Genomic DNA, 254,945 nt, shown 5'->3' with positions numbered 1-254,945 from the left:
CATCTAAGATTTTTTTCTCTTGTTACTAGGTGAACTCAGGTATGTCTAAAAAAGATTCACTGATCACTGCAGTTCCCCAGATGTGTTTCTTGTTTTGCTTTTTGTCTGTTTTCCCTTACTTGTCGATATTCTGTGTATATGTGTCAGTAGTTTCTGACTCTTTGAGACCCCATGGACTGTAGCCTGCCAGGCTCCTCCATCCATGGAATTTTCCAGGTAAGAATACTGGAGTTGCCAGTATTCTGGTTTGCCATTTCCCATTCCAGGAGATCTTCCTCACCCAGGGATCAAACCTGAGTCTCTTGTATCTCCTTCGTTTGCAGGTGGGTTCTTTACCACTGTGTCATCTGCGAAGCCCTCTGCATGTCTTTATTATCTATGCATATAAAGTTTATTTCTCCCAACTAATCATTTACAACTTGTCTGTAATGCCTCTTGACAGTCAAGGAAATTTTTTCCCCCCTTTGAAGCACCTGTTTCACTTTTTCCAAGAAAAACTTGAAAGCATTTATTTATTTAGCCAGAAAAACTAAAACATGCCTTCAACGTAAGGCTCTGGAAGAAACAGTAATAAAACCAATAGAAATGAAAGAGGAGTAGTTTAATAAGGGAACAAAATAAATTGGAAAACTGAAGCCATGCCTGGTAACACTCAAAGTTAGTTGCTGAAGAAGGTGACAAGTAGCTAAATGTGGCAAGCCAAAAAAAAAAAAAAAAAAAAAAGTGAAAATTGTATGAATGAGGCAAGAAATATAATCAGATAAAGGAAGTTATAAAAAAGTTCATGTAAAACTTTACAGCAATATACTTGGCATTTTAGGCAAAAAAAAAAATATGGTTTTCTTTTTCTTTCTCACCATTTATTTAAATGAATGCTAATACATTAATTCTGTGTCTGGCCTTATTTAGAGAGTTTTTATAATTGAAATATAATTGATGTACAATACTATGTTAGTTTCAGGTGTACTGTTGATATTTGTATTTATATTATGAAATGATCAGCACAGCAAGTCTAGTAACCATCTGTCCCAATACAAAGTTAAAATGTTATTGACCATATTTCTTTTACTGTATATTTCATCCCTGTGACTTATAAGTGGAGGTTTGTACCTTTAATCCCTGTCACCTGTTTCACCCACTCACATCTCAGCCCCCGCCCTTCTGGCAACGACCCATGTATTCTCTGCATCCACGAGTGTATTTTCATTTTGTTTGTTGTTTTATTTTTTCAGACTCCACATATAAGTAAGGTCATGCAGTATTTGTCTTTGTCTGCCTTATTTCACTTGACATAATACCCTAAAACGTAAGGTTTTCTTAAATAAGCCACCAAAGAGTGTTACCACATGTTACCAAAATTGAATCAAGGAGAGTAGAAACATCAGAATAAACCAACCTTTTTAGAAGAAATGAAAAAGGAGGTCACCTATCTACCTATGCTGGCCTGAAAAGACAATTCTAACAGCTTTGTAGTCATCTTACAAAAGCAGTGTTACCCTAACCTCAGCACCCAGAAAAATCCTCTTGACAAAACTAAAAATATAATGGAAAAATTCTTAACAATGTGAGCAATCGTGTCTTTTAAAAACTTTTAATCATAATTTACAAACACTTAGACAAGTTTTAGAAAGGCACAATACACAGTCCCTACTCTCCACTGTGGTGCAAAAGCTTGTTAATGTTTTTATGTGGTACATAGGTATATAATTATTTGCTGAATCATTTGAGAATTGGCTGATAGTTTAATAAGACCCAACCATGTCCTCTAGCAAACCTCAGGTCTATGGTGTTCCCCGGTTCTGTAGTGTTCTCTGGATATAATCTAGAAGTTTGTGACAGATGATTTCATAGAGGTCACTGAAAGAAATAGTGAAAGGAAGTTAAGAATATGTGCTCACCATCCTGGATTTTCTGTCAATCTTCTTTGGAAGTCAATTCCCAGGTCGTCCAGAAAGAAGTCCTTTGTTTCATACCATCAGGACACTTAGTAACTCAGTGAATATAATTAAAAATTTGATCCAAAGGTACTGTCCTGCCAACTGGGGAGATAGGTTCCTGATCAACCTTTTGATTTTTTTAATCTTAATTTTTAACTTGGGCTTCCTATGTGGCTCAGTGGTAAAGAATCCGCCTGCCAATGCAGGAGGCACAGGTTCAATTCCTGGGTCAGGAAGATCCCCTGGAGAAGGAAATGGCAACCCACTCCAACATTCTTGCCTGAAAAATCCCATGGACAGAGGAGACTGACAGGCTATCATCCATGGGGTTGCAAAAGAGTCGGACATGACTTTGTGACTAAACAACAATTTTTCCCACCTCTCATCCTACAGATAAGACTCGTCATGATCCCAGCCACTCAAGCTCATGCTCAGTGGACCTGGTTTCAAAGACTAAAGCAAGAATTCTGCAAGCCTATCTGTTGGTTCCGTATCGGATTACTAATTATGCTCCTCAAAATTGCTGTGGTAGCCTTCTTCGGTAATCATTTACCTTTCTCCCTCTCAGTGACAATAATTGCTTCTGGCATCGTTTTAATCCTCATTTCTGGAGGGATCCTCTTGTATGGATTATGCCGAAACTCAGACTACACCTCTCTTGGACCAGAAGAATTAGTGAGGCATCGAACTGCCCGTGGTCATCCTGAAGGTTTTGAAACAGAGGCAGCAATTATCAGTACCTCGATATGATATATAGTAAACCCAGATATCACTGGGTCTTTTAACCTTCAGAAAGTTCCTTGAGTATAATTAAAGTAGAAATAAACTCTGACCTCTAAAAAGTTTTGTTTTCTGAGTTTGGAATGTGTTTTTTCTCTCTTGCCTGTAGGAAATCGTTCTTCAGAAGTCCTCTCTCTCTCAAATTCATCTCAAAACTAGTTTTGTCCTGCTTGTTTCTGCAGCTCCCAGCCTTCTTATTCTCTTCCTACCATCACTGGTGCTGCTCATCTGGGTCTTCACTGTCAACTCCTGCAGATTTTAACAAGCACAGAGGTGACCCCTTCAAGACCACAGGGGCTGAGCTCACGGCCCTTATGACCTGTGATGGCCTGTTCTTTTCTCACCATCCTTGGTCATGTTTTGCACCATGTCATAAACGCTACCTGTGAGACCCCTAGAACATCATTGCAGACACCTCACTGGCTCACCACACTTCCCTCAGGGAAGTTCTGAGCTGCTTCTTGATGTCTAAGAAAACTAGAGCCAGCCAGTAGTTAAAGTAATAAAATTAGATTTTACTCAGGAAATATTGCAATGGGAAGAGAGACTTCAGCATAGAACTGGGCTCAATTCTTCTTCTTCTTCTTCTTTTTTAATATTTATTTATTTAACTGCACCCAGTCTTAGTTGTGGCATGTGGAATCTAGTTCTCTGACCAGGGATTGAACCCAGGCCCCCTGTATTGGGAGTGCAGAATGTTTGCCACTGAACCACCAGGGAAGCCCCCTGGGCTGAGTTCTGCCTACAACATGTTCAAGTGGGAATTTATGGCTCAGGTGAAGCTTGGGGATCAGTCACTGGGTAGAAAATTACTGAGGAAACATTAGGGGTGTGTGGAGGGGGACATGGTGAATCTGGCTAAATCAGCCTAACAGGATTTTTGCAGAAGGCAGGTCAAGGTGACATCACCTGAGAGCTGGGGTGGAGAGAAACAGGAATCTGACCAGCCATCAGGGGTGGGGGTTTCTCACTAAACCAACTTAGCAAGTTTCCAGCTCAGATTGGAAGATGCAAAGACCAGCACAGAAGTGCAGAAGTTGAGTCCTAATTGGGATGAGGACTCAGAGGAGCTGGACTAAATCTGAGTCAAGAAGAGACACTTTGTCATTGAAAGTACCCCCCAATTTTCTACCCTTTATAACTCTCCAGGCCTGGGCACCTAGGAAGCCCACTGAAGTTTTCCACTGTGGACATGAATTTATAGACCCAAACATCTTAGAGCAAGTCATGCTACAAGGCTGAGTGACTTCTTTGAAAATCATGATTATTGCCTCAGAGGAGACTCCCTACGTCTATTCCACCTTTTGAGATCGTTCCCCACTCCTTCAGTCCTAGTGGTCAGTGGAATCTTTTTTTTTGCCACACCATGCATATTGTGGGATCTTAGTTCGCCAACCAGGGATCAACCCCAGGTCTGGGCAATGGAAGCATGGAGTCCTAACCACTGGATGGATGGTCAAGGAATTCCCAAGAGTGAAATCTTGTCTTTTAATATAATTGACCAAATGTCTTTGCTCCCTCAACACATGTGTGTAGGGTTTCACAATGAAATGATGACTTCTTATGCCACCAACTCACCTAATCACCCTACGGATCCCAGCAGTGCACCAACCCTACCCAACAGCCCTGCGTACCTCACTGAATATGAAGGGAGAGTCCAGAAACTAAGACCTTTGGGGAAGGTTTCTGCTATGGTTGGTGGCTCAGAAGGTAAAGAATCTGCCTGCAGTGCAGGAGACCCTAGTCTGATATCTGGGTCAGGAAGATTCCCTGGAGAAAGGAATGGCTACCCACTCCAGTATTCTTGCCTGGAGAATTCCATGGACAGAGGAGTCTGGTGGGCTACGGTCCATGAGGTCGCAAAGGGTCAGACACAACTGAGTGACTAACACTTTCACTTTTCTTTCTGTCATGGTTGGTAAACTCAAAGGTCTTTAGAGGATGCTCAAACAGTCCAGAGAACAGCACACAGGAAAAACATCTTTCAACCTGTATCTTTAACATTTCAGACACGTAGAAAGCAGTATATAAATGAAGTAAGTATAGAGTGTCATAAAGGATCCAGAAAAAAAATGCAAAGACTCTTGAAAATAAAAAATGAGGGCAAAAATACAAAATCTGAAACTGTTGTGTCATACAAGAGAGGGGATAAGTTCAAGACAAATCACTTCCAGTGGAAAATACTGAAAACAATGTTTAATACTTTGTGATGGCTATTCTACCCAAAGCAATCTATAGATTCAATGCAATCCCTATCAAGCTACCAACGGTATTTTTCACAGAACTAGACCAAAGAATTTCACAATTTGTATGGAAATACAAAAAACCTCGAATAGCCAAAGTAATCTTGAGAAAGAAGAATGGAACTGGAGGAATCAACCTGCCTGACTTCAGACTCTACTACAAAGCCACAGTCATCAAGACAGTATGGTACTGGCACAAAGACAGAAATATAGATCAATGGAACAGAATAGAAAGCCCAGAGATAAATCCACGAACCTATGGACACCTTATCTTTGACAAAGGAGGCAAGGATATACAATGGAAAAAAGACAACCTCTTTAACAAGTGGTGCTGGGAAAACTGGTCAACCACTTGTAAAAGAGTGAAACTAGAACACTTTCTAACACCATACACAAAAATAAACTCAAAATGGATTAAAGATCTAAATGTAAGACCAGAAACTATAAAACTCCTAGAGGAGAACATAGGCAAAACCCTCTCCGACATAAATCACAGCAAGATCCTCTATGACCCACCTCCCAGAATATTGGAAATAAAAGCAAAACTAAACAAATGGGACCTAATGAAACTTAAAAGCTTTTGCACTACAAAGGAAACTATAAGTAAGGTGAAAAGACAGCCCTCAGATTGGGAGAAAATAATAGCAAATGAAGAAACAGACAAAGGATTAATCTCAAATATATACAAGCAACTCCTGCAGCTCAATTCCAGAAAAATAAATGACCCAATCAAAAAATGGGCCAAAGAACTAAACAGACATTTCTCCAAAGAAGACATACAGATGGCTAACAAACACATGAAAAGACGCTCAACATCACTCATTATTAGAGAAATGCAAATCAAAACCACAATGAGGTACCATTACACACCAGTCAGGATGGCTGCTATCCAAAAGTCTACAAGCAATAAATGCTGGAGAGGGTGTGGAGAAAAGGGAACCCTCTTACACTGTTGGTGGGAATGCAAACTAGTACAGCCACTATGGAGAACAGTGTGGAGATTCCTTAAAAAACTGGAAATAGAACTGCCATATGACCCAGCAATCCCACTTCTGGGCATACACACTGAGGAAACCAGATCTGAAAGAGATACGTGCACCCCAATGTTCATCGCAGCACTGTTTATAATAGCCAGGACATGGAAACAACCTAGATGCCCATCAGCAGATGAATGGATAAGGAAGCTGTGGTACATATACACCATGGAGTATTACTCAGCCATTAAAAAGAATTCATTTGAACCAGTCCTAATGAGATGGATAAAGCTGGAGCCCATTATACAGAGTGAAGTAAGCCAGAAAGATAAAGAACATTACAGCATACTAACACATATATATGGAATTTAGAAAGATGGTAACGATAACCCTATATGCAAAACAGAAAAAGAGACACAGAAATACAGAACAGACTTTTGAACTCTGTGGGAGAAGGTGAGGGTGGGATGTTTCAAAAGAACAGCATGTATACTATCTATGGTGAAACAGATCACCAGCCCAGGTGGGATGCATGAGACAAGTGCTCGGGCCTGGTGCACTGGGAAGACCCAGAGGAATCGGGTGGAGAGGGAGGTGGGAGGGGGGATCGGGATGGGGAATACGTGTAAATCTATGGCTGATTCATATCAATGTATGACAAAACCCACTGAAATGTTGTGAAGTAATTAGCCTCCAACTAATAAAAAAATTAAAAAAAAATACTTTGTGAAAGACATGATAGAATAAGACAAAGAAACATTTACCATCCCTGAACTGATGTCAGAAGGAAGTAAATGTAATAGGAAATCACCATTTAGGTGATTGTTTCTCAGTGAGGTAAATAATGAACTTTGTTTCTAGCTGAATTTCTTTGGATTTTCCCAATGTTTCACTAAAGCTTTTTTTTTATTACGTGGCAATAAAATGGACAGGGAAGCCTCATGCGCTGCTGTCTATGGGGTTGCAAAGAGTCGGACACGACTGAGCGACTGAACAAAAACAGCAATAAAAAATACTAAATAGTTTAAAAAACAAAATTGCATATATATGTATATATATGCATGCACATGTATTCATTTATAGATAGATCCATCCATCTATCTGTGTATATATGTATCGATATGTATGGATGGATGTCTCTATCTATCTCGGTGGCTCAGTGAAATATTACAGGAAATGAAAATATATTCCTCCCAAAACTGGCAAGGAGCTGAAAGACAATACCTAGCTTGTCTGCTGACGTTGCATACAGACCATTTCTTGGTATTGTCTTAAACATAATCGTCAACTTTTTGTGTTGGCTTTTCCACTGCTGGAATGGGGAAACATCCCCATGATACTTTGGAAATATCTTGCGCTTCTGAAAAGTTCTGTAAGAAAAGATATTCAAATCCAACAACTTCCAAGAATAAGGATGATTGGTTTTCTGATCTTCTTTTCCCAAAATATATAAGGCTTTTAATTTTTCATCTATATTCCCAGTCTATATATTTTCAAGCGTTTATCAAAACAAATTTCCTTTTCAATAAAGAAACAGTAAACAGGCATTTATACTCTTTAATGTCCTAAATTGTTTGTAATGGCTCCAAACTGGAAACAACCTAATGTTCATAAACAAGAGAATGGATTAAACCAACAGTGACATATCCGTACAGTGCAATATTACTCAAAATAAAGAGGAACAACTATAGATACTCAAAACAATAGGAATGAGTCTCAACATAATTATCCTAAGTGAAAGACGCAAAAGAGAAAAGAATACATACTTGATACTATTTACATAAAGTGCAAAATAATCTTTAGTAAAAGAAATCAGACTGGGTGGCTGCTTGAGTCCAGGGAGGGAGGCATGGGCTACAAGAGGACATCAGGAAACTTTAGAGGGCAGTGGATGTGTTTAATGATCTTGTTTGTCTGATGCTTTCACTGATATGTCAAAACTCACTGAACTTTACACTTTAAATTTGTGCCGTTTGTATGTCATTTGTACATCCATGAAGCTGTGAATAAAGAAGTACAGAGTAAATAAATTTAAGCAGAGTCCCCCCAGCAGGCTTAACATCAGTGTGCTGATATTAAGAAGCCTCCGGTGCCGTGGGAGGTCCGTGCTTCTGGTCCCATTGCTGGAGCCTCCATGAAGCACCAGGTGAGCTGTGCTCTCAACAAGGGTCCCGGGAATTCTCAAGCTTGGGGCAGTTGGAAAACCCTGGTACCCACTGGGTGGCAGCTCTTATCTTGACCAAACCATCATCAGGTGAATCCAAATGAAACAACTACCATTAAAATCCCAAGGGGAAAACAAATGATCATTTGTCAATTACCCTTAACCATCAAATAACAAGTGTTTGTCACCTGTCTCTCCTTTAAGAAGTTTTTCAGTCTCCCGACACCTTATATCATTGGATGAACTGGGAGAAAACCAAGCTGATGAATGAAATAGTTCTTTATAGAATCCGTGCTATTGCAATTATCCAATCAAGATCCTGTCTCCTATAAAAGAAACACAAAGAGCTGTATTTAGCATTTCACCCTGAAGGGTGTTTGCTGATTTCTGTTGAGAAAGAGCTGCTTTTAATGCCAGGTAAAGCATGATTTTTTTTTTTTAATTGTTATAAAAATAGTGGTGTGATTGGAAGTCTTTAAGAAAGCTCTTTTTTTCATGACTAGGTAAGGTCAGGAATATCTTTTGAGATTTACAGAGCATCGCAATTCCTGAGATGTGTGTTTTTTCTCATGCCCTTTGTCAGTTTATTTTTTTCCCTTTAATTTGTGGTGTTCTTTGTTTGTAATGGATTTTAACTCTTTGTCTTCTCTCTGTTGAAAATACATTCTCCCATCTGTCACTTTAACTTTGTCTCTAGTGTCTTTTTTTCTTTATGGCAGCTGTGCTAATTTTTTTCAGTAAAAACTTGAACTTTTTTCTTTATTTAGCAAGATTGAAATTACATAAAACATGCATTCAATCTAGGAACTGAGAAAAATTCTCCTTAAACATTGGAAATGGAGAAGGAATTTAATATGAGTATCTAAAATTAATCAACTGGAGAGCAAACATTATGGTTGATGGATATAAGTAAAAGCTGGTTTTTGGGAAAGGAAAGCATTTTTCTTTTTGGAACCCTGTCAAGTCAACTAAAAACTTACAGTTTATTATGAATAAGATAAGAAATGTTGGACAAAAAATTATAAATAAGACAACAGACAACTTCATACCTATATGCTTGACATGCTAGACTACATGAATAATTTTCTGGAAACCGACATTACCAAAATTAAATTTAGGGAGGACAGAAACTCCAAACAAACCACTTTCTTCAAAGAATTTTAAAAGTTTGTCACACATTTATCTAGGGATAGCTTGAGGAGCTGATTCCTTTGAGTTGCTGAAAGCTTTGCAATTATTTTACCAAGGTAGATAGATTTATCCTAGTCTTGGCATCCATAAAAATTCCCAAAATTTAAGGCCCACAAAACTGGGGCCTTAAGTTCAAAACATACATGTAAAAATTCCTAACAAAACAAGAAAATTAACCCCTGTGTTTTTTTTTTTAACTTAGTCATAATAGTTTTCATTTATAAAAATTTAATCAAAAGGTGGCTTATCTATACTTAGATTTAACAGATTATTTGGTCAGAACTGGTACATGTGTATATAATTATTATCATTATTATTATTATTGGAATGATTTGAGAGTAAGTTGTAGACTTCATGACATTTCACCCTTAAACACTTAAATTTGCATCTTCTACATGTAGAAACATTCTCCAACAGTAACCCACTTATGTGCAGGAAAATTACTAAAGAATTTTAATATAATCAAGATGGTTATGAGGGTTTATTTCAGGTCACAAAGATGAATCCAAATTGGGGAAATCATCAAATGTCACTGTACTAATAAAAGAAAACTGAAAGTCCCATTTATCAACAAATACTGAGAATGTGTTTGAAAAAACTCCCTAGAAATTTTCATCACAATTTGCCACAGAAGAACAGAAATGTTCTCTAAATGTGCAAAAGAGAACCAGCACTTGTCCAAGAGCATGAGCAACAATCAAAATGTTTCTGAGAAATGTAATATACACAGCTCTGTAGTTTCCAGTATGTCTGAGATACTCAATTTCCTTGACCCAAGAACCATAACATTTTTGGAGGAAAATTGTGTCCTTCATTATACATTAAGTTGACTTCTAAAACAATTCATTGTAAATTAATATATTCACAAAAGATACACTGACATATTATAAATGATGTTTCAAAGTAACTGCTATACCACTTTTAAATGCATGCATTGAATTTGAATCTGTAACTCCATCATCTGTTTGAAATATATATGAACTGAACTCTTCATGAAAATTCAAAATTTCATGTTCTTCACTTCCTTTTTCTTCAACTTCCTTTTTATTCCATGCTCTCTCAACTAGAGGTGCTATCCTAATGTAATATGTTATGCCTTAAATCTTTTTTTGATCAATATATCATAGTTCTCTGCAGTAAGAGTATCAATTCAGTTCAGTCGCTCAGTCACATCCGGCTCTTTACGACCCCCTGGACTGCAGCATGCCAGGCCTCCCTGTCCATCACCAACTCCTGGAGTTTACTCAAACTCATATCCATTGAGTCAGTGATGCCATCCAACCATCTCATCCTCTGTCGTCCCTTCTCCCGTCTTCAATCTTTCCCAGTATCAGGGTCTTTTCTAGTGAGTCACTTCTTCGCATCAGGTGGCCAAAGTATTGGAGTTTCAGCTTCAACATCAGTCCTTCCAATGAATATTCAGGACTGATTTCCTTTAGGATGGACTGGTTGGATCTCCTTGCAGTCCAAGGGACTCTCAAGACTCTTCTCCAACACCACAGTTCAAAAGCATCAATTCTTTGGCGCTCAGCTTTCTTTTCAGTCCAACTCTCACATCCATACTTGACTACTGGAAAAACCATAGCCTTGACTAGATGAACCTTTGCAGTAAGAGTATACATAAACCTAAATTGTAAGAAATATTTTTGACTGCAAGACTCTAGGTGTTAAGTTTCTTCTAAGTTAAAAATACAGTTAGTATACTTGTGATCAAAATAAGATAGTGCAAATCATATTTTTAACAGGAAAAGGAAACTGGTAAGGGCTTCATCTCCAATAATGTAATAATATGTTCTTTTCTCATTTTTTTCCCTTTTCAAAATGCATATGTAGAGAATTCTCATTGCTAGAATGAGACCAACTTCAGCATCATTACACTTCTTTTATTTTTCAGAGACAAAAGAAACTCATTCACAAACATAGAGATGGGCATGTACAGAGATGTTATTTAATATTTTGGACTCCTTCAAGGTTACATGGAAAAATCACAAAATGATCTTTTATTGAGTTATTTTCCTGAGCTAAAGCTTCCATTGATTCCTCCAGCTTTTGTTAACAGCAAAAAATAAGTAACTTCCACTTGTAAAACTGTTACATGGTTATTAGTCATTTATTTTCTTTAGATAGCGGCCCACATTTCTAATTGTTCCTATATTTGATGCCTCAGATTTTTTTTTAATACCTACCCTAACGCAATGCACCATAGCAAGATAAATACGAATGAGATGATTTTCGTTTGAAGAAGGTGAAGGGCATCTGCCAAAGGGATACCCTACCTGCAGGCAGAGCAGCTGTAAGAAGGACCACAGCTGAGGTTGTAGAGCCTGATAGAACTTTCCAAACACAAACCACCTGGGTGGACTTTGCATCCCTTGAGGGTACACATGGGTTCATTTGAAGATCACTGTTCTAGACGATGTAATAAAATAGGAAGATGCAATAGTAAAGTGATTGGGAAAATTATTCTTATGGGTATAGTTTTATACCTAGAAAATCCAGGATTTAACTGAAGAGTTTTAGAATTAGTACAATAAATTTAAATGTCTAGTGATAAGAAACGGTTTACAAATCTAGTAGTTTTCCTTTATGATGGTAATTGCCAACTAGAAGGAATAAAAATTTCACTTACTAAGTTAATCATATGTCATTGGATATAATTGTAGTTTTGTGTTATACATAGAAATAAAGGGACAGAAATATAAATATTAAATAAGAACTGAGCATAAAGCAGTAATAAAGACTAGAAAGATGAACTCAGTAGAGAGCCCTTCCTGAAAAGGAATTCTTATTATTATAAAATGCAATGTCTTTCCAAGAAATGGTTAGTTACAATTTCAATTATAAGGCCCAACTTGTCTCTGGTTGTTGAGGGTAATGCCAAGAGATGTCTAACAGACAGGTTTTGGGAAACACTTTGAACAGGATCACAAAAGGGAGTCTAAGTCAGTACAAATTGGGACTGGCACAAGACTAGACATAAATAGAAGATAGAGTGTTGAAATACATCCTATGGTGTAGTTATTTAATATGATAGGGGTAGCATTTCAAAACAGTGTGCAAGGATTGAATATTCTGTAAGTGGTAGAGGACTACTTGGCTATACATTTAGGAGGGAATCTAGAGTTCCTTTTCATGCAAAAGTACAAACATGGTCAATGGATTAAAATGAACACTTGTTAATAAAGTGTAACACTTGGCAGTATTGATGTGGGGTATTGCTCCTTAAATGTTTCTTGAAATGTAACAAAATGTGCTAGTACCAGGATTTGTTGATCAAATGGACTTTATATCTGAGAAAGTAGAGATTAATAATATAATGGAGAGTAATAAATCCTGTGATTCAGTTGATAATGTTGTGGCTCTTTTTTTTTATTTTAATTTTTTTAAAGTATAGTCAATTTACAATGTTGTGGAGACTGTTGTGGCCCTTAACCACGCTAATTAGAAACCCTGTCCTTCGTCAGGTGGGTCCTGAGACAGCAGGCAGCCCATCTGTCTGATACAACGTCGATCAAAATAGGAGTTATCTGCTGACCCTTCCTTAACTCCGCCCTCACAAGTGGCCCTGGGAAGCCCAGTGAACTCAAGACTTCTTCAGTCCACTCAGGCAAGGACAAGGGCATCGGTGGGAATTTCCTTCTGGAAGCTTCCTTCTGTCTTGCTGGTCAAACCTTGCAGCTGGGTCTTCCTACTGGCAGAGGAGGGAAATCACAGCCCCCTGGGCTGCAGGTCAAATTTCCCTTGTTATGTTTTGTCGGGAGAGTGTGTTGCTTTTAGCATGCATTCCATTCCATTATATCTGTATTTATAATTTTTTTTAAATGTTATTTTAAATTTTAAGAATTTTGGCTGTGCTGGGTCTTCATTGCAGCACAGGCTTTTCTCCAGTTGCTGAGCTGGAAGCTACTCTCCAGTTGCGGTGTAGGGGCTTCTTGTTGCGGAGCATGGGCTCTAGAGCACTCGGCTCTCAACAGTTGCGACTCCTGGGCTCTGGACCACAGGCTCAGGGGCTTAGTTGCTCCGAGGCAAGTGGGATCTTCCCCAGCTGGCAATCAAACCCGAATCTCCTGTGTTGACGGAGGATTCTTTACCTCGGAGCCGCCAGGGAAGCTGTACAACTGTATCTAAATTAAATAATGAGGCCCTTGCTTTGTGTTCCATTTCGTTTATGTCTGATGAACAATCTAAGATACACCTCCAAGTGATGTTGATTTTCCCATAAAGCGCAGTGTGTATTCTGAGTCTTTGCATGTCTGCCAGCAAACCTCAGGACAACATGATATACCCAATCCCTAGTGGTCTTTCTAAAAATGACCCAGAAGTTGGGGACAGACAAGTGTCATGAAGATATTGAAAGAAATATTTAAAATAAATATGGATTAAAGACCAATCTTCCCTGATTTTTCTAGCAACATTCCTTGGAATTCAACTCCCTAGGTTGTCTTAATTACTAGCCCTATGTATTACATCACCAGGACACTTGATAATTAGCATGAATACATGCTCAGTCACTAAGTCATGTCCAGCTCTTTGTGACGCTATGGACTGTAGCCCACCAGCCTCCTCTGTCCATGGGATTCCCAGGCAAGAACACTAGGGTGGGTTGGCATTTCCTTCTGCAGGGGATCTTCCCGACCCAGGAACCAAGCCCTCATGTCTGGAGTCACCCTAAGGTAACTTAGGGTGAATGGAATTTGAAACTTCATTTAAAAGCAAAGCCCCATCAAGTTAACCTTTTGATTTATCTGACCTTCACTTTTTTCTTTCTTCTAATCCCTGTAGCTAAAACTCATCATGATCCCAGCTTTTCCAGCTAACAATCAGTGGACCTGGTTTCAAAGAATCACGCAAGAAGAAGTTTCACGTAGAGGCTGGTTGTGCTTCTATTTGTTCTACGCTGTGACATTAGCATTGTTACTTGGTGGCGTTTTCATCACTTTATTCTCTGGTCATCCACCTTTCGCCCTTGTAATGACAATGATTGTTACCGGCATTGTGTTTTTCATCCTCACTGGATTGATGTACTTGTGTGAAGCAAACAAAGTATCAGCTTTCATACAAGAAAAATTTTCAAGGAGAAGAATAGCTCAGGATCCTTGTAAGGCTTTAGAAATGGAAAAAACCAACGGTTGCCACCTGACTGTAATATCATGTTAAACCTGGAAATCCTTGGGACTTGGATATTTTAATGATTTAAATAGAAATAAACTCTGGCTTTTTTGAAAAAGAAAAGCTTATTTGATTTTGGAATGTTTCTATTCCCCTCTTGCCTCTCTTCAGTCTTCTTACAGAAGCTCCTGTTCTTTCCAGTTCCAGCCAGATGAATGGACCAGTTTCCTCTTCCCTGTTGCCGCAGCATGCTTCCAACCATCGCCGAAGACCCAGTCCAGGCCTCTCACTCTGGCTTTTCACGTGGACTCCTCCAGATTTTAGTTGACCCATCCAAGACCATAGGTGCCCAGCTTATGGCCAACCTCCCTGGCAGTGCCCTGATCTTGTCCATTGTCCTGTCCTGTAACTTTTCATCACTGTTGCCTGTGAGCCTTCAAAACGATCCTCCAGACACCCCCTCCTCCCACCACACAGCCCTTATCATCCTTGGTCAATTCCCCTGGCATCCCTCACCTAACCATCCTCCGATGTAAGGGTGTGGTCCACCCTTCTGATGCTAAGGTCTCCTCACTCTCCCACAGTGCCTCGACTTTTTATCTCTTTGGGGCTTCTTTTTGGAATTACCTTCTACTTTTCCTCCCCTTATTCTTGCCTTATACATTCCCTTCTACATGCCTGGTGACGTACGGACATGTGAACCTGCTTGAACTAAGCTATCTCCCTGTGTACCTGAATCCAAGGAGATGATCACTCAATAAAGGTGACCTCTTCCTTTCTTTTTCTTAAAATTTTATTAATTTTTTTGGCCTTGCTGGGTCTTCACTGTTGCCCAGGCTTTTCTCTAGTTGTGGCAAGCACGGGCCACCCTCTAGATGTGGGCTTCTCATTGCGGTGGCCTCTCTTGCTGCAGAACATGGGCTCTAGGCACGTGAGCTTCAGTAGTTGCCGCACATGGGCCAGTAGTTGTGGCTCCTGGGCTCTAGACCACAGGCTCAGCATCTGTGGCTCGTGGGCTTAGTTGCTTCTAGGGATGTGGGATCTTCCTGGACCAGGGATCGAACCCATGCCCCCCACACTGGCAGGGGGATTCTTTATCACTGAGCCACCAGGAAAGCCTCGCTGATTTTAATTCCTTTCAATCATGATCATTCACCAAAGGGATCACCACTGCTGTCCTGCTTTTCTGAGCTGTTTCCAGTCCTTCAGTTCAGGCAGGAATTGGAAGACTCTTTCCGAAGTTTACTGGCCAAAGAAAAACTGTCCCTTCTCCCCTAAGATGTAGGGATCCCATAATAAAAACACTGTTCAACCTACTCTAACCCGAGGGTCGGATGGCATCACCACTCAATAGACATGAATCTGAACAAACTCTGGGAGACAGTGAAGGACAGGGAAGCCTGGTGTGCTGTAGCCCACGGGGTCACAAAGAGTCAAACATGGCTTAGTGACTGAACAACAACACACCCACCAAGGAAACCCTATCCTCCAACAAGCCCTACCCAACAGCCCTGGGGTCTTCCCTCTGAAATGAGAAGGGAGAACCCAGAAACTAGGACCTTCTGCAAATGCCTCCGCCATGGTTTGCAAACTCAGAAGATGTTACAGGGCATAGAGAGTGTAGGGAGCAGTAAACAGACCTAGCTTTCAACTATGTAACTGACATTTTCAGACACTTAGAACATACTACATAATTGAAACAACAATAGGGTGTTATAAAGGATTCATAAGAAAAAAGCAGGAACTCTTGAATTATGAGTTCAGGCCATGTTATGGGCCAGACTGGATGGGAGGGGAGTTGGAGGGAGGATGGATGCATTTATATGTCTGGCTGAGTCCCCTTGCTGTCCACTGGAAACTATCACAACATTGTTAACTGGCTATACTCCAATACAAAATAAAAAGTTAAAAAACTAGAGGGTGGGAGGGATATTTGAGAAAAAGGGGACATATGTACACTTATAGTTGATTCATGTCGTTATACAGCAGAAACTAACACACACTGTAAATCAATTATCCTCCAATTAAAAAAAAAGTAAAATTCTTTTTTAAAAATGAGAGCAGGACTTAATTCAAAAAGTCGGGTACAATAAACATAAAAAGAAATATTCAAGAAGAACAGCTTACAGTGGGGGAAAACTGAAAACAATGTCCAACAATGAAGAATTTTTCAAAATCTTGATACAATAGAACAAGACCACGAAATATCTTACCATCCCTAACTGATATCAAAAAGATAGAAACACAAAAGGAAACCATCATCAGTGTTGACTGTCTCTGGGAGCTGGAATAACTGTTGATCCTATTTATACTTAAATATTTCTTTTATCTTTCCAAATTTTGCAAGATTCTGTACTTTAAAAAATCAAATGTCAAAAAATAAAATTGCGATTTTATTTTCCCGAAGTTCTCAAGATTCTGTCATCATAAAAAAAAAAAAAAATCAAATGTTGAAAAATAAAATATATCCAGGTGACCTTGTTAAAGAATACATGACATGAAATTACATTTCCAAAAGGGAGACTTCCTGCGCTATCCAGTGGCAGGAAGACTATGTGGGTACCCAGCGTTGTGTGCTACATTTTAAAAACAGCTGTAACTCTTTGCCTTGACTTTTCAGTCCTTGAACTATGGATACATTTCCTAAATGTTTTTGAAGTATCTTGCTTTAAAATATATATATATATTTATTTATTTATTTACTTTTGGCTAAGCAGGATCTTTGTTGCTGTTGAGGGCTTTTCTCTAGTTGTGGCAAGTGGGGGCCACCCTCTAGTTGTGGCGAGTGGGCTTCTCACTGTAGTGAATTTTATTGTGGAGCGCAGGCTTCAATAGTTGTGGCACATGGGCTTAGTTGCTCCGAGGCACATAGGATCTTCCCCGATCAGGGATCCAACCCATGTGTCCTGCACTGGCAGGTGAATTCTTTACCACTGAGCAGTCAGGGGAAGCCCTGTCTTGCACTTTTGAGACCGAGAATTTATAAGAAAATAATATTCAAGTCCCCACCTCTCAAACAGAAGGATGGTATGTTTTCTGACAGTCTTTCCATGTGCATAGGGTGTCTCTCTTCTCTTCTTTATGACCATCTGTCATATTTAACTTTTTCCTATTGAGTTTTTTCAAAAGAAAAGGGAAAAGCAATCTCTCCTTCATTGTACTTCTTCAAGTATCTAAAATTACTTGTGATAGTCTTAGCTGGAACCAACTTACAGATCCATCCACAGAGGGAATGGGTTTATCCTGGCAGTGGAATTGTGGTTCTTTGTGATCCATACCTCTTCCCTTCATTCCAAGCCCACCTTGGACTTCCCTGGTGGCTCAGCCGGTAAAGAATCTGCCTGCAAGGTGGGAGACCTGGGTTCGATCCCTGGGTTGGGAAGATTCCCTAGAGAAGGGAATGGCTACCCACTCCAGTATTCTGGCCTGGAGAATTCCATGGACTGTATAGTCCATGGGGTCACAAAGAGTCAGACCCAACTGAGCGACTTTCACTTCACTTCACTTTGCAAAGGAATACTACTCAACATGAAAACAAACAGTCTGTTGATGCTCAAGACAACATGAATGAATCTCAAAATAATTATGCTGAGGGAACAAGCCAGACACAGAAAAGTACATACCAGATAATGTCATTTATATAAAAATGTAAACTCATTTTTAATGACAGGCTGTAGATTGGTGGTTGCCTGGGAATGAAAGGGAGGAGTTGTGGATTATAGAGAAGCACAATGAAATTTTGGAGGTAATAGATATATTTTTTTATTTTAGTTAGACTGATGCTTTTATTGGTTCATACATGCCAAAACTCAATGAATTGTACACTTTGAATATGTGCTGGCTTTGTACCTCACTTGTACATGCAAGTGTGAATAAAGAATCACAGAGTGAAATATTTTACGCAGTGTTTCTCCAAACTTTGCTGATATTGAGAAGCTCCTAGTACCTACAGTTAACATACTCAACAGTGAAAAGCTGAAAGTGTCTCCTCTAAATTCAAGAGTAAGGCAAGAATGCCCACTCCCATCGTTTCTGTTTAACATAGTATTAGAAGTACTAGCTGGGCTTCCCGAGTAGCTCAGCTGGTAAAGAACCTGCCTGCAATGCAGGAGACCCCAGTTCAATTCCTGGGTTGGTAAGTTCCCCTGGAGAAGGGGTAGGCTACCCACTCCAGTATTCTCGGGCTTACCTGATGGCTCAGATGGTAAAGAATCTGCCCGCAATGTGGGAGACCTGGGTTCAATCCCTGGGGTGGGAAGATCCCCTAGAGGAGTAACCTACTCCTGTTACCCACTCCATGGTAACCCACTCCAGTATTCTTGCCTGGAGAATCCCCATGGACAGAGGAGCCAGACAGGCTATAGTCCATGGGGTTGCAAAGAGTAGGACATGACTGAATGACTAAGCACAGCACAGCAGTATCAGCTACAACAATCAGTCATAAAGAAGAATGAAATTCTGCTGTTTGTAACAACATCATAGACCTGGAGAAGGCTTTCCTAGTGGCTCAAATGGTTAAGAATCTGCCTGCAATGCAGGAGACCTGGGTTCAATTCTGGGGTCAAGAAGATCCCTTGGAGAAGGGCACGGCAACCCACTCCAGTGTTCTTGCCTGGAGAATCCCATGGACAGAGGAGCCTGGCTGGCTACAGTCCTTAGGATTGCAAAGAATCAGACACAACTGAAGCCACTTAGCACGCATGCATGCATGGACCTGAAGAGGCTCATGCTTAGTGAAATAAGCTAGATAAAAAGAAGACAAGTTTTGTATGTTTTCATTGAAACATGGAATCCAGAAAAATTAGACACTTCCCTGGTGGTCCAGTGGTTAAGATTCCGTACTTCCACTGCAGGGGGTACAAGTTGGACCCCTGGCTGGGTGGGGAACCAAGATCCCATGTGCCATGTGATGTGACCAAAAACAAAATAAAATTCAAAAAACAGAACAAAACAATGAATTTTTAAAAAAGAAGCCCCTGGTGCTGTGTAAAATCCATACTCCTGGTCCCACTGCTGAGTACTGCATGAAGCACCAGGTGAATTGTGCCTTCAGTAAGAGCCTCAGTGATTCTCAAGCTCAGGGAAGTAGGGAAACCCTGGTATAAAGTGGGTGGCAGCTGAGAAAGAATGACCCTTCCCTCATCTTGACCAAACCATCATCAGGTGAAGCTGAATGGAAACCACCACCATCAACAAGCAGGGGGAAAAACCTATGTGATTTCTTAGTGTTTTCCACAAGTACATGACCCTTAACCACCATAGAGCAAGTGTTTGTCACCAGGATCTCCTTTAAAGAGCTTTCTCAGCACCCCCAGGATCTTATATCACTAGATGAATTGGGAGAAAACTAAGCTAATGAGTGAAATGGTCCTCCACAGATCCATGCTGTTGTTATCCAATCAAGATCTGTCTGCTATAAAAGAAACACAAAGAGCTGTGTTGGATGTTTCATCTTGAAAGGAGTTTGATATTTCTATTTGTTCAAGAGCTGCATTGCAAGCCAGGTAAAGGAATCTACAATTTCTTGCACGTAACTGTAGTGGTATGTTTGGAAATCATTATAGATGCTCTTTTCATCATTACTCAGTGAGGTGACACATATATATATATATATTTTTTTTTTTTTTTTGAGGTATCTTTTTAGATTCACTGATCATTGCAGTTCCTCTGATGTGTTTCCTGTTTTACTGTTTGTCTGCTTTTCTTTTTTCCTTAATTTGTTGATGTTCTTTGTTTAGGAAGGATATTAACTCTTCTACATGTATAAAATAGTGACTTACCAAAACTCTGTCTGTGATGTCTTAATGCCATTCAGGAGTTTTCTTTCTTCCTTTATTTCACTTTTCTGAGTACAACATCAGTGCTTTCCTTACTTAGCAAGACTGAAAATATGCATTCAATCTAAGAAACTAGAATAAATAAAATCAATGGAAATAGAGGACGAAATGTAAAAGCCTAAATTAAACTTGAAACCAAATACAATACCATGCCTGAAGGGTAACACTAAAAGCTTGTTCTTGTAAAAACGGTGACAAGTAGATCAATTCCGTCAAAACATTTTTTTTTTAAAATGAGTATTTGGTGAGCAATAACAAGAAATAGTGTCAGGTAAAAGGTAATGTACAACTGCATATCAAAATACCTGATAATTTACGTGAAAGGGATAGTTTCCTTGAAAAGTTATAAAAATGGATCAAGAAGTAACAGATACAGCAGACAAATCACTCCAGAAGAAAAATTCACACCTCCTCCTAAATAGCCTGAGTGGCCTATTGCTCTGAGCTCTGGAAACTTTTCAAAGGCACCTTTCTATAAAGATAATTTTACCTCAGCCCAGCACCCACAAAAACCTCCATGATGAAACTGGGGCATAGTCTAACTCAAAAACCTACTTGGTAAAGTTCCTAACATAATGAACAAATAAAATCTTACTTTTTAAAAAACCTTTAACCACAATTTTAAGTCCATTTATTTTTAATTGATGGATAATCGCTTTACAATATTGTGTTGGTTTCTGCTATGCAGCAACATGAATCAGCCGTAAGTGTATATATGTCCCCTTCCTCGTGGCCCTCCGTCCCACTTTCCACCCCATTCCACCCTTCCAGATTGTCATAGAGCACTGGTTTGAGTTCCCTGGGTCATGCAGCAAAGTCCCACTGGCTATCTATCTCACATATGGTGGTGTATATGTTTCCATGCAACTCTCCCTATTTGTCACACCCACTCCTTCCCACTCTGTGTCCGCACATCTGTTCTCAATATCGGAGTCTCCATTGCTGCCCTGCAAATAGGCTCATCAGTACCATCTTTCTAGATTCCACGTATATATGCATTAATATGATATTTGTTTTCCTCTTTCTGACTTACTTCACTCTGTATAATAGGCTCTAGGTTCATCTGTCTCCTTAGAACTGACTCAAATGCATTATTTTTTATGGCTAAGTAATATTCCACTGTATTTATGTACCACAGCTGCTTTATCCATTCTTGTCAATGGACATCTAGGTTGCTTCCATGTGACCACAATTTTCAAGTCTGTAAAATGTTAAAACACAATGAACACTCCCCTACCCTCTTTAATGTTAACAAATTAACACTTTGTTGTAACTTTAGCACATGTTCATAACATTTGTTGCTATTGCTATTATTGTTGTTGGCTGAATCACTGAAGAATCAGTGGCAGACTTTATGAAATTCTTGCCTAAATGCTTGAACCTGCATCTCCTGTTTAAAAAAAAAAAAGGAGGGGGCATTCTCCTACAAAAACTGAATGCCACCATGAGTTAGAAAATTACTTGTACCTTTGCAGCCAATTAAGCCGACTGTGCTCTTTTCCCCATGGGGGCCCAGTGTGCAATGGCTGCAAACAGCAACCTCCTTGGTAGTGTATGCAGCCTGTTGCCTGTACAGGTAGCCCTAAGGGACCTTGGAGACAGCTCTTCCTAGTGGGCATTCATGACTGGCCTGCTGTTTCTCAATCTAGACCCCAGACAGGTATGCGCGGTGCCTTTGGAAAGCCTCAGAGCACAGTGGCCAGGGTCCACATTGGCCAGGCCATAATGTCCATCTGCACCAAGCTGCAGAACAAGGAGCATGTGATCGAAGCCCTCTGCCGGGCCAAGTTCAAGTGCCCTGGCCGTCAGAAGATCCACATCTCCAAGAAGTGGGGATTTACCAAGTTCAATGCAGATGAATTTGAGAACATGGTGGCAGAAAAGAGACTCATCCCGGATGGCTGTGGGGTCAAATACATCCCTAATCATGGTCCCCTGGACAAATGGCGGGCCCTGCACTCATGAGCATCAGCTCTGTTCCCTCCTTAATCACGCTCACCAACAAATGCTATTTCCTGTCAAAAAAAAAAAAAAAAAGAAAGAAAATTACTTGTACCAGTTAATAAAGATGGCCATGAGTTCAAGAACACAAGGATAGGTCCAAATTAGGAAAACTGATAAACCTCATCATACAAATGAAAAAAAGCAGAAAGTCACATTTACCAACAAGTGCTGAAAATGCATTTGACAAAATTCCCTGCAATTTCTGATAAGTTCTCAAAGAAGAGTAGAAATGCTGATTCTAAAAAAGAGAATCTGCCTACACAAAGAATGTAAAAAATGGTGAAATAACCAAAGCATTTGAGCTAAAGGCAATCTACAAAGTGAGGCAGTTTTTGATGTTTTTCTCCCTAGGTTTGAGTTCTTCAATTTCCTTGATCTCATGCATCATAATATTTTGGGAGAAACACCATAGTTAATTATACATTAAGTTGACTTCTAAAGTTTTCCATCACCTTAGTGAAAGTAAAGTGAAAGTGAAGTTGCTCAGTCATGTCCAACTCTTTGCGACCCCATGGACTATAGCCTACCAGGCTCCTCCGTCCATGGGATTTTCCAGGCAAGAATACTGGAGTGGGTTGCCATTTCCTTCTCCAAGGGGTCTTCCCAACCCAGGAATTGAATCCATGTCTCCAGCATGGGCGATAAGTTAGTCAACCTTTCGGTTTATCTAACCTTAACATTTTTCTCCTCTTATTCCTTCAGACAAGATTCATTATGATCTCACCACCTCAAGTTTATGGCCAGTCAAACTGGTTTCTGAGAATAACTCATGTCAAGTGTTCATATCAATTATACAAACAATTCTTTTTGTTCTTTGCTGTATTCATTGTTTTGATTTTTGGAATTGCCATGGCAGCTTTCCCTCTGGATCGCAAGACGTTATTCCTGGAAATCACAATAATTATTACTGCCATCATTTTTCTCATCATTATTGGAGTGCTCATTTTTTATGAAGTCTGTCGAAAGCTGGAGGAATTTATCCCTCCCCAAGTGGAAGAATCATGGAGGTATAGAATTGAACACATTGAAATTTAAGCTTCAGCAACAGATTCCAAATGTCAGCACCTGATTATCACCTTATCTGAAATCTGAACCTCCTTAGGACTTTGGACCTTTTTAAAGTCTTTTGAGCATTTTAAAAGGAATAAACATTGACTTTTTAAAAGGTTATGATTTTGGAAAGTTCTTGTTCCCTACTGCCTCTGTGAAATCTCTTCCTGGGGAAAGCCCTTTTTTTCTCAAATATGTGACAGATAAATGTACCAGTGTTCTCCCACCTGCTTTTATTTTACTTACTTTTATTTTTGGCTGCACTGGGTCTTTGTTGCTTTGCGTGGGCTTTCTCTAGTTGCAGGGAGCAGGGGCTACGCTTTGCTGCAGTGCATGGGCTTCTCCTTGCCGTGGCGTCTCTTGTTGAGGAGAGCGGGCTCTAGGGTGCTTGGGCTTCAGTAGTTGCAGCTCTCAGGCTCAGTTGCTCTGTGGCATGTGGGATCTTCCCGGACCAGGGATCGAACCTGTGTCTCCTACATTGGGAGGCGGATTACTATCCACTGCACCACCAGGGAAGTCCTTCTTCCAAGAAGTTTTTGCTTCGACCAACTTCTTGCTCTCTTCCTCCCATCACTTATGACCTACCTCTTACTCTGGCTTTTCATATCAGCTCCTGCTAATTTTAACACGTACGGAGGTGACTCTCTGAAGACTCCAGGTTCCCAACTCATGACTCCTCACTTGTAATGTCCCAATCTTATCTCTGCTATTGAAGTGGAGCAGGACCCTATGGCCCTTGGCCTGCATGTCCTCAGCCTGCCTTTTGTGTGTGAAAAAAACTTTAGCCAAAGAATAACTTTAATCAGAAGGGAGAAAAGGCAGAAGCTAAGAACAGCAGTCAAATAGGACAAAACAATAGTCAATAAGCAAAGTCAAGGACCTTTAGTTCCTTCTCAAGGATTATAGATAATATACTGAGCCATACTCTGTGGGCTGTTTTGTAGAGACCAAACCCCTCACCAGGTGGAAGAAATTAATGACATGATGATCAGACTGTAGCCATGACATAAGTTGCCACAATTCCAAGAATTTTCCCCAAAGAAATGAAAACAAATCAAGCCTGGAACACACATGCAATGTAACATGACCTTATTTTACTGTTCCTAAAACTGATATCAAAACCATTTTCAAAAATGGTTTTGTGCACTTAAAACCTAAGAGAGTAGATCTCATGTTGTATTCTTACAAAAAACCCAAGAAACACAATAAATGGTTTGGAGGTGAAGCACATATTTATTACCTGATTTTGATGATGATATCACAGGTATAGGTATATGTCCAAACACATCAAAATGTATATATCAAACATGTATTTTTTTTTATATAGTAAGTATGCCTCAAAAAACTAAACACAGTGGAAGCCACTGCTAATGGCAATTGGTTCTGCATGGTGGAATACTTCTATTTGGATCTTTCTTATTTTTTTCAAAGTCTCCCAAACAACATATGTGTTACTTTGTAATCAAAACCCAGCAAATTCTTAAATTTGCTGGACTGCCATGCAGCCCACCATAGATGATAATATAGGCATCATACTTTAAAAAAAAATCCTAGATAATGTGTAAGTTACACCTTACAAAAAAATGTCACTGAAATTGCCTTTGAACTGGACTCTCGGCTTCCCTTCCTCCCATAGCCCTCTATCATCTCTTGTTAACAGAGAGCACGATTTTTTTTTAAGTTTATTTTATTGAAACATAATTGATTTATAATCTGTTAATTTCTGATATACAGGAGGCAGTTACACATGCATGTGCATACATACATACACACTCCTTTTCATATTATTTTCCATTATGGATTGTCACAGAATATTGAATGTATTTCCCTGTGCTATGCAGTAGGACCCTGTTGTTTACCCATTCTATGTATAATAGTTTGCATCTGCTAATCCCAAACTCTCAATCCATCCCACCTCCAGCCCCATCCCCAGTGGCAACCACAAGTCTATTCTATGTCTATGAATCTGTTTCTGTTTCATTGAAAAATTCATTTGTGTCACATTTTGTTTTTTATTTATTTAAAAAATTCTTAATGTAAAATTTTTATTGGCCACAGCACATGGCATGTGGAATCTTCCTCAACCAGGGATCCAACCAGTGCTCCTGCATTGAGAGCATGGAGTCTTAACCGCTGGACCACCAGGGTCATATTTAAGTATGAACACCTGTGTCATATTTCAGATTCCACCTTTAAGTGAAATCATATGATATTTGTCTTTCTTTTTGTGACTTACTTCACTTAGTATGACAATCTTTAGATCTACCCATGTTGCTGCAAATGGCATGATTTCATTCTTTTTTAATGGCTGAGTCATATTCCATTGTGTGTACACCACATCTTCTTTATCTATTCATCTGTCGATGTCCACTTAGGTTGTTTCTATGTCTTGGCTATCGTGCATAGTGCTGCAAGAAACAGGGTGCTTTTTAAAAAATAATTATTTTGGGCTGCGTGGGAACTCTGTTGCAGTGTGAGGGCTTTCTCTAGTTGCGGTGGTGATCGGGGGCCACTCTTCCTTGTGGCATGAGGGCTTCTCTTCTTGCAGAGCATGGGCTCTAGCGTGCTCGGGCCCAGCAGGTGTGATGCACGGGATTAGTTGCCCCGTGGCATGTGAGATCTTCCCAGATCAGGGATCGAACCCTGCATTGCTGGGCAGGTTATTAACCACTGGACCACCAAGAAAGCCCTAAGGAATTCTTGAGTCTGTCCTGCAGAGCAACAGATCTGGTATAAGGTGGGTTGCAGCTGACAAGGAAACTTTCCTCAACTTGACCAAACCATCATCAGGGTGCATGTGCGCTAAATCGCTTCAGTCATGTCTGAGCCTGTACAACCCTATGGACTGCAGCCCACCAGGCTCCTCAGTCTGTGGGATTCTCTGGGCAAGAATACTGCAGTGGGTTTCCATGCCCTCCTCCAGGGGGTCTTCCTGACCCAGAGACTGAACCCGCAGCTCTTGCATTGTCACGTGGGTTCTTTACCACTAGTGCCACCTGGGAAGGAAGTCCAAACCATCATCAGGTGAAGCCAAATGAAACAACCACCATTAATAGCCAGGGGGAAAATAAATGATCATTTCCTAGGTTTTTCCCAAGACACATTATTCTTAACTACCACATAGCAAGGGCTTCTCTGCTGGCTCAGTGGTAAAGAATCTGCCTGCCAATGCAGAAGACGTGGGTTTGATCCCTGGGTCGGGAAGATTCCCTGGAGGAGGGCATGGCAACCCACTCCAGTATTCTTGCTTGGGAAACCCCACAGACAGAGGAGCTGGGTGGGCTACAGTCCATGGGGTTTCGAAGAGTCAGATACGACTTAGCGACTAAACAACAATAACAAACCATACAGCAAGTGTTTGTCACCAGTCTCTCCTTTAAGACGGTTTCTCAGACCCCAGCATCTTATATCATTGGCTCAACTGGGAGAAAGCTAAGCTGATGCATGAAAAAGGCTTTCCATGGAATCCATGTTATTGCAGTTATCCAATCAGGATCCTGTCTCCTATAAAAGAAACAGAAAGTGCTCTGCTTAGCATCTCATCTTGAGGTGTGTTTGCTGGTTTCTGTTGTGAGCAAAGCTGCATTTCATGCCAGGTAAACCCCACTATCACCTCTATTTATTTATAAAAGCAGCGATGTGTCTGAAAGTCATTAAAGACGCTCTTTTTCTTATTTCTAAGTGAGGTCAGGGATACCTTTTCAAGTTCACCAGCCATAATTCCACAGATAGGGGTTTCTTGTTATACCCTCTGTTTTTCTACTGGTTTTATTTCTTTATTGTCAATGTTTTGTGTATATAAGGGACCCTATGCAAGAGTTCAGGAGGGCATGGAAACACACAGGTATTCTTACCTGGAGAATCCCATGGGCAGAGGAGACTGGCAGGCCACAGTCCAAAGGGTCGTGAAGAGTTAGACGTGAATGAAGCGACTGAGCACTCACCCATGCATGCAAGAGTTCAAATTACCTTTGATGGGGTTTGTCTAAAGCACACGTTGCTTTCTGCCTCTACTCCATTAAACCTAAATTAATAGGGGCTTTGCTTTGTGATCTGTATCACCCATACTGAAACTAGTATAACAGTTTCAAATGATGCATTTAAGTAATTCTGACACTTCCTTAAAATGAGATCTTGAGTCTCTTCTCGTCCCCAAGCAAACCTCAGGACTATGAGCTATACACAAGTGCTCTGTGGAAATGTTCCAGAAGTTTGTGATAGTTTCATTAAGGTTATTGAAACAAGTATTTAAAGAAAACTGATATACTTATGTTTCCTGACTTCCTGGCAACCTTCCTTGGTCATCCTAGACCTAGCCCTTTGTTTCACTCCATTAGGACACATTACAACTTAGAATAGAATTCAAAACTTTGTCTAAAAGCAGTGTCATGGCAAATGGAGAGATGGGTTCCCAGTCAACCTCTGATTTATTTGACCTCATTTTTTTTTCTTCTAACTTCTGCAGATAAGATCATCATGATCCCAACTTTTCAAGCTCATAACCTGAGAAGCTAGCTGCTGAGAATACAGTTTATACAAAAGTATCCGGCTTTTTTATTTTGGAGTAATCACTTTGTTCCTGGAACTTTCTGCAGTGGCTTTCTTTGCTGATCAGACACATTTTCGTCTAGCAATGATGATGGCTATTTCTGGAATTGTTTTTATTGTCATTACTGCAATCTTTGCCTCATATGAAGCTTGTCAAAACAAAACCCAGAAAATTCACCTTTAAGCCTAGAAGGATTATCAAACCTTAGAAACCCCCAGAGGCTTAGAAATAGCTATTTTGAAATGGGAGCACCAACCACAAGCACCGGATTTATAATTTGATGTTAAACCCCGAACACCTTTGTACCTTTGGATGTTTTTAAAAAACCCCTTGAGCATTGTTTTAAAAAGAAATAAAACTCTGGTTTCTAAAAAGCTTACTATCTGATTTTGGAATGTTCTTGCCTCTATGAAATCTCTCACTGCAGAAATCCTTGTTCTTTCAAATTCATGTCAGATGAAGGAACCAGGTTCTGCCTCCCTGTTGCCATGACTACCAACCTTCTTGCTCGTTTCCAACCATCACTAAAATCCAGTTCCTGCTTCTCACTCTCTCTTCACATCAATTCCTGTGCACAGAGGGGACCCTTCCAGGCCCACAGGTGCCCAGCTCACATCCCTCCTCACATGCTTTGTCACATTCCTGTCCTCTCCAAGAGTTATCTACCTCCATGGTCCCGTCCTGTGCCTTGTCAGAATCCCCAAACATCACTGCAGACCCCGCATCCTCTATCCACACAGCCCCCTTGTCCTCACTAACTTTCTCTTCTACCCCTACTTGACAATCCTGGATGGTATGGAGTTCTCCACTCCTTTGATTGCCATGGTCTCTTTGCTCTCCTGAAGTGCCTTTTTTTTTTTTTTCCTTTTAGCTTAACTTTTTATTAAAAAACAACAACTCTATATTTTGTGTTGGGGTATAGCTGATTAACAATGTTGTGATAATTTCAGGCGAACAGCAAAGGGACTCAGCCACACATACACATGTATCCATTCTCCCCCAAACTCCCCGCCCATCCATAACGTGGGGCAGAGTGCCATGTACTCTATAGTAGGTTGTACATCTTACACTAGTAACTTGTTGGTTATCCACTTAAGATATAGCAGTGTGTTCATGTTGATCCCAAACTCCCTAAATGTCCCTTCCCCCTGGCAACCATAAATTCATTCTCTAAGTCTGTGGGTTTTTTATTTTTCTTTTTTTAAATATTTATTTATTTGGCTGTGCCAAGTCTTGGTTGTGGCCTGTGGGATCTAGTTCCTTGACCAGGGATGGAACCCGGGCCCCCCTGTACCGCGAGCAAGGAGTCAGCCACTGGACTACCAGGGAAGTTCCTCCCATAGCGCCTTGACTTTTTTCTTGTCCCTCTTGGGTTCCAAATTTTTCACCCCTTCTGACCCTTCTGTATATTCCGGCACTTTTACTGGCTTATCCACATAGTCCAGAAACCCAAGAAGCCACACCTCCTGGAGCAAGTGACACAAGAAAGTGTCCTTCAAATCATGATCACAAAGTTCAGTCACCCGCACTGCGGTCCTTCTATTTCATTGTATCTTCTCCCTTTGCTGCCAGGTTGGAAACTGGCAGATGCCCCTACAAGAAAAGTGCCTCAAAAGAATATCTTCCTTCCCTTTGTCTGACGTTTCTGGGTGCCCCCTACCCCCACCACCGTTGAGAAATGGACTCACCATGCCACCTACTCATTCTAGAAATCTCACCAGTCAACAGCCCTACCCAATGGCCCGTGATATAGGAAGACAGAGCCCAGCATCAAGGACCTGGAAGGAATTCTCCTCTCATGCTAGAACAGCTAAAAGTAATTTGCAGAGGGAGCTGATGCAGATAGTAAACAGAAAACAATTTTTTTTCTTTCAACATATAATTACTATCCTCAGGTCTGGGGTAGTAGGCTGTATCACAAAATGAAACAAGAATCAGATTGTGTGAATGATCAGTAACTAAGGCAAGGACACCTGGAAATTGAAAATGAAGGCAGAAATTGAAAAGTGAAAAGATTTGGAAGATGAAGGAGAGAAGTCTATGAGGTCAGCCATTTCTGACAGGGACAGTGGAAACAATGTTTAAACACACGAGATCTTTTTTAAAAACTCACGTTCAGTTTTGCAAGATGCAAGAAGTTCTCTGGATAGAGTGCACTGACAATGTGAATGTACTTAATGCCACTGAACTGTCCACTTAAAAATGGTTACAGTGGTAAATTTCATGTTATGCCTGTTTTACCACAATCAAAAATCATTTTTTAGAAATGGGATATGGCAGAAGAGAACAGGATTCAAACTGATATGGGAAAACAAAAGAACTTCAAATGAAAGTTCCCACCAACACATGACTTGGGGGTGGTGCAATAATTGATAACATAAAGGAAGGGCTATAGAAGATATACTTTAAATTGCAAGTGATAAAGAAGATTGAAGTTGGTCGTTGAGGCTGAAGTCCTCAGGGGGATTTCCTAACCTGTAGGACTATGAGTCATCCCCTAATAACCTTCTAGACCATTCACTGGTATTTTGTGGGGGAGGCGGGGGAGGGGCTTCACCGCATCTTTGTTTTTGCGAGCGAGCTTTATCTAGTTGCAGCGAGTGGGGGCTACTCTTTGCTGTGGTGCACAGGCTTCTCATCGCGCGGGCTCCTCTTGTTGCAGATCAGAGGCGCTCAGACCTCAGTGGCCGAGGTGCATGGGCTTAGTTGCCCTGCGGCATGTGGAACCTTCCTGGACCAGGGATTGAACCCGTGTATCCTGAATTGGCAGTGGACTGCCATCCACTGTACCACCAGGGAAGTCCCTGTTGGTCTTACTTTTAATATCTGCTAGAAACAACACATAGGCACTGGAAATGGAAGGCTCACCAAATCCAGGATTCGTGAGTTCACAGCAGCAGAGTTCATGTGCAAATGTGTTTCTTGCCTCTTTTGTTGATGTTCCTCTTCCCAATTTTTCAAAAAGTACGAGGCCATGAGGATCTCCATACAGCAATTTTTATCACAGCTCTTCATAGAATCATTGGTGTCAGTGAGATTTATGGTGCCCCAAGAGCCACACAGTTCTATAAATCCTTAGATACCTGACAACATTGATTTTTACCCTATGTTTCCATTAATGCATACTCGTACCTCTTGATGAGAAAATGTAGACTGTACCAACAAATCAAATTATTTGAGCCTATTGTTTTTAGATACAGAACAGAATCACCTGATTAAAATTAAAAAAAAAAAAGTCTACTTGCCAGGAAAATCTAATTCTGACATGTACATTCAGCTGAAGATTATCAATTTAGTCTGAGCAGGGGCACTTTTGATTTTATCGATTTGATGAGGTTTCAGTGAGTAGTTCTGTCTGATGAACTGGGGGTGTAACCGAGTAGGACATTTGGGGGCCTTCCCAGGACAGACTACCCCCCACCCCCAACCCATGTCCTCCAGCAGCCTCTTGTCTGTAGAAAACTTTGGCTTCCTAGGCCTTCCCCAAGTTCCAAAGAATAAATTTAATCAGAGAATTGAGAAAATGTAGAAATAAAGGAAAACAGTCAAGCACGACAATAATAATAGTTTAGCCATTAAACAAAGTCAAGGACTTTTAGTTCCTCCTCAAGGGCTACCAGTTATCTTCTGAGCCTTTTGCAGGTATTTCAACTCCCATCAAGTGGAAGAAGTTAACTGCTTGCTGACCACAAGCACATAGACCCCAACCCCAAGAAGGCTGATGACCTTGACTCCCCAGTTACCTCACCACCAACCAATCAGAAGAATGTTCATGAGCTGATTATGTGCCCACAACCTCTCTCCTTTATCTTGAAAACCACTGGGGAGTTTGGGTGTTTTGAGCACTAGCTGCCTGGACTCCTTGCAATAAACACTGCACTTTCTTTCACCAAGACCCATTGTGAGTAGATCTTACTGCATGTGGGTAAGCAGACCCAAGTTTGATTTGGTAATAGAAAAAGCAGTAGACTCCTGCTTTTAATTAAATACTTTAAAAGTATCTTCTTTCCTCATCAAGAAATCTTTCTCAGTCCCTTCTGAGATTCTTGGTTATTCTTGGTGTAGTTTTCAACTGGGAATATCAGACATATAGATGTACAGTCTGCTTGGGAGTATGCAAAGACAGAGGCTTCCTTTCTTTGTATGAGGAGCTCCAGGCATTGTGGGGATGGCCAAACAGAACTGAATATCTGAAACAATCATTTTTATTTTTTAATATTTATTTATTTATTTGGCTGCATTGAGTTTTAGTTGCAGCACGCAGGATCGCTGATCTTTATTGCATGTGAACTGTTAGCTGCAGCATGTTGTATCTAGCTCCCCAACCAGAGATCGAACACCAACCCCCTGAATTGGGAGTGCAGAGTCTTAGCCACTGGACCACCAGGGAAGTCCTTGAATCAGTCATTTTTAAACTTTTCTGTTGTTGTTTAGTTGCTCAGTCATGTCCAACACTTCTGCGAACCCCTGGACTGTAGCTTTCCAGGCTCCTTGTCCATGGAGTTTCCCAGGCAAGAACACTGGAATGGGTTGCCATTTCCCTCTCCAGAGGATCTTCCTGACCCAGGGAACGAGCCCACATCTCCTGCACTGGTAGGCAGGTTCTTTATCGCTGAGCCTCCAGGGAAGCCAATAGAGAGGGCTTCAGAGTCTCCTGAAGGGTTTACTGAAAGCCAGACTGCTGGATCCCACCCCCAAGAATTCCTAATCTGGTAGGTCTAAGTTGGAGTCTCCAGAACCTGCATTTCTAACAAAATCCCAGGTGATGGTGCTGCTGCTACATTGGAGAATTCTTTGAGAAACTGACCTATTCCACCTGCTCAGGCCTGAGAGGGAGGTATTAGGAAATACCAAAGGTGTTAATGACTACTCTATGGCGCCAAAGAGACCATAGAAGGAAAACAGACTCCAAGTTGAATCCTAATTCTGCCACTTCCTGCCTGAAAACTCTGTGCAAATTATTTCGCTCTCTGTACCTGGTTTTCTTGTTGGTAAAATATGGATGATAATACCTGCCTCACAAGATTCTGTCTGTAAAACACCTGGCCTAAAGTAACATATAGGAGAGAGCATTTCTGCTGATGACCTTTCTCATAAATAGTTTACAAATTTCTCACCACTCTTCTCAGTTCTGGCTGCATATTAGAGTCATCTGGGGACCTCCTGAGGCCCAAACACCAGCCCCAGGGGTGTTGATATAGTAGATGGGATGACACCATGGATGTTTTCACTTTCATTGGGGTATAATGGCTTCCCTGGTGGCTCAGACGGTAAAGAATCTGACTGAGATATGGGAGACCCAGGTTCGATCCCTGGGTCAGGAAGATCGCCTGGAGAAAAAAAGGGCACTCCATTTCAGTATTCCTGCCTGGAAAATTCCATGGACAGAGGCGTCTGGGGGGCTACCGTCCACAGGGTTGCAAACAGTCAGACATGACTGAGTGACTTTCACTTTCAAAACTGCTTTATAATTCTGTGTTAGTTTCTGCTGTACAACAAAGCAAATCAGCTAAATATATATATATATATATACATATATATATATATATATTCTCTCTTTCTTGGACCTCCCTTCCACCCACCCCCATTCCCACCTATCTGGGTCATCACACAGCACTGAGATGAAATCCCTGTGTGATACAGGAGCTTCCCACTAGCTGTCTATTTTTACACCTGGTTGTGTATTTATGTCAAGCTCCCAAGTGAGTCAGATATACATCAAGAGTAGAGAACAACTAACTTAGTAGTTAACAAACTAGTAGAAGACGAAACAATAGAAGGACCAGGTTTAGCTCCTCAGTGGAAGACATGATCCGTGTGAAATAGACCCATAATGTCTTGAGAGTATTCAGAGATACCTGGGTATTCTCTGTGCTAACGTTAACAAGAGTAAGCTCACTAGCAGTCCCATTAATGAAGTCCTTCACAGCCCTCCGGAGAGGGCAAATTACTGTGCTAAGTGGGAATAAGTGCTCATCTGAGGCTTAATAATGGCATCCCCGGAAAGTTCACATTATTGTCATTATCTAATCAAGATCCTCTCCCTCTTAAAAGGAAAAGGAAAGGCTTCAACTCTTCTCCGAAGGTTATGCCAGTTTGGTTGGAAAGCCTGCTAGCTGATTTCTTGAAACTCCTCCTTATTTTTACTGGGGAAAAATAACTACTGGGTAAGTAAAACAAGACTGTCTTTCATGAAAGTGTTAACTTTTTGCAGATGTATGCATTGAATTAAGAAAATTTTGTAAAAAAAAAAAAAAAAGAAAATTTCAGTTACCATTTTGATAAGTACTTTAAAAAATCATGAATGGCTCTGAAATTTAATTAAATGACTTATCGGCACCTATTGCAATACTCATATGGGCTTTTTTCATATACTTTTTAAATGTGGTGTTGTGTTACAGTGAGATTTTTGTCATGCTAAGCCATCTTTCCATGCTGGGATAGCCATTATTTGTTGGCTATATGTGTGCATGTGTTTTGTTTTTAAATATGGATACAACGCTCAGTGGGCTTCCCAGGTGGCGCTAGTGGTAAAGAACCTGCCTGCCAATGCAGGAGATGTAAGATACGCGGGTTTGATCCCTGGGTTGGGAAGATCCCCTGTAGAAAGGGATGGCAACTAACTCCAGTATTCTTGCCTGGAGAATCCCATGGGCAGAGGAGCCTGGTGGGCTACAGTCCATGGAGTTGCAAAGAGATGGACACAACTGAAATGATTTAGCATGCACACACAATGCTGAATGCTGAATATAAACTAGAGTATTTCTTAATTATATATGAAGCATGCATATTTCTGTATAGTTAACAAGAATTTGTTGATAACTTCTTTGTAACTGAGAAGATTGTTTAAATCTGGGAAATGAATGCATGAACGAATAGCTAATCTGATGTAAAAATGGATGCGAGAATATTTTTTTTTTGGATGCCAGAATATTATCTGCAGTGCCTGTTATTGTAATCCCATCCCAAAAGACAGTATGTTAGTTGGTAAGTCGTGTCCAACTCTTGTGACCCCAAGGACTGTAGCCCACCAGGCTCCTCTGTCTGTGGCATTTCCCAGGCACGATACTGGAGGGGGTTGCCATTTCCTTCTCCCGGGAATCTTCTCTACCCAGGGATCAAACCGGCATCGCTTGCATTGCAGGCGAATCCTTGACTGCTGAGACACCAGGGAAGTGCATCTAAAAAGGTATATAAGACTGTAACTTCTGAGGGATCTTCCTGGAGGACAAAAGTACTGTCTGAAACCTAGCCTTAGGGACTTCCCTGTGGTCTAGTGTTTAAGACACCACACTCCCAGGGCAGGGGGCTTGGGTTTGATCCCCGGTCAGGGATCTAAGCTGAAGGAGGAAATGGCAACCCACTCTAGTATTCTTGCCTGGAGAATCCCATGGACAGAGGAGCCTGGCGGGCTACGGTCTATGGGATCGCAGAGTTAGACACGCCTGAGCAACTGAGAGCATACACACACAGGGAACTAAAATCCCACGTGCTGTACAAGGCAGCAAAAAATACGAAAGAAACAAAAACCCAAACCTAGCCCTTTACGTTATCTTCTAAGAGTATTAAATTCAATGAACAGTCTAACAAGTCATGTTCACAGTAGATTTTAGATTGTATCTACATAAAATGTCATCTCAAATAGAGAGACATATTAATATTTTGCATATCTAACACATTACTTTTCTCTTTTTTGCAACCGCAGCAGCAAAAACTCACCATGTTGGAGCCTCATAACTGGAGGATAAGGCTACCAAAAAGCATGCGGCAAAAACCTTTTTACATTTGCTACCGGGATTCCCTCATCCTCACCAGCCTGGGATTCGTGACTTTGGCTCTGGGAATTGCTATCACAATCGGAGCTTTTAACAATGTGGTTGTCCTCCTTGGGATGATGCTTGATTTTCTGGGTGTCCTTCTTGGTATTTCTGGGGGTATAAACATGTACACCACCTACTCGTGCTTCCAGAACTCCTTAGGAGCACGAGAGGCAGCTGAGAACATTCATCTCGTGTTCTGTCAGGTTCTACATCAAAAGCCTGAACTCTTGGCCAGCACCTGCTTGTAATCTCATATTTAACCTGAATATCTCTAGGACTCCAATTTTGTTTTATGCACCATTTTCAAACTTGAAATAAAATTCTGAAAGCTACCATGAAAGAGATTTTCAATGTCCCTTCTCACTTTTTTTTTCCTCTTAATTTGGCCACGCCAACGCACTGGATTTGCTATAGAAGTTCATGACTGTTGACTTCTGATCTCTGGTGAAAGAAGGGAATGTAGGAGTACAGGTGATGATGTTAAACCTTTCCATATAGAAGAGATACTGACACGAACTTCTATTGTAGAATTCAGTCTTTCCACTCATCCACAAAGACTTGTGACCTCTGTTTTGGGCCCCTGAATCTTGGCCTCAAACTGCCCAGCTCTCCAGAGATGGACCTGGAGTCTATACTATGATCTGTTAGGCTCAAGCCTCAGTTCTCATGTGGATCCAGCGATTTGGAATGGAAACCGGCAACCCACGTTCCTGTCTGAGCCACCAGCGAAGCTTAAGAGGTGGGTGCTAGTTGTGAAGAACCTGCCTGCCAATGAGGGAGACGTAGAAGATGCGGGTTCAATCCCCAGGTCGGGTAGATCCCCTGGAGGAGGAAGCAGCAACCCACTCCAGTGTTCTTGCCTGGAGAATCCCATGGACAGAGAAGCCTGGTGGGCTACAGTCCATGGGGTCACAAAGAGTTGGACACGACTGAATCAACTTAGCACACAACCCATGTTCCCAGCATAACTGTCAGCCAACACCAATTGTCTTATCGGGTCTTCTAGTTCTTCACTCACAGCTGACTTCATTCACAGTGTGGCACATGGGTCCCTAGTTCCCTGACCAGGGATCGAACTTGGACTCCCTGCACTGGACCACAGAGACTTAACCACCAAATGGCCAGGGAAGTCCCCCTTCTGCCTTTGAACTGGTTATTTCCTCCTATTGAAATGCACATTCTTCAAAACTCGTGCCATCTCATGATAGCACACCTCCTCTGCCTGGGGCTGTCCTCTTAAGGTCCATCTGTCCATGTGCCACCATCGTATTCCTCATCCCTCATCAGTCATTGAGAACTTCTCCAGTCCTACCGTTTTGTTCTCATTCCTATTATTCTTGAGGACAGGGATGACCCATCAGCACAAAAGTTGCTTGGTTCTTGTTGGAATTTAAAAAAAATAACTTGATCGCAGGGACTTCCCTGGTGGTCCAGTGGTTCAGAATCCATCCTACTACAGCAGGGGGTGTGGATTCGCTGGTCGGGGAACTAAGATCTCACATGCCTCTTGGCCAAAAAACTAGAACATAAACAACAGAAGCCATGTTGTAAGAAACTCAATATAGACTTTACAAGGGACTTCCCTGGTGATCCAGGGGTTAGGACTCCTTGCTCCCAATGTGGGGGGCCTGGGTTTGATGACCCAACGAAGCCAAATAAATAAGTGACTTTTTCTAAAAAGACTTCATAGATGGTCCACATAAAAAAAAAAAATCTTTTTTTATTGTTTAACAAATTTTTTGAAGTATAGTTGATTTACAATGTTAATTTCTATTCTATAGCAAAGTGACTCAGTTATACACATATATTCTTTCCCATTATAGTTATCACAGGACTTTTTGAACTTTTTCTTTTATATTGGAGTATACAAACTTAAACAAACTTTGGTGCTCAGTCGTGTCCGACTCTTTGCGACCCCATGGACTGTAGCCTACCAGGCTCCTCTGTCCATGGGGTTTTCCAGGCAAGAGTACTGGATTGGGTTGCCATTTCTTGCTCCAGGGGATCTTCCCGACCCAGGGATCGAACCCAGGTCTCCAGCATTGCAGACAGACACTTTACTGTCCGAGCCACCAGGGAAGCCCCATATTGGAGTGTAGCCGATTAACAAAAGTTATAATAGTTTCAGGTGGACAGCAAAGGGACTCAGCCATACATATACGTGTATCCATTCTCCCCAAACTCCCCTCCCATCCAGGCTGTCACGTAACACCGAGCAGACCTCCCTTTGCTATGCAGTAGGACCTTGTTGGTTATCCATTGTAAATATGGCAGCATGTACATATCTGTTCCATCCATCTTCTCCCCCTGGCAACCGCAAGTTGCTTCTCTGAGTCTGTGAGTCTGTGCCTGTTTTGTAAATAAGTTCATTTGTTTCATTTCTTTTTAGATTCTACTCATAAGCAGTGTCATAAAATATTTCTCCTACTCTTTCTGACTTACTTCATTCCATATGACAATTTCTAGGTCCATCTATGTTGCTGCAAATGACATTATTTCATTTTTTTAATAGCTGAGTAATATTCCATTGTATATATGTACCATATCTTCTCTATATTCCTCTGTCAACGGCCATTTAGGTTGCTTCTATGTCTTGGTTATTGTAAACAGCACTGCAATGAACATTGGGGTTCATGCATCCTTTTGGATCATGTTTTTCTCCAGATATATGCCCAGGAGTGGGATTGCAGGATCATATGGTAGCCCTATTTTTAGTTTTTTAAGGGATCTCCATACTGTTCTCCATAGTGACGGCATCAATTTACATTCCCACCAACAGTGTAGGAAGATTCCTTTTTCTCCACACCCTCCCCAGCATTTATTATTTGTAAATCTTTTGATGATGGTCCTTCTGACCAGAGTGAGGTGTTATCTCATTATACTTTTGATTCCCATTTCTCTAATAATCAGCAGTGTGGAGCATTTTTTCATGTGCCTATTGGCCATGTTTATGTCTTCTTTGGAGAAATGTCTATTTAGATCTGTGCATTTTATTATTATTATTTTTTTATATTGAGCTGCATGAACAGTTTGTATTTTGGAAATTAATCCCTTATTGGCTGCATCCTTTGCAAATATTTCCTCCCATTCTGTAGGTTATCTTTTTGTTTGTTCTATGATTTCCTTTGCTGGGCAAAAGCTTTTAAGTCCCATTTATTTATTTTTGTTTTTAAACACATGCATTTCAAGTGTGCGGTTTAGTGGTTTCCAGTATATTCACCATTGTGCAATCATCAGTAACTGTAGAACATTTTCCTTGCCCCACCCTCTCCAACCTCATAACCTATTTCCTCCCAGACATGTATGTGTGTGTGTGTGTGTGTGCGCGTGCGTGCAAAGTCATGTCCAACTCTTTGCGACTCCATGGCCTAAAACCCACCAGATAACCCACCAGGCTCCTCTGTCCATGGGATTCTCCAGGCAAAAATACTGGAGTGGGTTGCCATTTTCCTCTTCCCTTTCTCCCAGACATAGGCAGCTACTAACCTACTTTCTATCTCTACAGATTTGCCTGTTCTGGACATTTCATGCACATGTAGGTTTTTGCAGCTAGCTTCTTTCACTTGGCATGTTTCTAGGCTCACCCATGTGCACCTTGTATCAGTATTTCTTTTTTAAATTAAAAAAATTTTTTTTTAATTTTTTATTATTTATTTTATTATTATTATTTTTTAGTACTTCATTTTTGGTTGCCAAATCATATTCCATTGCATGGAGAGACCATGTCAGCCTCCTGGTGTTGATAGTATAATACACTAACGCTCGGAGAGGCTGGGGGGAGGGCACATGGGACTTCCCCATACATTTCTTAGCAATCGCCTGTGAATCTGTAATTATTTCAAAATAATAAGTTTTAAAATTAAATTGTATGAAAACACAGACTATTGAAAATTTTCAGACCTGGAGACTGTCACATAGAGTAACTCAGAAAGAGACAAATACCATGTATTAATGTTTATATGTGGAATCTTAAAAAATGACACAGATGAACTTATTTGCAAAGCAGCTATAAAGACGCCGATGAAGAGAACAAACTTATGTATACCAGAGTGGGAAGGGGGAGGGGCGGGATGAATCGGGAGGCTGGGATTGATGGATATATACTATTGATACTATGTATAAAACAGATGAGAACCTGCTGCATAGCACGGGGAACTTTACTCAGTGCTCTGTGGTGACCTAAACGGGAAGGGAATCCAAAAAAGAAGGGATCTATGTGTAGGTATAACAGATTCATTTTGCTGCAGCAACTAACACAACACAGTAAAGCAAATACACTCCAATAAAAGTGAAAAACAAAACAAACAAAAACCAAAACCACCCAATGTCAGTGTGTCTAATTTTACATTGAAAAGTAAAAGTGAAAGTGTTAGCTGCTCAGTTCCGTCTGACTCTTTGTGATCCCATAGACTGCAGCCTGCCAGGCTCCTCTGTCCATAGAATTCTCCAAACAAGAATACTGGAGTGGGTTGCCATTCCCTTCTCCAAGGGAACTTCCTAACTCAGGGATCGAACCCGAATCTCCCACATTGTGGGCAGATTCTTTACCACCTGAGCCACCAGGGAAGGCCCCTACCAAGAAACACCCCTGATGCTATTGTAATTATAAGGATTGACCACAGGGTGTCACCAGTGGCCTGTCATAGCCCTCTGAAAGTTTGTTTTTAACTCACTAAACAAGAGTTGTCCTTCGAGAAGAAAGGACTTGTTCATCTTAAAGAATAGAGAATATAAATTCAATATATTTGAATATGTTCAAACATAATTTTTTCTAACTAGGTGCACTAGGAAGTCCCAGTATCTCATTCTTTTTTTTTTTTAGGCGAAAACACAGAAATCCCTAAGAAAAGAATTGAGTTTACCCAAGGCAAATAAGACAGTTTCTAGAGGAGTCTCACTTCTCAAAAGTGTGGTCCATGGACCAGTAGTGTTGGCTATGAATTTGTAAGATGTGCAAAAAGCTCAGGCCTCATCCCAGGTGTACTGAATTAGATTCCTAACAAGCTCAAAAGTCCACCCACCACACTGTAAGTAGTAAAAATCTAAGAGAGACCTGGGGGTTCAGGATGGTAGGACATATGTATACCTGTGGCTGGTTCATGTCAATGCATGGCAGAAACCACCACAAAATTGTAAAGTAATTAGCCTCCCATTAAAATAAATTAATAAAAAAAATTTAAAATTCAAAAATAAATTAAAAAATAACTTCATTGAAAAAAAAGAAAGAGACTTAAGAAAATGAATGCAAGCATGGAAAATACCAGTTGCTGCCAATACAACAAAACTGTCCTAATTTGGAACTCACTGAATCAGAATTACAATTTTAACCTGGATTGGATTAAATATTGTTACAATGTGTGCAAATGCATAATTATACCTATAAAATAATGTTTGCACATATATGTGTATGTACATAAATAAGTAAATTGTATTCCATGTTTATTATACATCAAACTTTGGTCCTGATTTTGCAAAAAAAACATTTAGAGATAGCTTGTTTTATAAACTTAGGCCAAATCATCAATATGGTTTACACTGGTCTCGTGATTTTTTAAATGAAATGATATATTCTATGATCACTTAATAATTGCTGAATTTGAACAAGACACCATGTCACTTCCTTCTTTGGAATTGCTAATAAAATCAGATAATCAAATGTCAGCAGGATGCTCTCAGAGTTTTGTGAAGTAAAGCTTTCAGAGTTTAATAGGGGAAAACCTTTATCTCCTCTAGCAAATTTACTTTTTAATCTCTTGATATTACGGTTGTGTAAATTCACCTTATTTGCTTCCTGCAGTTCGTGAATGCTATTCACTTTCCCCATATCCTTTCTCTTAACTTTCGCATTTGATTTTAATATTTTAGTATTCCTCTGCAGTCCTTCACTCTCAGGGGACTTTCCTGGTGGTCCAGTGGCTAAGACTCTAAGCTCCCAAAACAGAGGGCCAAGGTTTGATTCTTGGTCAGGGAACTAGATCCCACATGCTTTGAGTTAGAGTTCACATGCTGAAACTAAAACCCAGCACAACCAAAATAAATAAATAAATATTTTTTTTTAAAAAGGGTAGGTTTTTATTATGATGGCTGTTTTCTATAAAATTAACAGTTCCTCACTATTTTAAAGCTATTTTACTTCACAGCCTTCTAGTAATCTACTTAGTTGCTTTTATGGGGCAAAACATTTCCAGAGCTGCCACTTTCAAATATTGTAAAAAAGCACATAACACAAAAATTACCACCAGAGCTGCTACGGTTGTTTATTAAACATGTTGAACTTTGTCACAGAGTTGGCTTCCTTGAAGGACACTGTGCTCCCTGGCTGATGGCATCTTATTGTGGACTTTTCCTTCCCTGTCTGGGTTTCATTCCTGACCTTTTCTCTGATCTTATCAGTCTCTGCTTAAGTTCCTCCTGGACTGATCACTTCTAACACAGGGACATCTCAACCATAATGGGCAGAATGCTATTTAATAATAGCTTGATTTTCATAACTAAATATAAAATGTTATAAAATACAAATTCAGAAAGATACATGAACCCCGGGGTCCACAGCTGCATTATTTACAATTGCTAAGGAATGGAAGCAGCCTAAGTGTGCATCAATAGATGAATGAATAAAGATGTGAGGCACACGCACAATGAGATACTACTCAGCCATAAAAAGAATGACGCTTTATTTGCAACAACATGGATGAACTTGGAGAACATAAGTGAAATAAGTAAGACAGAGAAATACAAATAATTTATGGTATCCCTTACATGTGGAGTGTAAAAGTGACAACAAACTAGTGAATAAAACCCCGAAGAAGCAGATTCAGAGAACAAACCAGTGGGGAGAAGTAAGTGCAGAGGGGCCACAGAGTGGTGGAGAGATAAGGGTTATTAGGGGATTACACGAAATCATGTGTGGGAAACATTTGAAAATTATAAAATTATAGAATTTAAAGAATTTTTCACTCAATAAAAATTTAAAAGCTTAGGAAACTTAATGAAAAGATTATAGCATTTTCATTGTAATAAAAGCCTTATCTATAACTTTAGAGAAAAATATGAATGCTATATACATTTTAGAGGAACCCAAATGTAGAACTGAATAGATTTGCTTTATTGTTGAATAGAAATATAAATGCAATAAAAATATATACATATATGATGTTACAGCAATCTTTTTTACTTTCGTGTCTTCTGAGAGCCCTCATGCCCTTGGAACTCTTTCAAGGTGGCCTTTTAAATTGGCCTTAGGAGATCTGTATTGCAGGGCAGTGGGTGTTAAGGAGTATATATTCATAATCAGAAGGTTGCGGGGGGCGGCAGCGGGGGGGATGCCATTCCCTTCACTGGGCCTGGAGCTGAACTACAGGCGGAAAGGCTTGTAAAACACATAGAAAAAAAGAGAGAGAAAAAAAAAAAGACATAGAAGCCAAGAAGTTACCAACTCAGGTAGAAAAGTAGGATGACGGTGCTGGGAATGTGGCGGTAGGAGGGCTGTTATAAAAGGCCAGAGGAAGTCACTCGTATCTTAAAAACTACAAAATAAGACAGAGAGTCACAGATGTAGAAAATAAAATTTTGGTTACCAGGGGGTAAAGGTGGAAGGGATACATTGGAAGATTGGCTTTGACACATACACACTGCTGTATATAAAATAGACACCTAAGAAGGACCTCCTGAATAGCACAGAAGACTCCACTCAGTACTCTGTAATGGCCTCTATGGGAAAGGAGTCTGAAAAAGCGTGGGTATATGTATATGCACACGTATGGCTGCATCACTGTGCTATAAAGCAGAAATTAATACAGCATCGTAAATCAACTACACTCCAATAAAAACCATCTAAAAACACAAAATAAGAATTATAAAACTCACCCCAAACGGCCCAAATGGGGATCATGCACACAGAGGAAAAGTGAAAAGGAAGGACACGTGTGGAAAGTCTCCCCGAGCTCTCTAGTTGCCATGGGTCTCCCTCCCCTTCCTCTCCTTCCTCCCTTCTCTCCCCTCCCTCCCCTTCCTCCGAGTTCCACTTTTGAGATGTGGTGTTGGAAATGCTTCTGAGCTGTCCAAGAAGAGACGTTAAGTAGGCAGTTGGATTATTTACTGGGCTGGGACTCAGGACTGATCTGGGCTAGAGACCTACATGGAAGAGCCACCAGTGCATTAACAACAGTGGAGGCCAGAACCATCAGTGAGATTGGCTAGATGGTAGAGAACTGGGAAAGAAGAGGACCTATATCCATTTATTATCTTCCTTTATCAGCACTGGAGATAGAGTCTTTGTTTTGGAAAAATGTGCCAGCCACTTATAATCTTCTTTAGGTATCAAGTACTTTTCCTTGGAGGAATAATCCTTTATCCCTTTCTTGGCTGAGTTGACAGAGCTCAACCAAGAAACGGAATTACATACTGACCCCCCAGCACCAGGGGTGAGTATATAATTAAAGCCCAAGTCATTAGTTTCTAACATGATTGTATATACTGTCAATGGACAACAACTCAACTGTGTGACATCCCCCAAGCCTCAGTGATTGATTCAGGACGGTCAGACGATGACCTGGCCAATGAGACTCAGGCCTTGAATATTTGTGGGGGTTGCTGAGAAGATGCCCCATAAGTCTGAAACTGCTAGCAGCTCTTTGGACTCCATAAAGGGAGGAAGTGCCTGAAAGTAACAAACAAAGTTGAGTGATGGAGAAAGCCTGGGTTTTGCTGACTTTGAAGCTGGCTTTACCTGGGTAGGTGAATTTACATGTGATTAAGTTAAACTTACTTTCTGCCTCAATCTAGGCTAAGCAGGGCCCCCTACTTAAAGATCATTGCTACCAAAAAATTCTTGATATACCCATTCATAGACTTAAAAGAAAATGCCAGTAGAGAACTCCCTGGCGGTCTAGTGATTAGGACTCCATGCTTCCAAGGACAGGGGTTGGGGTTTGATCCCAGGTTGGGAAACTAAGATCCCATAAGCCAAGTAGTGCAGCCAGGAAAAAAAAGAAAAAAAAATTCCAGTAAAGGGTTGTCCTTAAAGAGGATCTTGCCCCTGAAACGGTAAGTAAATCACTAATACTGTGGGTTCCCCTGGTTAGAGGGACTTCTTTGCCAGAACTTGACGTACTCCCAAGGTGCCAACTACTGCAATGTTTACTCGGGATGAATTAGCCAACGTAAAACCTGTTCCTCTGATCAAAGCTGAAGAAAAGCAAGACAGACTTTGCTGATACTGTAGATGAGGTGAGGAAGAGTAACTTTGAATTGAGAAGCAAAGAGAGCTCTTACAAAGTCATGATGAGCCTAAGAATGTTTAAAATCTGGTTAGATTTTTAAAAAATATATAACTTTATTTTTTTGGCCACGCTGTGTGGCCTGTGTGATGCCAGTTCCCCGACCAGGGACTGAACCTGTGCCCCTAAAATGGAAGCGTGGAGTCCTAACCACTGGACTGCCAGAGAAGTCCCTAAAACCTAGTTAGATTTTGTTCTAGAAAAGAAACAAGAGATTTAAGCCCATCCTATAATAAATTTGTGTGGAATATACGAATTTTGGGGGGTTGCAGCATATTCACACATATACAAACATGCACACACACACACACACACAAACACACATGCATATTCCTAGAAAGGTCTTTTCTAACGAAAACACATGCCTTAAATAGCATGCCTGAAGGACGGACGCTGAATTAGGGAGCAGAGCTGGCTCAGGTTTTTTTTTTAATTGATATTTAAAATTTATCGCACAACCAGATGACTATGATTCAGATTTAGAGTTTATTCACATTTATTCCTTTTTTGCAAATGTCTTTAAAAATACATTAATTTAAAATTTTGCTGTAAATCAGTCTAGAGCAGCAGATGTAGATTTGTGCTAAGTACATTTTATAACAACTTCACAGAAGGGAAAAATGGCTTTGGACATGTTGTTGGAAGCATTCACGTGGTTACTCAAGGGAGAATTTGTACATTTTTTATATTTATGGCTTCTGCAATTTCTTAATAAGCCTTGGCACTCTGCCAAAGGCTATAAAAGACTGAGTAAAATTTATGACCCTTGAGCATGTTAAAAAAAAACAAACACTCTATTGTAGGTTAGTTGGATTAAAGGAGCCTGCCACCCATTTCCTTTAATTGAGGCAGTAAGTACCTTTTAAACTGCAGTGTCGGTTGTAAGTTTTCTTCTGATTTCATGTTAATCCTCCTCGTGTACACATGTCCTGAGAATTTCGCATGTTAAAAGACAGAGATCTTGGACCCTACATCCAACAGATCACATTCGCTTAACCTACACTTTAGGTTCATCATAGGGGCTTCACTGATGGCTTGGTGGTAAAGAACGCACCTGCCAATGCAGGAGACTAGGGTTCAGTCCCTGGGTCGGGAAGATACCCTGGAGGAGGAAATGGCAGCTCACTCCAGTATTCTTGCCTGAAAAATCCCACGGACAGAGGAACCTGGTGGACTACAGTTCATGGGGTCACAAAGAGTCTGACATGACTGTGAGACAGCACGCACGCCCAGGGGCACCTGTTCTAACTGTCTATTTCTCAAGCCCTCATCTTGGAGGATCTTCAAATAGCAAGTATAATTTTAAGCATCTTGAGTGTAGGAACTCTGTAGGTTTCAGAATTCAGCACACTGAATGTACTTGGCACTTACATTTGTTGAACAGATGAATGGAGCTCCCTGGATCCCATCCACTATTCCAGAAGGACCATTTCCAGGTGGTTTGAGTTCCAGAGGCTGGAGGCAGTAGAAAGCATGGGCTGGATTAATCAGTGGATGGGGGAAGAAAAGTCAGCTAGGAATAGGTATGGAGGGGAAGACAGAACACATGGAAAGGGGACCCTTGTACTTCCAGCTTTCGGGCAGGAAGTAGGGAAAAGAATTCAAAATAATTCCTGCTGTGAAGACAGCACTCCTGGATTTCTCATGATCCTCCATCCCCCAAAGCTACTATTAATAGGAACTGGAGCAATTCTTTTTCTAAATGTTAAATGTATCTCCCCACATAAAAGCAAGGAACTGTGTGACTCATTGTGGCACCAAACTTAGTATCAAGTCCAGGCTGAGAATCAGCGAACACACTTTGGAGGCTGAAACCTGCTTTCCTACCACTGTATCCTTTTTGGGGAACTCCAAAGAATTCCTGGAAAAAATGCTGACAAGTAAAACGTAAAGTCTTTCATCTTATTCTAATTATTTATTTATCTGCTTCTTTTATTTTCTTGGATAATTAGGGCTCTTTTGCTCTATACTGGGCTTCCCTGGTGGCTCAGATGGTAAAAAATCTGCCTGCAACACAGAAGACCTGGCTTCGATCCCTGAGTCGGGATGTCTCCTCACCTGCAATTAGTCACACATGTAACTTGATGTACAGGCCACCAGCCCATGGGTGGAGGTTTTAGCAAGCTATCTTCAAAGCTGAATAACATGAGATAAATACCAAGAGAAAGTGGAGAGGAAGCACATGCCTAATCCATATAATACCTATAAAGCCAAATAAAGGAATCCAGTTTATACTTTTGTATCTTTCTTATATTTTAGCATTTCATCAAAGCAGAATGTGGAAGAAGTATCAGTTCAGTTCAGTCGTTCAGTCGTGTCCGACTCTTTGCGACCCCATGTACCACAGCATGCCAGGCCTCCCTGTCCATCACCAACTGCCGGAGTCCACCCAAACCCACATCCATTGAGTTGGTGAGGCCATCCAACCATCTCATCCTCTGTCGTCCCCTTCTCCTCCTGCTCTCAATCTTTCAAATGAGTCAGCTCTTCACATCAGATGGCCAAAGTATTGTAAGAAGTATAGTCCCAGTGATTTACTGTGATTACACAGTTCATATGACTATTCAAGAAGGAATATAATAACATTACATTTTAAAAAATGCTGAACATGTAGGTTCCAGCACAGGTTCCCATAGGAGCACTGACATAATTTGTGCATGTGGCTTGTCGAAGTATTGTGTGGTCATTTAGTAAACATTTAACATGTGCCTTTCCTGTTCTGAGTCACCATAAAATTGAAGGTTTTCCTTTTCTGGAACATGTATATAAATTGATGCTTTCAAAATGTGGCACTGGAGAAGACTCTTGAGAGTTCCTTGGGCAGCAAGGAGATCAAACCAGTCAATCCTAAAGGAAATCAGCCTTGAATATTCATTGGAAGACTGATGCTGAAGCTGCAGTACTTTGGCCACCTGATGCAAAGAGCCAACTCACTGTAAAAGACCTTAATGTTGGGAAAGATTGAGGGCAAGAGGAGAAAGGGGCATCAGAGGGTGAGACGGTTGGATGGCATCACAGACTCAAAGGACATGAGTTTCAGCAAGCTCAGAGAGGTAGTGAAGGACAGAAGCCTGGCATGCTGCAGTTCATGGGGTCGCAAAGAGTCGGACAAGACTTAATGACTGAACAACAACAACAAATATAATATTTGCACACAGATTGTTTCTATTTTCATTCTTATTTGAGGTTGGCCCTGTGGTGAATCCATTTCTGTAGATAATACATTGATAATAGCCTCAAGATGGTGGGTTTATCTTTAAATCATTTTTTAAAAGATTTTTTTGATGTGGACCATTTTTAAAGTCTTTACTGAATTTGTTACAATATGACTTCTGTTTTACGTTTTTGTTTCTTGGCCAAGAGGCATGTGGGATCTTAGCTCCCTGACCAGGGATCAAACCCACACCCCCTGCAATGGAAGGCGAAGTCTTAATCATGGGATCACCCGGGAAGTGCCCTGAGGTTCCATTTTCAAGTCAGTGACTCAAGCATTTTTCCCCTTCAGGATACCTAAGAGATCTGTCACCCTTCCATCATGCCCCCCTCAGGAACAGTTTTTCCAAACGTAGGGGGACTAGGGAGCATGCTTCATGGTGTCTGGGGGTGGGACCTGGTGCAAATGCCCCTCCCCACCTCCAAGATTGTGGTGGCAAGTTTATTCCATTCATTAGTCAACACCTTGAGGGAAATGTAACTGCTAATTATTGACCATTCTCTGTGCCAGGTGCCTTATGTACACATTATTTAATCCTCACCGTGAGAGAGGGATTATCAGATACATGTTAGGACGATGAGCTCAAGAGTGAGGTGTAACGGGCCCCAGGCCATCCATATGGGTAAGGAGCGAGTTGGGATTTAACCCTTGTTTCCCAAACTCCAAGTTCCCTCCCCACTGTGCTATCTCCTACTAACCAACTGCTTGTATCTTAGATGTTCACTGTCTCAGTTCGTACCTGCTGCTCTCACAAAATAACCATAGATTGGGTGGCTTAACCAAGAGACTTTTTTTTTTCTCAGATATGAAGGCTGGGAAGCCCAAGATCAAGATGACAACTGATCCGACATGTGTGGGGGGTCTCACCAGACCCCATCCCAGCTTGCAGGCGGCTGTCTTCTCCTTGTGTCCTCACACGATGGGGAAAGAAATAATTTCCCTCATTTCTCTTTTATAAGGGCACTAATCCTGTTCATAACGGCTGCACCCTCACGACCTGATCACCTCCCAAAGGCCCACCTTCTAATATCATCACATTGAGGGTCTGGATGTCTAACATAAGAACTTAAGAGAGGGGACACAAACATTCGTGCCACAACATTCACTTCATATTTATTTGGAGGAACTTGAGTCAGAGAGAATGGTGGAACTTGAGTCAGAATGGTGTTTATAACATTATGAACATTTTTTTTTTTCCTTTGGAGGGGACTTAGGATGTGAATATATAAGACAAAACCCACTTTTATCATGTGTGCATGCCAGCTGCAGTTGAGAATCTTCAGAAACTTTACACACAAAACAGAGTCATCAGTGATGTTACTGCCAGGGCGCAAGAGCTGCTGGCCAGAGATCCCCACAGTCCAAGAACTCACTCCCACACTTCCAGATGAGTGCTAGCAGATGAGGTTCTTAAACGAAGACTCCTAATTTGGTGCCCTGCTGAAAGGAAAACCCAAGGCAACCAAAAATAGACATATACTGACTCCTTATACAGTTGAGAATTTTGACAGGATAACATGCAGAGGAGTGGAGAATTCAAGGTGGGTAGGAAGACTGGGATCACAAACTAATGCAACACACCTTAGCAAAAACAAAACCCATCTAAAAAGAAGAGGCCAAGTAAAATAAAAAGAACAGGCCTTGGGACTTCCCTGGTGCTCCCGTGCTTAAGAATCCACCTTGCAATGAAGGGGACTTGGGTTTGATCCCTGGTTGGGGAACTAAGATCCCATAAGACACAGTGCAACTTAGCCCACGCATCACAACGAGTGAGCCTGCACACCACAGTAAAGATCCTACATGCGGAAACGAAGACTCGGCATGGTCAAATAAATAAAATAGACTAATTAAAAAAAGAACAGGCCTGGTTTGCCTCCTCTTGCTTAGCAGAATACACACTTCTGGTCATAAGAACTCTCCCATAGATAGATGAGATAGATGTGAAGATCATCCTACATGATCTGGATGGGCTCCGTGTCACCACAAGGTACTTACAAGGGAAAGTAGAAAGCAGGAGAGCCAGAGAAGACCTGACGTCGGAGGCAGAGCCCGGGAGGTGCATCCTGAGAAAGGCTTCCCTCATCACTGCTGGTTTTGAAGACGACGGGAGGTGCCGTGAGTGAAGGGAGGTTGCAGCCGCCAAAAGGTGAGAAAGGCAAGAGAACAGGCTTTTCTGGAGCCTCCAGAAGCAATCAGCCCTGCCCATACCTTGACTTTAGCCCATGAGACTCATTGTCAGACTGCCAGGACTGTAAGATAGTAAACATGCATTATCTTAAGCCACTAAGTTTGTGGTGATTTGTTACAGCAGCCAAAGGCAACTCATACAATCCCCCTGAGTTTTCTCTTGTACTGGTAAAACAAAGCCCATCTTCACATAGCTTTACAACACCCTTCAGGGCCTGGCCCTTGCTCATATCCTGTCTAATTTCCTGGGACCCCACTGAGGTGTCTGTGGTCCAGCCACTCTGGCCTTTCGGCATCTTCTTCTTCTTTTTTTTTTGCTGTGTCAACACATGGGATCTTAGTTCCCTGACCAGGGATCAAACCTGCACTCCCTGCATTGGAAGTGCAGAGTCTTAACCACTGGACCACCAGGGAAGTCCCTTTTCAGAATCTTCTGACTTAAGTCTCCTCTCTCCAAGCACCCCTGCAGCCAGTTACCTCTTGCTCATCCTGCACACTTTAGCTCCGAGTTACCTGGGGACATCCATTTGAGAAACGTTTATAGGGTGAGCACTATTCTAGGAGCTGGGAATAGAGAACAGGGCAGAATGAGTCTCTACTGTCCTATGGTGGAGGAGAAGGACCACAAATAAGAACCCAAATGATTAAGCAAGGTCATTCCAGAGAGGGATGACCAAACAGAGCGCTGAGTCAATGGGCAATTTTAGGTGGCGGTCAGGGAAGGTCTCTCCAAGAGATGTCTGAGCTGAGACTTGAGTGATGAACAGAATCCCTTCCTCAGATGGTCAGCTCTCCTTGAATGCTCCTGTCACAGTGCTTACCTGGTGTTACAGACTGAATTGTGTCCCCTCCAAATTCATATGTTAAAACTTTAACTCCTGACATGACTGTATCTGGAGACAGGGCCTTTGAGGAGGTAATTAAGCTTAAATGAAGTCAAAAGGGTGGGGCCCCAAGCCAATATGATAGGTGTCCTCCTAGGAAGAGAAAGGCTTGTACACAGAGGAAAGACCACGTGAAGACACAGAGAGAAGGTGGCCCTCTGCCGGCCAAGCAGACAGTTATCGTCAGAAACTAACCCTGCCAACACCCTAATCTTGGACTTCCAGCCTCCAGAACGCTGAGAAAATGCATTCTTGTTTAAGCCTCCAGGTCTGTTGGTATCTTGTTATAGCAGCCTGAGCTAGTACACCAGGTTTATAAACTGACATCACCCAGATCACTGTCAGTGCCACCCAGCAGCCTTCTGGTTCCCCCTCTTGTTCCTCCTACTACGCCAAGTCTCAGCACAATAGCCCCAGAGAACTTCCTGAAATGCAGATCACATCATGTCACTCCCAATTCAGACTCAGTAGTACCACGCAGAAAAAGCTCCAAATTCCAAACAGTGGCCCGTTTCGGTTACTCAGACCTGACTGCCCTCAAACACACCAGCCAAAGAGTTCCCTCCTGTTCCCCGACACCAAGCTCCAGCCTCCCTCTGCTGGGAGCACCTTCCTCAGCTCTGCAGACTATCACCTTCCCAGAAGCGTCCCTCCCCATTTTAAGAGAGACTCTCCCAGCGCGGTCTCTTTATCCAGACCTGTCTCCTGGCTTTTCACCGCCCAGAACCATCTTTTCTGCATCTTGGCGGGTTCCCACTGCCACTCCGCACCCCATTATGGGGCAGGGACTCGACCTTGTCCACCGCTAGAGCCCCGAGCACTGCTGGCTGTTGAAAATACAGGTGGATGGGAGACTTCCCTGGTGGTCCAAAGGTCAAGACTTTGCCTTCCAGTGCAGGGGCTTCAGGTTCCATCCCTGGTCGGGGCGCGGAACAAAGACCCCCACATGACTTGAAGCCGAAAAACCAAAACATAAAACATTCTAACAAATTCAAGGCTTTTTAAAAGGTCCACATCACCAGGATAGGGAGGTACCTATTAGAAGTTTTAGATTGTTGACGACAGATTAACAATAAAGTGATGCTCTGGTGGGGAAAAAAAATTAAAAGGTACACATTAAAAAAAAAAAATCTTAAAAAAAGAAACAAGAAAATACACATAGAAGAGGTGTCATTGGGGGAGAGGGGAAGAGATTTGAAGGACGGGAGCCAGGCCCTCTAGCCGTCCATGTCAGAGTCGCCACTGAATTCCGTGCTCTTCCCCATCTGCAGCAAAGAGGACAACGACGTCCACAGGCTCCAAACAGTTCACAGGCCGGAGAGTAAGGAGCACCAGCTAAGGACTTGCTAAATAAACAGTGTCTCGGGGGAGGCACCTCCCGACACGCGAAACGAGGTCAGTTCCATGTGAGACGCTGTTCTAACTCCCCGCTAGCCTCTGCTCCGGGGCCGCGCGGTCCAGAAAAATACACGTCCGGCGCGCATCCATTTGAACCGCACGTCCACCCCCCAATCGGTTCCCTGGACCGCTGCTTCCGGGAGCCGCGCGGCCGCTCCAGTGGCTCCGCCCCGCGGACGCAGCCCGGCGCGGACCGCACGCCCTCCTCGGAGGCGGCCCCGGAGGCCCGGGCCGAGGGTCGCCGCCTCCCGGTGCCGCCGCCGCCGCCGCCCGGCCCGACGTGGCGCCGCCACCGCCCCCGGCGCCGACGCTCGCGGGCGCAGCCAATGGCGGCGTCTCCCGGGCGGCGGGCGCGGCCTCCGGCCGCCAGAGGGCGCCGCGCGGAGGCCAAGGAGCAGCTGCCGCCGCCACCGCCGCCGCCGCCGGGTCGCGGAGGGAAGCTGCGAGCGAGCGCCCAGGCCACCGCTGCCGCCGCCGTCGCCCGCTCACCGCGCGCTGCTGCCCGACCGCCGGCGCGGCCGTCCCCGCAGGTAGGTGCGCGCCGCCCGCCCGCCGGCCCGCGCGCCGCCCGGCCCCCGCCCGCCGCCGCCGCCTCGTGCTCGCGCGCGGCCGGTAACGGACACGGGCGGGGGAGGGGCGCGCGCTCGGCCGCCCCGCGGCGGAACGGCGGCCCCGGGGCCGCGGGGCTCGGCCACAAAGGGCGCGCGGCCCCGGCGCAGGGGCGGCCCGAGCGCGCGCCGCCGCCCGGGCCCCCGCGGGCGCGCCGACGGGGGCGGGCGGGTCCCGGTGCCTCCCTCCCTGGGGGGCGGCGGGGGGGCGCGTCTCCGCCAAGTGGGGCGCAGGGGCGCCGCCGCGCGCCCCATCCCCGCATGTGTTTCGGTTGACAAAACACCCTCTCTCTGGATATTTAACTAAAAAATATACATTTTCCCGTACTATTTGTGTCTGTTCCGGTGATCGAGGACCCCCACCCCCCACCAATCCAGTACCTTGGGTTTGGGAGCGGGAAGGATGCTCGCGGGGCCCTTGGCTCATTAATTTCAGGTCACTTTCCCTCCCCACCCCGTTATTATTATTATTTTTTGGCGCGGGGCTCACGTCTAGGACGCTCACGAATGGTTTCCTGTCTTTATTGTGGACACCGAGACGGCCCGGACTGGAGGTTTCTTGTCCCCACCCTTAAAGAATGAAGACCTGTCAGTTCCCATTAGCGTGAATTTCCTGTCGGCGACGGTCACTGCAGGGGTGTGGTCCAGCTGGAAAGCTCTGGCTGGTCCCGAGAGGTCGCGCCTGCACCCTGATTGGGTGAAATTTTCTGGACTTGGGTCTTTCTCCCCCGTCCTCCGACACGTAGTTAGGTATTTTAAAGACCAACCGTCAGCCTGAAGTTCGTGTGAGCTGGCCCCGGAAGGTGGCCGCTGAGTGCCGGAGCGCTTGCAATGTGGCTTGACCTACTAGAGATGCCCTCTTCGGTGAAAGAAACACACCTGATTTTAAATCACTTAGGAGAAAACAGTAAAACACCCCCATTCGTCATTTTTTCCCTGCTTAAATTATACAGGTTGAGATGTTAATGTTTCGAACATATTGGGTTAGCTTAAATACATTCTTAATGTCACTGGTTTCATTTTGCTCTCTCTTCTCCTTTTAACATGGCTACTTGAAAATTTAAAATTAGATATGTGACTGGCATTATATTTCTGTTGGACAGCGTTCAGCCAGAGCCTTGGAATGGGGCAGGGGTGATTAGGAGCCTGTGCCATCTGCTTATTTTTGCCTGCTTCCGTGATGGCATGTGGCCTCCTTCTCTGCTAGGCTCTCAAGGAATCCCCTGCCTCTTCCTTCTCACCCTCAACTGGACTGCCCAACTGGCTGCTTAATGAGGATCTTGTCCTAATTTGCAGAATAATTCAAATTAGTGGACGGAATTTTCTTTGCTGAGAAAATGTTTTCCATATGCTGTCTACTGGAGTTTGCAGTTTCACTCAGAATCAGACCGTGAGCTATCAAAGCTGAATATTTTTGGGGGGGTGGTGTGCGTGTGTGTGTGTGTGTGTGTGTGTGTAATGCAAAGCAGATGTTAATTTTCAGGTCCTCTGCCACCTAAAAGCCTTCGTTCAAGTTACCGTGGCTCGCTCTTGGGTGCTGGTCACACGCTGACCCACACTCTTTTCCCTTCCCAACTGTTAGATACTGTCAGTTTTTACGAGTACAAATGGTGGTTGTCAATGATACTGTCCCCTAAATCTTCATTTTGACTAATTGTAAAGCCTGTCAGTTTGGGAGGGTTAAATCAATGTTAAGTAGGAGAGAATCAATTAGTATAGAATCTCAAGTCCAGTAATGGTGACAGGGACTCTTGGAGAGTTGTGAGCAGTCCAGTAAAGGACAAGGTAGAACAGAAGATGTCTGTATTCTGTTGCCTTGGTTACTCTAGAATGGCTTTCAAGAGAAAGTATAATGTGTGGAGATTTGATTTCCAGATAATATCTTGAAGTGTGTGTGTGTGTTAGTGAAAATACTTTTTCTCCAGAATCTTAGGATTGAAAGTGAAATTTGTGTTCTCTAAAGTGTGAAATGTTTGCTAATCAACAGAAAAACTCTAGATAGTATTTTTAGGGTGGAGAAATAAGAAAATATTAATCCAAAAGTTTAAAAAGTGTACTTGTTCCAAATATTAATTTAAAAAATTTAATTCACATACACGCACACACACAATAGAAGCATTTTAAGTGAGGTGAAAATTTCCTTTGATGCAAAGAAACAAGGTCATTGATTCTTACCAGGTTTTACCCAAATAAGCTTGCTTTTTAATTTTGTTATGAGTTTAGCGATGTGTTGTTTAGTTAACTGATTACTATTAATTTCACAAACTGTGAAGCCTTGGGAACCAGGTAATGGATACAGTAAAAAAGAGAGGCAGAAATTTTTCCATTGCACAAATGAGAAAGTGGAACCTTTGTGTTTTATTAGAATACTTGAGTCTGGAGCAGGGTAGTAACCTGGCAGTTCACACCTCTGCAGTCCTGGGCATGTCACTGACCCAGGGCCTGGGTGCCCCTGGGCAAGCTGCTTGTAAGATTTTTTGTCTTTCTTGTCCATTCTTCCCATACAGGATTCCTGTGTCAGGCAAGATGTTCCCTGGGCCTTAGGAGGCCTGGGCCCCGGAAGCGGCACCTGGCACATGTTACATCTGAGAGATCTGAGAGCAAGTTCAAAGTGAACAGCTCGGGGTGGGGAGAGGGATTGGGGGTGGAGTAAAAGTGTGAAATTTCCTCCCTGGTGTTGCTTAGCACAGCCTTCATCTTGGGGCTTTCATTTTCAGTAGAAGGGGCAAACTGCCTCATAAGTATATCCAGGAGGAGATTTCCCTGTTCCAAGAAGGTGACAGAACATCTGTAATAATGTTTTCCTCCCTGGGTTTATGGTCTCTATGGGACGTAATGTATCCACCTGCTTTTGTAAGTGTTTCCATAGTGTAGGAACACTGTTGCGAGATGGGGTGACAGGGAACAGTTAACTTTAACTACTTTGTGTGGTGTTTGCGCCTTGACCCAAAGAGGCTTGAGTCTGAGGACCGCATTGACTACAGGCTAATGATTATAATTTTTCACTTGCAACTTAGGAATGCCTTTTTAGGCAAAAAGTCAGGCACTGTGCTGCACATTCCCTGGGGCACCTTCTCTGGTCCCGTGTGAGGATGTCTTGGAAGAAATGTTTAATAATATTTATCCCCTTCCTAAACACATGATGTGGGTGGAGCGTATTTCCACTCGCCACTCGGCCCTGGAGTACTGTCCTAAAGTTCCCTGTGTCCACACCATCGACCCCCTCTGCTTCTCTGAGTTGCTTTAAATTTCATCCCTTGCCGACGTCATTCTGTGTGCCTGAGTGTGCAGAGGGCTGTATTTATTCGGTTCCTCTTGAGTGGCACTGAAGTGCCCACCTGTCTGTGGCAGCTGCGTGTGTCTTTCAGAGCCCAGCCCCGGCGCCCTCGGAGCCACGCTGGCCCTCCTGGCAGAGCTCCTCGGATGGGAATTCAGGCCCAGGGCCAGCCCGGGCGGCGGGGCCGCTTCCTGGCTGTGTGATGCTGGCCCGGCCGTGTCACTTCTGTGTGCTTCGGCTTCCTCTCGCTACCTGCCTCTCAGGATTCTTAGGATTAGATGATTTCATACTCAGGAAGCACTTGGAGCAATGCCTGGCATCCAGTGAGAGCCGTCCGTGTTAGCTGTGATTTTTATCTCTGCCGTATATTGTAGTCACATTTCGTTTCCTCGGTGTCTTCTGATAATGGACTCTGGTTCCCAAAGTTACCATGAAAGGCCACAGTTTCGCGTTTCATGGTTTAGTGATAGCTTTGTACTAGGCTTCGATGTAGTGGGTGTCACCTCACAGGCACAGAATAAATATGTAAGGAATTATACCGGAGAGCCAGGGGATCTTGCCTCCTGTAAAGCTTCAGAGTGAGTAAGGAACTTAAAATCAGCTGGTTCCAGGAAGGTGATGTGTGTTCCAGTTTACAGGAGTTTAGCTAATTAATGAATTGTTGTTGTTCAGTGGCTCCCTCGTGTCTGACTCTTCCCGGGCCCCCTGGACGGCAGCGTGCCAGGCTCCCCTGTCGTCCACCATCTCCCGGAGTTTGCTCAGACTCTGTAATTGAGTTTCTGGCTGATTCTGTTCATTTATTTTTACTGTTCAAAGCTCCCCCCCCTCACCCTCCCACCACTTCCTTTCCGTTTAAGGAGAAGAGGGTGTGGCTGACTGGCTCTTCCCCTGTTGGTGATGAGTGCACTCTTTCAGGAGTGACTTAGGGTCTCAGGGTTTTCCTCTGTTGCGATCCGGTTGATTCCCACCCTATTGATTTACTCCCTTGTTTGTTCCCTGAGGACGTGGGGTCCCCCTCAGCCAGCCCCACTGGCATCCCTTCACTTCCTCTTTGGCCCCGTCCTTTGGTTTATCACGCCTGCCTTGACTGAACTGCTGTCCCGGGGACTTTGAATGGAGTGTTCTCTTTACACTCGGCCACTTCATTCATTCTTCGCTCAGGTTGACCTGGACCCAGGGAGTGTGAGGTGATCGTGGCTAAGAAAGACAGGGGGTCTCTTGGCAGGAAATGAGGGGGGGGGACAGCCTCTAAAGCTGACCCTGAAGCCCAGACTCAGGGCTGAAAGAGCAAGCTCAGGGCAGATCTGAGAAGGGTGTCGTGGGCAGAGGGAACTGCATGCATGAGCTCCCGGAAGCGTGGAGCCCTTGACTCACCCCAGGGACCCACAGGAAGAAGAGCAGCGTGAGCCAGGCCGGGTGAGGGCGGGGTCGCCGTCAGGAGTCTAGATTTGGTTGGGGGTGCGGAGGAGTTTAAGCAGGACCGCAATATAGCTTGTGTTTTTAAAGAGCATTCCTATCAGTGTAGTGAGGGGGTGGGACAGTGGCGAGGCGGGGACCCAGAGTGGAGATGGGGAAGGAGGGAGTTGAGACACCCCCTGGCTGGGGCTGGGTGGCCCCGGAGGCCTGAGCGCTCTCAGATCTGGGTGCCCGGCAGGTATTTGACAGTGGGACCACTGTGGCTTTGTCGGTGGATTGGTTAGATGTGGTGAGAGAGAGGTTTCTGGTTTGAGCAGTTGGCCAGGAGGTGATTTCAGTACTGAGAAGGGCAGAGTTAGGCTTGGGAGGAGGAGGGTATAACATTAGGGGCCTTCCAGGTAAAAATGTTGAGTAAAGGTCACACACTGGCCCAGAATTTTCTATGGGTCTTACACATGTCAGTGTAGGATAGATGGCCTTTTTGTAAATGGCATTTGGGCAACTGGTAGCTATTTGAGAGGGAGTATGTATATATATACATATCACTCCTTAGGGTAAACTGGTAGATCCAGTTTAAGGGGAAAAAAATTTTTTTTAATGAAACAGTGAGACTACTAGACGAAAACATGGAGAGTTATTTCATAATCTCAGAGTGGTGCAGACATTTCTTTCTTTCTTTAAATAATTTTATTTATTTCTTTATTTCGGCATTGTTGGGTCTTCACTGCTTCAAAGGCTTTTCTTTAGTTGCAGCAAGCAGGGTCTACATTAGTCGCGGTGCATGGACTTCTCGTTGCGGTGGCTTCTTTTGTTGCAGAGCATGGGCTCGAAGGCGTGCAGGCTTCAGTAACTGGTGTGTGGGCTCGGTAGTTGCAGCTCCTGGGCTCTGGAGCATGGGCTCAGTAGTTGTGGCACACAGGCTTAGTCGTTCTGTGGCATGTGGGATCTTCCCAGATCAGGGATCAAACCCTTGTCACTTGCTTGACAGGCATTCTTAACTACTGAGCCGTCAGGGAAGCCCAGGCATTTCTGAGTATGTCAAAATCCAGAAGCCATAAAAGAAAGTATTGAGCTACTTAAAAATAAGACTTTTGCTGTCAGAAAATACCATAATCAACATCAAAAGTTTGACATCATGTTGGGGAAAATAATAACATCACAAAGGACTGCTTTCCTCAACACATAAGGAGCTTCCATGAATCAAAACAGTTCAGCCTGGAAGAAAAACGCATGAAGGAAATGAAACAACAGTCAGTTCACAGAAAAGGAAGTACAAACGGCTCTTAAATCTTAATAGATGTTCAGCCTCACTAGTGATAGGAAGGCTGAAACAAACAAAGCCCCAACCACACTTGTCACACTGTCTGTCATCTCCCTCACGGTGATGGAAACATCCGATAATTTCTTGTGCACTGGTGGTGGCTAGGGTCAATTGGTAAAACTTGGCAGTAGCTGGCAAATAAAGAAATGCGCCTAACCCTTCATCCTTTGGAAATTCTTTGAAGATATGCACATATGAAATGTCCTGTGTTCCTGGTGAACTTTTAAAGATTGGAAACAAGCAAAATGTCCTAGGGGCCTGGTGACTTTACGTTGCAGCCATATCACGGAGCACGCTGCCCGGCTGTTAATGCAGCTTGATATGTGTTGACAGGGACTGACCTTCAAGACGAGGTGCCATTCGAGAAAAGTAAGGTGCAGACACGTGTTAGGAGCCCCGGTTTGTATAAAAAATAGCATATGCACAGGATATTTTTAACTTTTTATTTTGAAATAATTATATACTCACAGGATACTGCGAAAGTCATATATTGAATCCCATGAACCCTTCGTCTGCTTCCCCCAGTGGTGCCGTCTTGCCTAACTGAAGTGCCATAGCCAAGCCAGGAAACTGACCTCTGTATAATACTGTTAATCAGACTACAGACCTTACTCAGTGTGTGTGTGTTTCTGGGCAGTTTTATCCCACATGTGGATTCATGTAACCACCTCTGTGGTCCAGGCACAGCTTTGTTCATAGAGTGTCTTTGTCAGGATGCCTAACAGATCAGTGTCAATGATGGTCTGTTGATTGATTGCCCTCAGAGGGCATACGAGCAGCTGAATGATCGGGCTGGGAAGGCGATGTTCCTTTTCACTCTCATGGTATATTAAAGACCTGCTTTCTGAACAGTGGGTGGCATCTGGACATCCAGGTAGAACTACCAGGTAGAAGGTATCTGCGAGCTCTGCCAGGGGATAGACACGGGGCATTGTCGGGCCCTGGATGAGACTATTTCACATCTGGGCGGGGCAGGGGGTTCCTGACAGGAGAGGGTGGTGGTGGGGGCACAGCAGAGGGGTTCTGGTGCACCCCAGGGCCCTCACGTTTAGAGGTCAGCTGGAGATGAAGCCCCCGCCCCCTACTTTGAGGAGGGAAGGGACCCCTGTCATGTGCAGCTGAATTTGAAGAGAATTGGTTATTGGATTAACTTTATCAAGTTTCCTTCACTTTAAAACAGGCTGGATTCTGTTGACTGGATCCCAAAATAAGATGGTGTGGAAAGCCTTTATTGTTTCATTTTAAAATGAGATGGGGGGGGGGAGGCTTCATTGCACAGGTAAAACTAGCTATGGCGGGAAAAAATCAGAACAGTGATTGCCCTGGGTGCGGGGTAGGGGAGGATTGGCTGGAGAAGGGGCCCGAGGGAACTTCCTGGAGTGAGGGCAGTGGTGTGTCTCAAGGCCAGGGTCTGGGTTACACGAATGTATCGTTTGTCAAAACCTGCCTGAACGTGTGTGCGTTTTACCGTAAAAACTGCAAACAGATGCTGAATTCCACATAATGCTGAGGTGTTTCGCGGTGAGTTATAATTGATGTCTGCAGCTCACTTTGCAGTTTACAAAATTGTGTTGGTGGATGGACGGAGGGTGGGCAGACATCAGTAAAGATGGGCAGATGTAATACATATACCAAAATATTAATTGTAGGATATAGGTAGTATAGAGGTATATGATATTCAAAGTGAAAAAAAAATTAACTTTCCTGTGTGTATAACATTTTTCATAACAAAATTTAGGGGAAAATTCTACAGAACACGAAATGCTGTGTTATCTTGTATTTAATGTCACTTCATGCTATGTTCCCCAATCTTTAAACATGTAAAGGTGGCATGGTGTTTCCTGCTGTTAAGAATCTACATCTTACTTTCTCTTAATCACTTGCTTGAGTCGTCAGCTCTTTCTCTGCTGCCCTTTGTCCTTAAGAGGCCAGGGTTCAAGGTTTTCGAGCACTTCCTGGGGAAGCAGCTCTAAGGCTCTTATCTTGGCGGATTATCCTGACCTCGGAGTCCCTTCTGAGTCCACAGATTTGCTTTTTTTGTTGTTGTTACACAAATGAACCTATTCATTATAGGCTAGGCAATGTTATCAAATGGTGGTGCTTCTCCTGGTCCTTAATTCCTTCAGTCTTCTTTCTGACGGCAGCCTTGACTGTGAGGCAGAGGTGGTGGTGAAGGTCCAGGCACCACCCGCTGCGGTTCTCACGCAGGAACCGCAGCGCCAAATGCCCACGGCTCGTCCCTTCATCTTGGTTTTGCCACAGAAGGAGCAGGTGTGCTTGGCACGCTGGCTGGTTTCATTTTCTTCACCATTTTCCTGAGGGAGGCACCATAATGGGCCCCCTGTCTGCCCATGATTCCAACCTTGTTGGTGTGTTTTGCCAGGTGGCCACCACCTAGGTCCGAGCCCAAGAGCCAGATTTACTTTTCAGGCGAACCTCAAACTAATTCCCCACCTCACCAGGCAAGGGTGGGGAGAGGCCTGTCATTCCCTGAAGGAGAGGAGAGGCTTCTTGCCTGCAGCTTCTTTTTTTTTTGATCCCAGTCCCGCTGGCCTGACCACCCTGGGCCCCCAAGTGCAGCCCTGGGTGCCTTTGAGCTCCAAGGTTCTGACTCTGCCTTAAGTTAAAGGAGAAAAAACTCGAGTGGCCCCGGAAGGGCTCAGAAGCCACATAGGCTTCTTTGAATACTTTCTTTTTCCAGAGGTCATTTATTCACAAGATTTAAAAACAATTTTTTTTAAAGGTTTGCTGTGAAGAGACTCTGTCTTCCCCTCTCCCAGCCCCGGGTTTCTCTCACTGCTGTTGCTTCTGTAAATCCATCTGGAGTTATCTTGTGTGTGGGTCATGCTCAGCTGCCTCAGTTGTGTCTACTCTTCATGACCCCGTGGACTGTAGCCCGCCAGGCTCCTCTGTCCGTGGCATTTCCCAGACAAGAATACTGAAGTGGGTTGCCATTTCCTTCTCCAGGGGACCTTCCCTACCCAGGGATCGCACCTGTGTCTCTGGCGTTGCAGGTGGATTCTTTACTGCCAAGCTACCAGGGAAGCATGAACGTTGTTGAGAGAGTAGAGGAAAAGTTCTCATCACAAGGAAAAAAAATATTTTTATATTCTTTTAATTTTGTGTTTATATGAAGTGATGGATGTTCACTAAGCCTGTTATGGTAATCATTTCATGAAGTTTATGTCGGATCATTGTGTTTTATACCTTAACCTTACACAGTGCTGTATTTAGTGGTATCTCAATAAAACTGGAAAGGGAAAAAAAAAAGCCTTAGCACCAGTTCCCAGGTTTCAGGGCACTCCAGCCTCCATCCCACTCTACACTTTGAAAAATGGTAGAATTAAAAATAAAACTTGCTTAACACATGGTACGCAGTAATGAAACTAAAACTATTCAGCTATGTATACTTGAAACTTGGGTGCAGATTCATAGTTTTTGTGACACGATGTCCTCTTAGAATTAACTCTCGGGAGTCCTCGTCCAAGGGTGACTGTGTGGCTCCCCCAGCCCCTCCCCACCCCATGAGGGAGCATTTAACAAAATCTGGAGATACTGGTTTGTCACAGCTGAGGGGAGGAGTGCTGCTGGCCTTAGTGGGCAGAGGTCAGGAAGCTGCCAGTTTCCCGCGGCACACAGGACAGCTCTCCATGCTAGAGAGTTTGTTGTCGTTATTTAGGCTCTGAGTCACGTCGGACTCTCTGCGACCCTGTGGACCCCAGCACACCAGACTTCCCTGTCCTTCACTATCTCCCAGAGTTTGCTCAAATTCATGTCCATTGAGTTGGTGATGCCATCTAACCATCTCATCCTCTGTCATCCCCTTCTCCTTTTGCCCTCAAATCTTTCCCAGCATCAGGGTCTTTCCCAACGAGTCAGCTCTTCACATCCGACCAGAGTATTGGAGCTTCAGTGTCAGCATCAGTCCTTCCAGTGAATATTCAGGGTTGATTTCCTTTAGGATGGACTGGTTTGATCTCCCTGCAGTCCAAGGGACTCGCAAGAGTCTTCTCCAACACCACAGTTCTAAAGCATCAATTCTTCGGTGCTCAGCTTTCTTTATGGTCCAACTCTCACATCTATACATGAGTACTAGAAAATCATAGCTTTGACTATACGGACCTTTGTAGGCAAAGTGATGTCTCTGCTTTTTAATATGCTGTCTGGGTTTGTCATAGCTTTCCTCCCCGAATGGCTGAGATTGAGTGACCCTAGTTTAGGACACTGAGAGGTGACGTTTTATCCCATTTCTCTTCTCTGTGGTTTTCCTGTAGCTTTCTGGGAAATACTTCATGAACAATGGCCAGTCGGGGTAAATACCCCTGGTGTTGACATCAACCTGAGTTACATTTGAGGTAAACCCTTACCGTCCAGAAAATTCCAATTAAACTAACTTCACTTAGATCCTCATTCTATCAGTTGTATCAACAAGGATTGTTTCAAAAGTCTGTGTACCAAAGTACGGATCAGGCTTAGACTCTGCTCACAAGGAAGTCAAAATCCCTCAGAGGCAAGCGGATATGAAACCTTTCTGCTCCTGGAAGGTTTCCAGAAGCAAAACAAGGCCAGGACTGTTCACAGGGCTGCTTCCGCGAGCGTAGAGACAGGCCAGAAACAAAACCCGCAGTTGAAGGAGGGTAGGTGAGAGGGGCGAGAGAGGTGACTGGTGCGTGGGGATTGTTTAGGAGGGGCCTGCCCAGCCTGCCCAGCTGTTCAGCGTGGAGCGGGGAGAGTGCGGGCACCCTCTGCTCGAGGCGCGCAAGACAGCGGGGACCTTGGGCCCCCAAGCGTCCTTGGCCTGAAGACCCTGGTCAAGCCGGGGGAGATGAATGCGTCCACACTTAATTGTGCGACATGACCTCGATCCTGAGTGTTTTAATTGGGGTCCAGGAGCCCCACGCCTTGTGTAACTTGTTGCCTGTTTCTTTCCAGATTTCTCCTTTAGAAAGTGGATGTGTGGGATAACATGTCCAGTGTGTCCGAGGAGAGAAGAAAAAGGCAGCAGAACATTAAGGAAGGACTACAGTTTATACAGTAAGGGCTCCCTGCACAACTCATGTCCTCGCCACGTAGCAGTTCCTTTTTTCTGCGGCCCTGCATTTACCAGGGGATAGGAAACTTTGAGTCCTATTCACTTGGGTTAGAAATCAGGTATTTTTTGTCCCAGCAATGCTTTCTGTTCCCGGAACATCAGTCCCTTTGTGTTCCGAGGCCGTCACTGATATTTCAGGGTTAAAATCCTGACGTATCTCCCAAAATGTTTGACGGAGGAATTTGAACCTATTTCACTCTGATGAGGGAAAGTCAACATCGGTCAGCACCCAGGGCTTTTGTGGTCACAGTCCTCCTGTTGAGAAGTCCGGTCTCCAACTGGCCTTCGTGACGCACGTCAGCAACAGGACCACAGCCCGGGTGGCCATGTCCAAGCAGAAAGACTTCTTTGTCCCTCCTAGGAAGGGGATATTCTTTCCCTCTGTTCTGCAGTGAATTGGAACAAGTAGAACTAGTGTTTCTGTACTATTTTAAAACTTTTTCGGCACGTGAAGAATTAGGCCCTCTTTTAGTAGAAGTAGATTTGAAAGGTAAATGTTTACCCTAAAGAAAGTACAAAAGAATAGTTTTAGATTTTTTTCGTAACTACAGTTACATGTGAATCATGGTCATAGAGGACAAATAGGTCTTTCAAATGTGCTTTGAACCAGTGGTGAGCTAATGAGAACCGCTAGTTTTAGGGTCACTCCTGGATAAACAAATCCTGACAGGGACCTGATCATCAAAATTAACTGGTTTCTTCTTCTTAGGTCACCGCTGTCGTATCCAGGAACACAGGAACAATATGCGGTAAGGAAAAGATGTGTTTGAAAGTAGCCTGTGAACTGTCACATGAAGCCCAGTTTGGCAAACCGTGATGCGGCCTTCTGTCTCTTTTTGTAAATAAAGTTTTATTGGAACACAGCCATGCTCATTTGCTGATGTGTTATCTGGCTGCTTTCATGACATTGTTGAGAGAGACCGTATGGCTTACAAAGCCTCAAATCCTTACTGTCTGGGTATTTATAGGAAAACTTTGTCAACTCGTGTATTTAAGACAAGGTTGAGTTTTTTCCAACATACTCGGACAGTTGTGTATTTTCTTTCCTCTGGTAATATAGTTTTGAAGTAATTTCTTTTGAGCCCCTTGACAATTACTTTTTGCCTTTCATTTCAGGAAGAATGAGAGGGACAGATTTTGTTGAGAAGGAGAGTACAGAGTGTCTTTTGGTTTTTCTTTAGCAGAGAAATTGTCACAGTAAAGGGGTGACTGGGTAATCAAATGAAAGAGCTGGAGATGAATCTAGTTGGAGAGAAAGCCCAGTGGGCTAGGCCTGGAACTAAAGACCCTCATCTCTGCAGACCGTTAGTTCCTTGTGGCTTTGTGTCTCTGCGGGTTTTGGTGTTTCTGAACGTCACTTCTTTCTCTCTGCCTCCCTCCTTCTCTGTTCATTTCAGCCTCTTCCTTCCTTTTCTCCAAACAGACATAGAACTGTAAAGTATGGGAGCTAGCAATCATGTGGAGCAGTCCTTTGATTTTACGGGCACTCGGGGCCAGAGAGGGGAACCAGCCTGTTTCTCAAGTCACCTCAGTCATTAAAGATCGATCTGGAGTTTCCTTTGTCACTTTCGTCAGCTTAGATGTGAATTCATGAAACGAGATGAAGAGCTGCATGTCTATCTGCCCACTTGATAGGAAAGGATTACTTATTAATTTATTTTGGGGGCTGCACTGGGTCTTCATTGGGTGCACAGACTCTCTAGTTGAGGTGCACAAGCTTAGTTGCTCCGAGGCATGTGGGATCTAGTTCTGTGACCAGGGATCGAGCTGGTGTCCCCTTCATTGGAAGGCAGTTTCTTAACCACTGGGCCACCAGGGAAGTCCCGGAAAGGGACTTTTAAAATCTTAAAGCAATGATAGTAATCCTGAAGGAAACTTAAAGAACCTTTGCCCCTACCAAAAGAACATGTATACTAAAAGCAATTAAAAAAAAAAAAAGATTTGACATCCCCTGGAAGAGAAACGGACCAACCTAGACAGCATATTAAAAAGCAGAGACATTACTTTGCTGACACAGGTCCGTCTAGTCAAAGCTATGGTTTTTCCAGTGGTCATGTTTGGATGTGAGAGTTGGACTGTGAAGAAAGCTGAGCACCGAAGAGTTGATGCTTTTGAACTGTGGTGTTGGAGAAGACTCGTCTTCTTGAGAGTCCCTTGGACTGCAAGGAGATCAAACCAGTCAGTCCTAAAGGAAATCAGTCCTGAATATTCATTGGAAGGACTGATGCGGAAGCTGAAACTCCAATACTTTGGCCACCTGATGCGAAGAGCTGACTCATTGGAAAAGACCCTGATGCTGGGGAAGATTGAAGGCAGGAGAAGGGGATGACAGAGGATGAGATGGTTGGATGGCATCACCGATTTGATGGACATGAGTTTGAGCAAGCTCTGGGAGTTGGTGATGGACAGGGAGGCCTGGCGTGCTGCAGTCGATGGGGTTGCAAAGAGTCGGATACAACTGAGCGACTGAACTGAACTGAACCCCCTAAATCAGTAAGCCACCTGAACATTTACAAAAGAAGAAATACAAATGGTCCATTAAAATGTGGAGAAGTTCAACCTTGCTGGTCATCAGATATGCAAATAAGTAAAGGATACCGTTTTTCCCCTAGAAACTGGTAGATTTTATGTGTGCGTGCTCATGCACGTGTGTACACATGTTGGCAGGGGTGCTCTCAAGCAAGCCACTATATGCATTCATCGTTACTGCCTTTTTTGGAGGGCAATTAGAAATACCAGTTAGAAGCCTTAAAAACACTCATTCCACTTGTAGGAATTTATCCTCAGCACAAAGTTGGCGATGTCAACAAATATTGACAAGCTGCTTTTGCAGCACTTTTCTTTGCATTCACTTTCTTTGAATTTTTTCTTGGAAAAAGCAAGCAGGATGAAACCCTAGCTGAGATAGTAATGACTTGGCCTAGATTTCATAATTTCTTACAATAGTGCTTGTTGCTCTGTCAAATTATTTCCTCTGAAGTTTTAGATACAGAAATTAAAATTTGCTTGTACTCTGACTTGTTCCTTAAAGAGTTTCAAGGGGTAACATTCTTTTTATTTTTTTTTAAGGTATATTTACGTGCTCTTGTGAGAAATCTTTTTAATGAAGGAAATGATGTTTATCGTGAACGTGATTGGAACCACTCTATAAGTCAGTATTCAGAAGCTTTGAGTATAGCTGATTATGCAAAGTCTGAAGAAATTTTAATCCCTAAAGAAATCATTGAAAAACTATATATAAATCGTATTGCTTGCTATTCCAATATGGTGAGTTGTGATTTGTAAAGTACATTAGCAAAAGTCAGCTTTCTAATTTCAGTTTATAGGAAAGATGTATTAGCTGCTTTAGAAAGGCCTCAAGCTTTGAAAAATCAGTTTTGGCCAAATACTTATGAATTTTTAAAAATAATTTGTTTCTTTGATACTGGTCCTTGGAGATTCCCTTTTGAGTATGGCTTTCGGGGAGAGGGGGTGTCTGCTCTTAAAAAAAAAGAAAAGTCAGCCTAGGAAGATACAGGTATTCACAGATGGGTATATCAGGTGTCTCTGCTGACAATTTGCTCCTTATGTTTCTCTTAGGAGTTATTTATTTTTTTTAATAAAAAAAACAAGTAGTGAGCCTTCAAAAGAATTAAGACAACCTCTTCACTTATCTAAACTTAAAAAGTAGTATTTTGATGTTCTTACAGTTTTCATAGAGACATTTATGCTTAGGACCTCAGCTATACCTGGACAGCTTTCTTTCTTGAAGATCTGGGGTCTTTTATGGCCAAAGGTCTGGGTGGTGGGTACATAGGTAGCCATGATATTCTTTCTACTTTTCTGTATTTGAAATTTCATAATGAAAATAATTTTAAAAAGACAAAATAAAAACTACTAACAATCCATTTGAGAGGAGAATCTGAATTTGTTTGTGTTTGCATCATTGCAAGACATGAATTGATTGCTAACTTTATTTGGTCTCACTCACCAGGGTTTCCATGATAAAGTTTTAGAAGACTGTGATACAGTCCTCAGTTTAAATGCCAGTAACTACAAAGCTCTGTATCGGAAATCTAAGGCTCTAAGTGATTTAGGAAGATTCAGAGAGGCTTATGATGCTGTAGCAAAGTGCTCCTTGGCAGTGCCTCAGGTATGGTATTTATGTTCTAGTTCATTTGTTTACATCCTAGCCATTTTATTGCTTCTGTGTAGATGAATGGCATCAAAAAGTTACGTTTTCCAGCTGGCCGTCCACCTGCTGCAGCTGGGAGTATGGCCCATAAAACAAGTGTCTTGACAGAGGGTAAATTAGAACTGTTTTGTCCCTTCACCTCTATGGTTAGTAAATACAACCCTCTGTTAATCATATATTCTGACTTTTTTCAGGATGAACATGTAATAAAACTAACTCAAGAACTAGCTCAGAAATTGGGATTTAAAATAAGAAAAGCATATGTTAGAGCCGAGGTAAGCTGGAGTTCTTGCCATAAGGTATTTTCATTTTGTTTTGTAACTTGGAGGCAGTTCTGGTTTTAAATTAGCATCTTCATTTTCTTTCAGCTCTCACTAAAATCAGTTCCTGGGGATGGGGCTACAAAGGTAAGGTTATTACTCTTGTAAGAATCATACTTTTTTAAAAAAAGAAAAGATATAAGTATTAGCAGTTCTGCTTTTAATATTTTTGGGTTTTGTTTACTTTTGAGACCTTTTTGTTCCTCATACACCTAAGTGGCCAGAGCTTCCTGTCCTTTGAAAAGAAAACAAACAGCTCCAGTCATATCTTTTGCTCTCAATTAGCATTTCCTGAAGGCCCATGGAGCATTTTACAGGATGTTCATAGACATTAGGTGTTACTAGAAAAAGTGGGTTGGGGCCACATACTAATTTTAGAGGTCATTGGGTTAAACACAACTAACAAGGTTTATCTTTTTTAAAGATAAGTCTTCTTAGACCTGTTAGGAGGCCACTGTGAGTTGAGGAGGGTGTAGTGGTTACACTGGTCCCTCTGGAACTGGAAGGCTCCTGAATATCCTTGGAGAAATACTAAGCCACATAAAACGAGTGGCAAGAGGCCCTCACTGTTTAATCCTATGTATTATAAAGGTTGGGCTTCCCAGCCAGGTGGCCTGCCAGTGCAGGAGACACAAGAGATGCAGGTTCCATCCCTGGGTTGGGAAGATGCCGAAAAGGAAATGGAAGCCCACTCTGGTGTTCTTGCCTGGCAAATTCCATGGACAGAGGAGCCTATTGGCAACAGTCCATGGGTCACAAAGAGTCAGACACGACTGGGCATGCACTGGACTGGCTGTTACGAAGGTTTACACATTCTGTTTGTCTCTATCTTAATTGGAAGGAGATCAGATGTGAGAATTGGCATTGCTCTCTTGGAGTGAGTCTTATAGCTTGCTTTCTCGTCTAGAATCCTGAAAATACTATGATCTATTATTTGGTTCAATTTCTAGGCTTTGAACTGTTCTGTGGAAGATATTGAACCAGGTACGTTTTCACACACATGCCCTCTTAATCTGAAATGCCAGCCTTGGGGACTTCTGGTGGTCCAGCAGTTAGAACTGCATGCTTCCAATGCAGAGTGCAGGTTTGACCCTGGTCAGGGAACTAAGATCCCACAGGTCTCACTGCGCACCAAAGAAAAAGAAAAGAAAAGTGCCAGCCTTAGATGTTATGCACATTATAGTGCTATCAGTTAGGATTGCTGGGTCGTTAGTAGTATTAAAACAAGAGTCATTTCAGAGAGTGCCTCTGTGCCTCGGGCTGTGTCAGTAGTGACTGATGTCAGCGAGCAGTTCGGTGTCCACCATGGCGTCACCACCCTCTAGTAGCTCCACCCGAAAGGAGCCCAGGCATTTTGAGAAAGGAGGAAGCGTTTTCACAAGTGAATATATCTGTTCCTGGGCAAAACAAGCTCTTCTTTTTAGAATTGCTTTTACTCTTTTATTTGAATTGCTTTCACTGTTGTATCTATCTGTTTATAATTGCTTTCATATTTTCACCTTGCTCTTCATTTTCTATTGTCATTGGCTATTAACACTAGTATTACGTAAATATACTGAAAATAAGTGAGCACATGTCCATTCATGTTACAGATTTATTAACTCCGAGGCAAGAAGCACTTTCTGTTGTTTCTATACCCGCATCCAGTTTTTCTCACCAAGTTGGAAATGAGCTGGCCTCAGTTTCCATTATGCCCTTGACTTCTGTTTTGCCACTGCAAGTGGAAGAGAGTTCTCTGCCATCGACGGTGTTGGCAAATGGAGGAAAGATCCCCTTCAGCACGCCGGAAGCGTTTTTAGATGATGGAGATATGGTCCTTGGAGATGAAATAGATGATCTCCTGGATTCTGCACCTGAAACTAATGAAACCGTCATGGTAAATTTCAGTCTGACTCCTTCTTAAAACCTTTCTTAAAAAATTGTGATATAACCTGTTAGATATTTTCAGTATTGACTGTAGGCTAAACTTAGGCTTTCTTGAAAATTGCTTTTGTCCTTTTCCATTGGTAACTGGTAAATTTTGTCATTTTTTAAAATTAAAAAAACAGAACAGGCTAGGAATCACATGTTATGGGAAAGGGAAATTTAACTCCCTGGCAAAGAATAGGCATTTGTCATGTACGGCAAAATGAATCCATGGATTAAGGATTTCTCATTCCTTAAGGATGATTCTCCTATAGCTACATAACCATGAAGCAAACTTGGGTCCACAGGCCAGATCTGGCCTGCTGCCTCTTTTGTACGGCCCGAACACTAAGACTGGTTTTGAGATCTTTATATGGTTGGAAGAAAGGGAGAAAAAGAACAATGTTTTAAGATGCCTGAAAATATCTCATAACACTGCAGTAACAGACTTGAGTAGTTGCACCAGAGACCGTGTATTCCACAAAGCCTCCGATATTAATAGGGCTGTATTATTATCCAGCCCTTTATAGAAAAGTTCACTGACTCCTGCTGTGAAGTATATCAAGATAGTGGCAGCAGTGATACTAGAATGATGATGCGGAGAGGGAAACTCAGAGCTGGTTTCCGGGGAGAGTAAATCCAGTGATGTCCTTGCGGAGCTGACAGAGAGAAGATGTAAAAGGCAGACAGACGCTGTGGGGTGCGGGTGGCGGAGTTGGTTCCTTCCACGTTGATCTGGGGCAGGTTGTTTCACCTCTCAGTCCCTTGGTTTCCTCATCTGTACAGTGACGGTCCTCGTAGGATGCACCTCAGAGGGTTAGGAGAATTAAATGGATGGTGTATCCTGCCCTTTATAGAAAAGTTAGCTGACTCCTGCCATGAAGTATATTAAAATAGTGGAAGGTATTTTAATTGATACAGGAGGCTCTTGAAAAATCGCCGCTGTGTGGGGGAGGGGCAAGGCATCGTTGCATTTGTTCTCCCGAGGTTGTGCATTGACGTCTCCAAAAAGATGGTCCCCAGTTCTCCAGGCTGCTGCAGCTCCCTTCCCTCGACCACCCTCCCTTCCGCTCCGGCCCCATACACGCCCTCGTGGTTCCTCCTTGAGGAAACCTTCTGGTTGGCTCAGAGTGGGGAATGTTAGGAATCCTAGGAAGCTTGGGAAATGAAGCAGGGACTTCTCTTTTAGGTCACGGTGGTATTAGAAGTCACATCTCCAGACTTTTCAAAAAGTGGGCTGGAGAAGAAGTCAGCTCTGTCGCTTGGATCCTGCCATCTTGATTTTGACTCCAACTTTGTTACCTAATAAAATCACCCAGCTGAGTAATTTGTTCTTATGTGCTGATATTAAAAGCAGTTTGGCCAGCTTGGGACAGAGTTTCACGGACTTCAATCCGGTCTTGTTTCCTCCGCAGCCGTCAGCCTTAGTCAGAGGCCCCCTCCCAGCTGCCAGCGTTGGTCCGAGTGTCCCCTTCTCGGCGGCATCTCTTTTGGGCGCCTTGCCCATCGGGGCGAGGTACGCACCTGCGCCCTCCTTCTCGGAGCTGTATCCACCGTTGACTTCATCCTTAGAAGATTTCTGTTCTTCTTTAAATTCATTTTCAATGAGTGAATCCAAACGAGGTAAGACTCAGCTGCTTATGTAAACAGTTACAGTCCATTTTCTAAAAAAGACAGTCTGTTTAACTAACACTAGGTAGTTGGTACTTGAGTTATTTTCCTTGTAGCTGAAAATACACTGTAGTTCTAAAACCTGAACCTTCCTGTTTTAAATTCACCTGGACTTAACTGTGCCATTGTGGAGATCAAGAAGCCAAGGCCTAGAGTAGGAATGTACGTGGCACTGTTTGTTTGTTTTGTTTTAATAGGATAGCTCGTTAAGGTGGGTGTCTGTTGTTGGGGGGGTGGTGAAATGACTTTTACTGTTTTCTCTAGAAAAGAGATAACCCCCTCTTAAAGGGTCTTAAAGACAGGTTGTCCTTTTAAATTCTGAACTAGGCAAAACTTAGTTAAGACTAATTTAAAATCAGTGTTTAGAATGATAATAGAACCATGTATTTTTGGCTTCATCCATTGAGCTCAGCAAACTATGGTGCTTTACTTTTGCAAGGGATTGCTGAGGTTTGGGCCTGACTCCTGTTTTTGTAATTCTAGGCTTAATGTATCCTTTAAGTAGCCACAAGAAAAGTCCTCATATTTTTGTCAGGCATCATTACAGTTAAACGAATCAAAACCAAAATAATTGATTTAAAGATTGGCAGCTGAACAAATGAAAATTTGTGGAAAACAGAGGGCAGAGAGAAAGTAATGAGTGGTAGACTAAGAAAAAGAAAGAAATTGAACCTGACTGATTCTCTTAATGTTTTGATGAGCTTCATACTTTCAGAAGGAGAGAATCCTTTCCCATTTTTAATATGAATTATCTTCTTAAGTCTTTTTAACATTCCCATTTGATAGGCCCTGCCTTAGCTCATGTCTCTGAAAAATTGCTTTTTATTGAAATTTGTTTGTCTAAGGATTATTTATGTCCTTGGTTTCTGGAGGAGAGGAGAGACTCCATAGCCCTCTTTGGGTGTCAATAATGAGCAAGAAAGCTTCTTGGAACTGGGATGGGAAATAAGGTGGGAAGCCATAGTGAGCTGCTAAGCCCTGATGTTCTTATTACGTGATTAGAATGAAAAGGTCTGTTGAAGTTTTTTTATTATTTTAGATCTGTCCACCTCAACTTCTAGAGAGGGAACAGCGCTTAACAACAGTAATTCTTCCCTTTTACTTGTAAGTGCCACTTCCTCTTTTGTAACTACGTCGCTTAAATTGCAAATAGGTCTTTTACTTAAGTAACTGAGTTATTTGAATGAACGGTACCAGCTCCCTGGAATTTTGTGTGTGCTGTGGGAAAGAGTGCTAAAATAAGACTCTTCTGGAACATCCAGTAATAAGTGCTCTGTGTTTAAGGCTGGATCTGTCATGGCAAATTAATCAACAGTGTAAGAGGCTTTAGCACAGCATGAGTGACGAAGAAATGCAAGATCAGGGCATGAAAACCCTGTTGGCTGATGAAGCAGAACAATTACCCATCGCTTATAACAGCTCATGGAGCATCCCAAAATGTGGGGGAGGGGCCTAGAGACCCCAAAGACAGGAAAATGTAGAAGGAAATGGTTTTTAAATAGAAACGTAGTAAGGACAGAATAGTCCCACCTCTAGTCTGTGCAGAATGTCTCATTTTTCAGATGCATTTGTTTTCTTCTTTAGTGATAGTGCAATATTTGTTGGCTGTTTTTTGTTTTTTTGTTTTTTGTTTTCTTATGCTTCTTGCAGATGAATGGACCAGGCAGTCTGTTTGCTCCTGAGAATTTCCTGGGAATTTCAAATCACCCTCGGAATGACTTTGGAAACTTTTTTGGAAGTGCAGTAACTAAACCCGCTTCTTCAGTGACCCCAAGACATCCCCTTGAAGGAACCCATGAACTGAGACAAGCTTGCCAGATCTGTTTTATAAAATCAGGTCAGGACCAAACCAAGGAGCCCATCAATAACCTGAGAGTTCTTAGGAATTTGTAAATCTATGTGACTCTTGCATCTTTATTTGAGTTCTTTCTAAAGAAGCAGCAATTATTGATTAGGAGCCTTTAGAGTCTAATAGGATAAGTCTCCGGAGAAGGCAATGGCACCCCGCTCCAGTACTCTTGCCTGGAAAATCCCATGGATGGAGGAGCCTGGTAGGCTGCAGTCCATGGGGTCGCACAGAATCGGACACGACTGAAATGTAGCAGCAGCAGCAGGAAAAGTCTCGGTTCTTCTTTGATATATTTTATGTATAGAATCATTTGGAATACAATATTTACCTGATTTTGAGAATTCTTTGTATTTTAAGTATATGTTTAAGAACTTGATCATTTTCAAATAGAGTGAGAACTAGAAAAAAGCATTTTAAGACGAGTATGTGATACAGTGTGAAAATTAGAGTACTTTCTGTTGGATTATTTCATATCTTTACCCCTAAGTCAAGTGATACAAACACAGTTTATTCTAAACGGGGCCCAAATTCATTTTCTTTCTTAGTTTATTTAAGCACATGCTTTACCTTTCCTCAATTGGTAAGGAATCCGCCTTCAATTTAGGAGACCCTGGTTCGATTCCTGGGTTGGGAAGAACTGCTGGAGGAGGGATAGGCTACCCACTCCAGTATTCTTGGGCTTCCCTCATGGCTCAGCTGGTAAAGAATCCACCTGCAATGTGGGAAACCTGGGTTCGATCCCTGGGTTGGGAAGATCCCCTAGAGAAGGGAAAGGCTACCCACTCCAGTATTCTGGCCTGGAGAATTCATGGACTGTAGAGTCCATGGGGTCACAAAGAGTTGGGCACGACTGAGCGACTTTCACTTTCACTTTACCTTTAGAAGCCATTAGAATTCCTATTCTAATAATTAAATAAGGTTATATCTTGGGAGCACTGGTGTTTTTGTTCTGATCTTTGTGTTTTGTCTGACAGTACAAAAGACAAAAATTACTTTCCCTAGCTTGTTTATACTTGGGGATTATGAAAGGACTTTTTCATGGGAATTTAATAATCATTATTCAGTTGCTCACATCTGCTTATAACTGTGCCTGTAAAATGAAATGATACTTCTTGTGCATATGAACAATCCTTTTTATATCTTTTTCAGGCCCTAAGCTAATGGATTTCACTTATCATGCTAATCTAGACCATAAATGTAAGAAAGATATTTTAATTGGTAGGATAAAGAATGTAGAAGATAAATCATGGAAAAAAATACGTCCAAGACCAACAAAAACAAATTATGAAGGCCCTTATTATATATGTAAAGGTATGTGCTATAATTACTTAATTGGTGTACCGTGGCCTAAATGAGAAACAATTTGCTACTTTTATTGCAATGGTCCCAGTATTACTGTTACTAAAAATGTTTAGAATTAACAGCAAATTCCTTGGTTTGAAAGATTAGTATTTTTTTGTATTATTTTTACCTTTGCTTTTAATTTGCTGTCTAGTGGGTGTTTTATAGTTATTTATTGAAATAGGGGTTTCACGATGTTTTAAACAGAAAACTGTCTCAAACTTTGGGTTCTCTGACATAGTCTAAACAGAATCAGAACACTGAAGTAAGGCTTTGATAATGTTACTCTTTTAGTATATTTTTGAGATAAACATAGTATTTTCATTTTGTCAGACTGCTTCACCTAAATGAGCTTTCAGTCAGTTAAGTTGCTCAGTCGTGTCTGACTCTGCGACCCCATGGGCTACAGCACGCCAGGCTTCCCTGCCCATCACCAACTCCTGGAGTTTGCTCAGACTCATGTCCATTGAGTTGGTGATGCCATCCAACCATCCCAACCCCTGTTGTCCCCTTCTCCTCCTGCCTTCAATCCTTTCCAGCATCAGGGTCTTTTCCAGTGAGTCAGTTCTTCACATCGGGTGGCCGAAGTACTGGAGCTTCAGCTTCAGCATCAGTCCTTCCAATGAATATTCAGGAAACGAGCTTTGAATGTCCATAAATGATAGAATGGGAAAGACTAGAGATCCCTTCAAGAAAATTAGAGATACCAAGGGAACATTTCATGCAAAGATGGGCTCAATAAAGGACAGAAATGGTAGGGACCTAACAGAAGCAGAAGATATTAAGAAGAGGTGGCAAGAAAACACAGAAGAACTGTACCAAAAAGATCTTCACGACCCAGATAATCACGATGGTGTGATCACTCACCTAGAGCCAGACATCCTGGAATGTGAAGTCAGATGGACCTTAGGAAGCATCACTATGAACAAAGCTAGTGGAGGTGATGGAATTCCAGCTGAGCTATTTCAAATCCTGAAAGGTGATGCTCTGAAAGTGCTACACTGAATAGGCCAGCAAATTTGGAAAACTCAGCAGTGGCCACAGGACTGGAAAAGGTCAGTTTTCATTCCAATCCCTAAGAAAGGCAATGCCAAAGAATGCTTACACTACCGCACAGTTGCACTCATCTCACACGCTAATAAGTAATGCTCAAAATTCTCCAAGCCAGGCTTCAGCAACACCTGAATCATGAACTTCCAGATGTTCAAGCTGGTTTTAGAAAAGGCAGAGGAACCAGAGATCAAATTGCCAACACCCACTGGATCATCGAAAAAGCAAGAGAGTTCCAGAAAAACATCTATTTCTGCTTTATTGACTATGCCAAAGCCCTTGACTGTGTGGATCACAATAAACTGTGGGAAATTCTTCAAGAGATGGGAATACCAGACCACCTGACCTGCCTCTTGAGAAACCTATATGCAGATCAGGAAGCAACAGCTAGAACTGGACATGGAACAACAGACTGGTTCCAGATAGGAAAAGGAATACGTCAAGGCTGTATATTGTCACCCTGCTCATTTAACTTATATGCAGAGTACATTATGAGAAATGCTGGGCTGGAGGAAGCACAAGCTGGACTCAAGATTGCCGGGAGAAACATCAATAACCTCAGATATGCAGATGACACCACCCTTATGGCAGAAAGTGAAGAAGAACTAAAGAGCTTCTTGATGAAAGTGAAAGAGGAGAGTGAAAAAGTTGGCTTAAAGCTCAACATTCAGAAAACAAAGATCATGGCATCCGGTCCCATAACTTCATGGCAAATAGATGGGGAAACAGTGGCTGACTTTATTTTTGTGGGCTCCAAAAATCACTGCAGATGGTGATTGCAGCCATGAAATTAAAAGATGCTTACTCCTTGGAAGGAAAGTTATGACCAACCTAGACAGTATATTAAAAAGCAGAGACGTTACTTTGCCAACAAAGGTCCGTCTAGTCAAGGCTATGATTTTTCCAGTGGTCATGTATGGATGTGAGAGTTGGACTATAAAGAAAGCTGAGTGCAGAAGAAGTGATGCTTTTCAACTGTGGTGTTGGAGAGACTCTTGAGAGTCCCTTGGGCTGCCAGGAGATCCAACCAGTCCATCCTAAAGGAAATCTGTCCTCACTGTTCATTGGAAGGACTGATGTTGAAGCTGAAACTCCAATACTTTGGCCACCTGATGCGAAGAGCTGATTCATTTGAAAAGACCCTGATGCTGGGAAAGATTGAAGGCAGGAGAAAGGGATGACAGAGGATGAGATGGCTGGATGGCATCACCGACTCAATGGACATGAGTTTGAGTAAACTCCGAAAGTTGGTGATGGACCGGGAGGCCTGGCGTGCTGCAGTCCATGGGGTTGCAAAGAGTTGGGTATAACTGAGTGAGTTAACTGAACTGAAATGATCTTTTAAACTTAGGTGGTGAACATGCAAACATCAGGGCTTTTTTTGCCCTGTGTGAAATAAAAGTAATTTAGAATTGTGCTGCTGTTTTTTGTTTGTCCGTTTGTTTGTTTTAAGTGTTAATACCACTGGGACTTCCCTGGTGGCTCAGATGGTAAAGAATCTCCCAGCATTGTGGGAGACCCAGGTTCAATCCTGGGTCGAGAAGATCCCCTGGAGAAGGGGATGTCTACCCACTCTGGTATTCTTGCCTGGAGCATTCCATGAGCCTGGCAGGCTACAGTTCATGGGGTCTCAAAGAGTCAGACACAACTGAGCAACTAACACTCTCATGCTTTTAATAACACCATTCCTGCATAGTAATATGAGTACCATGATTTGAAGCTATCCATGAACTGTTACAAAAATTTAAACAATGCCCTTAGTGTGTTTAATATTCATTGGCTTTGAAAATACAGTGACCCATGTTTTAAATGTCTTTTAATTCCCTGTCTCCCCCCACTTTTTTTTTTTTAATTTTGTTTGAAAATCTTTTTTTTTTTTTTCCCGTTTTTCAGAGGATAGTTACTTTACAATGTTGTGTTAGTTTCTGCTCTACAGCAAAGTGAATCAGCTGCACGTATATACACATCCCCTCTTCGTTGGATTTTCCTCCCATTGAGGTCACCACAGAGCATTGAGTAGAATTCCCTGTGCTGTACAGTTGGTTGTCATTAATTATCTGTTTTATTCATATTAGTATATGCATGCCAATCCCAATCTCCCAATCCATCCCACCTCTGTTAATTTCCTGTCTTTCTAGATGTTGCCGCTGAGGAGGAATGTAGATATTCAGGCCACTGCACATTTGCTTATTGCCAGGAGGAGATAGATGTCTGGACGCTGGAGCGGAAGGGGGCGTTCAGCAGAGAGGCTTTCTTTGGTGGCAATGGAAAGATCAGCTTTACCGTGTTCAAACTGTTCCAGGAGCATCTTGGAGAATTTATATTCCTTTGTGAGGTACTGTCTCCAAATCTTCTTTCTACTGTGAAACAGGTGGTAGTTTCTGACCCAGTAGTATCAAGTACTTAGGTCTGGTCCTGCTGTATGCTAAAGCATTTGCTTAAGCAATGGTAGCCACTATTACTACCCAAAAGAATAACATTAAGACGTCCTGTTTGCCGAGTGTTAATTGACATGTGCTTGTAATATATAAGTATGAACGTCATCAGCATCACACAAAAGTTATCATCTTGTATTACGTTTTTATGATAATTGTTCTTCTCTGTTTCAGAAATGTTTTGATCATAAGCCTAGAATGATAAGTAAAAGAAACAAAGATAATTCTACTTCATGTTCTCATCCGGTTACAAAGCATGAATTTGAAGACAATAAGTATGTTGGTATTTTCTAATATTTTTAGTGACAAAATTAATCCTCTTTTTAGATCCAAATAAAACCAGAGTAATATCTCCCCAGGCATTCCCCTCTCCTTTTGTTGTTGTTTTGAAAAATGGTGACTGTTTTTAAATGGCTAATAGGTTTTGCTGAGAATTTTAAAATGAATTATTAAGATTTAATACAGAAAAGCAATAATGATTTATAGCTTCTCATGACATGGATTTAGGTATTTTAATATAGCCTAACATAATTATCCTCTCCTCTCCCCAATTAATCCTACAGTTGCATACAGTGATTTGTTTTTTTCTGATAAAGATTTAAAATGTATTTTCAGTCTAGAATTTTACATTTTGTATGTGTATATGGGCTTCTTGGTCGCTCAGATGGTAAAAAACCCACCTGTAATGCAGGAGACGTGGGTTTGATCCCGGGATTGGGAAGATCTGCTGGAGAAGGGAATAACAACCCACGCTAGTATTCTTGCCTGAGAATCCCATGGGTAAGAGCCTGGCGGGCTACAGTTCACGGGGTCGCAGAGTCAGACATGACCGAGCGGTTAAGCACACACACGTGTGTTTGTACGTTTTTGTAAAAACCTATGATGGGACAGTAGTGAAGTGTCACTCCATTTTCCCCTTAGGTGCCTTGTCCACATTTTGCGAGAGACAACAGTCAAGTATTCCAAAATACGTTCTTTTCACGGCCAGTGTCAGCTTGATTTATGCCGACATGAGGTTCGATATGGCTGTTTAAGAGAAGACGAATGCTTTTATGCACATAGTCTCGTAGAATTGAAAGTCTGGATATTGCAAAATGAAACAGGTGCGTTTGTGTGAGATTGAGACAAGTCCCCTCGAGAGCAGTCAGGGTTTACGAAATGGTGTCAAAGGCCTTTCTCCACCAGTCTGGTGTGGCGGCACTGTTGATTTTATCCTGAGTCTTAAACCTGAGTCACTTCATCTTTAGAGTGGCCTGTTTTGAATGTGGTCTCGTTTAAGTAATTGCTGATAGAAGTTCATGTATGCAGTACGGATCCGTGAGGAAGAAAGATTCTTTGGAAGGCACCAAGAGCTGTATTTGCAAAGATTCCATTTCAAAAGAGTAGTATGATATTCATCCTTGGTGACAGATTATCCCAAATGGGGGTAAAGAATTGAGTCTGACTCTGCCTAGACAGGTAGCCTGGTATTGCATAAAGAACCTAAAAAAACATCTTTGGCATTTCTCAGGTATCTCACATGATGATATTGCCCAGGAATCTAAACGATATTGGCAAAATTTGGAAGCAAACATACCTGGAGCTCAGGTATGTGTTTCCTTTGTCCTTTCTGCATTTGGGATCTTTTCTGGAATGGCCTGATGGATGTGAGTAGTTGGCAGATGCAGTTTATACTTCCATAAAATCCAGTTACTCTCTTGAGTTTTCTTGAGTTTACTGAGTTAAGTGGGAAAAAAAATTGAGTAAATGTGAAAAAAAAATTTCTGAATTTTAGTTGATTATCATGAAAAAAAACAAAACAAAACAAACTAGGCATCTCGTAACACCTGCCAAGAATATAGATTAGGGAATTCCCTTGTGGTCCAGTGGTTAGGACTCTGTGATTCCACTGCGGGGGCCAATGGGTTTGATCCCTGGTCAGGAAACTAAGATCCTGCATAGCCAAAGAAAAAAAGAATATAGGGTACAATTTTCTCTAATTATTTTGTCTTTTGGCCACACCACATAGCATGTAAGATCTTAGTGCCCCAACCAGGGGTTAAATCCACATCCCCTGCAGTAGAAAGCGCAGAGTTCTAACTACTGGACTCTCAGGGAAGTGCCAGGATACAGTTTTCTTATTCAGTTTATTTGGCAAAACAGTTGGGGTCTTGGGCTGTGGGGATCCTCAGAGTAGGGGAGGTAGACTATGTAGTTTTGCTTACCACTGAGCCAGACTGCTTTATCCAACCATCTTCCTTCCTCTCTCCCCACAAATCCTAAACATTAACACCAGAGCTGACTTTGATAAATTGAGGTTTGGCATCTGTAATCTACTTTCATCATATTCTCTTATATTTGGGTAGAGAACTGGAGATTTAGTTATCAGATCATATATATAGTGGTCAAATCATCAGACCAGACAAAAACAGAAGTTGTGTGATGTTATATTAAAAAAAAAAAAAATAATAGCACACAGTTGTGCATGGTGAATGAATGTGTTCTCAGAGAATGGTTTTCTGTTCAATTAAAACTGATCTCTTAATTACTTAAGGTACTTGGCAATCAAATAATGCCTGGATCCCTTAATATGAAGATAAAATTTGTATGTGCTCAGTGTCTGAGAAATGGCCAAGTCATTGAACCAGACAAAAACAGAAAATATTGCAGTGCAAAAGCAAGGCATTCGTAAGTAGTGTGTGTGTGTGGAAATAGTGCCTGTTTATTTTCATGGGCGTAAAATCGTACATATAAGAAAGAATATTAAGACTGTGAGGAGGGCAAAGGAAAGTAGACAATTTAGGAGTAATTGCAAAGCGAAAGGAAAGAGATTTTTAGGATTTAGTACTAAGAATTCAACAAAATTCAATAGTGTTTTTCCTGTATTTTGCCATTGCCTTGTTTAGGATTTATAGGGACGGTCTGTTTATAAATAGCAACAGGAAGTGAAATGACAGAATCATAAGGCATTTCTTTTAGAAGGGTTGAAAAAAAAAATCTCTGGTCCCTTAGGTACAGACTTTGGACCTGCCCTTTTATATTATGCCTCTGCCAGTGTGTTTTTGTTTTTTCTGAACTCCATTTTTCTTAGGTGGACCAAAGATCGTCGTGCGATGAGAGTGATGTCTATTGAACGTAAGAAGTGGATGAACATCCGTCCTCTTCCCACAAAGAAACAAATGCCTTTACAGTTTGATGTACATACGTAATTTTTAAGCCACTTTTTTTTTTATTAGGCATTTCAAATCATTAGAAAGTAGTAGTAATTCAGATGGAAACTGGTACCCTTTAAGTAATGCTCATCGTGTTACTAAAATCTAAGTGGTCCTTTTGTTTTCCTTCCCCTTTTGTGTGTGTGGCTCTGGCGCAGTTTTTAGGTTGGCTGGAATGAGTTATTTAGGAGACATAGAAAATGAACTAGAGAAAAGTGATGGTCTAGACTCAGCTTATTTTCCAGATGAATGACTGAGCAAATGGGAGAGAATTTCATCTATATTTGATTCCTCAGCTTTGCCATCAAACCCAAGACTTTCCGTATTATTATTAACTCTGTTGATGAGTTTTTGGTGTGTTTTTTTTTTTTTTTTTTTTATCACACCTGTTTCTTTCACTGAAGCAATGGATGCTCGCTAAAGGATACCTAACGTTACAGGATTTTCTTGAAGTAACCCAAAGGAAAAATGCTTCCTGTTAGAGCAACATGTTCCCCAAAAGCCCTTACATTGAGAACACCAAACTGACTTACAAGGTGGCACATTTCAGCTTGGTCCCTCTGGTCCCCTACATGGTCTTAAAGATGGTTATCTGGGCAAAGCTTGGAACTGGCCCGACTTTCTTGTTCACAAGAGAGTGTCTGGTGGAGTTTTACCTGAGCTCAGGTGAGGGGCGCTTTCTGCCCCAGCGGAGGAAACATGGAGAGAATCTTTTGCCCAGAGCAGCAGTGCAGATGGGCTGCAGAGTCCCCACTAACGAGGCTCCTTCTCCAAACTGCCAAGGAGTTGAGGAAGAGACGGGTTCATTTCCCATCACCCAGGGCACCTTGCAGTTTGTGAAACTTAGCGCAGGTTACAAGGCCAGTCTTTGAAGGAGGTGATGTGTTTGTGTTTATCCACTGTGGTTTCAGCCTCATAGATAGGGGTGATTTATTAGCGGGCTATGATAAGAGAGGAGGAAGGCTTATTAGAACCAGTGATTATCTTGTGCTTCAGTAGATAGTGGAGATTATAGATGTACTTCTCAAAATTTTGCCAAAACAAAGACAACTGGGAACAGTTTTAGCTCCTGAGGCAGCTGCCTAGAACCACTGATTATTCTCTCATCGCAGACGTGGTGTTCTACCTGTAATATTTACAGGAGCCCATTTCCTCTGTTTCCCTACCCCACTAGATATTGCTAAGGGGTCCTTTTTCTAAAAGAAGAAATAATACTCTGCGTGTGTGTATGTTCGTAGGCAGTGTGGTGAGGTGGAGAGAGGATGGGCTTCAGGGTCTGCCCAAAGGGCCAGTTAGTCAGCCTCAGTCTGCTCATCTGTAAATGGGAATCATTGCATCCTAGGGAAGATATGTGAGATGGTGTTGTGTAAAAACCGCACAGAGCGACCTTCTCCTTTATCTTCTCTTCTCCCTGCTCCTTATCACTGAGCTTTGAAAGACAATGGTCAGTGTCTACCCAGTAATACCTAAGTACTTCCTGGGGCTTGACTGGGAAAAGAATTTAAGAAAATCCATCACAAGAATGTTTTGTTGACTATTGACTTCCTGCAAAAAATTGTAAAGGGGTTGGGGGATCCCTGACTTTGGTTCAGGGGAGGAAAGGAGCAGTGTTTAGTATTAACTGTTTCTTGATTTTTGGTGAAAGTCAATGCTAAGCATTTACTGTTATATAAACTAATACATAGAGCCAGCTCCTGTTGAAACATGGATAAACTAAGACAAGCTAACAATGAATTGTACTAGGATTTATGCTCCATAAAGACAAGTACGTTGATGATATTTACGAATGAGCTCTCGGTGACAGTGGTATTCCTAGTTCTTAATAGTCACAGGTCTTAGGGAAATCTGTGTTCTGCTGACTGCTCTCACTTTATTTTTCCTACCAGTATCACTGTATTTACTCTGTAAAATAAAAATGCAAATAACCACAAGAGGTATTACTTGAATGCTGTATAACTGGATGGCCTGGTTAGTGGAATAATTGTCTTCGGACACTGCAGAGCTAGTGAGTGATGGCTGAGATTAGCTGCCAGTATCGGTGAGAAGTAAACGTCAGAGGTTTTCTCTGACCTTGTTTATTGGAGGCGTCTGCAGTTTCTGTCCTGCTTCCCAAGGGCTGACAAGGAGGTCTCCTGGGTGTCAGGCAGAGGAGAGTAGGATATGTCATATTGAGGGGGCCAGAGACTTGCACTGCAGAGATAAAGTGCTCGGCTGTGTTAAAAGCAGATACTCTGAATAAGTGAATCTGTTGACATTTTCTCATAAGAAAGTGTTCCATATTCCAGTTCCATACTTATGCTCTTTTAAAAAGTTTTGAGACAGAAAGCTTGATAACATCTCATGTCTTTGGGGCTTATAGTCAATTTGAATAGGAGCAAATTAATCTCATTTAAAAACTATATTACTCAGCATTAGCATGGATAATAATATTGATTGTGCTTAAATGTAAAAATTAGGCCGTTTTACCCAGTGTGCTCTGTCTTAAAGCACATTCATGTATTTTTTACACAGCTGTGCAATCATATTGCTTCTGGGAAAAAATGTCAGTATGTTGGAAACTGTTCCTTTGCTCACAGTCCTGAGGAACGAGAAGTGTGGACCTACATGAAGGAGAACGGGAGTAAGTTGATGATTAACCATGGCCTTGACACCCACGGAATCCAGCTCGCCTGGAAGTCCCTTTCCTCCCTGTAAATTGCCAGCTTACAGGGAACACAGAAGGCAGTCTGTGCTCTAAACCATTATCTCATTTTATCAGTGAAGCAGAGTCTGACCACAAGTTGTGTTTGCTTAGGTCAAATTTGGATACAAAAACATAGGTCAGCATCCTCTGACATCACAGGCGTGTCCCTGAGTCACTGGGGAAGTTCAGTCCCTCCACGAGTGCTCGGGTCAGATCATCTGCTCCTGGTGTGAAGAGTCAGCCCTGAATTCATCAGGTTGGAACTGGAGGTTTCGTCCGGGAACTCTTATGGGTAGAACAGGCCCAGACGCAAAGGCCCAAGGAGAGAATGTTTGTCTTGGTCAGGCGTCAGTTTTACTGTGAGAGCCTTGGAGAGAAGCCTCAGGCAACCTTTCACTTCTGACCAGAAAAGGTTTTGCTACCAGGATCATTGTTCTTCAGTTTTAAGTAAACTGATCAAAATTTACTGATGGCTTAAGATCTGCAATCTGAGGATTACAAGAACCAATCTGATTTAAGCACATCACCTATCGTATTTCAGCCACGTAAACATTCAGTGACTTGTGTGAGTGGGACTCCTTGCTTGGAGTGAGGACTCGAGGTTGGACTTCCTGAAGGTATCCTTGCAAATCAGGGCTCTTGCAGCACTTCCTACTACCACCTGCCTGAAGGAAGAAGGATTTCCTATTTTTATCTCTAATCTTAGCTGGAGGTATATTGTTAGAAACACTTGAGCAGACAGTAGTGCTGGGTTTTGACCAGATCCTCATTTCCGGCTTTTTTTTTTTTTTTTAAACTCAGTGCCTCTCAGCTGGGGATGAGTTTTGCCACCCACACCCCTCTCCCCTTGGGGACAGGTGGTAGCGTCTGGGCCTTTCATTGTCATGACTCGTGGGGCAGTATTACTGGCAGCTAGCGGGCACAGGCCAGGGAGATTGTTAAACGTCGTACATGCACAAGGCTTATCCAGCAGCAAAGAGTTGTCCGGCTCAGCACACAGGCGGTGCTGAGGCTGAGAAACCTTAGTTTTATCAGTAGATGGTAAGGCCGGATATACTTGTTCCTACTGTAAGCAGCAGCTTGCAGCCACAGCCCAGGACCTGGTCATCACCGTGCTGTTGTAAATTGCACCCCTGCGTGTCTGTCCTCTGGGACAGTAGCTGGACTGACGGAGCCCCATCAGGGTCAGAATCTTGGTCCCTATAGTAGGTTTCTCACCTTTCTCAGTAAACAGTGAGGAGCTGCATAAGTTGCCTGTATGTTTACGGCACTGATAACGAGTGTTTGACGTGGGCCATTGTGAAGCTGTGGCTTTCCTTTTCAGCAATGCCCTTGAAATGGCTTCTGAATTTTATTTTTTGACTGCATCGTGCAGCATGTGGGATCTTAGTTCCCTGACCAGGGATCAAGCTTGTGTCCCCTGTAGTGGAGGCTCAGAATCTTAACCACTGGACCACCAGGGAAGTCTTGGGTTTCTGAATTTTAAACACCTACAACGTGTCTTGTAAATGCAGGGAGAAGTTCATCAATCTTGAAAATTAATGTTTGTCTGTGTCCTAACGGACCTGAATTTGGTTCTTACCCTGAGCGTCTGGAACTGGCCCGTCTCTCGTGTCTAATAGATGATCAGTCTCTGTTTGCTTCTTGATTTTCTTTTGAAAATTACGCCAACTGATGCAAAAAGAATGCATGCTCTTGTATTTAAATGGTGTCTTTAAATATTTGCCACTGAAAGGAGTTCATTTTTCTTTAGTACAAGATATGGAGCAGTTTTATGAACTCTGGCTAAAGAGCCAAAAAAATGAAAAAAGTGATGATGCAGCCAGTCAGTCCAGCAAAGAGAATGGAAAGCAAATCCACATGCCGACGGATTACGCGGAAGTTACTGTAAGTACCGCAGGTTGGTTCCCTTGCCTGTGCTTCCAGGCCTTTCTTTTCTTTCCCACCTTCTCCCAAACCTGGCTCCCTCTCTCCCAGCTGGCCTACCCGCCTCCCTCCCGGTGTCTTCATCTTCTCTTTGCGCTGGCTCCCTGCTGTGAGTCTAAGCCTCTCTGTCCTAAAAACTCCTTTCCTGCCTCCTTTTTCTGACTCTGGAAGCAGGAGCTGGTGAGTCACTAGCCTGAGACCCTGGGTAGCTTACTGAACGCCTCTGTGAGAGAGATGCGAAGTGTGATGAGCCTGTGGGTGTATCCCACTGCTGGGCCACGGCAGGTGTTCAGGAACCGGGGGCTCCCCACCCCCAGGTCATCCTTGGATGGGATGCTATGCAGCATGTGGGATCCCCAGCCAAGGATTGAACCCATGCCCCCTGCACTGGAGTCTTAACCTCTAGACCATCCCGGAAGTGCCCACCCTGCCCCAAGTCTTCTTGTTCCCTTATCCCCCTGCGGTCTGACCTCTGTCTCTGGGTTCCACCCACACATAAGTCACCTGTGGTGTTCCACTGGGCTTTCTTTAACATGTTTCAGAAAAGTAAAGGGGTTAATATAAAGAGTATCTTGAGCCAACCATCCCCACTCAACTGATGTTAACAGTTTGCCGTGTTTGCTTCTGTTGGGTAAATAAAACGTCACAGATGAGGTTGGAACCCCAGTTGTCACTCTTCCCAGAGGGACCAGATCCAGTGTGTCTTTTTCCAGGCCGTGTCTCCATATCTTGGACTGTCGATTGCTAATCTGTAGTTCTGCCCAGCGTGGTTTTTTAAACTGACGCAGACGTACGCGTTAACTCTGCTCCTTGTCTCCAGTTTGTTTTTTTGGCCTCTCTCTGAATTCAATCAGTCAGACCCAGGTCGGGGACGTGTCTCCGCTCATCATGAGCCCTGTGGACTCTGCCCTCCCTGCCCGGGCTCAGCACAGAGTGCCTCGTCACCTTTTCTTAAGTACTGCTGGGGTTTCCAGAGCAGGGTCACCCCGACTTGCTGGGTTGTGAGAGTCACCTGTCTCTGTGAGCCTGTTCTCTCTACCCCCTTCCCCCCCACTCCCCAGCACTACACAGCATGTGAGGTCCTGGTTCCCCCACCAGGGATCAAACCCACATCCCCTGCATTGGAAGCACAGTCATAACCACTGAGCCGCCGGGGAAATCCCTCTGTAAACCTGTTCTTACCCAGCGTCACACCGGATTCTGACCCAGGGCACTTAGAAAGTACTGCTCAAACACCCCACGCTTGCATCTGTGGCAGCACAGGGTTCCTAATAAAGTTTGTGGGTCTGTGCCCCCGGGGCGGCGTCTTCCCAGCACGGGTACTTCCCCGGCCCCCGGCACAAGTCCTGGCCCACAGTAGGGGCTCAGTTCATGTGCGAGAGTGGAGTTACTGCTCCTTGATCTTGCACAGCAGGCGAGCCCTGGGCTTTCGCAGCCTCTCTGATTTTCCTCATGGTATTTATCCTCCCCAGGACCCTGGTTTGAACCTGGCCCCCCATCCTCTCGACAGACACCCTTGTTGGCAAACTGACTTCTTGCCAGAGAGTGCCTGGACCCCCGGCCCAGCCCACTGCCCAGGCTCTCTGCTTCCTACGTGCTGGGGGGACCCTTGGCCCATCTCTTCCCGCTGGACGGGCTCCCCAAGAATAGAATGTGGGCCTTAGGTAGAGTTGTTTGTAGTCAGTCTGGGACCTGAACACGGGTGACCCATCAGGGCCCCCCTAGACAGCAGCTGCTGACGCGATGCGCGTCTTCTTTGCGCTGCAGGTGGACTTTCACTGCTGGATGTGCGGGAAGAACTGCAACAGTGAGAAGCAGTGGCAGGGCCACATCTCCTCCGAGAAGCACAAAGAGAAGGTCTTCCACACCGAAGACGACCAGTACTGCTGGCAGCACCGCTTTCCCACGGGGTATTTTAGTATTTGTGATAGGTATGTGGGTCTCTGCAGCTCCCCACGTGAACTCTGCCGATTGGGCTTGAATTGCACAGTCATTGTATCAGTAGACGGGGTGCAGGCTGAGTCGCTTCCGTTGTCAGACTCTGTGCAACCCCATGGACTGTAGCCCTCCAGGCCCCTCTGTCCATGGGATTCTCCAGGCAAGAATATTGGAGGGGGTTGCCATTTCCTTCTCCAGGGGATCTTCCCGACCCAGGGATCGAACCCACGTCACTCCCTCTCCTGCTGTGGCAGGCAGATTCTTTGCCACTGAGAGCTCCTGGGATGCAGGAGACAGGGTACCTGGTGGCAGAGTCTTCTAATCCTGGATGTTGGCATTTGGGCTCAGAGTTTTAGTTGCTCCTTGAACATTTCCTTCACTCACCTGTGTTACCTGAAAAGATTCACTAGTTTGCCTGCACTGGAGTGAAACATCTTAAGATAACCAAATAGGGAAGTAAGTTCATTCAGGCTTGCCCAGATGGTCTGTGAGCCGGCAGTGAGGATCCTCTGACTCTTCACAGCCCTCTTTTCGTAGTAGATGTAAGTGCAGTTAGAAAATTTTTCAGTGAAAAGCTGCGTAATTTTGAATTGCTCCTTATTTTGTCGTTGCTGTTTCTGTTTGATTTCCCCATTTAGATCCATGTGATATGTAGAATTATTGAAGATATTTTCTACTTCCTGTCCCCTCTGACTTCTTTCTACTGCATCAGGAAGGAGTGGAGTGTTTTTTTTCCCCCTGGCAATCAGTCTTTTTCATTAACTAGTGCATTTAAATAGTTTAAGGTACTCCATTCTCTATTCTAGATGCCAAGGCAATAAAATACTCATTTTTATTATACTCCAATATAAAAGTTTTAAAAATACTCATTTTTCTAGGATTATGAGTTTGAGCTAAAAGTTTAACACAAACCATAAAGGTAGTGAAGAGCACATTTTAAAGATTGTTATAAGCATCGGGTGGACACTTACCAAGCTGACTTGTCCTAACAGGTATATGAATGGTACCTGCACGGAAGGAAGCAGCTGTAAATTTGCACACGGCAACGCTGAACTTCATGAATGGGAAGAGAGAAGAGACGCCCTAAAGATGAAGCTCAACAAAGCACGAAAAGATCACTTAATTGCCCCCAACGATAATGACTTTGGAAAATATAGTTTTTTGTTTAAAGATTTAAACTAATATGCTGGCTTTTATGTATGTTACCTAATCAGGGCATTGACCAGAAAAATTGAAAGTGTTCTAAGGCACGTAGCAGAGGAGCTGCAGGTTTTCTGCTTGTATTGGCGTCTCGTCCCTCCTGAGCAGCAACCCACAGTAGGTAGGAAAACGGGCTGTTGGACAGGTCTGGCCAGGCTCTCAGGGCGTCACGTGGTGAAGTGACCGCTACTGGTTGCCATCTGTTGAACAGACTTTTGGATGAATTGTGTTGGGGAAGAGGTGATGTCTAGGATGACTCCTTGAGTTGGTCCTTCAGATAAGAACCACGATGGTGAGAGAGAAACACTGTACTAGGATCAGAACACATGATGGATGAAATTCTTCACGTGTTTTTAAGAGGAACGAATTTGTCTAATAAAGTTTGCTACTTATCTGTACGTAGGTTGCTAAAAAGGATTTTCTTAACTCAGATTTTAAGCCAAATAACCATTTAACACTAGTATATGTTAAATGGGGTATTTTTCTGTATTTGTATGTTTCACTATAATAAGGGAACTGAGGATAATGTGCATTGAGACTATTTTGAAAAATAATCAGTTGACTCAAATTTTATTTCTTGGTCTTTTGCTGTTTAAATGATGATTTTGAAAGATTAAACTTGTACTGTTGGTATTGTGTAGTGTATGGACCAATATTGCCTGTAATAAAGATTTTATATATAGATGTCTTTCATTTTGTGGTGTGGTCCTTGCCTCACAAAGAATTGTTAAAACTGGGTACTAAAATCACAAGGTTAGGTCTTTTTTTTTTCTGGCCACTCCGTGCAGCTTGTGGGATCCCAGTTCCCCAACCAGCGAACCTGGGCCCTTGGCAGTGGAAGCATGAAACCCTAACCATTGGGTCACCAGGGAATTCCCTAGATTTTTTAAAAACACTTTTCTTTAAGCAATTAATGACAGAAGGTAAATTAGAGCAACACGGCAGCAACTGCCGCTCTGTCCCACTCTCTTGAGATTCCGATTGCTAAAAGGCTTCTCTTACTGACTGACATGCTAACCCCTCTATGAGCTCTTCTGTGGTTTCATTTAGATGAACACTCAGCAAGGGGACACATGGTCAGCTAGGACGTTGGCTGTGGGACTCCACAGAGATAGCCGTCTAGGGTCGTTGTGGTTGTTGAAAGACCGCTGAAGACATGGTCAGCGCAGACAGAAAGACACTGTTGTCATTCTGCTAAGTCTCCCTAGTCTGACGGCCTTCATGACGTTTTTCTTTTCCATCCTTCCAGACTTCTTTTGTGCTCTTTCCAGGGAGAATAGATGTTAAAAAAAGATATCTCTGGTGCTCTGTTTCAACCTGCAGTTTAAAAAGTTGGTTGTTTTAACCTTGGAAATCTAGGCTTGAAACCTAGTTTGGAATCCTCTGACTGGTCAAGAGGAGAATTTTTTTGATTTTCACACCCCACCTCAAAATTTTCTGTGCCTCGGCTCTCTTGCAGTTCTCTGCTCTGAACCATCCCACTTCTGCCTAAGTCATCCAGTTTGTTGCTCTGGTTTCCACCTCAGAACCCTGCAGGCCATAGCCTTGGTCTCAGCACCAGGATTTACGGTTGTTCAGTCACTAAGTCATATCCGACTCTCTGACCCCACGGACTGCAGTGCACCAGGCTCCCCTGTCCTTCACTGTCTGACGGAGTTTGCCCAGAAACATGTCCATTGAGTCGGTGATGCTCTCTAACCATCTCACCCTCTGCTGCCCCCTTCTCTTTTGACTTTTTTCCAGCATCAGGGTTTTTGCCAGCGAGTCAGCTTTTTGCATCAGGTAGCCAAATTACTGAAGTTTCAGCTTCGGTCCTTCCAGCATCAGTGAATATTCAGCATCAGGAAATCAGTCTAATTACACCATGATGAAGTCACATCCCCATCCTAGATATGAAGAGAAGAGAGTGGTAGTGGGGTGAGGGGAGGTAAGGAAAATAAGGTATAAAAGAGCAAAACTGCAATATTAACAGCATTGGGAACTAATAAATCAATGTGTCTACTTGGACAGGTTTATCTGCCTACCTCCTCCAAAGTGGATTTTTTCTTTGTTTCAGTGTTTAACAAATGGAGATACAATTTTAAAACCCCCAAATGTTACCATTTTAAAGTAAAAATCCATGGCTTTAGTAGAATCCAAATGTGCTACAATCACAATGAAAAAGTGTTTTACTCCCTAAAAATAAAACCCACACCCTCTTCTGCCCACTCCCCCTGATTTTCAAGCTGTCAGTCAAGTCAAGTCGCTCAGTTGTGTCCTACTCTTTGCGACCCCATGGACTGTAGCCTACCAGGCTCCTCTGTCCATGGGATTTTCCAGGCAAGAGTACTGGAGTGGGGTGCCATTGCCTTCAGGGGATCTTCCTGACCCAGGGATCGAACCCGGGTCTCCAGCATTGCAGACAAGATGCTTTACCGTCTGAGCCACCAGGCAAGCTGTAGGTGACCACTAATCTGCTTTCCTTCTTATTTAAAAAAAAAATTTATTTATTTATTTGGCTGCCAGGTTGTGGCATGTGGGATCTAGTTCCCTGACCAGGGATTGAACCCAGGCCCCCTGCATCTTGAGCTCAGAGTCTTGTCTAGGGTTGTCTTAGACAAGGACAGGGAAGTCCCTAATCTGCTTTCTGCCTTTGCTAGACGTTGCATGTACGTGGAGTTATAGAATATGTGGCCTTTTCTGACAGGCTTCTTTTATTGAGTGTAATGTTTAAGAGGGCAGCAGAGGATGAGATGATTGGATGGCATCACTGACACCATAGACATGAGTTTGCACAAACCCCAGGAGATAGTGAAGGGCGGGGAAGCCTGGCGTGCTGCACTCTGTGGAGGGCATGACTTAGTGACTGAACAATAACAGTGTTTTCAAGGTTCATCTGCGCTGTAGCATGTCATCAGTATTTCATTCCTTTTAACTGCTGCATCATCCTTCATTGTACAGATCTGTTACATTTTGTTTACCCATTCCTCTGTTGATGGGCATTCAGCTTGTTTCCTCCTCCTGGCTCCTGTGAATAGGAACATTCATGTGTAAATTGTGTTGTCTGCAATGAGCTGGTCCCATCAGTCCTGAAGAGGTGTTGGGAGGTGGCAGGTAGATTTTCCCCTGCCCAGTTCTTCCACCTGTGTTGGATGTGCCTGGACAGTAGGCCGGGGCTGGAAGTGCTCACCCCTCTCCATCATCCTCAGCCTTCGTGGGTCTGCTCTTTGAGGGCTGTTTGCCTTTGACTGAGTTCCAGTGATCCCCACTGGGAAACCGAAGGACAGCATGTTCCCTGGGCAGTTAGTGCGGATTCAAACACTCCTTAATTGACCTGCAGAGATGAGAATATGGGTTTCCTGTCAGTACTTGTTGCAAGGGAACAAGGAGTGCCAATTCACGGGAAGACAACTCTTCGATCTTGATATAGTCTCTAAGAAACAGCACCATTGTCCAGCTTTACCTAGTAGGCTCAGGGTGTGGGCTCCCTCCTGTGTTATCTGCCAACCTGTACCTTCTGAGGCACATCCTGTTTAGTAAGTAAATGCTTCGAGGCTTTAAAAATTAACAAGCAAAACAAAAACCAAGCATTAGATGTTTTATACACACACACACACACACACACACACACACACACACAAATACACTTCTCTGGTAGCTCAGCAGTAAAGAATGTGCCTGCAATGCAGGAGACATGGGTTCAATCCCTGAGTCAGGAAGATTCCCCCCAAGAAGGAAATGGCAACCCACTCCAGTATTCTTGCCTGAGACATCCCAAGGACAGGGGAGCCTGGAAGGCTATCCATGAGGTCACAAAGAGTCGGACATGACTTAGAGACACTAAACAACAACAAATGTATACATGTTATATATATATGTATATAAGTATATATGTATATATACACACACACATATATACATATACATACAATGGAATATTAACTCAGCCATACAAAAATGAAATTTGTAGCAACTAGGATGGACCACAGTATATTATACTTAGTGAAGTAAGTCAGAAAAAGATACTATATGATATCCATTATATGTAGACTCTAAAAAGAGAATACAAATGAACCTATATACAAAACACAGATTCACAGACATAGAAAACAAATTTATGGTTACTGAAGGAGAGAGGGAGGGACAAATTAGGAGTATGGGATCAACAGACACAAACTACTATACATAAAATAGATCAGCAACAAGGATTTACTATATCTTCTACATAGTACATGGAATTACTGAATATCTTGTAATTACTATACCTTGGTGAATACCCAATATCATGTAATAACTTATAATGGAAGGTAATCCACAAAACACTGTGCTGTGCATCTGAAACTAACATAATATTGTAAATCAACTATACTTCAATTTTTAAAAAATTTTGTTGAAACTACAAGATGTAAAATATGGGTTTTCTTGTGCAAGAAACACTGACAGAATACCAAACCAGAGACTCAGATTTAAGAAAGCTGATGAAGGGACAAAGTAGAATAAAATATTTGAAGCAAGTGATAGCATTGCTTTCTGAGTTACCATAGTAACTCATTTTTAAAAATAAGCAAATTTGGCTTAGAAACAATAGTAAGGAGACAGTTAAAAAGACAGAATTATAAAATTTGGGGCAGGGGAAAAGTTGTGATTATTTGCACACACACATAAAGAGCTCTAATTTTAAAAAAATTAACAAGGAATTATTTCTCTCCAATTCTAAGACAGGATTAATACCTGGGGAAAATATATGTCCCAGGTGCCACAGTGGTTAAGAATCTACCTGCCAACATGGAGACAAAAGAGACATGGATTTGATCCTTGGGTTGGGAAGATCCCCTGGAGGAGGAAATGGCAACCCACTCCAGTGTTCTTGCCTGGAAAATTCCATGGGCAGAAGAACCTGGCAGGCTACAGGCCATGGGGCTGCAAAGAGTCAGACACGACTGAGCACATGCACAAAGAAAGATATATATGTAATCTCCCTGCCGCCTATGCAAATGCCACCACCTTGATCATGGTATGAAAAGTGGCCATAAAAGCATAGATACTGGTTTTCATGGACTAGTTAAGGGTGACACAATGACTGAACAACAAGAACAAGCCTTGAAGAGGAAGAGCAGTGCAGCCTGGCCCAGATGGCCTGGTGTCATCTGAAATGAATTTCCCATTGTCCATCATTGCTGGAGCAGCAATGTCTGGAAAGAGAGGGGTAAAGGAAACATACTTTGGTCTCCTGGCTTGTAAGACACCACCCTGCACGGTCATAAGATATAGAGGGTCTCATGAAATAGCCCACAGGCAACAAAAGCACTTTGAACTTTATAAAGGCCTGTGCAAAAGACAGGTGTCTTATGAAAGAGTAGGGTGGATTCTGCCCTAGTGGCCTGCAGTGAATGAGTACCCATGACTTTGGACTGTATTTGTTTTTGTTAGCAATATACCTTGTTAACTCAGATCTAAATAAATCAAGAGAACTAGAAATGATAAGTAAAGTTAATATCTTTTTAAAAAACTAGAAATGCATTTAAAAAAATTTTCTGCTTCCAACAATATTATATAAAACAATAACATAACACCCTATTACTGGGTTTGTAGTAGATTAAAAAAGAGCAATACCAGCATAAAAATGGGAGGAGGAAATGGAGCTATATTGGAGCAGTTTCCATATCTTACTGGAATTAAGTTAGTGTAAATCTGAAGTAGATTCAGAAAAAATGTATACTGTAATCTCTGAAGGGCTTCCCTGGTGGCTCAGATGGTAAAGAATCTGCCTGCAATGGGGGAGACCCAGGTTGGATTTCTGGGTCAGGAAGATCCCCTGGAGAAGGGAATGGCCACCCACTACAGAGAATTGCCTAGAGAATTCCAAAGACAGAGGACCATGGTGGGCTACAGTCAGTGGGGTCACAGAGAGTTGGACACGACTGAGCAACTAACACACAATCCCTAAATGCTGCCGCTAAGAATATAAACTGGAAAAAATAAGTTTTAAATCATTAAAGGAATTAACAGTGTTTTAGAAAAGAGCCACTTAACATAAAGGAAGGAAGTAAAGAGCAAAAAAATTGGGATTGTGAGAGGAGGTACTTCCCCGGTGGCCCAGTGGCTAAGACTGCACTTTCAATGCAGGAGGGCCAGGTTCATCCCTGGTCATGGAACTAGATCCCATATGCTGCAACTAAGATCTGGTGCAGCCAAAAAAAACCAATATTAAAAAAAAAAAAAAAAGATGTGAGATATACAAACCAAAGAGCGAAATGGCATGCGAACATGAGCAACCAACACGTTGAGCCTCCGTGGTTAACAAACTGAATGCTCCGGGCCACTCAGGAAGGTGGCCATTCCTAGAACCCTTTATCTCCCTGGAAACCTTGCACCGGGGTTAGCACGCTGGCTTGTGGCATAAGAGACTTCTCATCTTCTGGGATTTTTGTGTGTGTTTGTTTTTTTGTTTTTCTGTGGCATCATATTGCCTTAGTTCTCTCCGCGTTTTCTTTCCAGGTCTGTAGTTACTGACAGCGTAAGTCTAGTCTTCCGCTTTGGCCCCAGCGGTTGGGTAATTACGGACATTCTCTTAGCTCCAGGTACACGCGTCCCAGGTATACAATCCCTTTCTGTCACTTTCAAATCACATTTCATCCTTCTCCGACTTGTCGTTTTTAATCACAAAAACTTATTTAGAAATGACCTAACGTTTAGAACATCTGGGGCAACCCCTGTGGCTCAGCTGGTCAAGAATCCGACTGCAATGTGGAGAGACCTGGGTTCGATCCCTGGGTTGGGAAGATCCTCTGGAGAAGGGAAAGGCTACCCACTCCAGTATCCTGGCCTGGAGAATTCAAAGGGCTGCATAGTCCATGGGGTCGCGTAGAGTCGGACACGACTGAGCAACTTTCACTTTCATTAACATTTAGAGTCAGAGAGCATTTAGAGTCGGCAGAGGATCGCTGGAGCGGCTTGTTAACCAATCTGCTTTCCAGTCTACTCCCCTATTAGCCTTGTGGACGCGGTCAAGGGGCTTTTCCAAGCCTCGGCTTTCCCATCTCTAAAGTGAGTACAGGATGCACAGACCGTTTTCCCAGGGCTGTGGTGTAGGGACGTGGTACCGCGGCGCACAGCACTTCACTGTGCAGGAAATGGACACTGGGAAAGAACAGTCCCAAAGACTTATTGAGCACTCATGATGGGCCCAGCAGTTTCCATCAAGGACCTCAGTTAACCTTCAAAGCATCTCCGTGAGGTCGGTATGCAATTCCACAGATGTGTCGCTGACACGACTGCTGCCACAGCTCTTTTATTTTACTTTTTTTCATCACAGCTCTTTTAAACTCCCGGAGCCAGATGGGGGCTCTCCGCAGCTGCTACTCTCCGGGGCTGCTTTAGGGTAGCGCTCGATTCAACCCGCGGTAGGAGCAGCGGGACACCGAGCGCCGGCGCCTGCGCAGACTCAGTGGACGGACGGGCGAAAACGGGGCGAGCACTCGGCAACGGCGGCGTGCGCGCAGACTCCAGGGACGGGGCGGGGCCTGTGGGACTAACACGCCTCCGCGGCGGCGCTGGCGGGGGGTGGGGCCGCGCAGAGGCCACGAGCGAGGGGGGCGTGGCCACGAGGGCGGGGCTTCCGGGTGGTGTCCGGCTCCGCCCTCTGCGCGGAGGGGGCGGGAGCCGCGGCGGCGGCCGGGCTGACGTGGAGGTTCGGGGTTAGCGGGCGCGGCCAGCTGCGGGATTGGGGAGCGACGGGCCGGGCCGGGCCGGGCCTTCGGGCCCTTGGCGGCGGCGGCGGTATAAAGCCGGCGACGGGGAGCATGTAATGTCGGAATGCGGAGGCCGCGGCGGCGGCGGCAGCAGCAGCAGCGACGACGCCGAGGACGAGGGCGGCGGCGGCGGCCCCGCGGGCTCCGGCTCCCTCAGCCCGGCCCCGGCTGCGTCCTCGGAGGGCCGGCTCCGCCGCGGGCTGCGCGGCGCCTCTCTCATGGCGCGCCGGCGGCCCGAGTTGCTCTGCGGGGCCGTGGCACTCGGCTGCGCGCTGCTCCTCGCCCTCAAGTTTACCTGCAGGTGAGGCGGCCCGCACCCCACCCCGGCCCCGGCCCCGGCCCGGCGCCCCTTGGCCCGGCCGGCGGCACGTGGCCGGCTTGGGGACCTCAGAGTCGAGGGTCGAAGCGGCCTCCGGAAGTCGGGCCTGACTTTGCCCCGGCTGGTGGACTTGACTCTCCTGCCTGCCGCATGCGGCCCTGCCCGCCGCTTTCCCTTCTCGCCGGCCAGCGAGCCCTCAGGCGAGGCTCTGAGGTGCTGCCCGGCGCCCTTTCCTCCCATTTTCGTACGGAGGAAAGGTGGGCCAGGTTCTCATGTGCTTGTCACCTGTTGAGATTTCTTGGGGGTGCACCTGTCACTTCTGCCCATGCTTGTAGGGTCCTCATTTATCACCCATTTTATTTCCCTATGCCTCGGGTAGGCGTAGACTACCATTAGCGTCCCGGACGTTGAGAATTCATGCACTCATGGATCTAACGATTATTTATCCGCACCTACTGTATGCGGACGGCTCCTCGAGGGTGAGTGATGAATATCAGAAGTCCCTGTTCTCCATTCCAGGGGGTGGTGTACAGGCAGTAAACGAGTAACCTTAACATAATTTTAGAGGGTTTCAGTAAGTGCTGTGCAGCGAGTAGAAGCGATGAGGGTGGGGCCTAAAGACCTCCCCCGGGGAGCTACATAAGAGAATCACCCGAGAAGGGGAAGGGGCCAGCACTGGGGAGATCCGGGGGGAAATGTCCAGGGAAGAGCAAACAGCAGGTGCAGAGGTCCTGGGGCAGGACAAGGCTGGTGGACTGGTGTTTTCCTGAAACTGGAAGAAAGGCCTGAGTAGGCTGGACCTAGTGGGTGGGGTGGGGGAGGGAAAGACAGTTAATGTGTCTTGCTTTGGAAAAGGACACAGATACAAATTTTGCTTTGTGTTTTAGCGTGTCTAGTGTGTTTTAGTATTTTAGTGTGTCCACAGTGTGTCTCCTGGGACTCCAATTTTTTTCTAAGTCTGTGGTGCCACTGACTGGCATAGCGGGCCACTGGGAAGATTTCAACTTGAAACATTTTTATGGAGTCTGTTAAGGACAATATGTGACCCCTGTTGTCAAAGAGATGTCAAAAGATTGGAGATTTTAGTGGAAAGAAGAAATTATAATAATTATCGCTGATGAATTAGGAGATGGGGATTGACGTATATGTGCTAATATGTATAAAATAGATAATAATGAGAACCTGTTGTATAGCACAGGGAACTCAACATAATGCTCTCTGGTGACCTAAATAGACGGGAAATCCAAAAAAGAGGGGATCGTGGCTACATATGGGCTTCCCAGGTGGCTCAGTGGTAAAGACTCCACCTGCCAGTGCAAGAGATGCAGGAGATACGGGTTTGATCCCTGGGTCAGGAAGATCCCCTGGAGAAGGAAATGGCAACCCACTCCAGTATTCTTGCCTGGAAAATCTATGGACAGAGGAGCCTGGAGGGCTGCAGTCCATGGGGTCGCAGAGAGTTGGACACGACTGAGCGTGCGTGCACACAGACACGGAAGTATATGTATAGCTGATCCACTTCGCTGTATAGCAGAAACTAACACAGCACTGTAAAACAACTATACCCCAGATTAAAAAAAAGTCATATAAAAACCAAAGTAAACAAAAAACCTTTTTGAGCACTTGCCGTTGTGCCAGGTGCAGCCTGCCCGCTGGGTTTCTCAGCCTTGGTACTGTTGATATTTTGACTCAGATAATTCTTGTGGTAGGGGGCTGTCCTGTGCATGCTGAGATGTTCAACGGCATCCCTAGCCTCTACCTGCTACCTGCTCTTACCCCCCACTCCCCACAATGTGACAATAAGAAATGTCTCCAGTTGGTACCTGATGTCCTCTGGGGAACAGAGTCACCTGTTTGAGAACTACAGATTCCATGAATGCATTTATTTACTTAACACGTGACCTGAGAGTCTGTTATGGATCACTTAAGTCACCCAGTAAAGTCTGTCGAGAGATGTGCGCGCATGCACACACACACACACACACGCTGTTACCCTTACACACACACACACACACACACACACACACACACACACACACACACACACACACACACACACACACACACACACACACACACACGCTCTTACCCTTCCAGTTTACACAGGAAGGAGTGGAGCTTTGGCCATGTTGCAAAACTTGCCCCAGTTCACTTCCACCTAGTGAGTGGCTGGGCTGGAATTTGAATCCTTTATTGTCAGAAACTAGGCTCTTAACTGTGTTCTATGTCACGTCCTGCACAAGGGAATTACACAAAGTATTTTACAAGGTAGAATATGGCAATGTGGTATTCGAGTTCAGATTAGGAAGAGAGGTTCTCTCTCCTCCAAGGGTAGAGAGCTTACTTGCATCAGTTTGTCCATTTATAGCAATAAAATGTAGTGTTTTCTCTGAGAGAACGAGACTTAGTAGATAGGAAAGTCCTTTGAGATTTCAGGAAGAAGTGTAAGTCCAGTTAATGGAGCATGCTGAGCGAGATCCCACCTGCTTCAGGCAAGGAGAATGAGCCAGTGAACAGCCTGTTTGCCTATCCAGCTTCTTTCTGTGCCACAAATTTCACAGTCTTGTAATAGACTCAAATTAATTTTTTGATAATCTCCTTTGATTGAATGGTGTCATGATACTACTTTATTGTTCTACAACTGACTCTGACATTTCTGCCGCTTTTTTCCGATTTTGCTTTTAAGATCTTGTGTTAATGAGGACAGAGGCTTAAAGGAGAGTAGAACTTTTTTTAAAGTTATTTTTTATTAATAGCTCCAGACCTGAAAGAAGACAACCCCCTTTAGTGTCTTATTGCTTATTTTTTAAAAAAGAAAAAAGGTTGATTTGGGGTTGAAACACTCTTAATAATTAGTTGTGTATTTCTGAGCACTTAATCTCTGTCCTGTGGAAACACAGTGTAAACAGTGGCTGACTTTATTTTTCTGGGCTGCAAAACCACTGCAGATGGTGATTGTAGCCATGAAATTAAAAGAAGCTTACTCCTTGGAAGGAAAGTTATGACCAACCTAGACAGCATATTAAAAAGTAGAGATATTACTTTGCCAACAAAGGTCCGCCTAGTCAAGGCTATGGTTTTTCCAGTGGTCATGTATGGTTGTGAGAGTTGGACTATAAAGAAAGCTGAGCATCGAAGAATTGATACTTTTGAACTGTGGTTTTGGAGAAGACTCTTGAGAGTCCCTTGGACTGCAAGGAGATCCAACCAGTCCATCCTAAAGGAAATCAACCCTGAATATTCACTGATAGGACTGAAGCTGAAGCTGAAACTCCAATACTTTGGCCACCTGATGTGAAGGGCTGACTCATTGGAAAAGACCCTGATGCTGGGAAAGATTGAGGGCAAGAGGAGAAGGGGACGACAGAGGACGAGATGGTTGGATGGCATCACTGACTCGATGGACATGGATTTGGGTGGACTCTGGGAGTTGGTGATGGACAGGGAGGCCTAGTGTGCTGCGGTTCATGGGGTCGCAAAGAGTCGGACACAACTGAGCGACTGGACTGGACTGGACTGAACTGAACTGAACTGAACTGAATCTCTGTCTTAGCTGCCTTTCTATGCATTGAATGTCCATGACTTCATCCTTCCCATTTACCCTGCATTGTGGGTGTGTTTTAGTGGGGAAAAGTTATAAGTATGTCTTTGGGTGTCTGTCTGTTATCTCTGTTGTTCAGTCGCTCAGTCGTCTCTGACTTTTTGGGACCCCATGGACTGCAGCACGCCAGGCTTCCCTGTCCCCCATTATCTTTCTATGTGTATATATTCATTTTCCTTTGTTTTGTAAGCTCAAAGCTGCCTCAGATCCTTTTTGGACGGAGGTATAGAGCGTGAGTCTCATATAAAAATTGGGAGTTGCGACAGGACTTCCTTGTTTGCAACCAGTTCTTTGAGTTTTTTGGTAGCTGAGACTTTGGCTTCAAAGCTGCAGGAAATCTTTCATCTCCTATAGTTTCTCAAAAACAGTAGCAAGTTCAGGAGTTAAATGGCAACTCATGAATGCTTCTGTTGGGGCAGAGGCATTATGGGTTTCTCTGACCCGGTTAATGTTTGCTTTTTGACGGGCCACGGGCCTGTCTGGCTCGTTTACTTGAGGAGCTGGCTCATCAGCAGTACTAGGTTGATGATTGTCCTTTGTTTGATTTGTCACAGACCTGCATTTTCCCTCCGTTTGCGTAATTAACTCTGACCACCAAATTTGAAGAGGAGAAAAATAATACCTCCAAAGACTTTTGGACTTGCCGAGAATGTGTCAGCTTGCCTCAGGGCCTTCCCTCTGGGTGACTGCCTTCCTGTCACTCACATCTCAGCTTAAAAGACACCACCCTGAGCACCACCCTATGGAGGAGCTTTCAGGTGCCTTGCCGCATCTCCGTGTTGAATTCTCCAGCGAGCATGATCATTTTGTATGGTTTTATGTCTGTTTACAATTTTGCTTGTTTGCATGTCTTCTTCCCTGAGAAAGGAAGCCCCTTGAGAACAGGTCGCTGCTCCTGTAGCCTTAGTTCCGAGACAGCAGTGCCTGAAGCCCAGTAACATTTGCTCAGTGAACTTTTTTTTTTGAATTATTGTGTAAGTGACTGAGTTTTTGGGGTTATGAAGATGTTTTACTTAGACAAAGCTCCCTGATTGCAGAGTTAAAATATTAGCGTGAGTGCCTAAATAGGAGATTTGCTCTGACTTTTTAACTTTATGATGTTAATAATTTTTGGTTAAAATGAGGAAGCAATATATTTGAAACTGTCTTAATTCAGGAAGCTGACACCTTCTAGATGTAGAGAAGGGTTTGTACTCTTTTCCTTAAACTAAATGACCCAAGGCTCTTAAGAGTAGCTTTGGCCTTGAGTATTTGTAGGATTTCTTTTTTTGATTTGTGCATTTGTAATCGAAGGACGATTGCTGTACAGTATTGTGTTGGCTTCTGCCGTACGTTAGCATGAATCAGCCACAGGTACACACATGTCCCCTCCCTCCGCAGCCTCCCTCCCACCTCCCACCCATCCCACCCCTCTTGGTTGTCACAGAGCCCTGGGTTGAGCTCCCTGCATCACACAGCAGATTCACACTGGCTATCTGTTTTACATACGGTAATACAGGTTTCAGTGCTACTATCTCAATTCATCTCACCCTCTCTTTCCCCCACTGTGTTCACAAGTCTGGTCTCTGTGTCTGTGTCTCCATTGCTGTCTTGCAAACAGGTTCATCAGTACCATCTTTCTAGATTCCATATATATGTGTTAATATGTAGTATTTGTTTTTCTCTTTCTGACTCTGTATTATAGGCTCAAGGTTCATCCACCTCATTAGAACTGACTCAAATGCATTCCTTTTTATCGCTGAATAATATTCCATTATATTACACTATAACTTCTTTACCCATGCATCCTTCAGTGGACATCTAGGTTGCTTCTGTGTCCCATTACTGGGCATATGCCCTTGAGAGATCATAGCTGAAAAAGACACATGTATCCCAGTGTTCATTGCAGCACTATTTACAATATCTAGGACATGGAGGGGCTTCTCATAGCTCAGCTGGTAAAGAATCTGCCTGAAGTGCAGGAGGCCCAGGTTTGATTCCTGGGCTGGGAAGATCCCCTGGAGAAGGAAATGGCGACCCACTCCGGTATTCTTGCCTGGAGAATGTCATGGACAGAGGAGCCTGGCAGGCTACAGTCCATAGAATCACAAGAGTCAGACTCGACTTAGCAACTAAACCACCACCAGGACATGGAAGCAACCCAGATGTCTGATTTCTTTTTTGGTTCTAAGTATCTGTCTGCTGCGTATCTCAGAGCTGGCAGCATGTTCCTACCTGTTCCTGCTTCTTGCTACTTTGCTTGTACTGAGAGACCAGATGATCAAGTTCATTTGAACACATATAAAGTTAGAACAGAATAAAATGGTCCTTAGAATCATTCCTTGTAATGCAAGTGTACTTTCTGACATTTTTGATTCAGATTAATAATATATGTCTGTATGGATTTATGTTTAATTTGCTTTCACATATATTCAAATGAGGTGAGTAGGGTAGGTTTGTTCATTTCACAGATTACTGATCTTTGCAGTCTTGGGAGCTGTTAAACAGTGAGGATTTATCAGTGAAAAAAAGAGCCAGGGTCCTTACTCTTATGGAGTTAATAAACAGGTAAATAAGTAAGCCACAGATTATGGTGAGGGCTGTTGAAAGCAACTAATAGGATTCCGAGAGAAGAAAAATTGGGAGAATCATCGGAGCAGTCCTCACCAAGGAGGTGACCATCAGCCAAACTTGTTTCTCATCAATGCTATTGTACTATAAGTTACATTCGGTAAAATTCACACATTTTACATACGTAGGTCCGTGGCTTTTGGCCCTTGTAACCACCTCCATCCTTTAATTCCTTGTCCCCAGAAACTTTCCCCAGTGCCCTCTGCAGTCTGTCTTCCTTGCCCTGCTCCCAACTCCAGACCACCGCTGATGTGGTTTATTTCATTATAGATTAGTTTTGCCTGTTATGGAACTTCATGGAAGTGCATTCATATTATATGTATTCTTTAGTGTCTGACTCCTTTCAGTGTATTTTGAAACTCATCCAGTTATAGTATGTATCGTTTTTTTTTTTTTTTTTAATTACTGAGTAACGTTTAATTGTAAGAACACACAATTAAATTAGTTTATTTGTCCTTTCACCTAATGATTTATTACAGTGTTTCTGTGCTTACTGTGTATGTGGTTTATCTTCTCCCATCCCTTTGGCTTCATGCTATGTATGTCTTTATGTTTAAATGCTTTTAGAGAGCATATGGTTGGGTTTTGCTTCATTATCCAGCCTGGCAATCTCTTCCTCTTAATTGGGTGGTTTAGTCCTTTTATATTTAATGTAATTGTTGATGTGGTTGGGTTTGTGTTTACCATCTGGCTGTTTGTTTTCCGTTTATACTTTCTGGTTTTCCTTCCTCTCTTGGTCTTTTTTCTGCTCACCTTCCCGCCTACCTACCCCCACCCCCCACCTGGTACCACATGGTCTGCTGGAATCTCAGTTTCCCAACCAGGGACCAAACCAAGGCCATCAGCAGTTTGAAAGCATGGAGTGTCAACCACTGAACATCTAGGAAATTCCCTGTTTTCGATTCATTGAATTTTCATAGGGTTCCATTTTTATTTCCTCTCTTCGTTTCTTTCTTTTCTTTTTTTTTTTATTAGTTGGAGGCTAATTACTTCACAACATTTCAGTGGGTTTTGTCATACATTGACATGAATCAGCCATGGAGTTACATGTATTCCCCATCCCTATCCCCCCTCCCACCTCCCTCTCCACCCAATTCCTCTTCTCTCTTCGTTTCTTAGCTAAGCTGCTCTAATGGTTTTATACTGTTTTAACCCAGATGTGTGGACAGCTCAAGAGTGTTCACAGGGGCCTGTTAACCTGATGGGATGCTGCTTCAGCCCAGACCTTGTTGTCTTGGCTCTGGCCACTTGTTTAGTTTTATTTTCTTTCTTCCCCTGACCTTCTGTGAATCTTAAGTACATACTTAGGAAACCTGTTTTCCAGTTAAATGGACAGTTGCTTTGCTATTCATCTTTATTAACCTTTGGATCATGGCACATACATACAAATGGAGACATCTACATTATTATTACTTTTACCTGAGTGTCCTAAGTACGGGCCAACCGCAGCTAATGAACTTAATGTGAGTGGACTGTAAGCATTTCCCATGCCTGTTAGTGGTGCCACGTATGCTCCCTCCTCTTGATTATGAGCAAACTCACTGGTGGCTCTGAAACCCTGGACGTCAGTGGCTTTTGTGGAGAGCAAGGCTGCAGAGAAATAAGGATGGAGTCTTTTGGGTGGGGGAGGCAGGAGTCTGGATTATTCAAAGACATTCTTCTTGTCTGCTCTCCACTGCCCTCCCACCCCACACCCAGGGCAGACAGTGTTAGAGAATGTTTTTAACATGTCATTTGAGTCTTGCATTCTCTCAGTCAAATCTTGCCTGCGCTTAGCACAAAGTGCTGCTTTTATCCTCCAGGCCAGTGTTTGGGGAAGTCCCTTTCCTTATTTAAGAGAAGACTTTTCTTTTAGCCTGTGTTCTCTTTCTACACAGAGCTGCTGTTAGAAGAAGATAAACTAAACAATCGTGTCTTTGCTCTTTTTTTAGTCGAGCAAAAGATGTGATAATTCCAGCAAAGCCACCTGTCAGCTTTTTCTCCTCGAGGTCTCCGGTTCTTGACCTCTTCCAGGGGCAGCTGGACTACGCAGAGCACATTCGCCGGGATTCGGAGGTGGTGCTGCTGTTCTTCTATGCTCCATGGTGTGGCCAGTCCATCGCCGCCAGGGCTGAAATTGAACAAGCAGCGAGTCGGCTTTCAGACCAGGTAAGGTGGACATTTAGCCTGACCGTCAGATGATTGGCAGTCCAGGTGCATGGCAGGTTCTGCCCACAGAGACACCTTTCCCAGATGGCTGATTTTGCCAGGGTGAAGGCCAGGGGCCTTATTTCGAGCCTAAATTGTAAAGCCCCTGTGAGCAGAGGCTTTCTGATTGTGGTTGTCATAGTTGGTTAGAGGCAGGAGCGGGAGGAGATGCCACATTGTCTCGTGATGAGGCCAGTGCTCATCTCAGGGTGCCAGACTGTCTGGTTTCAGTGGGGACACTGAAAATCCTCATTGAATATACTGTTGATATTTGCTGGTTAGTTATTTTACCTAAGAGAAATTTATGTGTCATGATTACAGTTCAACTAGGCAGACCTTTCAAATACCTAGACCATAACTACATTCAACAAATATTTAATGAATGCTGCCTTCACGCTTGGTAAGAGGAATATATAGACAATTGATACATAGGCCTTCTGTCTGACAGTGGTTTTCAATCCAGTGGATCCCAGTTGATCTTTATAAAACAAGTATTTTTTGATGTCCCTTTTTCTGTCCTCAGAAGGTATTCATAGATAATAAAACTTCCCTATACATATAGTTTCAATGTAGCCAATCTAATGCACTAATTGTAACATAAAGATAAGGGGAAAAAGAAAAGTGGTATATAATTAAGCGTGTGTTTTAGTATGTAAGTGCTGGGGTAAGTTAGATCCCTGTACCTTTATGTAGAACCACTATGAGTTATAAATGCAGGAACAGTTACAAATGCAGCCCCATAAAGTAGGATGTGTTGGCCACACAGGGGCCACGAGGGCATTGATGTCAGTGACTTGATTTTTCTAAATGGTGAACAGCTGTTGGTAAAGTTCTGAGCCAACCAAAAAGTCCTTTCTGCCCTCAATTAAACAGAAGTTGCCTTCTTGAGAAATTCAGTGAACGTAGAAGCCATGCTTTGGATTGACATATATAGAATGGAGTCGAGTTCTGAGTCGAACACTAATAAACAGGTTTCCCTCCACATCAGTGTTTGGCAGGACGTGTAAAACTGCTCTGGGTGGTGTGGAGGATCGTTCCACGTGCAGAGCGGCTTGAAGCACTGCGGGACGTCGGTGCCATGGCCCCTGCCCACCAGTGCCCTCTAGCACCCCCCGACGGATGCAGTCAGCCAAAAAGCATCCCACAGGTTTCTAAGAGGCTGCTGTCCAGACCCACTGATCTGGGGTAATTTGTGGCACAGTTGAGTTTCAGAAGTTCATTTGGACCTCTCAGTTGGATTTTCTTGGAAACAATGCTATAAATGGTGGCTAGACTTCCTGCCCAGCCTAGCAAAACCTTTTTAATTATGTTATACCCCTGAATGTGATGCTAAGTACTGTATAAATACATTGATTTTTGTATTGATAGCATTGATTCTCAGGGGGTTGTGATTTTGTGTTCCAGCTTTGGACCCATGGAATCAATCTATTCCTTGTCTCCCCCCTACCCCCCCTCCCCTCCCCATCCCGCAACTCCCCTTAAGAATGGCTGATAGTGATCAAGCTGGGGGCTCTTGTGGGAAGAAAACAACCCTAAGGGAGCTCTGGGAGGCAAGCTTGAAGGAAGTCACCCCTTTGTCAGTCATTCCTCTTTTAGAGCACTTGTGGGGGGACATGTGAGAGTCTGTTGTATTGTAGGTAAGTGTCAGCCACTTGCTATACTACTGCCAGCCTGAGGAACACGCCCTTCAGAGGGACTGTGGGGGTCGTGCTCCTGTGCAGGCCCCTGCTCCTGAGAGCAGCCCGCGGGCTGGTGCTGGTTGCCCTGAAGCACAACCTGGGGTTTAGAGGGCAGAATACTTTGTTAAAGGTCACAGGACAAGTGGTGGAGGTTACAGGCCATCCACAACTGATGGGCTCTGCTTTCTTTCAGAAAAATTTTTCAGCTCCTTCTAAATTGAGAGCTTATTGTTCTATGTTCTCAGTAGGGAAAAGGAGTGGATTTATTTTTGGAAACAGGCAAAAATTTCTGGAGCCACATTACTTAATAAAATTAGCAAATGTGGTAGATTGTGCCGTATTTTTGAGGTGGCAGCCTTAGTAAAGGTATTGTTATAAAGTATAGGTAGAGTATAAAAGGAGTTCTTGAGAGTTTACACTAAGTTTTGAGCGGTACTGCTCTCTGGTCAGTATAAGGCATCTGAAAGTGACTTTTCATTTGTAGTCTTCATATTTTTCAGTACTTTATTACAAAGATTTTTAAACATATAATAGCAAAGGTGAGCTGTGTCTGCCACTTAACTTCTAATAACATTTTATTAGGCTTGTTTTACCATGTATCTGTTCATCTTATCATCCATGTAATCAGTGGTTCTCAACTAGAGGCAGTTTTGTCCTCAGGGGACTTTTGGGACTGTCTGGAGAGGTTTTGGGTTGTCACTACTCGAGCGGGGAGGCCAGGGATCTCACAGCATCTGACATCCACTGTGTGCCCTCCCCACCCCTGCCCCCAGCAAAAACAAATAAAACAGCAGCAAAAAACCTGTATCAATTCATGCCCAAAATGTCGGTAGTAACAAAGGTGAGAAACTCTGCTCCAGTCTAACTATTAATCCATCCCATTTTGGGTACAGTTCAAAGTAAATTTCAGGCACTGGGATACGTCTCCTTAAATACTTCAGCATCTGCCTATAAATACATATTTAATCCATATTTTTGCTACCTGATAGTCCATTTTAGACTATAGTTCTAGTCATCTGTTATCTTTATTAGTTTTTAATATCATAATTAAAAATGATCCTTTGAAATTTTTGGTATGTCAACTGTAGGTAGGATTGTTTTTATTCTCAGATGCTCAGTTTGACTATCAAAAGACATATCCTACTGGTAAGTTTTAGTATAATCATGCTTAGAAAAAGTTTTTTGGTGTCATTCACTTCGGGATTTGAAGCAATTCATTTTCCTCTTGGCCCAGACTGCAAAATATTCAGAGTCCCAGCTGGACATTGTGGACTAGAGTCTTCCTTTGTCCTTGTCAGGGTAAATGATGCCCTTCTTTGAACACCCAAAATGATTTTTTTAATGCTTTCTGTTTCAGAGAGGGATTGCTTCATTTCTATAATTTTGTTTTTTAAATCTTGGTGATTTTTCAGTTGTTATTTATAGTCATTTGAAACCTTCTTTGACTTGCAGGTGTTGTTTGTCGCAATTAACTGTTGGTGGAATCAGGGGAAATGCAGAAAACAGAAACACTTTTTTTATTTTCCTGTAATATATCTGTATCATCGGAGGTAAGAACTTTCAAGTAGTGTTTCTAATCCAATTCAGTTTATCAGTTTCAAAGTGAATTTTTGTTTTATCCTGTTTAAAAGTATCCACTGTAGAAAATTGAGAAAATAACAAATAAGCAAAAATAAGTAAATAAAGGATCTGTGATTTATCAACCATCCATAATTACTTTGTGTTGTGATTTATATCCTCCTGTGAATGTACATATCCACACCCCCCATTTTTTACTTAAAAAATGGGGTCATGTATTGATAGTAGTAATATCTCCTCAACTGCTTTTTTGTGTGTGTGAACATTTTTTCATGTCATTACGTATTCAGTAGCATTGTTTTCAGTTGTACTGGTTACTCCACTGTGTGGCTGTGTGTTTCAAATATTATAGAAGTATTTTATGGAATAAAAATGTACTAAAGTCCTTATCCCATTATCTAGCAGCATAGCATAGTCAGGATATCTAACATCTTTTCAAATTGGGAAGGAAAAAACTACAAATCTGCAATCCTGTAATCTGTCATTATGAAATCCAAAGAGCTTTGAAGACCTGAAAGAGTTCTGTGAACATTGTCCCCAGATGCATTCATCTGGCCTAAAGTACCAAGAGGCCACCTATAGTCTTTGTACCACATCAGGTGCCACTGTACTCATTTTACTGCAGAAATACTGGTGTTTGATTTTGGAGAACTGCCCAGGCCTTGCTCTGGGTTGTTTAGTTGCTCAGTTGTGTCTGACTCTTTGTGACTCTATGGACTGTAGCCCTCCAGGCTCCTCTCTTTATGGGATTATCCCAGCAAAAGTACTGGGGTGGGTTGCCATTTCCTCCTCCAGGGGATGTTCCTCAACCCAGGGATTGAACCCATGTCTCCTGTGGCTCCTGCATTGGCAGGTGAATTCTTTGCCACTGAGCCACCTGGGAAACCCCGCTGTGGATGTTAGGTCTAAAATCTGACTTGAAGGATTTTGGAGACAGAAGATGAAATTCTGGGCTCTGTTCAGTGCAATTGGCTTGAAGTTTGTTACTGAAGAGTTAAGAAGAGTTGACCAGTAAGAACTTTACTTTTTAGGCTTTATTACCTCCCTCTAAAATTCTTGGGCCTTAATCAATGGAGATTTCTACAGATATCACCAGACTATCATTTGTGGATTATCTATCCCCTTCAAGCACATTCCTGTGTCTCTAACATAAAACTTGTGTGGCTCAGAGTGTTGTTTCTCGGGAGCTATTAAATAGTATTTGGGCAAAAACACACATTCCTACCCCATCTCCACCCTCAAATTTCCCTCTGGGTGTAAACACAGTTTCTCTGAGTAACTTTCTGATGGTCACTTCTTTTTTTTAAGGTAAGTGTATGGTGTTGTACTAATATTTGAAAGTGCTAAACCTCAGTAGTGTGTAATGGGCGATGAGCTTGCCCTGAAGAGATCTCTGTGTTTCTTTTTTTGGAAATAGGGCACAGATGGCTAGCAGGGAGTGTAGGCCTTGCAACTGTGTGTAACCAAGCCCGCTGCCCAGAGGTAGACTTAACTTGATGTGACATTAAAATCACGAGTTCCCTTGAATTGAGTACAGATGTCATTTCAGGATATGTGGGTGTGCAGCATTGCCCTAGACTATTGGTTTTCTTAGCTTTATAGAGAGATTGAAAGGCCGTGAAAGGAGGGTCAGAAATACTTCGTCCAGCCTCTTACGTTACAGATGAGGGGTCTGAGGCTGGTATACCTTAACGCGCTTGCCCCCCATCTTGGCCTGGTAAACCTTTACTTGTTTAAGTTGGTTCAGAACCATTAGTACTCATTTTAACATCTGCCATTCCCATTGTACCAAAAATAAAGTGCTATGGCCGAGGCACCCAAAAGGAGCCTTTTTGTATTCTGTGCTGTTTGTGTAGCAGCTTAACTAGTAGTAGCTACCTACAGAAATTAACAGGCTTTCCTGTTTTGTGAAAGCAGACTCCATTTTTTGACCTGTTTTGTTGCCAGTCACAAAGGCAGTTTACGAAAGTCTCTGAAGCAGCAAGTAGTTTTCCCAAAACACTCTGTGCAGAAATCAGCTGCCCTCAGTCAGCTTGTGCGAAAGCCGTGGCCATGGTGTGCAGGCAGAACGTGCTGTACGACCTGCGTCTGGGGGTCTTCTCGTTACACCAGGTCCCTGGGACCCTCGTAACGGTACCTGGGAACCTCAGCAGGGCCTGTTTGCTTGAATAGACGAGGTTTCCAGGTCCCTGGGACCCTCGTAACGGTACCTGGGAACCTCAGCGGAGCCTGTTTGCTTGAATAGACGAGGTTTCCAGGTCCCTGGCCCACTTTCTGCTAAGCAAAATAAGTTATCAGATGATTTGTTTTATTTCTTCCTTTAAATTAAAAATTGGTGGTGGATGATGAGGTTGGTGGTGGTAGTAATTTAAAAACAAATTAGTTAGCAAATGAATTGTAGTAAGACTTGAATGGATAGAGTCGCTGACCCAGTGTCTCCGCTGTGTGTGTAGAATGCTATTTTTACCTCTTTCATGCTGATGTTCCTCTGTCTGCTCTCATATTCTGCAGTGCACACTAAAGGTTGTCTTTATGTGATTACATTATATGTATGTGTATTAATTTCTGTCATCATATATTAATATCGTGATCCCCATTTATATAGTTCTTTTTTGTGCTCTGTTGTTGCTATTAACAGGAAGCTTAGTGTCAGTTTCTATTCAGAGAGAAGAATGGGTATAGATTTGCTGAATTTCGCCATACTCCCCCATCCTCTCCACATACCATCCAGTTATATTTGAGCAATGTCTATTGTGCAAGAGTGAAGAAAGCCCTGTGAGCATTCTGATTAGCTTAGGAGGATAACTCGGTGTTGGCAGTATTGCCTATCGGTACTAAATAAAATTACTGTGTGTCCTCGAGCACAACTGCCTGGGAGAGCAGGGAAGATCATTTGTACCGTTCCCTAACTTCATACCTTCATATAATTTTTTGTTGTAAACCTATCAGTAGGTTTAAGGTTTATTTAGTGATCCTTTGTATAAGTGCCTCTGAGAATATTTAATGACTACTTTTTAGTAGGCCAAGGACCAACTGCTCAACTTGTTCCTTATTTCACAGTGACTTGAAAAGGAAAGTCTACTCCTCCCCACTTCTTCCTCCCCTCCCCCATCCTGCAGCAGAATTGTGTAAAGATCCTGCAGTCCTTTGGCATTTGGTTAGTTTTCAGAGTTGCCTGTTTTTTGTTTTTTATAGAAATGTTACTGTGAGAATTAATTTTTTTCAGAGACTAGAATGAACTTTGCTCTGAAATTCAGTTTGCAGAATTTCATATTAAAAGTAATGGCCAGTTGTACCTCCCCTCACATAAAATGCTTGCTCTTAATTAGGCCTCCAGTTACCCTCCTGAGACAGGAAGGCTACTGACATATGAACCAGTTGGGATCCTAAAGCAGGACATTTTCATTTTGTGGTGTTGATGATTCAGTTATATATTACAGGTTTAATGCATGGTGTATTTTTATTTTTTATTTTTATTTTTTTGGTACTAGTTTTGGACCAATCGAATACAAAGGCCCCATGAGTGCTGTTTACATTGAGAAGTTTGTCCGCCGGGTGATGAAACCAGTTCTCTACATCCCATCTCAATCAGAATTACTAGATTTTCTCTCAAACTACGAGGTACCTGTCTTTCCTATCTTCTCCCATTTCCTCAGGCTTCACTGGGTTGCATTGGATTGTTTTTATTAGAAGAGTCTTTATACCTCCTGATATGCAGCAATTAAAAGATCACATTATAGGTAAGCCCCAATTAAATGCTTTTGGAGATACTTAATTATAGGGATGATTTGACCAAGTGAATTTTTAGAGAACAGAAAACTTGTGAATACTGGTTTTTATTCGGGAATTTTAAACAAACTTTCAGTTTCTCTCACAGTTAGCTTAGAGTATGTAAGAATTAATTTACAATTTTATATGCAATTGTAGATTTCTAAAAATTTTATATGATGCACACAGCACTTTTGGGCATCCCAGGTGGTAAAGGTCCCGCTTGCCAATGCAGGAGACATGAGATATGGGTTCGATCCCTGTGTCAGGAAGATTCCCTGGGTTGGGAAGATCCCCTGGAAAAGGGCACAGCCACCCACTCCAGTATTCTTGCCTGGAGAATCCCAGGGACAGAGGAGCCTGGCGGGATACAGTCCATGGGGTTGCAAAGAGCTGGACATGACTGAAGGGACTAAAGCACATAGGGCATAGATTTCTAAAAATTTTATATGATGCTGACAGCATTTTACTATGAGATATCTGGTTTTTCTTGTAAGTTGTAGTTTAGTTAAAAAAAAAAACTAGAAATATGTTCTTTCTGTTTTATTAAATGTGTAAAAATTTCAAGGTTTATTAACAGAAAGTTTCCTAACATGGCATCTCAACTGTTTTCCTATTGCCAGTCAACCCCTGATGGGTTATTTTGTTGGGATCCTCAGTGTGTGTTTAGGACAGGTTGTTATTGAGAGACCAATATAAATCTTAAAATAATCTCAAGAATTATAAAAATAGTTCCACAGAAAAATTCACTGGATCAAATGTAAAATCATAATGTTAGTTGCTGAGTTGTGTCTGACTCTTTTGGGACCCCATGGACTGTTGCCCACCAGACTCTCTCCATGGAATTCTGCAGGCAAGAATACTGAAGTGGGTAGCCATTGCCTTCTCCAGGGGATCTTCTCAGTCCTGAGCCTTCTGCATTGCAGGCAGATTCTTTACCATCTGAGCCTCTTGATCACAAGTAAAAATGATACTTAGCTACAACAAAATCAAGACTATAAGTACCTAGTAGAGATAAAAAGTATATGAATCCACCTCTCACTACTTGAGAATTTAGCAACTGTCATTTGGTTAAAATTTACGTTTTGCACTGTATATATTTTATGTAGGTGGGATATGAATTTCTTTCCCCAGAACCTCATTTACAGCTTTTTTCAGTTGTGTTGGAAACACTTTGTGTTAACTGTGAGCAGATTCTCTGGCAGCAGTGTTCCTCTCCAGTTATTCTGCTTCTAGGCCCCAGATGTGCCTTAGGGTAAATGCTGCCCAGCCCTCACGTGAGCAAAGGGTAGGCTTCCGTGCCCCTCCTGGGCTTGCTCCTGTTTTCCTGGGAGGCTGGTGAGCAGGACCTACAGTGGGAGGCAGGGCACCTGGGCCCCATCCCTCTGGCAGCACCAACTGGATCTCTGACTGGGGGCACATCACTCATCTGCCAGGCTTAAGGTCTGGGAACAGGGTTTTCCTGAGACTCCTTTTAAACTTTTAGGTGTAGTGATTGTGTGATGAGGGTTTTCACGTAGATTTTCAGTAGATGACAGTCAGTCACTGGGGGAGGTCCAGCAAGATGGAGAAGAATCAAGACTCAGGCAAACTTGAATCCGAACTCACCTCTGTCTTCTTAGCTGTGTGGCCTCCAGCTAGTATTTAACCTCTTTAAGCCTCCATTTTCTCATTGGTAAAACAGGGATTAAGTGAGATTTAAAAAAGAAAATGCCAGCTAGGATGTAGTCATAATAGATGAAAATCTATCAGTGAAAATTACATCGTGGAAAAATCCTGGATAGTTAGCACTACTGAGAGAACTTAAAATGTGTATAACATCTGCTGGAATTCCCTGCTTATATAAAAACCTTTTGTTTGTTTTGTAACTGAGATGATAAAAAATGACCTGTAGAGGCCAAGAGGTCTTCTTCAGGCGAGCTCTGTTGAGGCTTCTGTGAACACGGGGCCTGGGTTGGTGCCCTCTCGTTTTCCCTTCGCATTTTCACTCAGTGTCCTCTAGAAAGGAAAGAAATGGGAGAAGAGCTGTGGAACATCACATAGCATACAGCATGTACCTACCTGTCCCCAAAAGAGTGTGGGGAAAAAAACGGAGATTATTTGGCTTTAAAGAGCACAGAGAGGTGGCTTTATGATTATATCCAGCTCTATGAGAGATTTGTGTGCAGAGAGTTTTGAGCCAGTTCTTAAGCAGAGGTCAAGTGATGAGATAGACTCAGCTAGGCCTCTACAGGGCTGGGTTTTAGCCCTGACGTCTAGGTCTGACAGAAATCTTTGATTTCTGTGTTTTATGCGGATTTCTCATCTCTGAAGTAAGGGAGTTGGCTCAGATAATCCCTCCTGTTTTGGCTTTGGTGAGTTTAGAGGTTGGAAAGAGACAGATGAAAGAAGATTCATCATTTTTGGTTGGGAAAGTATTTTTGAAACCGTGCCTTTGTGCATGTGTATCAGAGATCTTTCTAACCCTTTTTTATTACTGTCTCTAAGATGTTTGTAGTGTCTCTGTAGTGGGATTGGCAGGAGAGAGACAAGGGTGCATCTGTGACTGAGCAGCAAAGATGACTCCTGACCTTGAGCTTCTGCATTCTGAGAACCCGCTTTGCAGCAGCAGCTTTCAGTGATGGTGCTCCAGGTCTGATGTTGAGCTCACGTCAGACTCGGTGTGTGCCAGTGACATTACTCAAGTTGGTTGTTTGTTTTTGGCAGCCCACTTAATTAGAAAGATGACAACAATGGTTAGACTGCCTTTAAGATGGGACCCAAGAGAGTGCTGCCAAGATGGAACCCTGTAGAGCTTCTCTCGGCCTTTCAAATGCCTCCTGAAAGCTGCAGATGGCTTTTATCTTATTAGAATCGTCTTTGCTGGGCTTCTGTCCACTGAGATGAAGCCGTTGGGTTGGCAAGAGACAGTATTTGATTAATTGTGAAAGAATTTGGGAGTTGAGCCTAGCATGGTTTCAAATGGGAAGTCTTTTATCTTGTGAAATATACCAGATACTGCCTTAGAAGCGATATCAGCTTCATTCACTCTCCGTAAGATAGCATAAAGACACAATTTCAGATCCAGAAGTGAAACTGCTGTCATGGTTTTGATAGTTGAATAAATAAAAAAGTTTAAAGGAATTTTTAGAGGCCCCACTCTGGAACACAGTAAACTTTATAGGCATCCTCTAAATTAAGGTTTCTCAGCCTCGGCATTGCTGACATTTGGAATCAGGTAATTCTGTGCTGTGGGGGGCTGTCCCGTGCTCCGCAGAAGGCTCCGCAGCATCCTTGGCCTCCACCTACTAGATGCCAGTGGCGCCGCCCCTCCGCCTTACCTGTGCTGACCAGCAGCACCCAGGCATCATCACGCGTCCCTGCGGGGCGCGGAGACACCCTGGCTGAGAGCTGCTGCTCTGAGTGACTGTCCCTCAGATAAGGCCTTCAGGACGCCTCACGGCCTTGAGTATAAACACACATTTTTTCATACAGCACACAGAAAGCCACAGTCTAATTATTACAAGTGTCTCTGCTTATCACAGTGTCAGTAGAGAGATGAAAATTAAGCAGTGCCTTAACCAGAAAATTCTGGAGTGTTACCCGTGGGGAGCTAGAGCCAGGAGTGAGTTAGTTTTCATCTACAGATGTCCATGAGGCTCAGCATTTTACTCAGTTTGTTTGTACCACACCCTCCCCCCACCCAAAAAAAGCATGCATCCTAAGTATGTTAAGGGTATTGCTGATTTAAAGAAGTCTTAGTATGACAGATACTTGCTTTGATCAAATATGGATTTCAATATCAAATCTGTATTTGGATTACAATATCCAAATGTTGTCTTTACAAATATGGATTTCAATATCAAGTGTGTTTAATATGTATTTAATATTAAAATCCATATTAAACAAATATGGATTTCATATTCCATGAAATTACAAATATGATTTCAATATCAAGTGTGTTTAAATTTAGGTATACTAAAATTGGGCAGAAATAATTATTTAATGTTTCTGTGGCACTTCTAAGGTTTGTTAGGATGGCATTGCTTCTATCTCTAGATGTGTCTGTGATGTGTTACAGGAATGCAAATTTGATAATTTCCTCCTCATTAAAAAAAGAAAACATATTGGTTACTTATAAGTTTGTCTCTAATCTACTTATAAGTTTGTCTCTAAGTTTGTTCATAGGTATTTATGAACAGTGTGGGTCATTGTAAGTGTTTATTACTTGGGAAGTGATGCTACCCTGCAATTAACTACTTTCTATATTGACATAAATTTCATTATTCTGTGTATACTGAACTCTATTCACATATGCTTCTAATGCTGTTACAAACAGAAATGCTCTAATTCTAGGTTGGTTTGAATTTTTATAAGTCCGACAGATGAATCCTTTTAAAAGCCTATTTCAGATTATTTAATAATTACCTAGAAGAGCGGAAGTTTTTAACAAATGGAGAAAATATATATGTGTGTGTGCATGTGTATATATATATGTGTGTGTATATAGTTTTGACAGTGTTGCACAGCTTGCTGGTTCTTAGTTCCCCAGCCAGGCATTGAACCCATGCTCCCTGCAGTGGAAGCAGAGAGTCCTAAACATTGGACTGCGGGAGAATTCCATAACCAATATTTTATTTGACTTAGAATACCTCAGACCTACCCAAATCAGATTGCTCATCATTCACCGTGCTTTTATGTTTTTAAAATATGACACTAAACTCAGATGCTATTTTTCCGAAAACAGTATTGCATTTAATTTACTGAACATTGCAGAAAGACATTAAAGGGTGAATATTGTAAGTGCTTGACTCTGTAAATTCCAAAATACCTTAGACATTATCAGCAAACCAAGAATGAGTAAACTCTGCTTGGGTAAGTGACCAGCAGTTTTCAAGTGCTTTTACTTCTGATTTTCCCAGCAGCCATGTGAGGTAGATGGAAACTGTAGATCCTTTAAACAGATTAAGAAGATAAAGGTACAGAGAGGCAGAGAGGGTATGATTTACCCTCAGTGGAGATTGGACTGCAGTCCAGGTCTTCTGGCTCCCAAGATTCTTTCTTATACACAAAGGAATGACTGAAGTCTCTGATTTGAAATTTCATTATGTAACTAGAGGTTAAAACTTTGAATATTTAATTATTTTTATGTCATTTTTGATCCTTCTTCATGGAAGAAAAAATTTGAAATAAATCTTGACTGTAACTTTTTTTCCTTCATCTTTAAGAATGGTTCTAAGAATAATTAGTGATAAATGATGGGCCATGGCTATTGACTTACTATTAAAGAAGCAGAGTTTTATTAATTAGGTCATTAGCATTTATTCTGCAGAACTGGAAGTGTTCTGTGTATGAAAATCACAGGATTGACGCTTGGTAGAGTCTAGAGTGTTCTTCCCAGATATGCACTAAAATCATACCTGCCTTATAAATCATGAATGTAGCTAAAACTAAATGGACTTGCAGGTGGACCCTGCAGGCAGAGATCAGGAACTTTATGTCATCTTGTTGCAAACCATGTTAAGAAATTCATGCTTTCTTCATTTACTCTTATTGTATGATATGATAAAATTCCTCTTCCTTGAAAGTTCTTCCTACATATTTAAGATACAGACAAGACAGTTTATTACTTGGGGGCAGCATAGTCAAACATAGCTCAGTGTCATTTTTATTTAGACATTAAGTTGATTGTAAAGGAAATAGGACTGAGTGTGGTAATGTCACTTTCACAGTCACTAATTTTATGACTGTCGGTAATTTTCAGACATCATTTATCTTAAGTATCAGTAGCTTCTATGTCAATAGTGCTTACTTTTTAATATTTTAAAGCATGTGACAGAATCATCTGATTTGTACCTTTTAGTCTACTACCAGATGCCAACAGTATTATTTAAAACTCATATCTGTAGCCAAAATATTTTCAAAATCTTTTCATGAATTTCTATAATATTATCTTTTTAAGAGTAGTGATTTAGCATATATTCATTCATTTATTCTTAGAAGTTTTGATAAATCAAGTTGTTTTAAATTTAAGTGGGATAAGAGAAGGTTTGGAAGGTGTTTGGAGGGAGAAGCAGGTCATTGGGTAAATTGCCAGTTGACAGAAATCTGAGCACTTGGAAACAAACCTAGAATGCTGCATGGTACCTGCTATTATCCTGTTGTTAGTAAAAGTGTTGTTTGTACTCTGATGTTGCACAAAGAAGTAGATGCTGTTTCTGTTAATTCATAGTTCTATATAACTCTGAATTAAGTAGCTTTACATTTTCTAAGTGTGAGTTAACATTATTTGAGAAATACTGTTGCCATTGAGGAAAGCAACACAGAGGTAACTGTTCTCATGGCCACTAGAGGGCGCGCACACCATCTGCTGAAATTTATGCCACACCACACAAATGGTGCTCTCGTAGGAAAGACATATTTTATGCTGATGAGGTTGGGCTGGCCTCCTGTAAATACCCCTTTTAACCTATTTCCAGCCTCATTATAGCAGGTACTGAATATACTGTACATCATGGAATGGAGTTGAAACCCACAGACTGGGTTAGGGTATAATCTGGTACTCTTCGTGTTTTGTTCTTCACCATGAGAATAAATTTCTGTTGGTTTAAGCCACCAAGTTTGTGGTGATTTGTCATGACAAGCCCTAGAGAGCTTAACACACGAGGTAATATCAGAAAACCATTGCTATAGACAGAGACAACTGACAGGACAGATGTGAGAGCAGAGAGGGGGGGTGAGTGTCTTAGAAGGCAGAGAAGACATCTCTGAAGACGTGGCATTCGGACAGAGACTTAGAGTGAAGCCTGTGTGATGTGAGGCTTTCCATCCCTGAGGAAATGTGGGGAAAGTGCTCCAGGAGGCAGAAACAGTGAGTGCAGAGGTCCTGAGGGAGGAATTGGGTTTGGGGGGCGGTGACTAGAGCAGAGGGGAGAGCGGTGGGAGCTGAGGGCACAGAGGTGTCTTGCGACTGCAGTGTGTCCTGATTACACCTCTGATGAGGTGGGCAAATGAAGGAGAGGGGAACACTGGCAGTTAGGTTCCTGTGAGCTGTTGGGTTCACCTGACAGCCGTCCTGGCATCAGGGAGGGGCCGATGGAAGGAAACACTGGCTGGACCCTGAGGTTGGAGCATCTTTACACACTGGTGGGCATCAGGGTGAGGAGGGGCAGCCTGCATGCCAGCAGGCTTCCGCCCCAACCTCAGCCCAGGGTCGGGCTGCCCCACGCGCTTGGCCTGCTCATCTGAAAGAGAGCCTCAAAAGCATATGAGGCAGGGGCCCCGGTGTCTGCTTTGAACCAGCCCCTGGGTTGATATGCCGCCCAGCAAACAGGGGGTGTAGACCCGGCACGGTCGTGTTTGTGGATAGGCATGTGTTTTGTTTCCCAGACTTCCGTTTTTGCAGATTTAAGAAAGAACTGTGGCGGAAACTCTGAAAGATATAATTATTTCTCAGATACAGCTTTGGTTGGAGAGACATTGAAACTTTGGGGAAATGGTTGTGAAATTTATTTTACCTGAAGCATAACCAGAGCCAGTTTAATAACTTTTAAATTTGCAATAGAATTTGCAATAGAAATAAACAGATAATTGTCACTTTATTTCCTTTTTATTATTTTGAAATGTGAGTTATAAGTGACATTCTGAAACATGCCACTTTTCGAAATTTAATACACTACTGTCACACTACTATGAATATTTGAAAAATAGTACCTAAAATAGACATTGCCTGTTTCTTTAAAATAGCTAGTATTTTATGATTTATGCAACCTTTAATCCTTTGATATGGTTGTTGAATTTTATGATCTTCATATTTTTGGCAGTAAAAAAGTAAAAGTAATTTTACCTATGGGTTTTTTTGTATTATTTGTGGAATTTCTTTGGAAATTTCAGTACCAGGTCTTCTGAGAATAGAGGCTCCTTCATTCAAGCTGCATAGCCCCTTGGGAAACCACAGCAGTGGTGCCCTCAGCAGGGATAAACCCTTAGGCTGTTGAAAGGCCTGCAGAGGACCCCTCCAAATGGTTTAACCTTTATTCATTTTTAAAGGTTTAATCTGCATTTCTCATGAAGACGTAGAATTCAGATAGTTTTTATTTCCATTGAGGTGTGTTTACATAAACACACATATAATTACATACATGCATGTAGATAGATAGGTGTTTATGGGCCATATGTCTTCTCCTGTGAAGCCACCTGAAATAACATGATGGGAAAGAGAGTTTGAAGCTCACTTCATATAATTTTTGGCCATGAAACCTTTCTTAATATTTAGAATGAGTTTATTCCAACTGGTTTTGATTTAGGAGATTGAAAGAAATTTAAATGGGTGTATTTTTTTCCCATCACTTTTCATTTTATCTTGTATTACCCAGTATTAACTGACTGAAATCCTGAAGGTCTTGTTTTCCTTTGTTCATGGTGGAAAGGCTGATACATCATCATAGGTTGGTTTAAAACATTAGGGACCCAAACACTGTGTTATTCTACTTTGAGCCAATTCTGGATTGGCTTGTTGGAAACATTTAAGGAAATTTAGCAAAAAAAAAAAAAAAAATCCTGTTTCAATAACTTTACTTTCTTATTTCCTCAGTTGTTTGAGAAATTAGTTATTTGTTGGAATTTTTTTTTTTTTTTTGGATATTAAGAGTAAACATTGACCGTCTCAGTCTCTACCAGAATGAAAAGCAGTTAATTTATTTAAAATGAAATCTTACTAGACTAAACAAGTGCTTTAGATTTGAAAAACAGTATGTTCCATTATAGATCAGAAATTTCCATTTTTATACAACATACTGATTTTAAACTTTACCAACAGGGTAAATTTCTATTTTACTATTTGGGTCTTTGTCCCAATGATCACATCAGCTCCAAAATTATTTATTAAACACAGTGTTGTGTGTTTTAGGACTAGAAAGGACTCCTTACCTTTGCTAGTGCTTTATGTTCATCAAGCTCATTCTTCTCTGTAACCACAGGATAAATGGTCCCCATTTGCCAGTTAAGATAGCTGAGCTTCACATTGAAGGGTTCACCCAATATCACTGAGCTGGCAGGCTTGAGCTTAGGTCTTCTGACTCTAAGCCAGCACTCTTTGCTCAAGGATCTCACAGTTGGGCTTCAGAAACATTTAGTTACAGAACAAAGTCAGACAGAATGGTGCCTGCAGGGCCTTCTAAGGAGGAAGAAATTATTCTGAACGTGAAAGCAGAATGTGTCTGGTGGAGCGCAGTTAAATTGGTTCGGCAGAATGGAGGGGCGCGGTTCTAAGCTTAGAGGAATGGAATGAGCCGGTGGAAGCTGGGGTGGAGGACCAAGAGAGCTCTCTGCAGATTGACCTGACAAGAGAGGCGCGTTGCCCGTGAGGAATGCTGGGCTCTGAGTGGGCGGAGAGGAAGGAGCCCCTAGAAGGATGACCTGGAGCATTAGTGGAGCCACTCAGGGGTAGCCTGATTTCCAGTGAGCGGGAAGGCGTGTTTGGAGGGAGGAGAGGAAGAAGTCGAGGAAGAAATGTAAGAAAGGTTGCAGATCATTGAACTGGTTTGCCTAGAGTTGTTAAACAAAGGCACGTGAGTACTTGAACGTGATGGTGAGGTTTCAAACCAGGGGTGTAGGAGAACTGTCCACAGAGGGTGGAAAGACCTGCCTAGGATGTTTCAGCTCTGAACTGCCCCCCATCAAAGCTGCTGCAACTCAACTTGATCCCTTACCCTGTCTGTCTAAATGGAGGGAAAGGGTCAGTGCTAACCGGCAACTTTTTTCATGGACTTCTATTAGATTTTTTAAAAAGGGAATGCAACAGATTGCGATTGTTAAGTTGTAATGGCATGTCTTTCTTGTTTTGAAATATTTCTCTTTATGCAGCGACCAGCGATACCCCAGTCACCTAATTCTGCTCTTGTTCTACAGCCTGGAGTTCTCGGGTACTTTGAGTTCAATGGCTCACCCCAGCCACCGGGTTATTTGACCTTCTTCACCTCAGCACTGCATTCATTAAAGAAAGGTAAACAGGATTCATATTAACACATTAGTGCTTTAACCGAAATATATGTATATTGATATCTACTTTTGCATAGGTTATCTTTGTGATTATATATTTTAGTTCTCTTGATTTTTTTTCTCTGTATTTGTATTACATTGTTTTATGTTCTATTGACAGAATTTTTTGCTGTTTCAAGTATAGTCTCTTAAATGTTTAGAGACTTTTTAAATGTAGCTTGATCACACAGTGTCTACAATAGTGTGTTTTGTACTTTAAATATTATTATATCATATTCTCTCCTTTTTTGTGGAGTTAGATGTTTTGATCAAAGTTTTTAGTGGTTGTATTGTCAATTGTGTGAAAGTCATGTCACATTACAGCATCAGCCTACTTCCAGGTTCACTATTCCTCAAATCCATATATACATATTTTTTTACTTAGCTAAACCATATCCTATTTTAAGCCCTACTTTGTAAGTTAAACATTGTTTCCTGCCCATCTTTTCATGTTGCTCCATTTTCTTTCTCTGTATCAGCTGTGACCTTAAATCAGTTCTCTGTTAGATAGTTTCATCTGCTCTTCATCTCCTCATGACAAGCCGTGGTCCACGCCTGTTCCTGCCCCTAGACTAGACCAGTGGGCACTTAACTGGTGCCCAGTATCGACACTCCTTCCTCAGATGGGGGCCGCTGTGCCAGTCCTGCCTGAAATGTGTCTTCTCCATCCCCAGGGCCCAGGGCCCAGCTCTCCACCTTTTAAACCCCTGTTTATCCTCCAGATTCACCTCAAGTAGCACCTCCTCAGTCTCCCACGCTGGGGAGAGATGTGTTGTTTTCTTTCATAGCACTCAGCATCATTTATATTTATGTGTCTACTTCCGAGATGATTTGTTTACTGTCTGTTGTTTTCCTGGGACTGGGAGATTTTGAGGGTGGGGACCATGTGTCTTCAGTTTAGTGTTCTTTCTCCAACATCTGGCACATAGCAGGGGCTCAATCACTATTTGCCAGATGAGTGATCACATTGATCCTTTAGTAGGTCAGCCAAAATATGTAGCCATCCTCCTTTTACTGTATATCACATTGCTTCAGTATTTGGGGCAGGGGTATTATGATAGTATACTATTAATACGTCAAACAGTTACATTATTGGCCGTTTTAGTGTGTACATTGTCTTAAGATTCTATGCATAGAGAATCTGCTGTGTGCATGCTTTTCGTGCAGGAGACATTGGGAGAGGAGCTCAGCCTGTCACATTAGGTGTCTCTTCTGTCCCCGAGAAAGACTGGGCTGCACAACTTCAGGGGACTGAGGAGGCTCAGTGAGTCAGAGTTTGAATTTTGAAGACAAAATACTGCCACCTTAAATAAGCTTAAGCAGATAGATGTTCAAAAATCCTCTTAGAAAAACTAAATAAAGTCCTTTGAAGATGATGTATAAAAGGGCAGCCTAGAGTTAGTCACTAGAGTAATGGCAGCATTCAAGTTCTTGAGTTGGAGAAGCTGTTTCAAGATTTGAAAGGGTGTGTTGTTATCCAGCTAACTTAATGTGTGTTAATGTTTCAAATTACCTTTTCACTCAGGTTTCAAAAACATTGCTTCTTTTGGAAAAAATCTTTGCAAATATAAGGTAGTAGCCTTTGTTCCCATTTTTCTTTTAATATAGTTGTTTTTTTAAGAAGTTGTTTTTTCTGTTCCTTTTTTTAAGCAAGGAGGGTAACAAATGGGTTAAGATTACCTGAAGGTACAAAACAAAACTTTTGGTCAAATCACTAATTTTGACAAATGATTATATCAGATTTCTTCTCAGAATAAATCTAGCTCAGTAAATTTACTACATTTCTCCCCTCTCTAGTTGGGTCTTGTAAAATCCTGTTGCCTATGGACTTTGCAAGAACTGAGTTCATTGTCTTTAATAATTTTTCACTCCGTTTTTGTGGCTAAGATCCCACTTAAGCTTTAATGAACCATTTTTAGAAGACAAACACAAATTTGGAAGGATGAATTTCTATGAAATATGTACTGTGAAGGATTACCTAAAGTAAATCTTGGGCATCTGGGTGTTTGTCACCTTTGCTTTCTCCTACGCCGAAGTCAGATGGTATTTTACTTGCTATTAATAGCTGATGCTCAGTAACAGAAACCCATGCAGGCTTTTTTTTTTTAATGGGAAAGTTTGAAATGTAAATTCTGGGTCATTGTTGCATTTCTGTCTTGTACACAAATTGAGGCCTGAGGAACATTTGACCAGTTTAACATTTGGTTATAGAGAACTTAACTGATGAAGTGTTTAGACTGTTGTGGTAGAAAGCAGATGTCCTGGTTCACCAGGCCACGAGCATATATAAAATGCACATGTCTTTCCATTGCCTTATGGTTTGTTTTTTTAAAAAAATTGCCTTAGAATTAGCCAGGACACTCTCTAACATTTGTTTAGCTTGCCATTGGTCTACAAATATTTTGAGAATGTACCATACATGAAGCACTCTGCCTGGGTGTTGGGGGGTGGCGTGCTGAGAGGGGCCGTCTCAGTCACCTGTGTCCTCTGCCTGTTAGTCTCCGTCTGGGTGCCGATTTGTCAGTTTATGTTGGCCCTGCTGTTAGATGGTTGTGGGCAGTAGCCCTTTGTTATATTTCTGTCCATTGTTTTCTAGCCATTTTACTTTTATCTTTTTTTATATATAGCAGTTCTGTATTTTCATGTAGTTAAATTTGTGGTTCTTTTTCTTGATCTATTTATTTTTTAAAAAATCTGATCACTAATTAGTTCACTTTCTTCTCTTTGGATTTTAAAATTATTTAGCACTTTATGGTGCCTGAGTTTACCTTAGCTTAAAATACAGAGTACAGTTGATTTTCCTTACTTCTTACTGGCTAATCAATTAGCACTATTTACAGAGTAACACTTCCTTTATCCTTCATCTTGATGATGCCTACTTAACCAAAAAATATTTTCTTAATGTAATTGGGTCTATTTTCTGTGTTTTCTCTTGGTTTAGAACCCTCTTTTTGTATGAGTAAATATAATTTCATTTATTGCTCTGTAAGTAAGTGCCTGGTGAAGTCTGGACTCTGCTTCTTTTAGTTCTTGAGTTTTATGAAGTATTCTTTTATATCCATCTACGCATTGAGCTGGGAATTTTATTAAATGTTTATATTGACTTAGAGGTAATTGACATTTTCATAAAATTTAGCTTCCCTTTCTAGGCTCACAGCATAATTATTCATTTATTCAAACCTCCCTTTCAATTTTTTGTAAATGGTCTTGGCATGTGTGCATGGTCAGTCACGTCTGACCAGGCTCCTATGTCTCTGGGATTTTCCATGCAAGAATACTGGAGTGGGTTGCCATTCCCTCCTTCAGGGGATTTTCCTGATCCAGGAATCAAACCCATGTCTCTTGTGTCTCCTGCATGGCAGGTGGGTTCTCTGCCACTGCACCCCTTGGGAAGCCCCAAAGGTCTTACACACCCTCATTACTGATTAATCCTTTCAAAGTGCTGAATGATTAACTGTGGGCTGGCATTCTGGGTGTGTTTCTGGATCCTGGGGATGCTGATCCCTTGTACTTTTCCTCTCTTCCTAGATTGCCAAGCCTTTCCTCTAAGCCTTTTCACCGTGATCTTGGCAGACAGGCTCTTTCTTCTTTTGCTTAAAGAAAATTTGATAGAGGGGTTGATATTTTTAGGGTGCCTACTTGATTTTCTTCTGTCTTATGATTATTTACTGTAAAGATGTGTTCTGGTAAAATGTTGTTATATTCTGCTATGATTCCGTGCCCTTTTTAAAAGAAAAAATTTGCAAGAAATTTCATCCATTTGACCTTCAGAAGGGATGCAGTGCTTCCTGAGGGAAAGCAGGTGCCTGGGAGCTGGTATCTGGTCCTTAGCCTTTGTCTACCCCGGCAGGGTCTATACACTTGAACAAAACATTCAACTTCTCTGTGTTTGAGTTTCTCTGCCATAAAATGGGAGAGATGGAGGTAAGGGTAAATGCTTGTTTTTCAAGGCCGCATCATGTGTGAATTAGGTTGTATGTGAATAAAGTAGTAGTCTGAAGATCTGTAGCAGTCTGATGGGAAGGCCGCCGACTGAGGGCACCTGAGGTGAGCTCTGGGCCTGGTTTCTTTTTTTAATTTTTTATTTATTTTTTTATTTTTTTTAATTTTTTTTTAAAATTTTTTTTATTTTTTTTTTAATTTTTAAATTTTATTTATTTTTTTTTATGGGCCTGGTTTCTTCAAAGCGTCTACGCCAGGTGTGCTGCGCCCAGACCAGCCAGCAGCACCTCCTCTTCCCTATTCCTGGAGCTCTCCATCCTTGCCTCTTATTGTGTAGTTAGCCCTCTGTGTCCACCTGTGGATTCAGCCAACCCTGGAATGAAAATATGAGGAAAGTTTCAGTAAGTTCCCCAAAGCGAAAACTGAATTTATCATACATCTGCCATCTAACTGGCATAACATTACATTGTATCTACAACTATTTATTGAGCATTTACACTGTATTAGGTGTTATAAGTAATCTAGAGGTGACCTAAAGTATACCAGAAGATGTGTGTAGGTTACATGCAAATGCTGTGCCATTTTGCACAGGGGACTTGAGCATCCCTGGATTTTGGTATTCAAGGGGAGTTGGCGGGGGGCGCGGCTGGAACCATTTCCCTGCGGACACCAAGGGATGACGGTGAGGCATGGTGTTCTCGCCATGGAACTGACTGCATCTCTGTCCCACCAGAATGTGGCCTAGTTTGTTCAGACAGTATTTACTGAGTGCCTTGAGGCCAAGGTTTTGTCATCGGGCTCTTGCAGTTCTTACAGTTTAGCTAAAAGTTTGAATGAATAACTTGTGAAGAACACTTTACCTTGAGATTGCTGAGGTGGGAGTGATTTTCTCAGTGGGATGTTGTCACTTTGGATCTCCTGCCCACCACCTCCATGTCCCCTCATGTCTGTCCTTTCAGGTTCCCTAGACCAGTGTTACAGGAGTCACTCAGTCTGGGCTGGACCGAGGCCCAACCTTGCTCATTCTTGGCTTCTCACTGTCTCCTCATACTAGAATCCTAATGGATTGAATTGAAATACACATGATATTTTGGAGAAGTGAATGGCAATCCAGTCCAGTATTCTTGCCTGGAGAATTCCGTGGACAGAGGACTGGTGGGCTACAGTCCATGGGGTCATAGAGAGCTGGACATGACTGAGTGACTAACACACACACACACACACACACAGGATATTTAAATATCATCCTCAAAATACACTGAACTGTTAACTAAAGACCCACTCCCTTCTTTTACCTTTAGGAATTCCTGAGTGTAGTTGACAGCAAACTTTGTGGCTTTAGTCTTCTAAGGAACACTTCTGGAAAATAACTGTTGCAGTGAATTTTTTTAAAATAGAAGTTGATCAGAGGAAGTAATTCCAGTGTAGGGTCCCCCTCCTCCACCAGGTGGCGTGTTGTGGTGCTGCGATTTGCTAGGACAATCCTGTCAGGACACAAAAAAGTCCCTTCTCCGTATCTTTACTCACGAATAAAGCTTTTTTGGAGCACTTTTCTGTTAGATTATGAAACTTTATACAATATCAAGAGATCTGAAAAGTACGATTTTCTTATCCTGTAAGTGACATTCTTAAAGTCATTGAAAAAACAAGGAGCTGGGACTTCCCTGGCAGTCCAGTGGCTAAGACTCTGCACTCCTAACCCAGGGGGCCTAGGTTTGATCCATGGTTAGAAAACTAGATCCCATGTGGCTGCAACTAAGAGTTCACATGCCATAACTAACAACCACATAAATAAGTAAGTAAATAGTTTTTATTTATTTTTTTCTTTTCATTTATTTTTATTAGTTGGAGGCCAATCACTTTACAATATTGCAGTGGGTTTTGTCATACACTGACATGAATCAGCCATGGATTTACATGTATTCCCCATCCCGATCCCCCCTCCCACCTCCCTCTCTACCCGATCCCTCTGGGTCTTCCCAGTGCACCGGGCCCGAGCACTTGTCTCATGCATCCAACCTGGGCTGGTGATCAGTTTCACTATAGATAATATACATGTTTCGATGCTGTTCTCTCGAAACATCCCACCCTTGCCTTCTCCCACAGAGTCCAAAAGTCTGTTCTGTACATCTGTGTCTCTTTTTCTGTTTTGCATATAGGGTTATAATTATCATTAAAGATGGTAATGATAACCATCTTTCTAAATTCCATATATATGTGTTAGTATGCTGTAATGTTCTTTATCTTTCTGGCTTACTTCACTCTGTATAATGGGCTCCAGCTTCATCCATCTCATTAGAACTGATTCAAACGAATTCTTTTTAATGGCTGAGTAATATTCACTGCCATATGACCCAGCAATCCCACTCCTGGGCATACACACTGAGGAAACCAGATCTGAAAGAGACACGTGCACCCCAGTGTTCATCGCAGCACTGTTTATAATAGCCAGGACATGGAAGCAACCTAGATGCCTGTCAGCAGACGAATGGATAAGGAAGCTGTGGTACATATACACAATGGAATATTACTCAGCCATTAAAAATAAATAGTTTTTAAAAGACTAACAACCATTAAAAAAACAACCCAAAAAGCAAGGGACTGACTTCTTAGGCAAGGTTGACTCTGAGATTACTGTATTTCCTAAGGTTTCCTGGGTCTAACTCTTAGAAGTTTGGACCAGGCATTGGGTTTAACAGTTCTCCGTGAATGGAACAGGTTCTTGATCAGTTGGTTTCTCAGATAATCTTTTTGTTGAGATTAATGAGTATTGATTAGTGAGTATTGTTGTCCCTATACTCACTTGCAGAGGGAAATCTTTTCTAACTTGTGGTGATCTGAGGCCCTCTGGGTATTGATTAATACACATTAGAGTAAACATATTAGGAATTCCATACTTCTTTATTCGCATTTAAAAATGACTTTTTAATTATGTTGCTATTATTTTAGCAAGGATATGATCATATTTCATAGGAAATGCTTTTATTCCCATTATGACATCTCCTCAGCCTCGTAAGTGCTGTTTAGTTCAGTTCAGTTCAGTCGCTCAGTCATGTCCGACTCTTCGTGAACCCATGGACTGCAGCACGCCAGGCCTCCCTGTCCGTCACCAATTCCCTGCTAGATAAGCAGTGCTGCTAGATAAGGACTAAGCCCGAAACCAGACATTCCTGTTCTTGAGTTAGATTCAGAAGCATGACTTATTAATTCAATGAACTTTAGAGGGTCCGCTTTGTACTCCAGCTGTAAAGAAGAGTAACACTTCTTACCATCCACAGTGCCCCCAAAGGGTGGCCCACAGGTGGGCTTGTCCACAGAGCGAGCACAGTAACACATCTGTGACAGGCTTTGTCGGAGCACGGAGGTGTGGGGTGTGCTCATCAGAGCAGGGAAGACTGGAGGTGGGCGGCGTTTCCCAGGAGGATGAGAACTCCGGAACAAGAGAGTGAGGATGAGGAACAAGAGAGCGGGAGACAGGTGGCGCTGAGAGAAGCGAGGTGTGCAGAGCGCTCAGAACCAAGCTTAGTGGTCACTTGCAGATACTCTGATTCCTTGGACCCATGTGTTTGAAAAATTATACTCTCTTTACTTTCTAATTGTTTTGTGGTATTTTCTACCTTTTTGAAGTTTACCTATTTTATGAGTGTGTATGTATATGTGTTTTTGTTGTTGTGTTTTGGGGGTTTTCTTTTTGGTCACTCTTGGCGGCATGTGGGATCCCAGTTCCCAGGTCAGAGATGGAACCTGTGCCCCCTGTGGTGGAAGCATGGATTCTTAACCTCTGGACCACCAGGGAAGTCCCTGTCTGTGTGTGTTTTGATTTTTCATCCTATTTTTTCAGGGTTGTTGGGGGTTTTTGGAGGGGTTTTTTGTTGTTGTTGTTTTAAGCTGAAATAAGACTCCTAGGCAAAGAACCCAAAACATTAAAATCTTGAAAACTTCTCAGGGATCGCCTTCTATGATAAAATCACACACTTACAGTGAAACCATTTGGTTCAGACAAACCCAGTTCTGGCCTCCACTTGACTGCTTGTTACGTAACATTGAGCATGACAAATTGATGCTGAACAGAGCACTTTACCCGGAAGATCCAATCTTCACTGCCACTCTTTGAAGTAGGATGTTACCTTCTCAGTGTTACTGCCTCAGGGGAGGAGACTAAGGCTTCGGAGAGGTTGTTAACAGACCCCAGGTCACTGTGAGGCAGAACAGTGGCTCCCCAGAGATGTCCACATTCTAATCCCGGGACCTGTGAGTATGTTACATTGCATGACAAGAGGAAATGGAGGTTGCATATGGATTTAAGCTGCTAATCAGCTGACGTTGAGAAAGAGAGGTTATCCTGGAGTATCTGAGTGGGCCCAAGATAATCAGAACAGTTCTTAAAAGTGGAATTGAGAGGCAAAGAACAGTGTCAGAGTGATCCAGTGAGAGAAGGACTTGTCTGGCCATTGCCGGTTTTGAAGAGGGAAGGGGCCACAAGCCAAGGAATGCAGGTAGCCTCTGAAAGGTAGGAAAGGCAAGGAGGTGGATCCTCCCCTGCAGCCTCTGGAGGGAGCAGTCCCTGCTGACACCTTGATTTTAGCCCAGTGAGGCCCGTTTTGGACTTCGACCTCCAAACTGTAAGATATTTTTTAAAGCTACTAAATTAGTGGGTAATTTTTTACAGCAGAAACAGCGACTTAATGTAGTCCTGTCCAGTAAGTGAGGAGTGCCGCAGGAACCGAGCCCACATCACTCCATCTGCCTCTGCGCTCCTGGGATGAGGCCGGCCGCCCAGGATGGTGATTCCCACCTCCAAGGCTTTGCTCATGATCCGCTTAAAATGCAGTGCCTCGCCCTGGTTAGTGTCTGCCTTCCTGAGTTTTCGGGGCCTAGCTGAAGTCCTGTGGGAGTTGTAGATGTTGCCCAGTCAGCGTGACATCTGGCGCTCTGTAAACATGGAGTGGAGATTTCCATCCACCAGCTCCTTTCTGGAACTCCTGTTGCACTCCTTGGCTGTGTCTCCCACTTAGCAACCAACGTTGTTTTCTGACTTTTTCCTGGACTTTAGTGGCATCTTCTTAACTTGTAGCTGGGGACTGACTCTCCTGATTAGTTATGTTAGTGGCAGGTGTCCTGTGTGACCACAACTCACCCAGTCTCCCCTTCTTACTCTTCAGGTTCCCCATCTGCAGCATAAGGGAGCTTTGCCCTAGTTGCCTCTAAAGCAAACTTCAGCTTGAAAATGCTCTGGCCCGTGGCCTGTGTTTTTTTTTTTAGATCTGGCAGCTAAGAATTGTTTTTGTTTTTGTAAAGCATGATTAAAATATATATATATATATATATATATATATATATATGACACCAATGCTAGACCCTAAGTGCAGCATAAGAGGGGATGGAGGAGGAATTTCTAAGGAGATAATGTTTCTTTAGTGAAGTCTTTCCCTCCCTGAGGCTTTTTTTTTAAAAAGGAAACTTAATTGAAATACATACAAGAGGTTTATTCAAATTGATCATTTTAATATTGTGCTTTGGCTAAATGAGAACAGTGGTGTGAGGATGTTTATGGTCATGTTAGTGTATAGGACAGGCCTGTTTAGCTCTATAGTTTATGTTCCCCTCAAATGATGAATTTGGAATGATGTTTTTCTTTCCCTCCTTCCTAACTTACAAGTAAAAGGAAAATCACTGCTAAGAAGTTACATGTTTACTTGGAGTTCAGCAGTATCTTGGCAAGCATCAGAATATGCATACTGTGTCTGTGGTGCCCAAATGCCAGACTTTTTTCTACGTAATTGCTTTGTGTTTTACGTTAAGGATTTTGAGGGAGTTGCCGGGTGGTCTGGTGGTTAGGATTCTGTGCTTTCGTTGCTGTGGGCTGGGTTCAGTCCCTGGTTGGGGAACTGAGATCCAGTAAGCCATGCCACACAGCCAAAAAAAGAAATTGACAATATAACAAATCTCAGAGTCACATTTCTGCAGGAAAAATGCCAACCGTAGTTATAGTTCATGCACTGAAGACAAACATTTCTATACAGTTGTATGTCTTTGCAGATTTTTTTATTTTGATGAATGCGTGTAGCATTGGAAGTGCGTGAAGTCATCATCTGGTGGCTGATGCCTAGTCACTACAGTGGAAACGCTAAGTAACCTTGGAGGGGCTGTTGTTATCCCTTTTAATACAATCCTGTAGTCTTCCTTTTTTTTCCTTGTCCAAAACCTTGGAAGGAAGAGTGGGAAAGCATAAGTTAATAAAAATGTCAGAGCATAGAGTAAAATGAGAATTGTTTCTGTCATGGGAGGAACCACAATACAGATTTTGCCTTTGAGGATGTGACCACCTCCCAGAGTAAAGAATTGAGAGAAATTTCCCCAGGGAGTAAATAACTTCTTAGCCATGTAAGTTAAAACCTACGTGACTTAACCCAGTGGTACTCAGTTTTGAAGAATATGATGGTTTATTTGTTAGCAGTGTTCTGTATCAGTATTTCTCTCGACCTGGTGTTCCATTTTGCCCTGAGATCCCTGAGAGATGAGCTCATGTAGAAGCCTCCTGGAGAGCAGATGGCCAGTCCCAAAGTGAAAATTTCCATTCAGTTCCAGCATGTCTGCTCGTTCTTTCAGTATATCCTTGGGTACCTTACTTTGTAGGACACCAAATGCTGTTTAATATAGGCCTCTGAGAGAGAATTAATTTCAGAAGCTCGGCCATTTATACCCAGAGTCACAAGGTCTAGAGCCCCACCTTTTCCTTTCTGAAGGAGAGAGTGGGACACATTCTTAAAAAGAACCATTCTCTAAAATAACGATTTAGAGAGGTTTTCACGGAAAAACATCTTTGTCTTACGTGTCCTTCTCAGGTAACTGTCCATTATTAAGGCTTACTGGCTGCTGGACTTATCTGAGGCTAATCTTTTTCCTGAATTACATGAATCTTGCTTTTTCATCATGGTCACCTTGGCATAGTTCAGTAGAACTTTTAACATGAACCACAGAGATATTTTAAAATTTTCTAGTAGGCCTTAAAATTGAAGAAGAAATAGGTGAAATCAATTGAATAATTTATATTTTATTTAACCCAATGTACCCCAATTATTAGCATTTCAACATGTAATCAGCATAAAATCTGTTGAGATATTTTACATTTTTTTAACCAAGTCTTTTATATTTAATAGCACACTTCAATTCAGATGCTAAGTGTTCATTGGAAATACTTGATCTGTATTTAGATTTCATACAATTTACAGCTGAAAAAATGTTTTACATACCAAATTGTTTTATATTGTTTCATTTTGTATATTTATTTTTATTGAAATATAGTTTATTTATAATATGATACTAGTTTAAAGTTACAAACTCATCTTTTGAATGTTTTCTTATAACTGAGTTGAGTATCACTTTCAAATTAGATTAAATAAAGTCAAATAAAGTCAAAAAATTTAATCCCTCAGTTGCTCATATTTCAAGTGCTCGCTAGCCACATGTGGTTAGTGGCTACCACCTAGGACCATGGGCTTAGGACCTAGGCCTTATTATCCCAGTGTCCTGGGAAAAAGCAATTATATCCTAAGATACTGAGTCTCCTGCAGACACCTCCTTGAGCTAATGCTTCAGTGTCCTGGTAGTCTGTTAGTTGGTGAGTGTGAATTGTGTAGCTTTGCTTCTGGCAAGATTTTTATTACTAATTTGAAAGCAGTTAAACATCTATTAATGGAAAATCTAAAAAAAAAAAGTATAAATATAATTGAATCATTTTGCTGCACACCTGAAACTCATACTGGCTTAGAAATCAACCATACTTCAATAAAAAGGGAAACAAAAAACCTTTTGCTAACAAAAGGAACTAATTTTTGTTCTTTTCTGGAATGTTTGAGAATTTTAATATTTTGCCTCACTGAGGTCTTGCCTCAAAATGCAGTTTACCTTAATACCAAACTGAAGTTTTAATGTTAAAAATTGAATTTAAAGCCATGGTTTTAAGCAATAAAAGTAGTCTGATATTAAAACATTATGCAGTGACCAAAACCAAAAACCCTTGATGCACACCAGAAAGATCACAAGTGAGCCAGATGAGCCTGAGTGGAAACCAGATGGAATTTCAGATCTTTCCATTCTCTATGTGTCCTTGGTGGTTGCCAGGAGGTAAATGGTGAAGTGGTGCGTGGAAGGTCAATGAAAGCTCCACCCAGATGGGTGAGGGGGGCAGGGGTAGAGCATTGTCTGAGTGACAGAAAAGAACCCTAAGCTCTTGAAAGGTAGCAAGGGGTAAACCTGCAATAAGTGCTGAAAATAGACAAGGTTTCATGGATCAAAGCAAGGCCATTTGTTTCTCAAAGCACACAAACAGCGAAGTGCCATGATATATTCGTTCCACTCATCCCATGTCTCGTGGGGAGCCTAGTGGTGGCTGTGTGCCCAGTAGGTTGCCATGTAGCTAAGGGAGACCAGACCAAGGACTCAGCAACTTTTGTAGCAGAAAACAGACAAGCCAGTCTTCTTGCTGTGGTCACCTTGATGTCTGTGTGACCAGCTACAGAAACTGCTCAGTAACTCCTGCTTTCACCGAGATGTTCTTTCAGGATGTCATTGCATGTTGCAGTCATCTTTCTGACACCTTTCCCTGGATGGTTAATAGACTGTAGCCGGCTGGTTACCTGGCTAACAGAATTTATTAAGATTTTATTATTATTGTTATTAATTGAATAGGCTCATGTCATTGTTGGACCCACTGATGGGGGAGGGGAGAGCATGGTTCTGAATTTGTTTTTTATTATTCAGTACATTCAGAATCCTCAGTTAAAATATTGAAGCTTCATTCATTTTGGGACAAAATTATTCGTTTTATAATTGACAAAGACCCCTATTGTGGAAAGCCCTGGAGCCCTGCCTGACAGAATGTTCTGGATATGGAGATAAGAAGTGTTATTTTCGTGTGTCATTCTTACACTGTAAACTTCGCCTGCTAATTCAAGTGCTCTTTATACAAAGGAGACTGCACAGATAAACTGCTTCCAGCAAGCTTTCCACTATCTGAAGGAACTTTTAAAATGTGTGATTTTTGTAAATTTCTGTGTGAAAAATATAGTTTTGAAATTATAGTATGTTTGGGCATGTTAAAATCTGCCCCGTGCAGGCGGCTGTCCATTCTTATGAATGCAGTTAAGCTAGTTTTTGAATGGCCCCTTTCAGCTTTTGAGTCAGGCTGTCACTCCTGATTCCTCTGCTCCAGTAAATCATGTTGGTGACTTTGGCGGACTCTCAAATGAGTTTCCTACTGGCTGCTTCTCCTTCACCGCTCTCTCTATTGGTGGCGGTCTGCCAATATTGAGCCTACTACTGGATGGAGGGTGATGTGTTTGCTCCCTACCAGTGCATTTTCCCTCCTGGGTCCTGCCTTTCTTCTGGCAGCTTTGGAATCCGAACTTATATGTTATGCCTTTTTTTTTTTTTTTTTTAAATTTCAAATTTGAACCAATTTTAGAGCTGCAGAAATGTTGCGCGGATGGATGGATCCAGAGTTTCCTAACGCCCTACCTTCACCCAGCTCCCCCCAGTGTTAACATGATTTAACCACTTGTGGTGGTGCTTTTGTCAAAACTAAGAAATTAACATTAGTCCAGTGTGAAGGTCTGTAAACTGCAGACCTTATTTGAGTTTTGCCATTGTTTTCAGTAACGTCTGTTTTCTGTTCCAGGATTCAGTCTGGGATCCTGCATTGCAGCTAATTATTTTTTCTCCTTAGTCTCCTCCTATGACGGTTCCTCACTGTTTTCTTACTCTCCATGACATGGACACTTTTGAAAAATACTGGCTGTTTATTTTGTTGCTCAGATTGCTCCGGCTTTGGCCATTAGCGTCTTGGGTTGGTGCCTGTGTCCCTTGAACAAATTCTCCTCTTTTTATGAGCACTTCTTTCCTGACTCAACAAGATGTTTCAGGCTCATCTTGTACTGCCTTTGCCCCAGCTCTGGGATCAGCTTCTTTTCCAAGAAGCCCTGGCTTCTCTTTATTGGAGAATGACATTTAGAAACCCAGATCTGGGGCTTCTTGGTATTCAGTGTCATTACTCCTAGGCCCTTTCAGCAGGTAGAGAGCTCAGACATATATGTGTTTATTCGTACACGCATGCATGCCTCTATTATATCTATTATCTGTGTCTTAAGTCATAAGTTTATACTAAAAGTTGTAAGTTTATTCTCATTTCCTCTGATTCCAGTCTAACACTGCAGAGTTTACTTTAACTTTCCTCTCTTCATATGTAACTTCTTTGTCCTTCCCTGAGAAGCCTGGCTTTCGCTGTCTTGACAGTATCCAGTCAGGATACTGTTTGAAGCTCTTCTCTGGTTCAGTTCTTTGTCCTCGCCCCCCACCACCCCCTCACTGAGGTGCGTGGTATTTGCAGCGCCGTCAGGTTTATCTGTTAGTGCTTATGTTCCACGTTGGATCCCCACACAGTGGCTGGTGTAATGAGTCTAGGTTTTGATTGTGAAGGCTGCGAAACTTTGCTGTGGTTCTAAGTTTGGTGCTGAGAGGAAGGTTAGGCTGCCCCACTCCCATTCTCTGTCTCCCATTGCCCACCCCGCCCCACCCTTTGCCATCCACCCTATATATAAGGCTTTCCTGTCATTTTGGGCTTATTCTTGTGTTTCTTTGGTTCAATGCCATTTTCAGCCCCTCAGGTTTGGGTTAGATTGTCCAGCCTGGTGTGAGGGACACGGTCACTCTCGCCTCAGCCTCAGTAGTCACTCCTCCTCTGAGGAAGAGGCCACCCCTGCTGGAAGGTGGGCTTGTGTGAGTAAGTTAGAAGTTTCCTGTGTTTACTTAGATATCACTTGGTAACATTTAAAGTTTTTTTTTTTTTTTTGCTCTGTAAGCAATGATGCAGTGAACATCTCTGTGCACAGGACACTTTAAAGTGATTTTGACTTATTTTCATAAGATAGAGTCAGAGCTTCCCAGGTGGCGCAGTGGTAAAGAATCCACCGGCCAATACAGGAGACGCTAGAGACCCAGGTTCGATTCCTGGGTCGGGAAGATCCCCTGGAGAAGGAAATAGCAACCCACTCCAGTACTCTTGCCTGGAAAATTCCATGGACAGAGGAGCCTGGCAGACTGCAGTCCATGGGGTCACAGAGAGTCAGACATGACTGAACGACTGAGTGTAGCACACAATGTTTGACTGATATTTTACTTAACATCTGCTAGTAAAGCAGAAAGGGGTAGGAAAAAATGTACCTTTTCCTACATCGTTTTATCCACCCTCTTTTAATACTACATATTTTAGTCAACTTTTAATCACACAAATATTACATTAAATATACTCTTTGGGGGGAAAAAGAAAGCTTCACACATAAGGATCAAGTCCCCTTTGATCTCCAACCCCCAACACAAAAACAGTTTTTATTATCCTTTCAGATTCTGTATACATTTGTAACCATATGTGCCTGTAGGAGAAAACATACTTTATAAGTGTGAGGGATTTTTCCACATAAAAGGTACACTGTGTCTTGGCTTTTTTACTCACATGTGTCTTAGAAAATCTATTCAGGCTGTATAGATTGCCCTGCTCCACTGTTTTCAACATCTGCAGGCAATTCCTTGGTGACTGCCCTTGGGTATAATACCCAGGGCTCGTGTGTAGGCACAAAAAAGTGGATCGGGGGCTGCGGGCCGTGTCCGGGCTCCATTGTGGACAGCACAGCAGATTGCTCTCCCAGGTGGCTGCCAGTCTGCCTTCTCCACGAGCTTTGCAGCAGAGCACTCATTTCTTTACTGGTCATCAATATCTGGTACTTCCTCTGTCTCAGATCTGGGGCGTTTTGAAGGTGAAAAGTGGCAATTGTGTTTTCATTTGCTTTCCTCCGAAATAGGTTAAGTGCACAGTTAGCTGCTTACATTTCCTTTTCTGTGATTTGCCCATTTTTACCTGTTTTATTTTTCTTCCTAATTCATATGAATTCCTTGTATATGCTAGATTGATTCGTGTAACTAACATTTATTGCTCAAGAGATCAATACACATATGCCCAGATGCTGCTGTAGATGCTGGGGTAAACAGCAATAAACAAGGTTTTAAGAGGAAGTTGGACCAAAGAAAATCTAAATAAATCAGTAGGATTATGTAAATGTTAGTAAGTGCTATTAAAAGCTTAGAGTCATGGTAAAGAGAAGGCTTGAGTCAGGAGGGAGCCTTGGTGTCCCCTTACAGACCATCCTCTCAAGTGTTTTTGCCTGGAAGCAGGTGGTCAGGGAAGCCTCCTCAGAGAAGGTGGGGTGGGAGCTGAGATCTGAATGTTGAGAAGGAACTGGCATGGAAGTGTCCAGACAGAGAGAGTAGCATGTGCCTGGGCTCTCAGTGAGGTTCGTGAGTAGGGGAACAGGGGCTGAAACAGCGCAGGTCCTAGTCAGAGGCAGGTACTCTGGAGGAGACGTGTGATCTGTTTTAGGAGGCGGCTTCTTCAGCTCCTCCTTGTCTGTCCAGGCTAGGTGGCCAAAAAGAGCTTTGCTCTGGGGAAATTTGTGTGTCAAGATTTGATCACTGGGTTTTGTGGTTGTTTTAAGGCATAGGCTTTTTCTTTTTAATAAAGGAAAATTTTCTGTTTCAGATTACCTAGGAACAGTACGATTTGGGGTTATCACAAATAAGCATCTTGCGAAACTGGTATCCTTAGTACACTCTGGAAGTGTGTATTTACATAGACATTTCAACACATCACTTGTAAGTATTTTAAAATCACGTTTCTATTAGCGCAGTGGTTCTTAACCTTGTTTAGATCACAGGCCTCTTTGACAACTGGGTGAAATCTGTGGACGCTGTCTGTAGGAGAGTGCACATGGTTTTATATGCAAATCGAGTCCCCTCAGCCCCTTCTAGAGCCCATGCCCCAGAGCTCTCGGATTTAACAGCTAGAAGTTCTGTTTATATTCTTAGATTTTGATGCAGCCTTGTTAGCTTTCCTTCTTGGATGAAATTGCAGAATTGCTGTATTGGAGAAGTATTCCTCTGGGACCATGTTGTCAAAGGTTAAGGCTCCATTGGGCGTGTTATCCTTTGTTCATCTGTTCCATTTATCAAGAGTAGTCATGTGACATGCTTTTCTCCTTTAGCTGATGAGATGGACTTGGAAGTTCTTGTCAAGTCACAGTGAGACGCTGGTGGCTCCCTGCCCCAAGCGCCGCGGTTTTCCAGCGTTGCCTTTGTTCCCTGACTTGGTTGCTCGTTGGTGGCCTGGCCCCAGCTTCGCTGTTTCTGAGCTGCTGACCTGCGTTGTGCCTGGTTCTGTGCTTCTGCTCTGATACTGCTCCCTGCTCAGGCCCCACGCTGAGTTTATTTTCCTCAGCGTCCTCTCTCCGACTCCATTGACGGCGGCAGTGACTTTGGGCTCGGGTGAGGGCCCGAACCCCAACACCCAGGGTGCCCAGCCTTTAAACCCACGCTCCCGGCTCAGTGTGCGAGGCTCTGCCTGTGGAGGGACTGCTGGGGGCTCCCCCTGCGGCCGTCTCCCTGGCTTCTGCCTTTCTCTAGTAACCCAGATGGCTTTACTTCTTGCAGTTTATACTCCCAAAGTCAAATACATTCCATGTTTTCCAGATAGAAATGTTCATGAAGACAATTAATGTTTTTTTCCACCTCCCACCATCCTGCTCTGGGAATCAAAATCTGACGGTTTCTCCTGCCCCCCGCCCATTCTCCTTGTGCCTCTGTCTTAAGTTTCTTTGGACCTCATCTGCTTCTGCTGTCTATCATTTTCCTTCATCCTTCTTTTGTAACATGTTTACAAGCAACGTATATCATGTTAATGTATAGTAACAGGTACTGAGAAAGAAATTTAAAATAGATGGCGAAAAGAAGATAGGACTATGAGAAAGATACTGAAAAACATACTGAATTCATGGTGTCAATTCCATAGTTTTTAAGAGTGGCTCATTGATAGAGCAGAATTCCTTTCAGCAAATGAAATATTAATGGGTTACCAGTATTTTTTTTTAAAGTAAAAGCAGTGGACATCTTGTTATAAGTCAATTTAAACCTCTATTTGGGAAAGTATAAAATATCTCATTTTCTGGAACTCTCCAAGCATTTTGGGGGGAGTTTTGTTTGAAACCCTGTAATTTATATAATTGGAATTTCAAAAATAATTTTATGTTGACATACTTTGTTAGAGAAAAACAAAGCAAAAAAAATCTAGGCATATCTCTCCTTAACTCTGGACACACAAAGTATGATCCGTGGCCTTGTATACAAGTTCTAGGTCACTCAGGGTTTCATGCAAATATTTCTTGAGTTCCTGCTCTGTGCCAGGTAGTCTAGTCCCTGGGGCGGGGGATGGGGGTGGGGAGACAGGTGAGCAAGGCAGATACAAACTTCTGCCCTAACAGAAAGTTCCCAGGGACAAGGGAAACATGATTTTCCCAAGGGTAAAATGACCCCCGACTCCATCATTTCTCTTTCCTTAGCAATCGCTTTAGGCAGGAAGGTAGAGGCCACTGTTACCAGCAGCAGGCTGGGAAACTTGCTGATAGACAGCCAAATTCATCTTTTCTGCCTAAAGGGGAGAAGATGAATCACATGATCTGAAAGTCACCTCTCACAGCAGCTTCTGCTTTCCAAGCCGCTTGTGGGAAGCGCCCTGTCTGGAGGGGCAGAGGCAGAGTGTAGCCGCCCAGGCCGCTCCGAGCCTCGTTTTCCTCACCTGTGAAGAGAGGGCTGAGGCCGGGCAGGGGTGGTGCTGCGATCCCGCCTCGCCTCTCATGTCTGTGTGTTTTTCCTTCCCAGGTCTTTCCCAGGGAGGTCATCAACTACACCGCGGAGAACATCTATAAGTGGGCCTTGGAAAACAGAGAGACGCTCCTCCGATGGCTGCGGCCGCATGGCGGCAAGAGTCTCCTGCTGAACAACGAGCTGAAGAAAGGACCAGCACTTTTTGTATTCATACCTTTTAATCCCTTAGCCGAGAGTCACCCTTTGATAGATGAGGTAAGAGCCACCGTGGGAAGAGGCGTCTCAGAAGCAACAGGCCAACCTCATTGACTTAGAGACTTCTCTCGTTCCACGATCAGAGTGGTTTCCCTTACTCGCTAAGTGGCTGCTGCGTTCCGTGGTGTCACTCCTTCCTGTAAGTGGGCAGGAGAGCCTGTGCCTTCTTGGTGGGGACCCACCATGGCCTCTCCAGCCACATTACTGACAGTGTCTCAGGTCTGGGTGAGGCAGAGCAGACGGGGCGGTCAAACCAGGCCTCTTTGGAGACGGGCCAGGTTCCCTCTTCCTGCGGCAACTGATACTCTGGAGAGGTGTGGAGGGAGTGGACAGCTCAGGCGGGGTTTACTGTGGCCTTGGGGGTGCTGTCATTGCAGGCATTTGGCCAGACTGGTGGCCCTGACCACGCTCAGTCCAGCAGTGGCAGGGTGACCTTGGGATCCTGTGTTTTCCTAACCCTTCTGTGGCTCACAGAGCTGATCGTCATCAGAAGTCAGCCCATCCCGCCTGCCTCTTCTGCGTGCGTTGCCTGTCTCTGGGTGTGAGTTTATTTTATGTATGGATCGTTTGAAGGCACTTAGAGCAATAACAATCAGCAGAGAGCGCCTGGGATTGCTCAGTTGGATTTATTGGGGGTTTAATTTTTTCCTTCCCTTCAGGATCCCTTAATTGGCCAAAACCAATTTCAGAAAGTCCGTGAACCACTGACCAGGCTCACCAGATGCTGCTTCTCCAGGGCCCTCTCAGGAGCCTTCCTGAGGGAATGGGGAGGCAGGACCCTCGCCAGGCCGGGGCCCTCCCGCGGCTACTCTGGACCCTCTTTGCTGACATGATTCATCACTGCTGGGGGCCTTCTGAGTGGGCGCTGCTCCTGTGGTTTAGAGGAGGGAAGAAGAGGAAGTGAGATGGCTCTGTCGATTCTGATTAGAGAGGACTTGAAGTAATGACTTCATTTCTTTGGAAAATCTTCACTACACAGTTATTTTATGAACTAAGACCTAAGATGCTCTAGTATTAAGAGTATTTAAAGTTGTTTGTAGTAAATGTGGGGTTTTCAACCAGCCATCCCCTGGTATCCATGGAGGTTTGGTTGCAGGACCCCCGTATATCCCAAACTCCAAACATGCTCAAGTTCTGTATTGTAAAATGGCATAGCATTTACATATAACCTATGCATGTCCTCCTGTGTATTTTAAATCACCTCTAAGGTTACTTACGATACCTAATACTGTATAAGTGACTGTTAGTTGCTCAGTCATGTCTGACTCTTTATGATCCTTTGGACCATAGTCTGGAAGGCTTCTCTGTCCTGGGGATTTCTCAGGTAAGAATACTGGAGTGGGTTGCCATGCCTTCCTCCAGGGATCTTTCTGACCCAGGAATCGAACCCCCGTCTTGTCCGTCTCTATGAAAATAGTTGCCTAAGTGCAGCAAACTCAAACTTTGTTTTCTGAAATTTTTTCCCCCCAATATTTTTGATCCATGTTGTTTGAATTGCAGATACAGGATATGAAGGGCTAACTGTACTTGAATTTTTGTGGGTTTGGTGGGGGCCTGGGGGTGGTGATCTGTTATGTCTTTGAATATAAAGTAGTACCAAGATGAGGCAAGAGGGCAGCTGGGCGCTTTATTAATCACATAGGCTTGAACTTTTCAGTATAATGTGCTGTTGGAGCCTTACCCTTTAAGAAGGACTGAGATGTTCTTGTGTGTACATGTGTGTGTGGGAGGGGGGGACCAAAACACTGGTTTTATCATTTAAAGTAACCTTTTTTATGCCCAAGAACTATTCGAATAATTTGTTTTTCTGTACAAACACATGTGTCTTAAATTAACTCTGTCCATAAGTATCATGTGTTATAAAATATGGGTTTTCTTTTAAATTGGAAAAGCACGTACTAAATGGTTTTTACACACACACGCACACACATGCACCCTGTTTAATGAAACAAAATCCTGAGTGACTTAACACCCTTTAACTAACCATGGCGGGATTTGACTTAAGTTAGTACAGTTCTGTTTTAGGGAGTATGAGTGCCTCTGGATTAGAATGTCTTGCTCATCTTTTGCATTAAACTGGGGCGGTGTTGGGTGGTGAAAGGTCCTGAGTTTGGAAACAGAAGAGTCCTGGAATGAAACTTGAATCTAAATGGCTAACACTGATCTCAGGGTAAAGCGGATCATCTCACCAAGAAGCGGGAGTGTGTACATTCCCCTGAGATGCCCTCTGTTCACCAGGTGTTTATCGAGCCTTTGTTACGAGCCTGGCTCTGGGCGAGGCTCCGGGGGACAGCAGGATAAATCAAGCCCAGTCCTGCCCATGAGGACCCCTGAGCCTGTGGGGAAGAGCGGTGTCTCGACAGACAGTTGTGAGGCTCTCTGGGAAAGGCTTCTAGGACCGGAAAGATGCGGAACCTGCCTCTCCCCAGGTTGGGGTGGGGTCGCCTCCACTGGTGTAGGGTCTTGGGGAGAGTGTTGTGGCTTGTCAGGGAGAGGAGGCCCTGACCAACTGGAAAGGCAGACTCGGGTCAGACTGTATTTGGTTTTACCCTCCAGAAGGGAAGCCATTGAATGTCGTTTGGCAGAGGAGCCTCATGCTCCTCTGAAATAAGATAAAAATAAGGGGTGGCAGTGTGGAGGCTCAGTGGGCGGGGGGAGAGAATGGCGGTCTGTGAGGAGTGAGGCCGCGTCGAGGCAGTGGCCGGGAGGATGCAAAAGAGACGCTGCCCAAGTCAGTGCTGGCCGGACTGGAGGCATGGGTGACGCGAGGAGAAACTGAGGGCTGGCTGATGTTTCTGCTTTGATGGTGCCGTTTTCCAGAGAGGGTGGTGCAGGAGCAGGAAGGCAAAATGGAGGAGTATGGTTTGGAACAGGTTGAATTCGTGGGCTCCTCTAGTGCATGAATTTATTTGGAAACATAGATGCCGTGAAATAGTTGATCTACTTGTTAGGTGTTTGGCGAGTTTTTTAGGCTAGACTGTTATATTTAAGAGGAAGAATGAAGCCCTCCTCTGGAGGAGTTTCAGGATATAAAGGCAGGTGACTCAGCTGGGGGCTGAGACTTAGATGCTGTTCCTGGTTCTTCGACGACCCAGACGTATGTTGTGGGGCGAGCGGCTTCACCCCATCATGTGATAGGCTGAGACGTCTCCCTCTAAGACCCCTTCTGTCTCCAAACAGGTGGTTCGGTGTCTGTTAACAGAGTGACATGATCTGAAATGTGACCCAGACCTCTCTATTAATAGCTCTAGGTGTGACAGCTTCCTGTTTATTGCTGTTTCCGGCCAGGGCTCTTCCTTCTGAATCAGACAGGATGCTTATCAGGCCTGTGAGCCCTGGGGTCAGTTCCTTGGTCCCCTGCCCCACCCCACGCCTCTCACGCACTCCGCCCTGTGTTTCAGATCACCGAAGTGGCCTTGGAGTACAACAACTGTCATGGGGACCAGGTGGTGGAGCGGCTCCTCCAGCACCTGCGACGAGTGGACACCCCGGTGTTCAAGTCCCTGGCACCTGAGCCCCCAGCCCGGCTCCCGGACCCACCGCTGATCACGGCGTCACCCTGCTGCAACACGGTGGTGCTGCCGCGGTGGCACTCCATCTCCAGAACCCACAATGTGTGTGAGCTGTGTGTCAACCAGACGGCCGGCAGCCTCAGGCCGAGCTCGGTCACCGTGCCCCAGTGCAGCTTCTTCGAGATGGCAGCAGCTCTGGATTCTTTCTACCTCAAGGAGCAAACCTTTTATCACGTGGCATCAGGCAGCATAGAATGCAGCAATTTTCTAAGTTTCTACAGCCCTTTCAGCTACTACACCGCATGTTGCAGGACCATAAACAGGGGCGTAGCAGGCTTCATTGATTCGGAACAAGGTGTCTTTGAAACCCCGCCCATTGCATTTTCTTCCCTGGAGAAGAAATGCGAGGTTGAGAGCCTGGGCTCTGTTCCTCACATTGAGGAGAACAGGTATCTCTTTCCTGAGCTGGAGGCAAACAGCTCGAGCTTCACAGGCCTGAGCTGCAGAACCAACAAGACCCTAAACATCTACCTTCTGGACTCCAATCTGTTCTGGTTGTACGCGGAGAGGCTGGGTGCTCCGAGCGCCGCTCGGGTGAAGGAGTTTGCCGCAATCGTTGACGTGAAGGAAGAGTCTCACTATATCTTGGATCCAAAACAGGCTCTTATGAAGTTCACCCTAGGTACCGTGGGCCATTTCCTTCCCCAAGCCTAACACTTTGCTTAACTTTCCATAGGCGACTGTTATTTAGGGATCTCATGACGGTTGGCTCTTACTAGCTCATTTTAAATCTTCACACTGCAGTCGTAATTTTTTAAAAGAAGCTAATTTTGTCTGTTAAACAGAAACTTCCTAACTCTGAATTCTGGACAAGTTGGTCACTTAGCCCTTGGGGGCTAAGAGTCCAGCATCCCAGATTGGCAGTGCCTGCCGCATTTCCAAGGTGGGAACCTGGCCACAGTGACGGGCAGGGTGGTGGCGAGTGGGTCTTATGGTAACTCCCCCGGGGCTGATGAACAGCCCTGCCAGGGGCTTCACAGAAAGCAGCGGAATGACAGAACTGCCTGGCCCCTTCTGTGTTGCAGGTTTAACTACATATCAGGGCCCCCAGACCTAATTTGTTCTGCTGCTCTTTTTTAGCAAGTCGAGGAATACTGCTATGACCTTGGGTGCCTAGATGGGAACAAGCAGGTGTCAAGTGCAATAAACAAGTGTCAGATTGCAAACCAGCAAGACCCACTTTGGGGGCTGGGTTGGGAAGGGGGTCAATCACCGTTCTGGGAAAGCCCCGCGAGCTTGCCTTTAGAGCCTGGCAGCGGCAGTGACCCAGCCCACATGTCCTGTTCCCAGGGCTTCGCTGACATCCTTGATGTGCAGACAAGGAAGTGCGAATTCAAAAGCTGTGTTAGTTCAGCCTTGGTGGAACCATGGGGGAAAGTCGGCGTTTGCCAAGTGGAGACAGGAGGAATGTGGTGGGGAGGGCCACCTTTCATTTTCAAGTTTTGGAGAGCATGAAAGTAAGAGTAAACTCAAAACCCCTAAGTATTAGTCACTTTAAGTGCTGTCTTTTAAGTCCAGATGAAGCTTGTTTCCTACATTAGACACGTTTGAAAAGACTTATGTAAATGGTGATTTATTTTTCCTACATCAAATTATATTCTAAAACATGAAGCCTCCTGAGTGTGTAGAGAAACCCCGTGAATAGTCACTTAATGAAGTGCGTCCACTTTTGATAACACACCTTGCTCCTCATTCATGTTGCCTGAAGTTACCTTTTGGTGTACTGAGTTTTCTTAAAATGAAACAAGCCTGTATTTTTAAAGTAAGCGTTGATTGGATTTTCCTGCGTCCTGTGCTGATATTCAAGCATCCAGTGAGCTCGTGATGGGTGCACGCTGAATTAAGGGTGATCTAAAAGAAGCCGTCTTCTGATTTCTTTTCATCTTCTGTATCTACTCTGAAACATCTAGTTCTGTTGTTCTCTGTCTTGTGGTTGGTGACAAAATTTGTCAAAGTCTTCATACAAAAACATCCAACGTGTTGTTTTGGAGAGGTGACTCTCAAGTCAGCCGTCTCTGGGGCAGTTTCAGAATTCAGTCCTCATTCAAATTAGTGAACAGTTCTGGGTTTTATGTTTCAAAAAACCATCTAAGTGTCATTCAGATGTTGATGACTGATTCTCTTTAGTATTCACTCAGCCTTCTTCCCTTCCTCCTTCCTCCGTGGAGCCTGCCATTGTTCACTAGGACCTCAGAATGGAGAGAGAAGGAAAAAAAAAGAAATGAAACTCAGATTAGTGCTGCTTCAGATGAAACAAAGAAATCTGAAGACATAGTCGTCGGTGGGGAGGGTAAAAATGTTGGTTCAAGTTAGGGTTTTGGATTATTTATGGGCCTTATTTATGCTGTTTTCCCACTAAATATAGTTGTTTATTTCTCTTAACCTTTTAATTAAAGAAGAAACTTGAGGAACTTTAGTAAAGGAAACACAGACCATAGCTCCTCACCCTCAGATGAATGAGTGAACACCTCCCACATTACAGTAGCTCGTGCAGTCACTGCATCGGTAGTTAGGCTTAAAGGTCTTGGTATTGTAGGTTGAAATCTCAATGGTGACTTGTTGATGACTTACTCAGTCTCTGGTGTCTTGTGGACCAGTGTTAGAAAAAAAGAGCGTCGGATTCCTAGCCCACGCACAGTAGACCATGAAACTCTTGTTAGCTAAAGTGCTGTCTGCTGAGTTACTACAGCCAATACAAACCCCCTGTCCCCTCCTGTGTGGATTTGTTCAGAGTTCTGCCTGTACATAAAGTGTTAAAAATGTGGGCCTGTGAAGCCAGCCCACTTTTTAAAGTGTCGAGTTTAAAGTGGGCCAGCTACTCTCCTTATACCAAGAGAAGAGCTGATCTCATTTTCTCTTTATTTTTAGAGTCTTTCATTCAAAACTTCAGCGTTCTCTACAGTCCTCTGAAAAGGCATCTTATTGGAAGTGACTCTACCCAGTTCACTTCTCAGCGTTTAATCACTGAAGTGACGACTGATACCTTCTGGGAAGTAGTCCTTCAGAAACAGGTATGGAATCGAGCGAGGCAGAAATCAAGCCATCTGTCCCTATTAAAATAATTTCCAAAGCTGCAATCATGGGTGGAGCAGTTGGTGCTGACGTACAAAAGACTGACCACATGACAGCCTTATTGCAGAACATGCGTGAATTACATGGTGCTTTTGTGATTGCAAAGCATCCTTAAAAAGCACATAATTGAAAACACCAAAAGACCAGGAACTTCCCTGGTGGTCCAGTGGCTAAGACTCTGAGTTCCCAGTGCAGTGGGCCTGGGTTCCACCTCTCGTCAGGGACCTGGATCCCGTATGTCACAACTGAGAGACCCAGGGAAGCCAAATAAGTAAATATTTTTTAAAAATACCCAGAGATCAAGGTTTCACTGTACTTTGTGCATGAGCAGCATTTATGGAATGCCTGCCGGGCTCTAAGGACAATGAGGACCCCCAGAAGCGCAGTAACAGCCAACTTCTTCCCACAGGACGTGCTGCTACTTTACTACGCACAGTGGTGCGGCTTCTGTCCAGCCCTCAATCACGTCTTCATCCAGCTAGCTCGGCTCCTGCCCTCAGACACATTCACTGTGGCGAGGTAAGGAAGCCCATGCTGTTGCACGCTGGGCTGGGTGCCTTCATTACTCTTCCTTCCAGCTTAGCCACGTGGCTTGCAAGGGTCTGCCAGTTTTCTGTGGACTTGGGTAAGACAGGGTTGATTGTCAGCGGGAAGCTGTGAGCAAAACCTCATTGGCGCCAGAGTCTTCCTGATGAATATTGAGTGTTCCTTGCATAATGTTGAGTGTGTTCTGCCCTGATCAAGTTCATCGGAGCACGAGGGTGTTTCTGTGGGAGCAGTGCTGACCTGTTTGCTTAGACAGCCCCCCAAGTAGCCAGCTTTCTGGAATATACATCACTGGGGCCTTGGCCCAGCAAAAGGGGGCCAGTCTCTGACATACTGTCAACCAGCCCTGGGACCTGGAGCGAATCTCTCCACCAGGCCTTGTTTCCCTCCTTATTCCTAAAAGGAAAAGGAAAGATTGGCTAATACCCACGTGGTATTCTAGTTGTGTGATTCCGTGGCACTGTATGTAGGATCTTCACTAAACAAGTGAATTTTAAATCACTGTTTTGTAAAAAACAATGCTCAAAGAGTTTTTGGATAAGGTAGGCAGTTGGGAGGGAAAATTATTTAAATTTAAGCTATATCGTCTTTCTCCCTCCTCCCCAAGAAAACCCCTTCAGATAGGTAGAATTAAATATAAAAGATCAAATCAGAGAAAGTGACAGAAAATAGAATATTGGATTTGCTGGTTGCTTTGAGAGGTGGAAACTTGCCAAATAGTGAAAGGAAGATGAACAGATTTCACTAGGTAAATGTGCAACGAAAATACAGAAGACCGACATACAAAAGGACAAGAGCTGTATTTTCCAGCATGTATGTCTTTCCTTTTGTGTATACTGTAAATAATGATTTAGAGCCACACTAGAGGAGTTACTGTGCTGTGAAACTTTTATATAGACACGTTATCTGATATAATCCTTAGGACAGTCAGTGGAACAGGTGTGATCACCACTCTCTTTTTACTGAGGATGAATCTGAGACACAGAAATATCAGGCAGGTTGCCCAGAGTCAAGCGACCTGTAAATAAGGGATCAGGATTCAGAATCAGGCCTTCATACTCCAGACCCTGAGAAATTAAAGTGGTTTAAGAGAACTGCTGAGAGCAAAATGTGGTTTGTATGTATAGTGGAATATTATTCAGCCTTAAAATTTTTAGGAAGGACGTTCTGTAACATGGGTGCACCTCGAGGATGTCCATGCTAAGTGAAAGGAGACACAGAAGGACAGACAGTGTGCGGTTTCCCTTGCGCCAGGCCCCTAGAGTAGTCGGAGTCAGAGAGGTAGAAAGCAGAATGGCGGTGGCCGAGGGGTGCAGGGAGGACGGGAGTGGTTGTCGAGTGGGGTCAGTTCCTGTTTTGCAGGATGAAAGAGCTTGAGACAGGTGGTGGTAATGGTTACACAGCGTTATGAAAGCACTGTGCACTTAGAAATGGTTACGATGGTACCTTTTGTGTTATGTATGTTTTACCACAGAGGAAGTGGGGGATGGAGGGAGAAACAGCTGAGAAGGACTGCAGTGTGAAAGAAAGGTCACAAAACAGACTTTCCACCTAAGAGGAGAGAGTGAATAAACAAGTAGGGAAATGATAATCTAGTAAATGTAAATTTAAACAATAACAAAATGTCATTTATGTTTATTAATGAATGCTCTTGAGTGGTAGAATCTTTTTTTGTTTGTCTTTGTTTTGGCCACGTCATGTGGCTTTCAGGTCCCGGACCAGGGATCAAACCCAGTCCCCCGGGCAGTGAAAGCAGAGTCCTAACCACTGGACCGCCAGGGAATTCCCATTGGTAGGATCTTGTGTTGATAAAATCAAATGAAATTGGCACAGTCAGATGTAGCTAATAGAGAAAGTAAATTGGCATAAGCTTTTTGGAAAACATTTTAGCACCATTTGTAAGAAGTCACAAAAATGGTTATGTACTTTTGACCCAGTTAGTTTCACTTTGGGGAATTAAGGAAATGGGACTCCCAGAGAAGCGTGTGCTCATCATTGCAGTGTTATTTATATCTGACAGGAGAAAAATGGTTACATAAATTATGGTTGAGCATTTGATGGGATTTTTACCTCTTCATTAGAACAATGCTTTTCATATAGTTAATTTTGAAAAGAATAGAATATGAAATACGACTGCTGGTCTTTAGAGTATGTAGGCATGGACACCAGAACTTGAATGGGAATGGCAGAAAGGAGGTCCTGATAAGCCCAGTGGGATTCTGAGGGGATGTTTACAAATATATTTTTTTGATTTTACAGTTTAGTTTTTCGTCGAAGTAAAAAATCAGGAGAAAAAGCGTTTGATTATAAACCACTTGCTTAAAAAAAAGGACTGATGGTCTCTGTAGCCTTTCACAGGGGGAGGCGGGAGTGCTGTTTTGTTAGTGAAACTATTTAAAACCGTTATGATTTGGTTATGTCATTTTTTTTAAGTGAATTTCATCCTTCTGGACAAATGCATGGCACTGATTTCTCCCGCTCCTAATTATACATTCTGAAAATTTCTGTCGAGTTAATGATTCAGAACATTTCCATCTTTTGTACGTACTGTTTGTGAATACTGACACCTGGCCTAGGTCCACTTCCTCCTTCTAGGATGTTCCTTTTGCTTCAGCTGAGCAGTCCCAGGGGCGAGTGGGCAGGCCCTCCTGCAGGTCCAGCTCAGTGCCGGCTAAAGAGGTGCCTCCAGCTAGTTCAGCAGAAAGCAAACGCACAGGTTGGGTAATTTAGCCCAGATAGCACTTCCTGTATTAGAAAATTAATGTAAAATCTGCTAAGAAAGTACAACTTTTTTGGTCTCTGTTTAGACTTACAAAATATAGACTGTTATCTTTCATTCCCAGTTTTCTTACATTTTCAGAAGCTTGATGTATTTTGCGCAGTGATGTTCTTCTTCCAGAGCTGATTCACGGGTTACGTACTTGCCCACATTCTGTCAGTTAGGTGGACTACCTGTCAGGTGTCAGGCTTTTTTATTTTGTTTGGAATTCACTTTTACTTTCAAGACGTTGTTACATTTCAGGGCTTCCCAGGTGGTCCAGTGGTTTAGATTTCACCTTCCAATGCAGGGGGTGCAGGTTTGATCCTTGGTTGGGAAGCTAGGCTCCTACGTGCCTCCTGGCCAAAAAACCAAAACATGAAACAGAAGCTATATTGTAACAAATTCAATAAAAGACTTAAAAATGGTCCACATCAAAGAAAAAAAAAAAATAAAAAGCACCCCACTGCCTTTCCCTCAGTGAGTCAGGTGAGCAGTTGGCTGTCCCGGAAGTCTCGGAGTTTCTCGCGGGCGCTGTGCCTGCCAGGGGTGTGCTCACTGCCCGGGGCCCGTCCGTGTGGCGCACACGGTGCTCCTGGTCCTTACGTTATTTGAGAAAATGCTTTCAGGTTCCAGGTTGGAATTTCCTGGGCCACTCTCTTATGCTTCCTGTTCTTTCCCTTTGCCAGGATCGATGTATCTCAGAATGATCTTCCTTGGGAATTCATGGTTGATCGTCTTCCGACTGTCTTATTTTTTCCCTGTAACAGGTAATGCTGAATTTTTTTTTTTTTTTTTTAGTATTTGGGCAGATGGGATTCTTTTGCCGAAAATGAAAGGGTTTGAGGTAATTCACAGAAGTGAAACGTAAATCATTATATATTACTAAAGTACTTAGAATAAAATGCATTGTTTGAAACATGTTCCACTAGGGACCAAGGGGGAAAGGGCTTTGGTGTTGCGGTGTCGGGTGTAGTGGTTTTAATCAATGTGCCCCTCCCGGAGTGTATTTGACACAAGCACGAATGTGGCCACTGGCACTGGTTCACCTTCTTGGCCTTATGAGCACACAGTGTGTGCTGAGATTGACAGCAAAGAGCCCCAGGTTCAAGTGGGCAAAACAGTAGCTCGTGGCTGGGCGCTCGGGGACTCAGGCCCGACTTGCCCGCTTCCGTGTGAGTCATTCATTTCTCATTGAGCCCTGCGGATGGCTTCCTCAGCTCCCTGGTGCAGGGAGGAAACAGGCTCTCCCACCCACTGCACCCCCATTCTAGGGCTCACAGAGCCTTCTCCCCGTGAATGTCACTTCAAGGGCTGTCACCTTGACCTCTTCATATTCGTCTAAGGGCGCTGCAAGGTCAGCCATCAGGGCACCCTGCCTGAGAGCCCAGGCACAGGGATGGGCTGTTAGGTTAGCGAAAGGACGCCGACCTGGCGGTCAGCGAACATGGATCCGGATGTTTTGGTAGAAAGGAAATTAACTCTTGGCCTTTTAAAGCCTGACAAACCACATGTTCTCTTTGTATAAATTCCTTTTTGTTTTTAAAAGGATGGGTCCTGAGAGACCCAGTCACATGGCTTTGACAATATCTCCTCAGGAAAAGCACTCGCAGGATGAGTTTAGTAATGCTGTCTCACTCACGTGTTTTTGTTTTCCGGCACTTGATTTTACTATTTATTGCAGCCACTGTCGTGCTTCGCGTGTTTCTCTAAGGAGAGTGCTTCCTTCGTGTGTACTGATTCATTTCCTTGGTTTTTCCTCTCTATCTCAAAGAATTTTTGCTGGTACACTTTCTGTGGTAGTAGGGTCTTGTCAGATCACGCACTAAAAACAGACCGTGACTCACCCCATTCCACCACTGTGTGGTGATGAGCCTTTTTCTTTCTAAGAAGCATCTCAAGTGCCACACAGTCAAGGAAACGTGGACAAGGACACAAGCAGTTTCACCTTGTGTGAGACAGAGGTGGGGTGTGGAGATTAATGCCTCATTTTTCAAATTTCAAGCCTAGTTTGAAAAAGCAGTGAAGTCATAACACCCAGCACATGCCTTTGCACGAAGGCGCTCCCAGCAGCTAGATGGTTTCGTGTTTGGGTTGGGCGCTTTTCGCTCTGAGGCCGCCCGAGGGAGTCGCCCTTGCCCTGCAGGGAGGGTGCTGCAGCCCCTTCTTGTTTCCCTGAATTGAAAAGTCAAGGAAGTAGGTACTGAATAGAGAAGACCGTCCAGCTCTAGTCCAGCTCTAGTTCAACAGCGAGCGCTTGAGAACCAAAGTCCTACTGCCCTGGGATGGAAATTTTCTTTTTTATAAAAGATTTATTTATTTTTGACTGTGCTGGGCCTCTGTTGATGCATGTGCGTTTTCTCTAGTTGCGCGAGCAGGGGCTGCTCTCTAGTTGAAGTGCGCAGGCTTCTTGTTGTGGCTTCTTCTGTGGCAGAGCACGGCTCCAGGGCACGTGGGCTCGGTGGTTGGCGCTCCATGGCTCTCGAGCACAGGCTCAGTAGTTGTGGCGCTCAGGCCCAGCTGCTCCACGGCACGTGGGATCTTCCTGGATCAGGGATCAAACCCATGTGCCCTGCATTGGCAGGCGGGTTCTTTACCACTGAGCCACCAGTGCAGCCCTGGAGCAGAATTTTTTTCTTATTTCCTAAAAAGAAATGGTAATCAGAAGTGAATAAGCTCCTTTCTAGCTGGTCCAATGTGAATGTTCAGTTTACTCAGAAGGTAGATGGGCAGAGAGCTGACAACTCGCAAAAGAGACCGTCCTCACAGTCACATGCTTATGTTATCTTTCGTGAAGAGAATGTAAAAGTGCATATGCGTTTTGGTAAAATATAAATTTACACATGCACTGGGTTAAAATGAGTGCAGAAGGGAAGGTATCAAGGCGTTGATGGTGATGGTTTTGCAGGAGTGAGGCTTCCAAGTGGTCTGGTGAATGCCTCTTGTGTGCTTTTTACACCCTTTGCAAATTGCCCTCAATGAGCACGTTGGATTTAATAATCATGAAAGTGAAACCGTAGGAGAGAGCTTGTCATCTGCTGCAGTGTGCAACCTGGGCCTCCTCTTTCTCCTGCAGGGCCACCTTCCCACTCAGGGGAATCTCAGAGCCACTCTTGTTCCATCATGTCTTCTGTGTGACCTTTCACAAGGCAGGTGCTCTGGCCTGGCCATGGGCAAGCACATTAGAAGTAGAAGGGGTTTGTTCACTCTAGCATGGCCCCTGGGGAAGGACCTTGCTTCTTTAAAGGAGCAGCCTGCCCTCCTTCTGTATTATAGCCCATTGGCCAGTTTGCATTTGGCCTTTTATTACGTGCTAGAGGTGCATACGCGTGCTCTTGGTGAACTTCCAGGAGAGTCAGATAAACAGTGGGACCTTTACCACCACTCCTGCAAAACAGTTACCATTTGGGAAGCAACTTGTTGATGCTCTGTGTCCTTGCTGCTTAAGGAGTTCAAAAGTATTTTAGCACACCCTTCAGATAGGTTCATGGAGATTGTTCCAGACACTGAAAAACAGCATGCTTACCAGTGTCATTTTCTGCCCTGTGTCCCCAGATACACACACTAAGCTCTTTGCTGGGGACGGTTCACATTTGCTGTGTCCTCGAAGACCAGGTTGTGCTGCAGAACTTGGGGGCAGATCCAACCTCTGTTTGCCCATCCTCGCCTGCTCCTCACAGGGGCCAGGGAGTTCTCAGTTGTCGATTGAATGGCTGGGAGACCCCAATGGAGAAAGCTTACACATTAAGGAAACTGTGCTTTAAAGGAAGACATGGTTATGTGCTTACCCCCAAAATTTTAAAAAAATTATTCCATTTACCTGAAAGTTTCCATAAACATAAAATGGGGCATATCTGGTTTTAATTTCCCTGTGATTTTCTTTCATAGGGAAAGGGCTACCCTCTGATAGAACACCTTTTGTCTTTTCTTAGGGCTGGGCAACCTTCTTTCTTCAGTCTGTTTGTCAAAGGTGGGGCTCCAGTAACACCTTCCCCATCATGACAATAAAAAGTATCTCCAGGTGTGTGTTCGAAGGGTTGGGGTTACAGTCACTCCAGTTGAGAACTCTTGCTCAGATAATGTGTAATAAATGCTTGCTCAAGAGCCAGGCTGAGTGTTGGAGGTTTTCCCCATCTCACCCAGCATTGCTGATGGCCACAAGAATGATATGGTGGCGATCTGGCCCCAGGACACTCTTCCTGACACACCATTGGCTTTAGGCCTGGGAGCTCTTATCTTTCCTGGAAGGTTGTGAACAGAGCCTGAGCTCTTTGTCCTCAGAGGCAGACACACCTTTGAGATAAACCACCAATTACAGCTACCAAATTACAGAACCAGCACAGGGGACATCCTCAGCTGTGTAGAACATTTTTTTCCGGATGACATTTTCCGTGCGGACTTCCTTTTGGTAGGAAACAGCAGCTTGACCTTCGCAGGCACCCTGGTTTTAGACTAAGAACATAGGCGCTGCTGTGTGATCTTTCATTCCTTCCCCCTTTCTCCCCAGAAAGGACCTAAGTGTGAAATACCCTGAAGACCTTCCCATCACCCTTCCCAACCTGCTGCGGTTCATCCTGCATCACTCAGACCCGGCTTCTGCCCGCGGGAACCTGGCTGGCCCTCCCACCGCAGAGTGTCTTCAGAGCGAGGCGGCCCTGCAGCAGGGGCACATTGCCCACCTGGAGAGAGAGGTCCGGAAGCTGCGGGCGGAGATCGGCGCCCTGCAGCGGGCGCAGGCGCAGGTGGAGGCCCGGCTCGCCGGCGCCCGCAGGGACGAGCACCGGCTGCTCCGGCAGCAGCACACGCTGGAGCGGCAGCACGGCCTGCTGCGGCTGCACAGCGAGCAGCTGCGGGCGCTGTACGAGCAGAAGACCCGGGAGCTCGACGGCGTGGCGCGCAGGCTCCAGGAGCTGGCCGACGCCTCGGAGACCCTCCTCACGGAGAACACGTGGCTCAAGATCCTGGTGGCCGCCATGGAGCGCAAGCTGGAGGGCAGGGACGGGGCGGACGACCGCGTGCCGCCGAGCAGGGCGCGCTCAGAGCACCCCGAGCCCCCGGGCGCCCCCCGGCTGCCCACCAGCACCCCCCCGCCTGCCAACGTCAGCTCCACGCTGGCCTCCGAGAGGAGCCCCGAGAACCGGACAGACTGACTTTGGAAAATGACATGAAGAAATCAAAGGAGAAAACTGTACATTGGGAATATATTTATGCAAATTTTATTGAAATTTATTGTAAATAAAGATTTTCTCAGTGGTCTAGAAAATCAACTTGAATGTCATTCAGCTTTTATTGAACAGGGGTGACATCCCCTCCACTTATTGCACAAATTTGGTAGCTTTGAGACAAAAACAGTAGCACAGTCCATGTGAAGATTCGTCAGAAAAGTTAGTCCCTGTTTCAGTGGCTCAGTGTCGGAGTTCCCTCCCCATCCCCCTCCTGTTGCTCTGCCATGACACGCAGGATGAAAGGCTAACGTCCTGACTGACAAGTCAGGAAACTTGGATGCAACAGTTGGGCTATTCAGAAAGAATTCAATGAGAGGTCATAACTTAACTGAGCCATTGGAGTGGTGGCTCTGGTGTCTATGCTAAAAAAAGTAGCTATTGACAAAGAAGAACAGTGAGAGCTATTGTGTGGTTGGTCACCAGTCCTATGGGTCCTTCCACTTCCCCCGGAGACCCCGCTCGTGCCCCACTGTGCCCCTGACCCGGCACTGACACCATGCTGATACGCCTGGTGCAAGAGGCATAGACGTCAAGGGATAAGGACCCTCCAAGAGTGAAACTAAGGAGAAAGTGATGCTTCATCTTCTCAAAACTGAAACCACACGGGCATGGTAAGAAGCTCAGGGCAAACCGGACAGTCAGGCGGTGGTCGTTTTCAGGGTCAGGCTCAGGGACTGAAAAGGCAAGTGCTTCGGTTACTTGGGGGAAGGACAGACAGCCTCAGGTGCTGACCGCCAGCTGCAGAAAGTAGAGGTAGAAAGCCCGAAGCTCCGAAACGCGAGGGGAATGGATCAGACACCCCCACACCTGCCCCAGTTTTATGTCCTCCATTAGAAAGCACACCTCCCTGACCTTCCAACTGACCCCTTTAGAACCTCTGACACCCCCCTCCAGCCCACACCCTGTGAGCTGCCTCTGCTGGTCTCCAGTCTGACACTTGGCCATCCCCAGGTGGGGACCAAAGGCAGCATCTCCCCTGCTCTAAAGCCCGGCCACCTTCTAAGGATCCCTCAGTAGCCTCCTGTGCTGTCTCAATCCTGCCTTCAGCTCAGATTGTCTTTTAACTAGCTACCCCTCCCCTCCCTGCTAGCTATCATTTAAGGTTGGACCCTTAATTGAGGGGTACACTGCTAAAAGAAGTGTTCCCTAAGCTCTCTCCTAGGGGTTCTAGAAAGTTGGATTAGTTCACTTTTTTAGGGGAGATCTGGCTGGGGCCAGAGGAGCTGCCTTCAGCATGCCCAGGAGGCCAGAGCTCTGCGGGGGAGCTCTGACGGGGCGGGGGCAGCCTGGGGTTAGCCAGGTGCTCCCCACCTCTGCTGCCGCGGGAGGCTCAAGTGCTGCGGGCCAGTGCTCTGCAGCTCCACCAGGGCTGGCCTCGTTTATCCCGAGGATGTGGACACAAATCACCATCTAATAATCGTTTAGGATTGTTTACAGTGGTGTAATTAAAAACCCGAGTTCACTGAAGTCCACACAAGGGACACCGTGGAGGGGTGGGGGGGTGTCGATGGCCATCCAGCTCCTCATCTTTGCAAAAACCAAGTCCTGAACCTTAAGCCCCTTCTCCCCGGACCCACCCGCTTAAGTACAGGCTGCTTGGGGCTCCTGCTTCCTCAGGCACCCAAGAAACGACACTGGGCACTCTCAGAGCAAGGTCAGGGGACCCCCTTGTCGGTGGCCCTCTGAGGACAGTGAAACCGAGCAGGTGTATGGGAATCTGAGAGGAAAGGAAGCAGATCTGTGAAAAGAGCAGGAGGGGGAAACGAGGGCAACTAAGCCCCGCCCTCCTCCAGTGCAGAAAACATTAAATACAACAAACCAAAACCGCCATTGTCTCCCCTTCCTGGGCCACTAGGGTTTCGGATACCAGGTGAAGGCGGCAGCTCTGGTGTTTTCTAGCGAAGCCAGCGCTCTTTAAAGCCGGGTGGGGGGCGGGGCGCCCAGCATGCTCAAGACCACGCGGCGGGGGGGGGGGGGGGTGTCCAGAAACTGCTCTGCCACTGGGACGCCTGGCAGCCTCGGGACTCGGGACTCGTGCCCTGACTCGTCCTTCACCGGCTCCCAAGCAGCCGCAGCAGCTTCCTTGCAATCGCTCCACCAGCAACAGGGAACAGACATTTAACGACCTCATCTACCAGGAGCTAGCGGGGCGGGGCACGGGGGCGGGTCGCGCCGCCGCTCCCATTCATCGCTCATAAAGCAAACCACCAAGGCACCCCGGAGGGTCGGCTGCGAGGCTTAACACTGACATGTCACGTCCTCTGCGCACACACACGTGTATCAGAGGCCCCTGCCAAGTGCCATGTGGGCCTCACACATCTAAAGTCACCCTTCCCCACTATCTTGACTCAGCTTAGCCTTAGTTCGGACAGTCCCATGTGCTCTATGCGCGATATTTTTAAAAATCAGCAAAAGAGGCTTAAGCACGTGCTTCTGGGGCCTATTTACAGTTCACAGGCTTGTGAGTTCACGCGTTACAGTAGTAGTAGCTCCATCAAAAACAGGCTCAGCTAAACATTCAAGTAACAAAAGCGCTGCGGGGCCAAGAGCCCCGGCTAGGTCAGGTCTGCCCACTGCCTGCAATGGGCAGTCCCACCAGGACGCCGAGGGGTTGCCCAGGGCCAGCGAGCCCCAGATCCGGACCGCTGGGGCCCCGGGAGTCAGTGCATGCGATGATGAAGCCTGGCGAGGCCATGCCAGCAAGTATCAACCCTTCCTCTTAGGCGGAGGCATGTCTGTGGTTTCGCCCCTCCCACGCCTCTCCCGGCTGGCTACACACGGGCCCAGGAGCCTCCGCATCCCGGCTCAGCCGTGGACTTCAGGGCCGTTGGGGGTCAGCTTGGCCTTCCTCTCCACGCACGGTCCCTTGGCCGAATACTGCACCAGCAGGAAGGGCTCCTTGGTCTCGCCATCCCCTACGATGCTCTCCTCGTCCTCCGACTGGCTGATGCGCTGGAGTCGCAGGTAGCACCAGCAGCCCAAGATCAAGGCCCCCAGGGCCGCGATGGCGATGAGGATGACGATGACCGTGACCACTCCCGTGGTGGGGCTGTGGTCCATAATAGACATGGTCAGTGCTTGTGGGGGCAGGGGCTGGCTCCGCAGGAAGGTCTCGTGTGGGGACGGCTCAGCAAGGCTGGACCCGAGAGCCCTGAAAGACAAAGCAAGACGATGGGACACTCTGCTGGGGACCCTGATGGTTCACAGGCTCTCGCTGGGTCTTCCACTGGGTCTATTTTTAATCAGTTCCTAAGCCTGACGGGGCCCGCCCTCATCCTAGTGAAAAACAGGCCGGTTGGCGTTTGCTGGTTTTTTTGGCTCATGATGCCACCGGCGTTGTTTGCTCACCCCAGCTGCTTCCATTTAATACCTTCAGTGCCTCAGCTACCAGCCAGCCAGTCCCTCAAGCAGGGAACCTGAGAGGCAGGAGAGGCGGCACCCGAGACCTGTGACCCCACCATGGTGGAGGCTGAGAGAGCGTCTGTTCCAGGTGAATGACTGTTCTAGAAACCCAGCACCACTGGGTGTTTAGCAAGTGCTCACAGATCAAAGGAGCCAGTGCTTTGAGACAGCCAGAGACGAGGGATTCGAAAGCAGGGAAGTGACATCAGCCCCGACCGGGGAAGCATACAGCTCAGCAAGCCTTCCGGTACACCTGTGAGAGGGTGCAGCCGGTGACAGCCTTTGCTCCCAAAGGAGCTGTCGCTGCCCTGGCTCAGCAATACTTTTGAGGAGGGCACAGGGGAAGCGGGACAAACTGGCCTCTGCCCTCACCGGGCTCAGCGTCTAGTGCAAGAGCCAGACAGGTCAATATGCCACACACCTGTCACTACAAATGCAGGAAAGTCATGCTGGGAACGTAGGGGTCCAGGTGCCACCAGGCTAAACTGGGCAGGGCAGGCGACAGACACCTGGGAGGTGATGCTGGGACATGCGGGAAGGTCAACCCTTGGAGAAAAGCGTGCCTGGCAGCGGGCCACCATCTGCTAAGGCTCTGAAGGCAGGGGGGTCCGCTAGCAAGCGTGAGGAGCTGAGGGGGTTTGATCCCTGGACCGGGAAGATTCCACATGCAGCCAGTGGAGATCAGCTGGCTTGGGTGGGGGAGAGGAGGGGGGAGACAAGGACAGCCCCCTGAGGTTGGAGGTGGTGGCTCCCCTGGGTCCCAGACCCAGCCCTTTTTAACGTCTGACCACACATGGAGCAAATAATAGTAACAGCCAGGTGGTTATGAGAGTGCAGGAGAGCCCAGGGCGCCTTGGGCACAGGGCCGGCGCAGAGTTGGTGCTCAGCTGTCTGAAGCTGCTGTTTTTGGAGAAGACTGACATCAGTGTAGGTAAACAGCGATGGAAGGGGAAGGTGTCCCCTCCAAACAGGATGGAGTGCCATCCTTGAGCAATGACAGCCTTAATTAGCAATGATTCTCCTCCACACCAAGGAGTTCCCCCCACCCCACCCCAGGACCACGTTCTGGGCAGCAAAGTCAATGTCCCTGAGTCTGTCCAGGGACCAGGCCCTGAGAAAATTCCTGCCCTGCTCCCACCCCCACACTGGCAGAGGGGTCTGGGGCTGGAGGGGGCGACACACCTGGAGTCTGTGCCCTTCTTACCACCTCCCGGGCCAGGCTGCTGTCATCCCTCTCAACAGGCTCCCTGGTCCACCTGGACCACTGCAGCCAGCGCCCCGTCACTCAGCAGAAAGGCCCCAGGTCCTTACAGTGACCTTCAGGATCCGATACGAAGCAGCCCCAGCCCCTGCTCATCTCCCACTGACCCCACCTCCCTTCTACCTCCAGGCCTTTGCCCAGCTGGGTCCCTCTGCCCAAATGCTCTGCTCCCCTGGCTCAGTGGTTCTCACGTGCCCCCCAGGGGACATCTGGCAATGTCTGGAGACATTTTGGGTTATAACTGGTATGGGGGGGGGTTGCTATTGGTACGTAGTGGGTAGAGACCAGGTGTGCTGCTAAACCTCCCCCACTGCTGGGGACGGCTCTCCAAATAAAGGTCCCAAACAAACATCATGTGGAGACTGAGAATACTGCCCTGGTTAGGTCCGGCCCAGGCAGGGAGCCTTCCTGACCCCTCAGCCCAGGAAGCCCCCTTGGTCCTGCGGCTTGCACTCCCTCCCTCCCTCCCTTCAGGGCACCCATCTCAGTCTGCCGCCCTGGCTTCAGTGTCAGCACCAGGCTGGCATTACTTGCTCCAGAGGTGGCCCTACACACTTCTGTGCCACCATCAGGGCTGCCATCAGCTTCCACAGCTCTGCTCAGCCCGTTCTCCTCTCAGGCCTCCAGGTAGGACAGGTGACCCCTCCCCCCACCCCACCCCCACTAGAGCCTGCTGGCAGCACCAGGAAAACCCGTCCCAACCCCCATGCTCTCTTCCCACTTGGGGGCACCCGGAGCTGCCAGTCCCTCTCCACCCGCCCTCCTGGGTGTCCAGCGCCTGCTGGGGTGCCTGCCCCCACCTTGGGTTCTTGGACCAGAAGGGAAGTCAGTATCAATTCGGAAGGGGAAGTGTGTGTGCTTGGAGACTGGGGGGTAGGGAGCGGGTTCGGGGACAGGAAGTCAGAAATCAAACAGTGGCAGCAAGAACTTGGGGATGGGGCCCCCCGGGGGCCAAACCAGCTGGGCAGCCCCGAAGTGCCCCCAGAGTCCTGGGGGAGAACCAGCGGCCCCAGGACGGATGAAGAAATGGACGCAGAGGCAGCCCCAGCTCCAAGGGACCCTCCGAGAGGGGCGGTGACCTCTAAACCCTGTCTGCTCCCCCCACCACCGGCTCAGGCACCCCAGGCCAGGAGGAGGGGGCGGAGCCAGGTCTGGGCATCTCCCTCGAGGGAGCACAGAGCCCGGTGACCAGGCCACAGTCACACCTGGCCGCAGTTCCCACCCCCACCCCCAAAGTGTGTGTTTATTACTTCACTCCCTCCGCAAGTACTTCCTGAGAACCCATCTTTTACAAAATTTGGTCACGTCATCTCCTGCTCAGAACCCTCCCCGGTACTGGCAGAGAATCCAAATTCCCCTGCCTCCCCAGCTTCTTCACACCCTCCTGCCTCCCACCTCCCTCCCCAAGGCCTCTGCACTTTCTGTTCCTTCTGCCTGCGGTGTTCTTCCCTGCACGTCCCATGACTGGCTGTTTCCCATCAGAGGGAATTTTCTCAGAAGATGCCTCTCAGGGGGGTGGCCTCCCCAGACCTCCCAGGCTCCAGACGCCCCCCACCCCCCGCACGGACCACTGGCCCCGATCTTGTCTTACTTCCTCTTATTTCCCGGTGCTCTTTGCCACCTGACATTCTCTTGGGTCAGGAAAGGTGCTTTCCTGGCTGCCTACTCCTTCCCACAGTGGACCCTGGGCCTGGAGGAGGGTGCCATTCATCCTGCCCATTGCTGGAGCCCCAGCCCTGTTACCAGCACACAGCAGGTGCTCAATACTTGTCTGCTGGCCCACCACTCCAAGTTCCGGGGGGAGCAGCAGTCCTAGGCAGCTGGCCTAGGCAGCCCCTACCCCTGAACACCCCAGAATCTCAAAGCTACCACGGAGGAAGGACAGGCTGCAGCCTGAGCGTGGAGGTGGGAGTCACATGTGCAAGTGGGTCCCAGGCAGGCCTGACCTGAGCCCCCAGAGGGGCAGCTGTCCCCACAGGGGCTGTGGGGAAGGGAAGATGTCACCGAGATGCAGATCCCAGAGCAACCTGAAGCCGGCTGGTTCCCCCCCGCAACCCTCACGGCCTGGGCTGGACCCTACCGATGGCTCCATCTCTTCCGGGCTTCCCTCCTGCTAAGCTAAGCTGTCTCCTGCAAGTCAGTTGACCCCTCACCTTGAGCTAGGAAAGGACACGGGGCAGGACAGGGAGGATAAACGCCCAGGCTGGGTAAATGCCCAGAATGGTACATGGGAAACCCGGACCCCTTCAGAACACTCATCCAAGTGGTTAACACTTTATTCCACACCACCGTCTGATCCTCCTAACAAGCTGGCAGCTAGCGCTGCTTAGGGTTCCTATCTGAGTTTCCCAGGTGGGGACACTAAGGTGTGGGGAGCTTGAGCGGATTATCCAAGAGTGAACCTGGGCAGAAACATGGGGGATGGGACCCGAAAGTGGGGCCCAGCAGAACAAAGGGCAGAGGCTTCCAAGTGCAGGGGGCAAGGGGCAGGCCAGCCCTGGAGCCAGCGCACAGCTGAGGCACTCTAGGGGTGGGCAGCAGGCCATGCTCCCCCCAACCTCCACAGCAGCTCCTTGCCAGCTCCCTTAGTCAGGAGGGAGGCTGGCGCTGGAGGCCCAAGGCCATTTGGATCCCCAAACACACAGTGCCAATCCTCCGCCCTCCCTCCGCCCTCCCGCTCCGCCTCCCTGGGATCTCACTCACTGCTCCTGGAAAAACAAGATGTAAATGCCCAATGCCTGCAGACACCACCCCTCTGAGCTTGCCACCCGGGCCCCCCATCGTCCCTGCCTCGGCCACCAGTAAGCCAGGCATCTCCCACTATCCTGCTGTCCTCAGAGGCCCACCGCTTAGGTCTTCCTCAATGTAAGGTTGGCTGTGTCACCTCTGCCTCTTCAGGGGACCCCAAAATGAAGCCTTAACCCCACTCTGCAGGTCCTTTCACACACCCCAGGCCCAGTGGAGCCTCAACCTCCAACAACAACAGATTCAATTCGAGTCCCCTTCTTCATCCCATTCCACCCCTCCACTCAATATCATGAGTTACTGTGACTCAGCCAAGCAAACTGCCCCTAACGGCCTCAGTTTCTCCGCCTGCAAAATGGGAACGAGACCCTGGCCTCACCAGCCAGGCTGTGGGGAGGCTGAGAAGTGATCAGAAATGTGACAAAAGGCCTATGGAACCACCAGGTTTGTAGTCGCAAGGCCCCACACCTTCCTGGGTGTCACAGGGAGGACAGCGAGACCCCAGGGTGGCCCCTCACAGCAACCCCTCTCCAAAGGACCTGCTCCCAGGAGGGTACAAAACCGGGTCCAGGCCCAGTGCCATAAATAGCACCTTCCTCAGGGGACATGCTGCCACCTTCTTCTCGCTTAACTGGGCACATCACGAGTGTCATCCGGCCCAGCTGGACACCAGTTAGCTACCCCCGCCCTGCAGCCGCTACCTTCTGGGACTGTTCTGCTTACAGGGGGCCAACCACCTCCACACAGTTAAGCCATGCCCCTTCCCCCAGCAGAGCCATCTGTCAGGTGTCCCAACAAACCCCGCTTGGTCTCTTCGGGGGACCCCGAAACTGGGGTCATTTCCTGCCCAGTTTCTGATGAGGAACACAGGACTGTTGGGGAAGGTGGGGCCCGTCAAGGGGGCAAGTGAAATATCTGCTCTGTGCCAGGCCTGGGCCGGAGTCCGGACCCAAGGGAGCATCACATAGGCCACTGCCCTCGACGAGCTGCCCTCGACGAGTCAGGGCGAGGACAGTGGCGATGCGGATGAGAGATTAACTGCGCTGTGCCCAGCTCTGCGTCCAGTGTCACCTCACCTTCCACCACCCACCCATCACACCACGGTCCTCCCGAAGAGGAAATTCGCACCAGAACCCTCTAGGTTCCCCTGTGCAGAAGAGGAAGCTGGCGCAGGCAGAGCCCCAGGGACTGCCCCAAGGTCAGTCTCAGTCTGCTATGCCCGCGCCCTGTGAATCAGCCACTGGTCATTCTCACAGGCTGCCCCAGGGTAGGCCCACTTGCCGGACAACTTTGGTAATAACAGTAGATGCCTGACAGAAGTTGGCAGTGGTTACTCTGTGCCTGACACTGGGCTAAACACTTCACACAGATCATCACCTCTCAGCCTCAAGAGTCTGTGGCTCAGAGAAGTTAATTGTCCAAGGTCACACAGCTGGAAAGTAACTGCACAGGGATTCAAACCCACGCAGCCCCGGATCCAGAATCTGGGATTTCAACTCTGACACTCAAATGGCATATTATTTGACCCCCACCTCCCCCGCTCCCATGCTTGAGGGGCCAAGGGGTACAAGTGAAGCCCAGTCCGCCCCCATCAGAGCAGTCTGGGTGACTGGGGCCGAGAGCTCTATACTGGGGACACGGGGATGACAAGCGCCCGGGCAGATCCCGCGTGCCAAGCGCGGGCGACGTGCAGGCGCGATGCCAGGCGCGCTCCACGCACCCTCTCATTTAACCCTGCCAGGCAACTCCGTCGTCTCCCCGCCTCTACCAAAGAGCTAAGAAGAGGCTGGAGAGAGGAAGGGATGCGGCCCGGGGTGGGGAGACAGCTGGAGGGGGAACGACAGCTGGAGAGGCAATTCCAGTTGGCTTGACTGGGGGAGGAAGCTTGGGGGGGGCGCGACCACGAGACCCAGTCATGCCCACGCCTCGTAGTCACCGCCGACGGAACCGGGCACCAAACCTCGCAGCCAGTCCTCAGTTTCCCCACCTGCGAAGCGGGCGCCAGACGTCGCCAGGACCTCCTCTCCTACCCCCCGGATTCCTCCTAACCACCCCGAAGGCTGCCAGGATCCCCGCCTCCTGTTAATTTTTGAAAATCTCTAAGTGTCCCGAGGAGCCCCGCGGCCGGCCTGGGGCGCCGAACTGCGGGCCGCGGTGAGGGGCACGCACTGCGTTGGTGGTGGGGGGTACACTCGCTCCCTGCAAAGCAGCCGCCGCCGCCGCCCCCCGCCGCCTCCTTTGTCCCGATCTCTCCGCAGCGCAGCGGACAAAGAACCCCCGCCCGCGGGCGCGGCCCCCCGGAACAGACCCTCCCCCCGAAGCCGCGCCCCCAGCCCAGGTGGCCCCTCCCCCGCCGCAGCGACCCCCAGCCCGCCACCGAGCCTCCCAGCGCGCGCCCCAACCCCAAGCGGGGCCGCCCCTTCCCCTTCTGCAGGGCCCCGCCGAGCCCAAGCACCCGGCACCCGCACCCCCCGCGACCCTTCCCGGCTCCGCTCACCATGGCGCCGTCCGCAGCCCGGCCCGATCGCCCCGCAGTAGCCCCGGGGGCCCGGCTCCACCCGCCCGCCAGCCCGGTCCGGCCGCCGCGCACCGTCCGGACGCAGGAGCCCCGCTCTGCGGCGGGCGGGGCGTCTCCGGCTCCGCCCCCGGACGGGGGCGGGGCCCTCCCTGAGTAGCCAATGGGAACCCGCGCTTGGACGACTGGGCGGGGCGGGCCGGGGCGGGGTCACGTGCGCGCGAGGCGGGCCGCCCAGGCGGGGCGGGGGCTGCGCGCAGCTGGCAGGACTGGGGGCGGGGGGCGGGCTCGGCCTCGGCGCACGGCGATTCGGCGCGGGTGGGTGCGGGGCCCCCGTGCCCGGAACCCCCGCCTCCAGCCCCGAGAGGCTTCCCTTACTCCCGCCAGCAAACAGAGGGGAGAACTGAGGCGCATAGCAGGTAAGAGTGTGGCAAGCTGCCCGGGCAGGACAAAAGACAGGCAGGACCCCTGAGTTACTTGTCCTCCCTTGGAGCGGGAGCTGGTCATTCACTCGTTTATTAATTAGTTCATTACTGCATCATCCATCCATTCATTCGACGTTTGTGGAACGCCAGCCATGTACTCTGGGTGTACCAGTGGTCGCCGGAACACGAACAACACAAGCAAGGACCCTGACCTCAACAGAGCTCCCATTCTGCTGCGGGCTGAAAGAGGATTTGCAGCCTTTTTGGCCTCTTTTAATCATGGTTATTGAACGTAATAGCCCCCGCGATTAGGCCTCACCCAGCGCTAGGCCCTGTAGTCGCCTCTCAACACACTTCATGGAGAAAACTGGGAAGGGAGGAGCTGCTCATTTTGCAGTTGATGTTCCAGAGAACTGAAGTACCACAGCCCACATATAATAAAGACAAAATTGGAGGCCAGGCCGTTTGCCCTGGGAATGACTGCCAGTCAGTCCACTTGTCCACCCAGGAAGGCGGTCAAAGAAGAGGACACTCCAACCCCCTGTGGCCAGCTGGCTGTAAGAGGGGCAAGGATGGGTCCTTCAAGGCCTCTGCGGCCCAAGTTCCCTGGACCACCGCCTCTGGCTTGCAAGTTAGGAGGGGGCAGGTGGAGCACCTCATCCTGGGAACTGGTAATCTTGTCTGGAAATGTCTTTTCCAGTCTCATGTAGAGTCCTTGGAACTTCCCTGGTGGTCCAGAGGTTAAGAATCCACCAGCCAATGCAGGGGACAGTTCAATCCTGGTCCCGGAAGATTCCACATGCTGTGGGGCAATTAAGCCCCCTCACCACAAGTCCTGAGCCCATGGGTTGCAATTGCTGAGCCTGTGTGCCCTTGAGCCCATGTTCCACAACAAGAAAAACCACTGCATTGAGAAGCCCAAGCACAACTAGAGAGTCACCCCCACTCCTTGCAACTAGAGAAAACCCTTGGGCAGCAACCATGACCCAGCACAGACAAAAATAAATTAAAAAAAAAAAAAGCAGAGCCCTCTGGGAGAAGATGGAGGGCCCCATTCTCAAGGCCATAGTCACCACGCTCTTTCTGCTCCACCCACTCGGGGTTGGTGTCTTCCTGCTTCCAATGCACCGTGCTGTTTCCCACCTCTGGGCCTTTGCCTGTGCTGTTTCCTTTAGCTGAAATGTTCTTCCACTCCATCTTTCAGAGGGCCCTCCCTGATTTCCACCCAGTGCTGTTCTAGCCCGTGCACTGCAAAATTGTACATTTACAAAAGCATATGATATGTACTTGTCTGAAGGAAGGAAGGAATGGGCAGACTGCAGACCTCCGGGTCTGACCCCGCTGCACCCTAGCCAAGAGGCTAGGCCCAAGAGGTGAGCTGGGGGTTAAGTGAGAGTGAGTGAAGAGGCAGAGGGGCATTCAGCTCCAGGCCAGCTCCCCAGAGGCCAGAGCCAGACAGCTCAACCCAGCTCCTACTTCTGAGTTGGCCCACTGCCACCCTCAAAGGCTCCTGCCGGGTCAGACACACCTGGGAGCCCCGGTGAAAGGAAGCAAGTTCTTCCCGCAGAGTCAGTTTCAGCGGCCTCTGTGGTCCCAGCCTCAAGTGGCCAAAGACCTCATTAGTGGTGAGCAGGTGGGAGGGGCAGGCCCAGAACCCCAGAGCCAGGGTTGGCAAAAAAGTGACAAGGGACTCAGGGACACTTTGAGGGGAAAGATTCTGGGAGGAAAAAATAGTGATGGGGGTATACAGCATAGCATGTGTGATGAGCCTCAGAGTGGGTGCAGAGCAGCCTTTCCTGCAGGGTAGCTTGAGAAAAGCAGCCTGACCTCTCTGACCCTCAGTTTCATTGCCTGAAAAATGGGGGTGACAGCAAGGGCAGTTGTGAGGGAGTTGACAGGGCTGTTGTGAGCACCACAAGGGTTTAGTACAGAGGAAAAAATTCCATTCACACTCCCTCTCTCTTTTTTTTAATACTTATTTTTTTGGCCATGCCACACAGCACGTGGGCTCTTAGTTCCCTGACCAGGGATCGAACTTGTGCCCCTTGCATTGGAGGCATGGAGTCTTAACCACTGAACTGCCAGGGAAGTCCTCCATTCACTCTTTTTTTTTTTATTAGTTGGAGGCCAATCACTTCACAACATTTCAGTGGGTTTTGTCATACATTGATATGAATCAGCCATGGATTTACACGTATTCCCCATCCCAATCCCCGCTCCCACCTCCCTCTCCACCCGATTCCTCTGGGTCTTCCCAGTGCACCAGGCCGGAGCACTTGTCTCATGCATCCCACCTGGGCTGGTGATCTGTTTCACCATAGATAGTATACATGCTGTTCTTGTGAAATATCCCACCCTCACATTCTCCCACAAAGTTCAAAAGTCTGTTCTGTATTTCTGTGTCTCTTTTTCTGTTTTGCATATAGGGTTATCGTTACCATCTTTCTAAATTCCATATATATGTGTTAGTATGCTGTAATGTTCTTTATCTTTCTGGCTTACTTCACTCTGTATAAGGGGCTCCAGCTTCATCCATCTCATTAGGACTGGTTCAAATGAATTCTTTTTAATGGCTGAGTAATATTCCATGGTGTATAGGTACCACAGCTTCCTTATCCATTCATCTGCTGATGGGCATCTAGGTTGCTTCCATGTCCTGGCTATTATAAACAGTGCTGTGATTAACATTGGGGTGCACGTGTCTCTTTCAGATCTGGTTTCCTCAGTGTGTATGCCCAGAAGTGGGATTGCTGGGTCATATGGCAGTTCTATTTCCAGTTTTTTAAGAAATCTCCACACTATTTTCCATAGCGATTGTACTAGTTTGCATTCCCACCAACAGTGTAAGAGGGTTCCCTTTTCTCCACACCCTCTCCAGCATTTATTGCTTGTAGACTTTTGGATAGCAGCCATCCTGACTGGCGTGTAATGGTACCTCATTGTGGTTTTGATTTGCATTTCTCTCCATTCACTCTTAACATTAGTAGTGGGGTTGGATGGGTGTGGGAGTGAACCTGGGCTTCCTAGTTTGGATCTTGGGCGAATCACTGCCCAATCACATTTCTGTGAGCCTCAGGCTCTTGGTCTTCACAAGGACAACCCACCTCTGGGGTGCTGAAAGGTGGGGGGGCTGGGAATAGCCCAGCTATTTGTCTTGCCCAGAGTGAGTTGCTTCAACAATAGCAATAACAACGAATAAATCATAAGAGCAGCAAACCGTGTTCTAAGCACTACTACATATACATGAACCCATTTGAATCCCCATTTTACAGATGGGACAACTGAGGCAAAGAGCAGCACATGTGCACAGAAATTACCTGGGGGGGGGGGGGGTCTTGTTAAATTGTAGATTCTGACTCAGTAGGTTGGGACCCAAGTTTCTGCATTTCTCACAAGCCCCCAGGTGGTAGTGATGGTTTGGGTACCACGCTCTGAGCCGCAAGGGACTAGTGCATTTGCTAAAGGTCGCAGGTGGTGCGCACCAAGCCTTGATTCAAGCCCTCCCAGTAGACTGCCAAGTCGTGAACTTAACCGCCACCCTAACTGTCTGCCCCAACCCTAGCTTTCTCCCCTGCAAAGAGACAGGAAGTATAGCTCCCCTCCCCAAGCCCATTTCTTCTCTCCAGGAAGTGGGGGTGCTAATACCTCCCACCGTTGGTGACATCTGGTCCATAGAACTGCCCTGCCCCCAGCATCCCAGGGGTCCTCCTGACGTTGACAGGGAGGTTTTTAGATGCTCATTAGCCAGGAAGATAATTAAGGGCGAGGGCTGAGCTCGCCGTGGCTCCCTGGGGCTTGCTGGGGCCCAGCTGGGCCTGCCCTGTGCCAGCCTGGCCCTGTGCCCGCTTCCCTTGGGGCTCAGGAGGGGCTGGGACAAGGGAGGGGCTTGCCAGGGAATAGAGAGGCCTCGGCCAGCCTCCGGGGAGACTCCAGTGGGGCCTCCTGCCCAGCCCCCTGCTCCTAGGGTTCCAGGCCTAAACATGAAGAGAACTGCTGGGTCAGAGGGCAGTTCCACAAAGGGTGCGAGGTGAGTTCTGCAGGGCGAGGTTAGGTGGGACACAGACAGGGTGTCACCTAACTCTGAGTCACCCAGCAATCTGGGTCAAGGAGAGAAATCGGCCCTTGCTGGTCGGTGGGTATAACATCTCTCTGGCCTCTCTCTAGCGCTGGCTCGGCCCCATTATAACCTTATAACCCAAGGCTGACAGTCTTGGGCAATCCACACTCCCATCTCGAACTGAACAACGTGTTGTTTTTCTGCAGTTTATGTTACTGTCTATTTTTGGCCCAGATATTGCTTTTCCGTTTATGATAGTGACATACCCATTCCTTTTTATATATTTATTTATGTTGGCTGTGCTGCGAAGCTGGTGGGATCTTAGGTTCCCAGCCAGGGACTAAAACCCACACCGTAACAGTGAAAGCGCCTCGTCCTAACCACTGGACTCACCAGGGAATTTCCCCCATTCCTTTTTTTAAAAAAAACTATTTAAAAAAATTTGCTCTTGGTTTTTATTTTTGACTGTGCTGGGTCTTCGCTGATGTATGTGGGCTCCCTCCAGCTGTAGAACGGAGCAGGGGGCACTGTCTAATTGGGGTGCACGGGCCTCTCACTACGACGGCCTCCCCTGCTGCGGAGCACAAACTCCAGGGCACACAGGCTTCACTAGTTGCGGTGCATGGGCCCAGCTGCCCCGTGGTGTGTGGAATCTTCCCAGACCAGGAACCGAACCCACGTCCCCTGCATTGGCAGGCAGACATCCAACCACTGGACCACCAGCAAATTCCTTTCCCTATCCCCTCCATTCCTTTTTAAAGCAGTCTCTTCAGGGAGAAGAAAAATAAGAAGTGGGTTAATTTAAAGCAAAGTGTAATAGAAATAACTAGAGATGGTTAGGGGAGCTAGCAGCGGTGAAGATGGGGGCAGATGGAAGGCTGAAGTGGTGTACGTGCCAGAGCTGAACCCCACAGCGGCTCGAAGCCCGGTGCTCTTAATTCAGTGCCAGACAAGAGCCCCCGGCCGGGGCAGAGACATCCCATGGGCTCCTGTGTCTCCTGGAAAATTCCAGCTGGGTTGTCATGGGCTGAGAGGAACCTGGGTTGGTTCTGGTCTTCATTTCTGGGGTCTGTTATCAGCGTGATGAGGGGCAGTCTTGGGGAGTGGGGAGGGCATGGCTGTCCCCACGTGCTCCCTGCATGAAGCCTGTCCTGTATTTCCACGTGTGGTACCCACCCCCCGACCCCAAACACACACGTACACCTGAGCACCGGAGCCTCTTAATCACCCATTCACCAAAGCCTTCATTTATTCACTCAGTTTTTTTTTTTTTTTTCATTTATTTAGCCTATCTTTATGGAGAACCTCCTCTGTGCCAAGCACTGTGCTCCCTCCTGGGGAGACAGGCGTGAATCAGATGGAAACCTCAGCCCTCATGGCGTTCACAGCCTCTCGGAGGGAAGACAGATGATAAACGCAGAAATGAGTACTCTGCAGGGCTTGTCAGACCTTGTATGCGCTGGGGAAGAAGGGAAAGACAGTAAGGGGAGAGGTTTGGGGGCTGGGAGGGGGCAGGGGAGAGGGGTACTGTGTCACAGATGTGGAAGAAGGCAGTGGTGCAGGAATCCCTTTTATTTTGATTTTAAGTAATTTTTTGTTGTTGTTGATTTTAAGTCATTTTATTAGCAAACTTCAGGTGCAGAGAATGATGGACTGATCACAACCCAGATTGTGGTGTATTCTCTTTGGTCCTTGCATGACCTGATTTTCTTAAAAATTTCCACAGTTATTTTAATCATGTGATTTACACCACGTAACCCATTAATCAAAAGCTAGGACCCTAGCAATGGCCAATGTCCAGCCTTGAGGTTTCCCCATCCCGTCCCCCTTGTCATCCCTATCGTCTTGGGTCCTGTCTTCATTGCTCCCGGCTTTCTTTCTTGGATGGTTTTATCCTCCAAGTCTATTTTTATGTTGTTGTTGTTCAGTTGCTAAGTCATGTCCAACTCTTTGGGACCCCCATGGACTGTAGCGTGCCAGGCTCCTATCTCCTGGAGTTTGCTCAGATTCATGTCCGTTGAGTCAGTGATGCTATCTAACCATCTCATCCTGTGCCGCCCCCCTTCTCCTTTTATGTTTTTTTTTAATGTTAGCTTCTTCTTACTAACTTTATTGAAAGGGTGTATTAGCTTCCCAGGGAAGAAATTCCCACAAACTGGATGGCTTAATACAGTAGAAATTTATTCTCTCACAACTCTGTAAGCTAGAAGTTCACGATCAAGGTGCTGGCAGAGCCACGTCCCCTTTGAAGGCTCTAGGGAAGGACGTGTTCCATGCTTCTCTCCTGGCTTCTGGTGGTTGCCAGCAATCCTTAGCAATCCGAGGCTTGTAGATGCATCACCCTAATCCCTGCCTCTGTCTTCACATGCCTGCTCCTCTGTGTGTCATCACCTCTCCGTTTTCTCCCCCAGCTTTATTGAGGAATAATTGGCAAATATAATTGTATGATTTAAAGTGCACCATGTGAAACTTCAAATATTAACACATACATGTTGTGGAATGATTACCCAGATCAAGATAATGAACGTGTTCATCAGCTCACATGGTTAACTCTCTGTGTGTGTGTGTGTGTATGCACCTACATGCATGGGGTGAGAATGTTTAATACCTACTTTGCAACTTTCTGGAGAAGGACATGGCATCCCACTCCAGTGTTCTTGCCTGGAGAATCCCAGGGACGGGGGAGCCTGGTGGGCTGCCGTCTATGGGGTCGCACAGAGTCAGACAGGACTGAAGCGACTTAGCGGCAGCAGGAGCTGCAACTTTCAAGTTATGGTAACAAATTGTTAACTATAGTCGGCACGCTCGCTGTACGTTAGACCCTCAGAACTGATTCTTGTAACTGAAAATTTGCACCCTTTGACCTTTTTATCTCCTTGTCTCTTCCTCCCCCACAGCCCTTGGCAACCACTGTTCTATTTTCTGTTTCTGTGAAATTGGCTTGCTTTCCTTCCCTCTCTTTGATTCTCGGTCTCTTTCCCACTTCCTTTCTTCTCCATATGTAAGTGATAACCATATGGTATTTGTCTTTGTCTGGCTTATTTCACTTAACAGATGGTGGAATAATATTATATTGTGTGTGTATATGTATATGTGTGTGTGGCCAGTCACTCAGTCATGTCTGATTCTTTGCAACTAGTCTGCCAGGCTCCTCTGTCCACAGGATTTTCCAGGCAAGAATACTGGAGTGGGTTGCCATTTCCTCCTCCAGTGTGTGTGTGTGTGTGTATTATATTACATATATTATATGATATATTACATATATGTGTGTATATATATGCCACTTTTTTTTTATGCATTCATTCATTGAAGGACATTTAGTTTTTTTCCCTATGTCTTGGCTATCATGAAGAATGCTGCAATAAACATGGGAGTTCAGATATCTCTTCAAGATACTGATTTCATTTCATTTGGATATATACCCGGGAGTGATTGACGGATCACATGACAGTTCTGTTTTTCATTTTCTGAGAAATTTCCATACTGATTTCCATAGTAGCTGCCCAATTTGCATTGCCACCAGTGTGCACAAAGGTTCCCTTTTGTGTGAAGTGGTATTGTGTTTTCGATTCACTTTTCCCCAATTATTAGTGATGTTGAGCACCTTTTCATGTGCTTATTGGCCATCTGAATGTTTTCTTTGGGAAAATGTCTATTTGGGTCCTTTGCCCGTTTTAAAAATAGCAAATTCTTTTTCGCTATTGAGTTGAGTTCTTTGTATATTTTGGATATTAATTGCTTGTCAGATGTATGGTTTGCAAACATTTTCTCCCATTCTTTAGGTTGCCTTTTCATTTTGTTGATTGTTCCGCTTGCTTTACACAAGCTCTTTAGTTTGATGTAGTACCACTTGCTTATTTTAGTTTTTACTGACCGTGCTTTTGGTGTCTTATCCAAGAAGTCATGGCCAAGTCCATTATTAAAGGGCTTTTTCCTGATATTTTCTTCTAGTAGTTTTATGGTTTCAGGTCTTACATTTAAGTCTTTGATCCATTTTGAGTTTGTGAGTGGTCTAACAAAAGAATTCCATTTCATTGTTTGCCATGTGACTATCCAGTTTCCCCAGCATCATTTATTGAAGGGACTGTCCTTTCTCCATTGCGTGTTCTTGTCGCCTTGTCAAAAATCACTAGGCTGTATTTGTGTAGGTTTAACCTCTGGGCTCACTATTGTTTTTCACTGGTCTTGGTGCCTTTTTTATGCCAGTATCTTTTTATCAAATTTATTAATTTGACTGCGCAGGCTCTTAGTTGCAGCACTCAGGATGTTCAGTCTTTGTTGGGGCATGTGGGATCTAGTTCCCTGACCAGGGATAGAACTGGGGCCCCCTGCATTGGGAGTGCCAGGCCTTAGCCACTGGACCACCAGGGAAGTCCTGATACCAGTATGTTTTATTAAAGCTCTGTAATATAGCTTGAAATCAGGAAGTTGCGATTCCTCCAGCTTTGTTCTTTCTCAAGATGGGTTTGACTATTTGGAGTCTTTTGTGGTCCCATACAAGTTTTAGGGAACTTTTTTATTTCTGTGAAAAATACCATTGGAATTTTGGTAGGAACTGCATTGATTCTATAGATCACTTTGTATAGTATGAACATTTTCACAATATTAATTCTTCCAATCCGAGAACACTAGAGAGCATTCCATTTATTTGTGTCTTCAGTTTCTTTCATCAGTATCTTACGGGTATTTTTTTTTTTTTTTGGGGGGGTTTTGTGTTTTGTCTTATAGTTGTCAGTGTACAGGTCTTTCACCTCCTTGGTTAAATTTATTCCTAAGGATTTTGTTGTTTTTAATGCTATTGTGAACATGATTACTTTCTTAATTTCACTTTCAGATAGTTCACTGATAATGGATAGAAACACAAGTGATTTTTGTATGTTGATTTCTATATCCTGCAACATTACTGAATTCATTTATTAGTTCTAATAGCTTTTTTAAAAAGTGTTTTTGGCCACATTGCATGGCACGTGGGATCTTAGATCCCTGCCCAGGGATGGAATCTGCTTCCTCTGCAGTGGAAGCGCAGAGTCTTAACCACTGGAACACCAGGGAAGTCCTCTAATAGCTTTTTGATGGACTCTTTAGGATTTTCTGTACATAAGATCATGTCATCTGCAAACAGATAATTTTACTTGTTCCTTTTCAACTTGGATGCTTTTTACTTCTTTTGTTTGTCTAATTGTTACTGGGACTTCTTCCCCTTCTTATAAGGAGACCAGTCACTGGATTTAGAGCCTACTCTAACTCATGTGACCTCATCTAAACCTAAATAATACCACTTCCCTGGTGGTCCAGTGGTTAAGAATCCGCCTTCCAATGCAGGGGACACTGGTTCAATTCCTGGTTGGGAAGGTCCCATATGCCATGGGGCAGCTAAGCCTGCTCGCCGTATCTCCGGAGGCCATGTGCCTAGAGCCCGTGCTCTGCAACAAGAGGAGCCACTGTAATGAGAAGCCCACACACCACAGCTAGAGAAAACCCATGTGCAGCAAACAAGACCCAGCACAGCCATAAAAAATAAGTAAATAAAAACTGCAGTCACATCAGTAAAGGCCCTATATGAGTTCAAATAAGGTTACATGTACCAGGGATTAAGACTCCAGTGTATCTCTTCAGCAACACAATTCAGTCCATCAACAAAGGGAAGCCAGATAGCCAAAAAAAGAGTATTCTCATATGTGTATCTTATGAGACTTCATCATTTAATAGTCTACATATAGCTAAGATTGGCCCATACTGGGATTTGCTTATTTTAACTGTTGTGTCATATTCTCCTAGGTCAGTGTATCATGACTGACCAGTCTGGTTTCCTGTGGACAGCCTCTTGAATGGTGTCCAGGTGTCTGCTAATTTACAGTGCTGTTTGAGCATTCTTTTTTTTTTTTTTTTTTAAATATTTTTTGGCTTTGTTGGGCTTAGTTGTGGCCCATGAGGTGTTTGTTACAGTGCACAGGCTTCTCTCTAGTTGTGGCCTGCGGGCTCCAGAGTGCACAGGCTCAGTAGTTGAGGTGCTTGAGCTTGGTTGCCCTGCAGCATGTGGGATCTTAGTTCCCCGACCAAGGATCGAACCTTTGTCTCCTGCATTGGAAGGCAGATTCTTAACCACCAGACCACCAGGGAAATCCTTGGGCATTCTTATAAGTAGCTCTTGATTGTGCATGCAAGAGTTTCTCTGGAGTGTTTACCCAGAAATGGAATCACTGGGATTTTGAATATATGAATATTCAATTGTGAGAGATGACAGCAAGGTACTTTATGAAGTGGTTGCCCTAATTACACTTCCACCAGCAACATGTACGATCCACATCCTCTCCAGCACTTGGTATGGTTCGATTTAAAAATGTTTTCCAGTTGACTGTGAAATTGTTCCCAAGCAAGATCTTGATTTGCGTTTCTTGATTGCTAATGATGCTGAACATCTTTGTTAATGCTGAGGTCTAAAATATATTCACCTATATTTCCTGCTAAGGTTTCTGAAGCTTTGTTTTTGACATTTAAGTCTATAATCTATCATCTTTGCATCATTAAGTTCAAAAGGATTATTCCTCTCATTGCTGCTAAACGTTTTTTAAGGTGGGTTTTTTGTTTGTTTTTGGTATTTAAGTCCTTAATCTGGAGTCGATTTTTGTGTAAGGAAGGATGGATTGTGTAAACTGAGGTGCTTTTGTAGGGTAACAAGTGTAGGACAGTGGGGCAGGATGTTCCACTGGGACTCTTGAGTGTATTGGAAGTTGTTCACTGGTTATTGAGTTCAAATTCTGCTCCTCTCATGGACTGCTTTGTGATCTTCTACTTAATCTCTGTGATCCTTGGTTTCCTCATCTGTAAAATGAGAATTATAGCAAATACTGTCCTTGGGTGCCACAAGGAGTACATGAGACAAAGTATGCAGAAAAGCTTCCCACATTGTGGGTAAGCAACCTAACGAGCATTTATTGAGTACTTACTATGTGTCAGATGAGGCCAAGCACTTTTAATGTGTTATTTATTCATTTAACCCCTGACCGCTCCATGAAGTTGATGGTATCTTCCACACTTTACAGATGAGGAAACCGAGTCTCAGATAGGATGAGTGAGCCCCCCTAAGGCACAACGCTGGCATGAGTCAGAGGACTTGAACCCTGGCAGTTGAACTACAGAGCCCTCATCCCTCAGCCATCGTGCCATTGTGCTCAGTTGTGTCCAGCTCTTTGTTACCCCATGGGCTGTAGCCCACCAGGCTCCTCTGTCCATGGGATTTTCCAGGTAAGGATACTGGAGTGGGTTGCCATGTCCTTCCCCAGGGGATCTTCCCAGCCCAGGGATTGAACCCAGGACTTCTGCATTGGCAAGCGGATTCTTTACCACTGAGTCACCTGGGAAGACCATCCAACTGCATCACATTTCAAAGCCATTCCTTCCCTCCCTCACCCTCCAGAATCTAGTCCCTGGGCCTTGCTTCTCCAGGCGGAAGGGTCTAGAGGTGGAGATGGGGGAGTAATAGGCAGTGGGGTTGACCCCTGATTCTCCTATGGCCCCTGCCTTTGACTCTGAGGCTGAGCAGAGGCTGGGGAAGGAGTGGGGAGCCTGAGCCTCTTGCGGGGAAGTCCATCCATCCTCCCCTCCCCGCACCAGAGGCAGTTGACCATCACAGTGAAGGTGAATCACCAGCCACAGAATTCTCCCCAGTGTCATCCATTATTCACAGCTGCCATCCCAGGCACGGGGTGGCTTTGGGGTCAGGCAGGAATTATTCCCAAGGCCCAGCTCTTAGGGGCTTTTATCCACAGCTGAGCCTGACCACAAGCAACCTTATCCTCTCAGTCTGATGGCTGGGGACTTTCCACCCAGAGGGGCCTGAGACTCCAGCACAAGCTAAAAGGCCTGACTGACAGGGCACTTGGGGCTGTGTTTGAGCCCAGCTCTGCCACTTTCCAGTTACCTTCTTGAGCCTCAATTTCCTTATCTGTAAAATGGGAATAACTAGCCCCACTTTGTTAATAGATTTAGAAATTATCTACAGCTAGAGGCATGGGTACCAGAGTTGACCACCAGAGCTGCTATTGTGACATTTGCCCTTTCAATGATTGTCTCTCAGGCCTTTCTGGGGACGCAGAGATGGTGTGACCCTTTAAAGTTCACCCAGTAATTTTTTAAAAATTTTACTTAAATATAATTGATTTATAATGTGTTAATTCCTGCTCTACAGCCAAGTGATTCAGTGGTATCACTGATATCAAAGTGATTCAGCAAAGACAGAGATGTGTATACATATGTGTTCTTTTTCATATTCTTTTCCATTCTGGTTTATCACAGGATATTGAACATAGTTCCATGCACTATACAGCAGGACCTTGTTGTTTATCCATTCTATATATAATAGTTCGCATCTGCTAATTCCAATCCTTCCCTCCCAAACCCACTTTCACCTTGGCAACCACAAGTCTGAGCCTCATATCTGTGAGTCTGTTCCTGTCTTGTAGATATGTTCATTTGTGTTGTATTTTAGATTCTACATATAAGTGGTATAATATGATGCTTGTCTTTCTCTTTCTGACTTCTTTCACTTAGTATGATAATCTCTAGGTCTGTCCATGTTGCTGCAAATGACATTATTTCATTCTTTTTTTATGGCTGAGTAGTATTCATATATATATATATATATGTATGTATGTATGTATACACACCACATCTTCTTTATCTATTCATCTGTCGGTAGATGTTTAGGTCATTTCCGTGTCCTGTCTATCGTGAATAACGCTGCTGTGGACATAGGGGTACATGCATCTTTTCAAATTAGAGTTTTGTCCGGATATGTACACAGGCGTGGGATTGCTGGATCATATGACAACTCTATTTTTAGTTTTTCACCAACTAATTCTTATTTGCAGCCAGGGTTGAAACCATTGTCCTCACCTTGGAATTCTTAAGAGTGATCCCTCAGCAGATAAAGTTCAATGAAGAAATAAAAAATTTGGGAGGGGTTGCCTATAATGCTGTAATTCTCAACCTGTGGCTCCTCAGTGTCATCTGGGAGCTTGTTAGAAATGCATGTCCTTCCCTGCCCAAGCCTGCTGGGTCAGGAACTCTGGGGGTGGAGCCTAGTGAGTTGTCTTTCAACAGCTACGCCAGGCAGATCTGGTGCATGCAGAAGTGTGAAACCCATCACTCCCTCTCCCATTTGCTTGCTTTGTTGACACAAGTTGCCAAGTCATGAGCTTCCACGTTGGAGGGCCCCGTAACAAGGAACTGAGTGCTGCCAACATGTACTGAGGGAACTTGGGAGCTGGCCCTTCCTCAGTCATGCCTGCAGATGAGACCACAGCCCCACCGACACTTAGATTGCAGTGAGAAATGCTGAGCTGGAAGAATTCTCATTCAGATTCCTGCCCAACAAAAACTATGGGATAGTAAATATTTGTTGTTTTAAGCTGCTCTGTTTTGTGGAAATTCATTTTGCAGCAAATAGGTAACAAATGTGGTGAATATTGGCAAGAAGGAGAGAGTGGGTGGGTGGGAGGAATAGAAGGATATACTGGAGTAATCTAAAGCCTACATGAAAGGGGTTTAAAGGACTTCCCTGGAGGCCCAGTGGTTAAGAATCCACCTTCCAATGCAGGGGATGTGGGTTTGATTCCTGGTTGGGCAACTACGATCCCACACACCAACTAAGCTGAAATGCCACAGCTATTGAATCCATGTGCCACAATGAAGACCCAGCAGCACAGCCAAAAAATAAATATAATAAAAAAAATTTTTAAAGGGTTAAGGACCTACTGTATAGCACAGGGAACTCTGCTTGATATTCTGTAATAACTTCAATATGAAAATAACTTCAAAAAGAATAGCTACATATATATGTACAACTGAATCACTTTTCTGTACACCCAAAACCAATGCAACATTGTTCCTCAACTATACTACAATATAAAACTAAAAAATTTTTTTTAAGGATTTAAGAGACATGTAAGCTGATTTCAACGTGCAGACCTTGTTTGGATCCTGACTGCACACATTAACTGTCTTGTTTTACGCTGATATTTGGGGAACGCGAACACCAAGGGAATCCTGGATGATATTAAGCTGTTATTATTCATTTTATTGGGTGTGATAGTGGTTCAGTGCTTATGTTTTGAAAATGAGGCTCTGTCTCTGAGAGAAACATATTGAACTAGTTACAGATGAAGTGATCCTCTGTTGAGCAATTGCTTTAAAATAATCAGGGTGGGGAGGGGGTAGATGTGAAAGAAAAGGAACCAATGGTTGTTGAGGGGAGGGGGCAGTGCGTGGAGGTTCCTTTTACTCTTCTCTGTGTTTTTGTATATGTTTGAAATTTTTCACAGTAAAAAGTTAAAAAAAATGACATGAGTCCAATGTGCCCACTGTACAGATGGACAGAAGAAACCCCAGAAGCAGGAGGAGGATTGGAGGGAATGGGGGAGTAGGGAATCTTTGGTTGTTGACAGTGAGGGTCTGTCCCTGGGCCTGGCCTCCCCCCTTGGTGCTTGTGTAGGAGACCTGAGCCTGGGGCGTGGAGAGGACTCTCCCCCATCATCTGAGACTCAGGTTTCTGGCAGTTTGTAGCTGACACACTAAGCCATCTGAGTCCATACCTGTGAGAGGCATCTTTTTTTCTTTGCTTGGCCACCCTCTGCAGCTTCTGGAATCTTAGTTCTCCAACCAAGGATTGAACTGGGGCCACTGCAGTGAAAGAGTAGAGTCCTAACCACTGGACCACGAAGTTCCTGAGAGGCGTCTTTCAAGTGTATAAGGGTGACGATTTTTTCTCTTAATATATTAAGTCGTCACAAAGGGAGTGTTTCATTGTGTTTTATTCACTTATTTTTGTATTTTATTTTAGACTTCTCTCCTTTTATAAAAGGAGATACTTGTTCATTGTAGGCTCAAAGGGAATACAATGCAAAGACAGTACCCTTCCTCTTGTCTTCCAGTCACCTCCCAAAGACAACTACTTAAATAATTCTTCAACAGATACATACTTTTAAAATTTACTTTTGGTCACACCCACAGCATGTGGGATCTTAGTGCCCCAATCAGGGATTGAACCCACACTGCCTGCATTGGAAGCACAGTCTTAACCACTGGACCACCTATTCAATAGAGATATATTTATGGAGCACCTACTATAAGCCAGAAAGGCACTGTGTCAGGCACGAAAGAGAGCTGCATGTGAAATTTAAAATTTTCCAAGAGTCCCATTTAAAAAGTAAAAAGAAACAGGTGAAATTAATTTTACTAATACATTTCTTTAACCCAGTATATCCAAAGCCGTTATATGGAATCAATGCAAAAATTATTAATGAAGTTTTAATGATCTTTTCATACTGTATTAGTTAGCTCAGGCTGCAGTAACAAAATACGACAGGTGGGGTGGCTTAAATTTATTTTCTCACAATTCTGGAGGCTGGAAGTCCAAGATCAAGGTGCTGGCAGGGTTGGTTTCTTCTGAGGCTTCACTCCTTGGCTTGTGGATAGCCACCTCTGAGCCTCAGTTTCTCCATCTGTAGCATGGGCTTGGTGAGATCTGATTGAAAGGGAGGCAGGTGTAAGAAAACAAGATTGTTTCTGAGCAGAGCTGATGCCTCCCGGGGCTCCCTGGTCCCCAGTTCTCTTGAAGAAAATCCTCCCACACTGCCCTGGGCTCCTGCCAAGCCCTGACCTTGCTGCTCTGGCCCCAGAGAAAAGGGGCTGGAGCCTGTGAGCAGGTCTCTGGCAGGTCCTGACCTGTCCTGGCGGGGAGACCGGAGGGGAGTGAGGCAGGAAGGCAGCTCTGGGTCCTAAGTACCTCCATCTGCCCTTGTATCCTCTGCCCCTGCCTCCCTTTCTGCACCGCAGCCATGCTCAGCCACTGCGGTTCCCTGACCCTCCCTGTCTCAGGGCCTTTGCACAGGCTGTTCGCACTCCTGGTATTTCCTTCTGCCTCTTTTCAGACTTCTACTCACTGTTCAAATCCTGAGAAGCTCTTCCTGAGGTCCTGCTCTATGGCCGCTGCCCAGCCCGGGTCTCACTGTAGTGTGTGGTCCCCAAAAGGCTAAGCCCCCCGACGTCTAGGATCATATCTGTGCCAACTTGGTAGCCCAGCAACAGTGGATTTCCAGCAAATGGTTGTTGAGAACAAGTGCATGAAGGCACGAGCATGTCTCTGCTCCATCCAGACTTTGATGCTCCACACGCAGTGCTAGGAGGGGCAGGTAAGAGAAGGTTCCCACCCCGAGTGCTGCTCAGTCTAAGGGGAGGCAGACATGAAACAGATAATTATACAATCACTCCGAGCAGTCCCTGGAGGCAAATATAGAGCCAATGAGTATGTAGAGGGAGATGCCACCTTGACAGGGACCTGAGGTTTCCTGGAAGACATGATGTTTGAGGCTTGATCTGAAAGCTGAGCAAGAATAATTAATCTGACAAAGAGAGGCAGAAAGATCTTTCCAGGAAGAGGGGACCACATATGCAAAGGCCCAGTGGTCAAGAAACACCCAGAGGGGAGTATGTGAGAGATGCCATGGGTTGAGGTTGGGGTGGGAAGGTCAGGTCACATGGAGGGTGGCTGAACTTTATCCGCAGAGCAGTGTGAGGACACGAAAGGGTTTCGTCATCCCTGGGAAGATGGAACCCAAATTAAATTGGAAAGAGCTAGCTGTGTCTGCCACATGAAAAACAAATCAGAGGGGCCAGGAGGGCAGGGAGGAGGTCCCTGCAGTTCTTGAAGGACTTGGACTAAGGCAAGGATAGATAGATGTGGACAGGCGTGGAGGATATTTAGCAAAGAGCCAGACTACAGGCCCAGCCATGGGGGCGGTCTGCAGAGAGAGCAAAGTGGGGATTCGGAGGGAGGCGTGGTATCCTGCCCTAAGCAGGACCTGGCCAGCTGGGAGCAGCCTGTTCTCAGGAGGAGGGTCTGATGAGCCTCTGGGGCCCTGGCCACCAACCAGCCAAGAATCCCCTGGCCAGAGACATGGGCCTGGGGACAGGAGGGATGCTAATCCTGTCTCCAGGGATGACACATTCCAGCAGACAAGTCTTCTACATCCTTTGGGCCCCACCCTGCCCTGGAGTTGCTGTGTGACCGTCTCTGGGCCTTGCTTGCCCTCCTGCTGAGAGCCAGAGGCTCATCCACTTCCTTGGGGATCAAAGACTCCCAGTGGTCTCCTCCCAGGAAGCCCCCACCCAGGTTCAGCCAAACCCCACCCCTGGGAATGTTCATTAGACCAGTGGTCCTCAGCCTGTTTGGGACCAGACACCAGTTTCGTGGAAGACATTTTTCCATAGTGGGTGTGTGTGTGTATGTGTGTGTGTGTGTGTGTGTGGTTTCTTGATGATTTGAGAGCATGACATGTATTGTGCACTTTATTTCTTTTATTATTACATCAGCTCCACCTCAGATCATCAGGCATTGGATCCCAGAGGTTGGGGACCCCTGCATTAGACCACTCAGGATGCACATGCCAAGTCCTGGGGACAGAGTATGAACAAGGGGACAAGACGCCTGGCCACAGGGGGCTGACAGTCTAGAGGAGGAGGAGGGAAACATGAAGACACATTGATAAATATGTTATGAAGTATAATTTCAGAGCCAGATAAATGCTCTAGCGAGTGATGTGATGGAGACTAATGGAAGGGTGGGCTGGGGTTTGTATGAGAGAGGAGGTCAGGGCAGCACATGCTCTGAGGATGCAGAGAAGCCTGTCAAGGAAAAGCATTGTAGGCCGGGGAACAGTCAAGGCAAAGGTGTGAGGTGGGATGGCAGAGAGCAGGGAGGTGGGGAGGGGAAGATGTGGTGAAGGAGGGGCCCAAGGGGTGGACCAGGGGTGGACGGCCCTGCGGAGTACGTCACCTGGGGAGGCCTGGCCGGGGTGAGACCGGGCGATGGGCTTCGTTCCCCAGACCTACCAGAATCTCCCTTCTCACTCAACTGGAAACCCCCTCCCCCGGAGTTCCCTATTTTAGCCCTTTCTAGCCTCTCTGCCGCCTTCACCCCCATGACAGGTACTCCCTGGGCTGGAATTTCCCCAAGATGTGCAGTCAGGGAGGGAAAATAACACCCGTCGTTGTCAAGGCCATTAGTGCTGGGACCTCCTAACCGAGTGTCCTGGCCCCTGCTGGGCGCGCCGTGACCTGGCCCCCCAGCTGCTCACAAGGGGACCCTTCAGGTTTTACGGGCCCCATTCTACAGACCAGGAGACCCAGACGCAGTGTGACTCGCTCACAGCCATGCGGCCCGAAGGCAGGAGCCAAGACTTGAATTCAGCTCAGTCGTGTCCGACTCTTTGTGACCCGGGTGGACCTGTAGCCCACCAGGCTCCTCTGTCCATGCGGATTCTCCAGGGCAGAATACTGGAGTGGGTTGTCGTTCCTTTCTCCAGGGGCTCTTCTCCACCCAGGCATCGAACCCGGGCCTCCTGCATAGAGGGCAGACTCTTTTATCATCTGAGCCACTAGGGACGCCCTAGTCTCATCCTGAAGGTTGGGCAGAGCCAACTCAAGTCTCGCGAGAGTTTCAGGATCCCAGGATATCCAGATTCCTCCGCCAGTTTCCTACGTGCTTCGCTTCACTGCCGCCATGTGGGTAAGTGTTGCCGCCAGTTTCCCAGTTGCTGAAGCAGACACCCCAGAGTCATTCTGAGCCCCTGGCTGTCCTCCTCTGCCAAGGGCTGGTCACAAAATGCCCTTTATCGGCTCTGTTGCAGCTTTAACACCCAGCATATCTGACTAGTGGTTCTGTTTCCCTCTTGAGACAAAAAAAAAAAAAAAAAGAGGAAATTAAATTGTGGCCGGTTATCATTGATCTAGAGAAAGCCGCACAAAGGTCTGTGGTCACCTTTTTCTAAAGATACACTTCACACGATTGCGCTAAGTGCAGTGGGTAGGCGACCAGGCCAGCCGGCTGATCTCTGGTGTTCCTAAAGAATACTTCAGGACCCCGCGGCTCACTGCGCCCACCCCAGAGGGGCTCTGGGGAGGTGGGGGCCTCCACAGCCCACTCCTTCTGCCGGAGGAGAAGTCATAGAGGGCTCAGAGCCGCTGCTGCCCCTCCTTGAAGCCGTGTCCTCTTTGGGGGCAACAGCCTGAAACTGATTGTGGTGATGGGTGCATAACCTAATGAAGACACAAAACCACTGAACTGTACTCTTTAATGGGGAATCGCATAGTATGTGAATTACACCTCAATATATCTAGTTAAAAAAGGGAGAAACAACAACAAACACAGGTATTCTGTGTCGGCCCAGGGTGGGTCCAGGTCTGCTCGGACAAATGAAATGTGAAAAAAAAAAATCATGAGAACAGAAGTGTCCGAGCAAAGTTTGAACCCCACAGTCTAGCTCCAGTACTCTTACATCTGCCTCTGATACAGACGAGTAAAGAGGACAATAGTATAAGCATCAAGTGTCCCCCAGCTCAGGAGTGGCCCCCCCAAGTTCTTACCAGCACCAGTTAAACCACAGGCTGGTCTGGTTCCAGACACCCTGTGATATTGTGAAGGCTATCTTTTTAAAAAATGCCTAATCGAAGTGTAGTTGATTTACAATGTTATGTTAGTTTGAGGTGTACAGCAAAGTGATTTAGTTAGACATACATATGTATCTGCTTTTTTAAGATTATTTTCCCATATGAAAGTGAAAGTGAAAGTTAAGTTGTGTCCGACTCCTTTGCGACCCGGTGGACTGTAGCTAGCCAGGCTCTTCCGTCTATGGGATTTTCCAGGCAAGTTACTGAAGTGGGTTGCCATTTCCTTCTCCCATATAGATTAATATAAAATACTGAGTATAGTTGCCTGTGCTATACATTAGGTCCTTGTTTATCTGCATGCATGGGTGCTAAGTCGCTTCAGTCATGTCCTACTTTTTGTGACTGTGTTGACTGTAGCATACCAGGCTCCTCTGTCCATGGGATTCTCCAGGCAAGAATACTGGAGTGGTTTGCTATGCCCTCCTCCAGGGGCTCTTCCCGACCCAGGGATCAAACCCACATCTCTTATATGTGGTAAGGAAGGTTCCTTACCGCTAGTGCCACACTATCAGTGTATATATGTTCATGAAAGTGAATGTGTTAGTCGCTCAGTCATGTCTGACTCTTTGTGACCCTATGGACTGTAACCTGCTAGGCTCCTCTGTCCATAGCATTCTCGGGGCAGGAATACTGGATCGGGTTGCCATTTCCTTCTCCAAGGGATCTTCCCATCCTAAGGATCAAACCAGGGTCTCCTGCATCGCAGGCAGATTCTTTACCATCTGAGCCTCCAGGGAAGCCTGTATATGTTAATACCAAACTTTTAATTTATCTCTCTTTTTCTCTTTTGGGAACAGTAAGTTTGTTTTCTACGTGTGTGGGTCTATTTCTGTTTCTGTATTTAAGTTCATCTGTATCAGATTTTTTTTGATTCCACACATAAGCAACATCATATGATATTTGTCTTTGACTTAGTATAATAATCTATATGTCCATCCATGTTGCTGCAGATGGTATATTTCATTCCTTTTAATGGCTGAATAGTATTCCATCATGTATATGTACCACATCTTTATCCATTCATCTGTCAGTGGACCCTTAGGGTGCTTCCATGTCTTGGGTATTGTCTGCAGTGAACATTGGGGTGAATGTATCTTTTTGAATTACACTTGGGAAGCTCTTGTCATCATAGTATTTCTCTGGATGTATGCCCAGGAGTGGGATTGCAGGATCTTCAGTTAGCACTATCTGAGAATGAGATGGTTGGATGGCATCACTGAGTTGAAGGACATGAGTTTGGGCAGGCTCCAGGAGTTGGTGATGGACAGAGAGGCCTGGCGTGCTGCAGGTCATGGGGTTGCAAAGAATCAGACATGACTGTATGACTGAACTGATACTGATACTGATTTTTAGTTTTTTAAAGGAAACTCCATATCATTTGAGAAAAGTGCAACTTCCACTACATCATCTTGTTTCAGCCCTATCCGCCCCCCACCCCACTCACTTCCCCGCCTGCCCCCTGCTGGGTTCTTTTATCATGAATCATATTGTCATTTCATTCATAAGTTCTTTAGAATGTACCTCTGTGATAGAAACTGTCTCAAATAACCAGATTTTCATTTAATTGCCACTTTCACACCTATAAGAAGTTCACGATTGTGTAATATCCTCTCAAATCCCATCTCCACCTGCCGCCCCCTGTTGTTTCCTAAATGTGTTTAAGGGCTGGTTGGTTCAAATCAAGAGGCAAAATCTGTACGTTGCATTTGGCTGATGTTTCTCTTAAATCCCTTGTAAGCTATAACAATTCTCTCTTTTGTATTTCCTTGCCTTTTAGTTGTTGCAGAAAGTGTGAGATCCTTCCTCTTAAGCATTGATTTGCTGCCTCTTAAATGGCCTCCAGCAGAAATTCGAGGGCTGGGGGGTAGGGGGTGGAGGGGACAGGAGATGGTGGGGGCTTGGCCCAGCCTCCAGGCCTTGTGCAGAGCCTGTATTTCCATCTTACAGGTTATCTGAAATGAAATAAAATCAGGCCTGGGTAGAAAAGGGAGGCTCATCGATGTTGGCAGCAACTGTGCTAAGTCAATTCAGTCGTGTCTGATTCTTTGTGACCCTAAAGACTGTAGCCCACCAGGCTCCTCTGTCCATGGGATTCTCTAGGCAAGAATACTGGAGTGGGTCGCCTCCTTCGGGGGATCCCAACCCAGGGATTGAACCTGCATCTCTTATGTCTTCTGCATTGGCAAGCGGGTTCTTTACCACTAGTGCCACCTGGGAAGCCCTGACAGCAACTAAATATGTTCATTTGTCACAAATGGTGTCCATCCCACCTTCAAAGCATATATGGAACGTGCCCTTTCTCTCTTGCAGTGGATTGGGGAGGTGAGGGGGGGAAGCGGGGCTGGGGTGCTGGGAGGCTCCCACAGTCCAGGCAAGAGCTGATGATGTCCTGGGTCAGGGTTGTGGCTTAGGTGAAGAGGGGACAGATTCCAGAAGTATTCTGGAGGTCGAGTTGGTCTGGCGCAGTAACCACGGAGGGCAGGAGGTGTCCAGGGTGCTTTATTTATCTTTAAATTTTTTGGCTTCACCCTGAGGCATGTGGCATTTTAGTTCCCCAACCAGGGATCAAACCTGCACCCCGTGAATTGGAAGGCAAAGTCTCAACCACTGGACCACCAGTGAAGTCCCTGGAGTGCTTTGGACAGCAGACTCCTTTCTCTCTAGGGGAAAGCAGCCTTCCTGCCTCGGGCTCATGTGCACCGACCCCCTCCTCCCAGCTCCCAGCTGGAGCTGGGGAGATGAAACACACCAAAATGAGGGTGACTCACTCCTCAGGAAGGACCACCCGCACCCCACGCTCAGCCTTCCGAAGAGAAGGAGCCAATAGCGGAAAGAGAGGGGGTGGGACAAGGGCATGGATGCCAGAATCAGCTGCTTCCAGTGCCGTGAGCTTGGACAGCTCAATACCTCTCTGAGCCTCAGTTTCCCCATCTGGGCAATGGGATGCCCATTCCTACCTGGGTGTTGGAGAAATTTAACGGTGAGCTGCTCTTAAGTGGTGGTCTTGAGAAAGAGAGCCCAGGTGGCCCCAGGAGAGACAGGAGGATGTGAGGACGGACTGGTAGGGAGGCTAAGCATGTTGGGAGCTTGGTCTGCAGCTGATGAGGGTATGAGGCAAGACACCTCCCAACTGGTCCTTGAGCCCCACTAGGGTCAGCCTCCGAGCACCCTGGTTATAGGCAAAGCAGAACTAATGAGGGGGAAGTGATTGGGGTGCCATTTGTCGTTCTGCCAAGCTTTGGGCCATTTCCTTTAAAAATATATATATATATTAAAAAAAAAATATATATATATATATAGTTTTAACGTGGACCATTTTTTCAAAGTCATTTTGTTGTTTAGTTGCTAAGCCATGTCTGACTCTGTGATCCCATGGACTGTAGCCCACCAGGGTCCTCTGTTCATGGGATTTCCTAGGCAAGAATACGAGTGGGTTGCCATTTCCTTATCCAGGGGAATCTTTCTGACCCAGGGATTGAACCCAGGTCTCCTGCACTGCAGGCAGATTATTTACCACTGAATCACCAGGTGTTTTAATTCCTCACAACACCCAGCCAGGTGGAAATGGGCATCCCCATTGCCCACATGGGGAAACCGAGGCTCAGAGAGGTACTGAGCTGTTCAAGCTCATGATGCTTATTGAATTTGTTACATCATCGCTTCTGTTTCTGTTTGTGCTTCTGTTTCTCCATAGTCTTTGAGAGTTTTTTTTATTTCTGGAAGACATGTCCCAGATCCGTCTTAGACCCTTTCTGCTTGGAGTCAGCTATTTCTCAGAGGGGCCCTGTTCCTTTTGGTGATAAATGGGAGCAAGGGATCACAATGGAGCCATTAAGGTGCTTATTCCCGTTGGGTTATCATTGCATCTAGGTGTGAAACTAGAGATCCTGATCCTTTTCATTCACATTTAAGATGATAAGGTTTTCATTTAACTTCTTTGATTTTGTGTATCTCTCCTTTTTAAAAATTTTTACGCAGAAAGTCTTGGTTCCTAACAACATTAGCACACATTTCTTATCATCTGTATCCTATATTATAAAGCTGACCTAATAATACCAGTATAATTGAAGAAGGAATTCATAGGGCCTGGACTCCATCTCAGGCCTGTCTGTGCTGATCGTGCTCGGCCACCTCTGCAGTGGACTCTGAACTCTCTGCTTAGTGCCTGTGGAAGGATAAGACCCCCTCCGGACAGGGGAACCTTGAAGATCATATCCAGGTTACTCATCACCTAAGAGAAAACAGACACTAATCACCCCTGCCTCCGGACACTATCTATCAGAATGTAAGCACAGGCTTATCGGTTATTAACTATTTGGAATGTAACTGCGGGCTTATTGATTATTGACTGAACACATAACACGTGAATGATGGGGTTATTGTAGTTGTATTTACCCTTTCTTTGTTTATGTAAGTCTCAAGGGAATTGGGGTGGTGGGTTTGGACACATGGGGTATAAAAGATTTTCACAAATGCTGGTCGGGGTCCTTGGCTGAGAGGAGACTCTGCCTTGGACCCGCCGGTGTAATAAACTGCACTCCACTATCTGCATTGTCCCTCTGAGTGAGTTTGTTTCCCGGAACGTGTGGCTACAACATAATCACTACCTGTAAGATGACCTAGTGCTGTTGATGATTTTCTTGTGCTTCTGTTTCTTTGTGGTCCTTCAGATAAAGACCACTGGGGATGCATCATCAAACTGCTGTTTTAAAGTCACTTCCAGTGATCCTTCTCAGTGTGGTTGCCAAGTTGACAGGTTTATTCATTTCTGCTGGGTATTTTTATTTTAAGGTGGTTTTTTTTTTTTTTTTTTTTTTTTTGTCTTTGCTTTATAATTTTATAGACTGTTTGCATTTACAAAATAAAAACTGAAACCAGATACACTCAGAGAAATCTAGCTTCCACATCTGTTCCTTTCACTAATTACCTCTCTGCCCTTAGGTAACAGTTTTGTTAGCTTCTGATTTATCTTTCCATTGCCTCTTTCTTCCTTCTTCTTCTTTTTTTTATTTAACAGTTCTGTCCCAGAAAGGAGCTGTAATATATAAATATATGAAGAAGTTGAAATGTTAATCCCTGTGTCATCTCCGACTCTTTGTGACCCCATGAGCTGTAGCCCACCAGGCTCATCTGTCCATGGAGTTCTCCAGGCAAGAATACTGGAGCAGGTTGCCATTCCCTTCTCCGGGGGATCTTCCTGACCCAGGGATCGAGCCCGGGTTTCCCACATTGGGGACAGATTCTTTACCATCTGGGCCACCTGTATATGTATGTATGTATATTTGATATTTATTTATTTGGCTGTGCTGGGTCTTAGTTGTGGCTTGTGAATTCTTAGTTGTGGCACGTGGGATCTAGTTCCCAGACCAGGGATCGAACCCAAGCCCCATGCATTGGGAGTGCAAAGTCTTAGCCACTGCACCACCAGGAAAGTCCCCTCCATTGTCTCTTTCTGAAAATATAAGCAGATGTATACACATCTCCCACACATTCAGAAGCTAGAATTTATATCGTGCACACACAATTCTGCTCGTTAGATTTTGTTTTTGCTGTTTTCTCATAAACCTGTATCCTGGAGATCACTCCTGGGCGGTATTAGGAGAGCATCTTCATTTCTTTTCCCAACCGTTGAGCGCTCTCCTATGTGGACGTCCAGTTTATTCAACCAGTTTCCCCTTGGCGGATGTTCGTACTGTGTCCAGTCTTTGCTGGTTCTTTTAGCGCTGAAACAACAACAAACTTTGTGCCTACATGAATTTGTACTTTGGGGGCAGACTCTTACATACTCTAACCAGATTGGTTTTTTTTTTTTTTTTAAGAAAAAAATCCTTAAGATTTTTAACATTTTAGAGCAGTTTTAGGTTCTAAAAAATTGCAAGAACCTCGTGGGAATTTTAGTTATAACTGTGATACGCGTTACCCAGGAGTTGATGGTGCAATGGGCGTGCGTAGCAGCTGTGCTCATGTGTGGGTGGAGGTGCCACTTGCTGAGGCAGGCAGCAGGGAGGGGCTCTTTCTAACCTTGTGCCTGTGGTTAACAAGTCAGCCGGTGGTGGAGGGAGCAGGAGTCAGGGTGTGGGAACCCAGGCTGAGGTATGCGGGAACGTGCAGACGGCAGCGAAGTCCAATTTTAGCTGATTGGGAGGCTGCAGGCAGTTCTTGGAGAAGGGAACAGAGTGGGTCTGGCTCACCTGTCTCTCCCAACCCTAGCTCCTTCTGAAGGCACCGTCCTCCTCTCCCAGGCAGGAAGCAGGTAGGGGAGGGGACCGATGTCCACCACTGCTGACTGCAGCCTCCTCTGAACCCCGGCTGGGGTAAGTGATACCCCCTCCCCCCCCCCCCCCCCCCCGCAGGCCAGGGGAGGGCAGCCTGAACCTGGCCCAGACCTGGGAGACAGACTGACCTGGGTTCAAACCCCAGCTCTGCTCTGTGGCCTTGGGCAAGCTGCTTAACCTCTCTGAGCCTTAGACTCTTCTGTCCAAAGGGGATGAGGCGGGACCTGCCTCACTATGGGGAGGACACTGTGGGCGTGTGGATGGGAAGTGCCTGACACACAGTAGGTGCTCCCCACTGAGGACCAGCCATCCCTGCTGTGCTTTGAAGGGGCTGGGGCTCAACCATTGGGAGTACTGGTTCCTACCTTTTCTGAGCTGGAGCAGCTAGAGAAACCCACTCACTGGTGGTGATGGAACCCATGGGCCTGAGAGTCAGACAGTGAATGAAAGTCACTCAGTTGTGTCCGACTCTTTGTGACCCCCCTCCACGGACTGTAGCCCTCCAGGCTCCTCCGTCCATGGGATTTCCCAGGTGGGAATACTGGAGTGGGTTGCCATTTCCTCCTCCAAGGGATCTTCCCAACCCAGGGATCAAACCTGGGTCTCCCACACTGTGGGCACATTCTTTACCATCTGAGCCACAAGGGAAGCTGAGAGTCAGAGACAGTTGAGGTTCAAATCCTGGCCTTGCCACTTCCTCTCTAGCTGATGTTTTCTACTCTCTGTTCCTCAGTTTCCCCATCTGTCAAATGGGGATGATGAGACCACCCACCTCACAGCAGTGTCGGGAAGAGGAATTGAGCTCAAATGTTTAAAGTGCTCAGTCCACAGCCGGGCATGCAGTAAGTGCCGACTAAATGTCACAAAGAACCTCGACAGGGGACTGTTGTCTGTGGTCAGCTGCTCAGGTCGGAGCCTGAGGGGCACCAGGGCAGGGGGCAGGGGGTGTGCAGGCTTTGTAGCCCCTGAGCGGGCAGGCACGTGGTCACCGCTAAAAAGATCAAGAAGGGAAAATGTATACACGTCTCTCACACATTCAGAAGCTAGAATATATATCGTGCACACACAATTCTGCTCGTTAGATTTTGTTTTTGCTATTTTCTCGTAAACCTGTATCCTGGAGATCACTCCCGGGTGGTATTAGGAGAGCATCTTCATTTCTTTTCCCAACTGTTGAGTGCTCTCCTATGTGGACGTCCAGTTTATTCAACCAGTTTCCCCTTGGCGGATGTTTGTACTGTGTCCAGTCTTTGCTGGTTCTTTTAGCGCTGCAACAACAACAAGCTTTGTGCGTACATGAATCTGTACTTTGGGGGCAGATTCTTACATACTCTTCAAGAAGGGAAAGTCAGGGGGCTTCCGTGGTGGCTCAGTGGTAAAGAGTCTGCCGGCCAATGCTGTCTGATCCCTGGTGCAGGAAGATCCCACACGCAGTGGAGCCTCTGAGCTCCTGTGCCCCAACTATTGAGCCTGAGCTCTGGAGCCTGGGGTCGAGCCCCATACTGAGTCACAGGAGAGAAATCTCTTGAACTGGCCGGTCCACACCCGGAAGCCACAACTGCTAAGCTCAGGTGCTACAGCTACTGAAGCCTGTGTACCCTACAGCCCATGCTACACAAGAGACGTCCCCGCGATGAGAGCCCATGCACCGCAACTAGGAGTGGTCCCCACTCACCGCAACTAGAGAAAGCCCTAGTGCAGCGATGAAGACCCAACACAGTCCCAAATAAGTAAATGAAATTATATGTTCAAAAAGCAGGGGAACTCAGAACTCTCTTACAAATATAAAATCTTTGAACATATGTCAAAGATTTTTGACTCACAAGTTTATGAGGGAGCTAGTAAGATGTTACAGCCAATTCAAAGGAGGATTAAAAAAGCCCAGACACAGGCAGGCCATGCAAGTGCTGAAATGAATTTGCAAACAGGTGCGAGAAACTGGTCAGTGTGCAAAGGGCAGACATCAATTGTGTCTCTACCGGATGCAGGTCATTTGCATTTCTTTGGAGGAGACTCATTTGCATCACAATCGGTTTGCTACCTCGTGGGAAATACCTTGAAGACTGTGCAAGGCCAAGATGACCCAGGAGGGTGCACTAGGCAAGACACCCTGCCATCTTTTTGCCCAGTTCAAAGCCTTGCATAATTTTACACACACAGACACACACAGAGTCACAATCACTAACAAAGGCAGTCATTCACACACAGCCACATCACACACACAGGCCTCCCTCTGTGTGTGTCTGGGTGTCTCTCTGACTCTCCTTTTGCAGTGAGAGTGATTCAGGCTCCCACCTCCAGCCTTTGCTCCTCCTGCTCAGCACACATCTCCATCAGCCCTCTGCCCACCCACATCTTGCTCATCTCTCAGAGCTTCCAAGCAATGCCTCTCAGCCGGAATCTCTCCTTCCCCTGCACCCCACCCTGTCCCTACTTGCGTCTATCTTCCATGAGCTTCCACACGGGCACCCATATAGGGCAGAAGGAGCCTGGACTCCAGAAACGTTCAGTCTGAGTCCCAGATGTGGCACTTGCCCATCATGTGACTGTGGGCAAGTCACAGCTCTGAACCTCAGTCTCCCTGCTTCATCAAGTGGGATGATGACAGAACCAACCTCATGGGTGGTTTCTGTTTTGTTTTGAAGATTAAATTAGCAGAGGCAAAGAATGCCTGTTTGGCAGAGGGTCTGATACACAGGAGAAGAGGGTGACAGAGGATGAGATGATTGGATGGCATTGCTGATTCAATGGACATGAACTAGGGCAAACTCCGAGAGATGGTGAGGGACAGGGAGGCCTGGCATGCTGCAGTCCATGGGGTCGTAAAGACCTGGGCACAACTTGGCAACTTACCAAGTGGCACACAGGAAGTGCTCAGTACAGGTCAGCTGCTGTGAAAACGGGGCTCCTAATCCCTTGTGAATGGGTGGCCTGCTAAAGGGCTCAGTCAGCAGGTCAGTGGGGGAGGGGCCGCCTTCCAACAGCTGGAATGGAGAGTCTCCTTGCCGCCTCCCCCCACCTGCCCCCCAGACCCGCCCCCACCCAGCTGCTGTCGATCCCCAGAGCTGGGATTAAGCAGAGGCTGCCAGGAACCCCAGCCCCTGGAGGGGTGCGGGGACTGATGGTTGCAGCTGGGCTGAAGTCCCCCCGGGGTTGTGGTGATGGATGGGGGGCTGGTTGGTGGAGGAAGTGGCCGCTCTGGACAACAGCTGGCCAGGCGCTGATGGATGTCACAGGGGAGCAGGGATGGCAGGAGGATTGAAGAGTCTAAGATGCTGAGGGAGGCTAAAGCCCAGCCTCTGGAAAAGCCTGCCTGGGGCTCAGCTAGAAGAGTTAGGGCCAGGGGTGGGGGCCGGGCATTAGAGACCTTGGGCACTGTGTGTCCTGGATACTTTCTCCTAGAAACACTGTCGTGAGGCCAACACCTAAAGAGCCCATGAACTTCAACATCAGACTCTTGTGGTTGAGGCTAGTAGCATCAATAGGAATGTGATCCCAGTCAATCCTTATAACCACTCGGGTAATGATTTACTGTTTTCCCAAGTTTGCCTCTGGAGACACTGAAGCCTAGATGGGGTCAAAGGAGCCAAGATCTGTCTCAGAACAAAGCCTTTGCTAACTCCCAGGAAGCCAAGGGGTCCTCTGAGTAGCACTCAGGAACTCTTCCTTGTGATCACCAGCTCTGAGGTGCTTGTTCAGATCTTTCATTCATTCATTCATGTATTCATTCATCTGTCCACCAAACCCCAGCTGACTTCTTCTTCCATACTGGGCTCTGGCTGGCTGCCAGAGATACCCCAGTACTCAAACACAGCCTCTGACCTCACAGAGCTCAGTCCCCAGGAAGAAATAGACCAAAGGCACACTATCCCAACTCTGGACCTTGCGAGTATGGAGTGGTCAGGGATGGCTTCCTGGAGGAGGTGGACCCTGAGCAGACACCTGAAGGACAAGGGAAAGGAAGAACCCATTCTTCTCTGGGCAGGGCAGTGAGTGGGAAGGAAGGAAGACTTTTCAGTGGTGGAGACAGTTGAGCTGTATCCTGAATGACAAAGAGTAAACAGAGATACAGGCAAGGTTTTCCAGCAGCAAGAAGGATACACACAAAGGCCCAGATGCAGGAATTGCCAGGGGGCAAGGGGTGCAGAAGGTCCCGGTGGATGGTTAGCAGGAGCCTGGGATGGAAAAAGAAATGGTACATGACTGGATCAGAGACAAGACAGGGTCCAGGTCTAAAAGGCTTTTTTTTTTTTTTTTGGTGATACAGTTGACATAAAATGTATAGCTTCAGGTATGCAACAATGATTTGATATGTGTATATACTGTAAAATGACATCACAAGTTTAGTTAACATTCATTACCTTGCAGTTTTTATTTGTTGTGATGAGAACTTTAAAGATCTCCCCTCTTAGCAACTTTCAAATATATAATAGTACATTACTGTTAACTGTATACTGTTAACTGTATAGTGTTACTGTTAACTGTAACATTATATTCACAGGACTTATTTATCTCATGACCGGAACTTTGTGGCTTTTGACCCCCTCCCCCCATTTCATGCCTTCCCATCCCTACCCCCTGACCTCTGGCAGTCACCAAGCTGTTTTCTGTATTTGGCTTTTTTAGATTGCACATATAAAGTGAGATCACACCATTTTTTCCCTTTCTTTGTCTGACTTGTTTTGCTTAGCATAATGTCCTCAAGGTCCATCCATGTTGTAATAAATGACAGGGTTTCATATGACTGAATAATATTCCATTGTATATATATACCACATTATCTCTATCCATTCATCCATCAGTGGACACTTAGGTTGTTTGCATATCGCTATTATAAGTAACTCTGCAATGAACGTGCAGATATCTTTTTAAGATAGTGGTTTAATTTCCATAGGATACATACCCAGGAGTGGAATTGGTGGATCCTATGGTATATCTAATATTTTGAGGCACCTCCATGCTGCTCTCCATAGTGGCTGGACCAAGTTGTGTTCCCACACTACACACCCGAGTTCCCTTTCCTCCACACCCTCGCCAGCACTCGTTGTTTGGTTGCTCAGCGTCCAACTCTGCGACCCCATGGACTGCGGCACGCCAGGCTTCCGGGTCCTTCGCCAGTACTTGTTATCTCTTGTCTTTTTGTTAACAGCCATTCTGACAGGTATGAGGAAGGAGGTTTTGATTACCGTGAAGGGTGTGACTTTATCCTGAGGCTGACAGAGGACCACTGACTATGGCAAGCAGGAGAGTGACTCATGAGATCTGTATTTTTAGAAAGAGAACCCGGGCTGCCATTGGGAGGGTGGATTAAAGTGGGGCCTGGGAGGGCACAGGGAGGCCTGAGCAGTGATTCAGGAGAGACGCTGAGGGTCCAGACGGGGCAGGGATGGGTGGTGGACATTCAGCACTGAGGATGCAGAGTGGACAAGGCTGGAGCAAATAATTTCCTGGGCAAATGTTACCACAGAGAGACATAGATGTTCTCCTCACCTGTTTATATGCCTTTTATAAATGACAAAGCATTGGGTTAAGTTTTGAGGGGGTCAGTGGCACATTGTGTCTCCATTAGCAGGTGGTACAGCCGCGATGGAAACCCCGGAGTACCCCTTTAGAAACCTAATTCTGGTCCCCTTCTGAGTGGCTTTCAACCGAGTTGCCCTTCCATGAATGATCTGTAGGGGGAGACAGAGAGCACGGGACGTGCCCCCGAGGCCGAGAGGCACCCAGCCAGAAGGGGGCGCTGCGGTCACGGGCGACCGGGCCACCGGCATCCGGGTGCAGGCGCAGCGCAGGACTGAGCCTCCTGGACGTGGGGGGAATCAGCTCTTACCCGCCGTTTACAGAGGAGGAACCCCACGGCCAGAGAGCAGGAAAGGGTCTCCCAAGGGGTGAATCAGCGTCTCAGGATACCGCCTAGTCCACTGCTCCCGCCTGGAAACCTGAACTACGTTTCCCAGATCTGAGAGCACCAGAGGAAGCTTGGAGGTCAAGAGTGGGGTCCGGGACCCCCAGACTTTCCCTTAGGAGTAGGAACCCCCGGTTTCACCGACACCCAGTCCAGTCCCGCTGGCAGGCCGGGGAGTGATGGAGACGAGCCTCCGGATGTGGTCCACGGAGTAAGCCAAGACTCCGTGAAAGAAACGTCCAGGCTTCTCCCAGTGGGTGGGCGCCCACGAGGCCTTTTACAGAAAGGGCGGTGAAGGAGGGGCGAAACAAGGTGGCAGGCACCCTTCAAGCCTGGGCATCCTGTGGTTCATCTCCCCCCTTTTCCGTTTTCTAACTCAGGGTTTCCAGAACGGCAGCTGCTGAAGGTCCTTTCCTGGCCTGTCTCTCGCTGGTGTGTGGGACCCCGGGGTAGAGGAAAGGGATCAAGACTGGTGTAAATGCCCCGCTCTGTGGCCTGGGTTTCTTCCTGCTGGTCAGCAGTTAGCTTTAGCGAGCCCAGCGCAGAGGTGGGAAGGGAGGTGAGAAGCCAGTGGGTTCAAACCCTGCAGATGCCACTCAACAGCATGTGACCTGGGGCTCCATGCCCCTCTCTCAGCCTCGTCTGTAAAGTGGGGAGACTGAATCCCCTTTTGTGAGAAAGCTGCCTCTCGTGTGAAAATGTCCCCGCACGGGCCTGGCACACAGAGGGGGCTCTGTCTCTCTCTGGCAAACCCTTTGGGCCAGTTACAGTATGCAGAGGTGAAGCCAGGATCAGGGCTCTGGGTAGAGGAAGACAATAGAATGGGAAAGACTGGAGATCTCTTCAGGAAAACGAGAGATAACAAGGGAACATTTCATGCAAAGATGAGCACAATAAAGGACAGAAATGGTATAGACCCAACGGAAGCAGAGATGTTAAGAAGAGGTGGCAGGAATACACAGAAGAACTGTACAAAAAAGCTTTTAATGACCCGGACAACCATGATGGAGGGATCACTTACCTAGAGCCAGACATCCTGGAATGCGAAGTCAGGTGGGCCTTAGGAAGCATCACTACGAACAAAGCTAGTGGATGTGATGGAATTCCAATTGAGCTATTTCAAATCCTAAAAGATGATGTTGTTAAAGTGCTATACTTAATATGTCAGCAAATTTGGAAAACTCAACAGTGGCCACAGGACTGAAAAAGGTCAGTTTTCATTCCAATCCCTAAGAAAGGCAATGCCAAAGAATGCTCAGACTACCCCACAATTGCACTCATCTCACATGCTCAAAATGCTTCAAGCCAGCCTTCAACAGTATGTAAACCTAGAACTTCCAGATGTATAAGTTGGATTTAGAAAAGGCAGAGGAACCAGAGATCAAATTGCCAACATCAGTTGGATCATAGAAAAAACAAGAGAATTTCAGAAAACATCTACTTCTGCTTCATTGACTATGCCAAAGCCTTTGACTATAGATCATAACAAACTGGAAAATTCTTAAAGAGATGGGAATACCAGACCACCTTACCTGCCTCTTGAGAAAGCTATATGCAGGTCAAGAAGCAACAGTTAGAATGGGACATGGAACAATGGACTGGTTCAAAATTGGGAAAAGAGTACGTCAAGGCTATGTGCTGTTATTCTGTTTATTTAACTTATATGCAGAGTGCATCATGTGAAATGCCAGGCTGGTTGAAGCTCAAGCTGGAATCAAGATTTCTGGGAGAAATATCAATAACCTCAGATATGCAGATGACACCACCCTTATGGCAGAAAGCAAAGAAGAACTAAAGAGCCTCTTGATGAAAGTGAAAAAGGAGAGTGAAAAAGCTGGCTTAAAACTCAACAGTCAGAAAACGAAGATTATGGCATCCGGTCCCATCACTTCCTGGCAAATAAATGGGGAAAAAGGGAAACAGTGACAGACTTTATTTTCTTGGCCTCCAAAATCACTGCAGACGGTGACTGCATCCATGAAATTAAAAGATGCTCCTTGGAAGAAAAGCTATGACCAACCTAGACAGCGTATTAAAAAGTAGAGATATCATTTTGGAACAAAGGTCTGTCTAGTCAAAGCTATGGTTTTTCCAGTAGTCATGTATAGATATGAGAGTTGGACTATAAAAGAGGGCTGAGCGCTGAAGAACTGATACTTTTGAACTGTGGTGCTGGAGAAGACTCTTGGATAGCACGGAGATCAAACCAGTCAGTACTAAAGGAAATCAACCCTGAATGTTCATTGACAGGACTGATGGTGAAGCTGAAGCTCCAGTACTTTGGCCACCTGATGCAGAGAGCTGACTCACTGGAAAAGACTCCGATGCTAGGAAAGATTGAAGGCAGGCGGAGAAGGGGATGACAGAGGATGAGATGGTTGGATGGCATCACCAATTCAATGGACATGAATTTGAGCAAACTCTGGGAGATAGTGAAAGACAGGGAAGCCTGGCATGCTGAAGTTCATGGAATTGCAAAGAGTCAGACAGGACTGAGTGACTGAACAACAACAAAATATCAGAGAGATGAATTTCCCACACAAAAGAATTTCAGATAATTCACTTCAATCAGCCTGGTTTTCAAGGTCACCACCAACAGTGATATGTCATCTTGAGGGCTTGTACCCTTGATACGATTGTTGACAATGCCCTTTGACCTCTATGGTCTTCCTCCCTAAACACAGACTACATTCTTCTTTTTTTTGGAAGTGGGGCATGGGGCTTGCAGGATCTTAGTTCCCCAGCCAGGGATCGAAGCTGTGCCCCCTGCAGTGGAAGCAGGGAATCTTAACTACTGAGTGGACAGAGAAGTCATGAGGAGACAATCAGACAAACCCTGTTGAGGGATTTGACAATTATTCCTGGAAAGAATCAAGGTGATCAAAACCTCAGGAAAGTCTGAAGAATTGTCATAGCCCAGAGCAACCTACATGTAATGTGATAGCCCAGATGGGCTTCTGGAACAGAAAAAGACTTTAAACTAAGGAAATTAGAATAAAGCACAGAATTTAGTAAATAAAAATGTATTAATAACAGGGGAAGCTGAATATGAGTTCCCTGTGCTACTTTCACAATTTTTCTCTAAGTTCAAAACTAAAATTTCAAGTTGATTTTAAAAATTTAAGGATGGGCATGAGTTGGCTGTTTTTTTCTTTTTCTTTTGCCACATGGACCTGGTGGCCTGGGGAACTTTCCCAATGGAGGATCGGACCCATGTCCCCCTGCCATAGAAGCACAAAATCTTAACCACTGGACCACCAAGGAAGCCGAGATGGCTGATTTTTTATTTTGATTAATGAAGACATTAAAAATCTCACAACCACTTCCACTCCCCCATTGTTTCATAAAAGAAAGGAAGACCTTCTTCTCCGAATGGACAAGAGTTGAGACGGAGTAAGTCCAGATTAATAAAGAATTCAGACTCTGTTTATTTCTTGTTTTGCCAAGGACCCATGAGAAGTTGGGCCTGGAGAATAAGGGTAAAGTGAGAAATGGTAAAAGAAAATCACAGCTGAGAATACGAGATGCTGGACAAAAGCTGGAATGTGACTTTAGTGTAAGGTACTGGGGGGTGGGCAGTGATGGATGGCAGGGCTGGCAGGCGATGGGGCTTCTGGGCCAGTAGGGTGACCAGCTGTCCCGCCCAGCTGGGGCCAAGGGGTTTCCCAGGCCCTGTACCTTTAGCTTTAAAACTGAGACTGTGTGTGCTCAGTGGCTCAGTTGTGTCTAACTCTTTTGTGGCCCCATGGACTGTAGCCCACCAGGCTTCTCTGTCCACGGGATTCTCCAGGCAAGAATACTGGAGTGGGTTACCACTCCAGTGGATCTTCCCAACCCAGGGATTGAACCCGCATCTCTTGCATCTCCTGCATTCTTTACCACTAGTGCATCCCGGTCCTGGTGTTTAAAAAGTTGTACTTTTGTTTTAGTTTTGAAAGACTTGTTAGCCAAAGAAACCACTCCACTCATGACACACAATTTCAATTCTTTATAGAAGATTTTTGACTTGATTTCAACATACACTCATTAAAAGAAAATAAATAAAATGATAGAGGTAACTGCACATACATCGTCAAATTGGGCCCAGTAGCATCCAGTAGAATTAAACAGCGCTGTCCCTTGTTAACAGTAATCTGGAGTACCAACTGGGAAAGGGTCCGGGGCAGTGTATCCACTCCATGCATGAGACTTCACATTTCCAGGGGCTTCCACTTATAATTCCAGGCTACAAACTCATGTCATTATCAGTTTGTGAGCAAAAATGCAGCTCTGGTTTTACTTTAACCTTTTTACAGTGCTGTTTGTTTCACCTTGTGAGTTAATAAAGCAGAAGTAGATGTTTTTCTGGAACTCTCTTGGTTTTTTGATGATCCAACGGATGCTGGCAATTTGATCTCTGGTTCCTCTGCCTTTCTAAACCCAGCTTGAACATCTGGTAGTTCTCGGTTCACATATGTTGAAGTCTGGCTTGGAGAATTTTGAGCATTACTTTGCTGATATGTGAGATGAGTGCATTTGTGCAGTAGTTTGAACATTCTTTGGCATTGTCTTTCTTTGGGATTGGTATGAAAATTGACCTTTTCCAGTTCTGTGACCATTGCTGAGCTTTCCAAATTTGCTGGCTTATTGAGTGCAGCACTTTCACAGCATCATCTTTTAGGATTTGAAATAGCTCAGTTGGAATTCCATCACATCCACTAGCTTTGTTTGTAGTGATGCTTCCTAAGGCCCACTTGACTTCGCATTCCAGGATGTCTGGCTCTAGGTGAGTGATCACATCATCATGGTTGTCCGGGTCATTAAGAGCTTTTTTGTATAGTTCTGTGTATTCCTGCCACCTCTTAGTATCTTCTGCTGCTGTTAAGTCCATACCATTTCTGTCCTTTACTGTGCTCATATTTGCATGAAATGTTCCCTTGTTATCTCTCATTTTCTTGAAGAGATCTCTAGTCTTTCCCATTCTGTTGTTTTCCTCTATTTCTTTGCACCAATCACTGAGGAAAGCTTTCTTATATCTCCTCGCTATTCTTTGGAACTCTGCATTCAGATGAGTATATCTTTCCGTCTCTCCTTTGTCTTTCGCTTCTCTTCTTTTCACAGCTATTTGTAAGGCCTCCTCAGAAAACCATTTTGCCGTTTTGCATTTCTTTTTCTTTGGGATGGTCTTGATCACCGCCTCCTGTACAACGTCATGAACCTCTGCCCATAGTTCTTCAGGCACTCTGGTGTATCAGATCGAATCCCTCGAATCTATTTGTCACTTCCACTGTATAATTGTAAGGGATTTGATTTAGGTTATACCTGAATGGCCTAGTGGTTTTCCCTACTTTCTTCAATTTAAGTCTGAATTTTGCGATAAGGAGTCCATGATCTGAGCCATAGTCAGCTCCCGGTCTCATTTTTGCTGACTGTATAGAGCTTCTCCATCTTTGGAATCTGATTTCAGTATTGACCATCTGGTGATGTCCATGTGTAGAGTCTTCTCTTGTGTTGTTGGAAGAGGGTGTTTGCTATGATCAGTGTGTTCTCTTGGCAAAACTCTGTTAGCCTTTGCCTGCTTCATTTTGTACTCCAAGGCCAAACTTGCCTATTACTCCAGATATCTCTTGACTTCCTACTTTTGCATTCCAGTCCCCTATGATGAAAAGGACGTATTTTTTTGGTGTTAGTTCTAGAAAGTCTTGTAGGCCTTCATAGAACCGTTCATCTTCAGCTTCTTCGGCATTAGTGGTTGGGGCATAGACTTGGTTTACTGTGATATTGAATGGTTTGCCTCGGAAAAAAACAGAGATCATTCTGTTGTTTTTAATTGCACCCAAGTACTGCATTTTGGACTCTTTTGTTGACTATGAGGGCTACTCCATTTCTTCTAAGGGATTCCTGCCCACAGTAGTAGATATAATGGTCATCTGAGTTAAATTCACCCATTCCAGTCCATTTAGTTTGCTGATTCCTAGAATGTCAACGTTCACTCTTGCCATCTCCTGTTTGATCACTTCCAATTTGCCTTAATTCATGGGCCTAACAACCTATGCAATTGTTCTTTACAGCATCAAACTTTTCTTCCCTCACCAGTCACATCCACAGCTGGGTGTTATTTTCACTTTGGCTCTGTCTCTTCATTCTTCTGGAGTTATTTCTCCCTCTTCTCCAGTAGCATATTGGGCACCTACCAACCTGGGGGGTTCATCTTTCAGTGTCCTATCTTTTTGCCTTTTCATGCTGTTCGTGGGGTTCTCAAGGCAAGAGTACTGAAGTTGTTTGTCATTCCCTTCTCCAGTGGACCACGTTTTGTCAGAACTCTCCACTGTGACCCGTCTGTCTTGGGTGGCCCTACACAGCATGGCTCATAGTTTCATGGAGTTAGACAAAGCTGTGGTCCATGTGATCAGTTGGTTAGTTTTCTGTGATTGTGGTTTTCATTATGTCTACCCTCTGATGGATAAGGATAAGAAGCTTATGGAAGCTTCCTGATGGGAGACTGACTGGGGGGGAAACTGGGTCTTGTTCTGATGGGCAGGGCCATGCTCTTTTCAGTTCAGTCCAGTTCAGTTGCTCAGTCGTGTCCGACTCTTTGCAACCCTGTGGACTGCAGCACGCCAGGCCTCCCTGTCCGTCATCAACTCCTGGAGCTTGCTCAAACTCATGTCCATCGAGTCGGTGATGCCATCCAACCATCTTATCCTCTGTCATCCCCTTCTCCTCCTGCCTTCAGTCTTTCCCAGCATCAGGGTCTTTTCCAGTTAGTCAGTTCTTCGCATCAGGTGGCCAAAGTATTGGAGCTTTAGCTTCAGGATCAGTCTTTCCAGTGAATATTCAGGACTGATTTCCTTTAGGATTGACTGGTTTGATCTTGCAGTCCAAGGGACTCTCAAGAGTCTTCTCCAACACCACAGTTGTAAAGCATCAATTCTTTGGCGCTCAGTTTTCTTTATGGTTCAATTCTCACATGCATACATGGCTACTGGAAAAACCATAGCTGTGATTAGACAGACCTTTGTTGACAAAGCAACGTCTCTGTTTTTTAATATGCTGCCTAGGTTTGTCATAGTTTTTCTTCCAAGGAGCAAGTGACTTTTAATTTCATGGCTGTAGTTCCTTGGTGGCTCAGACAGTAAAGCGTTTGCCTGCTATGCGGGAGACCTGGGTTTTATCCCTGGGTCAGGAAGATCCCCTGGAGAAGGGAATGGCAACCCACTCCAGTATTCTTGCCTGGAAAATTCCATGGATGGAGGAGCCTGGTGGGCTACAGTCTGTGGGGTTGTAAAGAGTCGGACATAACTGAACAACTTTACTTTCATTTTCACTTTCACTTTGCAGTCACCATCTGCAGTGATTTTGGAGCCCAAGAAAATTAAGTCTGTCACTGTTTCCATTGTTTCCCCATCTATTTGCCCTGAAGTGATGGGACCGCATGCCATGATCTTCGTTTTTTGAATGTTGAGCTTTAAGCCAACTTTTTCACTCTCCTCTTTCACTTTCGTCAAGAGGCTCTTTGGTTCCTCTTCACTCTTTGCTATAAGGGTGGTGTCATTTGCATACCTGAGGTTATTGATATTTTCATGCTCAGTAAATCTTTAATCCAATTTTCTGTTGATGGATGGGGCTGTGTTCCCTCCCTGTTGTTTGACCTGAGACCAAACTTTGGTAGGGGTAATGAAGATAATGGCCACCTTCTTCAAAAGATCTTGTGCATGCACTGTTCTATTCAATGCCTCTGACCCTGCAGCAGGCCACTGTTGGCCCACACCTCCACTGGAGACTCCTGGACACTCACAAGCAAGTCTGGGTCAGTCTCTTGTGGGGTCACTGCTCCTTCCTCCTGAGTTCTGGTGCATGCAAGGTTTTGTTTCTGCCGTCCAAGAGTCTGTTTCCCCAGTCCTGTGTAAGTTCTGTAATGAGGACCCACAGTCCAAAAAGAAAAAAGCCTCATCCAGGGAACTTCCCTGATGGTCCAGTGGCTAAGACTCTGTGCTCCCAATGCAGGGGGCCTTGGTTCAATCCCTGATCAGGGAACCAGACTCCACATGCTGCAACTAACGATCCTGTGTACATCAACTAAAAAAAAAAAAAAAAATCCCGTGTTCTGCAGCTAAGACCCGGTGCAACCAAGTAAATAAGTGTTTTTTAAACAGTTTCACCCAGGAGGGGTGCAGCCAGGCCTGAGGGGTCTCATTGCTCCTCCCTGGTGAGGCGCTTGTCCCTTGGGGTCAACTCAGGAAGGGAGAGGAAGCCACAGCCCCAAGTCCTCGGGGCGTGACTCCAGGTGGCCTTGCTCTGTTCTGTCTGCCATTTTATCGCCCATCAGAAATCCTGTTCTGGTCTAGTGTTAAGAGCAGGGTCTTGGGAGCCAGCCAGAGCTGTGCCTCAGTTTCTTTGTACCATTGAGATAATACTAGTGCCTCATGAGTCGATTGTGAAGCTTCGGTGAGTGACTATAGAATAGGGTCTGGCATGTGAGAAGCCTGTGTGAGAAGTCCTGGGATTATTCTTAGAGTTTCTTGCCCATGTGTTTATCAGGGATCTCCGAATATGAATGAAGACCCCAAGGTTCTTTCCCATATGACCCAGCACTTCTGCTCCTAGGCGTGGACCCCAAAGAAGCAGAAACACACAGAAATTTGAACAGGGATGTTCACAGCGGATTATTCATCATACCAAACAGAAGGACCAACCCAGATGTCTGTCAGCTGGATGAATTGACAAACAAAATGTGGGGTATCTGTACCATGAAGTGCTACCAGTCAATAAAAAGAAATAAAGTATTTTTTTTATTGAAGTATAGCTGATTTACAGTGTTGTGTTCCAGATGAACAGCCAAGTCAGTCAGTTATACATATATATGTCTGTTCTTTTGCGGTTTCTTTTGCATTGTAGGTTATTGCAAAATATTGAGTACAGTTCCCAGTGCTATACAGTAGACCCCTGTTGGTTATCTATTTTATATATGGTGGTGTGTATATGTTAATCCCAAACTCCCAATTTATCCCCCTCCCCAAGGAGTGAAGTACTGATATTGGAACTGATCGGTGTCATTTCAGGGGGGCTCTGAAGAGCTCTGGTACCCCAGTCCTTTATGTCTCACTGCAGAGAAGAAGTCAGCGAGAGCAAAGTGGTAGATAAGTGATTTATTAGAATAGCTTGCGAGGCTTACAAGTGGGTGGGCGAGAAGTGCTGCGCCCTGAGAACTTACTGGGTTACAGTTTTATAATCAAAGGAAAAGTGGGCAGGGGGAGAAGACCTTCTTTGTCTTTCTCGAGTAAACATGCTTCCATCATCAACTCTTCCTCCACGTCGGACAAAGGAGTTTTCTTGTTCCCTACATGGTCAAGCTGGGTCCACAAAGTATTATTTTCTTCTGTGTGTGCAGAGAGCATGTCTCAGGGATCATTAAATTACTGAGCTCACTGCCCAGGATGTGGGTCTCATGCCACCATTGTTTTATTGTTTTGGGTGCTTGTTTTGTGCTTCTGTTGATGGTTTTGTTGCTAAGCAAGCCTGCTTGGTTTTATGGTTAAGCAAACCTGTTTTCTCAAGTAATCATTAACTTTACAGGGGTCTCCCGTATTTTTCTACTTACAGTCACCTAGTGGGATTAACTAATTAATCACCTATTTTGTCCCTTCAGGTCCTTGCTGGTTATCTATTTTATATATGGTGGTGTGTATATGTTAATTCTAAACTCCTAATTATCCCCCTCCCCAAGAACTGAAGTACTGATATGTGCTACAATGTAGGTGAACCTTGACACCCTGATCCTAAAGATACAAGAGGCCCTAATATACAAGATACCACTCATGGGAAATGTCCAAAATAGGCAAATCTGTAGAGACCGAAAGATTAGTGGGTCCTCTTGGACTGCAAGGAGATCAAACCAGTCAATTTTAAAGGAAATCAATCTTGAGTATTCACTGGAAGGACTGATGCTGAAGCTGAAACTCCAATCCTTTGGCCACCTGATGCAAAGAACTAACTCAGTGGAAAAGACCCTCATGCTGGGAAAGATTGAAAGCAGGAGGAGAAGGGGATGACAGAGGATGAGATGGTTGCATAGCATCACCGACTGGATGAACATGAGTTTGAGGAAACTCTGGGAGTTGGTGATGGACAGGGAGGCCTAGTGTGCTGCAGTCCATGGGGTTGCAAAGAGTTGGACACGACTGAGCGACTGAACTGAACTAAACTGAGGCTGTGGGGAGCAGAATGAGGAACAGGAAAGTGATAATAAAAGGTACAGAGTTTCTTTTTGAGCTGATGAAAATGTTCTAAAATTGACTGTGTGATGGTTGCACAACTTTGAATATACTAAAAATTATTGAAATGTTCACTTTAAATGGGTGAACTGTATGGTATGTGAATTAAAAAAAAAATTGGCCTCATCGTGGGATCTTAGTTTCCTAACCAGGGATCAAACCCCGGCCCCCTGCAATGGAAGCATGAAGTATTAACCACTGGACCACTGGGGAATTCCCGGGTATGTGAATTACATCTTGATAAAGCTGTTGGGTGCGGGGGAGGGGGGAAGGATTCTAAAACTTTCAGCTGAGCCAGATCCAGTTTTGAGTATTTCTTTAAAGGTCACACACTTGGCCTCCAGGGGGCTGTGTTAAGCTGGTGAGAAGAGGCATTTTTCTTCCTCTTCTGGTCCACAGTTAACTCAGATTTCTCTGTCTGCCTCGCTCACATCAGACATCAGCATTTCACCTGTACGTCGCCTGCTTTCTCACGCTCGCCTGGTTGTCTGGGTCCCTTGGCTGTGTCCCTGCCTGCCTCCAGGCTGGCTGTCCGTCTGCCCATCCTTTAGCCTCAGTCCCTCATTCCAGCTCCCGATTACTCTTTCAAAGGGGCTTCTGGGGATGGGGCATCGGGCAGGGCCAAGGCAGGGGGTCGTGCATGAGAACAGAGTGACCAGGTACACGGGTGCTGGGGGAGCCAGAGGCCTGGGAAGGCAGGGGCGTGGCTGCAGCCCCGTGTCCTTGACTGAGTGTGGGTCAGCCCGCCTGCTCCTGCCCAGCTGTGCGGAGGCCAAGAGGTGAGGATGAAGGAGGCAGGCAGGTGCAGAGCGAAGCCTGTGGGCCCTGAAGGTGCTTGGGTTCAAGTCCCACTCCTGCCAGCTGTGGACTCTGGGTAAATGGTCTCCTTTATACAAGCCTCAGTTTCCTCCTCTGTAAAAGGGGGCGAATAGCACATAGCTTGTGAGTTTCTTGTATAAAAAAAAAAAAACCCTAAAGGCAGCAACATGTTTCTTGGCGTGGGCTGGAATGTTTCTTGGTGTGGGCTGTGTGGATTGGGATCAGCTGGAATGCTGCAGGGGAGGCCCAGGAGTTCCAGCCCCTGGGTAATTCTGGCTGGCTGTGTGACCCTGGGCAAAGCCCTCAACTTCTCTGAGCCCTGCTCAACGATAACAGTTCTGCCCATTTCATGCGGGTGAGATGGAGATAACAGTTCTGCCCATTTCATGTGGATGCAGGTGAGGACTCAGGACAATAGGCGCCTCGTGGGCCTAGGTATCAAGACCTGGTTCCCTCCCTCCATGCGAGACATCGGTCAGGCTGCCCACACCAAGCTGGGTCCCTCCTCTCTGGGCTTGCTTCTTCCTTCCTCCTCAGCAGTATCTTCCCCATGAGCCAATGTGAATACAGCCAAGCTCTGTGGATTGGAGCAACGGGCCGGGATGAGCTTGGGATGGACATCATGGATCATGCTTGCCAGTGACGCCATTCCACCCCCTGGGTATGACTCAGCCGTTAGGATATGATTTCCCATCCCGTGGAGGGTCCTTGCACCCTCCCAGAGGGACCATCCCGACCCGCCCATCCCACCATTGGATGAAAAGACCTTTCAGCTAGCCCCTACCCCAGTGCTCAGGGGAGACTGTAGTCGTGATGAAGGGCAGTGATTTGTGGAACCTCCAGTCGCCTGTGTCATCAGGGCTGGTGGCACATCGGAGAGGAAGTCATCCAGAGCTCTGTCTGCATGCATGTGGCCCATTTGTCCTCATGAAATGTTTCATAGTAATAACCCCAATCTGGCTCCACCACCCACAGTGTATCTGACCTGTGATGTCACCGCATCTCCCCTTCAGTTTCCCAGGCTGTAGAACAAGTGCCGGAAGAGATCCATTTTTTCCTTCACTGATTCCCGCATTCGGTCATTCTGCAAACAAGTGTTGAATCACCTGCCAGGTGTACCTGCCGGGAGACCCAGCTGTGGACACCTGGTGAGGTCCTGGCCCTCACAGCTGGGCCATTCCAGCGGGGGGACAGTCAACAGACAAGCAGGTACAAACTGATAAACTGCAGGGGCCCGTAGTGGGGAGAACTCCCTGCTGGGACCGGGGGCGGGGGAAGGAGACGGATGGGTGTGGGCAGGAGCGGGTGGGTGACCAAAGCTGGGGCTCCTGAGACAGCCCAAGGAGTTTGCGCTTCATGCTCAAGCTCCTGGGGATCACACCACAGGACCTCCAGCTAGGGAGGGCATGATCGAATCCGCCCAGGAAACCATCTCTGACCTCCCAGACATCTGCGGTCCTGTCCACTGTGTGGGGCTCTGGATGCACATGCTCATTATGATAGTTAAATAGCGTTGAGCTCTTACTGTGTGCCAGGGCCATGGTACGCCCTGATATATGTATGTTAAAAAAAATATATATGTGTGTTTTGATGAAAAAAAAAAAATCACTTTGGGAGCTCTCTGGTGGTCTAGTGGTTAAGATTTGGGCTTTCACTGCCAGGGCCCATGTTCAGTCCCTGGTCCAGGGAGATCCCACAAGCCATTCGATGTGGCCAAAATAAATAAATAAAAACTAAAGCTAAAAAAATCACGATGGGGACTTCCCCGGTGATCCAGTGGCTAAGACTCTTCGCTCCCAAAGCAGGGGACCCCAGTTCCATCCCTGGTCAGAGGACTAGATCCCACATGCCACAACTAAGCCTTGGTGCAGCCAAAAATAAAAATTAAAGAAAATCACTTTGATCTCAAATGATTCTATGAGATAGGCCTATCGTTATCCCCATTTTACAGATGGGGAAACTGGGGCATAGAGAGGCCAAGTGACTTGCACCATGTGATGCAAGTTGGTAGTGAGGGGAGGGGTTGGAGAGAAAGCAGCTGACGTCAGAGACGCTTAGGACTGCGGAGGAAGCACTGGCTGCTAGACTGGGGCGTCTGGCCGGGTGACTGGTGGGTGGTGACGCCCTGAGGATGTGGGGCACCTGAGGGAGGAGCAGCGCTCCTGGGCAGAGGCTCTGGTGAGCGGTGTGACACCCTCCCTGGTAGGAACTGGTTTATTGGGTTTCTGGTGCTTCCTCAAAGAGGCAGCGCAGAGTGGTTGTCGAGCATATGGGTCCTGAGCTGTGTGACTTTGGACCACTTACTTAACCTCTCTGTCCCTTCGTCTTATCATCGAATTAGGAAACATAATGACAGCTCCTCCCTGAAGGGCGCCTAGGGATGAAAGGAGATGAGCTTTGTCTGGTGCCGGCACCTGGAACGTGCTCAAAATATGTTAACAAGGACGAGAAGGGCTCAGCCCTGGAGAGGTGAGCAGTACGAGACAGCCAGTCCAGCAAGGACCTCGCAGTACGTTGCTGATGCTAGTGACAGGTGGGCCAGCCTGGCCCCACCTCCCGGGTACCCCCCGCCCGGGCTGCCTTTGGGGTAGGTGTCCAGGGGGCATGGACCCTGACGTAGCTAGATGCCACGCTCTGGCGGAGGACGGAGCCGCTGTCTACTCTGGCAGACTCCTCTCCAGGTCTCTTTACTCTGGAGCAGAGCCCAGAGTGACCAAACCTCATGCCTGCCCCAGTCAGGGCTGGTGCCACGGCCTACACAGAAAGGTCAGGCGACTGTCACGTGGGGCCTCATGTTTTTCTGATGACTGTCTTGTTGGGGCAGAGTCATCTGGAAACAAGAAAGTCCTGGTCAGAAACCACGTGATTCTCAAAGGAGGGGAGGGCAGGGATCCAGCTGGGACACCCCAGTTCCTGGGAACTCTTGTGGGGTCCAGGCACCCCTTCCAAAATTATGTTTTGTATTGAATTTACTTCTGGATTTATTTCTGTTGACTTAAGACCGGATATTTCTTCTAAAAATATTTTTATTATATAAAGATTTTATTTTACTTCCAAATGTCTTAAACACTAATTTGACATCATTATTTCCCAGAGGTATGAACCACAAGAAAAATGGAAAAAGCAGGTACGCTGCCAAAGATAAGCAAAGGGAAACAATTACGCCCTTCGTGGCGTATCCATGTCTAGTCAGCCAGTGAATTTTTTTTTTTTTTCTAGTGTATATCCATGTCTAGTTGGCCAGTGAGAGAAAAAAGTAATTCTAGAAGCATAAGAGAAATGCATGTGTCTTGGTAAAGTCAGAATTTTCTAAGTGGGCACTTCCGACTTAAGCAGCAGAAACATAACTAATGTAGCCGCATATGTCTTCTTAATTTTCTTGTAGCTGCACTTTTAAAAAAGTAAAAAGAAAAAAAAAAGTAAAAAGAAGCAGGGGAAATCAGTTTTATCTATATTTTATTTAATTCAACATATCCAAAGTATTAACATTTCAACATGTAATCAGTATTTTTAAATATTCCAGAGCTATTTTCCATCCTCTCTCTCCCCGCCCCCCCCTTTTTTTTCTGATACGAAGTCTTCAAAATCAGGTATATATTGTACAGCACATCTCGGATCTGACCAGCCATATTTCAACCGCTCAGTGCCATAGGCGGCCTGTGGGCATCACGTTGGCAATACAGCCTAGACACTGAACTTTCCTTCTAGGGAAAATGTGATTTTTTCCCCCTTTATGTGCAGTTACTGAAGACTTGCATTGTGTGTCTGCGTTTTATGCCTCTTTCTTTCTGTATGGCTGCGCTAGGTCTTCGTTGTTCCGCGCAGCCTTCCTCTAGTTGCGGGGAGCTGGGGCTATTCTTAGTTGCTCGGCTCGGGCTTCTCTTTGCAGTGGGTTCTCTTGCTGCAGGGCACAGGCTCTGCAGTGCGGGCTCAGTAGTTGTGGCTCCGTAGTTGCTCCGCAGCATGTAGAATCTTCCAGACCCATGATCAAACCCGTGTCCCCTGTTTTGGCAGGTGGATTCCTATCCACCGTACTACCAGCACCAGGAAAGTCCTTACACTTCTTTTGTCCATTTTCTTCCCTATATAATTTGACGTTGATAAAAGGACTCAATGATAAACATGAGCTTTAAGATGTATCTTTCTTGGCTCAGACTTTGAATGTCTTTTGTCTTTCTCAGGTTCATCCTTTTCTCTCTTTTAGAAATCTTTCCCCCAACATTTTATTGTGAAAATATTCAAACATATAGAAAAGTTGAAAGATTTGTGCAGAGAATACCCCATACTGATCACCCAGATAACATTTTGTTATATCCATCCATCCATCCCTTGATCCATTCATTCCTTCATCCCTTTCTCCATCTCTTCATCTCTTCATCTATCTCTCCATCCATTCATAACTCTATATAGCCATTTTTGGGGGGATAAATTTCAAAATAACTTGCAAAGATCCTAACATCGGTCTTCCCAGGTGATGTAATGGTAAAGAATCCACCTGCCAATACAGGAGACGCAAGAGATGTGGGTTCAATCCCTGGGTCAGGAAGATTCCCTGGAGCAGGAAATGACAACTTGCCCCAGTATTCTTGCTTGGGAAATTCCATGGACAGAGGAGACTGTTGGGGTATAGCCCATGGGGCCACAGAGAGTCAGACATGACTGATCACATCCACAAACATTCAGAAGAGTCTTTTCCCATGCAACTCCCCACCCCCCCCAGGTTACAAAAGAAGTCAGCTGTGTCATATATACATGTGACAGTCTTGGGATATGAAAATATTTGTGGCTCTTCTTGGTGATGAAGTCATAGGTCCATGGATGTTGCTACATCAGGAATTGAAGACAGACACTAAATTTCAGTTACAGGCTAGTGAAAACAAAACTGTAATTTTTCTCCTATAGGTACTCTGAATTTGAGGACTGCTACTGAGTTCTTATTTCATAAAACCCAAATCCTGCTGTTACCATGTTAAGGCAAACGCTCCCCATGGCAAATTCTTCCTGAGCTCTTGTTATATGCATTGTCTCATTTCATCCTTACAGTACCCTCATAAAGATAAAACTATCTACTAGGAGATAGTAGATATCTATCTACTAGTAGTAGATATCTATCTATCTACACTTCCGATACCAAATATGTGAATATTTTTTCCTCCACACCAGCCAATTCTCCAATTCTCTGGACACCGGGTATCCTATAATTTAATTTGATTCTGACACTACTTACCTGGAGTTGGGTATCGAATCCCACAGGTTTAGGGCTCAGTCCCACAGACTGCTGGGAGTCCTGATCCCACACCCTGGGCAGGGCAAGGTGTTAGGTCAGACAGACAGAAACCAGTCCGTATGCCTGTGTGTCTCTTTGCATGTGAGGTTTTGTTTGGGGTTGTATGTCTCTCTAAAGAAGGCTGAGTGTCAAAGAACTGATGCTTTCGAACTGTGGTGCTGGAGAAGACTCTTGAGAGTCCCTTGGACTGCAACGAGATGAAAGCAGTCAATCCTAAAGGAAATCAACCCTGAATATTCACCAGGAGGACTAATGCTGAAGCTGAAGCTCCAATACTTTGTCCACCTGATGTGAAGAGCTGACTCATTGGAAAATGCCCTGATGCTGGGAAAGATTGAAGGTGGAGGAGAAGGGGGTGGCAGAGGATGAGATGGTTGGATGGCATCACCGACTTGATGGACATGAGTTTGAGCAAGCTCTGGGAGTCGGTGATGGACGGGGAGACCTGGCGTGCTGCAGTGCATGGAGTTGCAAAGAGTCAGATACAACTTAGCAACACAACCCTTCGCCTCCTCAGAGCAGTCTCTCAGAGCTATCTGAACTGCTGTCTGCCTGGCTGCAGTCCTCATTTTGGTCCAAATAAAACTTAACTGGCAACTCTTACATTGTGCATTTAAAAAAAATCAACGTATCGTAATCAGCAGACATCTGTGTAGTCCTTCCCGTGAATGGGTTTCTGAGTGCTTACATGTTCCATGAGTTAGTCTTTCTAATAGCCCTTTGAAGGACTTCCCGGGTGGCCCAGTGGTTAAGACTCCATGCTCCCAATGCAGGTACCATGGGTTTAATCCCTGGTTGGACACCGGAGCAGTGTGGCCTCCCCCACCGCCCCAAAGAAACAGCCCTTTGCGCTGGGAATGAATAGTATCTCAATAATCAGTTGAGGAAACAGACTTAGAGGGGTTGAGTGACTTGCCCAAGGTTGCAGTGGTGGGCTTTGAACCCAGGCTTGGGGTACTTGAGGTCAGCCCCCAGGCTTCACCAGCTCCTGTGCACGGGGTCGCGGGTTCCCCTTGTCCATAAGGATGGATGCCCTCTGGGAACGTGGCATCCTCTTGTGTCCCATCTCAGCATCGGGAAGGGGGTTGCCTGGGCCCCTGCTTGTGTGGTCAGGCATGTGTGTGGGGATGTCTGTGGTTCCTGTGTGTGTGTGGAGCAGGGCGTGGAGAGGGATACACAACTGCGTATGCACGTGTGATGTGGGCTGACAGCCGGCCGTGGCGGCCCCATGAGGGTTCATTCTGGCTCCGTCCTTTCCTGTCTAAGAGCGAATCTCCAGGAATGGGATTCCCAGAGACTGCCCTGGGCCTCCCTGCCCTCTAGCCCCAGACCCCAGAGGGCCTTTGTTTCCTTCACTGGGGACCCAGGGTGGGAGGGCCGCTGTGGGAATTCCTGCAGAATTCTAGGCATTCAGGCTTTGTCGGGAGGGCGGGGGAGGTGCATGGAAAACTCTGACCCCCAGCGTGGTCACTCGGGTGGGTGGTGGAGGGGGGGCCGGACTCTGTGATCTTGAGGGAGCAGAGCTGGTGGCCTTTGCAGAACCGAAAGCAGGGCCTGGGTGGCGTCTGCCTTGGACCTGGGGTCCAGCCAGCTGCCCTGGTCTGGCTCGACAAGCCCCCCTCATCCCCCAGGCTGGCCCAAGGGACCCCACGCGCCTGGATGCTGGGCTGAGAAGGTCCAGAGAGGTGGGTGGGGATGTGAGAGGCTCCAGGGGCCGCGGGGTCAGACGTGGCTGTCTGTCCCGAGTGGGACCTCCGTGGTGCTGCAACCTCCCTGGCTGTTTCCTCCTCTGTAAATGGGCTTTCCAGCAGGGAGTGAAGCCTGATGGCCCCTTTGTCCCTGCTGATCTCTGAGCCTCCCCACCGCCTCCCCTCCCTGGGCAGGCCATCCTCTTCATCTTTCTCAGCCCCATGGAGTCGGGGCAGTTGATGGCTTATTTTTGCTCTCACTGCACTGCTAGTGGGTTGATAGTAATTCCCCTAAAGATGCGTCCTAACCGTGGCACCTGTGAATGTGACCTTATTTGAAAACAGGGTCTTTGCATGTGTTGTCAAATTGGGGATCTTGAGATGAGACCATCCTGGATTTAGGATGGGCCCTAAATCCAGTGAACCCACTCCTAGTATTCTTGCCTGAAGAATCCCATGGACAGAGGAGCCTGGTGGGCTACAGCCCGTGGGGTCGCAGAGAGTCGGACACGACTGAAGGGACATAGCAGGCACACGCAGGCACTACAGGCTGGGCTCCGGGTGGAGGGGCCCCTAACACGTGATCATGTTTCAGCTACCCTCATCCTGGGAGCTGGGCACCTCTGCAGCTCCAGATGGGTGCCCGAGGCATGAGGAACCAGGATTCATCCCAGCTCTGCCAGCCCGCAAAGCTCTGGGCTCTCAACCACTGAGCTGTGCCGTCACCGGTGAACCCCCATCCCCACCAGCTGCAGCCATCGGTGAGTCTTTTCCCTGAAAGCAGGTGGGTGGTCCCGAGGAGGAAGGAAGGAGCTGCCCAGGTCCTCTGTGCCAGCCGCTGGGAGCGTTGGTGGCTAGTGACTCACAGCCGTCACCCCCACCCTGTTACCCGCTGCTCCACACGCAGCCCGGAGAGACTGACACCGCCCGCCTTTTGAGAACCTCCCCCTCAAAAAGCCGCGTGCACCCAAATCCCCATCTCAGTCTCTGTTTCTAGGGAATCTAACCTAAAATGAGGTTGTGTATGATTTCCCCAACTTAGAATCTTCCCGTACTCCCTCACTCCTTCCAGAAAGAGCCTTCGGCTTCTTCGGCTCAGCCAGAGGGTCCTCCTCTGCCCCCTGCTGACCCAGCTCCTTGATTTCTCAAAAGTGAAAGTGTTAGTCCTTCACACTTTGCGACCCCATGGACTGTAGCCTGCCAGGCTCCTCTGTCCTTGGAATTCTCCAGGCAAGAACACCGGAGTGTGTTGCCATGCCCTCCTCCAGGGGATCTTCCCGACCCAGTATTGAACCTGCACCTCTTGTGTCTCCTGCATTGGCAGGTGGGTTCTTTACCAGCTAAGCTGGCCCAGCACCTGGTAAGAAGAGGCAAGAACAGCTTCTTTGGGCACTTTCTATAGAGGCGAGATTTCCAAAGTCCTCTTGTGCATTGCAAGTATCTACTGGGTGTTGATTTGGCTGGGCATTTGGTAAAATGTTTTCTTGGTGCTCTAGAAAAATCCAGCTCCCAGGACTCTGAGCTGGAGGTGAAAGGTGCAGTGACACAGTCTTTTCAGAGGAACATGGAAAATCTAGGGAGCCTTAGAGAGCTCTGCAGCCACACCAACCTCAAGGCTGGTTAGGGCTGGGATGAGTAATGATTGTCAGGTAGGATAACCTGCTTGAGGAAATGAACCAGAGCTTATTTTAGCTATTGAGTCATCACAGAAGAATGAGAAATATTTTCCCTCCCTTCACCCCCCCTCAAGGAGCCTCAAGGTCTTTGCTTTCTAAAGGGCGATGTTTACCCTGGACTAGTAGAGAATCAAAAAGTCTTGGTTCTTTTTAAGTCTACTACATAGTCAGGCTTCATCTAGCTGCAAATTACAGACTCTGACTGAAATAAACTTACATTGAAGCAGAACATATTATTTTGTGTCCCTGGAAATTCAGGAGAGCAGCAGCTTCAGGCACGGCTTGATCCAGGGGCTCAGGCAGGTGGTTGGGGATCTCTCTGTGTCTCTTGGCCATGCTTGCCTAATTCTTCAGTGGACTGTCTCTATTGACTGGCAAAGATGGTGCATCACAGCCCCAGGGTTTCATCTCACCAGCCTAATGAAGACTTCCTCTTAGGCTGGAGTCTTTTTGGCTCAGCTTAAGTCACATGCACTTAAGTCACTGTGGCCAGCCTTGCTCAGTACTCAGGAACCTGGGGTGTGGCTAGGAAGGGAAGATTTGGCAGTAAAAGGAAGAGATATTGTGTACACCTGGGGCCTTAGGGGGATGGAACCAGGCTATCCGGGAGAGGCTTGTGGGGACTGTTTGTAGAAACAAGCTTCAGAATGGCAAAAGCCTGCTCCCTGGCAAGGGGAATCAGATCTCAATTTCATCAGACTTAGAAAAGCAAACTAATGAGATTTTTCTCACAAGTATTATGGAACTGACTCATACCATTTGGGGGAGTAAATCCTAAATTCTTGTTTATTTAGTCACTAAATTGTGTCTGACTCTTTGTGACCCCACGGACTGTAGCCCCCCCGGCTCGTCTATCCGTGAATTCTCCAAGCAGGAATACTGGAGTGTATTGCCATTTCCTTCTCCAGGGGATCTTCCCCACTCAGGGATTGAACCTGCGTCTCCTATCTTGGCAGGCAGATTCTTTACTGCTGAGCCACCAGGGAAGCCTCAAGTCCTAAATTCTGGGACTTTCCTTAATCAGCCCAGTCTCTAGAACTTCTGAGGAAGTGGCTAAGAACATGGGTATGGAGTTGACCCCCGGGCTTGAACCCTGGCTCTGCTACTGATTAGCTGTGTGACCTTGGGCAAGTTACTCAGCCTCTCTGTGCCTCTGTTTCCTCATGTGAAAAATCAGGACCATGACATTTCCTGCCTCACAGGACATAGTGACAATTAAATGAAGCTCTGAAAGAGTGGGTGATGTGCCCATATTTGGGACTCCAGTTTGCACCAGCTCGAATGACCCCAAGTTCTCGGCTCTACTGTCTCCAGTGCTGGAACGTAGCAGAAACCTGTTGACTGTTTGTTGAATGAATGAATGAAAGGTTAAAAGGAAAGGTTTCTTTCTTTCTGCTCAGAGCTCTGTCATTGGGTTCCTTCAGCACACAACACAGGGCACTTGAGCCTCCCAAGAGGCCTTAGACTTGGTTTCTCCAAAAGCAGACTCTGAAGCAAGGATTTGGATGAAAGTACAGGCATCTCTCAGCGATATTGTGGGTTTGGTTTCAGACCAAATGGCAATAAAGCAAACACTGCAATAAAGCAAGGACTCTTGAGAGTCCCTTGGGCTGCAAGGAGATCAAATCAGTCCATCCTGAAGGAAATCAGTCCTGAATATTCATTAGAAGGACTGATGCTGAAACTGAAACTCCAATCCTTTGGCCACCTGATGCGAAGAACTGACTCATTGGAAAAAACCCTGATGCTGGGAAAGATTGAAGGCAGGAGGAGAAGGAGATGACAGAAGATTAGATGGTTGGATGGCATCACTGACTCAATGGACACGAGTTTGAGCAAGCTCCGGGACTTGGTGATGGACAGGGAGGCCTGGTGTGCTGCAGTCCATGGGGCCACAAAGAGCTGGACACGACTGAGCGACTGAACTGAACTCTGAATTTTAAAATTTCCCAGTGTGTATCAAAGTTATGTTTACATCACACTGTAGTCTATTAAGTGTGCATTAAAATAGCATTATGTTAAAAAAAAAACAATATAGATACCTTAGTTTTAAAATAGTTACTGCTGAAAGATGCTAACCATCTTCTGAGTCTTCAGTTGGTCATAGTAGTAACATCAAAGATCACTGATCACAGATCACCGTAACAAATAAAATGATCATGAAAAAGTGTGAAGTATGGCAAGAAATCCCAAAACGTGACACAGAGACTCTGAGGGAGCGAATGCCATTGGCAAAATGGTGCCAATAAATTTGCTTGATGTAAACCTTTGTTAAAAACAGCAAAACCCTGCGATCTCTGTGAATCACAATAAAGCAAAACACAATACACTGATGTGGTGTTGGTTAGTCCCTGTGTCATGTCTAGATTCTTTGTGACCCCATGGACTGTAGCTCGCTGGGCTCCTCTGTCTGTGGGATGTGCCAGGCAAGAATACTGGAGTGTGTCGCCATTTCCTTCTCCAGGGGATCTTCTCCATCCAGGAACTGAACCCACGTCTCCTGCATTGGCAGGCGGATTCTTCACTGCTGAGCCCCCAGGGAAGCCCCTATTGTGCATGTGCTTCTACATAAGTCATCCCAGGAGGCACCGTCATTGTATAGGACCACACTGATTTTCAGAGGGCCTCATCTGCCAATCTGTTTCACACGCTCCTTGTGGCTAATTTTAACCTGGAACCCATTACTTCATGACAAATTGATGGGAAAAAAATGGAAACAGTGACAGACTTTATTTTCTTGGGCTCCAAAATCACTGCAGATGGTGACTGCAGCCATGAAATGAAAAGATGCTTGCTCCTTGAAAGAAAAGCTATGACCAAGCTAGACAGCATATTAAAAAGCAGAGACATCACTTTGTCAACAAAGGTCTGTATAGTCAAAGCTATGGGTTTCCCAGCAGTCATGTACAGATGTGAAAACTGGACCAAAAAGAAGGCCGAGAGCCGAAGAATTGATGCTTTTGAACTGCAGTGCTGGAGAAGACTCTTCACGATCCCCTGGACAGCAAGGATATAAAACCAGTCAATCCTAAAGGAAATCAACCCTGATTATTCACTGGAAGGATTGATGCTGAAGCTGAAACTCCAATACTTCAGCCACCTGATGCGAAGAGCTGACTCATTGGAAAAGGCCTTGATGCTGGGAAAGATTGAGGGCAGGAGGAGAATGGGGCAACAGAGGATGAAATGGTTAGATGGCATCACTGAGATGGTGAAGGGAAGCCTGGCGTGCTGCAGTTCATGGGGTCGCCAAGAGTCAGACACAACTGAGCAACTGAACAACAAACCTGGAATCATATAGAGAGAGGATTCTGGGAAACAGTTCCCAGATTAAATACATGCATGTGTGTGTGTGTGTGTGCTTGCGTGTGAGCATGCTCAGTCATGTCTGATTCTTTGTGACCCCACAGACTGCAGCCTGCCAGGCTCCTCTGTACATGGAATTTTCCAGGTAAGAATACCAGAGTGGGTTGCCATTTTTTCCTCTAGGCAGCTTAAATGAGCTGACAGCAAAGTTTGCTGCATCTGTCTGTCCTACCTCCCCAGGTCCTCCAAAGCTGGGCAGCCGGGGCATCTTGGTTTCCTTCACGTGACTCCTTATCCTCCCAAAGGACCTCCTCTTCCAAGAGAATATAAGTGTCAGCCTCAAAATTCACAGCGTCACTTCTGCTATGTTCTGCTGGTCAGAGCAAGTCACAAGGCCAGCCCAGATTTGAGGGGTGAGGAAATAGATTCCACCTCTTGATGGTAAGACTTGCAACATACGGAGGTTCTGTTTTTCTTTTCAACCTGTGTTTTCAGCTGTGAGACACTAAACTGCCATTGTTGAAAATGTACTATGATAAAAATATAAATGCACAACGACACTGAATGTAAACAGGGCTCCCCAGAAATGTGTTGTGTGCAACCTGTGCAACTGTCCCGACAGCCCTGCTGGTGCCTCAGGATTCACCTATTTTTCTCCCCTTGCTGTGGCTGGCGTCTGTTATTTTATTTTTTAATATTTATTTATTCAGCTGTGCTGGGAGTTGCAGCAGGAAGGATCCTTGAGTTTCTTTGTGGCATGTAGGATCTTTCCGTTGCAACATGCAAACTCTTAGTTGGGACATGTCGAATCTAGTTCCCTGACCAGGGATTGAACCTGGCTGGGCCTTGTGCATTGAGAGGACAGAGTCTTAGCCACTGGACCAACAGGGAAATCCCATGACTTGTTATTTTTGAATGCCCACTGTCTACCCATTCAAAATGGGCACAGTAACTACCCCTATTCCTACCTATATTTTAGTGGACTGACCCTCTCAAACTCCCAGTGTGGGCCTGTGCTTATGAACTCTCTCACCCTAGCCATAGTGATTGGCATGTGACCCAGTGATCTGGACCCATGAGATTCAGTCATCGGACTTTTGCTGAAATTCTTGGGAAACTCTGTCCAGCAGGGTTGCTTGGCAACTGGAAGCTTGGAACTGCTGGGGACCATCTTTGCAATCATAAGAGAAAGGGCTGACTAAGAAGGAAACAGTGACAGCAGACAGTAGAGTCAAGAGATGGAGAGAGAGAGAGAGAGAAAGAGAGTCTCATGACAGCATTGGAACTCCTGGATCCAGCCATGCCTGAAGTCCTTCCCACGGTCATTCCAATCACGTAAAGCCTCTTTGATGTAGGTTTCTACATCTCTAACCAAGAGATATTGTAATTCGACAATACTATACAGCTTATTTGGATCATGATGAGGATTAAATGTGCTATGATATATGAAATATGGGGCTCCTAGGGGGCCCGTTAGAGGTCTGCTTTCAGGAATGTTTCTTCCCCTCTCCCTGAGGGAACATAGTTCCAACTTAAAATCTACTGAAAGTATTAAACAATTTATAACAGGCGTGGATGGCTTTCGCTGGTTGTAGAACAATAAACACATAGAACCCAAATTTTACATCACCCTCCTGTACTCTTGACACCCTGTATTCTTAATTTAAATTCTGAGAAGGCAGGCGAAAAGCGATGGCTTTAAATAAACCATGTGAAATGGGGCAAAAACAATCTCGAGAGACACCCGTTTTGTTTTCTCTGCAAGAGGAAAGAGGCGGGGGCGGGGGGGTGGTGGTGCAGGGAGATGGAAATCTATAAAGACGGCCTCCTCCGTCTGCACGGAATTAAAAAGAAGTTCACAAGTGTGGGGGTCTGGACTTGGCTCTCTCAGGACTGCCTTCTCCTGGGGGCACTCCAGCGCGCCCCCCCGCTCCCCAAGTTTGTTTTTCCTGGGCCTGAGCTTAGATGTCCGGCAGGCGGAGTGATCCTGGGACCGCACCCTACCCTGGCGAGCCTGGGGCGGCCGCGGGCGGCTCTGGGTCTCCGTGTTTAGAAAAGCATTCGGGCTGATTGTTTATTCTGAGTCTACTGCCGGCCCGCGGGCGGCCACGCAGAGCCTTCCAGATGCTTCCAGCTGGGGTCTTGTAAACAGGCCATACTGCCCGGCCCACCGAGGACCTCCTCCACCGGTCCCCACCCACCCAGGCCACCAAAGCAGGTTGTCAAGAAGCCCCTGTGACCAAAGCCCCCCGCCGCTCACAGCTTTCGGTGCCCTCCACCCGCCACCAACAGCTCTGACCCGGCCGGTCGAGGGTCAGGGCCGGCTCGCAGACACGTTGCGTTTTGTTCTGTTTTACTTTGTTCTGTATTGTTTTAATTTGAGCTGGCTATCAAAACTCGGAAGGTTTCACAGGAAAGTCTGGATCCTGGTTTCTCTTTGGAAAAAAAAAAAAAAAAGTCAATGTCGAGTGATACAGGGTCTGCCTTCCTATCCAGCAAACACTGGCTGCAGCGAAGGAACAGCCAGTCCCTGACGTGGTCCCTTATCTTAATTTTGATTGCCCCAGAGGCAGGCTCTGAGGCCAGGATCTGACTGCAAAGAGTTTATTAGGGAGGGGATCCTGGGAAGGGCTGGGGGGAAACAGGGCGGGGTGGGAAGGAGGTAGCTCAGGATGCTGGCTGTGGGCAGCTGGGGCTCAGTCCCTCTGGGTACATCTGGGAGTTATGCCTCCCAAGGGGCCAGGGAACTGGGGTGTCTCCTGCCAGCGCCTGTCCTTGCTAGAAGACTGCGCCTGGGGTATTAGCTCCCTGGCACAGCCAGTTGGACCAAGAGAAAAGCCTAGTTAGAAAGTCAGGGATGGGACTTTCCTGTTGATCCAGTGGTTAAGAATCCGCCTGCCAATGCAGGGGACATGGTTCAATCCCTGGTCGGGAAAGATTCCACATGTGCTGGGACAACTAAGCCCTGGAGCCTCAACTACTGAAGCCTGCATGCCCTAGAACCCAGTGCTCTGCAACAAGGGAGCCACCACAATGAGAAGCCAGCACACTATAACTAGAGAGTAGCCCCCCTCGCTGCAACTAGAGAAAGCCCGCAGGCAGCAATGAACACCCAATGCAACCAAAAATAAATAATAAATAAATAAATAATTTAAAAACCACGCAAACCCACTGATTCTCCCACTTCAATTGGGTGTCCAGTAATTCAGTTCTTCTTCTTTTTACTATTTATTTATTTGACTGCCCAGGGTCTTCACTGGTGCATGCAGGCTTTCTCTAGTTTCACCAGCCAAAAATAAATGAATATAGATTTTAAAAAAGAAAGTCCCGGATGGAGAAGCATTGTATGCACTAATGGCAATGCCCTGTACATCCTTTAGACAGCCCTGCCCTCCTGCTTGCCACAGGCCCTCTGCTGTCTGTCTCGATCTCCATGACAGAAGGCTGTCATGCTTGTGCCAACTTAAAAAATTACACCATGTGAGACTTGCGAGTTAAGTTTTATTTGGGGACAAAATGAGCACTATAGCCAGGGAGACAGCACCTCAGATAAGCTCTGAGAAACTGCTTCAACAAGGTAGGGGGAGGGACAGTATAGATGTGATGTTGGTGAAGGGGGAGTACATGCAATCAAGCAATTGTTTTTGCAGAACAAGGAGCAGTCATCATCGTGAAGGATTTTAGTGCTTTTCTAGTTAGGAGGCGATACAAGAATTGGGCTAATAAAATCAGTTCCTTAAAATATCAAACTAAATATCTAACTAAGATATCTAACTGTCCTGCCAGTTTTTCCCTAAGTACAGAGTGCCTCATTTCTGCGCCCCACCTTGAACTCCTTTCAGAGGGTGTTGAGAATCAGTAGCTGCAGTAGCTCATGATTTAATCATTGTAGACGTAGATGGCAAGTGCCAATTTGTAGTTGACTCTTATACTGCTGATTTTTTTCCCTTTTCTTTTTATTACACACTACAAAATACTCTGCATGCTACACGATACGCTGCATAATCTTCTAGCAGGGATAGAAGAGCATGACTGAGTTGTTTTTCATCAATCAGGAAAACATTTCCTTAATCAATGTTCTCCAAACCCTTTGACACATAGTCACGGTTTAGTCCAGAGACGGGCCTGTCTCTTTCCATCAAATACCACTGATATGAGTAATGGGCAACACTTTTTTCCTTGCCCCCATTACTGAACCTATGGATGCTCACGGTGGCCATCCCCTGGGATGCACAAGCCCACGCCCATGAAGGCGATCCCAGGGAGAACCTCGAATCACATCATGATGCCGTTCCCCTCTTTTTTTTTTTGAACTGTATTTTTTAAAATGTATTTATTTTTTTAATTGAAAGATAATAGCTTTACAGAATTGTATTGATTTCTGCCAAACATCAACACTAATCGGCCATGATGGCTTAGTTGCTAAGTTGTGTCCGACTCTTTGCGACCCCATGGGCTGAAGCCTGCCAGGTTCCTCTCTCTGTGGGATTCTCCAGGCAAGAATACTGGGGTGGGTTGCCATTTCTTTCTCCAGGGATCTTCCCGACCCAGGAATTGAACCCCAGTCTCCTGCATTGTAGACAGATTCTTCTACCGACTGAGCTATGAGGGAAGCCACTACCTATAGAATCAGCCAAAGGTACATATATATCCCCTCCCTCTAGAGCCTCCCTCCCACCTCCCTCCCCATCCCACCCCTTTAGGTTGTTACAGAGCCCCAGTTTGAGGTTCGAGGCATACAGCGAATTCCCATTGGCTATCTATTTTACATATGTTATTTTAAATTTCTATGTTACTCTCTCCATACACCCCACCCTGTCCTTCCTCTTCCCATCCCCCATCCTACCCCCACCATGTCCAGAAGTCTGTTCTCTATGTCTGTGTCTCCACTGCTGCCCTGCAAATAATTTCATCAGTACTATCTTTCTAGATGCCACATATATGCCTTAGTATGCATTATTTGATTTCTCTTTCTGACTTACTTCACTCTGTATAATAGGCTCTAGGTTCATCCACCTCATTAGAACTGACTCAAATGTGTTCCTTTTTCATGGCTGAATAATATTCTGTGGTTTATATATGGCTTCCCTGGTAGCTCAGCTGGTGAAGAATCTGCCCGTATGCAGGAGACCCTGGTTTGATTCCTGGGTTGGGAAGATCCCCTGGAGCAGGGATAGGCTACCCACTCCAGTATTCTTGGGCTTCCCTGGTGGCTCAGGCAGTAAAGAATTCGCCTGCAATGCGGGAGACCTGGGTTTAATCCCTAGGTTGGGAAGATCCCCTGGAGAAGGGAATGGCTACCCACTCCACTATTCTGGCCTGGACAATTCCATGGACGGAGGAGCCTGGAGTCCATTGGGTCTCAAAGAGTTGGACATGACTGAGTAACTTTCACTTTCACATTCATATATGTACCACATCTTCTTTATCCATTCATCTGTCAGTGGACATCTAGGTTGCTTCCATGTTCTAGTTATTGTAAATAGTGCTGCAATGAACATTGGGGTATGTGTATCTTTTTCAATTTTGGTTTCCTCATATATGCCTAGTAGTGGAATTGTTGGGTCATATGGTGGTTTTATTCCTAGATTTTTAAGGAATCTCGATACCATCTTCCATAGTAGCTGCATCAATTTACATTCCCACCAACAGTGCAAAAGGATTCCATTTTCTCCACACCCTCTCCAACATTTACTGTTTGTAGACTTTTTGATGATGGCCATTCTGACTGGTGTAAGATGATATCTCATTGTAGTTTTGATTTGCATTTTTCTAATCATGAGCGATGCTGAGCATCTTTTCATGTGTTTGTTAGCCATCCATATGTCTTCTTTGGAGAAATGTCTGTTTACGTCTTTTCCCCACTTTTTGATTGGGTTGCTTGTTTTTCTGGTATTGACTTGTATGAGCTGCTTGTGTATTTTAGAAATTAACCCTTTGTCAGTTGCTTCATTTGCTATTATTTTCTCCCATTCTGAGGGTTGTCATTTCACCTTATTTTGATCTTCTTAGAGACGAGAAATGTCCCTCTGCCTAAATCACCTTCAAAAATAGGAGAGTAAAATATTAGCTAAGAATGCCCCATGTTTATAATTACAGTCTGCTCACTTCTCCTGTTTCTGTGACTGGCCTGGTCCCTGATGGCTGTGTTGGCAGCCTCACACCCACAGAGCAAAGCCCTGTCATTCATGTGATGAGCAGAGCCCTTGGAGCATTGGCTTTCACCTGGTAACATCTTAGAACTCCTTCCTCTGAGCCCAGGGTGGTGGCCGGCTCTCAGCCCACATCCTCTCACCCATCCTCACGGGGTGCCCTGGGGGGCCCCCCAGAAGTACCCCATCTCTCAGGAAGCAAAGGCATTACCCATGTTTACTACCAGCAACAAAGTTATCTTGCTGTCAGCCCATCCATGCAACAAAGCCCAGAGGAACCCCTCAAACACACTGATTCTCCCATTTCAATTGAGTGTCCTGCAATTCTTTTTTTTAAATATTTATTTATTTGGCTGCACAGTGTCTTTGTTGGGGCACGCAGGCTTTCTCTAGTTTCAGCGATCGGGGCTGCTCTCGAGTTGCAGGGCACAGGCTTCTTTTTGTGCTGGCTTCTCTGGTTGTGGAGCATGGGCTCTATGTGTGTGGGCTTCAGTACGTGCAGGGTCTAGGCTCCGTAGCTGTGGCGAACGGGCTTAGTTGCCCCAGCAGCCTATGAGATCTTCCTGGACCAGGGATCCAGCCTCCGTCCCCTGTGTTGGCAGGCGGATGGTTAACCACCAGGCAGGCGGATCCTTTACCACCAGGAAGTCCCAGCAGTTCAGTTCTGACACTAACTAGGGCCACTAATCAGACGCCACAACTAGAATTAGACCCCACAGGTTCAGGGCTCAGTCCCACAGGACAGTCCCCGCTGCAGACCCCAGCCATTAATGGGGTCCCCAGGTTACCTGCACTTCTGTCCCACCACCTGGAGATTTGAGGGTTCTCACAATGTCTCCCATTCAGTTTGATTATTTGCTAGAAGGGCTTGCAGAGTGCAGGAAAGAGCTGTCCTTACTATTACGTATTACCGTTTGTCATAAGGAGACAGGTGAGCCGCCAGATGCAGATGGTGTGAGACACAGGGTCTGAAGGGCCCTGAGCACAGGGACGTCTGACCCCTTGGAGATGACGGTGTGCCACGCTCTTGGCACATGATGTGTTTACCAACCCAGAAGTCCCCGGGACCCCATTATTTAGGGTATTTTTTAAATTGAGGTTTGATTACACAGGCCCAAGTGATTAAATTGTCAGCCGCTGGTGACTGAACTCAGTCTTCAGCCTTTTTCCCCAGTAGATGGGACTGAAAGTTCCCACTCTCAAGGCACTTGGCTGTTTTTTCTGGCTACCAGCTCCCCTCCTGAAGCTTTTTAGCCCCAGTCCCTGAGTTCCCAGTAGCAAACAAAAGACACTCTTATCACTCAGGAAATTCCAAGGATTTTAGGGGCTCTGTGCCAGGAATGGGGTAAAGACCAAATAGATATATTTGGTATCTATAAAATATATATACACACATATATTTTTTAAATTAACACACACACACACACCTCTCTACTTTTCGACTGTGTTGCTGCCCAGACCATTCAGATGGAGGGCAGAATGGGGATCCCAGAGTTGCTTCTCTTTCTGGGATTCCTGTTCCTTCCTTCTCCCAGCATATATGTTTATCAGAGCATCCACTTTGTGGCAGGGCTGCGCTGCCGAGGCGGAGGTGGGGGTTGTGTCTGGCCCCAACTGGTACCGCTCTGTGAGGTCCTGAAGCCAAGCATCCACTGGCATAAAGTAGCCACTGAAGTCCCTGCTCTATGTCTAGACTAGGGAACTCCATAGAGACTAGTGGCCAAGCGCTGGGGAGAGAAGAGAGTGACTGCTAATTGGTTGTTGACTAAAACTAGAACAGCCGGTTTCTGTGTTTTGTTTTTAACCAGCAAATGGGTTTATTGAGGAATAGCAGAGAATTGCAATTCAGGACAAGCATGTTACAGCTTGTAACCTATAACCAAAACTATAACCAAGTCCAGAGACACAAAGACAGGACCATTCTTCATTTATAGAAGAGAAAGGAGAGTTGGGAGGGGCTATTATAAACAAAGAGCTCATTGGAGGAAGCTGGGAGTTCTAAGTGTAGTGCCTTTTCATTGGCTGAGTTATTACAGCCTCTTATTGGCTGGGCAGTTGCCGGGCGAGGAGAAAATCTTCCTTCTTCCTCCTGGGGTAGTAAAGTAATAACTTTCTTCCTGTTGGAGTTGCAAGGTACATCTCTTCCTGTTTGGAGTCTGCAGACAGCAACGTATGAGAGGGTGCGAGAGCTCCCCCTTCTTGCCTTTCTGAATCCAACTTAAAGAAGGTTTCATCTATTCATCAGGGTACGGGGTGATAGAAATGTGCCAGAACCAGGTAGTGGTGATGGTCGCACAACACCATGAATGTACTAAATGCCAGTGAGTTGTTTCGTTTAAAATGGTTGATTTTGTGATACGTGAATTTTACTGCAATTTAAAACAATAAAATGAATGAACTTATTATGAATAGTGTATATTTTAACCCAGTCTATCCAAAATGTTATTTTATTTGCTTATTTATTAGAAAGATTTATTTCACTTATTTATTTTGACTGCTCTAGGATTTTGTTGCTATGCACAGGCTCTCTCTAGTTGTGGCGAGCAGGAGCTACTCATTGTGGTGGCTTCTCTAGTTGCAGCGCGAGGGCTCGGTGTTGTGGCCCTCAGGCTTAGTTGCTTCCACAGCATGTGGAATCTTCCCGGACCAGGAATCGAACCCATGTCCCCTGCATTGGTAGACGGGTTCTTAACCACTAAACCACCAGGGAAGCCCCCTAAAATGTTACTATTAGAACATGTAATTGATAGAAGAAGTTAGAAATGAGATATTTTATATTTATTCCTTTTTTCATGTAAAGCCTTTGGATTCTGGCGTGTGTTGGGCACTGCAGCACGGCTCCATTGGGACTGGCCACATTTCAAGTTTTAGCAGCCAAGTGGGGTTGGCTACTCCCTCGTCAGACAGCGAGGCTGTAGAAGGAAGCCAGGCTTCAGAGGAGCCACCAGAAAGTAAACTTCTCACTGCAGAGTCCCTCCCTTTGTGTGTGTGATTTGCTCATGGAGCCTCTGGAGTCTTGTCTGCTCTGGTCAGTCCTCCCTCCCAGAGATGGGGAGAGTGGAGGGGGCTGAATGGAGCCCCTTCCCCCAAAGAGATCTCTACCCAGAACCTGTGAATGGGATCTTTGCAGGTGTAATTAAGACCCTTGAGGGAATTCCCTGGGGGTCCAGTGGTTAGGACTTAGTGCTTTCACTGCGGTGACCTGGGTTCCATCTCTCATCAGGAAACTGAGATCCTGCAAGCTGTGTGCTTAAAAAGAAAAAAAAAAAAATCATTTAAAAAAAAAAGAAAGACTCTCGAGAGCATCCTGGATTATACAGGTGGGGGCCCCAAATCCAATGACAAGCGTCCTTGTAAGAGGAAGAGAGAATGCAGATACAAGGATGATGGAGGCAGAGATTAGAGAGATGCAGCCACAAGCCAAGAACACTCCAGGACTGCCAGGTAAGGAGGAAAAAGTTTTTCTCAACCCTCTTAAGGTCCCTGGCTGGGTCTGGAAGTTGAACTGACAAAGATGAACAGGAGAGAAGGAAACACCTTTTCACTTGTACAGAGGAGTCTTCACAAGAGAATACAGATCAGAAGTGATCAAAACAGGAAGATTTTGTACCTTTGAGACAAAGAAACAAGTGTGAAGAACAGGGAAGACAAAGGGGTTTGGGTTTGGGGTGGGAAGTGGAGAAATAACAAGGGAAAAGGTGAGATGAACAAACCTTGTTCAGATTTCTTGACCCCCAGTTCCCTGCCCCTGGTGATAAGAAAGTCCCCCTTCCTCCTGGTACCGGGAGGCCACCTCTCCGATGGGAATTTTATTCTCCTGTTTCAGGGAAGAAGGACAAGGTCAGGGTGATCTTCCTGCTTCTGCTTGAGGTATTTAGCATGCTGGGGTGCAGTATTTTGGGGTAGAGTGTCCTGAGCTGCATCATTTGGAAGCCCCCAGAACCTGGGAGAGGGGCAGGGAGAAGGTTCTCCCCCACACTGAGCCTCTAGAAGGGACCAACCCTGCCAGCACTTTGATTTCAGACTTCTGGGCTCCAAGACTGAGAGAGAATAAATAAATGTCCGATTTTTTAAAAATATATTTATTTATTTTTGGCTGCACTGGGTCTTCGTTGCTGCGTGTGGGCTTTCCCTAGTTGCAGCAAGCGGGGGCTACTCTGGAGAGGTGGCGTGTGGGCCTCTCACTGCGGCGGCTTTTCTTGTTGGGAGCATGGGTTCTAGAGCGAGTGGGCTTCAGGCTTAGTTGCCGTGAGGCATGTTGGATCCTCCTGGGCCAGGGATCGAACTTGTGTCCCCTGCATTGCAAGGTGCATTCCTAACCACTGGACCACCAGGGAAGCCCCAATTTTTTTTTTTTTTTTTCAAAGCGACTCAGTTTGTGCTAACTGCTATGGCCACCCCAGGGAGGAAAAAAGAAAGTGAGGGACAACTGTGTTCACGTTCCAAACAGCATCCCCACTGCTCCTTCCTAGGGTCAGTTCGAGCCTGGGCTTCAAATCCTGGGATCTGGGTTCAAACCCTGAACCTTGGAACCTAGGACATCTTCCTGAACCTTCATAAGCCTCAACCGCCCCATCTGTGCAATGGAGATAAGGGTGCCCCCTGTTTTCTAGGGGTGTCATGGGAATGAGTGAGATATGCAGGTAAATGCAGACCCCAGGGTCTGGCAGGGAGCGAAGGGACCCCGCAGAGCAGCAATGTTCATCACTGCCGTTGTTCCCATCTTATTGTTCAGTCGCTCAGTTGTGTCCGACTCTTTGTGACCCCTTGGGCTGCAGCACACCAGGCTCCCCTGTCCTTCACCATCTCCCAGAGTTTGCTGAAACTCATGTCCATTGAGTTGATGATGCCAAACCAACCGTCTCATCTGTCGCCCCCTTCTCCTCCTGCTGTCAGTCTTTCCCAGCATCAGAGTCTTAGAGATGAAGAAACTGAGGTTTAGCAAGTGAAGTGGCTTTGCCTAGTCATCGGGCAGCAGGAGTCAGGGAAAGGCTGGCTCTCTTGAATCTGAATCCTGCTTTCTAGAATGCTCTCTCTGTTCAGCTGTTCCTCTAGCTCCCCATTCCCCACCCCATGCTCCCGTTCCACCAGCCAGAGCTGCCCAGGGTTACCTGTCTGCTCAGTCAGTCCGTGTGCCACACCTTCCATCTCACTGTTTCTGTAAGACAGTGTCCTTCCTGCTCCTCCCTGCAGTGAACTCTGGCTTCAACCAGTGCCACTTCCTCCAGGAACCCTTCCCTGACTGCCTGCTCCCTCTGGGGGCTCTCGCAGGAGTCCATCCATGCTGCATCAGCAGGGTCCTGCCCTCCAGGAGTTGGCAGTTGGAGGGGAGAATATTACTCTGCCTTTGCAGTGCGTGCATGCGTGCTTAGTCATGTCTGGCTCTTTGTGACTCTACAAGTCTAAATAGGCAGGACAATAGGGTCTGACCCCTCGAACCCAATTGTGACCAAATTACTCAGGAGAAAGCAGCCCTGGGGACCTGCATCTGGCTGCATTGCGAGTTTCCCTGGTGACAGAGCAGCTCTGGCCTCTGCCCTTGTGAGCACCTTTCCTCTTTCCACCCCACAAGGATCAGAAGTGGGAACAAAAACTAGAATCAAGAATTCAGTTGGGGATTTCCCTGGTGGCTCAATGGCTAAGACTCTGCACTCCCAATGCAGAGGGCCTGGGTTCGATCCCTGGTCAGGGAACTAGATCCCACATGCTGCAACTAAGACCTGATGCAGCCAAATAAATAAATAAATAAAAATATTAAAAATAAAAAAGAACTCGGTTGGCTGGCCCTCTCCTGGGACGAAGGCATCTCTGCCCTACTTATGCCACCACACAGGGCAGCTTTTGCAAGGACCAAGTGCCCCTGTGCCTCTCCAGGGAATAGGATTCTGGGATGATGGAGAGGGACTCTCGAAAGTCTCTGGGAGCCACAGGGAGCCTCCCAAATGGTGTCCACTGACCTGTGGGCTAGGAAGGTGGAAGTGAAAGTGTTAGTTGCTCTCATGTCTGACTCTTTGTGACCCCATGGACTGTAGCCCACCAGGCTCCTCTGTCCATGGGATTTCCCAGTCAAGAATACTGGAGTGGGTTCCCATTTCCTTCTCCAGGGGATCTTCCTGGCTTAGGGATCAAACCTGCATCTCCTATATTCGCAGGCAGATTCTTTACTGCTGAACCACCAGGGAATCCGCAAGTGATCCGTGGTCCAAAGACAATTCTCAAGAGAGATCTTGACTGACACTGGTTCTCATAGGAGAGACATCGGTGCTCTTCCGTTTCTCTTTTAATCCTCCTGTCTTGTGAGTAGGCACGTTGCTGTGCTGGGCTTAGTTGTTCAGTCGTGTCTGATTCTTTGTGACCCCCTGGACTGTAGCCCGCCAGGCTCCTCTGTCCATGGGGATTCTCCAGGCAAGAATACTGGAGTGGGTTGCCATGTCCTCCTCCAGGGGATCTTCCCCACCCAGGGATCAAACCCAGGTCTTCTGCATTGCAGGTGGATTCTTTACCACCTGAGTCACCAGCGAGGGTGGAACTGTTCCCAAACAGAGCTGGCTCATCCCTGGGGCATTTTAGCTCCTCCTCACCTCCCTACCCTTCCCAGGGGCTCAGACAGACAGAGGAGTGGGGAGCACGGGTGGAGAAGTTGATCACCAGTTCTGAGCTGGAGGGGGAGATGGGAAGCTGGGGAGACCCTCCTGTTACTTGCTAGGGCTCTTCTGGTTCCTGATCCAGGTCTGTCCTGCCTGGGCCTTGGGTAACTTTCTGTCCAGGTTTCCTGTGCCCATGAGAGTCCTGCAAGCTGGGTTGGTGCCACCACCCACTGGTCACGTGTAGTCGGTTCTGACATCAGGTGGCGCCACAAGAAGTTAGCCAGATCTTCCCATAGAAACCTCCTGGGGGTTGCCTACCACCCTACCTCCCTCATTCTCTACCTACCTTCCAGAAAACCCAAGGGGACAGCTAGGGAGGAGCCTCCCCATCGACCTGAGCACTGCCCCCCACTAGGCTGACCCCTGGGCAACCCCAGCTCCAATGAATGAGAGGACACCTGAGTCCAAGGTCACCCGGTTCCCAGAGTCACAGCGTCTGACTTACCCTGTTGGCCTTGTGCAAGATACACTGTTCCAGTTTCGGCTGTGTGGGCAATGCTCTGAGATCCTCAGGCTCCAAGGCTGGCTTTCCGTCCTCCCCACAGACAGGCTGGGCCGTGCTGGGCACCCACCTATAGAGAAACCTTTTACCCAGGCCAGGTGGCGATTTCAGAGCTCCCAGGAGAGGAAGAGGCCTTTGCAATGACACCAACACATGTGTGTGTGTGTGTGTGTGTGTGTGTGCGTGTGCACGTGTGTGTAGGAGAAGGGGGAGTGCTCTCTTGCTTCCCATCCTGCTTAGCAGACAAAAGGCCTGGGGGAAGTTTGTTCCTGATTAGATGCTGGTTTAATAGCTATTTCCAGGCAATGGTGGGTGGCAAAGAGCTTTTACAGACATGCCCTCTGAGGGAGGGTAGGATTGCTAGAATTACCAAAGAGAAATAGAGACTGTCGGAGAACTAACAGGTGATTCCTTTAGTGTAAGTATATCCCATGCAATATTTGGGGGCATACTTATGCTAAAAAAAATTTCATTGTTTCTTTGTTTGATCTTGGCCCTGGGGATATTTTGTATTCATTGTTTATCTGACGTTCAAATTTAACTGGGTATCCTCTATTTTTTTCTGGCAATCGTATCTGGAAGGTAGGAGAGCCCACAAATTTGGGAGCTCTTACTTCCTTGACTTCTCCTTCCTCTCTGACCCTGTTTCATTTAGTGATCTGTAAGGGCAGTGTCTAAGTGTTTCAATCAGGACTGCCATTGTAATGAGGTCTTGCTGTGTCCCCCACATACAAACTGGCCACTGATTCTCATCCCCCCAGCTCCATCCAAGACTAAGGCCCTGGTCACCTGAGCCAGGTGGTCCTTCTGGTACATAATGGGTGACCTCAAATGGGTATATACACAGCATGACTCTGTGTTTGAGGAGCGCCTCCTCAGCAGTTGTGCAGTGCACGGCCTGCACAACTGTCTGCAGCAACCCTGTTCCCACTTGTAGATTTTTGACCACCAGCAATTTTCTTTTTCTCATTTACTTTTCAAACTGGGTGGCCCAAAGACATCATCTCTTTCCCCCCCAACTGCCTCTATCCAAAGAAAACTCAAACCATCCGGGAAGGCAGTGCAGCAATGTTGAAAAACGGTTGAGCGCCCAGGCTGTGCACAGAAGGGCTTTTGATTCTTGGGACCGACCTAGCATCTGCTGAAGGGGCACTCCTTTCCCACTGCCCAGTGTGCAAGCCGGGGCACAAGGCACTGGATTAAAGGCTTCCTGCCTGCCTGCCCGCCTACCACATCCTCTCCCGCTCCTAGCCCTGGCCAACGCCCCCAGACCTAGGCATAATTTTAGAAACGTAATAGATGCTGCTGTGCACATTCTTGGCCTGGAGCCTGTGGGGGCAGGTCTGAAAAGAGTACAGACTTTTTTCCCCAGGCCATGTTGATAGAGATCCTCTGTTTTCCCCTAGGGACAGGTTTCTGAGGGATAAGCACCACACACACACTTGCTTCTTTGGGGAGTCCCCTCACCCCATCCCACCCAGGCTGGGTTATTTTGCAGGGTCAGTGCCATCCTCTCTTTAACTTTCCTGAGGTCCTCAAAGCCACCAGGAGCAGTGGGGACTACAGGGAGTGGAGCACGCATTCAAGAGCCCCAGGTGATGGGAGCCATGAGGACCTCTTTGCAGACCCCTGGGGTCATTTGATCTCTTGAAGCTATAAGTGATAGACTGGGCCCTTTGGTTCTAGAGAAAGAAGGCCTGCCTGATTTTAGGATTGGGGGCTAGGACAACAGTGAGGGCTTTTGTTTTCTTCCCAGGGCAAGAAAGCCTGTGTGATTTTGATTCCAAAAAATTGTCCCATTCCTGGAATGGACACTGTACATACATTATAGCTATACTGTAGATGCTAACGTCTAAAGTGCTCTCAAATGGCAGGCTCTGGGCTGCTTGCTTTAGCTCCTTCAACTTCCCTTGAACCCTAGCAGGTGGGGGACTGTGGATGTACCCATTTAACAGATAAGGAAACTGAGGCTCTGGGAGGTGAAGTGATTTGTCCATGGTCATGCAGCCAGGCAGTAGCACAGCCAACACTACTAAAGCCTGAATCCTCTGCTTTGGGAGTATCCTCCCACTCAGTCTTTATTTTATTTTCTAACAGTTTTATTGAGACATCATTCACATACCAAACGATTCACCCATTATTTATTTATTTGGCAGCACTGGGTCTTCACTGCTGTGTGTGGGCTTTCTCTAGTTGTGGTGAGCGGGGCTACTCTTCGTTGCAGAGCGCAGGCTCTAAGCATGCAGGCTGCAGTAGTTGTGGCTCATGGACTCTGGGGCACAGGATCAGTAGTCGTGGCACATGGGCTTAGCTGCCCCGTGGCACGTGGGATCTTCCCCGACCGGGGATTGAACCTCTGTCCCCTGCATTAGGAGGCGGATTCTCAACCACTGGACCACCAGGGAAGTCCCGATTGATTCACCCATTTAAAGTGTTCAGTTCAATGACTTTTAGTACACAGAGAGTTGTGCAACTATCACAGTTTTAGAACATTTTCATCATCTGGGAAGGAAACCCTGCCCCCTTTAGCTATTACCTCCCACTTCCCCCACTCCCTACCCCCTACCTCTCAGCAACCACGAATCTACTTTTTGTCTCCAGATTTGCCTATTCTGGACATTTCACGTCAACAGAGTCATACAATATGTGACCTTTCGTGTTTGGCTATTTTCACTGCCCATGATGTTTTCAGGACTCATCCACGTCATAGCATGAAGCCGACTTCTTTCCTTTTATGACTGAATAATATTCCATTTGTGTGAGTAGACCATGTTTATCTGTTTGTTTGTGGTTGGCCGTGTGGGTTGTTTCCACCTTCTGATTATTGTGAACAATGCTGTAACAACATCCACATACACGTTTTCGGTTCTCTCATGAGTCCCCCGGTCTTAAGTAAGCTGTTCAGATGCCCACCTATGGGCAATTTCATGCTCAGATTCCCCCACCTGGGATTCCAGCTGCCTAGTCAAGTCTGAGTCTGGAATCCAGCTTACGTCCAATGTCTTGCAGTGACCGCTCCCTGCTCCTCTCTGTCCTGTCGCCCATGTGCTGTGTGACCTTGGTCCACGTGCTCAGCCTCTCTGGACCCCAGTGCCTTTATCTGTAAAGTGGGGATCTAATTTTGACTCTCTGGGGCTGCCATGAGGATTGAGATGGCAAGAGCTCTAGGGGCAGAAAGCCTGGGGAGGGGTGATGGGGTGGACATTTGTTCATCCCTTGTGCCAGCCGTTCTCACCCTGTCAACTACCACCCCGAGGAAGTCCCTGGTTGCTGTCCTAAACAATCTCGGCCTGCCTTTAAGGAGCGCGAGCCTGAGCAGAGGTTCTTAACTGGATGAGTTTGCCTCCTGGGGACATCTTACGATGAACACCTCCGGTTGACAGAATGCTGAGGGGCTGGGGGGTTGCTATCTGATGGGGAGAGGCCAGGGATACTGCTAAACACCCCACAGTGCACAGGATGGCCCCCCACGACAATGAATGAGCCAGCTCCAAATATTAATATCACCAAGGTTGAGAAACTCTGATCTCATGATATTATTGTTACTCATTCATTTTTCATGTAGGTATGTATTTACCTGTAACCTTGCCTCTTGCCAAAATGAATGAGAAGTAACTAACAAGGATATCAACAGAGCAATGAAGTTTTTTCCTAATGTAGAAACTTAAAAAATAAAAAAAAAGGAGGGAAGGAAAATTAAAAAAAAAAATATTCATGTTGAAGCACCCTTCTGTTTCCAGAGCTGGGATGTACATTTGGTTTGAGTTTCCTAGCAGCCAAAGCAAAGAGGGGAAATGGGATCAATTTCAAGATTCTCACTGTTTCAAAGGTGAAAACAAATTAAGAGTTCAAGGGAAGTCTGGCTGAAAACAAGCCTTTAAGAGGAGTCTGGCTTTCCTGGGCCTGAAGAACCCAGGGCTTTTCTCTTTATCTAGGGGACACAGCAGCATGCTGGGACTGACAGCACTGTCCTCAACAACAGCCCCGAGGGGGACACAATTGTTGTTTAGTCGCTAAGTCATCAATCCCATGGACTGTGGCCCACCAGGTTCCTCCATGCATGGGATTTCCCAGGCAAGAATACTGGAGTGAGTAACCATTTTTTTCTCCAGGGGATCTTCCCAACCCAAGGGTCAAACCTGCATCTCGTGCATCAGCAGGCGGATCCTTTATCACTGAGCCACCTGGGAAGCCCCTAGGGAACACAGTAGTGACTGTCATGTTCTCCAAAGCAGGCGGTGATATAAAGCTAAGGCCAGTTGGGCAAAGGCAGCCTTTCCTGGAGTGCCTGTCCTGAGTGTGGTGGGTTACTTTTCCAAATCGAAGGCAGAAAACCAGGGCCAGTGCTTTAGGCAGTTACAGTGATGGCAACAGGGGCTCTGTAGCCAGACTGCCTGGGCTCTGGAGTGACTCCCAAGTAGCTGTGTGACTTATGGCCATTCTCTAAACCTCTCTGAGCTCCCTTTCCTCATTCATAAAATGGGGCCCAAATGTACTTACCTTACAGAGCTGTTGGGACATAACCAAGGCTGACCCCAGGCCTGGCAGAAGTAAACAGTTAGTTCAACTATTATTTCTGTGCCCCGGGTGGTGCTGGGTAAATATTTTGAAACACCTGCATTTTTTTTTTTTTTTTAATAAGTAATGAAAGATTCAGCCTTGGGAGTGGGAATTATGTGTTTGGGCTTCAGTCCTGCTCTGGAAGGCAGTGAAAGGGTGAAAGGTCTTGGCTAGGGAAATCCTACAGCCAGACACAGTCAGGTCCGATCCCACTGTTTTTCTGCTTAAAATTTCTGACTCCTCACCACTTAAGGGCGGCCTTCAGATGCTTGGTCCCAGAGCCTGGGGGCCCATCCCTGACTTACCACCAACCTCTTTTCTACAACCACCTTCATCCTACGTCCCAGTAATTCTGAACCGCAGGCGATTGTCAGCCCGCCAGGCCTTTGCCCGTGCGGTGCCCTCCATCTGGAATGCTCTCCCTCCCTGCCTGCCTCACCCGTATACTAAGATTTGACTTGAGCATCAGCCCCTTTAAGAGGCCTTTGTTGGATTTCCTACCCCTCAGGGAGCAGTAATTTCTTCTTTGTATCCACCTCCCTCCCCAGCCACTCCACAGAGTCAGCATTCAGAATACAGATGCCTTCACTCACTCACTCACTCCTGACTCAGTTACTCACTCATTCATAAATTTGCTCACTCCTTCACTGATTCAATCACTCATTCATTAATTCCTCAGTCACTCATTGATGGATTGATTCATTAATTGTTTCATTCATTCAGGCATAAATCAACCATCGAAAGCTTACTGTTAACCAACCCCTTTTCTGGGCACTGGGGTTAAAGCAGTGAACAAATCAGAAGAAAAGTCCCACCCTTGGGTCTTTGTGACTCCAACCCTTACACCTCATAAGTACTTAATAAACCGCCCCCAACGTAGAGTTCTCAGACTCTGTGGTCTGCCTCCTCTGATCCCGGGGTTTGATCCTTGGGTCAGGAAGATCCGCTGGAGGAGGAAATGGCAACCCACTCCAGTATTCTTGCCTGGGAAATCCCATGGGCATGGAAGTCTGGTGGGTTACAGCCCATGAGGTCGCAACACATCAGACAGGACTTAGCAACTGAGCGTGCATGGACTGTGTAGCACAGGGAACTATACTCAGTATCTTATAATAACCTATAGTGGTAAAGAATCTGGAAAAGAACACCAGTTCAGTTCATTTCAGTCACTCAGTCGTGTCTGACTCTTTGCAACCCCATGGACTGCAGCATGCCAGGCTTCCCTGAGCTTGGCTCTGGGAGTTGGCTTCATCACCAACTCCTGGAGCTAGCTCAAACTCATCTCCATCGAGTCGGTGATGCCATCCAACCATCTCATCCTTTGTCCTCCCCTTTTCCTCCTGCCTTCAATCATAATATAAAATATATGAAAAAGAATAAATATAAGTATAGAATAAATATAAGTATATAACTGAATCAGTTTGCTGGAACTGGAAACATTGTAAATCAACTATACTTCAATTAAAAAAAAATACCACCAAGTTCAGAATAAACTGCATCATTATCAAAGGGAGAAAAAAAGAACTCCGCCACTAGCTTTAGGAGTTTACATTCATCAGCCTTGGTCTCACCTCCTCCAGGAAGTCCTCCCTGACCACCCTACCCAGATGCACCTGCAGCTTCTACATCCTTTCCATATGCCCTTTTCCCATTGACTGTTATAAAAGTATTTAGTGGTCTCCTTTAAGTTCTGTCTTCCCACTGGACTTAAACTTGATCTTGGGCATTATTTGTTCTCCTGGGCCTGCCACAATGGCTGGCAGCTAGTGATGACCAATAAATATTTGTTGAATGACCAAACAGGGCCAGGGCAACCTGAGATGACTCGGCTCCTCCCTCTGGGGCCCAGAGGAGGCCCTCCTGAAGGAGGGAAAGTGGGTCAGGAGTCCCTCTGCAGGACACCGACGGGGTTGAGTGTGGAGAGGGGATTAACTCTTGGCCTGGGAAACTGTGCCAAGTGCCCGTCTGTCTTCATGCTCCTAGGGGACAGTTGGGTGTGTGTGAGGCCAGCCTTGCCCACAATGTCCTTGCCTGCAGATGAGGGCTGTTGTCAGGTAAAGTGTAGCACCTGGCCCAGTTTGCTAGTGCCCCATGCCGGCTTCACTGGTTTATCCTTGCTGTGTGGCCTCAGACAAGTCACTTGACCTCTCTGTGCCTCTTTTTTGTCCTTTGTAAAACGGAACCACAAAAGACATCACCTCTTGGCACGGCCGCCAGGGTTAGCAGGATAAGAACATCCGTGGGGCCCAGCTTGAGAAGTACTCTACCAATGTGTGTTGATGTTTTGATTATTTTTTCCCCCACATTTGGCCACCCAGCAAGTATTTACTGAGCACCTACTATGTGCCAGACGAGCTGAGTGCCAACTGCTGGAGACTGTGAACAGGATCCTGTTTCGAACAAATCAGATTCCTTTAAAAACATTGATGAGACTGTCAGGGAAATATAAACCCAGACTGGATGACATGGAATGAAATTCAAAAGTTCATTTTGTGAGAGGCACATTGTAGTTTTCTGGTTATCCTTTTCAAAAGAGTTCTCATCTTTTAGACACTCAACCTGGGGTGTTTACAGATGACATGTGATGTAAGGGATTTACTTTGAAACAATCTAGTCTGTGAAACTATAATTATTCTTTTAAAATGGTTTTTTTTTTTTATGGACTGTATCATGTGGCTTCCGGGATCTTAGTTCCCCGACCAGGGATCAAGCCTGGACCCTTGGCAGTGAAAGTGCAGAGTCCTAACCACTGGACGGCCAGGGAAGTCCCAAGAGTGTGGTCTTGATCCTAAGTGGGCAGCCAGTGATGGGGTTGGTGGGGATCGTGATGCCCCTGGCCCGGTGCGGTTGTGAGAAAACTAAGTAACCTGCTGAAGGGCTCAGAATAAGCACACTGCTCGTGACTCCGACAGGCCCTTCTTCTTTTTTTTTTTTTCTTTCTTGTTCTCAATCCCTCCTGTCCAACACGGGACTGGAGAGGGCTCCATACCCCAGGAAGGGGGTGGGCACAGGGCAAACACCTGCCATGCCTTAAAGAAGGCACGCAAGGGTCTTGCCTGGAAGCAGGAAGCCACAGCTTTTCAGCTATGAGGAACCCCAGGCCTTGTGAGGGTTTTGGGGGCCCCTGAAGGCAGAGCCGACACGAGTCTGTATCCCCATTCATCCATCTGCCCCGTCTGGACAAACCACAGGCCTCGTCTTCCCTGCTCAGCATTTTCCCAGGACTGAAGGTTTGTGTCCCCTTCAAGTTGATGGGAATTCCTTGGTGGTCCAGTGGTTAGGACTCTGCTTTCAGTGCCCAGGGTGCGGGGTTCAATCCCTGGTGGGGGAACTGAAGTCCCACAGCCAAGCCAGAAAGAAAAAAACCTAAAAAAAAAATCCATATGTTGGAGCCTAACCTCCAGTGTGAGAGTGTTAGGAGGAAGGGCCTTTGAGAGGTGAGTTGGTCATCATGATGATGGAGCCTGCCAACGCTGGAGACACAGGTTTGATGCCTTATCTGGGAAGATTCCACATGCCTCTGAGCATCTAAGTCTGTGTGCCACAACTATTGAGCCTGTGCCCTAGAGCCCCGGAGCCACAGCTACTGAAGCCTGTGCGCCTGAGTCCGTACTCCGCAACAAGAGAAGCCATCACAATGAGAAGTGTGCACAATATAACCAGAGAGCTGCCCCCGCTCGCTGCAACTAGAGAAAACCTCTCACAGCAACAAAGACCCAGCACAGCCGAAAGTAAAAAAAAAAAAAAATTATTTAAAAATGAATAAAAGAGATCCCTGACCCTCCCACCGTGTGAGAACACTGAGAGAAGACAGTTGTCTATGACCCAGGAGATGGGCTCCCCACAGACACCGAATCTACTAGCACCTACCAGAAGGTAAGAACCAAACGTGGGTTACTTACAAGCCATCTCGTCTGCAGTATCTCCTGAGAGCCCGACCTGACCAAGCCACCAGCAGAACATGGTTGGGACCACATCGCTCAGGGTCACAGCCTATGCTGAGGGTCTGGGTTCCAGGTTTCCATCTGGGAGGGAAATGAAAGGATGCCCACCCTGCCCTTCGAGTCCTCCAAGCGTCCGCCCCCTCCACTGTGGCTCAGACCCTGGCCGGTTCCCACAGAGGGAGAGGAAGTCTCTCTCTTCCCTATAGGGCTCTCTCTTCCTGACACAGGGTGCCTGAGTCACAGATGTTTCACGTCAGAAGTCAGAGGTGGCAGTGACTTAATCACCCCAGCCTGCAGTTTCTTAAAAAGGTGTGGGTCTCAGCCTTTTCAGAAAGCAGTTTGGCAGAGGGGTTTTCAGGGGCCTGGAAAGGTCTATACTTTCCAGCGATCACACGTCTGAGAAATTGCTCAAAGGAACCGATTGTAAACCAAGGAAGGAAAGACTGAGTGCCTGGTGATATCTACTACCATGACATTTGTCATAGACGTCAACATGTATGTTATCACCCCTTGTGGATTCTTACGTAGGCGTTTAGAAGAAGGAGTTGTGAGAGCTCTTCAACAACATGGAAAATACTTAGATGATGTAACACTGAACTGAAAACACAATACAAGGATGGTGGGTGAGGCTGGTGGTGGAGGGAGGGGGTGTGTTGATTTTCCTAATGGTCTGTGATATTGTCCTATTGCTCTAAATGGCAGGAAAACCAGCCTGCGTGTGGCGAGGGGGTTTCCAGCCCCGCTCCCCAGTTGGCAGCCTCATCCCCAGGGCTCTGCCCACCAACCCAGCCTTGAAACTGGTGCGCCTGTTCCATTTTCGAAAATGGAGACTGACATCTTAAGGAGTGTTTCCTTTTTGGACGATCCTATGGCTTTCTGGAGCAAGATGGGTGGAAAAAAACCAGGGAGACCCTTGTAGCCCACTGGGAGGCAGAGCCCTTCGGGGCAGGGTTTTGGTCTTTCTCACATCAAAAAACTTGTTGACAGCTCAAACTGCACAGCCTCTTTCCTGGAGACTGAGGCAGGAATGTTTATTTTTACTGAAAGGTTTAAAAAGGTCTTTATTTTATTGCAAAAGCAATGCACGCTCATTGTTTAAAAAAGAAAGAACCAAATAGTATAGAATTGTATAAAACAAAGCCCCCCGCCTGCCTCCCTTCCAAGGGAAACCCCTCTTGGCTGTTTGTGTCTTTCCTTTTGGATAGGTTCCATATCAGGGGTTTTCAAACTATTTTTAGCTACAAGCCACAATGAAAAAATAGACTTTGCATTGTAACCCAGTACCCAGGGACACTGGATGATAGCTAGAAGTCTGATGAAACGCTACTTGTTATGAGGAATGCCAGCCGGGGTTGTCTTCTGTTCTGTGTTATTCTAGGACAGTCTACTCCATTCTATCCCATTTTCTTTAGAAAAGAAAGGCGGCTGATCTTAATCCAGTCCCATGGTTTCATGTCCCACCACTCGGTGTGAAAGTACTGCTGTATTTGTTCCTAACGCAGAGTGTCATTAATCTCGACTCCCCGCTCCACTCCTTGCTTTTTTCACTTAAAGATACTGCAACCCGCTTTCCGTAAATGGACACACAGGACTATTTCTCCCTTCTTAATGGCAGCGGAGGAAAACGCATCCGTGATTTTTTGGTGTTTGTCCATCTCCTTCTTAACACTAGAGTGCCACCTGCGAGGTTTGGGGGCCATCGGGGCGGTGATGCCCAGCGTGGGATCCGCAGAGGGGGAAGCAACATGATGGTTGCCGATAATAACCTGGGGTGGGGGTGGGGGGGGCACAGAGGACCTCTGCACCCAATGACCACACACGATTTTGTTTGTCTCATGTCACACCCTGCTTGCCGTATTGAGAAATAACATGTGTGGGTTTTAGAATGAGATGGATCCCAAGTCACTTCTTCTTTCTCCTCCTTTGTTTCCTCTTTTGTCCCTTGACAGCTTTGGAGGAGGGGACCCTCCTCAACCCTGATTTCAAAGGTCTTCCTTGTCAATGGCCTTTTGGTCTGAAGTCCTTGAGGCTTCTCTGTTGTGTGACGTGGTGGGTTATTTCCCAGGGGGGGTCAAAACTGGCTCCACTCACACAAGACTACGAGCCGGACTGGGACCCCACAGCTGCGATGAATTAGAAGGGGCACTTTCTCAGGTGGTGCTAGAGGTTAAGAACCTGCCTGCCTAGGCAGGAGACAGAAGAGACACAGATTCTATCCCTGGGTTGGGAAGATCCCCTGGAGAAGGGCACGGCAACCCACTCCAGTATTCTTCCCTGGAGAATCCCATGGACAGAGTTGCTTAGCAGGCTACAGTCCATAGGGCCACGAAGAGTTGGACACGACTAAAGCGACTTAGCACTTTATTTGTAGTTCTAGCTTAGGTTCAGATCCTGGTTCTGACACTTATAAGTGGGAAAAACCTTGGGTCTTGGTTGCTTCATCATTTATAAAATGGGGTTTAGAACTCCTGCTTAGGGAAGATAGAATAATGGGGTATGCACATGGATTTTATTTATTTATTTTGCCCATGGCCTCATGGCATGTAGCATCTTAGTTGCCTGACCAGGGGTGGAAACTGTGCCCCCTGTAATGGAAGCACGGAGTCTTAACCACTGGATCTCCAGGGACTTTAGAAAGAACCTGTCTGAATTTTGATCATGGCTTCACACTAACCCGCTGTGTGGGCAAGCTATATGATCTCTCTGTGTCTCAGTTTCCTCATATGTAAAATAGGGAGAATAATAGTGCCTACTTCCTAGGGTTCTGGCGAGGATTAAAGTTAGGCTGATGAGTTAGGCTGATACCTGGTTATGCATTTATTATTATTGTTATTATTGAGAAAGATGGGTTGTCATGAAGATCAAACAAGAGGACAGATGTACAAGTGCTCCTATTGGATCTGGTATGTAGTAAGTGATTACAGTTTTTAAAAAAATAATGAGTTTTAAGCAGAGGATAGTTTTGGTTCAGAGTGCAGAAGGTCTGGTAATGAACATTTAGCCCTGGCTCTTGACTAGCTAAGGAGGGAGAAGAAATCTTAGAGGCTGGGGGTGAGGGCAGAGGCGTTTGCAAATGTTTGTTCCACATTTCAATGTCTCCTTTCAGTGGCTCAAGAAGGTGGAGGAGGGGGTGGTGGCCTGGAAAGTGTGGGGGTGGGGGTGGGGGAGAAAACCTGCATCTCTAAGGGTGGGTAGGTAGAAGGGGATGTAGTGCGATTCGTCTTTTTTCTGGAAATGCTCCTGATGATATTCCCATGTTAGGGCTTCAGGGTTGCGTGTGCTTGGGGCTCGGAGTACAGAAAGGGGAAGTTGGGGGTGTCAGGGACGTCAAGGTGCTCCCTACCTCCCCTCCAGACTGCCTTCTCTTTATTCCAGTGTGAGGCTTGCACTGGGCATGTGAGAGACATTCGTGAACCGCACACAATCAGATGTGGAATAATAAATATTGTTGTTGTTTAGTCTCTAAGTCATTTCTGACTCTTTGTGACCCCATGAACTGTAGCCTGCCAGACTCCTCTGTCCATGGGATTTCCCAGGCAAGAATACTGGAGTGGGTTGCCATTTCCTCCTCCAGGGGATCGTCCCAATCCTGGGATCAAACCTGTGTCTCCTGCATTGGCGGGTGGATTCTTTACCTCTGAGTCATCAAGGAAGCCCCAGAATAATAAAACGATGTCATTAATTAGAAGCTAGTAAGTGTTACACATGGAGAAGGGAATGGCAGTCCACTCCAGTAGTCTTGCCTGGAGAACCCCATGGACAGAGAAGCCTGGTGGGCTACAATCCGTGGGGTCACAAAGAGTCGGACACGACTGAGCAACTAATGCAAGTGTTACAGAAAAGTGGGGGTGGGGTTAAGAGGGCGAGGGAGGGGCTGTAATTTCAGAGACAGTGGCCAGAGCTGCCCGGTTGAGAAGGTAACGTTTAGGCAAACACTTGAAGGAGGGAGTAAGTCATGTTGATACCTGGGGTGACAGTGGTCCCGGCAGAGAGAAACAACCAGTGCAAAGGCCCTGAGGCAGGATGATGCTGGAACAGCAGGTGTGTGACTAAGGTGGAGTGAGTGAGATCGAGAGTGTTTGGAGACGAGGGCAGAGAAGAAGGGAGGCTTAGCATATGGGGCTCTGGAGGCCTTAGGGAGGGCCGGACACCTCTCTGGACTGTGGGGAAACTGAGTCAGGAACTCAGGATGGGTCATGAGTCTATTGCTTGGGTGGCATTACTTTCTTTTCATGGCGATGTGGCTGCTGCTAGCAGATCAAAAGTGTTAGTCCAGAAGCAAAGGGCTCGTAGGCTGTGTGAGTACTTGGTTTTGGTGGAAGGGGAGCCTAAAAACAACAGCAACAAGTTTGAGATTAGCAGATGCAAACTGTTGTGTATAGAAGATATAAACAAGGTCCTACTGTATATACAGGGAACTATAGTCAACATCCTGTGATAAACCGTAACGGAGAAGAATATGAAAAAGAAGGAATATATGCGTGTCACTGAATCACTTTGCTGCACAGCAGAAATTAACACGACATTGTAAATCAACTAGACTTCAATTAAAAACAACAATAACAGCAGCAACGTCTGGAGCCTCTCTATGTGCCAGGCATGGTGCCAGCCACGCTGTTTCTTTTCCCGAGTTCATCTCTGCCGCGGCCTCACTGGGCGATGTTGGGCCAGTGGAGAAAACAGGGTCTGGAAAGGGGAGGGACTGACTGAGGTCCTGCCACTCAGAGGTAGCCAAGAAGGGGACTGGAGCCCAGGCCTCAGACTTTACATCTGGATGACTTCAAGGCGCCATCCATTTCCTCAAACAGAGGGGGCCCGACTGCCCACCTCCCATCCCCAAGCCCTGGTCTGACCCTCTGGCGGTTGGGCAATCCCAAGTTTCCTGGACCCACGGTCACAGCCCCCGACCTGTGCTTCTCCTTTCGGCCAAAAGAGAAACCAGCCTTGAACCGATGGACAAACACTGGTGTTCAGGGTCAAATTCCAGAAAATGCAGGATCAGTCTAGCCTGTGGTGTGCCCAGGAGTCCACCCCAAGTGAGAGAGTCTCTGAAAGTTGAGTGGGAAGGTGGCTCTGGTGTTGGGGCACCTGGAAAGATGGGGCCTCTGTGAAGTAAGTCAGACTGAGAAAGACGAGAATCGGAGGATCTCACTCACACATCGAATTTGAAGGAAAAAAAATCACCAAACTCTGAGAAAAAGGGGACAGGTGGATGCTTGCCAGAAGGTGGGGCTGGGGTGTGTGTGAAATGAGACGATGGTCGTTTGAAGGTGCTCAAAAGGTACAAACTGCTAGTTATAAAATAAATAGGTCCTGGGGAGGTCATGTATAGCATGGTGACTATAGTTAGTAATAATAGAGTATTGGATATTTGAAAACTGCTAGGACAGTAGATCTTAAAAGTTCTCATCACAATGAAGAAGAGATACGTAATTATACATGGTGGCAGATGTTAACTAGACTTATTGTGGCGATCAGTTTGCAATATGGGCAACTATGGAATCGTTATGTTGTACACCTGAAACTAATATAATGTTATTTGTCAATTACATCTCCATTCAGGAAAATGAAGAAAAAGTGGCAGAGGGCCTCCAAAGGAGCAGAGGAGCTTTCATGGAGACCTTAGCTGGGGGTTGTGGGGGGAGCAGGGGAAATTAGCTGTTCCCTTTCTGACAGGGGAGGGTCGGGTTTTGCTTCAACCCACACAAAACTGCTTATTTCTCTTTTGTGGGTTCCATCTCTGGGAGGCTACAGTGGAGGGAAAGTCTCTGAGGTTCTACAGTCTACAAGATACAGGTCTGGGTGATCTAGAAGGCTGTAAGCTCCAAGAAGCTCTCCGTGGCGAGGTGACTAAACAGGGACATGGAGCCAGGCAGCCTGGGTTCAACTTGTCACTGCTACCGTTGCTGTGTGACTTTTGGCGACTCGCTTAATGTCTCTGGGCCTCATCTGTGAAGTGAAGATGATCACCCTGGTCCTCACACGATAAGACTTCCCTCACAGGGCTGTTGGGCACACATCTTTAAATAAAGATGATTCCGGGATTTGTGCTCCACCCGCATCGCCCCTCCTCCCCACCCAGGGCTGTTGGAACGGATCCCAGAGAACGAAGCTCTTCTGTGCCATGAAGACATTTGTTTCCTGGAAGCTGCAATAATTAGAAAGCGCCAGGGATGACTGCAGAGTCACAGGGTACTCATTATTGATTTATTATCTATCTCCTGCTCCCAGCCAGAACTGCAGGGGAGTTGGGACCTTGCCTTTGGCTTTGTGATCCCAGCTCGAGGCCCCTGTGAGAGTCCTGGCAGCCAGATCACAGCAGCTGAGGGAGTGAGAAGGCTTCGTGACAGCGTTTGGAGTCTGCTGGGCTTGGTTCAAATCCCGTCTCCTGGCACCTTCTTGCTGTGTGACTTGGGGCTTGTTCCTTAATCTCTCTGGGCCTCCGATGCCTCCTCTGTAACACAGGAGGGTTTTTGTAAAGAGAAAAGGAGATAGGGACCGCCCCGGTGGTCCAGTGGCTGAGACTCCGCCTGCCAAGGTGGGGGACTCGGATTCGATCCCTGGTCCGGGAGGATCCCACCTGACCGGGCCCCTGCGCCACAACTCCTGAAGCCCTAAGTGTGCCCCGGAGCCTGTGGTCTGCAGCGGGAGAGCCCCGCAGTGAGAAACCCGAGCACCGCAACTGGAGAGTAGCCCCCTACTCGCCACAACTAGAGAAAGCCCACGTGCAGCAACCAAGACCCAGCGCAGTCAAAAATAAATGTTTTTTTAAAAAAGAGAGAGAAAAGGAGATAATGGATGTAAAAGGGTCCAGTGCCCAGGACCCTGTGGGGGTAGTTAGTGTCAGTGCCTGTCCTCCTCCGCCTGATGCACTGGGGGTTCATTCCACGTCCTTGAGCCATTGAGGTGCTCGAGGTGGTGGTGTTTAGTCGCTAAGTCATGTCTGGCTGTTTGCAACCCCATGGACTGTAGCCTGCCAGGCTCCTCTGTCCATGGAATTCTCCGGGCAAGAATACTGGAGTGGGTTGCCATTTCCTCCTCCAGGGGATCTTTCCCACCCAGGGATCGAACCCCTGTCTCTTGCGTTGGCAGGCAGATTCTTTAGCAGTGAGGGGGTGTCTTGTTAAATAGAACCTCAGGCATACAGCATGTCATTCAGGTGATGTTACTGGGGGGATCAGGCCTCTCCTCCTGAGGACCCTCTTTCCCCTGCAGTTAATGGGACCCCCCCACTCCCCCCAACCAAGGAGGTCACCAAGGTCTGCCTCTGGACAGACCAGGAAAGGCCCCGCCTGCTGCTTTTCCGGGGCCTGGTGGAGACAGAGGCCTGGCTAGTTAGGGGCTAGTTCCCACACCTCGAGGGCAAAGGCTGGCCCCATAATTATGGGGTTTGCTCAGCCCAGCCTCCACGCTGGCCACTGTCTGTAGGTGCCATCGCTTTGGCCAAAGGCCTACCGACCAGGCAGACAGAATAGAGAACGCCCAGTTAAATGTGAATTTCAGACAATGAGTAATTTTTTTCGTTTTTTTTTTAGCTTAAGTATGTCTTGGGCAAGGCTGATAATATATCACAAGTCTGCAGCATTCGGAATATTACTTGCTGTTTATCTGAAATTCAAATTTAACTGGGCGTCTTGTGTTTTTATTTGCTACAGCTGGCAACTCCACCAAAGCCTCTCTTTGCCCCTGAATTCACCCCATTTCAGCTCCATCTTGGCAGCACCAGAAGCAAAGGGCATATCCAGGGCCAGAGCCTGGCCAAGGGCAGAGAGCCAGGCTCTGGGCACAAGGAAGGCCTCTCGTGTCCCCGGCCTCAGTTTCCCCATCTTTGTAACTCAGCAGGAAGAATCTTGGCTGCTCGGGCCTTTTGCAAGGATGAATCGTGTGATGTGTGTGTGTGGGAAACATGTTTTGAAAGTGAAAAAGGTGTTATGGAAACATTAGTTTCCAGAATTCATTGTTATGAATAACATAGGTCAGCCAGTGAAGGCGGCTTCTGGCAGCCGGATTCTTTCTTTGAAAATTCGTTTTTTGAAACCAGCAATTGCTGTTTGTTCTTAAAAATGTTAGAAAATGGAAAGTAGCAAAAGGAGAAGAAAAATCCCTAATTATTCTCCTCACTTAGAGACAACTATTTATCTTGTTCTTTTTTTTAAAAATTTCACTGTGTGGCAGGATCTTAGTTCCCTGACCAGGGATTGAACCATGCCCCCTGCACTGGAAGTGCAGAGTCTTAACCACTGGACTGCCAGGGAAGTCCTTAGCACAACGTTTTGTGTGTGTGTGCTTTTATTAGTTAGTGATAAAATTAATCAGAATTATTTATCATGCAGGGATGTATGGTTATTTGGTTAAAATCCCAGACAATTTAATCATAGGATCTAGGTTTATCCCATCTCCCATCCAGATAATCTCATTCTTGTATGGGCAGGCATTTGGATAAGAAAACAAAAGACAAAATTAAATCAATAACCAAAAACCATAAACAAAGGACATCTTGCTCTACAATCCCTGGCATTTTAAACTTTAGATTTCCATTACATTCATGTTAGTTACGTGCCATTCCTGCCATGTCACAGCGTTTTTTTATCCTTGAAAAAGTGTGAAGAATTTTTTCCCAGGTGTATATGTGTGTAGTTTTTTTTTTTCTTTTAAACACAATATAGGATTATATCCTACATTCTTTTAGGCAACCCGTTTTTCTCCCCTGGCTGTTGAAGTTTCAGAAAACACCCACAGGAAGTCTCCGCATCTCTATCCGGTTCATGTGATGCCAGGGGTGTTGGCTTGTATGTGTCTACTTCCCAGATCTTGCTCTGCGCCTTTTCAGGTTAGAACACCAACTGCAAAGTCTTCAGTGGGAAGAGAAACAGTCACAGAAATGTGTATAAATGTGAACCCTGCCTCTGCTATGTCCTAACAGAGCATACATGAGATGCCTGGCTTACTTTTTAAAAATTGCTATAAATTCACATAAGATTTAACATTTTCACCATTTTAAACTCTACAATTCAGAAGATCCCACTGGAGAAAGGAATGGCTACTCACTCCAGTATTCTTGCCCAGATAATTCCGTGGACAGAGGAGCCTGGCAGGCTACAGTCCTGGGGTCACAAAGATTCGGACACAGCTGAGTGACTAACACTTTCACAAACTCTACAATTCAGTAAACTTCCCAATTCATCATGTTGTGCAACTATCACCATGGTTAGCTTCCAGAACATTTTTGAAGTGAAGTGAAGTGAAGTCGCTTAGTCGTGTCTGACTCTTTGCGACCCCATGGACTGTAGCCCACCAGGCTCCTCCATCCATGGGATTCTCCTGGCAAGAGTACTGGAGTGGGTTGCCATTTCCTTCTCCAAAGAACATTTTTAGCCCCTCCCAAAAGAAATCGCATACCTATCTCCCCGCTCCTTCCTGCCCCTGGCAACCACTAATCAGTTTTCTGTATCTATAGAGTCTTCCTGTTCTTGAAATTTGATATGAATGGAATCATATACCATGTGATCTTTCGTGTCTGGCTTCTTTAGCTTAGTATCAGGTTTTCGGGGTCTGTCCAAACTATAGCAAATATTAGCATTTCACTCCTTTTTATGATCAAATAATGTTCTATCATAAGGATATAGCGCATTTTGTTTATGTGTGCATCAGTTAATGGACATTTAGGTTATTTCCATCTTCTGATCATTTGGAATAATGCTATGAACATTCCTGCACAAATTTTTGTTTGTAAACCTGTTTTCAATCCTTTTGTGTATACACCTGGGGGTAGAACAGTGGTTGCACCATTTTATAGTCCTACCAGCAATGTGTGAAGGTTTCCATTTCTTCACATGCTCCCCAACACTTATTTATTTTCCATTAAAAAACTTTTTTTTTTTTAATGACCATCATAGTGGGTATGGTTGGGCTTCCCTGGTGGCTCAGAGGTTAAAGCGTCTGCCTGCAATGTGGGAGACCTGGGTTCAATCCCTGGGTCGGGAAGATCCCCTTGAGAAGGAAATGGCAACCCACGCCAGTATTCTTGCCTGGAGAATCCCATGGACGGAGGAGCCTGGTAGGCTACAGTCCACGGGGTCTCAAAGAGTCGGACACGACTGAGTGACTTCACTTTCTATAGTGGGTATGAAGTGGTTTCTCGTTGTGGTTTTGATTTGCATTTTCCACGATGACTAATGATATTGAGCATCTTTTCATGTGCTTGTTGGTGTTTGTATATCTTCTTTGTAGAAATGGCTATTCAAATCCTTTGCCAGTGTTTTGTTTAACTTAAATTTGTGTGCAGTAAAATATACATAACGTAAAATTTATCATTTCAACCATATTCAATTGTACAGTTCTGTGGCATTAAGTACGTTCACAATATTGTGCAGCTATCATCACTCTCCATCTCCAGAACTTAAAAAAAAAAGGCTATTTTAATTTTTATTTATTTATT

General features: G+C 45.5%; 3 protein-coding genes, 3 long non-coding RNA genes, 2 other non-coding genes and 1 pseudogene across 14 annotated transcripts; 4 read left to right on the top strand and 5 right to left on the bottom strand.

Moving 5' to 3' along the window:
* The first annotated feature begins 21,704 nt into the window (after window positions 1-21,704).
* Window positions 21,705-21,839, top strand: LOC133064123 (small nucleolar RNA SNORA70). Its single transcript, XR_009694591.1, has one exon. It is a non-coding gene; the product is annotated as a small nucleolar RNA SNORA70 (small nucleolar RNA).
* A 3,228-nt stretch (window positions 21,840-25,067) lies between these two features.
* Window positions 25,068-55,640, bottom strand: LOC133063456 (uncharacterized). Its single transcript, XR_009694411.1, has 3 exons — window positions 53,609-55,640; window positions 46,308-46,391; window positions 25,068-26,793 (listed from the first exon to the last, which is right to left on the bottom strand). It is a non-coding gene; the product is annotated as an uncharacterized LOC133063456 (long non-coding RNA).
* On the bottom strand, window positions 50,679-50,751 carry TRNAG-UCC (transfer RNA glycine (anticodon UCC)). Its single transcript has one exon. It is a non-coding gene; the product is annotated as a tRNA-Gly (tRNA).
* Window positions 53,044-90,704, top strand: ZC3H7A (zinc finger CCCH-type containing 7A). 2 transcript variants are annotated; one of them, XM_061152852.1, is made up of 23 exons: window positions 53,044-53,149; window positions 64,174-64,275; window positions 65,043-65,082; window positions 67,403-67,600; window positions 68,307-68,465; window positions 68,702-68,782; window positions 68,876-68,914; window positions 69,778-69,811; window positions 70,420-70,703; window positions 72,148-72,355; window positions 73,443-73,507; window positions 74,054-74,240; window positions 75,402-75,563; window positions 78,782-78,978; window positions 79,253-79,353; window positions 80,000-80,181; window positions 80,589-80,665; window positions 81,612-81,745; window positions 82,149-82,254; window positions 84,781-84,889; window positions 86,706-86,839; window positions 88,646-88,809; window positions 89,809-90,704. In XM_061152852.1, the coding sequence occupies exons 2-23, from the start codon at window positions 64,208-64,210 to the stop codon at window positions 89,996-89,998; spliced, it is 2,919 nt and encodes a 972-aa protein (XP_061008835.1). In that variant the 5' UTR covers window positions 53,044-53,149; window positions 64,174-64,207; the 3' UTR covers window positions 89,999-90,704. The 2 variants fall into 2 exon arrangements, with proteins under 2 accessions (XP_061008835.1, XP_061008836.1); XM_061152853.1 differs by lacking the exon at window positions 53,044-53,149 and adding an exon at window positions 63,859-63,878.
* A 7,014-nt stretch (window positions 90,705-97,718) lies between these two features.
* TXNDC11 (thioredoxin domain containing 11) lies at window positions 97,719-157,623 on the top strand. Of its 4 annotated transcripts, none has more exons than XM_061152845.1 (12): window positions 97,719-98,047; window positions 106,208-106,424; window positions 109,595-109,692; window positions 113,212-113,341; window positions 123,377-123,470; window positions 140,037-140,149; window positions 142,208-142,408; window positions 145,810-146,602; window positions 148,849-148,991; window positions 149,462-149,571; window positions 153,046-153,126; window positions 156,864-157,623. In XM_061152845.1, the coding sequence occupies exons 1-12, from the start codon at window positions 97,803-97,805 to the stop codon at window positions 157,504-157,506; spliced, it is 2,868 nt and encodes a 955-aa protein (XP_061008828.1). In that variant the 5' UTR covers window positions 97,719-97,802; the 3' UTR covers window positions 157,507-157,623. The 4 variants fall into 4 exon arrangements, with proteins under 4 accessions (XP_061008828.1, XP_061008830.1, XP_061008832.1 ...); XM_061152846.1 differs by lacking the exon at window positions 97,719-98,047 and adding an exon at window positions 102,449-102,474; XM_061152849.1 differs by lacking the exons at window positions 97,719-98,047; window positions 113,212-113,341 and adding an exon at window positions 102,221-102,424.
* Window positions 157,550-167,587, bottom strand: SNN (stannin). 2 transcript variants are annotated; one of them, XM_061152850.1, is made up of 2 exons: window positions 167,487-167,587; window positions 157,550-160,732 (listed from the first exon to the last, which is right to left on the bottom strand). In XM_061152850.1, the coding sequence occupies exon 2, from the start codon at window positions 160,648-160,650 to the stop codon at window positions 160,387-160,389; it is 264 nt and encodes an 87-aa protein (XP_061008833.1). In that variant the 5' UTR covers window positions 160,651-160,732; window positions 167,487-167,587; the 3' UTR covers window positions 157,550-160,386. The 2 variants fall into 2 exon arrangements, with proteins under 2 accessions (XP_061008833.1, XP_061008834.1); XM_061152851.1 differs by lacking the exon at window positions 167,487-167,587 and adding an exon at window positions 167,159-167,180.
* Window positions 167,588-193,529: 25,942 nt separating this feature from the next.
* On the top strand, window positions 193,530-216,635 carry LOC133063452 (uncharacterized). 2 transcript variants are annotated; one of them, XR_009694410.1, is made up of 4 exons: window positions 193,530-193,807; window positions 211,759-211,954; window positions 213,087-213,214; window positions 215,648-216,635. It is a non-coding gene; the product is annotated as an uncharacterized LOC133063452 (long non-coding RNA). The 2 variants fall into 2 exon arrangements; XR_009694409.1 differs by lacking the exon at window positions 215,648-216,635 and having other exon boundaries at window positions 213,087-213,795.
* Window positions 216,636-226,769: 10,134 nt separating this feature from the next.
* Window positions 226,770-226,983, bottom strand: LOC133064017 (NADH dehydrogenase [ubiquinone] 1 alpha subcomplex subunit 1-like; annotated as a pseudogene).
* Window positions 226,984-230,646: 3,663 nt separating this feature from the next.
* On the bottom strand, window positions 230,647-244,675 carry LOC133063451 (uncharacterized). Its single transcript, XR_009694408.1, has 4 exons — window positions 244,466-244,675; window positions 235,947-236,073; window positions 232,568-232,671; window positions 230,647-232,103 (listed from the first exon to the last, which is right to left on the bottom strand). It is a non-coding gene; the product is annotated as an uncharacterized LOC133063451 (long non-coding RNA).
* Between the last annotated feature and the right edge of the window lie 10,270 nt (window positions 244,676-254,945).

Source organism: Dama dama, chromosome 10, assembly GCF_033118175.1.
Source record: "Dama dama isolate Ldn47 chromosome 10, ASM3311817v1, whole genome shotgun sequence".
NCBI classification, from domain to species: domain Eukaryota; kingdom Metazoa; phylum Chordata; class Mammalia; order Artiodactyla; family Cervidae; genus Dama; species Dama dama.
The sequence above is the reverse complement of the archived record's forward strand: the minus strand, read 5'-3'. Positions and strand labels throughout refer to the sequence as shown.

Excerpts from the sequence above, each read along its gene's own strand:
- ZC3H7A (XM_061152852.1), top strand. The coding sequence starts at position 64,208 with ATGTCCAGTGTGTCCGAGGAGAGAAGAAAAAGGCAGCAGAACATTAAG. Across the intron at positions 72,356-73,442 it reads AATGAGTGAATCCAAACGAG|ATCTGTCCACCTCAACTTCT; the intron begins GTAAGACTCAGC and ends TTATTATTTTAG. Across the intron at positions 73,508-74,053 it reads GTAATTCTTCCCTTTTACTT|ATGAATGGACCAGGCAGTCT; the intron begins GTAAGTGCCACT and ends TGCTTCTTGCAG.
- TXNDC11 (XM_061152845.1), top strand. The coding sequence starts at position 97,803 with ATGTCGGAATGCGGAGGCCGCGGCGGCGGCGGCAGCAGCAGCAGCGAC. Across the intron at positions 113,342-123,376 it reads ATTTTCTCTCAAACTACGAG|CCTGGAGTTCTCGGGTACTT; the intron begins GTACCTGTCTTT and ends CTTGTTCTACAG. Across the intron at positions 146,603-148,848 it reads TCTTATGAAGTTCACCCTAG|AGTCTTTCATTCAAAACTTC; the intron begins GTACCGTGGGCC and ends CTTTATTTTTAG.
- SNN (XM_061152850.1), bottom strand. The coding sequence starts at position 160,650 with ATGTCTATTATGGACCACAGCCCCACCACGGGAGTGGTCACGGTCATC.